The 276191-nt window shown below is 57.9% G+C and overlaps 4 protein-coding genes and 1 long non-coding RNA gene across 39 annotated transcripts in view; all 5 read left to right on the forward strand.

Moving 5' to 3' along the window:
* The window catches only part of LOC130159957 (uncharacterized), a 3336-nt gene extending 2212 nt beyond the window's left edge, over positions 1-1124 (forward strand). Inside the window, exon 3 of the long non-coding RNA XR_008825897.1 lies at positions 882-1124. This is a non-coding gene — a long non-coding RNA (uncharacterized LOC130159957). The remainder of the gene's footprint in view (positions 1-881) is intronic.
* Positions 1125-9089: 7965 nt separating this feature from the next.
* On the forward strand, positions 9090-120882 carry LOC130159808 (uncharacterized). The gene is made up of 5 exons (XM_056361840.1): positions 9090-9251; positions 10087-10333; positions 115070-115208; positions 115639-115758; positions 120806-120882. Exons 1-5 carry the CDS (start codon positions 9118-9120, stop codon positions 120880-120882), a joined length of 717 nt encoding a protein of 238 aa, XP_056217815.1. The 5' UTR covers positions 9090-9117.
* LOC130159617 (voltage-dependent L-type calcium channel subunit alpha-1S-like) lies at positions 108144-183402 on the forward strand. Of its 33 annotated transcripts, none has more exons than XM_056361395.1 (47): positions 114438-115269; positions 115639-115758; positions 119209-119412; positions 119551-119644; positions 120806-120971; positions 137935-138074; positions 142841-142946; positions 147458-147597; positions 148176-148309; positions 148902-149054; positions 149337-149542; positions 150150-150253; positions 152032-152180; positions 153195-153276; positions 153793-153953; positions 154667-154892; positions 155474-155681; positions 156011-156131; positions 156604-156718; positions 156844-156937; positions 157712-157781; positions 158028-158160; positions 158432-158561; positions 159176-159235; positions 159841-159947; positions 160393-160480; positions 160736-160843; positions 161658-161710; positions 161981-162127; positions 162409-162610; positions 164032-164190; positions 164534-164644; positions 165154-165237; positions 172956-173084; positions 173729-173794; positions 174310-174401; positions 174883-175042; positions 175599-175726; positions 176144-176240; positions 177627-177729; positions 178213-178314; positions 178437-178561; positions 179636-179764; positions 180496-180695; positions 181327-181391; positions 181872-181981; positions 182908-183402. In XM_056361395.1, the coding sequence occupies exons 5-47, from the start codon at positions 120915-120917 to the stop codon at positions 183166-183168; spliced, it is 5415 nt and encodes a 1804-aa protein (XP_056217370.1). In that variant the 5' UTR covers positions 114438-115269; positions 115639-115758; positions 119209-119412; positions 119551-119644; positions 120806-120914; the 3' UTR covers positions 183169-183402. The 33 variants fall into 33 exon arrangements, 30 of the variants coding, with proteins under 30 accessions (XP_056217369.1, XP_056217367.1, XP_056217370.1 ...); XM_056361397.1 differs by having other exon boundaries at positions 119250-119412; XM_056361404.1 differs by lacking the exon at positions 119209-119412 and adding an exon at positions 135881-136032.
* A 2211-nt stretch (positions 183403-185613) lies between these two features.
* Positions 185614-229788, forward strand: KIF21B (kinesin family member 21B). 2 transcript variants are annotated; one of them, XM_056361419.1, is made up of 35 exons: positions 185628-185913; positions 201235-201457; positions 201812-201994; positions 205049-205198; positions 205436-205570; positions 205944-206111; positions 206638-206753; positions 207364-207559; positions 207948-208137; positions 208249-208312; positions 208791-209015; positions 209323-209404; positions 209731-209848; positions 210153-210344; positions 211033-211232; positions 211399-211506; positions 211925-211993; positions 212398-212627; positions 213046-213193; positions 213283-213477; positions 214313-214414; positions 214552-214717; positions 214990-215050; positions 215372-215429; positions 215943-216148; positions 216631-216705; positions 216877-216990; positions 217655-217693; positions 219421-219557; positions 219860-220040; positions 220924-221088; positions 221621-221738; positions 222468-222638; positions 223122-223321; positions 224647-229788. In XM_056361419.1, exons 1-35 carry the CDS (start codon positions 185876-185878, stop codon positions 224699-224701), a joined length of 4878 nt encoding a protein of 1625 aa, XP_056217394.1. In that variant the 5' UTR covers positions 185628-185875; the 3' UTR covers positions 224702-229788. The 2 variants fall into 2 exon arrangements, with proteins under 2 accessions (XP_056217395.1, XP_056217394.1); XM_056361420.1 differs by lacking the exon at positions 217655-217693 and having other exon boundaries at positions 185614-185913.
* A 3878-nt stretch (positions 229789-233666) lies between these two features.
* ELF3 (E74 like ETS transcription factor 3) lies at positions 233667-238944 on the forward strand. Of its 2 annotated transcripts, none has more exons than XM_056361424.1 (9): positions 233667-233877; positions 234696-234811; positions 235487-235708; positions 235967-236053; positions 236147-236266; positions 236477-236566; positions 237206-237322; positions 237505-237700; positions 237847-238944. In XM_056361424.1, exons 2-9 carry the CDS (start codon positions 234700-234702, stop codon positions 237965-237967), a joined length of 1065 nt encoding a protein of 354 aa, XP_056217399.1. In that variant the 5' UTR covers positions 233667-233877; positions 234696-234699; the 3' UTR covers positions 237968-238944. The 2 variants fall into 2 exon arrangements, with proteins under 2 accessions (XP_056217399.1, XP_056217398.1); XM_056361423.1 differs by having other exon boundaries at positions 233668-233877; positions 234643-234811.
* The last annotated feature ends 37247 nt before the right edge of the window (positions 238945-276191 follow it).

Raw genomic sequence — 276191 nt, forward strand, 5'->3', positions numbered from 1 at the left:
GAAGACACAGTCAATCCATATGAGTGATCAGCAGACTTCGTTTATTGTGCCTTACAGTCACCTTTTATGCCTTGTTATAATTAGCTCATACGTATTACAAAAGTTAAGCTCATTATTGGTGAGTTGCCTAAATATCAAGCCCACCCCTAGTTTCTCTTCTGTAGTTATCTGTTCCCACCTGCAACATTCTTTTCCCACCGAAATCTTCCTGTTATTGTGTAACAAGAACAGCCAAAGGCAGCGTATTTGTGCTTTACTTCAGATAAGCTGAGAGCGATGCGCATTTTTGTCCAGCCAGCTAGACTATGTTTATGTGAACTTTTCCAGCTAGCCAGTTATCCACACTCCTCAGCTCTCCCAAAATAGCGGTAAAATCCTGTACGTCTTCAGAGACTGGTTCTGAGGAGTGGGAAGAGCAAATAGGACTGACAACGGGTGCAAATCTGAGAAATAATTCCACCTCAAAACAAGAGGCAATTACTGCATTGAAAAAAAGTCTGGTGCCACACCGAGCACCGAGGAGAACGCCAGAGGTGGGCAGGTGCCTGTGAAGTGAAATCCTGTCCAACGTGGGCGCTGGATTAGCGAGAAGTACAGTTCTGTAATAAGGGATATCAATGCACAATAGAGTGAAATTAAGGTCTTCCCAGGTTATCATCAATCTAAGATTTCTTAACTTCCGGTCAGTCTGACGTTTAGCATTCACCAGTCTTTATTGCACATGTGTTTAACAACGGGATGCTAGTAGAGGCAGAGATGACTGTATCAAAAGACATCTCTGCTCTGCATTTCGGGCAACATGGATTCTCAGTGTGACACAAGTAAGTAAATGTTCTTTTCACATACCACAACGTAATGGTGACTGTGTTGTTTTGGAACAGAGGGGGGAAGGCAGATGATCTGAAGACTGCTTTCTGTGCGATTGATCCCGGTATCGACGATCAGACGCTAGATACCTACGTTGACCTGCCGGATCAAGAAGATGTGCCTGTGGAAACTGCACTCGAGAGGCTGCTTGCTGGATATGCGAGACGAGTAGGGCCCTCGCCCAGGGAGGGAAGCACGACAGGCTTTGGAGGGGAGGAAGGAGACTTCCAATAATAAGAACAAATGGACTGCTTGATCTACGGGTTTGGGTGCCAAGCCGAGAGTTGGAGTTACTGCGTTAAATACTTCTTCCCATGGCATATGGAGGTACAGCTCGTAAGAGCTGAGTGGGCGGGCTAGCTTGAGCTATCGGAAGCACTTTCATCTTAAGCAGCACAGCACTCCGAGACAATTTTACAGCCTCTGCAGAGTCATTTTAGCTCAGCAAGACCTGTGGTGGGAGGCTGCCTGATCCCCAGAGAGAGGCTTCACACCCCCGGGGCGCCGAGGCACTTCAGGGTGTCAGGCGCTCTGCTTGGTGACACAAGAGCTGTGCTCCACAGCCATTGCTGGAACCTGAGAAGCCACCGTCAGGCTCCAGGCTGCAGCGTGGCTGCTTTGGCCCTTGGCCCTTACGGTCCCTTGTCTCAAAGAAAGAGGGTTTCAAAGATTCCTTTGCAAAATAAGGTGCCGGTTGCAAGCAAAAGGTGAGGTCAGCCCACACGAAGTCTGCTATCGTGTCTGTCCCCGAGGAGACTTTTGTCTGGGTGTGGCTGCTGTTGTCCAGTATGGAATCACTCAACAGACGTTCAAGTGCTGCCCCACGAGTAGATTTAACCAAACTCTGAGCTGCAAAAGTCATCCAAGCGTAGAAAAACTGAAATCAGTCCCTTGCTGCGAGGAAGGCACCACGGGCCCTTTGGTAACTTTACTCAGTCGTCCCTACTCATAGTGTCCGCTTTGCCCTGCACATAGCCCTCTCTAGGGAGGGGAGGGAGGATTCTGGAAACAAAAAAGACTGTAGGAAAACAGCTCTGCTGTGGTCATGCCTGAATTGCCGAGTAACTGGAGCAAACCTGAGACGCAAACCCCTTTCTTTTTCTTGCGATGTAGGCATATGAAAAGTAGAAAGGGGTAAGCTGAAATCCAAAGACACCTTCCTGATAAAGCACTAGTTTTGTAAACTTGCCAAAACTGATTGCATTTGTAAAGCAGGAAGGCACCGTAGCTGGTGTGACACAGCATGTACCACCCAGAGGTACGAGGCCCTGGGGCTTTCTGCCTTAATACTCGAACCTGGTGCCAGGCACTTCCAACACAAGTCACAAAATAGCAGGAAAGGACCTCCACCAACCGGGCGGCTGCAGTACCCAATTATATTTCGCTAGATGGCAGCAGCGCTCCACCAACAGGGCCGGCTGCAGTACCCATTTATATTTCGCTAGATGGCAGCAGCGCTCCAACTATCGGGCAGCGCATGCGCAGAAACGACGTGACGCCAAAGGGGCGGGGCTTCCGGCCTCGTACGTATGGGCTACGCGTACGGCCCCGGAAGGTGGGTTCATTTCCGGCCCGCGCGGCGCGCTGGAGTGGCTGTGGAGGTGCGGAGCCTTCGCCGGGAACCTGGAAGAGTTTCGGGCCGGGACGTGCGGCGGCGCGCTGGGTGAGCGCTCGGGCTGAAGGGCGGCCGGGGGCCGGCGGGCAGCGGCCGAGTCGGGGGGGATGTGGCGGCCCGGCGCTCGGCCGCGGCAGGGAGCGCCTGGTGCCGGCGGCGGCCGGGCTGAGGCAGGCGGGCGGCCCGGCCCGGGACCGGCGGGGCTGCCGCCGGTTCTCGTCTCCCCGGCAGGGACGGTGGTCAGCGGGCTCCTCACGGGGCTGCCCTTTTTTGGGTGGTTTTTTTTTTTTTTTTTTTGTCTCTCGGAGCCGCGCCGCTACCTCGGCGAGGAGCGGCGGCGGGGCGGCCCCGGTGCTCGCTTGTGGCGGCGGGGCCCGGGAGAGGGGTCGGCCCGCGCCGCCCCGCCGCCCACCCGCCGCCGCCTCCGGGCTGCCCGGGCAGCCGCCGCAGCCGCCGCAGCCCTGCGCGGGGCTTTGTCTTTCCCCCAGCCGCTGGCCTGAGCCGTGGCAGCCGGCTGGGGCTGCCGGCCCCCGCGGGCCGCAGAGGCTGCCTTGGGGCCTGCGGTAACGCTGTCGCGGGGGGGGGTGGCTCAGGAGCCTCTTCCCGCCCCTGGGAGCGGGCAAAGGCACGAAAAGAAAGCCGGTAGCAGAATCCCCACCCGTCGCCCCCGACTGCTGATTTCTCCGCAAGCGTTTAACCACCGGGATGGGCTGGGAGGCAGCGGCAGCTCAGGTGTCTGGCTGATCTTGTGTCGTGACAGTCAGCTCCGGGTCCGGAGCAGCCGAGGGGAAGAGGCCTTTTGATTTGCTTCCCAGTGAAACGGGGGTCTTTTGTTTTTCCTTTGTCCCTAGGTTCGTCTGGAATTGTACATTGACAAATCAAGGGGAGCGGAACCGAAGGTCAGTCGAGATGTTACTTTTCCCCGTGTGCCTTGTGCTTGTGAGTCAGACTGCTGACTACGGAGGGATAACCTTTGTACTTGCCGAGGGCCCGCGAGGCTCCGTGTGCCCGCTGCTTCCGAGTGCTGCGCTGCGGCTCGGGCAACGGCCGGGGAGGCATTGTCGGTCCCTCGTGGTTACGCAGCCGGGCCTGCTAGGCGCTTGAAGCAGCGCGTCCGGTCGGGCAGTATTATTTTTCTAGATTGTAAATGAGCCCGAGGTATAAACCCACTTACGTTTCTGTATGGCGGTGTACTTTGTCAGAGAGCTCAGATGTACTGATGGAGCTGGCACAGAGTTCCCTTGGGACTCCAGATTTGACTGTCTTGTTGAAAGGCTCCAGAGCCTGCTTTGAAAGTCGCTTGACAAAGCACAGCTTTGCCGTGATTTTTATACTGGAATTCCGACTGTAATGCCAATGCCACGTGTTAGCCTTTCTCCAGCAGCTATTAAAAGCAGAATGAGCGTTAAGAATCTGATTACCTTTTAACTAAATTCAAAACAAAGCTGCGGGGTGAAGCGACTGGAAGCGTCCTGCCAGTCTGACGTGGGTATCGCTGCCGTGCGTGTTTTCTGCCTGTCTACTGATCGCTCCTGCCTCTTGTTCTGCTGTGGTAATTCCTCTGGGGAAGGCGTTGGGCTCTGACTGCAGCGCACCCCGACTCCCTCCTGACCCCTGCGAGACGTGATCGGTGTTTGCCTTCCTCCCCTTTCACAGGGCCTCGGCTGTTGCGTGCAGAGAAGCTGTCAGCCTTGTGAGAGAGCATGCAGCCGGCAAGCGCATCGTGGTGCTTCGGTACCGAGCTGAGACCGCAGGCGTCCGTCTTTTGTTTGCGAAAAGGGATCGCGAGGAAAGGTGCTGACATTGGAGGGGGAAAGGTGGCGGGAGAACAGGTAGGAGGCAGCTTTCAACCGGTTTTAGGCTTAACTCCTGTGTTCCTGAGCAAGGTTCTGGGCTTCGAGGGGTTTGCTTTTGGCTTTTCGCCTTCAGCGCGTCCTCCGTCACCGCTGTCGGCGCGCGCTGAGCTGCGGCTCAGGGGACTGCGGCGATACAGGCCGTGTGCGTGCCAGCCGTCCTCCAGGCTAGGGCTGTATTCTACCCTAAAAAAAGCTTTCCGTAATGCTATGCTTCCGTTAGGACGCAATTTTCTCGAGTTCCCCCCACCTCAGGGTGATTTTCCCACACCCCTAACCCCAACCCCTAAGCCCACCTGCAACACCCCGTTTTCTCCTAGGCTTTTAGGAGTGGCCTGAGAGGTGCTTGCAGGGTATTCCATTTTGCCTTAGACAGCTTAGGAGACCAACCACATGCCTGGAGATCTGTATCTATCCTTAGGCTCCTAGTGGGATTCACACAAAACCAGTATGTGTGGGCACGTTCTCCTAGCAGCTCGGTGTCTTTTTGCTGTTGCAGAGGTGATTTCCAGGCGGAGCTGACCAGTGGGGTTCTCTGGCTGAGGGGAAGACCAGCAGTCAGCTGGTGGATGTGCTTCTGGAAGAAATAGCAACGGGAGCTCTAAGAGAGGGAAATGGCTTCCCTGCATGGGTATGTGGAAGCTTTCTTCACTGCTTGTTTCCACTGAGATTAATTGGTAATAAATACCCATTAGGAAGGTGGGAGAATTACTTTCGTGGCCGGTGTCTTCAAGATTCACCTTCTTCTTAGTGTAAACACTGAAAACTTTAAAGCCAGGGAAACTCAGGTGCACTAGAAAAGCTGAAACGGTGAGCATACTGAAGACATAGCTGAAGTAGCCACACTTTACAATGATGCCACGTGAACCACCGGACATGCAGGTATTTCTAGTGGGCTCGAGCCCCTGCTAATGCTGCGCTATACGGCCAAGCCAAAGTAACAGCTTCCTGCTGCTGAAAAGCCTCATCCTCCTCCCCTCTCCCTGCCCCGGTACTGGTGGCCGTGACCGGGAAGTGTCCAGCAGAGCAGTATTTGGGTTTTCCCGGGTTACTTCTCTGCTGACGAGATTAATGCAGACAAGCGCCAGAATGACTAAGTAGCAAGACTACATTGTAAGGAATGACTGCTTCTTGTGGCATGAGGAAGTTCATTCAACTCACAATGTCCCATTGCACCGTACCCCAGCACATGGGGGAAGCAGGCAATGATACAGGGACAAGGAAGCGTTGCAAGAATTCTTCACGTCATACTAAGCACGACTGTATCCAGAGGTTCTCTCTGGGATAGAGTAGCATTTCTTTGATCCTTCGACATCTTTTCCTCAGCCTTTCCAGAAGCTTGAGCCGGTTTCCCTGCCATTCCTGAAAGGTATTTCCAAGGAAGATCTTTCCTTTTCTGGTTTTGTTGGGCAGAACCTCTCAGAGAGTCCCATTTTTTTTCCACCCTGGAGCACTCGAGACAAGTTGCAAAGGTGCTGACAGATGTGTTTTGTAGTACTGCGAGACCCACACAAAAGACCTATCCCTAATATAATCCCTAAATCCCTAAAACAAATGTAATCGTTAATTAAATCTCTAATCCCTAAAACTTAAGTAACGTCAGTTTAATTCTTTGCATAAGGATAAGTTGTCAATGAGGTCTTCAGTGCTGTACCTGCTTGCATCAACTAGTTCTTGGATTGGCTCTTTCCTTTTCAGGAGAATGGGATTAAATTAGGGATTAAATTAGTTTTATAAGACTAGCTAGGTTTATCAGACTAACAAAGCTGGAGTGCCCACCACAAGCTCTAACACCTGAAGGCCCTCTGCAGACAATGGCAGTGCAAGCTTGTGCCTTTTCTGTGATGGGAGTTTTTCCCATATTCTTTCTCTCTATTTCCACTTTTCACGTGGAAATTCCATTTCTCGGAGAGCCGCGTTATTTTCGTGCACGTTGAGAGGCAGCTCCTGTGCAGACCGGAACACATGTTCGGTGCTAACACAGCTGTAATTTCTTTCAGGAGGAGGCGGGGAGCGCTGAAGCTTTCGTGGCCAAGCCCCGGAGCCAGGATGTCAGGGGGAAGCAGGAGTATCTGAGCCAGCTGAAGAACAAGCTGGGAGATCTACTGTAAGTATGGAGGGAAGGGGCTGATGGGGACAGTAGCTCAGGACCGCGCGTGCAGAGGGAACCCCGCAGTGGACGCAGTGTGCGTGGCCAGCGCAGGCCTCCCTGCGCTACAGGGCTGTGCCCGTTGCAGTGAATGCCGAGACCTGGCTGAGCCCGGCTCTGCGGAACACTGCGAGCAGCAGTCCCCGACCCAAAGAACTTTGGCGTGGCAGACAGCGAGCAGAGATCAGTTGTACCACTAATCCCCTTCGGTACAGTGCTCCTCTGTCGCGACGGAGGGAAGACACAGTCAATCCATATGAGTGATCAGCAGACTTCGTTTATTGTGCCTTACAGTCACCTTTTATGCCTTGTTATAATTAGCTCATACGTATTACAAAAGTTAAGCTCATTATTGGTGAGTTGCCTAAATATCAAGCCCACCCCTAGTTTCTCTTCTGTAGTTATCTGTTCCCACCTGCAACATTCTTTTCCCACCGAAATCTTCCTGTTATTGTGTAACAAGAACAGCCAAAGGCAGCGTATTTGTGCTTTACTTCAGATAAGCTGAGAGCGATGCGCATTTTTGTCCAGCCAGCTAGACTATGTTTATGTGAACTTTTTCAGCTAGCCAGTTATCCGCACTCCTCAGCTCTCCCAAAATAGCGGTAAAATCCTGTACATCTTCAGAGACTGGTTCTGAGGAGTGGGAAGAGCAAATAGGACTGACAACGGGTGCAAATCTGAGAAATAATTCCACCTCAAAACAAGAGGCAATTACTGCATTGAAAAAAAGTCTGGTGCCACACCGAGCACCGAGGAGAACGCCAGAGGTGGGCAGGTGCCTGTGAAGTGAAATCCTGTCCAACGTGGGCGCTGGATTAGCAAGAAGTACAGTTCTGTAATAAGGGATATCAATGCACAATGGAGTGAAATTAAGGTCTTCCCAGGTTATCATCAATCTAAGATTTCTTAACTTCCGGTCAGTCTGACGTTTAGCATTCACCAGTCTTTATTGCACATGTGTTTAACAACGGGATGCTAGTAGAGGCAGAGATGACTGTATCAAAAGACATCTCTGCTCTGCATTTCGGGCAACATGGATTCTCAGTGTGACACAAGTAAGTAAATGTTCTTTTCACATACCACAACGTAATGGTGACTGTGTTGTTTTGGAACAGAGAGGGGAAGGCAGATGATCTGAAGACTGCTTTCTGTGCGATTGATCCCGGTATCGACGATCAGACGCTAGATACCTACGTTGACCTGCCGGATCAAGAAGATGTGCCTGTGGAAACTGCACTCGAGAGGCTGCTTGCTGGATATGCGAGACGAGTAGGGCCCTCGCCCAGGGAGGGAAGCACGACAGGCTTTGGAGGGGAGGAAGGAGACTTCCAATAATAAGAACAAATGGACTGTTTGATCTACGGGTTTGGGTGCCAAGCCGAGAGTTGGAGTTACTGCGTTAAATACTTCTTCCCATGGCATATGGAGGTACAGCTCGTAAGAGCTGAGTGGGCGGGCTAGCTTGAGCTATCGGAAGCACTTTCATCTTAAGCAGCACAGCACTCCGAGACAATTTTACAGCCTCTGCAGAGTCATTTTAGCTCAGCAAGACCTGTGGTGGGAGGCTGCCTGATCCCCAGAGAGAGGCTTCACACCCCCGGGGCGCCGAGGCACTTCAGGGTGTCAGGCGCTCTGCTTGGTGACACAAGAGCTGTGCTCCACAGCCATTGCTGGAACCTGAGAAGCCACCGTCAGGCTCCAGGCTGCAGCGTGGCTGCTTTGGCCCTTGGCCCTTACGGTCCCTTGTCTCAAAGAAAGAGGGTTTCAAAGATTCCTTTGCAAAATAAGGTGCCGGTTGCAAGCAAAAGGTGAGGTCAGCCCACACGAAGTCTGCTATCGTGTCTGTCCCCGAGGAGACTTTTGTCTGGGTGTGGCTGCTGTTGTCCAGTATGGAATCACTCAACAGACGTTCAAGTGCTGCCCCACGAGTAGATTTAACCAAACTCTGAGCTGCAAAAGTCATCCAAGCATAGAAAAACTGAAATCAGTCCCTTGCTGCGAGGAAGGCACCACGGGCCCTTTGGTAACTTTACTCAGTCGTCCCTACTCATAGTGTCCGCTTTGCCCTGCACATAGCCCTCTCTAGGGAGGGGAGGGAGGATTCTGGAAACAAAAAAGACTGTAGGAAAACAGCTCTGCTGTGGTCATGCCTGAATTGCCGAGTAACTGGAGCAAACCTGAGACGCAAACCCCTTTCTTTTTCTTGCGATGTAGGCATATGAAAAGTAGAAAGGGGTAAGCTGAAATCCAAAGACACCTTCCTGATAAAGCACTAGTTTTGTAAACTTGCCAAAACTGATTGCATTTGTAAAGCAGGAAGGCACCGTAGCTGGTGTGACACAGCATGTACCACCCAGAGGTACGAGGCCCTGGGGCTTTCTGCCTTAATACTCGAACCTGGTGCCAGGCACTTCCAACACAAGTCACAAAATAGCAGGAAAGGACCTCCACCAACCGGGCGGCTGCAGTACCCAATTATATTTCGCTAGATGGCAGCAGCGCTCCACCAACAGGGCCGGCTGCAGTACCCATTTATATTTCGCTAGATGGCAGCAGCGCTCCAACTATCGGGCAGCGCATGCGCAGAAACGACGTGACGCCAAAGGGGCGGGGCTTCCGGCCTCGTACGTATGGGCTACGCGTACGGCCCCGGAAGGTGGGTTCATTTCCGGCCCGCGCGGCGCGCTGGAGTGGCTGTGGAGGTGCGGAGCCTTCGCCGGGAACCTGGAAGAGTTTCGGGCCGGGACGTGCGGCGGCGCGCTGGGTGAGCGCTCGGGCTGAAGGGCGGCCGGGGGCCGGCGGGCAGCGGCCGAGTCGGGGGGGATGTGGCGGCCCGGCGCTCGGCCGCGGCAGGGAGCGCCTGGTGCCGGCGGCGGCCGGGCTGAGGCAGGCGGGCGGCCCGGCCCGGGACCGGCGGGGCTGCCGCCGGTTCTCGTCTCCCCGGCAGGGACGGTGGTCAGCGGGCTCCTCACGGGGCTGCCCTTTTTTGGGTGGTTTTTTTTTTTTTTTTTTTGTCTCTCGGAGCCGCGCCGCTACCTCGGCGAGGAGCGGCGGCGGGGCGGCCCCGGTGCTCGCTTGTGGCGGCGGGGCCCGGGAGAGGGGTCGGCCCGCGGCGCCCCGCCGCCCACCCGCCGCCGCCTCCGGGCTGCCCGGGCAGCCGCCGCAGCCGCCGCAGCCCTGCGCGGGGCTTTGTCTTTCCCCCAGCCGCTGGCCTGAGCCGTGGCAGCCGGCTGGGGCTGCCGGCCCCCGCGGGCCGCAGAGGCTGCCTCGGGGCCTGCGGTTAACGCTGTCGCGGGGGGGGGTGGGGGGGGTGGGGGGCGGGCGGGTGTGTGTGGCTCAGGAGCCTCTTCCCGCCCCTGCGAGCGGGCCAGAGCAAGACAAGGCAGCCGGCAGCGGAATCCCCAGCCGTCGCCCCCGACTGCTGCTTTCTCCGCAAGCCTTTTAACTGCCGGGGAGGGCTGGGAGGCAGCGGCAGCTCAGGTGTCTGGCTGATCTTGTGTCGTGACAGTCAGCTCCGGGGCCGGAGCAGCCGAGGGGAAGAGGCCTTTTGGTTTGCTTCCCCGCGAAACCGGGGCCTTTTGTTTTCCCTTTGTCCCTAGGTTCGTCCGGAAGCGTCCGTCGACAAGTCAAGGGGAGCGGAACCGAAGGTCGCTCGAGATGTTACTTCGCCACGCGTGCCTCGTGCTTGCGAGTCGGACTGCTGACTACGGAGGGATCCCTTTTGTAGCCGCCGAGGGCCCGCGAGGCTCCGTGTGCCCGCCGCTTCCGAGTGCTGCGCTGCGGCTCGGGCAACGGCCGGGGAGGAATGGTCGGTCCCTCGTGGTAACGCAGCCGGGCCTGCTAGGCGCTTAGAGCCGCGCGTCCGGCCGGGCAGTATTGTTTTCCGAGGCTGTAAAGGAGCCCGAGGTATAAACCCGCTTGACGTTTCCGTACGGCGGTGCGCTTTGTCGGAGAGCTGGGCCCTACTGACGGAGCTGGCACAGGGTTCCCGCGGGACTCCGGCTTTGCCCGTCTCGTGGAAAGGCTCCAGAGCCTGCTTGGGAAGCCGCTTGACAAGGCACGGCTTTGCCGTGATTTTTACGCCGGAATTCCGACGGTAACGCCAATGCCACGTGTTAGCCTTTCTCCAGCAGCTCCTCAAAGCAGAGTGAGCCTTAAGAATCGGATTGCCTTTTAACGAAATTCGAAACAAAGCGGCGGGGTGAAGCGGCTGGAAGCGTCCTGCCAGTCTGCCGTGGGTATCGCTGCCGTGCGTGTTACCTGCCTGTCTGCCGATCGCTCCTGCCTCTTGTTGTGGCCCGGTAATTCCTCTGGGGAAGGCGTTGGGCTCTGACCGCAGCGCACCCCGACTCCCTCCTGACCCCGGCGAGACGTGATCGGTGTTTGCCTTCCTCCCCTTTCACAGGGCCTCGGCTGTTGCGTGCAGAGAAGCTGTCAGCCTCGCGAGAGAGCACGCCGCCGGCAAGCGCAGCGTGGTGCTTCGGTACCGAGCTGAGGCCGCAGGCGTCCGTCTTTTGTTTGCGAAAAGGGATCGCGAGGAAAGGTGCTGGCCTCGGAGGGGGAGAGGTGGCGGGGGAACAGGTAGGAGGCAGCTCTTTCAACCGGTTTTAGGCTTAACTCCTGGGTGCCTGAGCACGGTTCTGGGCTTCGGGGGGTTGGCTTTCGGCTTTTCGCCTTCAGCGCGTCCTCCGTCACCGCTGTCGGCGCGCGCTGAGCTGCGGCTCAGGGGACTGCGGCGATACAGGCCGTGTGCGTGCCAGCCGTCCTCGAGGCTAGAGCTGTATTCTGCTTGTTACCCTGATGAAAGCGTTTCTTTTTTTCTAGGGGGCGTTCCCACAAGGCAGTGGTGTGGAGCCGAAGGGGACTGCGATGGAACGGTGACGGAGCCGTTTGGACCGAGTCTTGAAGATAGATCGCTCGGGTTTTTGTCCGAGGAAACTTCGTCTCGAGACGGTCCTATCGCTCGCTGGCAACGTGGTAGGAAGCTGCTTTGTTGATCTTGACGGCGCAGTGTGTTGGGAGTATTAAGATTCCTCGAGAGATCAGAAGCGAGTAGGTTGTTTCTCTAAGGGAAAGGGGAATAGGCCTGTATCGTTAAAGGAAAGACTCAGAGTGGGTTTTGTTTCTCTCAAGTACAAAGCGCCCCATCTCAAGGGATTGCAAAGTCTGAAACGATGGTTCAAAAGCAGACTTGTGCTGTTTGCAAAGCGTCTGTTGCACTGCTCAAAGACAAAAGACGCTCACCCCGAGAAAGTTTTTGGAAACCGATGTCCGATAGGCACGGGGAAAGAGCTGCAGAGGTTTACGTATCGTCTGTCGAATTCTGTTCTCTTTCGTGCCCTTCCATTTTACGATAAAAACTTTCGTGACCCCTTTTCCCGTTCAGGCACTGTTGCTAGTGTTTTTATAAGGGGGAAAAAAAAGCGTAAGCCTGGTCTCTCGAGTGATTTTTTTTTTTTTTTTTTTTTTCTTTTTTCTCTCGGAGCCGCGCCGCTACCTCGGCGAGGAGCGGCGGCGGGGCGGCCCCGGTGCTCGCTCGTGGCGGCGGCGCCCGGGAGAGGGGTCGGCCCACGCCGCCCCGCCGCCCACCCGCCGCCGCCTGCGGGCTGCCCGGGCAGCCGCCGCAGCCCTGCGCGGGGCTTTGTCTTTCCCCCAGCCGCTGGCCTGAGCCGTGGCAGCCGGCTGGGGCTGCCGGCCCCCGCGGGCCGCAGAGAGGCTGCCTCGGGGCCTGCGGTAACGCTGTCGCGGGGGGGGTGGGGGTGGGGGGGGGTGTGTGTGGCTCAGGAGCCTCTTCCCGCCCCTGCGAGCGGGCCAGAGCAAGAAAAGGCAGCCGGCAGCGGAATCCCCAGCCGTCGCCCCCGACTGCTGCTTTCTCCGCAAGCCTTTTAACTGCCGGGGAGGGCTGGGAGGCAGCGGCAGCTCAGGTGTCTGGCTGATCTTGTGTCGTGACAGTCAGCTCCGGGGCCGGAGCAGCCGAGGGGAAGAGGCCTTTTGGTTTGCTTCCCCGCGAAACCGGGGCCTTTTGTTTTCCCTTTGTCCCTAGGTTCGTCCGGAAGCGTCCGTCGACAAGTCAAGGGGAGCGGAACCGAAGGTCGCTCGAGATGTTACTTCGCCACGCGTGCCTCGTGCTTGCGAGTCGGACTGCTGACTACGGAGGGATCCCTTTTGTAGCCGCCGAGGGCCCGCGAGGCTCCGTGTGCCCGCCGCTGCCGAGTGCTGCGCTGCGGCTCGGGCAACGGCCGGGGAGGAATGGTCGGTCCCTCGTGGTAACGCAGCCGGGCCTGCTAGGCGCTTAGAGCCGCGCGTCCGGCCGGGCAGTATTGTTTTCCGAGGCTGTAAAGGAGCCCGAGGTATAAACCCGCTTGACGTTTCCGTACGGCGGTGCGCTTTGTCGGAGAGCTGGGCCCTACTGACGGAGCTGGCACAGGGTTCCCGCGGGACTCCGGCTTTGCCCGTCTCGTGGAAAGGCTCCAGAGCCTGCTTGGGAAGCCGCTTGACAAGGCACGGCTTTGCCGTGTTTTTTACGCCGGAATTCCGACGGTAACGCCAATGCCACGTGTTAGCCTTTCTCCAGCAGCTCCTCAAAGCAGAGTGAGCCTTAAGAATCGGATTGCCTTTTAACGAAATTCGAAACAAAGCGGCGGGGTGAAGCGGCTGGAAGCGTCCTGCCAGTCTGCCGTGGGTATCGCTGCCGTGCGTGTTACCTGCCTGTCTGCCGATCGCTCCTGCCTCTTGTTGTGGCCCGGTAATTCCTCTGGGGAAGGCGTTGGGCTCTGACTGCAGCGCACCCCGACTCCCTCCTGACCCCGGCGAGACGTGATCGGTGTTTGCCTTCCTCCCCTTTCACAGGGCCTCGGCTGTTGCGTGCAGAGAAGCTGTCAGCCTTGTGAGAGAGCACGCCGCCGGCAAGCGCATCGTGGTGCTTCGGTACCGAGCTGAGGCCGCAGGCGTCCGTCTTTTGTTTGCGAAAAGGGATCGCGAGGAAAGGTTGCTGGCCTCGGAGGCGGAGAGGTGGCGGGGGAACAGGTAGGAGGCAGCTCTTTCAACCGGTTTTAGGCTTAACTCCCGGGTGCCTGAGCACGGTTCTGGGCTTCGGGGGGTTGGCTTTCGGCTTTTCGCCTTCAGCGCGTCCTCCGTCACCGCTGTCGGCGCGCGCTGAGCTGCGGCTCAGGGGACTGCGGCGATACAGGCCGTGTGCGTGCCAGCCGTCCTCGAGGCTAGAGCTGTATTCTGCTTGTTACCCTGATGAAAGCGTTTCTTTTTTTCTAGGGGGCGTTCCCACAAGGCAGTGGTGTGGAGCCGAAGGGGACTGCGATGGAACGGTGACGGAGCCGTTTGGACCGAGTCTTGAAGATAGATCGCTCGGGTTTTTGTCCGAGGAAACTTCGTCTCGAGACGGTCCTATCGCTCGCTGGCAACGTGGTAGGAAGCTGCTTTGTTGATCTTGACGGCGCAGTGTGTTGGGAGTATTAAGATTCCTCGAGAGATCAGAAGCGAGTAGGTTGTTTCTCTAAGGGAAAGGGGAATAGGCCTGTATCGTTAAAGGAAAGACTCAGAGTGGGTTTTGTTTCTCTCAAGTACAAAGCGCCCCATCTCAAGGGATTGCAAAGTCTGAAACGATGGTTCAAAAGCAGACTTGTGCTGTTTGCAAAGCGTCTGTTGCACTGCTCAAAGACAAAAGACGCTCACCCGAGAAAGTTTTTGGAAACCGATGTCCGATAGGCACGGGGAAAGAGCTGCAGAGGTTTACGTATCGTCTGTCGAATTCTGTTCTCTTTCGTGCCCTTCCATTTTACGATAAAAACTTTCGTGACCCCTTTTCCCGTTCAGGCACTGTTGCTAGTGTTTTTATAAGGGGGGAAAAAAAAGCGTAAGCCTGGTCTCTCGAGTGATTTTTTTTTTTTTTTTTTTGTTTTTTTTTTCTTTTTCGCTAGACTAGTGGAATCGAGAATGTTCGCTGCCAGAACTTCATCCACCGAGATGGGACGCCAGGCAACTTCCTAACGGGCCGTGGGCAGAGTTCCCCTCTTGATGCCGTGCCTATATAATAAACTGTGCAGTCCGTTAGCTAGACGGGCTGCAGTACCCAATTTTTTTCGCCAGGCGGCAGCACCGCGCCCCCCCCCGGCGGAGTAAGGGCAGCGCATGCGCAGACGCGGCTTGACGCCGAAGGGGGCGTGGCTTGCGGGCACGTCGCGGGCCGATGACGCAATCCGGCTTCGGCGCATGCGCAGAAGGGGTTTCTGGCAAAGTAAGGGCAGCGCATGCGCAGACGCGGCTTGACGCCGAAAGGGGCGGGGCTTCCGGCCTCGTCGCAGCCCGATGACGCAACACGCCTCGGCGCATGCGCAGAAGGGCTTTCTGGCAAACTAAGGGCAGCGCATGCGCAGACGCGGCTTGACGCCGAAGGGGCGGGGCTTCCGGCCTCGGGCGTACGGGCAGATGACGCAATCCCGCTTCGGCGCATGCGCAGAAGCCTTTCTGGCCGACCGAGGGCGGCGCATGCGCAGAAGCGGCTTTGACCCCCCCCCCCTAGGGGCGGGGCTTCCGGCCTCGTGCGTAGGGGCAGATGGCGCATCCGGCCCGGGAAAGGCGGGTTCGCTCCCGGCCCGCGCGGCGCGCTGGAGCGGCCGTGGAGGTACGGAGCCTTCGCCGGGAGCCCGGAAGACTTTCGGGCCGGGACGTGCGGCGGCGCGCTCGGGCTGAAGGGCGGCCGGGGGCCGGCGGGCAGCGGCCCGGTCGGGGGGGGGATGTGGCGGCCCGGCGCTCGGCCGCGGCAGGGAGCGCCTGGTGCCGGCGGCGGGCGGGCTGAGGCAGGCGGGCGGCCCGGCCCGGGACCGGCGGGGCTGCCGCCGGTTCTCGTCTCCCCGGCAGGGACGGTGGTCAGCGGGCTCCTCACGGGGCTGCCCTTTTCTGGGTGGGTGGTTTTTTGTTTGGTTGGTTTTTTTTGTTTGTTTTTTTTTTTTTTTCTCTCGGAGCCGCGCCGCTACCTCGGCGAGGAGCGGCGGCGGGGCGGCCCCGGTGCTCGCTCGTGGCGGCGGCGCCCGGGAGAGGGGTCGGCCCGCGCCGCCCCGCCGCCCACCCGCCGCCGCCTGCGGGCTGCCCGGGCAGCCGCCGCAGCCCTGCGCGGGGCTTTGTCTTTCCCCCAGCCGCTGGCCTGAGCCGTGGCAGCCGGCTGGGGCTGCCGGCCCCCGCGGGCCGCAGAGAGGCTGCCTCGGGGCCTGCGGTAACGCTGTCGCGGGGGGGTGGGGGGGGGGGTGGGGGGGGTGTTGTGGCTCAGGAGCCTCTTCCCGCCCCTGCGAGCGGGCCAGAGCAAGACAAGGCAGCCGGCAGCGGAATCCCCAGCCGTCGCCCCCGACTGCTGCTTTCTCCGCAAGCCTTTTAACTGCCGGGGAGGGCTGGGAGGCAGCGGCAGCTCAGGTGTCTGGCTGATCTTGTGTCGTGACAGTCAGCTCCGGGGCCGGAGCAGCCGAGGGGAAGAGGCCTTTTGGTTTGCTTCCCCGCGAAACCGGGGCCTTTTGTTTTCCCTTTGTCCCTAGGTTCGTCCGGAAGCGTCCGTCGACAAGTCAAGGGGAGCGGAACCGAAGGTCGCTCGAGATGTTACTTCGCCACGCGTGCCTCGTGCTTGCGAGTCGGACTGCTGACTACGGAGGGATCCCTTTTGTAGCCGCCGAGGGCCCGCGAGGCTCCGTGTGCCCGCCGCTGCCGAGTGCTGCGCTGCGGCTCGGGCAACGGCCGGGGAGGAATGGTCGGTCCCTCGTGGTAACGCAGCCGGGCCTGCTAGGCGCTTAGAGCCGCGCGTCCGGCCGGGCAGTATTGTTTTCCGAGGCTGTAAAGGAGCCCGAGGTATAAACCCGCTTGACGTTTCCGTACGGCGGTGCGCTTTGTCGGAGAGCTGGGCCCTACTGACGGAGCTGGCACAGGGTTCCCGCGGGACTCCGGCTTTGCCCGTCTCGTGGAAAGGCTCCAGAGCCTGCTTGGGAAGCCGCTTGACAAGGCACGGCTTTGCCGTGATTTTTACGCCGGAATTCCGACGGTAACGCCAATGCCACGTGTTAGCCTTTCTCCAGCAGCTCCTCAAAGCAGAGTGAGCCTTAAGAATCGGATTGCCTTTTAACGAAATTCGAAACAAAGCGGCGGGGTGAAGCGGCTGGAAGCGTCCTGCCAGTCTGCCGTGGGTATCGCTGCCGTGCGTGTTACCTGCCTGTCTGCCGATCGCTCCTGCCTCTTGTTGTGGCCCGGTAATTCCTCTGGGGAAGGCGTTGGGCTCTGACCGCAGCGCACCCCGACTCCCTCCTGACCCCGGCGAGACGTGATGGGTGTTTGCCTTCCTCCCCTTTCACAGGGCCTCGGCTGTTGCGTGCAGAGAAGCTGTCAGCCTTGTGAGAGAGCACGCCGCCGGCAAGCGCATCGTGGTGCTTCGGTACCGAGCTGAGGCCGCAGGCGTCCGTCTTTTGTTTGCGAAAAGGGATCGCGAGGAAAGGTTGCTGGCCTCGGAGGCGGAGAGGTGGCGGGGGAACAGGTAGGAGGCAGCTCTTTCAACCGGTTTTAGGCTTAACTCCCGGGTGCCTGAGCACGGTTCTGGGCTTCGGGGGGTTGGCTTTCGGCTTTTCGCCTTCAGCGCGTCCTCCGTCACCGCTGTCGGCGCGCGCTGAGCTGCGGCTCAGGGGACTGCGGCGATACAGGCCGTGTGCGTGCCAGCCGTCCTCGAGGCTAGAGCTGTATTCTGCTTGTTACCCTGATGAAAGCGTTTCTTTTTTTCTAGGGGGCGTTCCCACAAGGCAGTGGTGTGGAGCCGAAGGGGACTGCGATGGAACGGTGACGGAGCCGTTTGGACCGAGTCTTGAAGATAGATCGCTCGGGTTTTTGTCCGAGGAAACTTCGTCTCGAGACGGTCCTATCGCTCGCTGGCAACGTGGTAGGAAGCTGCTTTGTTGATCTTGACGGCGCAGTGTGTTGGGAGTATTAAGATTCCTCGAGAGATCAGAAGCGAGTAGGTTGTTTCTCTAAGGGAAAGGGGAATAGGCCTGTATCGTTAAAGGAAAGACTCAGAGTGGGTTTTGTTTCTCTCAAGTACAAAGCGCCCCATCTCAAGGGATTGCAAAGTCTGAAACGATGGTTCAAAAGCAGACTTGTGCTGTTTGCAAAGCGTCTGTTGCACTGCTCAAAGACAAAAGACGCTCACCCGAGAAAGTTTTTGGAAACCGATGTCCGATAGGCACGGGGAAAGAGCTGCAGAGGTTTACGTATCGTCTGTCGAATTCTGTTCTCTTTCGTGCCCTTCCATTTTACGATAAAAACTTTCGTGACCCCTTTTCCCGTTCAGGCACTGTTGCTAGTGTTTTTATAAGGGGGGAAAAAAAAGCGTAAGCCTGGTCTCTCGAGTGATTTTTTTTTTTTTTTTTTTTGTTTTTTTTTTCTTTTTCGCTAGACTAGTGGAATCGAGAATGTTCGCTGCCAGAACTTCATCCACCGAGATGGGACGCCAGGCAACTTCCTAACGGGCCGTGGGCAGAGTTCCCCTCTTGATGCCGTGCCTATATAATAAACTGTGCAGTCCGTTAGCTAGACGGGCTGCAGTACCCAATTTTTTTCGCCAGGCGGCAGCACCGCGCCCCCCCCCGGCGGAGTAAGGGCAGCGCATGCGCAGACGCGGCTTGACGCCGAAGGGGGCGTGGCTTGCGGGCACGTCGCGGGCCGATGACGCAATCCGGCTTCGGCGCATGCGCAGAAGGGGTTTCTGGCAAACTAAGGGCAGCGCATGCGCAGACGCGGCTTGACGCCGAAAGGGGCGGGGCTTCCGGCCTCGTCGCAGCCCGATGACGCAACACGCCTCGGCGCATGCGCAGAAGGGCTTTCTGGCAAACTAAGGGCAGCGCATGCGCAGACGCGGCTTGACGCCGAAGGGGCGGGGCTTCCGGCCTCGGGCGTACGGGCAGATGACGCAATCCCGCTTCGGCGCATGCGCAGAAGCCTTTCTGGCCGACCGAGGGCGGCGCATGCGCAGAAGCGGCTTTGACCCCCCCCTAGGGGCGGGGCTTCCGGCCTCGTGCGTAGGGGCAGATGGCGCATCCGGCCCGGGAAAGGCGGGTTCGCTCCCGGCCCGCGCGGCGCGCTGGAGCGGCCGTGGAGGTACGGAGCCTTCGCCGGGAGCCCGGAAGACTTTCGGGCCGGGACGTGCGGCGGCGCGCTCGGGCTGAAGGGCGGCCGGGGGCCGGCGGGCAGCGGCCCGGTCGGGGGGGGGATGTGGCGGCCCGGCGCTCGGCCGCGGCAGGGAGCGCCTGGTGCCGGCGGCGGGCGGGCTGAGGCAGGCGGGCGGCCCGGCCCGGGACCGGCGGGGCTGCCGCCGGTTCTCGTCTCCCCGGCAGGGACGGTGGTCAGCGGGCTCCTCACGGGGCTGCCCTTTTCTGGGTGGGTGGTTTTTTGTTTGTTTGGTTTTTTTTGTTTGTTTTTTTTTTTTTTTCTCTCGGAGCCGCGCCGCTACCTCGGCGAGGAGCGGCGGCGGGGCGGCCCCGGTGCTCGCTCGTGGCGGCGGCGCCCGGGAGAGGGGTCGGCCCGCGCCGCCCCGCCGCCCACCCGCCGCCGCCTGCGGGCTGCCCGGGCAGCCGCCGCAGCCCTGCGCGGGGCTTTGTCTTTCCCCCAGCCGCTGGCCTGAGCCGTGGCAGCCGGCTGGGGCTGCCGGCCCCCGCGGGCCGCAGAGAGGCTGCCTCGGGGCCTGCGGTAACGCTGTCGCGGGGGGGGGGGGGGGGGTGGGGGGGGGGGGTGTGGCTCAGGAGCCTCTTCCCGCCCCTGCGAGCGGGCCAGAGCAAGAAAAGGCAGCCGGCAGCGGAATCCCCAGCCGTCGCCCCCGACTGCTGCTTTCTCCGCAAGCCTTTTAACTGCCGGGGAGGGCTGGGAGGCAGCGGCAGCTCAGGTGTCTGGCTGATCTTGTGTCGTGACAGTCAGCTCCGGGGCCGGAGCAGCCGAGGGGAAGAGGCCTTTTGGTTTGCTTCCCCGCGAAACCGGGGCCTTTTGTTTTCCCTTTGTCCCTAGGTTCGTCCGGAAGCGTCCGTCGACAAGTCAAGGGGAGCGGAACCGAAGGTCGCTCGAGATGTTACTTCGCCACGCGTGCCTCGTGCTTGCGAGTCGGACTGCTGACTACGGAGGGATCCCTTTTGTAGCCGCCGAGGGCCCGCGAGGCTCCGTGTGCCCGCCGCTGCCGAGTGCTGCGCTGCGGCTCGGGCAACGGCCGGGGAGGAATTGTCGGTCCCTCGTGGTAACGCAGCCGGGCCTGCTAGGCGCTTAGAGCCGCGCGTCCGGCCGGGCAGTATTGTTTTCCGAGGCTGTAAAGGAGCCCGAGGTATAAACCCGCTTGACGTTTCCGTACGGCGGTGCGCTTTGTCGGAGAGCTGGGCCCTACTGACGGAGCTGGCACAGGGTTCCCGCGGGACTCCGGCTTTGCCCGTCTCGTGGAAAGGCTCCAGAGCCTGCTTGGGAAGCCGCTTGACAAGGCACGGCTTTGCCGTGATTTTTACGCCGGAATTCCGACGGTAACGCCAATGCCACGTGTTAGCCTTTCTCCAGCAGCTCCTCAAAGCAGAGTGAGCCTTAAGAATCGGATTGCCTTTTAACGAAATTCGAAACAAAGCGGCGGGGTGAAGCGGCTGGAAGCGTCCTGCCAGTCTGCCGTGGGTATCGCTGCCGTGCGTGTTACCTGCCTGTCTGCCGATCGCTCCTGCCTCTTGTTGTGGCCCGGTAATTCCTCTGGGGAAGGCGTTGGGCTCTGACCGCAGCGCACCCCGACTCCCTCCTGACCCCGGCGAGACGTGATCGGTGTTTGCCTTCCTCCCCTTTCACAGGGCCTCGGCTGTTGCGTGCAGAGAAGCTGTCAGCCTTGCGAGAGAGCACGCCGCCGGCAAGCGCATCGTGGTGCTTCGGTACCGAGCTGAGGCCGCAGGCGTCCGTCTTTTGTTTGCGAAAAGGGATCGCGAGGAAAGGTTGCTGGCCTCGGAGGCGGAGAGGTGGCGGGGGAACAGGTAGGAGGCAGCTCTTTCAACCGGTTTTAGGCTTAACTCCCGGGTGCCTGAGCACGGTTCTGGGCTTCGGGGGGTTGGCTTTCGGCTTTTCGCCTTCAGCGCGTCCTCCGTCACCGCTGTCGGCGCGCGCTGAGCTGCGGCTCAGGGGACTGCGGCGATACAGGCCGTGTGCGTGCCAGCCGTCCTCGAGGCTAGAGCTGTATTCTGCTTGTTACCCTGATGAAAGCGTTTCTTTTTTTCTAGGGGGCGTTCCCACAAGGCAGTGGTGTGGAGCCGAAGGGGACTGCGATGGAACGGTGACGGAGCCGTTTGGACCGAGTCTTGAAGATAGATCGCTCGGGTTTTTGTCCGAGGAAACTTCGTCTCGAGACGGTCCTATCGCTCGCTGGCAACGTGGTAGGAAGCTGCTTTGTTGATCTTGACGGCGCAGTGTGTTGGGAGTATTAAGATTCCTCGAGAGATCAGAAGCGAGTAGGTTGTTTCTCTAAGGGAAAGGGGAATAGGCCTGTATCGTTAAAGGAAAGACTCAGAGTGGGTTTTGTTTCTCTCAAGTACAAAGCGCCCCATCTCAAGGGATTGCAAAGTCTGAAACGATGGTTCAAAAGCAGACTTGTGCTGTTTGCAAAGCGTCTGTTGCACTGCTCAAAGACAAAAGACGCTCACCCGAGAAAGTTTTTGGAAACCGATGTCCGATAGGCACGGGGAAAGAGCTGCAGAGGTTTACGTATCGTCTGTCGAATTCTGTTCTCTTTCGTGCCCTTCCATTTTACGATAAAAACTTTCGTGACCCCTTTTCCCGTTCAGGCACTGTTGCTAGTGTTTTTATAAGGGGGGAAAAAAAAGCGTAAGCCTGGTCTCTCGAGTGATTTTTTTTTTTTTTTTTTTTGTTTTTTTTTTCTTTTTCGCTAGACTAGTGGAATCGAGAATGTTCGCTGCCAGAACTTCATCCACCGAGATGGGACGCCAGGCAACTTCCTAACGGGCCGTGGGCAGAGTTCCCCTCTTGATGCCGTGCCTATATAATAAACTGTGCAGTCCGTTAGCTAGACGGGCTGCAGTACCCAATTTTTTTCGCCAGGCGGCAGCACCGCGCCCCCCCCCGGCGGAGTAAGGGCAGCGCATGCGCAGACGCGGCTTGACGCCGAAGGGGGCGTGGCTTGCGGGCACGTCGCGGGCCGATGACGCAATCCGGCTTCGGCGCATGCGCAGAAGGGGTTTCTGGCAAAGTAAGGGCAGCGCATGCGCAGACGCGGCTTGACGCCGAAAGGGGCGGGGCTTCCGGCCTCGTCGCAGCCCGATGACGCAACACGCCTCGGCGCATGCGCAGAAGGGCTTTCTGGCAAACTAAGGGCAGCGCATGCGCAGACGCGGCTTGACGCCGAAGGGGCGGGGCTTCCGGCCTCGGGCGTACGGGCAGATGACGCAATCCCGCTTCGGCGCATGCGCAGAAGCCTTTCTGGCCGACCGAGGGCGGCGCATGCGCAGAAGCGGCTTTGACCCCCCCCCCCTAGGGGCGGGGCTTCCGGCCTCGTGCGTAGGGGCAGATGGCGCATCCGGCCCGGGAAAGGCGGGTTCGCTCCCGGCCCGCGCGGCGCGCTGGAGCGGCCGTGGAGGTACGGAGCCTTCGCCGGGAGCCCGGAAGACTTTCGGGCCGGGACGTGCGGCGGCGCGCTCGGGCTGAAGGGCGGCCGGGGGCCGGCGGGCAGCGGCCCGGTCGGGGGGGGGATGTGGCGGCCCGGCGCTCGGCCGCGGCAGGGAGCGCCTGGTGCCGGCGGCGGGCGGGCTGAGGCAGGCGGGCGGCCCGGCCCGGGACCGGCGGGGCTGCCGCCGGTTCTCGTCTCCCCGGCAGGGACGGTGGTCAGCGGGCTCCTCACGGGGCTGCCCTTTTCTGGGTGGGTGGTTTTTTGTTTGGTTGGTTTTTTTGGGGTTTTTTTTGTTTTTTTTTTTTTTTTTCTCTCGGAGCCGCGCCGCTACCTCGGCGAGGAGCGGCGGCGGGGCGGCCCCGGTGCTCGCTCGTGGCGGCGGCGCCCGGGAGAGGGGTCGGCCCGCGCCGCCCCGCCGCCCACCCGCCGCCGCCTGCGGGCTGCCCGGGCAGCCGCCGCAGCCCTGCGCGGGGCTTTGTCTTTCCCCCAGCCGCTGGCCTGAGCCGTGGCAGCCGGCTGGGGCTGCCGGCCCCCGCGGGCCGCAGAGAGGCTGCCTCGGGGCCTGCGGTAACGCTGTCGCGGGGGGGTGGGGGTGGGGGGGGGGTGGGGGGGGTGTGTGTGGCTCAGGAGCCTCTTCCCGCCCCTGCGAGCGGGCCAGAGCAAGACAAGGCAGCCGGCAGCGGAATCCCCAGCCGTCGCCCCCGACTGCTGCTTTCTCCGCAAGCCTTTTAACTGCCGGGGAGGGCTGGGAGGCAGCGGCAGCTCAGGTGTCTGGCTGATCTTGTGTCGTGACAGTCAGCTCCGGGGCCGGAGCAGCCGAGGGGAAGAGGCCTTTTGGTTTGCTTCCCCGCGAAACCGGGGCCTTTTGTTTTCCCTTTGTCCCTAGGTTCGTCCGGAAGCGTCCGTCGACAAGTCAAGGGGAGCGGAACCGAAGGTCGCTCGAGATGTTACTTCGCCACGCGTGCCTCGTGCTTGCGAGTCGGACTGCTGACTACGGAGGGATCCCTTTTGTAGCCGCCGAGGGCCCGCGAGGCTCCGTGTGCCCGCCGCTGCCGAGTGCTGCGCTGCGGCTCGGGCAACGGCCGGGGAGGAATGGTCGGTCCCTCGTGGTAACGCAGCCGGGCCTGCTAGGCGCTTAGAGCCGCGCGTCCGGCCGGGCAGTATTGTTTTCCGAGGCTGTAAAGGAGCCCGAGGTATAAACCCGCTTGACGTTTCCGTACGGCGGTGCGCTTTGTCGGAGAGCTGGGCCCTACTGACGGAGCTGGCACAGGGTTCCCGCGGGACTCCGGCTTTGCCCGTCTCGTGGAAAGGCTCCAGAGCCTGCTTGGGAAGCCGCTTGACAAGGCACGGCTTTGCCGTGTTTTTTACGCCGGAATTCCGACGGTAACGCCAATGCCACGTGTTAGCCTTTCTCCAGCAGCTCCTCAAAGCAGAGTGAGCCTTAAGAATCGGATTGCCTTTTAACGAAATTCGAAACAAAGCGGCGGGGTGAAGCGGCTGGAAGCGTCCTGCCAGTCTGCCGTGGGTATCGCTGCCGTGCGTGTTACCTGCCTGTCTGCCGATCGCTCCTGCCTCTTGTTGTGGCCCGGTAATTCCTCTGGGGAAGGCGTTGGGCTCTGACTGCAGCGCACCCCGACTCCCTCCTGACCCCGGCGAGACGTGATCGGTGTTTGCCTTCCTCCCCTTTCACAGGGCCTCGGCTGTTGCGTGCAGAGAAGCTGTCAGCCTTGTGAGAGAGCACGCCGCCGGCAAGCGCATCGTGGTGCTTCGGTACCGAGCTGAGGCCGCAGGCGTCCGTCTTTTGTTTGCGAAAAGGGATCGCGAGGAAAGGTTGCTGGCCTCGGAGGCGGAGAGGTGGCGGGGGAACAGGTAGGAGGCAGCTCTTTCAACCGGTTTTAGGCTTAACTCCCGGGTGCCTGAGCACGGTTCTGGGCTTCGGGGGGTTGGCTTTCGGCTTTTCGCCTTCAGCGCGTCCTCCGTCACCGCTGTCGGCGCGCGCTGAGCTGCGGCTCAGGGGACTGCGGCGATACAGGCCGTGTGCGTGCCAGCCGTCCTCGAGGCTAGAGCTGTATTCTGCTTGTTACCCTGATGAAAGCGTTTCTTTTTTTCTAGGGGGCGTTCCCACAAGGCAGTGGTGTGGAGCCGAAGGGGACTGCGATGGAACGGTGACGGAGCCGTTTGGACCGAGTCTTGAAGATAGATCGCTCGGGTTTTTGTCCGAGGAAACTTCGTCTCGAGACGGTCCTATCGCTCGCTGGCAACGTGGTAGGAAGCTGCTTTGTTGATCTTGACGGCGCAGTGTGTTGGGAGTATTAAGATTCCTCGAGAGATCAGAAGCGAGTAGGTTGTTTCTCTAAGGGAAAGGGGAATAGGCCTGTATCGTTAAAGGAAAGACTCAGAGTGGGTTTTGTTTCTCTCAAGTACAAAGCGCCCCATCTCAAGGGATTGCAAAGTCTGAAACGATGGTTCAAAAGCAGACTTGTGCTGTTTGCAAAGCGTCTGTTGCACTGCTCAAAGACAAAAGACGCTCACCCGAGAAAGTTTTTGGAAACCGATGTCCGATAGGCACGGGGAAAGAGCTGCAGAGGTTTACGTATCGTCTGTCGAATTCTGTTCTCTTTCGTGCCCTTCCATTTTACGATAAAAACTTTCGTGACCCCTTTTCCCGTTCAGGCACTGTTGCTAGTGTTTTTATAAGGGGGGAAAAAAAAGCGTAAGCCTGGTCTCTCGAGTGATTTTTTTTTTTTTTTTTTTGTTTTTTTTTTCTTTTTCGCTAGACTAGTGGAATCGAGAATGTTCGCTGCCAGAACTTCATCCACCGAGATGGGACGCCAGGCAACTTCCTAACGGGCCGTGGGCAGAGTTCCCCTCTTGATGCCGTGCCTATATAATAAACTGTGCAGTCCGTTAGCTAGACGGGCTGCAGTACCCAATTTTTTTCGCCAGGCGGCAGCACCGCGCCCCCCCCCGGCGGAGTAAGGGCAGCGCATGCGCAGACGCGGCTTGACGCCGAAGGGGGCGTGGCTTGCGGGCACGTCGCGGGCCGATGACGCAATCCGGCTTCGGCGCATGCGCAGAAGGGGTTTCTGGCAAAGTAAGGGCAGCGCATGCGCAGACGCGGCTTGACGCCGAAAGGGGCGGGGCTTCCGGCCTCGTCGCAGCCCGATGACGCAACACGCCTCGGCGCATGCGCAGAAGGGCTTTCTGGCAAACTAAGGGCAGCGCATGCGCAGACGCGGCTTGACGCCGAAGGGGCGGGGCTTCCGGCCTCGGGCGTACGGGCAGATGACGCAATCCCGCTTCGGCGCATGCGCAGAAGCCTTTCTGGCCGACCGAGGGCGGCGCATGCGCAGAAGCGGCTTTGACCCCCCCCCCCCTAGGGGCGGGGCTTCCGGCCTCGTGCGTAGGGGCAGATGGCGCATCCGGCCCGGGAAAGGCGGGTTCGCTCCCGGCCCGCGCGGCGCGCTGGAGCGGCCGTGGAGGTACGGAGCCTTCGCCGGGAGCCCGGAAGACTTTCGGGCCGGGACGTGCGGCGGCGCGCTCGGGCTGAAGGGCGGCCGGGGGCCGGCGGGCAGCGGCCCGGTCGGGGGGGGGATGTGGCGGCCCGGCGCTCGGCCGCGGCAGGGAGCGCCTGGTGCCGGCGGCGGGCGGGCTGAGGCAGGCGGGCGGCCCGGCCCGGGACCGGCGGGGCTGCCGCCGGTTCTCGTCTCCCCGGCAGGGACGGTGGTCAGCGGGCTCCTCACGGGGCTGCCCTTTTCTGGGTGGGTGGTTTTTTGTTTGGTTGGTTTTTTTGGGGTTTTTTTTGTTTTTTTTTTTTTTTTTCTCTCGGAGCCGCGCCGCTACCTCGGCGAGGAGCGGCGGCGGGGCGGCCCCGGTGCTCGCTCGTGGCGGCGGCGCCCGGGAGAGGGGTCGGCCCGCGCCGCCCCGCCGCCCACCCGCCGCCGCCTGCGGGCTGCCCGGGCAGCCGCCGCAGCCCTGCGCGGGGCTTTGTCTTTCCCCCAGCCGCTGGCCTGAGCCGTGGCAGCCGGCTGGGGCTGCCGGCCCCCGCGGGCCGCAGAGAGGCTGCCTCGGGGCCTGCGGTAACGCTGTCGCGGGGGGGTGGGGGTGGGGGGGGGGTGGGGGGGGGTGTGTGTGGCTCAGGAGCCTCTTCCCGCCCCTGCGAGCGGGCCAGAGCAAGACAAGGCAGCCGGCAGCGGAATCCCCAGCCGTCGCCCCCGACTGCTGCTTTCTCCGCAAGCCTTTTAACTGCCGGGGAGGGCTGGGAGGCAGCGGCAGCTCAGGTGTCTGGCTGATCTTGTGTCGTGACAGTCAGCTCCGGGGCCGGAGCAGCCGAGGGGAAGAGGCCTTTTGGTTTGCTTCCCCGCGAAACCGGGGCCTTTTGTTTTCCCTTTGTCCCTAGGTTCGTCCGGAAGCGTCCGTCGACAAGTCAAGGGGAGCGGAACCGAAGGTCGCTCGAGATGTTACTTCGCCACGCGTGCCTCGTGCTTGCGAGTCGGACTGCTGACTACGGAGGGATCCCTTTTGTAGCCGCCGAGGGCCCGCGAGGCTCCGTGTGCCCGCCGCTGCCGAGTGCTGCGCTGCGGCTCGGGCAACGGCCGGGGAGGAATGGTCGGTCCCTCGTGGTAACGCAGCCGGGCCTGCTAGGCGCTTAGAGCCGCGCGTCCGGCCGGGCAGTATTGTTTTCCGAGGCTGTAAAGGAGCCCGAGGTATAAACCCGCTTGACGTTTCCGTACGGCGGTGCGCTTTGTCGGAGAGCTGGGCCCTACTGACGGAGCTGGCACAGGGTTCCCGCGGGACTCCGGCTTTGCCCGTCTCGTGGAAAGGCTCCAGAGCCTGCTTGGGAAGCCGCTTGACAAGGCACGGCTTTGCCGTGTTTTTTACGCCGGAATTCCGACGGTAACGCCAATGCCACGTGTTAGCCTTTCTCCAGCAGCTCCTCAAAGCAGAGTGAGCCTTAAGAATCGGATTGCCTTTTAACGAAATTCGAAACAAAGCGGCGGGGTGAAGCGGCTGGAAGCGTCCTGCCAGTCTGCCGTGGGTATCGCTGCCGTGCGTGTTACCTGCCTGTCTGCCGATCGCTCCTGCCTCTTGTTGTGGCCCGGTAATTCCTCTGGGGAAGGCGTTGGGCTCTGACCGCAGCGCACCCCGACTCCCTCCTGACCCCGGCGAGACGTGATCGGTGTTTGCCTTCCTCCCCTTTCACAGGGCCTCGGCTGTTGCGTGCAGAGAAGCTGTCAGCCTTGTGAGAGAGCACGCCGCCGGCAAGCGCATCGTGGTGCTTCGGTACCGAGCTGAGGCCGCAGGCGTCCGTCTTTTGTTTGCGAAAAGGGATCGCGAGGAAAGGTTGCTGGCCTCGGAGGCGGAGAGGTGGCGGGGGAACAGGTAGGAGGCAGCTCTTTCAACCGGTTTTAGGCTTAACTCCCGGGTGCCTGAGCACGGTTCTGGGCTTCGGGGGGTTGGCTTTCGGCTTTTCGCCTTCAGCGCGTCCTCCGTCACCGCTGTCGGCGCGCGCTGAGCTGCGGCTCAGGGGACTGCGGCGATACAGGCCGTGTGCGTGCCAGCCGTCCTCGAGGCTAGAGCTGTATTCTGCTTGTTACCCTGATGAAAGCGTTTCTTTTTTTCTAGGGGGCGTTCCCACAAGGCAGTGGTGTGGAGCCGAAGGGGACTGCGATGGAACGGTGACGGAGCCGTTTGGACCGAGTCTTGAAGATAGATCGCTCGGGTTTTTGTCCGAGGAAACTTCGTCTCGAGACGGTCCTATCGCTCGCTGGCAACGTGGTAGGAAGCTGCTTTGTTGATCTTGACGGCGCAGTGTGTTGGGAGTATTAAGATTCCTCGAGAGATCAGAAGCGAGTAGGTTGTTTCTCTAAGGGAAAGGGGAATAGGCCTGTATCGTTAAAGGAAAGACTCAGAGTGGGTTTTGTTTCTCTCAAGTACAAAGCGCCCCATCTCAAGGGATTGCAAAGTCTGAAACGATGGTTCAAAAGCAGACTTGTGCTGTTTGCAAAGCGTCTGTTGCACTGCTCAAAGACAAAAGACGCTCACCCGAGAAAGTTTTTGGAAACCGATGTCCGATAGGCACGGGGAAAGAGCTGCAGAGGTTTACGTATCGTCTGTCGAATTCTGTTCTCTTTCGTGCCCTTCCATTTTACGATAAAAACTTTCGTGACCCCTTTTCCCGTTCAGGCACTGTTGCTAGTGTTTTTATAAGGGGGGAAAAAAAAGCGTAAGCCTGGTCTCTCGAGTGATTTTTTTTTTTTTTTTTTTTGTTTTTTTTTTCTTTTTCGCTAGACTAGTGGAATCGAGAATGTTCGCTGCCAGAACTTCATCCACCGAGATGGGAAGCCAGGCAACTTCCTAACGGGCCGTGGGCAGAGTTCCCTTCTTGATGCCGTGCCTATATAATAAACTGTGCAGTCCGTTAGCTAGACGGGCTGCAGTACCCAATTTTTTTCGCCAGGCGGCAGCACCGCGCCCCCCCCCGGCGGAGTAAGGGCAGCGCATGCGCAGACGCGGCTTGACGCCGAAGGGGGCGTGGCTTGCGGGCACGTCGCGGGCCGATGACGCAATCCGGCTTCGGCGCATGCGCAGAAGGGGTTTCTGGCAAACTAAGGGCAGCGCATGCGCAGACGCGGCTTGACGCCGAAGGGGGCGTGGCTTCCGGCCTCGTCGCAGCCCGATGACGCAACACGCCTCGGCGCATGCGCAGAAGGGCTTTCTGGCAAACTAAGGGCAGCGCATGCGCAGACGCGGCTTGACGCCGAAGGGGGCGGGGCTTCCGGCCTCGGGCGTACGGGCAGATGACGCAATCGCGCTTTGGCGCATGCGCAGAAGCCTTTCTGGCCGACCGAGGGCGGCGCATGCGCAGAAGCGGCTTTGACCCCCCCCCTAGGGGCGGGGCTTCCGGCCTCGTGCGTAGGGGCAGATGGCGCATCCGGCCCGGGAAAGGCGGGTTCACTCCCGGCCCGCGCGGCGCGCTGGAGCGGCCGTGGAGGTACGGAGCCTTCGCCGGGAGCCCGGAAGACTTTCGGGCCGGGACGTGCGGCGGCGCGCTCGGGCTGAAGGGCGGCCGGGGGCCGGCGGGCAGCGGCCCGGTCGGGGGGGGGATGTGGCGGCCCGGCGCTCGGCCGCGGCAGGGAGCGCCTGGTGCCGGCGGCGGGCGGGCTGAGGCAGGCGGGCGGCCCGGCCCGGGACCGGCGGGGCTGCCGCCGGTTCTCGTCTCCCCGGCAGGGACGGTGGTCAGCGGGCTCCTCACGGGGCTGCCCTTTTCTGGGTGGGTGGTTTTTTGTTTGGTTGGTTTTTTTTGTTTGTTTTTTTTTTTTTTTCTCTCGGAGCCGCGCCGCTACCTCGGCGAGGAGCGGCGGCGGGGCGGCCCCGGTGCTCGCTCGTGGCGGCGGCGCCCGGGAGAGGGGTCGGCCCGCGCCGCCCCGCCGCCCACCCGCCGCCGCCTGCGGGCTGCCCGGGCAGCCGCCGCAGCCCTGCGCGGGGCTTTGTCTTTCCCCCAGCCGCTGGCCTGAGCCGTGGCAGCCGGCTGGGGCTGCCGGCCCCCGCGGGCCGCAGAGAGGCTGCCTCGGGGCCTGCGGTAACGCTGTCGCGGGGGGGTGGGGGGGGGGGTGGGGGGGGGTGTTGTGGCTCAGGAGCCTCTTCCCGCCCCTGCGAGCGGGCCAGAGCAAGACAAGGCAGCCGGCAGCGGAATCCCCAGCCGTCGCCCCCGACTGCTGCTTTCTCCGCAAGCCTTTTAACTGCCGGGGAGGGCTGGGAGGCAGCGGCAGCTCAGGTGTCTGGCTGATCTTGTGTCGTGACAGTCAGCTCCGGGGCCGGAGCAGCCGAGGGGAAGAGGCCTTTTGGTTTGCTTCCCCGCGAAACCGGGGCCTTTTGTTTTCCCTTTGTCCCTAGGTTCGTCCGGAAGCGTCCGTCGACAAGTCAAGGGGAGCGGAACCGAAGGTCGCTCGAGATGTTACTTCGCCACGCGTGCCTCGTGCTTGCGAGTCGGACTGCTGACTACGGAGGGATCCCTTTTGTAGCCGCCGAGGGCCCGCGAGGCTCCGTGTGCCCGCCGCTGCCGAGTGCTGCGCTGCGGCTCGGGCAACGGCCGGGGAGGAATGGTCGGTCCCTCGTGGTAACGCAGCCGGGCCTGCTAGGCGCTTAGAGCCGCGCGTCCGGCCGGGCAGTATTGTTTTCCGAGGCTGTAAAGGAGCCCGAGGTATAAACCCGCTTGACGTTTCCGTACGGCGGTGCGCTTTGTCGGAGAGCTGGGCCCTACTGACGGAGCTGGCACAGGGTTCCCGCGGGACTCCGGCTTTGCCCGTCTCGTGGAAAGGCTCCAGAGCCTGCTTGGGAAGCCGCTTGACAAGGCACGGCTTTGCCGTGATTTTTACGCCGGAATTCCGACGGTAACGCCAATGCCACGTGTTAGCCTTTCTCCAGCAGCTCCTCAAAGCAGAGTGAGCCTTAAGAATCGGATTGCCTTTTAACGAAATTCGAAACAAAGCGGCGGGGTGAAGCGGCTGGAAGCGTCCTGCCAGTCTGCCGTGGGTATCGCTGCCGTGCGTGTTACCTGCCTGTCTGCCGATCGCTCCTGCCTCTTGTTGTGGCCCGGTAATTCCTCTGGGGAAGGCGTTGGGCTCTGACCGCAGCGCACCCCGACTCCCTCCTGACCCCGGCGAGACGTGATCGGTGTTTGCCTTCCTCCCCTTTCACAGGGCCTCGGCTGTTGCGTGCAGAGAAGCTGTCAGCCTTGTGAGAGAGCACGCCGCCGGCAAGCGCATCGTGGTGCTTCGGTACCGAGCTGAGGCCGCAGGCGTCCGTCTTTTGTTTGCGAAAAGGGATCGCGAGGAAAGGTTGCTGGCCTCGGAGGCGGAGAGGTGGCGGGGGAACAGGTAGGAGGCAGCTCTTTCAACCGGTTTTAGGCTTAACTCCCGGGTGCCTGAGCACGGTTCTGGGCTTCGGGGGGTTGGCTTTCGGCTTTTCGCCTTCAGCGCGTCCTCCGTCACCGCTGTCGGCGCGCGCTGAGCTGCGGCTCAGGGGACTGCGGCGATACAGGCCGTGTGCGTGCCAGCCGTCCTCGAGGCTAGAGCTGTATTCTGCTTGTTACCCTGATGAAAGCGTTTCTTTTTTTCTAGGGGGCGTTCCCACAAGGCAGTGGTGTGGAGCCGAAGGGGACTGCGATGGAACGGTGACGGAGCCGTTTGGACCGAGTCTTGAAGATAGATCGCTCGGGTTTTTGTCCGAGGAAACTTCGTCTCGAGACGGTCCTATCGCTCGCTGGCAACGTGGTAGGAAGCTGCTTTGTTGATCTTGACGGCGCAGTGTGTTGGGAGTATTAAGATTCCTCGAGAGATCAGAAGCGAGTAGGTTGTTTCTCTAAGGGAAAGGGGAATAGGCCTGTATCGTTAAAGGAAAGACTCAGAGTGGGTTTTGTTTCTCTCAAGTACAAAGCGCCCCATCTCAAGGGATTGCAAAGTCTGAAACGATGGTTCAAAAGCAGACTTGTGCTGTTTGCAAAGCGTCTGTTGCACTGCTCAAAGACAAAAGACGCTCACCCGAGAAAGTTTTTGGAAACCGATGTCCGATAGGCACGGGGAAAGAGCTGCAGAGGTTTACGTATCGTCTGTCGAATTCTGTTCTCTTTCGTGCCCTTCCATTTTACGATAAAAACTTTCGTGACCCCTTTTCCCGTTCAGGCACTGTTGCTAGTGTTTTTATAAGGGGGGAAAAAAAAGCGTAAGCCTGGTCTCTCGAGTGATTTTTTTTTTTTTTTTTTTGTTTTTTTTTTCTTTTTCGCTAGACTAGTGGAATCGAGAATGTTCGCTGCCAGAACTTCATCCACCGAGATGGGACGCCAGGCAACTTCCTAACGGGCCGTGGGCAGAGTTCCCCTCTTGATGCCGTGCCTATATAATAAACTGTGCAGTCCGTTAGCTAGACGGGCTGCAGTACCCAATTTTTTTCGCCAGGCGGCAGCACCGCGCCCCCCCCCGGCGGAGTAAGGGCAGCGCATGCGCAGACGCGGCTTGACGCCGAAGGGGGCGTGGCTTGCGGGCACGTCGCGGGCCGATGACGCAATCCGGCTTCGGCGCATGCGCAGAAGGGGTTTCTGGCAAAGTAAGGGCAGCGCATGCGCAGACGCGGCTTGACGCCGAAAGGGGCGGGGCTTCCGGCCTCGTCGCAGCCCGATGACGCAACACGCCTCGGCGCATGCGCAGAAGGGCTTTCTGGCAAACTAAGGGCAGCGCATGCGCAGACGCGGCTTGACGCCGAAGGGGCGGGGCTTCCGGCCTCGGGCGTACGGGCAGATGACGCAATCCCGCTTCGGCGCATGCGCAGAAGCCTTTCTGGCCGACCGAGGGCGGCGCATGCGCAGAAGCGGCTTTGACCCCCCCCCCCTAGGGGCGGGGCTTCCGGCCTCGTGCGTAGGGGCAGATGGCGCATCCGGCCCGGGAAAGGCGGGTTCGCTCCCGGCCCGCGCGGCGCGCTGGAGCGGCCGTGGAGGTACGGAGCCTTCGCCGGGAGCCCGGAAGACTTTCGGGCCGGGACGTGCGGCGGCGCGCTCGGGCTGAAGGGCGGCCGGGGGCCGGCGGGCAGCGGCCCGGTCGGGGGGGGGATGTGGCGGCCCGGCGCTCGGCCGCGGCAGGGAGCGCCTGGTGCCGGCGGCGGGCGGGCTGAGGCAGGCGGGCGGCCCGGCCCGGGACCGGCGGGGCTGCCGCCGGTTCTCGTCTCCCCGGCAGGGACGGTGGTCAGCGGGCTCCTCACGGGGCTGCCCTTTTCTGGGTGGGTGGTTTTTTGTTTGGTTGGTTTTTTTGGGGTTTTTTTTGTTTTTTTTTTTTTTTTTCTCTCGGAGCCGCGCCGCTACCTCGGCGAGGAGCGGCGGCGGGGCGGCCCCGGTGCTCGCTCGTGGCGGCGGCGCCCGGGAGAGGGGTCGGCCCGCGCCGCCCCGCCGCCCACCCGCCGCCGCCTGCGGGCTGCCCGGGCAGCCGCCGCAGCCCTGCGCGGGGCTTTGTCTTTCCCCCAGCCGCTGGCCTGAGCCGTGGCAGCCGGCTGGGGCTGCCGGCCCCCGCGGGCCGCAGAGAGGCTGCCTCGGGGCCTGCGGTAACGCTGTCGCGGGGGGGTGGGGGTGGGGGGGGGGGTGGGGGGGGTGTGTGTGGCTCAGGAGCCTCTTCCCGCCCCTGCGAGCGGGCCAGAGCAAGACAAGGCAGCCGGCAGCGGAATCCCCAGCCGTCGCCCCCGACTGCTGCTTTCTCCGCAAGCCTTTTAACTGCCGGGGAGGGCTGGGAGGCAGCGGCAGCTCAGGTGTCTGGCTGATCTTGTGTCGTGACAGTCAGCTCCGGGGCCGGAGCAGCCGAGGGGAAGAGGCCTTTTGGTTTGCTTCCCCGCGAAACCGGGGCCTTTTGTTTTCCCTTTGTCCCTAGGTTCGTCCCGAAGCGTCCGTCGACAAGTCAAGGGGAGCGGAACCGAAGGTCGCTCGAGATGTTACTTCGCCACGCGTGCCTCGTGCTTGCGAGTCGGACTGCTGACTACGGAGGGATCCCTTTTGTAGCCGCCGAGGGCCCGCGAGGCTCCGTGTGCCCGCCGCTGCCGAGTGCTGCGCTGCGGCTCGGGCAACGGCCGGGGAGGAATGGTCGGTCCCTCGTGGTAACGCAGCCGGGCCTGCTAGGCGCTTAGAGCCGCGCGTCCGGCCGGGCAGTATTGTTTTCCGAGGCTGTAAAGGAGCCCGAGGTATAAACCCGCTTGACGTTTCCGTACGGCGGTGCGCTTTGTCGGAGAGCTGGGCCCTACTGACGGAGCTGGCACAGGGTTCCCGCGGGACTCCGGCTTTGCCCGTCTCGTGGAAAGGCTCCAGAGCCTGCTTGGGAAGCCGCTTGACAAGGCACGGCTTTGCCGTGATTTTTACGCCGGAATTCCGACGGTAACGCCAATGCCACGTGTTAGCCTTTCTCCAGCAGCTCCTCAAAGCAGAGTGAGCCTTAAGAATCGGATTGCCTTTTAACGAAATTCGAAACAAAGCGGCGGGGTGAAGCGGCTGGAAGCGTCCTGCCAGTCTGCCGTGGGTATCGCTGCCGTGCGTGTTACCTGCCTGTCTGCCGATCGCTCCTGCCTCTTGTTGTGGCCCGGTAATTCCTCTGGGGAAGGCGTTGGGCTCTGACCGCAGCGCACCCCGACTCCCTCCTGACCCCGGCGAGACGTGATCGGTGTTTGCCTTCCTCCCCTTTCACAGGGCCTCGGCTGTTGCGTGCAGAGAAGCTGTCAGCCTTGTGAGAGAGCACGCCGCCGGCAAGCGCATCGTGGTGCTTCGGTACCGAGCTGAGGCCGCAGGCGTCCGTCTTTTGTTTGCGAAAAGGGATCGCGAGGAAAGGTTGCTGGCCTCGGAGGCGGAGAGGTGGCGGGGGAACAGGTAGGAGGCAGCTCTTTCAACCGGTTTTAGGCTTAACTCCCGGGTGCCTGAGCACGGTTCTGGGCTTCGGGGGGTTGGCTTTCGGCTTTTCGCCTTCAGCGCGTCCTCCGTCACCGCTGTCGGCGCGCGCTGAGCTGCGGCTCAGGGGACTGCGGCGATACAGGCCGTGTGCGTGCCAGCCGTCCTCGAGGCTAGAGCTGTATTCTGCTTGTTACCCTGATGAAAGCGTTTCTTTTTTTCTAGGGGGCGTTCCCACAAGGCAGTGGTGTGGAGCCGAAGGGGACTGCGATGGAACGGTGACGGAGCCGTTTGGACCGAGTCTTGAAGATAGATCGCTCGGGTTTTTGTCCGAGGAAACTTCGTCTCGAGACGGTCCTATCGCTCGCTGGCAACGTGGTAGGAAGCTGCTTTGTTGATCTTGACGGCGCAGTGTGTTGGGAGTATTAAGATTCCTCGAGAGATCAGAAGCGAGTAGGTTGTTTCTCTAAGGGAAAGGGGAATAGGCCTGTATCGTTAAAGGAAAGACTCAGAGTGGGTTTTGTTTCTCTCAAGTACAAAGCGCCCCATCTCAAGGGATTGCAAAGTCTGAAACGATGGTTCAAAAGCAGACTTGTGCTGTTTGCAAAGCGTCTGTTGCACTGCTCAAAGACAAAAGACGCTCACCCGAGAAAGTTTTTGGAAACCGATGTCCGATAGGCACGGGGAAAGAGCTGCAGAGGTTTACGTATCGTCTGTCGAATTCTGTTCTCTTTCGTGCCCTTCCATTTTACGATAAAAACTTTCGTGACCCCTTTTCCCGTTCAGGCACTGTTGCTAGTGTTTTTATAAGGGGGGAAAAAAAAGCGTAAGCCTGGTCTCTCGAGTGATTTTTTTTTTTTTTTTTTTGTTTTTTTTTTCTTTTTCGCTAGACTAGTGGAATCGAGAATGTTCGCTGCCAGAACTTCATCCACCGAGATGGGACGCCAGGCAACTTCCTAACGGGCCGTGGGCAGAGTTCCCCTCTTGATGCCGTGCCTATATAATAAACTGTGCAGTCCGTTAGCTAGACGGGCTGCAGTACCCAATTTTTTTCGCCAGGCGGCAGCACCGCGCCCCCCCCCGGCGGAGTAAGGGCAGCGCATGCGCAGACGCGGCTTGACGCCGAAGGGGGCGTGGCTTGCGGGCACGTCGCGGGCCGATGACGCAATCCGGCTTCGGCGCATGCGCAGAAGGGGTTTCTGGCAAAGTAAGGGCAGCGCATGCGCAGACGCGGCTTGACGCCGAAAGGGGCGGGGCTTCCGGCCTCGTCGCAGCCCGATGACGCAACACGCCTCGGCGCATGCGCAGAAGGGCTTTCTGGCAAACTAAGGGCAGCGCATGCGCAGACGCGGCTTGACGCCGAAGGGGCGGGGCTTCCGGCCTCGGGCGTACGGGCAGATGACGCAATCGCGCTTCGGCGCATGCGCAGAAGCCTTTCTGGCCGACCGAGGGCGGCGCATGCGCAGAAGCGGCTTTGACCCCCCCCCCCCTAGGGGCGGGGCTTCCGGCCTCGTGCGTAGGGGCAGATGGCGCATCCGGCCCGGGAAAGGCGGGTTCGCTCCCGGCCCGCGCGGCGCGCTGGAGCGGCCGTGGAGGTACGGAGCCTTCGCCGGGAGCCCGGAAGACTTTCGGGCCGGGACGTGCGGCGGCGCGCTCGGGCTGAAGGGCGGCCGGGGGCCGGCGGGCAGCGGCCCGGTCGGGGGGGGGATGTGGCGGCCCGGCGCTCGGCCGCGGCAGGGAGCGCCTGGTGCCGGCGGCGGGCGGGCTGAGGCAGGCGGGCGGCCCGGCCCGGGACCGGCGGGGCTGCCGCCGGTTCTCGTCTCCCCGGCAGGGACGGTGGTCAGCGGGCTCCTCACGGGGCTGCCCTTTTCTGGGTGGGTGGTTTTTTGTTTGGTTGGTTTTTTTGGGGTTTTTTTTGTTTTTTTTTTTTTTTTTCTCTCGGAGCCGCGCCGCTACCTCGGCGAGGAGCGGCGGCGGGGCGGCCCCGGTGCTCGCTCGTGGCGGCGGCGCCCGGGAGAGGGGTCGGCCCGCGCCGCCCCGCCGCCCACCCGCCGCCGCCTGCGGGCTGCCCGGGCAGCCGCCGCAGCCCTGCGCGGGGCTTTGTCTTTCCCCCAGCCGCTGGCCTGAGCCGTGGCAGCCGGCTGGGGCTGCCGGCCCCCGCGGGCCGCAGAGAGGCTGCCTCGGGGCCTGCGGTAACGCTGTCGCGGGGGGGTGGGGGTGGGGGGGGGGTGGGGGGGGGTGTGTGTGGCTCAGGAGCCTCTTCCCGCCCCTGCGAGCGGGCCAGAGCAAGACAAGGCAGCCGGCAGCGGAATCCCCAGCCGTCGCCCCCGACTGCTGCTTTCTCCGCAAGCCTTTTAACTGCCGGGGAGGGCTGGGAGGCAGCGGCAGCTCAGGTGTCTGGCTGATCTTGTGTCGTGACAGTCAGCTCCGGGGCCGGAGCAGCCGAGGGGAAGAGGCCTTTTGGTTTGCTTCCCCGCGAAACCGGGGCCTTTTGTTTTCCCTTTGTCCCTAGGTTCGTCCGGAAGCGTCCGTCGACAAGTCAAGGGGAGCGGAACCGAAGGTCGCTCGAGATGTTACTTCGCCACGCGTGCCTCGTGCTTGCGAGTCGGACTGCTGACTACGGAGGGATCCCTTTTGTAGCCGCCGAGGGCCCGCGAGGCTCCGTGTGCCCGCCGCTGCCGAGTGCTGCGCTGCGGCTCGGGCAACGGCCGGGGAGGAATGGTCGGTCCCTCGTGGTAACGCAGCCGGGCCTGCTAGGCGCTTAGAGCCGCGCGTCCGGCCGGGCAGTATTGTTTTCCGAGGCTGTAAAGGAGCCCGAGGTATAAACCCGCTTGACGTTTCCGTACGGCGGTGCGCTTTGTCGGAGAGCTGGGCCCTACTGACGGAGCTGGCACAGGGTTCCCGCGGGACTCCGGCTTTGCCCGTCTCGTGGAAAGGCTCCAGAGCCTGCTTGGGAAGCCGCTTGACAAGGCACGGCTTTGCCGTGATTTTTACGCCGGAATTCCGACGGTAACGCCAATGCCACGTGTTAGCCTTTCTCCAGCAGCTCCTCAAAGCAGAGTGAGCCTTAAGAATCGGATTGCCTTTTAACGAAATTCGAAACAAAGCGGCGGGGTGAAGCGGCTGGAAGCGTCCTGCCAGTCTGCCGTGGGTATCGCTGCCGTGCGTGTTACCTGCCTGTCTGCCGATCGCTCCTGCCTCTTGTTGTGGCCCGGTAATTCCTCTGGGGAAGGCGTTGGGCTCTGACTGCAGCGCACCCCGACTCCCTCCTGACCCCGGCGAGACGTGATCGGTGTTTGCCTTCCTCCCCTTTCACAGGGCCTCGGCTGTTGCGTGCAGAGAAGCTGTCAGCCTTGTGAGAGAGCACGCCGCCGGCAAGCGCATCGTGGTGCTTCGGTACCGAGCTGAGGCCGCAGGCGTCCGTCTTTTGTTTGCGAAAAGGGATCGCGAGGAAAGGTTGCTGGCCTCGGAGGCGGAGAGGTGGCGGGGGAACAGGTAGGAGGCAGCTCTTTCAACCGGTTTTAGGCTTAACTCCCGGGTGCCTGAGCACGGTTCTGGGCTTCGGGGGGTTGGCTTTCGGCTTTTCGCCTTCAGCGCGTCCTCCGTCACCGCTGTCGGCGCGCGCTGAGCTGCGGCTCAGGGGACTGCGGCGATACAGGCCGTGTGCGTGCCAGCCGTCCTCGAGGCTAGAGCTGTATTCTGCTTGTTACCCTGATGAAAGCGTTTCTTTTTTTCTAGGGGGCGTTCCCACAAGGCAGTGGTGTGGAGCCGAAGGGGACTGCGATGGAACGGTGACGGAGCCGTTTGGACCGAGTCTTGAAGATAGATCGCTCGGGTTTTTGTCCGAGGAAACTTCGTCTCGAGACGGTCCTATCGCTCGCTGGCAACGTGGTAGGAAACTGCTTTGTTGATCTTGACGGCGCAGTGTGTTGGGAGTATTAAGATTCCTCGAGAGATCAGAAGCGAGTAGGTTGTTTCTCTAAGGGAAAGGGGAATAGGCCTGTATCGTTAAAGGAAAGACTCAGAGTGGGTTTTGTTTCTCTCAAGTACAAAGCGCCCCATCTCAAGGGATTGCAAAGTCTGAAACGATGGTTCAAAAGCAGACTTGTGCTGTTTGCAAAGCGTCTGTTGCACTGCTCAAAGACAAAAGACGCTCACCCGAGAAAGTTTTTGGAAACCGATGTCCGATAGGCACGGGGAAAGAGCTGCAGAGGTTTACGTATCGTCTGTCGAATTCTGTTCTCTTTCGTGCCCTTCCATTTTACGATAAAAACTTTCGTGACCCCTTTTCCCGTTCAGGCACTGTTGCTAGTGTTTTTATAAGGGGGAAAAAAAAGCGTAAGCCTGGTCTCTCGAGTGATTTTTTTTTTTTTTTTTTTGTTTTTTTTTTCTTTTTCGCTAGACTAGTGGAATCGAGAATGTTCGCTGCCAGAACTTCATCCACCGAGATGGGACGCCAGGCAACTTCCTAACGGGCCGTGGGCAGAGTTCCCCTCTTGATGCCGTGCCTATATAATAAACTGTGCAGTCCGTTAGCTAGACGGGCTGCAGTACCCAATTTTTTTCGCCAGGCGGCAGCACCGCGCCCCCCCCCGGCGGAGTAAGGGCAGCGCATGCGCAGACGCGGCTTGACGCCGAAGGGGGCGTGGCTTGCGGGCACGTCGCGGGCCGATGACGCAATCCGGCTTCGGCGCATGCGCAGAAGGGGTTTCTGGCAAAGTAAGGGCAGCGCATGCGCAGACGCGGCTTGACGCCGAAAGGGGCGGGGCTTCCGGCCTCGTCGCAGCCCGATGACGCAACACGCCTCGGCGCATGCGCAGAAGGGCTTTCTGGCAAACTAAGGGCAGCGCATGCGCAGACGCGGCTTGACGCCGAAGGGGCGGGGCTTCCGGCCTCGGGCGTACGGGCAGATGACGCAATCCCGCTTCGGCGCATGCGCAGAAGCCTTTCTGGCCGACCGAGGGCGGCGCATGCGCAGAAGCGGCTTTGACCCCCCCCCCCTAGGGGCGGGGCTTCCGGCCTCGTGCGTAGGGGCAGATGGCGCATCCGGCCCGGGAAAGGCGGGTTCGCTCCCGGCCCGCGCGGCGCGCTGGAGCGGCCGTGGAGGTACGGAGCCTTCGCCGGGAGCCCGGAAGACTTTCGGGCCGGGACGTGCGGCGGCGCGCTCGGGCTGAAGGGCGGCCGGGGGCCGGCGGGCAGCGGCCCGGTCGGGGGGGGGATGTGGCGGCCCGGCGCTCGGCCGCGGCAGGGAGCGCCTGGTGCCGGCGGCGGGCGGGCTGAGGCAGGCGGGCGGCCCGGCCCGGGACCGGCGGGGCTGCCGCCGGTTCTCGTCTCCCCGGCAGGGACGGTGGTCAGCGGGCTCCTCACGGGGCTGCCCTTTTCTGGGTGGGTGGTTTTTTGTTTGGTTGGTTTTTTTTGTTTGTTTTTTTTTTTTTTTCTCTCGGAGCCGCGCCGCTACCTCGGCGAGGAGCGGCGGCGGGGCGGCCCCGGTGCTCGCTCGTGGCGGCGGCGCCCGGGAGAGGGGTCGGCCCGCGCCGCCCCGCCGCCCACCCGCCGCCGCCTGCGGGCTGCCCGGGCAGCCGCCGCAGCCCTGCGCGGGGCTTTGTCTTTCCCCCAGCCGCTGGCCTGAGCCGTGGCAGCCGGCTGGGGCTGCCGGCCCCCGCGGGCCGCAGAGAGGCTGCCTCGGGGCCTGCGGTAACGCTGTCGCGGGGGGGTGGGGGGGGGGGTGGGGGGGGTGTTGTGGCTCAGGAGCCTCTTCCCGCCCCTGCGAGCGGGCCAGAGCAAGACAAGGCAGCCGGCAGCGGAATCCCCAGCCGTCGCCCCCGACTGCTGCTTTCTCCGCAAGCCTTTTAACTGCCGGGGAGGGCTGGGAGGCAGCGGCAGCTCAGGTGTCTGGCTGATCTTGTGTCGTGACAGTCAGCTCCGGGGCCGGAGCAGCCGAGGGGAAGAGGCCTTTTGGTTTGCTTCCCCGCGAAACCGGGGCCTTTTGTTTTCCCTTTGTCCCTAGGTTCGTCCGGAAGCGTCCGTCGACAAGTCAAGGGGAGCGGAACCGAAGGTCGCTCGAGATGTTACTTCGCCACGCGTGCCTCGTGCTTGCGAGTCGGACTGCTGACTACGGAGGGATCCCTTTTGTAGCCGCCGAGGGCCCGCGAGGCTCCGTGTGCCCGCCGCTGCCGAGTGCTGCGCTGCGGCTCGGGCAACGGCCGGGGAGGAATGGTCGGTCCCTCGTGGTAACGCAGCCGGGCCTGCTAGGCGCTTAGAGCCGCGCGTCCGGCCGGGCAGTATTGTTTTCCGAGGCTGTAAAGGAGCCCGAGGTATAAACCCGCTTGACGTTTCCGTACGGCGGTGCGCTTTGTCGGAGAGCTGGGCCCTACTGACGGAGCTGGCACAGGGTTCCCGCGGGACTCCGGCTTTGCCCGTCTCGTGGAAAGGCTCCAGAGCCTGCTTGGGAAGCCGCTTGACAAGGCACGGCTTTGCCGTGATTTTTACGCCGGAATTCCGACGGTAACGCCAATGCCACGTGTTAGCCTTTCTCCAGCAGCTCCTCAAAGCAGAGTGAGCCTTAAGAATCGGATTGCCTTTTAACGAAATTCGAAACAAAGCGGCGGGGTGAAGCGGCTGGAAGCGTCCTGCCAGTCTGCCGTGGGTATCGCTGCCGTGCGTGTTACCTGCCTGTCTGCCGATCGCTCCTGCCTCTTGTTGTGGCCCGGTAATTCCTCTGGGGAAGGCGTTGGGCTCTGACTGCAGCGCACCCCGACTCCCTCCTGACCCCGGCGAGACGTGATCGGTGTTTGCCTTCCTCCCCTTTCACAGGGCCTCGGCTGTTGCGTGCAGAGAAGCTGTCAGCCTTGTGAGAGAGCACGCCGCCGGCAAGCGCATCGTGGTGCTTCGGTACCGAGCTGAGGCCGCAGGCGTCCGTCTTTTGTTTGCGAAAAGGGATCGCGAGGAAAGGTTGCTGGCCTCGGAGGCGGAGAGGTGGCGGGGGAACAGGTAGGAGGCAGCTCTTTCAACCGGTTTTAGGCTTAACTCCCGGGTGCCTGAGCACGGTTCTGGGCTTCGGGGGGTTGGCTTTCGGCTTTTCGCCTTCAGCGCGTCCTCCGTCACCGCTGTCGGCGCGCGCTGAGCTGCGGCTCAGGGGACTGCGGCGATACAGGCCGTGTGCGTGCCAGCCGTCCTCGAGGCTAGAGCTGTATTCTGCTTGTTACCCTGATGAAAGCGTTTCTTTTTTTCTAGGGGGCGTTCCCACAAGGCAGTGGTGTGGAGCCGAAGGGGACTGCGATGGAACGGTGACGGAGCCGTTTGGACCGAGTCTTGAAGATAGATCGCTCGGGTTTTTGTCCGAGGAAACTTCGTCTCGAGACGGTCCTATCGCTCGCTGGCAACGTGGTAGGAAACTGCTTTGTTGATCTTGACGGCGCAGTGTGTTGGGAGTATTAAGATTCCTCGAGAGATCAGAAGCGAGTAGGTTGTTTCTCTAAGGGAAAGGGGAATAGGCCTGTATCGTTAAAGGAAAGACTCAGAGTGGGTTTTGTTTCTCTCAAGTACAAAGCGCCCCATCTCAAGGGATTGCAAAGTCTGAAACGATGGTTCAAAAGCAGACTTGTGCTGTTTGCAAAGCGTCTGTTGCACTGCTCAAAGACAAAAGACGCTCACCCGAGAAAGTTTTTGGAAACCGATGTCCGATAGGCACGGGGAAAGAGCTGCAGAGGTTTACGTATCGTCTGTCGAATTCTGTTCTCTTTCGTGCCCTTCCATTTTACAATAAAAACTTTCGTGACCCCTTTTCCCGTTCAGGCACTGTTGCTAGTGTTTTTAGAAGGGGGAAAAAAAAGCGTAAGCCTGGTCTCTCGAGTGATTTTTTTTTTTTTTTTTTTTCTTTTTTCTTTTTCGCTAGACTAGTGGAATCGAGAATGTTCGCTGCCAGAACTTCATCCACCGAGATGGGAAGCCAGGCAACTTCCTAACGGGCCGTGGGCAGAGTTCCCTTCTTGATGCCGTGCCTATATAATAAACTGTGCAGTCCGTTAGCTAGACGGGCTGCAGTACCCAATTTTTTTCGCCAGGCGGCAGCACCGCGCCCCCCCCCGGCGGAGTAAGGGCAGCGCATGCGCAGACGCGGCTTGACGCCGAAGGGGGCGTGGCTTGCGGGCACGTCGCGGGCCGATGACGCAATCCGGCTTCGGCGCATGCGCAGAAGGGGTTTCTGGCAAACTAAGGGCAGCGCATGCGCAGACGCGGCTTGACGCCGAAGGGGGCGTGGCTTCCGGCCTCGTCGCAGCCCGATGACGCAACACGCCTCGGCGCATGCGCAGAAGGGCTTTCTGGCAAACTAAGGGCAGCGCATGCGCAGACGCGGCTTGACGCCGAAGGGGGCGGGGCTTCCGGCCTCGGGCGTACGGGCAGATGACGCAATCGCGCTTTGGCGCATGCGCAGAAGCCTTTCTGGCCGACCGAGGGCGGCGCATGCGCAGAAGCGGCTTTGACCCCCCCCCCTAGGGGCGGGGCTTCCGGCCTCGTGCGTAGGGGCAGATGGCGCATCCGGCCCGGGAAAGGCGGGTTCACTCCCGGCCCGCGCGGCGCGCTGGAGCGGCCGTGGAGGTACGGAGCCTTCGCCGGGAGCCCGGAAGACTTTCGGGCCGGGACGTGCGGCGGCGCGCTCGGGCTGAAGGGCGGCCGGGGGCCGGCGGGCAGCGGCCCGGTCGGGGGGGGGATGTGGCGGCCCGGCGCTCGGCCGCGGCAGGGAGCGCCTGGTGCCGGCGGCGGGCGGGCTGAGGCAGGCGGGCGGCCCGGCCCGGGACCGGCGGGGCTGCCGCCGGTTCTCGTCTCCCCGGCAGGGACGGTGGTCAGCGGGCTCCTCACGGGGCTGCCCTTTTCTGGGTGGGTGGTTTTTTGTTTGGTTGGTTTTTTTTGTTTGTTTTTTTTTTTTTTTCTCTCGGAGCCGCGCCGCTACCTCGGCGAGGAGCGGCGGCGGGGCGGCCCCGGTGCTCGCTCGTGGCGGCGGCGCCCGGGAGAGGGGTCGGCCCGCGCCGCCCCGCCGCCCACCCGCCGCCGCCTGCGGGCTGCCCGGGCAGCCGCCGCAGCCCTGCGCGGGGCTTTGTCTTTCCCCCAGCCGCTGGCCTGAGCCGTGGCAGCCGGCTGGGGCTGCCGGCCCCCGCGGGCCGCAGAGAGGCTGCCTCGGGGCCTGCGGTAACGCTGTCGCGGGGGGGTGGGGGGGGGGGTGGGGGGGGTGTTGTGGCTCAGGAGCCTCTTCCCGCCCCTGCGAGCGGGCCAGAGCAAGACAAGGCAGCCGGCAGCGGAATCCCCAGCCGTCGCCCCCGACTGCTGCTTTCTCCGCAAGCCTTTTAACTGCCGGGGAGGGCTGGGAGGCAGCGGCAGCTCAGGTGTCTGGCTGATCTTGTGTCGTGACAGTCAGCTCCGGGGCCGGAGCAGCCGAGGGGAAGAGGCCTTTTGGTTTGCTTCCCCGCGAAACCGGGGCCTTTTGTTTTCCCTTTGTCCCTAGGTTCGTCCGGAAGCGTCCGTCGACAAGTCAAGGGGAGCGGAACCGAAGGTCGCTCGAGATGTTACTTCGCCACGCGTGCCTCGTGCTTGCGAGTTGGACTGCTGACTACGGAGGGATCCCTTTTGTAGCCGCCGAGGGCCCGCGAGGCTCCGTGTGCCCGCCGCTGCCGAGTGCTGCGCTGCGGCTCGGGCAACGGCCGGGGAGGAATGGTCGGTCCCTCGTGGTAACGCAGCCGGGCCTGCTAGGCGCTTAGAGCCGCGCGTCCGGCCGGGCAGTATTGTTTTCCGAGGCTGTAAAGGAGCCCGAGGTATAAACCCGCTTGACGTTTCCGTACGGCGGTGCGCTTTGTCGGAGAGCTGGGCCCTACTGACGGAGCTGGCACAGGGTTCCCGCGGGACTCCGGCTTTGCCCGTCTCGTGGAAAGGCTCCAGAGCCTGCTTGGGAAGCCGCTTGACAAGGCACGGCTTTGCCGTGATTTTTACGCCGGAATTCCGACGGTAACGCCAATGCCACGTGTTAGCCTTTCTCCAGCAGCTCCTCAAAGCAGAGTGAGCCTTAAGAATCGGATTGCCTTTTAACGAAATTCGAAACAAAGCGGCGGGGTGAAGCGGCTGGAAGCGTCCTGCCAGTCTGCCGTGGGTATCGCTGCCGTGCGTGTTACCTGCCTGTCTGCCGATCGCTCCTGCCTCTTGTTGTGGCCCGGTAATTCCTCTGGGGAAGGCGTTGGGCTCTGACCGCAGCGCACCCCGACTCCCTCCTGACCCCGGCGAGACGTGATCGGTGTTTGCCTTCCTCCCCTTTCACAGGGCCTCGGCTGTTGCGTGCAGAGAAGCTGTCAGCCTTGTGAGAGAGCACGCCGCCGGCAAGCGCATCGTGGTGCTTCGGTACCGAGCTGAGGCCGCAGGCGTCCGTCTTTTGTTTGCGAAAAGGGATCGCGAGGAAAGGTTGCTGGCCTCGGAGGCGGAGAGGTGGCGGGGGAACAGGTAGGAGGCAGCTCTTTCAACCGGTTTTAGGCTTAACTCCCGGGTGCCTGAGCACGGTTCTGGGCTTCGGGGGGTTGGCTTTCGGCTTTTCGCCTTCAGCGCGTCCTCCGTCACCGCTGTCGGCGCGCGCTGAGCTGCGGCTCAGGGGACTGCGGCGATACAGGCCGTGTGCGTGCCAGCCGTCCTCGAGGCTAGAGCTGTATTCTGCTTGTTACCCTGATGAAAGCGTTTCTTTTTTTCTAGGGGGCGTTCCCACAAGGCAGTGGTGTGGAGCCGAAGGGGACTGCGATGGAACGGTGACGGAGCCGTTTGGACCGAGTCTTGAAGATAGATCGCTCGGGTTTTTGTCCGAGGAAACTTCGTCTCGAGACGGTCCTATCGCTCGCTGGCAACGTGGTAGGAAGCTGCTTTGTTGATCTTGACGGCGCAGTGTGTTGGGAGTATTAAGATTCCTCGAGAGATCAGAAGCGAGTAGGTTGTTTCTCTAAGGGAAAGGGGAATAGGCCTGTATCGTTAAAGGAAAGACTCAGAGTGGGTTTTGTTTCTCTCAAGTACAAAGCGCCCCATCTCAAGGGATTGCAAAGTCTGAAACGATGGTTCAAAAGCAGACTTGTGCTGTTTGCAAAGCGTCTGTTGCACTGCTCAAAGACAAAAGACGCTCACCCGAGAAAGTTTTTGGAAACCGATGTCCGATAGGCACGGGGAAAGAGCTGCAGAGGTTTACGTATCGTCTGTCGAATTCTGTTCTCTTTCGTGCCCTTCCATTTTACGATAAAAACTTTCGTGACCCCTTTTCCCGTTCAGGCACTGTTGCTAGTGTTTTTATAAGGGGGGAAAAAAAAGCGTAAGCCTGGTCTCTCGAGTGATTTTTTTTTTTTTTTTTTTGTTTTTTTTTTCTTTTTCGCTAGACTAGTGGAATCGAGAATGTTCGCTGCCAGAACTTCATCCACCGAGATGGGACGCCAGGCAACTTCCTAACGGGCCGTGGGCAGAGTTCCCCTCTTGATGCCGTGCCTATATAATAAACTGTGCAGTCCGTTAGCTAGACGGGCTGCAGTACCCAATTTTTTTCGCCAGGCGGCAGCACCGCGCCCCCCCCCGGCGGAGTAAGGGCAGCGCATGCGCAGACGCGGCTTGACGCCGAAGGGGGCGTGGCTTGCGGGCACGTCGCGGGCCGATGACGCAATCCGGCTTCGGCGCATGCGCAGAAGGGGTTTCTGGCAAAGTAAGGGCAGCGCATGCGCAGACGCGGCTTGACGCCGAAAGGGGCGGGGCTTCCGGCCTCGTCGCAGCCCGATGACGCAACACGCCTCGGCGCATGCGCAGAAGGGCTTTCTGGCAAACTAAGGGCAGCGCATGCGCAGACGCGGCTTGACGCCGAAGGGGCGGGGCTTCCGGCCTCGGGCGTACGGGCAGATGACGCAATCCCGCTTCGGCGCATGCGCAGAAGCCTTTCTGGCCGACCGAGGGCGGCGCATGCGCAGAAGCGGCTTTGACCCCCCCCCCCTAGGGGCGGGGCTTCCGGCCTCGTGCGTAGGGGCAGATGGCGCATCCGGCCCGGGAAAGGCGGGTTCGCTCCCGGCCCGCGCGGCGCGCTGGAGCGGCCGTGGAGGTACGGAGCCTTCGCCGGGAGCCCGGAAGACTTTCGGGCCGGGACGTGCGGCGGCGCGCTCGGGCTGAAGGGCGGCCGGGGGCCGGCGGGCAGCGGCCCGGTCGGGGGGGGGATGTGGCGGCCCGGCGCTCGGCCGCGGCAGGGAGCGCCTGGTGCCGGCGGCGGGCGGGCTGAGGCAGGCGGGCGGCCCGGCCCGGGACCGGCGGGGCTGCCGCCGGTTCTCGTCTCCCCGGCAGGGACGGTGGTCAGCGGGCTCCTCACGGGGCTGCCCTTTTCTGGGTGGGTGGTTTTTTGTTTGGTTGGTTTTTTTTGTTTGTTTTTTTTTTTTTTTCTCTCGGAGCCGCGCCGCTACCTCGGCGAGGAGCGGCGGCGGGGCGGCCCCGGTGCTCGCTCGTGGCGGCGGCGCCCGGGAGAGGGGTCGGCCCGCGCCGCCCCGCCGCCCACCCGCCGCCGCCTGCGGGCTGCCCGGGCAGCCGCCGCAGCCCTGCGCGGGGCTTTGTCTTTCCCCCAGCCGCTGGCCTGAGCCGTGGCAGCCGGCTGGGGCTGCCGGCCCCCGCGGGCCGCAGAGAGGCTGCCTCGGGGCCTGCGGTAACGCTGTCGCGGGGGGGTGGGGGGGGGGGTGGGGGGGGTGTTGTGGCTCAGGAGCCTCTTCCCGCCCCTGCGAGCGGGCCAGAGCAAGACAAGGCAGCCGGCAGCGGAATCCCCAGCCGTCGCCCCCGACTGCTGCTTTCTCCGCAAGCCTTTTAACTGCCGGGGAGGGCTGGGAGGCAGCGGCAGCTCAGGTGTCTGGCTGATCTTGTGTCGTGACAGTCAGCTCCGGGGCCGGAGCAGCCGAGGGGAAGAGGCCTTTTGGTTTGCTTCCCCGCGAAACCGGGGCCTTTTGTTTTCCCTTTGTCCCTAGGTTCGTCCGGAAGCGTCCGTCGACAAGTCAAGGGGAGCGGAACCGAAGGTCGCTCGAGATGTTACTTCGCCACGCGTGCCTCGTGCTTGCGAGTCGGACTGCTGACTACGGAGGGATCCCTTTTGTAGCCGCCGAGGGCCCGCGAGGCTCCGTGTGCCCGCCGCTGCCGAGTGCTGCGCTGCGGCTCGGGCAACGGCCGGGGAGGAATGGTCGGTCCCTCGTGGTAACGCAGCCGGGCCTGCTAGGCGCTTAGAGCCGCGCGTCCGGCCGGGCAGTATTGTTTTCCGAGGCTGTAAAGGAGCCCGAGGTATAAACCCGCTTGACGTTTCCGTACGGCGGTGCGCTTTGTCGGAGAGCTGGGCCCTACTGACGGAGCTGGCACAGGGTTCCCGCGGGACTCCGGCTTTGCCCGTCTCGTGGAAAGGCTCCAGAGCCTGCTTGGGAAGCCGCTTGACAAGGCACGGCTTTGCCGTGATTTTTACGCCGGAATTCCGACGGTAACGCCAATGCCACGTGTTAGCCTTTCTCCAGCAGCTCCTCAAAGCAGAGTGAGCCTTAAGAATCGGATTGCCTTTTAACGAAATTCGAAACAAAGCGGCGGGGTGAAGCGGCTGGAAGCGTCCTGCCAGTCTGCCGTGGGTATCGCTGCCGTGCGTGTTACCTGCCTGTCTGCCGATCGCTCCTGCCTCTTGTTGTGGCCCGGTAATTCCTCTGGGGAAGGCGTTGGGCTCTGACCGCAGCGCACCCCGACTCCCTCCTGACCCCGGCGAGACGTGATGGGTGTTTGCCTTCCTCCCCTTTCACAGGGCCTCGGCTGTTGCGTGCAGAGAAGCTGTCAGCCTTGTGAGAGAGCACGCCGCCGGCAAGCGCATCGTGGTGCTTCGGTACCGAGCTGAGGCCGCAGGCGTCCGTCTTTTGTTTGCGAAAAGGGATCGCGAGGAAAGGTTGCTGGCCTCGGAGGCGGAGAGGTGGCGGGGGGAACAGGTAGGAGGCAGCTCTTTCAACCGGTTTTAGGCTTAACTCCCGGGTGCCTGAGCACGGTTCTGGGCTTCGGGGGGTTGGCTTTCGGCTTTTCGCCTTCAGCGCGTCCTCCGTCACCGCTGTCGGCGCGCGCTGAGCTGCGGCTCAGGGGACTGCGGCGATACAGGCCGTGTGCGTGCCAGCCGTCCTCGAGGCTAGAGCTGTATTCTGCTTGTTACCCTGATGAAAGCGTTTCTTTTTTTCTAGGGGGCGTTCCCACAAGGCAGTGGTGTGGAGCCGAAGGGGACTGCGATGGAACGGTGACGGAGCCGTTTGGACCGAGTCTTGAAGATAGATCGCTCGGGTTTTTGTCCGAGGAAACTTCGTCTCGAGACGGTCCTATCGCTCGCTGGCAACGTGGTAGGAAGCTGCTTTGTTGATCTTGACGGCGCAGTGTGTTGGGAGTATTAAGATTCCTCGAGAGATCAGAAGCGAGTAGGTTGTTTCTCTAAGGGAAAGGGGAATAGGCCTGTATCGTTAAAGGAAAGACTCAGAGTGGGTTTTGTTTCTCTCAAGTACAAAGCGCCCCATCTCAAGGGATTGCAAAGTCTGAAACGATGGTTCAAAAGCAGACTTGTGCTGTTTGCAAAGCGTCTGTTGCACTGCTCAAAGACAAAAGACGCTCACCCGAGAAAGTTTTTGGAAACCGATGTCCGATAGGCACGGGGAAAGAGCTGCAGAGGTTTACGTATCGTCTGTCGAATTCTGTTCTCTTTCGTGCCCTTCCATTTTACGATAAAAACTTTCGTGACCCCTTTTCCCGTTCAGGCACTGTTGCTAGTGTTTTTATAAGGGGGGAAAAAAAAGCGTAAGCCTGGTCTCTCGAGTGATTTTTTTTTTTTTTTTTTTTGTTTTTTTTTTCTTTTTCGCTAGACTAGTGGAATCGAGAATGTTCGCTGCCAGAACTTCATCCACCGAGATGGGACGCCAGGCAACTTCCTAACGGGCCGTGGGCAGAGTTCCCCTCTTGATGCCGTGCCTATATAATAAACTGTGCAGTCCGTTAGCTAGACGGGCTGCAGTACCCAATTTTTTTCGCCAGGCGGCAGCACCGCGCCCCCCCCCGGCGGAGTAAGGGCAGCGCATGCGCAGACGCGGCTTGACGCCGAAGGGGGCGTGGCTTGCGGGCACGTCGCGGGCCGATGACGCAATCCGGCTTCGGCGCATGCGCAGAAGGGGTTTCTGGCAAACTAAGGGCAGCGCATGCGCAGACGCGGCTTGACGCCGAAAGGGGCGGGGCTTCCGGCCTCGTCGCAGCCCGATGACGCAACACGCCTCGGCGCATGCGCAGAAGGGCTTTCTGGCAAACTAAGGGCAGCGCATGCGCAGACGCGGCTTGACGCCGAAGGGGCGGGGCTTCCGGCCTCGGGCGTACGGGCAGATGACGCAATCCCGCTTCGGCGCATGCGCAGAAGCCTTTCTGGCCGACCGAGGGCGGCGCATGCGCAGAAGCGGCTTTGACCCCCCCCTAGGGGCGGGGCTTCCGGCCTCGTGCGTAGGGGCAGATGGCGCATCCGGCCCGGGAAAGGCGGGTTCGCTCCCGGCCCGCGCGGCGCGCTGGAGCGGCCGTGGAGGTACGGAGCCTTCGCCGGGAGCCCGGAAGACTTTCGGGCCGGGACGTGCGGCGGCGCGCTCGGGCTGAAGGGCGGCCGGGGGCCGGCGGGCAGCGGCCCGGTCGGGGGGGGGATGTGGCGGCCCGGCGCTCGGCCGCGGCAGGGAGCGCCTGGTGCCGGCGGCGGGCGGGCTGAGGCAGGCGGGCGGCCCGGCCCGGGACCGGCGGGGCTGCCGCCGGTTCTCGTCTCCCCGGCAGGGACGGTGGTCAGCGGGCTCCTCACGGGGCTGCCCTTTTCTGGGTGGGTGGTTTTTTGTTTGTTTGGTTTTTTTTGTTTGTTTTTTTTTTTTTTTCTCTCGGAGCCGCGCCGCTACCTCGGCGAGGAGCGGCGGCGGGGCGGCCCCGGTGCTCGCTCGTGGCGGCGGCGCCCGGGAGAGGGGTCGGCCCGCGCCGCCCCGCCGCCCACCCGCCGCCGCCTGCGGGCTGCCCGGGCAGCCGCCGCAGCCCTGCGCGGGGCTTTGTCTTTCCCCCAGCCGCTGGCCTGAGCCGTGGCAGCCGGCTGGGGCTGCCGGCCCCCGCGGGCCGCAGAGAGGCTGCCTCGGGGCCTGCGGTAACGCTGTCGCGGGGGGGGGGGGGGGTGGGGGGGGGGGGGTGTGGCTCAGGAGCCTCTTCCCGCCCCTGCGAGCGGGCCAGAGCAAGAAAAGGCAGCCGGCAGCGGAATCCCCAGCCGTCGCCCCCGACTGCTGCTTTCTCCGCAAGCCTTTTAACTGCCGGGGAGGGCTGGGAGGCAGCGGCAGCTCAGGTGTCTGGCTGATCTTGTGTCGTGACAGTCAGCTCCGGGGCCGGAGCAGCCGAGGGGAAGAGGCCTTTTGGTTTGCTTCCCCGCGAAACCGGGGCCTTTTGTTTTCCCTTTGTCCCTAGGTTCGTCCGGAAGCGTCCGTCGACAAGTCAAGGGGAGCGGAACCGAAGGTCGCTCGAGATGTTACTTCGCCACGCGTGCCTCGTGCTTGCGAGTCGGACTGCTGACTACGGAGGGATCCCTTTTGTAGCCGCCGAGGGCCTGCGAGGCTCCGTGTGCCCGCCGCTGCCGAGTGCTGCGCTGCGGCTCGGGCAACGGCCGGGGAGGAATTGTCGGTCCCTCGTGGTAACGCAGCCGGGCCTGCTAGGCGCTTAGAGCAGCGCGTCCGGCCGGGCAGTATTGTTTTCCGAGGCTGTAAAGGAGCCCGAGGTATAAACCCGCTTGACGTTTCCGTACGGCGGTGCGCTTTGTCGGAGAGCTGGGCCCTACTGACGGAGCTGGCACAGGGTTCCCGCGGGACTCCGGCTTTGCCCGTCTCGTGGAAAGGCTCCAGAGCCTGCTTGGGAAGCCGCTTGACAAGGCACGGCTTTGCCGTGTTTTTTACGCCGGAATTCCGACGGTAACGCCAATGCCACGTGTTAGCCTTTCTCCAGCAGCTCCTCAAAGCAGAGTGAGCCTTAAGAATCGGATTGCCTTTTAACGAAATTCGAAACAAAGCGGCGGGGTGAAGCGGCTGGAAGCGTCCTGCCAGTCTGCCGTGGGTATCGCTGCCGTGCGTGTTACCTGCCTGTCTGCCGATCGCTCCTGCCTCTTGTTGTGGCCCGGTAATTCCTCTGGGGAAGGCGTTGGGCTCTGACCGCAGCGCACCCCGACTCCCTCCTGACCCCGGCGAGACGTGATGGGTGTTTGCCTTCCTCCCCTTTCACAGGGCCTCGGCTGTTGCGTGCAGAGAAGCTGTCAGCCTTGCGAGAGAGCACGCCGCCGGCAAGCGCATCGTGGTGCTTCGGTACCGAGCTGAGGCCGCAGGCGTCCGTCTTTTGTTTGCGAAAAGGGATCGCGAGGAAAGGTGCTGGCCTCGGAGGGGGAGAGGTGGCGGGGGGAACAGGTAGGAGGCAGCTCTTTCAACCGGTTTTAGGCTTAACTCCCGGGTGCCTGAGCACGGTTCTGGGCTTCGGGGGGTTGGCTTTCGGCTTTTCGCCTTCAGCGCGTCCTCCGTCACCGCTGTCGGCGCGCGCTGAGCTGCGGCTCAGGGGACTGCGGCGATACAGGCCGTGTGCGTGCCAGCCGTCCTCGAGGCTAGAGCTGTATTCTGCTTGTTACCCTGATGAAAGCGTTTCTTTTTTTCTAGGGGGTGTTCCCACAAGGCAGTGGTGTGGAGCCGAAGGGGACTGCGATGGAACGGTGACGGAGCCGTTTGGACCGAGTCTTGAAGATAGATCGCTCGGGTTTTTGTCCGAGGAAACTTCGTCTCGAGACGGTCCTATCGCTCGCTGGCAACGTGGTAGGAAGCTGCTTTGTTGATCTTGACGGCGCAGTGTGTTGGGAGTATTAAGATTCCTCGAGAGATCAGAAGCGAGTAGGTTGTTTCTCTAAGGGAAAGGGGAATAGGCCTGTATCGTTAAAGGAAAGACTCAGAGTGGGTTTTGTTTCTCTCAAGTACAAAGCGCCCCATCTCAAGGGATTGCAAAGTCTGAAACGATGGTTCAAAAGCAGACTTGTGCTGTTTGCAAAGCGTCTGTTGCACTGCTCAAAGACAAAAGACGCTCACCCGAGAAAGTTTTTGGAAACCGATGTCCGATAGGCACGGGGAAAGAGCTGCAGAGGTTTACGTATCGTCTGTCGAATTCTGTTCTCTTTCGTGCCCTTCCATTTTACGATAAAAACTTTCGTGACCCCTTTTCCCGTTCAGGCACTGTTGCTAGTGTTTTTATAAGGGGGGAAAAAAAAGCGTAAGCCTGGTCTCTCGAGTGATTTTTTTTTTTTTTTTTTTTTTTTTTTTTTTTTTCTTTTTCGCTAGACTAGTGGAATCGAGAATGTTCGCTGCCAGAACTTCATCCACCGAGATGGGACGCCAGGCAACTTCCTAACGGGCCGTGGGCAGAGTTCCCCTCTTGATGCCGTGCCTATATAATAAACTGTGCAGTCCGTTAGCTAGACGGGCTGCAGTACCCAATTTTTTTCGCCAGGCGGCAGAACCGCGCCCCCCCCCGGCGGAGTAAGGGCAGCGCATGCGCAGACGCGGCTTGACGCCGAAGGGGGCGTGGCTTGCGGGCACGTCGCGGGCCGATGACGCAATCCGGCTTCGGCGCATGCGCAGAAGGGGTTTCTGGCAAACTAAGGGCAGCGCATGCGCAGACGCGGCTTGACGCCGAAGGGGGCGGGGCTTCCGGCTTCGTCGCAGCCCGATGACGCAACACGCCTCAGCGCATGCGCAGAAGGGCTTTCTGGCAAACTAAGGGCAGCGCATGCGCAGACGCGGCTTGACGCCGAAGGGGCGGGGCTTCCGGCCTCGGGCGTACGGGCAGATGACGCAATCGCGCTTTGGCGCATGCGCAGAAGCCTTTCTGGCCGACCGGGGGCGGCGCATGCGCAGAAGCGGCTTTGACCCCCCCCCCCTAGGGGCGGGGCTTCCGGCCTCGTGCGTAGGGGCAGATGGCGCATCCGGCCCGGGAAAGGCGGGTTCACTCCCGGCCCGCGCGGCGCGCTGGAGCGGCCGTGGAGGTACGGAGCCTTCGCCGGGAGCCCGGAAGACTTTCGGGCCGGGACGTGCGGCGGCGCGCTCGGGCTGAAGGGCGGCCGGGGGCCGGCGGGCAGCGGCCCGGTCGGGGGGGGGATGTGGCGGCCCGGCGCTCGGCCGCGGCAGGGAGCGCCTGGTGCCGGCGGCGGGCGGGCTGAGGCAGGCGGGCGGCCCGGCCCGGGACCGGCGGGGCTGCCGCCGGTTCTCGTCTCCCCGGCAGGGACGGTGGTCAGCGGGCTCCTCACGGGGCTGCCCTTTTCTGGGTGGGTGGTTTTTTGTTTGTTTGGTTTTTTTTGTTTGTTTTTTTTTTTTTTTTCTCTCGGAGCCGCGCCGCTACCTCGGCGAGGAGCGGCGGCGGGGCGGCCCCGGTGCTCGCTCGTGGCGGCGGCGCCCGGGAGAGGGGTCGGCCCGCGCCGCCCCGCCGCCCACCCGCCGCCGCCTGCGGGCTGCCCGGGCAGCCGCCGCAGCCCTGCGCGGGGCTTTGTCTTTCCCCCAGCCGCTGGCCTGAGCCGTGGCAGCCGGCTGGGGCTGCCGGCCCCCGCGGGCCGCAGAGAGGCTGCCTCGGGGCCTGCGGTAACGCTGTCGCGGGGTGGGGGGGGGGTGGGGGGGGTGTGTGTGGCTCAGGAGCCTCTTCCCGCCCCTGCGAGCGGGCCAGAGCAAGAAAAGGCAGCCGGCAGCGGAATCCCCAGCCGTCGCCCCCGACTGCTGCTTTCTCCGCAAGCCTTTTAACTGCCGGGGAGGGCTGGGAGGCAGCGGCAGCTCAGGTGTCTGGCTGATCTTGTGTCGTGACAGTCAGCTCCGGGGCCGGAGCAGCCGAGGGGAAGAGGCCTTTTGGTTTGCTTCCCCGCGAAACCGGGGGTCTTTTGTTTTCCCTTTGTCCCTAGGTTCGTCCGGAAGCGTCCGTCGACAAGTCAAGGGGAGCGGAACCGAAGGTCGCTCGAGATGTTACTTCGCCACGCGTGCCTCGTGCTTGCGAGTCGGACTGCTGACTACGGAGGGATCCCTTTTGTAGCCGCCGAGGGCCCGCGAGGCTCCGTGTGCCCGCCGCTGCCGAGTGCTGCGCTGCGGCTCGGGCAACGGCCGGGGAGGAATGGTCGGTCCCTCGTGGTAACGCAGCCGGGCCTGCTAGGCGCTTAGAGCCGCGCGTCCGGCCGGGCAGTATTGTTTTCCGAGGCTGTAAAGGAGCCCGAGGTATAAACCCGCTTGACGTTTCCGTACGGCGGTGCGCTTTGTCGGAGAGCTGGGCCCTACTGACGGAGCTGGCACAGGGTTCCCGCGGGACTCCGGCTTTGCCCGTCTCGTGGAAAGGCTCCAGAGCCTGCTTGGGAAGCCGCTTGACAAGGCACGGCTTTGCCGTGTTTTTTACGCCGGAATTCCGACGGTAACGCCAATGCCACGTGTTAGCCTTTCTCCAGCAGCTCCTCAAAGCAGAGTGAGCCTTAAGAATCGGATTGCCTTTTAACGAAATTCGAAACAAAGCGGCGGGGTGAAGCGGCTGGAAGCGTCCTGCCAGTCTGCCGTGGGTATCGCTGCCGTGCGTGTTACCTGCCTGTCTGCCGATCGCTCCTGCCTCTTGTTGTGGCCCGGTAATTCCTCTGGGGAAGGCGTTGGGCTCTGACTGCAGCGCACCCCGACTCCCTCCTGACCCCGGCGAGACGTGATCGGTGTTTGCCTTCCTCCCCTTTCACAGGGCCTCGGCTGTTGCGTGCAGAGAAGCTGTCAGCCTTGTGAGAGAGCACGCCGCCGGCAAGCGCATCGTGGTGCTTCGGTACCGAGCTGAGGCCGCAGGCGTCCGTCTTTTGTTTGCGAAAAGGGATCGCGAGGAAAGGTTGCTGGCCTCGGAGGCGGAGAGGTGGCGGGGGAACAGGTAGGAGGCAGCTCTTTCAACCGGTTTTAGGCTTAACTCCCGGGTGCCTGAGCACGGTTCTGGGCTTCGGGGGGTTGGCTTTCGGCTTTTCGCCTTCAGCGCGTCCTCCGTCACCGCTGTCGGCGCGCGCTGAGCTGCGGCTCAGGGGACTGCGGCGATACAGGCCGTGTGCGTGCCAGCCGTCCTCGAGGCTAGAGCTGTATTCTGCTTGTTACCCTGATGAAAGCGTTTCTTTTTTTCTAGGGGGCGTTCCCACAAGGCAGTGGTGTGGAGCCGAAGGGGACTGCGATGGAACGGTGACGGAGCCGTTTGGACCGAGTCTTGAAGATAGATCGCTCGGGTTTTTGTCCGAGGAAACTTCGTCTCGAGACGGTCCTATCGCTCGCTGGCAACGTGGTAGGAAGCTGCTTTGTTGATCTTGACGGCGCAGTGTGTTGGGAGTATTAAGATTCCTCGAGAGATCAGAAGCGAGTAGGTTGTTTCTCTAAGGGAAAGGGGAATAGGCCTGTATCGTTAAAGGAAAGACTCAGAGTGGGTTTTGTTTCTCTCAAGTACAAAGCGCCCCATCTCAAGGGATTGCAAAGTCTGAAACGATGGTTCAAAAGCAGACTTGTGCTGTTTGCAAAGCGTCTGTTGCACTGCTCAAAGACAAAAGACGCTCACCCGAGAAAGTTTTTGGAAACCGATGTCCGATAGGCACGGGGAAAGAGCTGCAGAGGTTTACGTATCGTCTGTCGAATTCTGTTCTCTTTCGTGCCCTTCCATTTTACGATAAAAACTTTCGTGACCCCTTTTCCCGTTCAGGCACTGTTGCTAGTGTTTTTATAAGGGGGGAAAAAAAAGCGTAAGCCTGGTCTCTCGAGTGATTTTTTTTTTTTTTTTTTTTTGTTTTTTTTTTCTTTTTCGCTAGACTAGTGGAATCGAGAATGTTCGCTGCCAGAACTTCATCCACCGAGATGGGACGCCAGGCAACTTCCTAACGGGCCGTGGGCAGAGTTCCCCTCTTGATGCCGTGCCTATATAATAAACTGTGCAGTCCGTTAGCTAGACGGGCTGCAGTACCCAATTTTTTTCGCCAGGCGGCAGCACCGCGCCCCCCCCCGGCGGAGTAAGGGCAGCGCATGCGCAGACGCGGCTTGACGCCGAAGGGGGCGTGGCTTGCGGGCACGTCGCGGGCCGATGACGCAATCCGGCTTCGGCGCATGCGCAGAAGGGGTTTCTGGCAAACTAAGGGCAGCGCATGCGCAGACGCGGCTTGACGCCGAAAGGGGCGGGGCTTCCGGCCTCGTCGCAGCCCGATGACGCAACACGCCTCGGCGCATGCGCAGAAGGGCTTTCTGGCAAACTAAGGGCAGCGCATGCGCAGACGCGGCTTGACGCCGAAGGGGCGGGGCTTCCGGCCTCGGGCGTACGGGCAGATGACGCAATCCCGCTTCGGCGCATGCGCAGAAGCCTTTCTGGCCGACCGAGGGCGGCGCATGCGCAGAAGCGGCTTTGACCCCCCCCCTAGGGGCGGGGCTTCCGGCCTCGTGCGTAGGGGCAGATGGCGCATCCGGCCCGGGAAAGGCGGGTTCGCTCCCGGCCCGCGCGGCGCGCTGGAGCGGCCGTGGAGGTACGGAGCCTTCGCCGGGAGCCCGGAAGACTTTCGGGCCGGGACGTGCGGCGGCGCGCTCGGGCTGAAGGGCGGCCGGGGGCCGGCGGGCAGCGGCCCGGTCGGGGGGGGGATGTGGCGGCCCGGCGCTCGGCCGCGGCAGGGAGCGCCTGGTGCCGGCGGCGGGCGGGCTGAGGCAGGCGGGCGGCCCGGCCCGGGACCGGCGGGGCTGCCGCCGGTTCTCGTCTCCCCGGCAGGGACGGTGGTCAGCGGGCTCCTCACGGGGCTGCCCTTTTCTGGGTGGGTGGTTTTTTGTTTGTTTGGTTTTTTTTGTTTGTTTTTTTTTTTTTTTCTCTCGGAGCCGCGCCGCTACCTCGGCGAGGAGCGGCGGCGGGGCGGCCCCGGTGCTCGCTCGTGGCGGCGGCGCCCGGGAGAGGGGTCGGCCCGCGCCGCCCCGCCGCCCACCCGCCGCCGCCTGCGGGCTGCCCGGGCAGCCGCCGCAGCCCTGCGCGGGGCTTTGTCTTTCCCCCAGCCGCTGGCCTGAGCCGTGGCAGCCGGCTGGGGCTGCCGGCCCCCGCGGGCCGCAGAGAGGCTGCCTCGGGGCCTGCGGTAACGCTGTCGCGGGGGGGGGGGGGGGGTGGGGGGGGGGGGGGTGTGGCTCAGGAGCCTCTTCCCGCCCCTGCGAGCGGGCCAGAGCAAGAAAAGGCAGCCGGCAGCGGAATCCCCAGCCGTCGCCCCCGACTGCTGCTTTCTCCGCAAGCCTTTTAACTGCCGGGGAGGGCTGGGAGGCAGCGGCAGCTCAGGTGTCTGGCTGATCTTGTGTCGTGACAGTCAGCTCCGGGGCCGGAGCAGCCGAGGGGAAGAGGCCTTTTGGTTTGCTTCCCCGCGAAACCGGGGCCTTTTGTTTTCCCTTTGTCCCTAGGTTCGTCCGGAAGCGTCCGTCGACAAGTCAAGGGGAGCGGAACCGAAGGTCGCTCGAGATGTTACTTCGCCACGCGTGCCTCGTGCTTGCGAGTCGGACTGCTGACTACGGAGGGATCCCTTTTGTAGCCGCCGAGGGCCTGCGAGGCTCCGTGTGCCCGCCGCTGCCGAGTGCTGCGCTGCGGCTCGGGCAACGGCCGGGGAGGAATTGTCGGTCCCTCGTGGTAACGCAGCCGGGCCTGCTAGGCGCTTAGAGCAGCGCGTCCGGCCGGGCAGTATTGTTTTCCGAGGCTGTAAAGGAGCCCGAGGTATAAACCCGCTTGACGTTTCCGTACGGCGGTGCGCTTTGTCGGAGAGCTGGGCCCTACTGACGGAGCTGGCACAGGGTTCCCGCGGGACTCCGGCTTTGCCCGTCTCGTGGAAAGGCTCCAGAGCCTGCTTGGGAAGCCGCTTGACAAGGCACGGCTTTGCCGTGTTTTTTACGCCGGAATTCCGACGGTAACGCCAATGCCACGTGTTAGCCTTTCTCCAGCAGCTCCTCAAAGCAGAGTGAGCCTTAAGAATCGGATTGCCTTTTAACGAAATTCGAAACAAAGCGGCGGGGTGAAGCGGCTGGAAGCGTCCTGCCAGTCTGCCGTGGGTATCGCTGCCGTGCGTGTTACCTGCCTGTCTGCCGATCGCTCCTGCCTCTTGTTGTGGCCCGGTAATTCCTCTGGGGAAGGCGTTGGGCTCTGACCGCAGCGCACCCCGACTCCCTCCTGACCCCGGCGAGACGTGATGGGTGTTTGCCTTCCTCCCCTTTCACAGGGCCTCGGCTGTTGCGTGCAGAGAAGCTGTCAGCCTTGCGAGAGAGCACGCCGCCGGCAAGCGCATCGTGGTGCTTCGGTACCGAGCTGAGGCCGCAGGCGTCCGTCTTTTGTTTGCGAAAAGGGATCGCGAGGAAAGGTGCTGGCCTCGGAGGGGGAGAGGTGGCGGGGGGAACAGGTAGGAGGCAGCTCTTTCAACCGGTTTTAGGCTTAACTCCCGGGTGCCTGAGCACGGTTCTGGGCTTCGGGGGGTTGGCTTTCGGCTTTTCGCCTTCAGCGCGTCCTCCGTCACCGCTGTCGGCGCGCGCTGAGCTGCGGCTCAGGGGACTGCGGCGATACAGGCCGTGTGCGTGCCAGCCGTCCTCGAGGCTAGAGCTGTATTCTGCTTGTTACCCTGATGAAAGCGTTTCTTTTTTTCTAGGGGGTGTTCCCACAAGGCAGTGGTGTGGAGCCGAAGGGGACTGCGATGGAACGGTGACGGAGCCGTTTGGACCGAGTCTTGAAGATAGATCGCTCGGGTTTTTGTCCGAGGAAACTTCGTCTCGAGACGGTCCTATCGCTCGCTGGCAACGTGGTAGGAAGCTGCTTTGTTGATCTTGACGGCGCAGTGTGTTGGGAGTATTAAGATTCCTCGAGAGATCAGAAGCGAGTAGGTTGTTTCTCTAAGGGAAAGGGGAATAGGCCTGTATCGTTAAAGGAAAGACTCAGAGTGGGTTTTGTTTCTCTCAAGTACAAAGCGCCCCATCTCAAGGGATTGCAAAGTCTGAAACGATGGTTCAAAAGCAGACTTGTGCTGTTTGCAAAGCGTCTGTTGCACTGCTCAAAGACAAAAGACGCTCACCCGAGAAAGTTTTTGGAAACCGATGTCCGATAGGCACGGGGAAAGAGCTGCAGAGGTTTACGTATCGTCTGTCGAATTCTGTTCTCTTTCGTGCCCTTCCATTTTACGATAAAAACTTTCGTGACCCCTTTTCCCGTTCAGGCACTGTTGCTAGTGTTTTTATAAGGGGGGAAAAAAAAGCGTAAGCCTGGTCTCTCGAGTGATTTTTTTTTTTTTTTTTTTTTTTTTTTTTTTTTTCTTTTTCGCTAGACTAGTGGAATCGAGAATGTTCGCTGCCAGAACTTCATCCACCGAGATGGGACGCCAGGCAACTTCCTAACGGGCCGTGGGCAGAGTTCCCCTCTTGATGCCGTGCCTATATAATAAACTGTGCAGTCCGTTAGCTAGACGGGCTGCAGTACCCAATTTTTTTCGCCAGGCGGCAGCACCGCGCCCCCCCCCGGCGGAGTAAGGGCAGCGCATGCGCAGACGCGGCTTGACGCCGAAGGGGGCGTGGCTTGCGGGCACGTCGCGGGCCGATGACGCAATCCGGCTTCGGCGCATGCGCAGAAGGGGTTTCTGGCAAACTAAGGGCAGCGCATGCGCAGACGCGGCTTGACGCCGAAGGGGGCGGGGCTTCCGGCTTCGTCGCAGCCCGATGACGCAACACGCCTCAGCGCATGCGCAGAAGGGCTTTCTGGCAAACTAAGGGCAGCGCATGCGCAGACGCGGCTTGACGCCGAAGGGGCGGGGCTTCCGGCCTCGGGCGTACGGGCAGATGACGCAATCGCGCTTTGGCGCATGCGCAGAAGCCTTTCTGGCCGACCGGGGGCGGCGCATGCGCAGAAGCGGCTTTGACCCCCCCCCCCTAGGGGCGGGGCTTCCGGCCTCGTGCGTAGGGGCAGATGGCGCATCCGGCCCGGGAAAGGCGGGTTCACTCCCGGCCCGCGCGGCGCGCTGGAGCGGCCGTGGAGGTACGGAGCCTTCGCCGGGAGCCCGGAAGACTTTCGGGCCGGGACGTGCGGCGGCGCGCTCGGGCTGAAGGGCGGCCGGGGGCCGGCGGGCAGCGGCCCGGTCGGGGGGGGGGATGTGGCGGCCCGGCGCTCGGCCGCGGCAGGGAGCGCCTGGTGCCGGCGGCGGGCGGGCTGAGGCAGGCGGGCGGCCCGGCCCGGGACCGGCGGGGCTGCCGCCGGTTCTCGTCTCCCCGGCAGGGACGGTGGTCAGCGGGCTCCTCACGGGGCTGCCCTTTTCTGGGTGGGTGGTTTTTTGTTTGTTTGGTTTTTTTTGTTTGTTTTTTTTTTTTTTTTTCTCTCGGAGCCGCGCCGCTACCTCGGCGAGGAGCGGCGGCGGGGCGGCCCCGGTGCTCGCTCGTGGCGGCGGCGCCCGGGAGAGGGGTCGGCCCGCGCCGCCCCGCCGCCCACCCGCCGCCGCCTGCGGGCTGCCCGGGCAGCCGCCGCAGCCCTGCGCGGGGCTTTGTCTTTCCCCCAGCCGCTGGCCTGAGCCGTGGCAGCCGGCTGGGGCTGCCGGCCCCCGCGGGCCGCAGAGAGGCTGCCTCGGGGCCTGCGGTAACGCTGTCGCGGGGTGGGGGGGGGGGTGGGGGGGGGTGTGTGTGGCTCAGGAGCCTCTTCCCGCCCCTGCGAGCGGGCCAGAGCAAGAAAAGGCAGCCGGCAGCGGAATCCCCAGCCGTCGCCCCCGACTGCTGCTTTCTCCGCAAGCCTTTTAACTGCCGGGGAGGGCTGGGAGGCAGCGGCAGCTCAGGTGTCTGGCTGATCTTGTGTCGTGACAGTCAGCTCCGGGGCCGGAGCAGCCGAGGGGAAGAGGCCTTTTGGTTTGCTTCCCCGCGAAACCGGGGGTCTTTTGTTTTCCCTTTGTCCCTAGGTTCGTCCGGAAGCGTCCGTCGACAAGTCAAGGGGAGCGGAACCGAAGGTCGCTCGAGATGTTACTTCGCCACGCGTGCCTCGTGCTTGCGAGTCGGACTGCTGACTACGGAGGGATCCCTTTTGTAGCCGCCGAGGGCCCGCGAGGCTCCGTGTGCCCGCCGCTGCCGAGTGCTGCGCTGCGGCTCGGGCAACGGCCGGGGAGGAATGGTCGGTCCCTCGTGGTAACGCAGCCGGGCCTGCTAGGCGCTTAGAGCCGCGCGTCCGGCCGGGCAGTATTGTTTTCCGAGGCTGTAAAGGAGCCCGAGGTATAAACCCGCTTGACGTTTCCGTACGGCGGTGCGCTTTGTCGGAGAGCTGGGCCCTACTGACGGAGCTGGCACAGGGTTCCCGCGGGACTCCGGCTTTGCCCGTCTCGTGGAAAGGCTCCAGAGCCTGCTTGGGAAGCCGCTTGACAAGGCACGGCTTTGCCGTGTTTTTTACGCCGGAATTCCGACGGTAACGCCAATGCCACGTGTTAGCCTTTCTCCAGCAGCTCCTCAAAGCAGAGTGAGCCTTAAGAATCGGATTGCCTTTTAACGAAATTCGAAACAAAGCGGCGGGGTGAAGCGGCTGGAAGCGTCCTGCCAGTCTGCCGTGGGTATCGCTGCCGTGCGTGTTACCTGCCTGTCTGCCGATCGCTCCTGCCTCTTGTTGTGGCCCGGTAATTCCTCTGGGGAAGGCGTTGGGCTCTGACTGCAGCGCACCCCGACTCCCTCCTGACCCCGGCGAGACGTGATCGGTGTTTGCCTTCCTCCCCTTTCACAGGGCCTCGGCTGTTGCGTGCAGAGAAGCTGTCAGCCTTGTGAGAGAGCACGCCGCCGGCAAGCGCATCGTGGTGCTTCGGTACCGAGCTGAGGCCGCAGGCGTCCGTCTTTTGTTTGCGAAAAGGGATCGCGAGGAAAGGTTGCTGGCCTCGGAGGCGGAGGGTGGCGGGGGGAACAGGTAGGAGGCAGCTCTTTCAACCGGTTTTAGGCTTAACTCCCGGGTGCCTGAGCACGGTTCTGGGCTTCGGGGGGTTGGCTTTCGGCTTTTCGCCTTCAGCGCGTCCTCCGTCACCGCTGTCGGCGCGCGCTGAGCTGCGGCTCAGGGGACTGCGGCGATACAGGCCGTGTGCGTGCCAGCCGTCCTCGAGGCTAGAGCTGTATTCTGCTTGTTACCCTGATGAAAGCGTTTCTTTTTTTCTAGGGGGCGTTCCCACAAGGCAGTGGTGTGGAGCCGAAGGGGACTGCGATGGAACGGTGACGGAGCCGTTTGGACCGAGTCTTGAAGATAGATCGCTCGGGTTTTTGTCCGAGGAAACTTCGTCTCGAGACGGTCCTATCGCTCGCTGGCAACGTGGTAGGAAGCTGCTTTGTTGATCTTGACGGCGCAGTGTGTTGGGAGTATTAAGATTCCTCGAGAGATCAGAAGCGAGTAGGTTGTTTCTCTAAGGGAAAGGGGAATAGGCCTGTATCGTTAAAGGAAAGACTCAGAGTGGGTTTTGTTTCTCTCAAGTACAAAGCGCCCCATCTCAAGGGATTGCAAAGTCTGAAACGATGGTTCAAAAGCAGACTTGTGCTGTTTGCAAAGCGTCTGTTGCACTGCTCAAAGACAAAAGACGCTCACCCGAGAAAGTTTTTGGAAACCGATGTCCGATAGGCACGGGGAAAGAGCTGCAGAGGTTTACGTATCGTCTGTCGAATTCTGTTCTCTTTCGTGCCCTTCCATTTTACGATAAAAACTTTCGTGACCCCTTTTCCCGTTCAGGCACTGTTGCTAGTGTTTTTATAAGGGGGGAAAAAAAAGCGTAAGCCTGGTCTCTCGAGTGATTTTTTTTTTTTTTTTTTTTTGTTTTTTTTTTCTTTTTCGCTAGACTAGTGGAATCGAGAATGTTCGCTGCCAGAACTTCATCCACCGAGATGGGACGCCAGGCAACTTCCTAACGGGCCGTGGGCAGAGTTCCCCTCTTGATGCCGTGCCTATATAATAAACTGTGCAGTCCGTTAGCTAGACGGGCTGCAGTACCCAATTTTTTTCGCCAGGCGGCAGCACCGCGCCCCCCCCCGGCGGAGTAAGGGCAGCGCATGCGCAGACGCGGCTTGACGCCGAAGGGGGCGTGGCTTGCGGGCACGTCGCGGGCCGATGACGCAATCCGGCTTCGGCGCATGCGCAGAAGGGGTTTCTGGCAAAGTAAGGGCAGCGCATGCGCAGACGCGGCTTGACGCCGAAAGGGGCGGGGCTTCCGGCCTCGTCGCAGCCCGATGACGCAACACGCCTCGGCGCATGCGCAGAAGGGCTTTCTGGCAAACTAAGGGCAGCGCATGCGCAGACGCGGCTTGACGCCGAAGGGGCGGGGCTTCCGGCCTCGGGCGTACGGGCAGATGACGCAATCCCGCTTCGGCGCATGCGCAGAAGCCTTTCTGGCCGACCGAGGGCGGCGCATGCGCAGAAGCGGCTTTGACCCCCCCCCCCTAGGGGCGGGGCTTCCGGCCTCGTGCGTAGGGGCAGATGGCGCATCCGGCCCGGGAAAGGCGGGTTCGCTCCCGGCCCGCGCGGCGCGCTGGAGCGGCCGTGGAGGTACGGAGCCTTCGCCGGGAGCCCGGAAGACTTTCGGGCCGGGACGTGCGGCGGCGCGCTCGGGCTGAAGGGCGGCCGGGGGCCGGCGGGCAGCGGCCCGGTCGGGGGGGGGATGTGGCGGCCCGGCGCTCGGCCGCGGCAGGGAGCGCCTGGTGCCGGCGGCGGGCGGGCTGAGGCAGGCGGGCGGCCCGGCCCGGGACCGGCGGGGCTGCCGCCGGTTCTCGTCTCCCCGGCAGGGACGGTGGTCAGCGGGCTCCTCACGGGGCTGCCCTTTTCTGGGTGGGTGGTTTTTTGTTTGGTTGGTTTTTTTGGGGTTTTTTTTGTTTTTTTTTTTTTTTTTTCTCTCGGAGCCGCGCCGCTACCTCGGCGAGGAGCGGCGGCGGGGCGGCCCCGGTGCTCGCTCGTGGCGGCGGCGCCCGGGAGAGGGGTCGGCCCGCGCCGCCCCGCCGCCCACCCGCCGCCGCCTGCGGGCTGCCCGGGCAGCCGCCGCAGCCCTGCGCGGGGCTTTGTCTTTCCCCCAGCCGCTGGCCTGAGCCGTGGCAGCCGGCTGGGGCTGCCGGCCCCCGCGGGCCGCAGAGAGGCTGCCTCGGGGCCTGCGGTAACGCTGTCGCGGGGGGGTGGGGGTGGGGGGGGGGTGGGGGGGGGTGTGTGTGGCTCAGGAGCCTCTTCCCGCCCCTGCGAGCGGGCCAGAGCAAGACAAGGCAGCCGGCAGCGGAATCCCCAGCCGTCGCCCCCGACTGCTGCTTTCTCCGCAAGCCTTTTAACTGCCGGGGAGGGCTGGGAGGCAGCGGCAGCTCAGGTGTCTGGCTGATCTTGTGTCGTGACAGTCAGCTCCGGGGCCGGAGCAGCCGAGGGGAAGAGGCCTTTTGGTTTGCTTCCCCGCGAAACCGGGGCCTTTTGTTTTCCCTTTGTCCCTAGGTTCGTCCGGAAGCGTCCGTCGACAAGTCAAGGGGAGCGGAACCGAAGGTCGCTCGAGATGTTACTTCGCCACGCGTGCCTCGTGCTTGCGAGTCGGACTGCTGACTACGGAGGGATCCCTTTTGTAGCCGCCGAGGGCCCGCGAGGCTCCGTGTGCCCGCCGCTGCCGAGTGCTGCGCTGCGGCTCGGGCAACGGCCGGGGAGGAATGGTCGGTCCCTCGTGGTAACGCAGCCGGGCCTGCTAGGCGCTTAGAGCCGCGCGTCCGGCCGGGCAGTATTGTTTTCCGAGGCTGTAAAGGAGCCCGAGGTATAAACCCGCTTGACGTTTCCGTACGGCGGTGCGCTTTGTCGGAGAGCTGGGCCCTACTGACGGAGCTGGCACAGGGTTCCCGCGGGACTCCGGCTTTGCCCGTCTCGTGGAAAGGCTCCAGAGCCTGCTTGGGAAGCCGCTTGACAAGGCACGGCTTTGCCGTGTTTTTTACGCCGGAATTCCGACGGTAACGCCAATGCCACGTGTTAGCCTTTCTCCAGCAGCTCCTCAAAGCAGAGTGAGCCTTAAGAATCGGATTGCCTTTTAACGAAATTCGAAACAAAGCGGCGGGGTGAAGCGGCTGGAAGCGTCCTGCCAGTCTGCCGTGGGTATCGCTGCCGTGCGTGTTACCTGCCTGTCTGCCGATCGCTCCTGCCTCTTGTTGTGGCCCGGTAATTCCTCTGGGGAAGGCGTTGGGCTCTGACTGCAGCGCACCCCGACTCCCTCCTGACCCCGGCGAGACGTGATCGGTGTTTGCCTTCCTCCCCTTTCACAGGGCCTCGGCTGTTGCGTGCAGAGAAGCTGTCAGCCTTGTGAGAGAGCACGCCGCCGGCAAGCGCATCGTGGTGCTTCGGTACCGAGCTGAGGCCGCAGGCGTCCGTCTTTTGTTTGCGAAAAGGGATCGCGAGGAAAGGTTGCTGGCCTCGGAGGCGGAGAGGTGGCGGGGGGAACAGGTAGGAGGCAGCTCTTTCAACCGGTTTTAGGCTTAACTCCCGGGTGCCTGAGCACGGTTCTGGGCTTCGGGGGGTTGGCTTTCGGCTTTTCGCCTTCAGCGCGTCCTCCGTCACCGCTGTCGGCGCGCGCTGAGCTGCGGCTCAGGGGACTGCGGCGATACAGGCCGTGTGCGTGCCAGCCGTCCTCGAGGCTAGAGCTGTATTCTGCTTGTTACCCTGATGAAAGCGTTTCTTTTTTTCTAGGGGGCGTTCCCACAAGGCAGTGGTGTGGAGCCGAAGGGGACTGCGATGGAACGGTGACGGAGCCGTTTGGACCGAGTCTTGAAGATAGATCGCTCGGGTTTTTGTCCGAGGAAACTTCGTCTCGAGACGGTCCTATCGCTCGCTGGCAACGTGGTAGGAAGCTGCTTTGTTGATCTTGACGGCGCAGTGTGTTGGGAGTATTAAGATTCCTCGAGAGATCAGAAGCGAGTAGGTTGTTTCTCTAAGGGAAAGGGGAATAGGCCTGTATCGTTAAAGGAAAGACTCAGAGTGGGTTTTGTTTCTCTCAAGTACAAAGCGCCCCATCTCAAGGGATTGCAAAGTCTGAAACGATGGTTCAAAAGCAGACTTGTGCTGTTTGCAAAGCGTCTGTTGCACTGCTCAAAGACAAAAGACGCTCACCCGAGAAAGTTTTTGGAAACCGATGTCCGATAGGCACGGGGAAAGAGCTGCAGAGGTTTACGTATCGTCTGTCGAATTCTGTTCTCTTTCGTGCCCTTCCATTTTACGATAAAAACTTTCGTGACCCCTTTTCCCGTTCAGGCACTGTTGCTAGTGTTTTTATAAGGGGGGAAAAAAAAGCGTAAGCCTGGTCTCTCGAGTGATTTTTTTTTTTTTTTTTTTGTTTTTTTTTTCTTTTTCGCTAGACTAGTGGAATCGAGAATGTTCGCTGCCAGAACTTCATCCACCGAGATGGGACGCCAGGCAACTTCCTAACGGGCCGTGGGCAGAGTTCCCCTCTTGATGCCGTGCCTATATAATAAACTGTGCAGTCCGTTAGCTAGACGGGCTGCAGTACCCAATTTTTTTCGCCAGGCGGCAGCACCGCGCCCCCCCCCGGCGGAGTAAGGGCAGCGCATGCGCAGACGCGGCTTGACGCCGAAGGGGGCGTGGCTTGCGGGCACGTCGCGGGCCGATGACGCAATCCGGCTTCGGCGCATGCGCAGAAGGGGTTTCTGGCAAAGTAAGGGCAGCGCATGCGCAGACGCGGCTTGACGCCGAAAGGGGCGGGGCTTCCGGCCTCGTCGCAGCCCGATGACGCAACACGCCTCGGCGCATGCGCAGAAGGGCTTTCTGGCAAACTAAGGGCAGCGCATGCGCAGACGCGGCTTGACGCCGAAGGGGCGGGGCTTCCGGCCTCGGGCGTACGGGCAGATGACGCAATCCCGCTTCGGCGCATGCGCAGAAGCCTTTCTGGCCGACCGAGGGCGGCGCATGCGCAGAAGCGGCTTTGACCCCCCCCCCCCTAGGGGCGGGGCTTCCGGCCTCGTGCGTAGGGGCAGATGGCGCATCCGGCCCGGGAAAGGCGGGTTCGCTCCCGGCCCGCGCGGCGCGCTGGAGCGGCCGTGGAGGTACGGAGCCTTCGCCGGGAGCCCGGAAGACTTTCGGGCCGGGACGTGCGGCGGCGCGCTCGGGCTGAAGGGCGGCCGGGGGCCGGCGGGCAGCGGCCCGGTCGGGGGGGGGGATGTGGCGGCCCGGCGCTCGGCCGCGGCAGGGAGCGCCTGGTGCCGGCGGCGGGCGGGCTTGAGGCAGGCGGGCGGCCCGGCCCGGGACCGGCGGGGCTGCCGCCGGTTCTCGTCTCCCCGGCAGGGACGGTGGTCAGCGGGCTCCTCACGGGGCTGCCCTTTTCTGGGTGGGTGGTTTTTTGTTTGGTTGGTTTTTTTGGGGTTTTTTTTGTTTTTTTTTTTTTTTTTCTCTCGGAGCCGCGCCGCTACCTCGGCGAGGAGCGGCGGCGGGGCGGCCCCGGTGCTCGCTCGTGGCGGCGGCGCCCGGGAGAGGGGTCGGCCCGCGCCGCCCCGCCGCCCACCCGCCGCCGCCTGCGGGCTGCCCGGGCAGCCGCCGCAGCCCTGCGCGGGGCTTTGTCTTTCCCCCAGCCGCTGGCCTGAGCCGTGGCAGCCGGCTGGGGCTGCCGGCCCCCGCGGGCCGCAGAGAGGCTGCCTCGGGGCCTGCGGTAACGCTGTCGCGGGGGGGTGGGGGTGGGGGGGGGGTGGGGGGGGGTGTGTGTGGCTCAGGAGCCTCTTCCCGCCCCTGCGAGCGGGCCAGAGCAAGACAAGGCAGCCGGCAGCGGAATCCCCAGCCGTCGCCCCCGACTGCTGCTTTCTCCGCAAGCCTTTTAACTGCCGGGGAGGGCTGGGAGGCAGCGGCAGCTCAGGTGTCTGGCTGATCTTGTGTCGTGACAGTCAGCTCCGGGGCCGGAGCAGCCGAGGGGAAGAGGCCTTTTGGTTTGCTTCCCCGCGAAACCGGGGCCTTTTGTTTTCCCTTTGTCCCTAGGTTCGTCCGGAAGCGTCCGTCGACAAGTCAAGGGGAGCGGAACCGAAGGTCGCTCGAGATGTTACTTCGCCACGCGTGCCTCGTGCTTGCGAGTCGGACTGCTGACTACGGAGGGATCCCTTTTGTAGCCGCCGAGGGCCCGCGAGGCTCCGTGTGCCCGCCGCTGCCGAGTGCTGCGCTGCGGCTCGGGCAACGGCCGGGGAGGAATGGTCGGTCCCTCGTGGTAACGCAGCCGGGCCTGCTAGGCGCTTAGAGCCGCGCGTCCGGCCGGGCAGTATTGTTTTCCGAGGCTGTAAAGGAGCCCGAGGTATAAACCCGCTTGACGTTTCCGTACGGCGGTGCGCTTTGTCGGAGAGCTGGGCCCTACTGACGGAGCTGGCACAGGGTTCCCGCGGGACTCCGGCTTTGCCCGTCTCGTGGAAAGGCTCCAGAGCCTGCTTGGGAAGCCGCTTGACAAGGCACGGCTTTGCCGTGTTTTTTACGCCGGAATTCCGACGGTAACGCCAATGCCACGTGTTAGCCTTTCTCCAGCAGCTCCTCAAAGCAGAGTGAGCCTTAAGAATCGGATTGCCTTTTAACGAAATTCGAAACAAAGCGGCGGGGTGAAGCGGCTGGAAGCGTCCTGCCAGTCTGCCGTGGGTATCGCTGCCGTGCGTGTTACCTGCCTGTCTGCCGATCGCTCCTGCCTCTTGTTGTGGCCCGGTAATTCCTCTGGGGAAGGCGTTGGGCTCTGACCGCAGCGCACCCCGACTCCCTCCTGACCCCGGCGAGACGTGATCGGTGTTTGCCTTCCTCCCCTTTCACAGGGCCTCGGCTGTTGCGTGCAGAGAAGCTGTCAGCCTTGTGAGAGAGCACGCCGCCGGCAAGCGCATCGTGGTGCTTCGGTACCGAGCTGAGGCCGCAGGCGTCCGTCTTTTGTTTGCGAAAAGGGATCGCGAGGAAAGGTTGCTGGCCTCGGAGGCGGAGAGGTGGCGGGGGAACAGGTAGGAGGCAGCTCTTTCAACCGGTTTTAGGCTTAACTCCCGGGTGCCTGAGCACGGTTCTGGGCTTCGGGGGGTTGGCTTTCGGCTTTTCGCCTTCAGCGCGTCCTCCGTCACCGCTGTCGGCGCGCGCTGAGCTGCGGCTCAGGGGACTGCGGCGATACAGGCCGTGTGCGTGCCAGCCGTCCTCGAGGCTAGAGCTGTATTCTGCTTGTTACCCTGATGAAAGCGTTTCTTTTTTTCTAGGGGGCGTTCCCACAAGGCAGTGGTGTGGAGCCGAAGGGGACTGCGATGGAACGGTGACGGAGCCGTTTGGACCGAGTCTTGAAGATAGATCGCTCGGGTTTTTGTCCGAGGAAACTTCGTCTCGAGACGGTCCTATCGCTCGCTGGCAACGTGGTAGGAAGCTGCTTTGTTGATCTTGACGGCGCAGTGTGTTGGGAGTATTAAGATTCCTCGAGAGATCAGAAGCGAGTAGGTTGTTTCTCTAAGGGAAAGGGGAATAGGCCTGTATCGTTAAAGGAAAGACTCAGAGTGGGTTTTGTTTCTCTCAAGTACAAAGCGCCCCATCTCAAGGGATTGCAAAGTCTGAAACGATGGTTCAAAAGCAGACTTGTGCTGTTTGCAAAGCGTCTGTTGCACTGCTCAAAGACAAAAGACGCTCACCCGAGAAAGTTTTTGGAAACCGATGTCCGATAGGCACGGGGAAAGAGCTGCAGAGGTTTACGTATCGTCTGTCGAATTCTGTTCTCTTTCGTGCCCTTCCATTTTACGATAAAAACTTTCGTGACCCCTTTTCCCGTTCAGGCACTGTTGCTAGTGTTTTTATAAGGGGGGAAAAAAAAGCGTAAGCCTGGTCTCTCGAGTGATTTTTTTTTTTTTTTTTTTTGTTTTTTTTTTCTTTTTCGCTAGACTAGTGGAATCGAGAATGTTCGCTGCCAGAACTTCATCCACCGAGATGGGAAGCCAGGCAACTTCCTAACGGGCCGTGGGCAGAGTTCCCTTCTTGATGCCGTGCCTATATAATAAACTGTGCAGTCCGTTAGCTAGACGGGCTGCAGTACCCAATTTTTTTCGCCAGGCGGCAGCACCGCGCCCCCCCCCGGCGGAGTAAGGGCAGCGCATGCGCAGACGCGGCTTGACGCCGAAGGGGGCGTGGCTTGCGGGCACGTCGCGGGCCGATGACGCAATCCGGCTTCGGCGCATGCGCAGAAGGGGTTTCTGGCAAACTAAGGGCAGCGCATGCGCAGACGCGGCTTGACGCCGAAGGGGGCGTGGCTTCCGGCCTCGTCGCAGCCCGATGACGCAACACGCCTCGGCGCATGCGCAGAAGGGCTTTCTGGCAAACTAAGGGCAGCGCATGCGCAGACGCGGCTTGACGCCGAAGGGGGCGGGGCTTCCGGCCTCGGGCGTACGGGCAGATGACGCAATCGCGCTTTGGCGCATGCGCAGAAGCCTTTCTGGCCGACCGAGGGCGGCGCATGCGCAGAAGCGGCTTTGACCCCCCCCCTAGGGGCGGGGCTTCCGGCCTCGTGCGTAGGGGCAGATGGCGCATCCGGCCCGGGAAAGGCGGGTTCACTCCCGGCCCGCGCGGCGCGCTGGAGCGGCCGTGGAGGTACGGAGCCTTCGCCGGGAGCCCGGAAGACTTTCGGGCCGGGACGTGCGGCGGCGCGCTCGGGCTGAAGGGCGGCCGGGGGCCGGCGGGCAGCGGCCCGGTCGGGGGGGGGATGTGGCGGCCCGGCGCTCGGCCGCGGCAGGGAGCGCCTGGTGCCGGCGGCGGGCGGGCTGAGGCAGGCGGGCGGCCCGGCCCGGGACCGGCGGGGCTGCCGCCGGTTCTCGTCTCCCCGGCAGGGACGGTGGTCAGCGGGCTCCTCACGGGGCTGCCCTTTTCTGGGTGGGTGGTTTTTTGTTTGGTTGGTTTTTTTTGTTTGTTTTTTTTTTTTTTTCTCTCGGAGCCGCGCCGCTACCTCGGCGAGGAGCGGCGGCGGGGCGGCCCCGGTGCTCGCTCGTGGCGGCGGCGCCCGGGAGAGGGGTCGGCCCGCGCCGCCCCGCCGCCCACCCGCCGCCGCCTGCGGGCTGCCCGGGCAGCCGCCGCAGCCCTGCGCGGGGCTTTGTCTTTCCCCCAGCCGCTGGCCTGAGCCGTGGCAGCCGGCTGGGGCTGCCGGCCCCCGCGGGCCGCAGAGAGGCTGCCTCGGGGCCTGCGGTAACGCTGTCGCGGGGGGGGTGGGGGGGGGGGTGGGGGGGGGTGTTGTGGCTCAGGAGCCTCTTCCCGCCCCTGCGAGCGGGCCAGAGCAAGACAAGGCAGCCGGCAGCGGAATCCCCAGCCGTCGCCCCCGACTGCTGCTTTCTCCGCAAGCCTTTTAACTGCCGGGGAGGGCTGGGAGGCAGCGGCAGCTCAGGTGTCTGGCTGATCTTGTGTCGTGACAGTCAGCTCCGGGGCCGGAGCAGCCGAGGGGAAGAGGCCTTTTGGTTTGCTTCCCCGCGAAACCGGGGCCTTTTGTTTTCCCTTTGTCCCTAGGTTCGTCCGGAAGCGTCCGTCGACAAGTCAAGGGGAGCGGAACCGAAGGTCGCTCGAGATGTTACTTCGCCACGCGTGCCTCGTGCTTGCGAGTCGGACTGCTGACTACGGAGGGATCCCTTTTGTAGCCGCCGAGGGCCCGCGAGGCTCCGTGTGCCCGCCGCTGCCGAGTGCTGCGCTGCGGCTCGGGCAACGGCCGGGGAGGAATGGTCGGTCCCTCGTGGTAACGCAGCCGGGCCTGCTAGGCGCTTAGAGCCGCGCGTCCGGCCGGGCAGTATTGTTTTCCGAGGCTGTAAAGGAGCCCGAGGTATAAACCCGCTTGACGTTTCCGTACGGCGGTGCGCTTTGTCGGAGAGCTGGGCCCTACTGACGGAGCTGGCACAGGGTTCCCGCGGGACTCCGGCTTTGCCCGTCTCGTGGAAAGGCTCCAGAGCCTGCTTGGGAAGCCGCTTGACAAGGCACGGCTTTGCCGTGATTTTTACGCCGGAATTCCGACGGTAACGCCAATGCCACGTGTTAGCCTTTCTCCAGCAGCTCCTCAAAGCAGAGTGAGCCTTAAGAATCGGATTGCCTTTTAACGAAATTCGAAACAAAGCGGCGGGGTGAAGCGGCTGGAAGCGTCCTGCCAGTCTGCCGTGGGTATCGCTGCCGTGCGTGTTACCTGCCTGTCTGCCGATCGCTCCTGCCTCTTGTTGTGGCCCGGTAATTCCTCTGGGGAAGGCGTTGGGCTCTGACCGCAGCGCACCCCGACTCCCTCCTGACCCCGGCGAGACGTGATCGGTGTTTGCCTTCCTCCCCTTTCACAGGGCCTCGGCTGTTGCGTGCAGAGAAGCTGTCAGCCTTGTGAGAGAGCACGCCGCCGGCAAGCGCATCGTGGTGCTTCGGTACCGAGCTGAGGCCGCAGGCGTCCGTCTTTTGTTTGCGAAAAGGGATCGCGAGGAAAGGTTGCTGGCCTCGGAGGCGGAGAGGTGGCGGGGGAACAGGTAGGAGGCAGCTCTTTCAACCGGTTTTAGGCTTAACTCCCGGGTGCCTGAGCACGGTTCTGGGCTTCGGGGGGTTGGCTTTCGGCTTTTCGCCTTCAGCGCGTCCTCCGTCACCGCTGTCGGCGCGCGCTGAGCTGCGGCTCAGGGGACTGCGGCGATACAGGCCGTGTGCGTGCCAGCCGTCCTCGAGGCTAGAGCTGTATTCTGCTTGTTACCCTGATGAAAGCGTTTCTTTTTTTCTAGGGGGCGTTCCCACAAGGCAGTGGTGTGGAGCCGAAGGGGACTGCGATGGAACGGTGACGGAGCCGTTTGGACCGAGTCTTGAAGATAGATCGCTCGGGTTTTTGTCCGAGGAAACTTCGTCTCGAGACGGTCCTATCGCTCGCTGGCAACGTGGTAGGAAGCTGCTTTGTTGATCTTGACGGCGCAGTGTGTTGGGAGTATTAAGATTCCTCGAGAGATCAGAAGCGAGTAGGTTGTTTCTCTAAGGGAAAGGGGAATAGGCCTGTATCGTTAAAGGAAAGACTCAGAGTGGGTTTTGTTTCTCTCAAGTACAAAGCGCCCCATCTCAAGGGATTGCAAAGTCTGAAACGATGGTTCAAAAGCAGACTTGTGCTGTTTGCAAAGCGTCTGTTGCACTGCTCAAAGACAAAAGACGCTCACCCGAGAAAGTTTTTGGAAACCGATGTCCGATAGGCACGGGGAAAGAGCTGCAGAGGTTTACGTATCGTCTGTCGAATTCTGTTCTCTTTCGTGCCCTTCCATTTTACGATAAAAACTTTCGTGACCCCTTTTCCCGTTCAGGCACTGTTGCTAGTGTTTTTATAAGGGGGGAAAAAAAAGCGTAAGCCTGGTCTCTCGAGTGATTTTTTTTTTTTTTTTTTTGTTTTTTTTTTCTTTTTCGCTAGACTAGTGGAATCGAGAATGTTCGCTGCCAGAACTTCATCCACCGAGATGGGACGCCAGGCAACTTCCTAACGGGCCGTGGGCAGAGTTCCCCTCTTGATGCCGTGCCTATATAATAAACTGTGCAGTCCGTTAGCTAGACGGGCTGCAGTACCCAATTTTTTTCGCCAGGCGGCAGCACCGCGCCCCCCCCCGGCGGAGTAAGGGCAGCGCATGCGCAGACGCGGCTTGACGCCGAAGGGGGCGTGGCTTGCGGGCACGTCGCGGGCCGATGACGCAATCCGGCTTCGGCGCATGCGCAGAAGGGGTTTCTGGCAAAGTAAGGGCAGCGCATGCGCAGACGCGGCTTGACGCCGAAAGGGGCGGGGCTTCCGGCCTCGTCGCAGCCCGATGACGCAACACGCCTCGGCGCATGCGCAGAAGGGCTTTCTGGCAAACTAAGGGCAGCGCATGCGCAGACGCGGCTTGACGCCGAAGGGGCGGGGCTTCCGGCCTCGGGCGTACGGGCAGATGACGCAATCCCGCTTCGGCGCATGCGCAGAAGCCTTTCTGGCCGACCGAGGGCGGCGCATGCGCAGAAGCGGCTTTGACCCCCCCCCCCTAGGGGCGGGGCTTCCGGCCTCGTGCGTAGGGGCAGATGGCGCATCCGGCCCGGGAAAGGCGGGTTCGCTCCCGGCCCGCGCGGCGCGCTGGAGCGGCCGTGGAGGTACGGAGCCTTCGCCGGGAGCCCGGAAGACTTTCGGGCCGGGACGTGCGGCGGCGCGCTCGGGCTGAAGGGCGGCCGGGGGCCGGCGGGCAGCGGCCCGGTCGGGGGGGGGATGTGGCGGCCCGGCGCGCGGCCCGGTCGGGGGGGGGATGTGGCGGCCCGGCGCTCGGCCGCGGCAGGGAGCGCCTGGTGCCGGCGGCGGGCGGGCTGAGGCAGGCGGGCGGCCCGGCCCGGGACCGGCGGGGCTGCCGCCGGTTCTCGTCTCCCCGGCAGGGACGGTGGTCAGCGGGCTCCTCACGGGGCTGCCCTTTTCTGGGTGGGTGGTTTTTTGTTTGTTTGGGTTTTTTTGTTTGTTTTTTTTTTTTTTTTCTCTCGGAGCCGCGCCGCTACCTCGGCGAGGAGCGGCGGCGGGGCGGCCCCGGTGCTCGCTCGTGGCGGCGGCGCCCGGGAGAGGGGTCGGCCCGCGCCGCCCCGCCGCCCCCCCGCCGCCGCCTGCGGGCTGCCCGGGCAGCCGCCGCAGCCCTGCGCGGGGCTTTGTCTTTCCCCCAGCCGCTGGCCTGAGCCGTGGCAGCCGGCTGGGGCTGCCGGCCCCCGCGGGCCGCAGCGAGGCTGCCTCGGGGCCTGCGGTAACGCTGTCGCGGGGGGGGGGGGTGGGGGGGCGGGGGGGGGGTGGGGGGGTGGGGGGGGGTGTGTGGCTCAGGAGCCTCTTCCCGCCCCTGCGAGCGGGCCAGAGCAAGACAAGGCAGCCGGCAGCGGAATCCCCAGCCGTCGCCCCCGACTGCTGCTTTCTCCGCAAGCCTTTTAACTGCCGGGGAGGGCTGGGAGGCAGCGGCAGCTCAGGTGTCTGGCTGATCTTGTGTCGTGACAGTCAGCTCCGGGGCCGGAGCAGCCGAGGGGAAGAGGCCTTTTGGTTTGCTTCCCCGCGAAACCGGGGGTCTTTTGTTTTCCCTTTGTCCCTAGGTTCGTCCGGAAGCGTCCGTCGACAAGTCAAGGGGAGCGGAACCGAAGGTCGCTCGAGATGTTACTTCGCCACGCGTGCCTCGTGCTTGCGAGTCGGACTGCTGACTACGGAGGGATCCCTTTTGTAGCCGCCGAGGGCCCGCGAGGCTCCGTGTGCCCGCCGCTGCCGAGTGCTGCGCTGCGGCTCGGGCAACGGCCGGGGAGGAATGGTCGGTCCCTCGTGGTAACGCAGCCGGGCCTGCTAGGCGCTTAGAGCCGCGCGTCCGGCCGGGCAGTATTGTTTTCCGAGGCTGTAAAGGAGCCCGAGGTATAAACCCGCTTGACGTTTCCGTACGGCGGTGCGCTTTGTCGGAGAGCTGGGCCCTACTGACGGAGCTGGCACAGGGTTCCCGCGGGACTCCGGCTTTGCCCGTCTCGTGGAAAGGCTCCAGAGCCTGCTTGGGAAGCCGCTTGACAAGGCACGGCTTTGCCGTGATTTTTACGCCGGAATTCCGACGGTAACGCCAATGCCACGTGTTAGCCTTTCTCCAGCAGCTCCTCAAAGCAGAGTGAGCCTTAAGAATCGGATTGCCTTTTAACGAAATTCGAAACAAAGCGGCGGGGTGAAGCGGCTGGAAGCGTCCTGCCAGTCTGCCGTGGGTATCGCTGCCGTGCGTGTTACCTGCCTGTCTGCCGATCGCTCCTGCCTCTTGTTGTGGCCCGGTAATTCCTCTGGGGAAGGCGTTGGGCTCTGACCGCAGCGCACCCCGACTCCCTCCTGACCCCGGCGAGACGTGATGGGTGTTTGCCTTCCTCCCCTTTCACAGGGCCTCGGCTGTTGCGTGCAGAGAAGCTGTCAGCCTCGTGAGAGAGCACGCCGCCGGCAAGCGCATCGTGGTGCTTCGGTACCGAGCTGAGGCCGCAGGCGTCCGTCTTTTGTTTGCGAAAAGGGATCGCGAGGAAAGGTGCTGGCCTCGGAGGGGGAGAGGTGGCGGGGGAACAGGTAGGAGGCAGCTCTTTCAACCGGTTTTAGGCTTAACTCCTGGGTGCCTGAGCACGGTTCTGGGCTTCGGGGGGTTGGCTTTCGGCTTTTCGCCTTCAGCGCGTCCTCCGTCACCGCTGTCGGCGCGCGCTGAGCTGCGGCTCAGGGGACTGCGGCGATACAGGCCGTGTGCGTGCCAGCCGTCCTCGAGGCTAGAGCTGTATTCTGCTTGTTACCCTGATGAAAGCGTTTCTTTTTTTCTAGGGGGCGTTCCCACAAGGCAGTGGTGTGGAGCCGAAGGGGACTGCGACGGAACGGTGACGGAGCCGTTTGGACCGAGTCTTGAAGATAGATCGCTCGGGTTTTTGTCCGAGGAAACTTCGTCTCGAGACGGTCCTATCGCTCGCTGGCAACGTGGTAGGAAACTGCTTTGTTGATCTTGACGGCGCAGTGTGTTGGGAGTATTAAGATTCCTCGAGAGATCAGAAGCGAGTAGGTTGTTTCTCTAAGGGAAAGGGGAATAGGCCTGTATCGTTAAAGGAAAGACTCAGAGTGGGTTTTGTTTCTCTCAAGTACAAAGCGCCCCATCTCAAGGGATTGCAAAGTCTGAAACGATGGTTCAAAAGCAGACTTGTGCTGTTTGCAAAGCGTCTGTTGCACTGCTCAAAGACAAAAGACGCTCACCCGAGAAAGTTTTTGGAAACCGATGTCCGATAGGCACGGGGAAAGAGCTGCAGAGGTTTACGTATCGTCTGTCGAATTCTGTTCTCTTTCGTGCCCTTCCATTTTACGATAAAAACTTTCGTGACCCCTTTTCCCGTTCAGGCACTGTTGCTAGTGTTTTTATAAGGGGGGAAAAAAAAGCGTAAGCCTGGTCTCTCGAGTGATTTTTTTTTTTTTTTTTTTTTTTTTTTTTTTTTTTCTTTTTCGCTAGACTAGTGGAATCGAGAATGTTCGCTGCCAGAACTTCATCCACCGAGATGGGACGCCAGGCAACTTCCTAACGGGCCGTGGGCAGAGTTCCCCTCTTGATGCCGTGCCTATATAATAAACTGTGCAGTCCGTTAGCTAGACGGGCTGCAGTACCCAATTTTTTTCGCCAGGCGGCAGCCCCGCGCCCCCCCCGGCGGAGTAAGGGCAGCGCATGCGCAGACGCGGCTTGACGCCGAAGGGGGCGTGGCTTCCGGGCACGTCGCGGGCCGATGACGCAATCCGGCTTCGGCGCATGCGCAGAAGGGGTTTCTGGCAAACTAAGGGCAGCGCATGCGCAGACGCGGCTTGACGCCGAAGGGGGCGGGGCTTCCGGCTTCGTCGCAGCCCGATGACGCAACACGCCTCGGCGCATGCGCAGAAGGGCTTTCTGGCAAACTAAGGGCAGCGCATGCGCAGACGCGGCTTGACGCCGAAGGGGCGGGGCTTCCGGCCTCGGGCGTACGGGCAGATGACGCAATCGCGCTTTGGCGCATGCGCAGAAGCCTTTCTGGCCGACCGGGGGCGGCGCATGCGCAGAAGCGGCTTTGACCCCCCCCCTAGGGGCGGGGCTTCCGGCCTCGTGCGTAGGGGCAGATGGCGCATCCGGCCCGGGAAAGGCGGGTTCACTCCCGGCCCGCGCGGCGCGCTGGAGCGGCCGTGGAGGTACGGAGCCTTCGCCGGGAGCCCGGAAGACTTTCGGGCCGGGACGTGCGGCGGCGCGCTCGGGCTGAAGGGCGGCCGGGGGCCGGCGGGCAGCGGCCCGGTCGGGGGGGGGATGTGGCGGCCCGGCGCTCGGCCGCGGCAGGGAGCGCCTGGTGCCGGCGGCGGGCGGGCTGAGGCAGGCGGGCGGCCCGGCCCGGGACCGGCGGGGCTGCCGCCGGTTCTCGTCTCCCCGGCAGGGACGGTGGTCAGCGGGCTCCTCACGGGGCTGCCCTTTTCTGGGTGAGTGGGTTTTTGTTTGGTTTTTTTTTTCTGTTTTTTTTTTTTGTTTTTTTTTTTTTTTTCTCTCGGAGCCGCGCCGCTACCTCGGCGAGGAGCGGCGGCGGGGCGGCCCCGGTGCTCGCTCGTGGCGGCGGCGCCCGGGAGAGGGGTCGGCCCGCGCCGCCCCGCCGCCCACCCGCCGCCGCCTGCGGGCTGCCCGGGCAGCCGCCGCAGCCCTGCGCGGGGCTTTGTCTTTCCCCCAGCCGCTGGCCTGAGCCGTGGCAGCCGGCTGGGGCTGCCGGCCCCCGCGGGCCGCAGAGAGGCTGCCTCGGGGCCTGCGGTAACGCTGTCGCGGGGGGGTGGGGGGTGGGGGGGGGTGGGGGGGGTGTGTGTGGCTCAGGAGCCTCTTCCCGCCCCTGCGAGCGGGCCAGAGCAAGAAAAGGCAGCCGGCAGCGGAATCCCCAGCCGTCGCCCCCGACTGCTGCTTTCTCCGCAAGCCTTTTAACTGCCGGGGAGGGCTGGGAGGCAGCGGCAGCTCAGGTGTCTGGCTGATCTTGTGTCGTGACAGTCAGCTCCGGGGCCGGAGCAGCCGAGGGGAAGAGGCCTTTTGGTTTGCTTCCCCGCGAAACCGGGGGTCTTTTGTTTTCCCTTTGTCCCTAGGTTCGTCCGGAAGCGTCCGTCGACAAGTCAAGGGGAGCGGAACCGAAGGTCGCTCGAGATGTTACTTCGCCACGCGTGCCTCGTGCTTGCGAGTCGGACTGCTGACTACGGAGGGATCCCTTTTGTAGCCGCCGAGGGCCCGCGAGGCTCCGTGTGCCCGCCGCTGCCGAGTGCTGCGCTGCGGCTCGGGCAACGGCCGGGGAGGAATGGTCGGTCCCTCGTGGTAACGCAGCCGGGCCTGCTAGGCGCTTAGAGCCGCGCGTCCGGCCGGGCAGTATTGTTTTCCGAGGCTGTAAAGGAGCCCGAGGTATAAACCCGCTTGACGTTTCCGTACGGCGGTGCGCTTTGTCGGAGAGCTGGGCCCTACTGACGGAGCTGGCACAGGGTTCCCGCGGGACTCCGGCTTTGCCCGTCTCGTGGAAAGGCTCCAGAGCCTGCTTGGGAAGCCGCTTGACAAGGCACGGCTTTGCCGTGATTTTTACGCCGGAATTCCGACGGTAACGCCAATGCCACGTGTTAGCCTTTCTCCAGCAGCTCCTCAAAGCAGAGTGAGCCTTAAGAATCGGATTGCCTTTTAACGAAATTCGAAACAAAGCGGCGGGGTGAAGCGGCTGGAAGCGTCCTGCCAGTCTGCCGTGGGTATCGCTGCCGTGCGTGTTACCTGCCTGTCTGCCGATCGCTCCTGCCTCTTGTTGTGGCCCGGTAATTCCTCTGGGGAAGGCGTTGGGCTCTGACCGCAGCGCACCCCGACTCCCTCCTGACCCCGGCGAGACGTGATGGGTGTTTGCCTTCCTCCCCTTTCACAGGGCCTCGGCTGTTGCGTGCAGAGAAGCTGTCAGCCTCGTGAGAGAGCACGCCGCCGGCAAGCGCATCGTGGTGCTTCGGTACCGAGCTGAGGCCGCAGGCGTCCGTCTTTTGTTTGCGAAAAGGGATCGCGAGGAAAGGTGCTGGCCTCGGAGGGGGAGAGGTGGCGGGGGGAACAGGTAGGAGGCAGCTCTTTCAACCGGTTTTAGGCTTAACTCCTGGGTGCCTGAGCACGGTTCTGGGCTTCGGGGGGTTGGCTTTCGGCTTTTCGCCTTCAGCGCGTCCTCCGTCACCGCTGTCGGCGCGCGCTGAGCTGCGGCTCAGGGGACTGCGGCGATACAGGCCGTGTGCGTGCCAGCCGTCCTCGAGGCTAGAGCTGTATTCTGCTTGTTACCCTGATGAAAGCGTTTCTTTTTTTCTAGGGGGCGTTCCCACAAGGCAGTGGTGTGGAGCCGAAGGGGACTGCGACGGAACGGTGACGGAGCCGTTTGGACCGAGTCTTGAAGATAGATCGCTCGGGTTTTTGTCCGAGGAAACTTCGTCTCGAGACGGTCCTATCGCTCGCTGGCAACGTGGTAGGAAACTGCTTTGTTGATCTTGACGGCGCAGTGTGTTGGGAGTATTAAGATTCCTCGAGAGATCAGAAGCGAGTAGGTTGTTTCTCTAAGGGAAAGGGGAATAGGCCTGTATCGTTAAAGGAAAGACTCAGAGTGGGTTTTGTTTCTCTCAAGTACAAAGCGCCCCATCTCAAGGGATTGCAAAGTCTGAAACGATGGTTCAAAAGCAGACTTGTGCTGTTTGCAAAGCGTCTGTTGCACTGCTCAAAGACAAAAGACGCTCACCCGAGAAAGTTTTTGGAAACCGATGTCCGATAGGCACGGGGAAAGAGCTGCAGAGGTTTACGTATCGTCTGTCGAATTCTGTTCTCTTTCGTGCCCTTCCATTTTACGATAAAAACTTTCGTGACCCCTTTTCCCGTTCAGGCACTGTTGCTAGTGTTTTTATAAGGGGGGAAAAAAAAGCGTAAGCCTGGTCTCTCGAGTGATTTTTTTTTTTTTTTTTTTTTTTTTTTTTTTTTTTTTCTTTTTCGCTAGACTAGTGGAATCGAGAATGTTCGCTGCCAGAACTTCATCCACCGAGATGGGACGCCAGGCAACTTCCTAACGGGCCGTGGGCAGAGTTCCCCTCTTGATGCCGTGCCTATATAATAAACTGTGCAGTCCGTTAGCTAGACGGGCTGCAGTACCCAATTTTTTTCGCCAGGCGGCAGCCCCGCGCCCCCCCCGGCGGAGTAAGGGCAGCGCATGCGCAGACGCGGCTTGACGCCGAAGGGGGCGTGGCTTCCGGGCACGTCGCGGGCCGATGACGCAATCCGGCTTCGGCGCATGCGCAGAAGGGGTTTCTGGCAAACTAAGGGCAGCGCATGCGCAGACGCGGCTTGACGCCGAAGGGGGCGGGGCTTCCGGCTTCGTCGCAGCCCGATGACGCAACACGCCTCGGCGCATGCGCAGAAGGGCTTTCTGGCAAACTAAGGGCAGCGCATGCGCAGACGCGGCTTGACGCCGAAGGGGCGGGGCTTCCGGCCTCGGGCGTACGGGCAGATGACGCAATCGCGCTTTGGCGCATGCGCAGAAGCCTTTCTGGCCGACCGGGGGCGGCGCATGCGCAGAAGCGGCTTTGACCCCCCCCCCTAGGGGCGGGGCTTCCGGCCTCGTGCGTAGGGGCAGATGGCGCATCCGGCCCGGGAAAGGCGGGTTCACTCCCGGCCCGCGCGGCGCGCTGGAGCGGCCGTGGAGGTACGGAGCCTTCGCCGGGAGCCCGGAAGACTTTCGGGCCGGGACGTGCGGCGGCGCGCTCGGGCTGAAGGGCGGCCGGGGGCCGGCGGGCAGCGGCCCGGTCGGGGGGGGGATGTGGCGGCCCGGCGCTCGGCCGCGGCAGGGAGCGCCTGGTGCCGGCGGCGGGCGGGCTGAGGCAGGCGGGCGGCCCGGCCCGGGACCGGCGGAGCTGCCGCCGGTTCTCGTCTCCCCGGCAGGGACGGTGGTCAGCGGGCTCCTCACGGGGCTGCCCTTTTCTGGGTGGGTGGTTTTTTGTTTGTTTGGTTTTTTTTTGTTTGTTTTTTTTTTTTTTTCTCTCGGAGCCGCGCCGCTACCTCGGCGAGGAGCGGCGGCGGGGCGGCCCCGGTGCTCGCTCGTGGCGGCGGCGCCCGGGAGAGGGGTCGGCCCGCGCCGCCCCGCCGCCCACCCGCCGCCGCCTGCGGGCTGCCCGGGCAGCCGCCGCAGCCCTGCGCGGGGCTTTGTCTTTCCCCCAGCCGCTGGCCTGAGCCGTGGCAGCCGGCTGGGGCTGCCGGCCCCCGCGGGCCGCAGAGAGGCTGCCTCGGGGCCTGCGGTAACGCTGTCGCGGGGTGGGGGGGGTGGGGGGGGGTGGGGGGGGGTGTGTGTGGCTCAGGAGCCTCTTCCCGCCCCTGCGAGCGGGCCAGAGCAAGAAAAGGCAGCCGGCAGCGGAATCCCCAGCCGTCGCCCCCGACTGCTGCTTTCTCCGCAAGCCTTTTAACTGCCGGGGAGGGCTGGGAGGCAGCGGCAGCTCAGGTGTCTGGCTGATCTTGTGTCGTGACAGTCAGCTCCGGGGCCGGAGCAGCCGAGGGGAAGAGGCCTTTTGGTTTGCTTTCCCGCGAAACCGGGGGTCTTTTGTTTTCCCTTTGTCCCTAGGTTCGTCCGGAAGCGTCCGTCGACAAGTCAAGGGGAGCGGAACCGAAGGTCGCTCGAGATGTTACTTCGCCACGCGTGCCTCGTGCTTGCGAGTCGGACTGCTGACTACGGAGGGATCCCTTTTGTAGCCGCCGAGGGCCCGCGAGGCTCCGTGTGCCCGCCGCTGCCGAGTGCTGCGCTGCGGCTCGGGCAACGGCCGGGGAGGAATGGTCGGTCCCTCGTGGTAACGCAGCCGGGCCTGCTAGGCGCTTAGAGCCGCGCGTCCGGCCGGGCAGTATTGTTTTCCGAGGCTGTAAAGGAGCCTGAGGTATAAACCCGCTTGACGTTTCCGTACGGCGGTGCGCTTTGTCGGAGAGCTGGGCCCTACTGACGGAGCTGGCACAGGGTTCCCGCGGGACTCCGGCTTTGCCCGTCTCGTGGAAAGGCTCCAGAGCCTGCTTGGGAAGCCGCTTGACAAGGCACGGCTTTGCCGTGATTTTTACGCCGGAATTCCGACGGTAACGCCAATGCCACGTGTTAGCCTTTCTCCAGCAGCTCCTCAAAGCAGAGTGAGCCTTAAGAATCGGATTGCCTTTTAACGAAATTCGAAACAAAGCGGCGGGGTGAAGCGGCTGGAAGCGTCCTGCCAGTCTGCCGTGGGTATCGCTGCCGTGCGTGTTACCTGCCTGTCTGCCGATCGCTCCTGCCTCTTGTTGTGGCCCGGTAATTCCTCTGGGGAAGGCGTTGGGCTCTGACCGCAGCGCACCCCGACTCCCTCCTGACCCCGGCGAGACGTGATGGGTGTTTGCCTTCCTCCCCTTTCACAGGGCCTCGGCTGTTGCGTGCAGAGAAGCTGTCAGCCTCGTGAGAGAGCACGCCGCCGGCAAGCGCATCGTGGTGCTTCGGTACCGAGCTGAGGCCGCAGGCGTCCGTCTTTTGTTTGCGAAAAGGGATCGCGAGGAAAGGTGCTGGCCTCGGAGGGGGAGAGGTGGCGGGGGAACAGGTAGGAGGCAGCTCTTTCAACCGGTTTTAGGCTTAACTCCTGGGTGCCTGAGCACGGTTCTGGGCTTCGGGGGGTTGGCTTTCGGCTTTTCGCCTTCAGCGCGTCCTCCGTCACCGCTGTCGGCGCGCGCTGAGCTGCGGCTCAGGGGACTGCGGCGATACAGGCCGTGTGCGTGCCAGCCGTCCTCGAGGCTAGAGCTGTATTCTGCTTGTTACCCTGATGAAAGCGTTTCTTTTTTTCTAGGGGGCGTTCCCACAAGGCAGTGGTGTGGAGCCGAAGGGGACTGCGACGGAACGGTGACGGAGCCGTTTGGACCGAGTCTTGAAGATAGATCGCTCGGGTTTTTGTCCGAGGAAACTTCGTCTCGAGACGGTCCTATCGCTCGCTGGCAACGTGGTAGGAAACTGCTTTGTTGATCTTGACGGCGCAGTGTGTTGGGAGTATTAAGATTCCTCGAGAGATCAGAAGCGAGTAGGTTGTTTCTCTAAGGGAAAGGGGAATAGGCCTGTATCGTTAAAGGAAAGACTCAGAGTGGGTTTTGTTTCTCTCAAGTACAAAGCGCCCCATCTCAAGGGATTGCAAAGTCTGAAACGATGGTTCAAAAGCAGACTTGTGCTGTTTGCAAAGCGTCTGTTGCACTGCTCAAAGACAAAAGACGCTCACCCGAGAAAGTTTTTGGAAACCGATGTCCGATAGGCACGGGGAAAGAGCTGCAGAGGTTTACGTATCGTCTGTCGAATTCTGTTCTCTTTCGTGCCCTTCCATTTTACGATAAAAACTTTCGTGACCCCTTTTCCCGTTCAGGCACTGTTGCTAGTGTTTTTATAAGGGGGGAAAAAAAAGCGTAAGCCTGGTCTCTCGAGTGATTATTTTTTTTTTTTTTTTTTTTTTTTTTTCTTTTTCGCTAGACTAGTGGAATCGAGAATGTTCGCTGCCAGAACTTCATCCACCGAGATGGGACGCCAGGCAACTTCCTAACGGGCCGTGGGCAGAGTTCCCCTCTTGATGCCGTGCCTATATAATAAACTGTGCAGTCCGTTAGCTAGACGGGCTGCAGTACCCAATTTTTTTCGCCAGGCGGCAGCCCCGCGCCCCCCCCGGCGGAGTAAGGGCAGCGCATGCGCAGACGCGGCTTGACGCCGAAGGGGGCGTGGCTTCCGGGCACGTCGCGGGCCGATGACGCAATCCGGCTTCGGCGCATGCGCAGAAGGGGTTTCTGGCAAACTAAGGGCAGCGCATGCGCAGACGCGGCTTGACGCCGAAGGGGGCGGGGCTTCCGGCTTCGTCGCAGCCCGATGACGCAACACGCCTCGGCGCATGCGCAGAAGGGCTTTCTGGCAAACTAAGGGCAGCGCATGCGCAGACGCGGCTTGACGCCGAAGGGGCGGGGCTTCCGGCCTCGGGCGTACGGGCAGATGACGCAATCGCGCTTTGGCGCATGCGCAGAAGCCTTTCTGGCCGACCGGGGGCGGCGCATGCGCAGAAGCGGCTTTGACCCCCCCCCTAGGGGCGGGGCTTCCGGCCTCGTGCGTAGGGGCAGATGGCGCATCCGGCCCGGGAAAGGCGGGTTCACTCCCGGCCCGCGCGGCGCGCTGGAGCGGCCGTGGAGGTACGGAGCCTTCGCCGGGAGCCCGGAAGACTTTCGGGCCGGGACGTGCGGCGGCGCGCTCGGGCTGAAGGGCGGCCGGGGGCCGGCGGGCAGCGGCCCGGTCGGGGGGGGGATGTGGCGGCCCGGCGCTCGGCCGCGGCAGGGAGCGCCTGGTGCCGGCGGCGGGCGGGCTGAGGCAGGCGGGCGGCCCGGCCCGGGACCGGCGGGGCTGCCGCCGGTTCTCGTCTCCCCGGCAGGGACGGTGGTCAGCGGGCTCCTCACGGGGCTGCCCTTTTCTGGGTGGGTGGTTTTTTGTTTGTTTGGTTTTTTTTGTTTGTTTTTTTTTTTTTTTCTCTCGGAGCCGCGCCGCTACCTCGGCGAGGAGCGGCGGCGGGGCGGCCCCGGTGCTCGCTCGTGGCGGCGGCGCCCGGGAGAGGGGTCGGCCCGCGCCGCCCCGCCGCCCACCCGCCGCCGCCTGCGGGCTGCCCGGGCAGCCGCCGCAGCCCTGCGCGGGGCTTTGTCTTTCCCCCAGCCGCTGGCCTGAGCCGTGGCAGCCGGCTGGGGCTGCCGGCCCCCGCGGGCCGCAGAGAGGCTGCCTCGGGGCCTGCGGTAACGCTGTCGCGGGGTGGGGGGGGTGGGGGGGGGTGGGGGGGGTGTGTGTGGCTCAGGAGCCTCTTCCCGCCCCTGCGAGCGGGCCAGAGCAAGAAAAGGCAGCCGGCAGCGGAATCCCCAGCCGTCGCCCCCGACTGCTGCTTTCTCCGCAAGCCTTTTAACTGCCGGGGAGGGCTGGGAGGCAGCGGCAGCTCAGGTGTCTGGCTGATCTTGTGTCGTGACAGTCAGCTCCGGGGCCGGAGCAGCCGAGGGGAAGAGGCCTTTTGGTTTGCTTCCCCGCGAAACCGGGGGTCTTTTGTTTTCCCTTTGTCCCTAGGTTCGTCCGGAAGCGTCCGTCGACAAGTCAAGGGGAGCGGAACCGAAGGTCGCTCGAGATGTTACTTCGCCACGCGTGCCTCGTGCTTGCGAGTCGGACTGCTGACTACGGAGGGATCCCTTTTGTAGCCGCCGAGGGCCCGCGAGGCTCCGTGTGCCCGCCGCTGCCGAGTGCTGCGCTGCGGCTCGGGCAACGGCCGGGGAGGAATGGTCGGTCCCTCGTGGTAACGCAGCCGGGCCTGCTAGGCGCTTAGAGCCGCGCGTCCGGCCGGGCAGTATTGTTTTCCGAGGCTGTAAAGGAGCCCGAGGTATAAACCCGCTTGACGTTTCCGTACGGCGGTGCGCTTTGTCGGAGAGCTGGGCCCTACTGACGGAGCTGGCACAGGGTTCCCGCGGGACTCCGGCTTTGCCCGTCTCGTGGAAAGGCTCCAGAGCCTGCTTGGGAAGCCGCTTGACAAGGCACGGCTTTGCCGTGATTTTTACGCCGGAATTCCGACGGTAACGCCAATGCCACGTGTTAGCCTTTCTCCAGCAGCTCCTCAAAGCAGAGTGAGCCTTAAGAATCGGATTGCCTTTTAACGAAATTCGAAACAAAGCGGCGGGGTGAAGCGGCTGGAAGCGTCCTGCCAGTCTGCCGTGGGTATCGCTGCCGTGCGTGTTACCTGCCTGTCTGCCGATCGCTCCTGCCTCTTGTTGTGGCCCGGTAATTCCTCTGGGGAAGGCGTTGGGCTCTGACCGCAGCGCACCCCGACTCCCTCCTGACCCCGGCGAGACGTGATGGGTGTTTGCCTTCCTCCCCTTTCACAGGGCCTCGGCTGTTGCGTGCAGAGAAGCTGTCAGCCTCGTGAGAGAGCACGCCGCCGGCAAGCGCATCGTGGTGCTTCGGTACCGAGCTGAGGCCGCAGGCGTCCGTCTTTTGTTTGCGAAAAGGGATCGCGAGGAAAGGTGCTGGCCTCGGAGGGGGAGAGGTGGCGGGGGAACAGGTAGGAGGCAGCTCTTTCAACCGGTTTTAGGCTTAACTCCTGGGTGCCTGAGCACGGTTCTGGGCTTCGGGGGGTTGGCTTTCGGCTTTTCGCCTTCAGCGCGTCCTCCGTCACCGCTGTCGGCGCGCGCTGAGCTGCGGCTCAGGGGACTGCGGCGATACAGGCCGTGTGCGTGCCAGCCGTCCTCGAGGCTAGAGCTGTATTCTGCTTGTTACCCTGATGAAAGCGTTTCTTTTTTTCTAGGGGGCGTTCCCACAAGGCAGTGGTGTGGAGCCGAAGGGGACTGCGACGGAACGGTGACGGAGCCGTTTGGACCGAGTCTTGAAGATAGATCGCTCGGGTTTTTGTCCGAGGAAACTTCGTCTCGAGACGGTCCTATCGCTCGCTGGCAACGTGGTAGGAAACTGCTTTGTTGATCTTGACGGCGCAGTGTGTTGGGAGTATTAAGATTCCTCGAGAGATCAGAAGCGAGTAGGTTGTTTCTCTAAGGGAAAGGGGAATAGGCCTGTATCGTTAAAGGAAAGACTCAGAGTGGGTTTTGTTTCTCTCAAGTACAAAGCGCCCCATCTCAAGGGATTGCAAAGTCTGAAACGATGGTTCAAAAGCAGACTTGTGCTGTTTGCAAAGCGTCTGTTGCACTGCTCAAAGACAAAAGACGCTCACCCGAGAAAGTTTTTGGAAACCGATGTCCGATAGGCACGGGGAAAGAGCTGCAGAGGTTTACGTATCGTCTGTCGAATTCTGTTCTCTTTCGTGCCCTTCCATTTTACGATAAAAACTTTCGTGACCCCTTTTCCCGTTCAGGCACTGTTGCTAGTGTTTTTATAAGGGGGGAAAAAAAAGCGTAAGCCTGGTCTCTCGAGTGATTTTTTTTTTTTTTTTTTTTTTTTTTTTTTTTTTTCTTTTTCGCTAGACTAGTGGAATCGAGAATGTTCGCTGCCAGAACTTCATCCACCGAGATGGGACGCCAGGCAACTTCCTAACGGGCCGTGGGCAGAGTTCCCCTCTTGATGCCGTGCCTATATAATAAACTGTGCAGTCCGTTAGCTAGACGGGCTGCAGTACCCAATTTTTTTCGCCAGGCGGCAGCCCCGCGCCCCCCCCGGCGGAGTAAGGGCAGCGCATGCGCAGACGCGGCTTGACGCCGAAGGGGGCGTGGCTTCCGGGCACGTCGCGGGCCGATGACGCAATCCGGCTTCGGCGCATGCGCAGAAGGGGTTTCTGGCAAACTAAGGGCAGCGCATGCGCAGACGCGGCTTGACGCCGAAGGGGGCGGGGCTTCCGGCTTCGTCGCAGCCCGATGACGCAACACGCCTCGGCGCATGCGCAGAAGGGCTTTCTGGCAAACTAAGGGCAGCGCATGCGCAGACGCGGCTTGACGCCGAAGGGGCGGGGCTTCCGGCCTCGGGCGTACGGGCAGATGACGCAATCGCGCTTTGGCGCATGCGCAGAAGCCTTTCTGGCCGACCGGGGGCGGCGCATGCGCAGAAGCGGCTTTGACCCCCCCCCTAGGGGCGGGGCTTCCGGCCTCGTGCGTAGGGGCAGATGGCGCATCCGGCCCGGGAAAGGCGGGTTCACTCCCGGCCCGCGCGGCGCGCTGGAGCGGCCGTGGAGGTACGGAGCCTTCGCCGGGAGCCCGGAAGACTTTCGGGCCGGGACGTGCGGCGGCGCGCTCGGGCTGAAGGGCGGCCGGGGGCCGGCGGGCAGCGGCCCGGTCGGGGGGGGGATGTGGCGGCCCGGCGCTCGGCCGCGGCAGGGAGCGCCTGGTGCCGGCGGCGGGCGGGCTGAGGCAGGCGGGCGGCCCGGCCCGGGACCGGCGGGGCTGCCGCCGGTTCTCGTCTCCCCGGCAGGGACGGTGGTCAGCGGGCTCCTCACGGGGCTGCCCTTTTCTGGGTGAGTGGGTTTTTGTTTGGTTTTTTTTTTCTGTTTTTTTTTTTTGTTTTTTTTTTTTTTTTCTCTCGGAGCCGCGCCGCTACCTCGGCGAGGAGCGGCGGCGGGGCGGCCCCGGTGCTCGCTCGTGGCGGCGGCGCCCGGGAGAGGGGTCGGCCCGCGCCGCCCCGCCGCCCACCCGCCGCCGCCTGCGGGCTGCCCGGGCAGCCGCCGCAGCCCTGCGCGGGGCTTTGTCTTTCCCCCAGCCGCTGGCCTGAGCCGTGGCAGCCGGCTGGGGCTGCCGGCCCCCGCGGGCCGCAGAGAGGCTGCCTCGGGGCCTGCGGTAACGCTGTCGCGGGGGGGTGGGGGTGGGGGGGGGGGTGGGGGGGGGTGTGTGTGGCTCAGGAGCCTCTTCCCGCCCCTGCGAGCGGGCCAGAGCAAGAAAAGGCAGCCGGCAGCGGAATCCCCAGCCGTCGCCCCCGACTGCTGCTTTCTCCGCAAGCCTTTTAACTGCCGGGGAGGGCTGGGAGGCAGCGGCAGCTCAGGTGTCTGGCTGATCTTGTGTCGTGACAGTCAGCTCCGGGGCCGGAGCAGCCGAGGGGAAGAGGCCTTTTGGTTTGCTTCCCCGCGAAACCGGGGGTCTTTTGTTTTCCCTTTGTCCCTAGGTTCGTCCGGAAGCGTCCGTCGACAAGTCAAGGGGAGCGGAACCGAAGGTCGCTCGAGATGTTACTTCGCCACGCGTGCCTCGTGCTTGCGAGTCGGACTGCTGACTACGGAGGGATCCCTTTTGTAGCCGCCGAGGGCCCGCGAGGCTCCGTGTGCCCGCCGCTGCCGAGTGCTGCGCTGCGGCTCGGGCAACGGCCGGGGAGGAATGGTCGGTCCCTCGTGGTAACGCAGCCGGGCCTGCTAGGCGCTTAGAGCCGCGCGTCCGGCCGGGCAGTATTGTTTTCCGAGGCTGTAAAGGAGCCCGAGGTATAAACCCGCTTGACGTTTCCGTACGGCGGTGCGCTTTGTCGGAGAGCTGGGCCCTACTGACGGAGCTGGCACAGGGTTCCCGCGGGACTCTGGCTTTGCCCGTCTCGTGGAAAGGCTCCAGAGCCTGCTTGGGAAGCCGCTTGACAAGGCACGGCTTTGCCGTGATTTTTACGCCGGAATTCCGACGGTAACGCCAATGCCACGTGTTAGCCTTTCTCCAGCAGCTCCTCAAAGCAGAGTGAGCCTTAAGAATCGGATTGCCTTTTAACGAAATTCGAAACAAAGCGGCGGGGTGAAGCGGCTGGAAGCGTCCTGCCAGTCTGCCGTGGGTATCGCTGCCGTGCGTGTTACCTGCCTGTCTGCCGATCGCTCCTGCCTCTTGTTGTGGCCCGGTAATTCCTCTGGGGAAGGCGTTGGGCTCTGACCGCAGCGCACCCCGACTCCCTCCTGACCCCGGCGAGACGTGATGGGTGTTTGCCTTCCTCCCCTTTCACAGGGCCTCGGCTGTTGCGTGCAGAGAAGCTGTCAGCCTCGTGAGAGAGCACGCCGCCGGCAAGCGCATCGTGGTGCTTCGGTACCGAGCTGAGGCCGCAGGCGTCCGTCTTTTGTTTGCGAAAAGGGATCGCGAGGAAAGGTGCTGGCCTCGGAGGGGGAGAGGTGGCGGGGGAACAGGTAGGAGGCAGCTCTTTCAACCGGTTTTAGGCTTAACTCCTGGGTGCCTGAGCACGGTTCTGGGCTTCGGGGGGTTGGCTTTCGGCTTTTCGCCTTCAGCGCGTCCTCCGTCACCGCTGTCGGCGCGCGCTGAGCTGCGGCTCAGGGGACTGCGGCGATACAGGCCGTGTGCGTGCCAGCCGTCCTCGAGGCTAGAGCTGTATTCTGCTTGTTACCCTGATGAAAGCGTTTCTTTTTTTCTAGGGGGCGTTCCCACAAGGCAGTGGTGTGGAGCCGAAGGGGACTGCGACGGAACGGTGACGGAGCCGTTTGGACCGAGTCTTGAAGATAGATCGCTCGGGTTTTTGTCCGAGGAAACTTCGTCTCGAGACGGTCCTATCGCTCGCTGGCAACGTGGTAGGAAACTGCTTTGTTGATCTTGACGGCGCAGTGTGTTGGGAGTATTAAGATTCCTCGAGAGATCAGAAGCGAGTAGGTTGTTTCTCTAAGGGAAAGGGGAATAGGCCTGTATCGTTAAAGGAAAGACTCAGAGTGGGTTTTGTTTCTCTCAAGTACAAAGCGCCCCATCTCAAGGGATTGCAAAGTCTGAAACGATGGTTCAAAAGCAGACTTGTGCTGTTTGCAAAGCGTCTGTTGCACTGCTCAAAGACAAAAGACGCTCACCCGAGAAAGTTTTTGGAAACCGATGTCCGATAGGCACGGGGAAAGAGCTGCAGAGGTTTACGTATCGTCTGTCGAATTCTGTTCTCTTTCGTGCCCTTCCATTTTACGATAAAAACTTTCGTGACCCCTTTTCCCGTTCAGGCACTGTTGCTAGTGTTTTTATAAGGGGGGAAAAAAAAGCGTAAGCCTGGTCTCTCGAGTGATTTTTTTTTTTTTTTTTTTTTTTTTTTTTTTTTTTTCTTTTTCGCTAGACTAGTGGAATCGAGAATGTTCGCTGCCAGAACTTCATCCACCGAGATGGGACGCCAGGCAACTTCCTAACGGGCCGTGGGCAGAGTTCCCCTCTTGATGCCGTGCCTATATAATAAACTGTGCAGTCCGTTAGCTAGACGGGCTGCAGTACCCAATTTTTTTCGCCAGGCGGCAGCCCCGCGCCCCCCCCGGCGGAGTAAGGGCAGCGCATGCGCAGACGCGGCTTGACGCCGAAGGGGGCGTGGCTTCCGGGCACGTCGCGGGCCGATGACGCAATCCGGCTTCGGCGCATGCGCAGAAGGGGTTTCTGGCAAACTAAGGGCAGCGCATGCGCAGACGCGGCTTGACGCCGAAGGGGGCGGGGCTTCCGGCTTCGTCGCAGCCCGATGACGCAACACGCCTCGGCGCATGCGCAGAAGGGCTTTCTGGCAAACTAAGGGCAGCGCATGCGCAGACGCGGCTTGACGCCGAAGGGGCGGGGCTTCCGGCCTCGGGCGTACGGGCAGATGACGCAATCGCGCTTTGGCGCATGCGCAGAAGCCTTTCTGGCCGACCGGGGGCGGCGCATGCGCAGAAGCGGCTTTGACCCCCCCCCCTAGGGGCGGGGCTTCCGGCCTCGTGCGTAGGGGCAGATGGCGCATCCGGCCCGGGAAAGGCGGGTTCACTCCCGGCCCGCGCGGCGCGCTGGAGCGGCCGTGGAGGTACGGAGCCTTCGCCGGGAGCCCGGAAGACTTTCGGGCCGGGACGTGCGGCGGCGCGCTCGGGCTGAAGGGCGGCCGGGGGCCGGCGGGCAGCGGCCCGGTCGGGGGGGGGATGTGGCGGCCCGGCGCTCGGCCGCGGCAGGGAGCGCCTGGTGCCGGCGGCGGGCGGGCTGAGGCAGGCGGGCGGCCCGGCCCGGGACCGGCGGGGCTGCCGCCGGTTCTCGTCTCCCCGGCAGGGACGGTGGTCAGCGGGCTCCTCACGGGGCTGCCCTTTTCTGGGTGAGTGGGTTTTTGTTTGGTTTTTTTTTTCTGTTTTTTTTTTTGTTTTTTTTTTTTTTTTCTCTCGGAGCCGCGCCGCTACCTCGGCGAGGAGCGGCGGCGGGGCGGCCCCGGTGCTCGCTCGTGGCGGCGGCGCCCGGGAGAGGGGTCGGCCCGCGCCGCCCCGCCGCCCACCCGCCGCCGCCTGCGGGCTGCCCGGGCAGCCGCCGCAGCCCTGCGCGGGGCTTTGTCTTTCCCCCAGCCGCTGGCCTGAGCCGTGGCAGCCGGCTGGGGCTGCCGGCCCCCGCGGGCCGCAGAGAGGCTGCCTCGGGGCCTGCGGTAACGCTGTCGCGGGGGGGTGGGGGGGTGGGGGGGGGTGGGGGGGGTGTGTGTGGCTCAGGAGCCTCTTCCCGCCCCTGCGAGCGGGCCAGAGCAAGAAAAGGCAGCCGGCAGCGGAATCCCCAGCCGTCGCCCCCGACTGCTGCTTTCTCCGCAAGCCTTTTAACTGCCGGGGAGGGCTGGGAGGCAGCGGCAGCTCAGGTGTCTGGCTGATCTTGTGTCGTGACAGTCAGCTCCGGGGCCGGAGCAGCCGAGGGGAAGAGGCCTTTTGGTTTGCTTCCCCGCGAAACCGGGGGTCTTTTGTTTTCCCTTTGTCCCTAGGTTCGTCCGGAAGCGTCCGTCGACAAGTCAAGGGGAGCGGAACCGAAGGTCGCTCGAGATGTTACTTCGCCACGCGTGCCTCGTGCTTGCGAGTCGGACTGCTGACTACGGAGGGATCCCTTTTGTAGCCGCCGAGGGCCCGCGAGGCTCCGTGTGCCCGCCGCTGCCGAGTGCTGCGCTGCGGCTCGGGCAACGGCCGGGGAGGAATGGTCGGTCCCTCGTGGTAACGCAGCCGGGCCTGCTAGGCGCTTAGAGCCGCGCGTCCGGCCGGGCAGTATTGTTTTCCGAGGCTGTAAAGGAGCCCGAGGTATAAACCCGCTTGACGTTTCCGTACGGCGGTGCGCTTTGTCGGAGAGCTGGGCCCTACTGACGGAGCTGGCACAGGGTTCCCGCGGGACTCTGGCTTTGCCCGTCTCGTGGAAAGGCTCCAGAGCCTGCTTGGGAAGCCGCTTGACAAGGCACGGCTTTGCCGTGATTTTTACGCCGGAATTCCGACGGTAACGCCAATGCCACGTGTTAGCCTTTCTCCAGCAGCTCCTCAAAGCAGAGTGAGCCTTAAGAATCGGATTGCCTTTTAACGAAATTCGAAACAAAGCGGCGGGGTGAAGCGGCTGGAAGCGTCCTGCCAGTCTGCCGTGGGTATCGCTGCCGTGCGTGTTACCTGCCTGTCTGCCGATCGCTCCTGCCTCTTGTTGTGGCCCGGTAATTCCTCTGGGGAAGGCGTTGGGCTCTGACCGCAGCGCACCCCGACTCCCTCCTGACCCCGGCGAGACGTGATGGGTGTTTGCCTTCCTCCCCTTTCACAGGGCCTCGGCTGTTGCGTGCAGAGAAGCTGTCAGCCTCGTGAGAGAGCACGCCGCCGGCAAGCGCATCGTGGTGCTTCGGTACCGAGCTGAGGCCGCAGGCGTCCGTCTTTTGTTTGCGAAAAGGGATCGCGAGGAAAGGTGCTGGCCTCGGAGGGGGAGAGGTGGCGGGGGGGAACAGGTAGGAGGCAGCTCTTTCAACCGGTTTTAGGCTTAACTCCTGGGTGCCTGAGCACGGTTCTGGGCTTCGGGGGGTTGGCTTTCGGCTTTTCGCCTTCAGCGCGTCCTCCGTCACCGCTGTCGGCGCGCGCTGAGCTGCGGCTCAGGGGACTGCGGCGATACAGGCCGTGTGCGTGCCAGCCGTCCTCGAGGCTAGAGCTGTATTCTGCTTGTTACCCTGATGAAAGCGTTTCTTTTTTTCTAGGGGGCGTTCCCACAAGGCAGTGGTGTGGAGCCGAAGGGGACTGCGACGGAACGGTGACGGAGCCGTTTGGACCGAGTCTGGAAGATAGATCGCTCGGGTTTTTGTCCGAGGAAACTTCGTCTCGAGACGGTCCTATCGCTCGCTGGCAACGTGGTAGGAAACTGCTTTGTTGATCTTGACGGCGCAGTGTGTTGGGAGTATTAAGATTCCTCGAGAGATCAGAAGCGAGTAGGTTGTTTCTCTAAGGGAAAGGGGAATAGGCCTGTATCGTTAAAGGAAAGACTCAGAGTGGGTTTTGTTTCTCTCAAGTACAAAGCGCCCCATCTCAAGGGATTGCAAAGTCTGAAACGATGGTTCAAAAGCAGACTTGTGCTGTTTGCAAAGCGTCTGTTGCACTGCTCAAAGACAAAAGACGCTCACCCGAGAAAGTTTTTGGAAACCGATGTCCGATAGGCACGGGGAAAGAGCTGCAGAGGTTTACGTATCGTCTGTCGAATTCTGTTCTCTTTCGTGCCCTTCCATTTTACGATAAAAACTTTCGTGACCCCTTTTCCCGTTCAGGCACTGTTGCTAGTGTTTTTATAAGGGGGGAAAAAAAAGCGTAAGCCTGGTCTCTCGAGTGATTTTTTTTTTTTTTTTTTTTTTTTTCTTTTTCGCTAGACTAGTGGAATCGAGAATGTTCGCTGCCAGAACTTCATCCACCGAGATGGGACGCCAGGCAACTTCCTAACGGGCCGTGGGCAGAGTTCCCCTCTTGATGCCGTGCCTATATAATAAACTGTGCAGTCCGTTAGCTAGACGGGCTGCAGTACCCAATTTTTTTCGCCAGGCGGCAGCCCCGCGCCCCCCCCGGCGGAGTAAGGGCAGCGCATGCGCAGACGCGGCTTGACGCCGAAGGGGGCGTGGCTTCCGGGCACGTCGCGGGCCGATGACGCAATCCGGCTTCGGCGCATGCGCAGAAGGGGTTTCTGGCAAACTAAGGGCAGCGCATGCGCAGACGCGGCTTGACGCCGAAGGGGGGCGGGGCTTCCGGCTTCGTCGCAGCCCGATGACGCAACACGCCTCGGCGCATGCGCAGAAGGGCTTTCTGGCAAACTAAGGGCAGCGCATGCGCAGACGCGGCTTGACGCCGAAGGGGCGGGGCTTCCGGCCTCGGGCGTACGGGGCAGATGACGCAATCGCGCTTTGGCGCATGCGCAGAAGCCTTTCTGGCCGACCGGGGGCGGCGCATGCGCAGAAGCGGCTTTGACCCCCCCCCTAGGGGCGGGGCTTCCGGCCTCGTGCGTAGGGGCAGATGGCGCATCCGGCCCGGGGAAAGGCGGGTTCACTCCCGGCCCGCGCGGCGCGCTGGAGCGGCCGTGGAGGTACGGAGCCTTCGCCGGGAGCCCGGAAGACTTTCGGGCCGGGACGTGCGGCGGCGCGCTCGGGCTGAAGGGCGGCCGGGGGCCGGCGGCAGCGGCCCGGTCGGGGGGGGGGATGTGGCGGCCCGGCGCTCGGCCGCGGCAGGGAGCGCCTGGTGCCGGCGGCGGGCGGGCTGAGGCAGGCGGGCGGCCCGGCCCGGGACCGGCGGGGCTGCCGCCGGTTCTCGTCTCCCCGGCAGGGACGGTGGTCAGCGGGCTCCTCACGGGGCTGCCCTTTTCTGGGTGGGTGGTTTTTTGTTTGTTTGGGTTTTTTTGTTTGTTGTTTTTTTTTTTTTTTCTCTCGGAGCCGCGCCGCTACCTCGGCGAGGAGCGGCGGCGGGGCGGCCCCGGTGCTCGCTCGTGGCGGCGGCGCCCGGGAGAGGGGTCGGCCCGCGCCGCCCCGCCGCCCACCCGCCGCCGCCTGCGGGCTGCCCGGGCAGCCGCCGCAGCCCTGCGCGGGGCTTTGTCTTTCCCCCAGCCGCTGGCCTGAGCCGTGGCAGGCGGCTGGGGCTGCCGGCCCCCGCGGGCCGCAGAGAGGCTGCCTCGGGGCCTGCGGTAACGCTGTCGGGGGGGGGGGGGTGGGGGGGGGTGGGGGGGGTGTGTGTGGCTCAGGAGCCTCTTCCCGCCCCTGCGAGCGGGCCAGAGCAAGAAAAGGCAGCCGGCAGCGGAATCCCCAGCCGTCGCCCCCGACTGCTGCTTTCTCCGCAAGCCTTTTAACTGCCGGGGAGGGCTGGGAGGCAGCGGCAGCTCAGGTGTCTGGCTGATCTTGTGTCGTGACAGTCAGCTCCGGGGCCGGAGCAGCCGAGGGGAAGAGGCCTTTTGGTTTGCTTCCCCGCGAAACCGGGGCCTTTTGTTTTCCCTTTGTCCCTAGGTTCGTCCGGAAGCGTCCGTCGACAAGTCAAGGGGAGCGGAACCGAAGGTCGCTGGAGATGTTACTTCGCCACGCGTGCCTCGTGCTTGCGAGTCGGACTGCTGACTACGGAGGGATCCCTTTTGTAGCCGCCGAGGGCCCGCGAGGCTCCGTGTGCCCGCCGCTGCCGAGTGCTGCGCTGCGGCTCGGGCAACGGCCGGGGAGAATGGTCGGTCCCTCGTGGTAACGCAGCCGGGCCTGCTAGGCGCTTAGAGCCGCGCGTCCGGCCGGGCAGTATTGTTTTCCGAGGCTGTAAAGGAGCCCGAGGTATAAACCCGCTTGATGTTTCCGTACGGCGGTGCGCTTTGTCGGAGAGCTGGGCCCTACTGACGGAGCTGGCACAGGGTTCCCGCGGGACTCCGGCTTTGCCCGTCTCGTGGAAAGGCTCCAGAGCCTGCTTGGGAAGCCGCTTGACAAGGCACGGCTTTGCCGTGATTTTTGCGCCGGAATTCCGACGGTAACGCCAATGCCACGTGTTAGCCTTTCTCCCGCAGCTCCTCAAAGCAGAGTGAGCCTTAAGAATCGGATTGCCTTTTAACGAAATTCGAAACAAAGCGGCGGGGTGAAGCGGCTGGAAGCGTCCTGCCAGTCTGCTGTGGGTATCGCTGCCGTGCGTGTTACCTGCCTGTCTGCCGATCGCTCCTGCCTCTTGTTGTGGCCCGGTAATTCCTCTGGGGAAGGCGTTGGGCTCTGACCGCAGCGCACCCCGACTCCCTCCTGACCCCGGCGAGACGTGATCGGTGTTTGCCTTCCTCCCCTTTCACAGGGCCTCGGCTGTTGCGTGCAGAGAAGCTGTCAGCCTCGTGAGAGAGCACGCCGCCGGCAAGCGCATCGTGGTGCTTCGGTACCGAGCTGAGGCCGCAGGCGTCCGTCTTTTGTTTGCGAAAAGGGATCGCGAGGAAAGGTTGCTGGCCTCGGAGGGGGAGAGGTGGCGGGGGGGAACAGGTAGGAGGCAGCTCTTTCAACCGGTCGGGGGGGAACAGGTAGGAGGCAGCTCTTTCAACCGGTTTTAGGCTTAACTCCTGGGTGCCTGAGCACGGTTCTGGGCTTCGGGGGGTTGGCTTTCGGCTTTTCGCCTTCAGCGCGTCCTCCGTCACCGCTGTCGGCGCGCGCTGAGCTGCGGCTCAGGGGACTGCGGCGATACAGGCCGTGTGCGTGCCAGCCGTCCTCGAGGCTAGAGCTGTATTCTGCTTGTTACCCTGATGAAAGCGTTTCTTTTTTTCTAGGGGGCGTTCCCACAAGGCAGTGGTGTGGAGCCGAAGGGGACTGCGACGGAACGGTGACGGAGCCGTTTGGACCGAGTCTTGAAGATAGATCGCTCGGGTTTTTGTCCGAGGAAACTTCGTCTCGAGACGGTCCTATCGCTCGCTGGCAACGTGGTAGGAAACTGCTTTGTTGATCTTGACGGCGCAGTGTGTTGGGAGTATTAAGATTCCTCGAGAGATCAGAAGCGAGTAGGTTGTTTCTCTAAGGGAAAGGGGAATAGGCCTGTATCGTTAAAGGAAAGACTCAGAGTGGGTTTTGTTTCTCTCAAGTACAAAGCGCCCCATCTCAAGGGATTGCAAAGTCTGAAACGATGGTTCAAAAGCAGACTTGTGCTGTTTGCAAAGCGTCTGTTGCACTGCTCAAAGACAAAAGACGCTCACCCGAGAAAGTTTTTGGAAACCGATGTCCGATAGGCACGGGAAAGAGCTGCAGAGGTTTACGTATCGTCTGTCGAATTCTGTTCTCTTTCGTGCCCTTCCATTTTACGATAAAAACTTTCGTGACCCCTTTTCCCGTTCAGGCACTGTTGCTAGTGTTTTTATAAGGGGGGAAAAAAAAGCGTAAGCCTGGTCTCTCGAGTGATTTTTTTTTTTTTTTTTTTTTTTTCTTTTTCGCTAGACTAGTGGAATCGAGAATGTTCGCTGCCAGAACTTCATCCACCGAGATGGGACGCCAGGCAACTTCCTAACGGGCCGTGGGCAGAGTTCCCCTCTTGATGCCGTGCCTATATAATAAACTGTGCAGTCCGTTAGCTAGACGGGCTGCAGTACCCAATTTTTTTTCGCCAGGCGGCAGCACCGCGCCCCCCCCGGCGGAGTAAGGGCAGCGCATGCGCAGACGCGGCTTGACGCGAAGGGGGCGTGGCTTGCGGGCACGTCGCGGGCCGATGACGCAATCCGGCTTCGGCGCATGCGCAGAAGGGGTTTCTGGCAAACTAAGGGCAGCGCGATGCGCAGACGCGGCTTGACGCCGAAGGGGGCGGGGCTTCCGGCTTCGTCGCAGCCCGATGACGCAACACGCCTCGGCGCATGCGCAGAAGGGCTTTCTGGCAAACTAAGGGCAGCGCATGCGCAGACGCGGCTTGACGCCGAAGGGGCGGGGGCTTCCGGCCTCGGGCGTACGGGCAGATGACGCAATCCCGCTTTGGCGCATGCGCAGAAGCCTTTCTGGCCGACCGAGGGCGGCGCATGCGCAGAAGCGGCTTTTGACCCCCCCCCCCCCCCCCTAGGGGCGGGGCTTCCGGCCTCGTGCGTAGGGGCAGATGGCGCATCCGGCCCGGGAAAGGCGGGTTCACTCCCGGCCCGCGCGGCGCGCTGGAGCGGCCGTGGAGGTACGGAGCCTTCGCCGGGAGCCCGGAAGACTTTCGGGCCGGGACGTGCGGCGGCGCGCTCGGGCTGAAGGGCGGCCGGGGGCCGGCGGGCAGCGGCCCGGTCGGGGGGGGGGGATGTGGCGGCCCGGCGCTCGGCCGCGGCAGGGAGCGCCTGGTGCCGGCGGCGGGCGGGCTGAGGCAGGCGGGCGGCCCGGCCCGGGACCGGCGGGGCTGCCGCCGGTTCTCGTCTCCCCGGCAGGGACGGTGGTCAGCGGGCTCCTCACGGGGCTGCCCTTTTCTGGGTGGGTGGTTTTTTGTTTGTTTGGGTTTTTTTGTTTGTTTTTTTTTTTTTTTTCTCTCGGAGCCGCGCCGCTACCTCGGCGAGGAGCGGCGGCGGGGCGGCCCCGGTGCTCGCTCGTGGCGGCGGCGCCCGGGAGAGGGGTCGGCCCGCGCCGCCCCGCCGCCCACCCGCCGCCGCCTGCGGGCTGCCCGGGCAGCCGCCGCAGCCCTGCGCGGGGCTTTGTCTTTCCCCCAGCCGCTGGCCTGAGCCGTGGCAGCCGGCTGGGGCTGCCGGCCCCCGCGGGCCGCAGAGAGGCTGCCTCGGGGCCTGCGGTAACGCTGTCGCGGGGGGGGGGGGGTGGGGGGGGGGGGTGGGGGGGGGGGTGGGGGGCGGGCGGGTGTGTGTGTGGCTCAGGAGCCTCTTCCCGCCCCTGCGAGCGGGCCAGAGCAAGACAAGGCAGCCGGCAGCGGAATCCCCAGCCGTCGCCCCCGACTGCTGCTTTCTCCGCAAGCCTTTTAACTGCCGGGGAGGGCTGGGAGGCAGCGGCAGCTCAGGTGTCTGGCTGTTCTTGTGTCGTGACAGTCAGCTCCGGGGCCGGAGCAGCCGAGGGGAAGAGGCCTTTTGGTTTGCTTCCCCGCGAAACCGGGGCCTTTTGTTTTCCCTTTGTCCCTAGGTTCGTCCGGAAGCGTCCGTCGACAAGTCAAGGGGAGCGGAACCGAAGGTCGCTCGAGATGTTACTTCGCCACGCGTGCCTCGTGCTTGCGAGTCGGACTGCTGACTACGGAGGGATCCCTTTTGTAGCCGCCGAGGGCCCGCGAGGCTCCGTGTGCCCGCCGCTGCCGAGTGCTGCGCTGCGGCTCGGGCAACGGCCGGGGGAGGAATCGTCGGTCCCTCGTGGTAACGCAGCCGGGCCTGCTAGGCGCTTAGAGCCGCGCGTTCCGGCCGGGCAGTATTGTTTTCCGAGGCTGTAAAGGAGCCCGAGGTATAAACCCGCTTGACGTTTCCGTACGGCGGTGCGCTTTGTCGGAGAGCTGGGCCCTACTGACGGAGCTGGCACAGGGTTCCCGCGGGACTCCGGCTTTGCCCGTCTCGTGGAAAGGCTCCAGAGCCTGCTTGGGAAGCCGCTTGACAAGGCACGGCTTTGCCGTGATTTTTACGCCGGAATTCCGACGGGTAACGCCAATGCCACGTGTTAGCCTTTCTCCAGCAGCTCCTCAAAGCAGAGTGAGCCTTAAGAATCGGATTGCCTTTTAACGAAATTCGAAACAAAGCGGCGGGGTGAAGCGGCTGGAAGCGTCCTGCCAGTCTGCCGTGGGTATCGCTGCCGTGCGTGTTACCTGCCTGTCTGCCGATCGCTCCTGCCTCTTGTTGTGGCCCGGTAATTCCTCTGGGGAAGGCGTTGGGCTCTGACCGCAGCGCACCCCGACTCCCTCCTGACCCCGGCGAGGACGTGATCGGTGTTTGCCTTCCTCCCCTTTCACAGGGCCTCGGCTGTTGCGTGCAGAGAAGCTGTCAGCCTCGTGAGAGAGCACGCCGCCGGCAAGCGCATCGTGGTGCTTCGGTACCGAGCTGAGGCCGCAGGCGTCCGTCTTTTGTTTGCGAAAAGGGATCGCGAGGAAAGGTGCTGGCCTCGGAGGGGGAGAGGTGGCGGGGGGGAACAGGTAGGAGGCAGCTCTTTCAACCGGTTTTAGGCTTAACTCCTGGGTGCCTGAGCACGGTTCTGGGCTTCGGGGGGGTTGGCTTTCGGCTTTTCGCCTTCAGCGCGTCCTCCGTCACCGCTGTCGGCGCGCGCTGAGCTGCGGCTCAGGGGACTGCGGCGATACAGGCCGTGTGCGTGCCAGCCGTCCTCGAGGCTAGAGCTGTATTCTGCTTGTTACCCTGATGAAAGCGTTTCTTTTTTTCTAGGGGGCGTTCCCACAAGGCAGTGGTGTGGAGCCGAAGGGGACTGCGACGGAACGGTGACGGAGCCGTTTGGACCGAGTCTTGAAGATAGATCGCTCGGGTTTTTGTCCGAGGAAACTTCGTCTCGAGACGGTCCTATCGCTCGCTGGCAACGTGGTAGGAAACTGCTTTGTTGATCTTGACGGCGCAGTGTGTTGGGAGTATTAAGATTCCTCGAGAGATCAGAAGCGAGTAGGTTGTTTCTCTAAGGGAAAGGGGAATAGGCCTGTATCGTTAAAGGAAAGACTCAGAGTGGGTTTTGTTTCTCTCAAGTACAAAGCGCCCCATCTCAAGGGATTGCAAAGTCTGAAACGATGGTTCAAAAGCAGACTTGTGCTGTTTGCAAAGCATCTGTTGCACTGCTCAAAGACAAAAGACGCTCACCCGAGAAAGTTTTTGGAAACCGATGTCCGATAGGCACGGGGAAAGAGCTGCAGAGGTTTACGTATCGTCTGTCGAATTCTGTTCTCTTTCGTGCCCTTCCATTTTACGATAAAAACTTTCGTGACCCCCTTTTCCCGTTCAGGCACTGTTGCTAGTGTTTTTATAAGGGGGGAAAAAAAAGCGTAAGCCTGGTCTCTCGAGTGATTTTTTTTTTTTTTTTTTTTCTTTTTCTTTTTCGCTAGACTAGTGGAATCGAGAATGTTCGCTGCCAGAACTTCATCCACCGAGATGGGAAGCCAGGCAACTTCCTAACGGGCCGTGGGCAGAGTTCCCCTCTTGATGCCGTGCCTATATAATAAACTGTGCAGTCCGTTAGCTAGACGGGCTGCAGTACCCAATTTTTTTCGCCAGGCGGCAGCACCGCGCCCCCCCCCGGCGGAGTAAGGGCAGCGCATGCGCAGACGCGGCTTGACGCCGAAGGGGGCGTGGCTTGCGGGCACGTCGCGGGCCGATGACGCAATCCGGCTTCGGCGCATGCGCAGAAGGGGTTTCTGGCAAACTAAGGGCAGCGCATGCGCAGACGCGGCTTGACGCCGAAGGGGGCGGGGCTTCCGGCTTCGTCGCAGCCCGATGACGCAACACGCCTCGGCGCATGCGCAGAAGGGCTTTCTGGCAAACTAAGGGCAGCGCATGCGCAGACGCGGCTTGACGCCGAAGGGGGGGGGCTTCCGGCCTCGGGCGTACGGGCAGATGACGCAATCCCGCTTTGGCGCATGCGCAGAAGCCTTTCTGGCCGACCGAGGGCGGCGCATGCGCAGAAGCGGCTTTGACCCCCCCCCCCCCCTAGGGGCGGGGCTTCCGGCCTCGTGCGTAGGGGCAGATGGCGCATCCGGCCCGGGAAAGGCGGGTTCACTCCCGGCCCGCGCGGCGCGCTGGAGCGGCCGTGGAGGTACGGAGCCTTCGCCGGGAGCCCGGAAGACTTTCGGGCCGGGACGTGCGGCGGCGCGCTCGGGCTGAAGGGCGGCCGGGGGCCGGCGGGCAGCGGCCCGGTCGGGGGGGGGGATGTGGCGGCCCGGCGCTCGGCCGCGGCAGGGAGCGCCTGGTGCCGGCGGCGGGCGGGCTGAGGCAGGCGGGCGGCCCGGCCCGGGACCGGCGGGGCTGCCGCCGGTTCTCGTCTCCCCGGCAGGGACGGTGGTCAGCGGGCTCCTCACGGGGCTGCCCTTTTCTGGGTGGGTGGTTTTTTGTTTGTTTGGTTTTTTTTGTTTGTTTTTTTTTTTTTTTTCTCTCGGAGCCGCGCCGCTACCTCGGCGAGGAGCGGCGGCGGGGCGGCCCCGGTGCTCGCTCGTGGCGGCGGCGCCCGGGAGAGGGGTCGGCCCGCGCCGCCCCGCCGCCCACCCGCCGCCGCCTGCGGGCTGCCCGGGCAGCCGCCGCAGCCCTGCGCGGGGCTTTGTCTTTCCCCCAGCCGCTGGCCTGAGCCGTGGCAGCCGGCTGGGGCTGCCGGCCCCCGCGGGCCGCAGAGAGGCTGCCTCGGGGCCTGCGGTAACGCTGTCGCGGGGGGGGGGGGTGGGGGGGGGGGGGTGGGGGGGGGGGGTGGGGGGCGGGCGGGTGTGTGTGGCTCAGGAGCCTCTTCCCGCCCCTGCGAGCGGGCCAGAGCAAGACAAGGCAGCCGGCAGCGGAATCCCCAGCCGTCGCCCCCGACTGCTGCTTTCTCCGCAAGCCTTTTAACTGCCGGGGAGGGCTGGGAGGCAGCGGCAGCTCAGGTGTCTGGCTGTTCTTGTGTCGTGACAGTCAGCTCCGGGGCCGGAGCAGCCGAGGGGAAGAGGCCTTTTGGTTTGCTTCCCCGCGAAACCGGGGCCTTTTGTTTTCCCTTTGTCCCTAGGTTCGTCCGGAAGCGTCCGTCGACAAGTCAAGGGGAGCGGAACCGAAGGTCGCTCGAGATGTTACTTCGCCACGCGTGCCTCGTGCTTGCGAGTCGGACTGCTGACTACGGAGGGATCCCTTTTGTAGCCGCCGAGGGCCCGCGAGGCTCCGTGTGCCCGCCGCTGCCGAGTGCTGCGCTGCGGCTCGGGCAACGGCCGGGGAGGAATCGTCGGTCCCTCGTGGTAACGCAGCCGGGCCTGCTAGGCGCTTAGAGCCGCGCGTCCGGCCGGGCAGTATTGTTTTCCGAGGCTGTAAAGGAGCCCGAGGTATAAACCCGCTTGACGTTTCCGTACGGCGGTGCGCTTTGTCGGAGAGCTGGGCCCTACTGACGGAGCTGGCACAGGGTTCCCGCGGGACTCCGGCTTTGCCCGTCTCGTGGAAAGGCTCCAGAGCCTGCTTGGGAAGCCGCTTGACAAGGCACGGCTTTGCCGTGATTTTTACGCCGGAATTCCGACGGTAACGCCAATGCCACGTGTTAGCCTTTCTCCAGCAGCTCCTCAAAGCAGAGTGAGCCTTAAGAATCGGATTGCCTTTTAACGAAATTCGAAACAAAGCGGCGGGGTGAAGCGGCTGGAAGCGTCCTGCCAGTCTGCCGTGGGTATCGCTGCCGTGCGTGTTACCTGCCTGTCTGCCGATCGCTCCTGCCTCTTGTTGTGGCCCGGTAATTCCTCTGGGGAAGGCGTTGGGCTCTGACCGCAGCGCACCCCGACTCCCTCCTGACCCCGGCGAGACGTGATCGGTGTTTGCCTTCCTCCCCTTTCACAGGGCCTCGGCTGTTGCGTGCAGAGAAGCTGTCAGCCTCGTGAGAGAGCACGCCGCCGGCAAGCGCATCGTGGTGCTTCGGTACCGAGCTGAGGCCGCAGGCGTCCGTCTTTTGTTTGCGAAAAGGGATCGCGAGGAAAGGTGCTGGCCTCGGAGGGGGAGAGGTGGCGGGGGGAACAGGTAGGAGGCAGCTCTTTCAACCGGTTTTAGGCTTAACTCCTGGGTGCCTGAGCACGGTTCTGGGCTTCGGGGGGGTTGGCTTTCGGCTTTTCGCCTTCAGCGCGTCCTCCGTCACCGCTGTCGGCGCGCGCTGAGCTGCGGCTCAGGGGACTGCGGCGATACAGGCCGTGTGCGTGCCAGCCGTCCTCGAGGCTAGAGCTGTATTCTGCTTGTTACCCTGATGAAAGCGTTTCTTTTTTTCTAGGGGGCGTTCCCACAAGGCAGTGGTGTGGAGCCGAAGGGGACTGCGACGGAACGGTGACGGAGCCGTTTGGACCGAGTCTTGAAGATAGATCGCTCGGGTTTTTGTCCGAGGAAACTTCGTCTCGAGACGGTCCTATCGCTCGCTGGCAACGTGGTAGGAAACTGCTTTGTTGATCTTGACGGCGCAGTGTGTTGGGAGTATTAAGATTCCTCGAGAGATCAGAAGCGAGTAGGTTGTTTCTCTAAGGGAAAGGGGAATAGGCCTGTATCGTTAAAGGAAAGACTCAGAGTGGGTTTTGTTTCTCTCAAGTACAAAGCGCCCCATCTCAAGGGATTGCAAAGTCTGAAACGATGGTTCAAAAGCAGACTTGTGCTGTTTGCAAAGCATCTGTTGCACTGCTCAAAGACAAAAGACGCTCACCCGAGAAAGTTTTTGGAAACCGATGTCCGATAGGCACGGGGAAAGAGCTGCAGAGGTTTACGTATCGTCTGTCGAATTCTGTTCTCTTTCGTGCCCTTCCATTTTACGATAAAAACTTTCGTGACCCCTTTTCCCGTTCAGGCACTGTTGCTAGTGTTTTTATAAGGGGGGAAAAAAAAGCGTAAGCCTGGTCTCTCGAGTGATTTTTTTTTTTTTTTTTTTTCTTTTTCTTTTTCGCTAGACTAGTGGAATCGAGAATGTTCGCTGCCAGAACTTCATCCACCGAGATGGGAAGCCAGGCAACTTCCTAACGGGCCGTGGGCAGAGTTCCCCTCTTGATGCCGTGCCTATATAATAAACTGTGCAGTCCGTTAGCTAGACGGGCTGCAGTACCCAATTTTTTTCGCCAGGCGGCAGCACCGCGCCCCCCCCCCGGCGGAGTAAGGGCAGCGCATGCGCAGACGCGGCTTGACGCCGAAGGGGGCGTGGCTTGCGGGCACGTCGCGGGCCGATGACGCAATCCGGCTTCGGCGCATGCGCAGAAGGGGTTTCTGGCAAACTAAGGGCAGCGCATGCGCAGACGCGGCTTGACGCCGAAGGGGGCGGGGCTTCCGGCTTCGTCGCAGCCCGATGACGCAACACGCCTCGGCGCATGCGCAGAAGGGCTTTCTGGCAAACTAAGGGCAGCGCATGCGCAGACGCGGCTTGACGCCGAAGGGGGGGGGCTTCCGGCCTCGGGCGTACGGGCAGATGACGCAATCCCGCTTTGGCGCATGCGCAGAAGCCTTTCTGGCCGACCGAGGGCGGCGCATGCGCAGAAGCGGCTTTGACCCCCCCCCCCCCCTAGGGGCGGGGCTTCCGGCCTCGTGCGTAGGGGCAGATGGCGCATCCGGCCCGGGAAAGGCGGGTTCACTCCCGGCCCGCGCGGCGCGCTGGAGCGGCCGTGGAGGTACGGAGCCTTCGCCGGGAGCCCGGAAGACTTTCGGGCCGGGACGTGCGGCGGCGCGCTCGGGCTGAAGGGCGGCCGGGGGCCGGCGGGCAGCGGCCCGGTCGGGGGGGGGGATGTGGCGGCCCGGCGCTCGGCCGCGGCAGGGAGCGCCTGGTGCCGGCGGCGGGCGGGCTGAGGCAGGCGGGCGGCCCGGCCCGGGACCGGCGGGGCTGCCGCCGGTTCTCGTCTCCCCGGCAGGGACGGTGGTCAGCGGGCTCCTCACGGGGCTGCCCTTTTCTGGGTGGGTGGTTTTTTGTTTGTTTGGTTTTTTTTGTTTGTTTTTTTTTTTTTTTCTCTCGGAGCCGCGCCGCTACCTCGGCGAGGAGCGGCGGCGGGGCGGCCCCGGTGCTCGCTCGTGGCGGCGGCGCCCGGGAGAGGGGTCGGCCCGCGCCGCCCCGCCGCCCACCCGCCGCCGCCTGCGGGCTGCCCGGGCAGCCGCCGCAGCCCTGCGCGGGGCTTTGTCTTTCCCCCAGCCGCTGGCCTGAGCCGTGGCAGCCGGCTGGGGCTGCCGGCCCCCGCGGGCCGCAGAGAGGCTGCCTCGGGGCCTGCGGTAACGCTGTCGCGGGGGGGGGGGGTGGGGGGGGGGGGTGGGGGGGGGGGGGTGGGGGGCGGGCGGGTGTGTGTGGCTCAGGAGCCTCTTCCCGCCCCTGCGAGCGGGCCAGAGCAAGACAAGGCAGCCGGCAGCGGAATCCCCAGCCGTCGCCCCCGACTGCTGCTTTCTCCGCAAGCCTTTTAACTGCCGGGGAGGGCTGGGAGGCAGCGGCAGCTCAGGTGTCTGGCTGTTCTTGTGTCGTGACAGTCAGCTCCGGGGCCGGAGCAGCCGAGGGGAAGAGGCCTTTTGGTTTGCTTCCCCGCGAAACCGGGGCCTTTTGTTTTCCCTTTGTCCCTAGGTTCGTCCGGAAGCGTCCGTCGACAAGTCAAGGGGAGCGGAACCGAAGGTCGCTCGAGATGTTACTTCGCCACGCGTGCCTCGTGCTTGCGAGTCGGACTGCTGACTACGGAGGGATCCCTTTTGTAGCCGCCGAGGGCCCGCGAGGCTCCGTGTGCCCGCCGCTGCCGAGTGCTGCGCTGCGGCTCGGGCAACGGCCGGGGAGGAATCGTCGGTCCCTCGTGGTAACGCAGCCGGGCCTGCTAGGCGCTTAGAGCCGCGCGTCCGGCCGGGCAGTATTGTTTTCCGAGGCTGTAAAGGAGCCCGAGGTATAAACCCGCTTGACGTTTCCGTACGGCGGTGCGCTTTGTCGGAGAGCTGGGCCCTACTGACGGAGCTGGCACAGGGTTCCCGCGGGACTCCGGCTTTGCCCGTCTCGTGGAAAGGCTCCAGAGCCTGCTTGGGAAGCCGCTTGACAAGGCACGGCTTTGCCGTGATTTTTACGCCGGAATTCCGACGGTAACGCCAATGCCACGTGTTAGCCTTTCTCCAGCAGCTCCTCAAAGCAGAGTGAGCCTTAAGAATCGGATTGCCTTTTAACGAAATTCGAAACAAAGCGGCGGGGTGAAGCGGCTGGAAGCGTCCTGCCAGTCTGCCGTGGGTATCGCTGCCGTGCGTGTTACCTGCCTGTCTGCCGATCGCTCCTGCCTCTTGTTGTGGCCCGGTAATTCCTCTGGGGAAGGCGTTGGGCTCTGACCGCAGCGCACCCCGACTCCCTCCTGACCCCGGCGAGACGTGATCGGTGTTTGCCTTCCTCCCCTTTCACAGGGCCTCGGCTGTTGCGTGCAGAGAAGCTGTCAGCCTCGTGAGAGAGCACGCCGCCGGCAAGCGCATCGTGGTGCTTCGGTACCGAGCTGAGGCCGCAGGCGTCCGTCTTTTGTTTGCGAAAAGGGATCGCGAGGAAAGGTGCTGGCCTCGGAGGGGGAGAGGTGGCGGGGGAACAGGTAGGAGGCAGCTCTTTCAACCGGTTTTAGGCTTAACTCCTGGGTGCCTGAGCACGGTTCTGGGCTTCGGGGGGGTTGGCTTTCGGCTTTTCGCCTTCAGCGCGTCCTCCGTCACCGCTGTCGGCGCGCGCTGAGCTGCGGCTCAGGGGACTGCGGCGATACAGGCCGTGTGCGTGCCAGCCGTCCTCGAGGCTAGAGCTGTATTCTGCTTGTTACCCTGATGAAAGCGTTTCTTTTTTTCTAGGGGGCGTTCCCACAAGGCAGTGGTGTGGAGCCGAAGGGGACTGCGACGGAACGGTGACGGAGCCGTTTGGACCGAGTCTTGAAGATAGATCGCTCGGGTTTTTGTCCGAGGAAACTTCGTCTCGAGACGGTCCTATCGCTCGCTGGCAACGTGGTAGGAAACTGCTTTGTTGATCTTGACGGCGCAGTGTGTTGGGAGTATTAAGATTCCTCGAGAGATCAGAAGCGAGTAGGTTGTTTCTCTAAGGGAAAGGGGAATAGGCCTGTATCGTTAAAGGAAAGACTCAGAGTGGGTTTTGTTTCTCTCAAGTACAAAGCGCCCCATCTCAAGGGATTGCAAAGTCTGAAACGATGGTTCAAAAGCAGACTTGTGCTGTTTGCAAAGCATCTGTTGCACTGCTCAAAGACAAAAGACGCTCACCCGAGAAAGTTTTTGGAAACCGATGTCCGATAGGCACGGGGAAAGAGCTGCAGAGGTTTACGTATCGTCTGTCGAATTCTGTTCTCTTTCGTGCCCTTCCATTTTACGATAAAAACTTTCGTGACCCCTTTTCCCGTTCAGGCACTGTTGCTAGTGTTTTTATAAGGGGGGAAAAAAAAGCGTAAGCCTGGTCTCTCGAGTGATTTTTTTTTTTTTTTTTTTCTTTTTCTTTTTCGCTAGACTAGTGGAATCGAGAATGTTCGCTGCCAGAACTTCATCCACCGAGATGGGAAGCCAGGCAACTTCCTAACGGGCCGTGGGCAGAGTTCCCCTCTTGATGCCGTGCCTATATAATAAACTGTGCAGTCCGTTAGCTAGACGGGCTGCAGTACCCAATTTTTTTCGCCAGGCGGCAGCACCGCGCCCCCCCCCGGCGGAGTAAGGGCAGCGCATGCGCAGACGCGGCTTGACGCCGAAGGGGGCGTGGCTTGCGGGCACGTCGCGGGCCGATGACGCAATCCGGCTTCGGCGCATGCGCAGAAGGGGTTTCTGGCAAACTAAGGGCAGCGCATGCGCAGACGCGGCTTGACGCCGAAGGGGGCGGGGCTTCCGGCTTCGTCGCAGCCCGATGACGCAACACGCCTCGGCGCATGCGCAGAAGGGCTTTCTGGCAAACTAAGGGCAGCGCATGCGCAGACGCGGCTTGACGCCGAAGGGGGGGGGCTTCCGGCCTCGGGCGTACGGGCAGATGACGCAATCCCGCTTTGGCGCATGCGCAGAAGCCTTTCTGGCCGACCGAGGGCGGCGCATGCGCAGAAGCGGCTTTGACCCCCCCCCTAGGGGCGGGGCTTCCGGCCTCGTGCGTAGGGGCAGATGGCGCATCCGGCCCGGGAAAGGCGGGTTCACTCCCGGCCCGCGCGGCGCGCTGGAGCGGCCGTGGAGGTACGGAGCCTTCGCCGGGAGCCCGGAAGACTTTCGGGCCGGGACGTGCGGCGGCGCGCTCGGGCTGAAGGGCGGCCGGGGGCCGGCGGGCAGCGGCCCGGTCGGGGGGGGGATGTGGCGGCCCGGCGCTCGGCCGCGGCAGGGAGCGCCTGGTGCCGGCGGCGGGCGGGCTGAGGCAGGCGGGCGGCCCGGCCCGGGACCGGCGGGGCTGCCGCCGGTTCTCGTCTCCCCGGCAGGGACGGTGGTCAGCGGGCTCCTCACGGGGCTGCCCTTTTCTGGGTGGGTGGTTTTTTGTTTGTTTGGTTTTTTTTGTTTGTTTTTTTTTTTTTTTCTCTCGGAGCCGCGCCGCTACCTCGGCGAGGAGCGGCGGCGGGGCGGCCCCGGTGCTCGCTCGTGGCGGCGGCGCCCGGGAGAGGGGTCGGCCCGCGCCGCCCCGCCGCCCACCCGCCGCCGCCTGCGGGCTGCCCGGGCAGCCGCCGCAGCCCTGCGCGGGGCTTTGTCTTTCCCCCAGCCGCTGGCCTGAGCCGTGGCAGCCGGCTGGGGCTGCCGGCCCCCGCGGGCCGCAGAGAGGCTGCCTCGGGGCCTGCGGTAACGCTGTCGCGGGGCGGGGGGGTGGGGGGTGTGTGTGTGGCTCAGGAGCCTCTTCCCGCCCCTGCGAGCGGGCCAGAGCGAGAAAAGGCAGCCGGCAGCGGAATCCCCAGCCGTCGCCCCCGACTGCTGCTTTCTCCGCAAGCCTTTTAACTGCCGGGGAGGGCTGGGAGGCAGCGGCAGCTCAGGTGTCTGGCTGATCTTGTGTCGTGACAGTCAGCTCCGGGGCCGGAGCAGCCGAGGGGAAGAGGCCTTTTGGTTTGCTTCCCCGCGAAACGGGGGCCTTTTGTTTTCCCTTTGTCCCTAGGTTCGTCCGGAAGCGTCCGTCGACAAGTCAAGGGGAGCGGAACCGAAGGTCGCTCGAGATGTTACTTCGCCACGCGTGCCTCGTGCTTGCGAGTCGGACTGCTGACTACGGAGGGATCCCTTTTGTAGCCGCCGAGGGCCCGCGAGGCTCCGTGTGCCCGCCGCTTCCGAGTGCTGCGCTGCGGCTCGGGCAACGGCCGGGGAGGAATCGTCGGTCCCTCGTGGTAACGCAGCCGGGCCTGCTAGGCGCTTAGAGCAGCGCGTCTGGCCGGGCAGTATTGTTTTCCGAGGCTGTAAAGGAGCCCGAGGTATAAACCCGCTTGACGTTTCCGTACGGCGGTGCGCTTTGTCGGAGAGCTGGGCCCTACTGACGGAGCTGGCACAGGGTTCCCGCGGGACTCCGGCTTTGCCCGTCTCGTGGAAAGGCTCCAGAGCCTGCTTGGGAAGCCGCTTGACAAGGCACGGCTTTGCCGTGATTTTTACGCCGGAATTCCGACGGTAACGCCAATGCCACGTGTTAGCCTTTCTCCAGCAGCTCCTCAAAGCAGAGTGAGCCTTAAGAATCGGATTGCCTTTTAACGAAATTCGAAACAAAGCGGCGGGGTGAAGCGGCTGGAAGCGTCCTGCCAGTCTGCCGTGGGTATCGCTGCCGTGCGTGTTACCTGCCTGTCTGCCGATCGCTCCTGCCTCTTGTTGTGGCCCGGTAATTCCTCTGGGGAAGGCGTTGGGCTCTGACCGCAGCGCACCCCGACTCCCTCCTGACCCCGGCGAGACGTGATGGGTGTTTGCCTTCCTCCCCTTTCACAGGGCCTCGGCTGTTGCGTGCAGAGAAGCTGTCAGCCTCGTGAGAGAGCACGCCGCCGGCAAGCGCATCGTGGTGCTTCGGTACCGAGCTGAGGCCGCAGGCGTCCGTCTTTTGTTTGCGGAAAGGGATCGCGAGGAAAGGTGCTGGCCTCGGAGGGGGAGAGGTGGCCGGGGAACAGGTAGGAGGCAGCTCTTTCAACCGGTTTTAGGCTTAACTCCTGGGTGCCTGAGCACGGTTCTGGGCTTCGGGGGGTTGGCTTTCGGCTTTTCGCCTTCAGCGCGTCCTCCGTCACCGCTGTCGGCGCGCGCTGAGCTGCGGCTCAGGGGACTGCGGCGATACAGGCCGTGTGCGTGCCAGCCGTCCTCAAGGCTAGAGCTGTATTCTGCTTGTTACCCTGATGAAAGCGTTTCTTTTTTTCTAGGGGGCGTTCCCACAAGGCAGTGGTGTGGAGCCGAAGGGGACTGCGATGGAACGGTGACGGAGCCGTTTGGACCGAGTCTTGAAGATAGATCGCTCGGGTTTTTGTCCGAGGAAACTTCGTCTCGAGACGGTCCTATCGCTCGCTGGCAACGTGGTAGGAAACTGCTTTGTTGATCTTGACGGCGCAGTGTGTTGGGAGTATTAAGATTCCTCGAGAGATCAGAAGCGAGTAGGTTGTTTCTCTAAGGGAAAGGGGAATAGGCCTGTATCGTTAAAGGAAAGACTCAGAGTGGGTTTTGTTTCTCTCAAGTACAAAGCGCCCCATCTCAAGGGATTGCAAAGTCTGAAACGATGGTTCAAAAGCAGACTTGTGCTGTTTGCAAAGCGTCTGTTGCACTGCTCAAAGACAAAAGACGCTCACCCGAGAAAGTTTTTGGAAACCGATGTCCGATAGGCACGGGGAAAGAGCTGCAGAGGTTTACGTATCGTCTGTCGAATTCTGTTCTCTTTCGTGCCCTTCCATTTTACGATAAAAACTTTCGTGACCCCTTTTCCCGTTCAGGCACTGTTGCTAGTGTTTTTATAAGGGGGGAAAAAAAAGCGTAAGCCTGGTCTCTCGAGTGATTTTTTTTTTTTTTTTTTTTTTTTTTCTTTTTCGCTAGACTAGTGGAATCGAGAATGTTCGCTGCCAGAACTTCATCCACCGAGATGGGACGCCAGGCAACTTCCTAACGGGCCGTGGGCAGAGTTCCCCTCTTGATGCCGTGCCTATATAATAAACTGTGCAGTCCGTTAGCTAGACGGGCTGCAGTACCCAATTTTTTTCGCCAGGCGGCAGCACCGCGCCCCCCCCGGCGGAGTAAGGGCAGCGCATGCGCAGACGCGGCTTGACGCCGAAGGGGGCGTGGCTTCCGGGCACGTCGCGGGCCGATGACGCAATCCGGCTTCGGCGCATGCGCAGAAGGGGTTTCTGGCAAACTAAGGGCAGCGCATGCGCAGACGCGGCTTGACGCCGAAGGGGGCGGGGCTTCCGGCTTCGTCGCAGCCCGATGACGCAACACGCCTCGGCGCATGCGCAGAAGGGCTTTCTGGCAAACTAAGGGCAGCGCATGCGCAGACGCGGCTTGACGCCGAAGGGGCGGGGCTTCCGGCCTCGGGCGTACGGGCAGATGACGCAATCCCGCTTTGGCGCATGCGCAGAAGCCTTTCTGGCCGACCGAGGGCGGCGCATGCGCAGAAGCGGCTTTGACCCCCCCCCTAGGGGCGGGGCTTCCGGCCTCGTGCGTAGGGGCAGATGGCGCATCCGGCCCGGGAAAGGCGGGTTCACTCCCGGCCCGCGCGGCGCGCTGGAGCGGCCGTGGAGGTACGGAGCCTTCGCCGGGAGCCCGGAAGACTTTCGGGCCGGGACGTGCGGCGGCGCGCTCGGGCTGAAGGGCGGCCGGGGGCCGGCGGGCAGCGGCCCGGTCGGGGGGGGGATGTGGCGGCCCGGCGCTCGGCCGCGGCAGGGAGCGCCTGGTGCCGGCGGCGGGCGGGCTGAGGCAGGCGGGCGGCCCGGCCCGGGACCGGCGGGGCTGCCGCCGGTTCTCGTCTCCCCGGCAGGGACGGTGGTCAGCGGGCTCCTCACGGGGCTGCCCTTTTCTGGGTGGGTGGTTTTTTGTTTGTTTGGTTTTTTTTGTTTGTTTTTTTTTTTTTTTCTCTCGGAGCCGCGCCGCTACCTCGGCGAGGAGCGGCGGCGGGGCGGCCCCGGTGCTCGCTCGTGGCGGCGGCGCCCGGGAGAGGGGTCGGCCCGCGCCGCCCCGCCGCCCACCCGCCGCCGCCTGCGGGCTGCCCGGGCAGCCGCCGCAGCCCTGCGCGGGGCTTTGTCTTTCCCCCAGCCGCTGGCCTGAGCCGTGGCAGCCGGCTGGGGCTGCCGGCCCCCGCGGGCCGCAGAGAGGCTGCCTCGGGGCCTGCGGTAACGCTGTCGCGGGGGGGGGGGGGTGGGGGGTGTGTGTGTGGCTCAGGAGCCTCTTCCCGCCCCTGCGAGCGGGCCAGAGCGAGAAAAGGCAGCCGGCAGCGGAATCCCCAGCCGTCGCCCCCGACTGCTGCTTTCTCCGCAAGCCTTTTAACTGCCGGGGAGGGCTGGGAGGCAGCGGCAGCTCAGGTGTCTGGCTGATCTTGTGTCGTGACAGTCAGCTCCGGGGCCGGAGCAGCCGAGGGGAAGAGGCCTTTTGGTTTGCTTCCCCGCGAAACGGGGGCCTTTTGTTTTCCCTTTGTCCCTAGGTTCGTCCGGAAGCGTCCGTCGACAAGTCAAGGGGAGCGGAACCGAAGGTCGCTCGAGATGTTACTTCGCCACGCGTGCCTCGTGCTTGCGAGTCGGACTGCTGACTACGGAGGGATCCCTTTTGTAGCCGCCGAGGGCCCGCGAGGCTCCGTGTGCCCGCCGCTGCCGAGTGCTGCGCTGCGGCTCGGGCAACGGCCGGGGAGGAATTGTCGGTCCCTCGTGGTAACGCAGCCGGGCCTGCTAGGCGCTTAGAGCCGCGCGTCCGGCCGGGCAGTATTGTTTTCCGAGGCTGTAAAGGAGCCCGAGGTATAAACCCGCTTGACGTTTCCGTACGGCGGTGCGCTTTGTCGGAGAGCTCGGCCGTACTGACGGAGCTGGCACAGGGTTCCCGCGGGACTCCGGCTTTGCCCGTCTCGTGGAAAGGCTCCAGAGCCTGCTTGGGAAGGCGCTTGACAAGGCACGGCTTTGCCGTGATTTTTACGCCGGAATTCCGACGGTAACGCCAATGCCACGTGTTAGCCTTTCTCCAGCAGCTCCTCAAAGCAGAGTGAGCCTTAAGAATCGGATTGCCTTTTAACGAAATTCGAAACAAAGCGGCGGGGTGAAGCGGCTGGAAGCGTCCTGCAAGTCTGACGTGGGTATCGCTGCCGTGCATGTTATCTGCCTGTCTACTGATCGTTCCTGCCTCTTGTTCTGCTGTGGTAGTTCCTCTGGGTAATGCGTTGGGCTCTGAATGTAGTGCATCTTGACTTCCTCCTGATCCCCTGTGATGTTATCGGTGTTTGCCTTCCTCATGTTTCACAGGGCGTGGGAAGGCTGAAGAGGCTGGAAGCCTCGGCTGTTGTGTGCGAAGAAGCTATGAGCCTTCTAAGAGAGCATGTAGCCAGCAAGCGCATCGTGGTGCTTCGGCACCAAGCCGATATGACAGACCTCAATGTTTTTTGTGAAAAGGGATCACAAGGAAATGTGCTGATGTTGAAGGGGGAAAGGTGGTAGGGGAAGAGGTAGGAGGCAGTTTTCAACCAATTTTAGGCTTAACTCCTGTGTTCCTGAGAATGGTTCTGGGCTTTGAGGGGTTTGCTTTTGGCTTTTTGCCTTAAGCGCGTCTACCTTTCAGGGTAACGCTTTCTTGGAAGTTGGAAACTGTCCTTCTTGAACACCAAACCAAACCCCGTACCTGGGAGGGCCGTTTAGCGTGCTGCACCGTGTGTTTTATTCCCTGTCGGTCACTTGACACTAGCTGTACGTGCTCTCCCGGTTTGGCACGTTCTTACCCTGCTGGCTGAAAGATTCTGTCTTTTCACTTCCTCGGCTTGCCACAGGCCATAACAAATGTGTGTTCATAGACCGCTTTCCTTGCTCGCTGCTTTCAGATTTGAGCATCGATGCCATGGACGGAGCAGGAGAGCCTCAGCAGGACGTCGAGCACAAGCCGTTTAAACAGCGCTTGGATAAAGCTGCCAATCGTGTGACTCCAGAAGCAGAGAGACACGGTAGGATGCTATTCTGTCATTCTTGGATGGATGCTCTCATAGTCTTTCCATTACTGTATGCCTGCTATGAGATTCATGGGAACAAGGGACGGCTGAATTCACAGCGTTTTAAACACCACAAACTATTGAAAAGTTTATAGGACACAAGTCTATTACACTGGTAGATCAGACAAGCTCCTCTGTGTGTGTGTATATACATTATACTCGGTACTTTTGCGAGGCAAGTCTTTGCCTGGTCCCTCTGAAACTGGGACAAGGACTCGTTGATGCGTTTCAGGAGCAAAGCTGCTGAGTGAATAGGCTTTTCCTACTAGAAATCAAGCAGCTGCTCTGGCAAAACTTGACTTTGGTTGCATTTTTAAATCCTAGGAGGCTGAGAAACGGGACGAGCTGGTTAGAGGAAAGAGCCTCTCTCCAGGGAAGGCTCCGCTGACTTGACCCTTAAGCCTAAACTTGTGTCTTACTATGTTTGCTTTGTGTGCGTTAATGCTTACCTGATTAATAGATGTCAGTTGATTTATCAGTTACAAGTTGGAGTAAGTGGTCCTTGGCTACATAAACCTCTCCTCTGTATTTTTTGACATGTTATGGCCTACTGTTCTGCTTCAATACAAACCGGGAACGATTCTGGTAGTGTTGCAGTCTTAACGGTAATACTGCAAGACTTTGTCTTTCTAAAACGTGAGGTCCTTGTTATCTGTTCTGGGAGATGGTGTAGTTTTGTGTATTGGCATGAACTAAACTTGCTGATTTGTTGTAACTCAGATTTAACTTTTCTGTTCTTAAAGCTGAAAGGCTAAACTAAGCCAAGAGCTGAACAGTGGGTAGGTACGAGACCTTCTCCTGGTGTCACAGAAGTGAGGTGATAGCGTTCTTACTGTTGTGTCACTTAGCAGCCTTTCTGTATTCAGAGGCTGTGGCATGACAAATGTAATGTCTGGGGTCAAAGCCCGCTTTTTTGTACCCAATTCTCTGTTTCCACATATGGGCCTCCTGCCTTACTTGTGTTGCCAGTCTCCACTGGGATTACTAGGTCTGAACCGGTTGCTCTCGCTCATTATATTATTGACAGAGAGGAAGAGAAACTTGCAGGGAGCAAAGTGTCTCATCCAGGAGAGGCATTTTGAAAGCGATCAAATTGCATTGCATGCAACGAGCAATTTCTTCTGCTGTCTGGAAAAAGGATATGGCTGGTTTGATTTCCACCACACGTGTGGCAAGTTAGATTGGAAGTGTCCACCCACCTTTGTGAAACGCTATGATTATCAGTTTCTGTTAGTAGCACTTGATGTTCAGTCAGTTATTTAAATGGCAACTATAGCAGTATTGTCTGGTAAAGGAAAAATCCACACAGACGTGGTTACCGCCGGGCTTGCTTTAGTCATGACTCAGAGCTGGGCCACCACCCCAGTGGGTGACAGAGAACCAAGGGATACAGCGTAGGTTATATACGCTTACCAGATCATTAGTCAATGTCTGAAGTTTTTAGGAGTTTCTTTTGGTCCTGTCAGTTCTGTGAATCCATCACCTGACTCTGTCCCAGTTGATTCACCTGCTCGGTTCCAGTCTCTGCCTCGGTTCCAAGCTCCTCCTTGGATCGTGATCTTCTTTCTGCCTGCTTTAACTCACACGCTCCTTCAAGCGCGCTTAGTCTTTGAAAGAGCAGTTCCTATTCACATGCACCAATTTTTCCAAAACCGCCTGTGTTTCTGAAAGCACCTGTTTCCACAGATTGATCATCTGTTGCTTCTCTGTTCACCCACTGATTAACTGGACTGGGTTTTAAACCAGCCTTGGATTAGGGCTATGCTAGGGACGGGGCCTGGTTCTGCCACTTAGCTGCTTCGGCACTTTAAATTTCTTAGTTAAAAATACATTTTATTTAACATTAACCTTAAATTTAGTAAAGCATACCTAAATATTATGGAGTAGTATGTGGAGGCTTTTCCTGATCGTAGTTACATTCAAATAGTTAATAGCTTAATGATTTCTATGGTAGGTTGCATTCTGTGCTGGGATGTCATCTCATTAATTTCCACTGGATGGCGATAGAGGATTGAATTTTTTTAATTTTTATTTTTCTTTACTGTTTCGTTTCCTTTTAACATGGACAGAGTTTTCCGGCGTCATGTGTCATATCTGCATGCAAGTCGAGGACCGTGTTAACAGCACGAAACTTTGCATGTGGGGTTTTATGTACTGCAGTTTCTTTATAGTATCCAAGCTGTGTGCAGTACCTCTGGGTGCTCTCTGAGACGACTCGACAGGCAGCTACCGATTACATTCAGAAAGCTGTTACTAGTTGCTGTATCTTGAAAGACTCCGTGTGTTGTACAGGTGTTCTTCAAATGGCAGGAATCATGGCTTTGACAAAGCGTAGGAATTACTAAGCTGCATTCTTCCTGACGCTATCTCTTAGTGTAATTACAGGATCAAAACCCATACTGGTTGAATTCTTAGTTGTACTCTCACCTTGTTTGAATGTTGTAAGCTGTAGAAAGTAAGTCTCATACAGTGGTTTAAGAATGGGTACATTTTTCTAAAATTTTTTATTTGCTTGATCATAACTACCATAAAGTGACGTTAACTATTTATTTTCATGCATATTTCATACTTCCTAATTAAAATCTCTTTTTTTTTCTGTGGCTAATACAGATGTCTTAAATACTCTCACTTCTGTCTGCCTGTTATACCTCCCAATCTCAACAAAGAGGGTCCCGATAACATTTTGTCCCCTCAGCAGTGTCTGACTTATCACCTGCCCCGGCCTTAGTTATGCAAGAAGCCGCCTTTCCGAGGCTCGTAAGAGCGTAGTGCGGCGGTGCCTAGACAGTGAGCCTTAGAGGGCTTCTGTAATCCAGCAGACTTGGTCCTGTCCTTCAGGATTTGTGAGTGGAGCAGCCTGGTTTTAAGGGGCCTCTTCCAATAAGAACCCATGTTTCTGAAAATTTTAGACATGCAGTTCCTTGGCTCGCTTATTCCGAACTCCAAAGTTTACAGACCTTTCTTATTTGTTTTGGGTTTTGGGAAAACAAAGGTCTTGTTTGAGTTTTCTGGAGGCATGTCTTGCCCTTTGGCAGGTTTCAGCTGTCACCAGCTCTCATCTCCTCGGTTAAGAGTCCCTCTGCAGCCTTCTGCATTTAAGAACATTTTTGTGCCCCAGCTGTACTGTGGCTGCGCATTCAACACACAGGTGGCACAGACACTTGCAGAATTGTAAAATCATGACAAAGATAGAAATTCCTTGGAGATTTCTAGTAAGCCAGTGGTTAATGTGTGTGCATTGTCAGCATTGTTGTACTGGAGAGCTGAGTGTCAGTTTTCCACTTGGGAGATTCCCACTGTGATCTAGTTTCACAGCAATATATAACTGTGTTCCCTGCATATCTTGGGACAGGATTATGCGCTATGCGCTGCTGTCTGCTATTTAAAATGTTGTTTGTGTAACAGGTCCTGTATCGGTCGCAATTTGCTGTTTGGGTCTGCTTTAGACAAAGTTTTAACGAAGCCTTTGTGCAAGTAACATCTGATCGGCGCTCTGGCAAGGCTTACAGGTGGCTGGTTCTTTCTATGGAGGGCGTTCTTCAGATGGCAAATGCTACTCTGCTTCTTGATCTTGTTTTGCAGCTCAACAGGCCCTGTGCATTCTTTCAGGTGAGCTTCGGGTGCAGGATGTGCAGATTCTGATACAATATCATTTCCTTCATGTGTAGAACAGTTTCTGTGCGTAGAGCAGAAGTACAAGGTAGTGTTTCTAGATGTGCCTCGTCACTATGAATCCTCTTGTCTTAGAACTGGGGAAAGAAGAAGAAAAGGTGTTTGATCCAAATGCTTTGGATGCCGATCGCTGTGAAAGCTGTTACGGGGCAGAGTCAGAGGACATTCGGTAACCTTCACATCTTCTTAGTGCTTGAATCGATACAGTTAATGTGGCATACGTGTTGGACGTTTTTTTCCAAAATGTCTGTGAAGGTCCGTACAGTGAAATCCTCCTGGGCACCTGTTCAGAGAATGGTGAGAGCTGTTGTGTTTTAGTACGCCTGTGCTGCGCTCACGATTGTTAAGAGCGTGCACAGTTAGGTTGTCTGTTTTGTCTGTGTGCCTGTTTAAGGGCAGTAGCACAAAGATAGTATCTTAGCAAACAGAACCTTTTCTGGGATTACTTGGTGTCCAGAGGGGAGCTGTGTAAATTATTTCACTGTTCTGTGAGCTGTCTTGGAATAAAACCCGGTTACGGCTTTGCCTTCTCGCTTCTGCTGCAGGCTTTGCATCCTTATGGGAGCAAAGACCAGACACCCATCACTCAGACAAATGATGGGCGTCATTCGGTGTTTCTCATTCCTTCTACCTGCAAATTTGTGTAAGAATGGATTCGTGATAGTCCACAGGTTCTGGACTATCCTTTGCTATTATTGTCTCTGTAGTAACTTAGTTTGTCATGTCTGTCAAGTTGCATCCTTCCTCAGAGGTGTTTCCATCTTGAGGGATTCATGATTCCAGCCTTCAACTTTTTGTTTTGTCCGGCACAACATGGAGCAGAGACAGACAGTTGTTTTTTCTGGTGAGCGTGATAGAGACTCTGGTGAGTCCAGAGGTAGAAGAGCAATGAAGAAAGTTTGCCATTAACCTTGCCTCCGATGTTGGCAGTCTTTCCCTAAAAACGGAGGAAGGGAGGAATAGAAACAGGTAGATGCTTTGCTCACATGGGGAAGTTCCAAGCTGCTCAGAACTGTGGGAGACTTCTCACAGAAACAAACGTCATTTCTGCAGCAAATTTATTTGCCAAGAATGGACTTGGCTGTCTGAATGGACAACTAAAGCCCTCTTCAGAATTAAGTGCTGCATTAAAACAGCTTGCGTCCTCTTGCCAAAATCTCAAAAAGTACGTCAGGAAACTCAAGCGCCTTCAGGAGCATTAGACCACCTTTCAGTGTCCAGTTTCTGAAGTTTGCTGCTTTGAAATAAAATCCACCGGGGATTTGAGTCCTGAGCTGGAGTGTCTCTTTATCTCTGTAAAGATGATAAGATGATGTTTGTGCTCTTGCAGGTGCTGCAATACTTGTGACGATGTCAGAGAAGCATACAGGTGATGAGGCTGGGCCTTCGGGAACCCGGATAGCGTAGAGCAGTGCAAGAGGGAAGGATTTAGCCAGAAAATGGAAGAGCAGAAGAACGAGGGCTGCCGAGTGTACGGTTTCCTGGAGGTCAACGAGGTGAGAGATGGGTTTTGCCGTGAGCCTGTTGCATGGTGGTGATGAGCGTCAGAAGGCACAGTCAGGGCATTCTGCTTTTTTTCCAACTTTAAGTGTTCACAGGACTGTAATAACCCCTGGGCTCAGCAAGGTACTTGTGCCTGTAGAGGGGTTCACTAGGAGGGTCAGGAAAAGGGTGGGAAGGGGCTAGTTCTCTATTTCATGAGGTGGGCTGGCTGGAGAAGCTTAGCTTTTTCTACCATCTAGCTAGTGAGTCTTTTTACTGAGGTTTCTGGAGGGGGAGAGGCAGCTTCTTTGAGGTTGTCCCATCTGCCCTTCTAGTCTCAACAGAGACCACCAGCAGGTGCTGGAGATAACAGTAACCAACAACTTGTCAGCAGAGGTGCTGGAGGGAGTGAAATGTTCCCTTCTTTAGAAAACCAGTGGAAGCAAGACTATTGGAGTTGTCAAGGTTGAAGATGCTTAAAGAGATGTTTTTTGCAACTGGTGTATGAAAATGTAGTACAAGATAGGCCAGATGACTATGTAACTACCCTGTCATTTGGCAGGTTACCGAGCTCAAAACACTGGGATGTGCAGGTTACGTACCCAAGTACATTCTAGCAGTCAGGCCCAGGGTAATTTTTTTTTTTACTACTTTATTTCAAAATCTGGAGGTTTTTTTACATCTTTGTGTACTATTCCTGGAGGCAACATTTTTTATTTCGGAAAAACAAAACCAAAACCAAACACACCCCACCCTTTTGCTCATGAAGCCAGACATCGTGTTTTGAACATCATCATGGGTGCTGAACCATTACAGGACCCTGTGCCACAAAGTGTGGTGAGCAGGAAAGATTCAAAGGGGAGTGCTGTGGGTAGCAAGGGTCCGAGGGTGCGTGGGTGTCACTAGGGAAATTTCTGGGGGCCCTTGTTAGGCACTTGGACTTTTGCACATCTCCATTCTCATCGGGTCTGCAGTTAACATATGCGATAGGTTTGCACGGACATTCAAAGGTGTAATGTAGCGTGTGAGCTTGATGCATTGAAATCTTCCAGGGGAGGGTGTGTATGATTGCTAGCGAGTGTCAGGGAGGACTGACACCTAATATCCATATCCTTTTCATGTTCAAGGTTAAAATTTGAATAACCTTTGTCTTTTGGGGGATTTTGGAGTGTGGGGGTTTTTTTGGTGGTAGGTAGGTTTAGTGCTTTATTTTTGAACACGGCTTGTTTTCATGGATGCATACATAGGACCACTGTTGTTTATTGTATTAAGGGTTTTCTTACCCTGCCTGCTCACCCTCCCAGTTACTTTCTCCACTCCGTTTCTGTGATACCTTTTGATATTTCCTACAGCAGCAGTTAGTTCCCTCCCATAGACTTGATTCCTTCTTCTTATTTTTACGTCCGCTAAAATACTCTGCGTAGAACAGTTGTTGTCAACATCGGTATGTGATTATGGCTTTCCACATGACTGCCTGTGAGGAAGAGGGGAAATTCGTATCTTTTAGGACAGTATTTGCTGGTATTGTCACCCATGACAATGAGTTGCTTATTGTCTATCTTATTCAAACAAAAATTTGAAAATCCAACTGCCGGTATGACTGCTTTGTTTATATAGATTCAGGCCTTTTAATGAAAGATTACTGTCTCCTGCAGGTAGCTGAAAATTTCCACTTTGCACCGGCAGAAAGTTTCCAGCAGTCTCATGTACATGGTAAAGTATTTTCTCTTCCTGCTTATTGTGACCTTTAGCTTCCAAGTGTTTCAGACCATTTCCTTTGAACATCTTTGCATTGCTATCTGTGGTAACAGCAGCACTGCTTCAGGGGGGAGGACACTGGTGAAATTTTGTTAGAGATGTTTAGAACTATCGGGAACGAATAGAAAAGTGTTCTCTGAAGGTGCTGCCACATGGGTCTGGGAGAACATGGAGGAGAATGTGTCTGGGCAGTCTCTCGGCCTCACTTGTTCTACAAAACTTTGCTGCCCTGCTGTAAAACAACCTCAGGTACAGTGTTGGGTCCAGGACCTGAATATCAGTATCTCTGGAAGGGATGTTTTGGAGAAGAGCTCTTGAGAATTTCAAGGCAATTCAGAACTTTCAGAGTAAAATTTCAGTCATGAAGAACTTTGACTTCCTCAAGTATATATGAATACACAGTGGCTGGAATGACAGTGGTAGTTTACAGAATCGTAGAATGGTTTGTGCTGGAAGGGACCTTTAAAGGTGCCCTAGTCCAGCCCCCAGCAGGAAGCAAGGGTATCTTCAACTAGATTGATTTAAAGAATCATTCACCAATATTCGAGTGAGCGGAGGTTATCTTTATTCAGCAGCGCTGGGTGCATGGGGGATCGCTCCACCAAAGTCATGCACCCTGAGGGGATTTTTCAGTCCCCTCTTTATACAGCAACTCAGACCTATTCATTAACTTTCTGGGAAATAGTTTACATATTCATTACAATTCCGGGAACTCATTTACATATCTCACTAAGCTAGTGACCATGATTTAATTCCTTGTCTTTGCCATGTTGTATAAACAACAGGAACTTGGGACCAGATAGCCTTTTTAAAGATGACAGATCCAAGGACTTAGCAATTAGCACATCCGTCATGTTAGCAATAAGGGTCCTTGGACGTTTCCCAACTTTTAGATAAACATAAGTACATCATCCTTTAGATAAGTGGCACATCATTCACCATTCATTCCCCCCTTTTCTAGTAACTTTTGCAAATCATTTTGCAACTACAAAAAAATCATTATGCCTTATGATCATTCTTCGACAGCACCAAAAAAAACATTGAAGTAATACACACAATATTCCTAAAACTATTACAATAAGTATTATAATAAAAGCATGTTTTAACCATTCCAAATTAGGTAACCACGAAGTCAGTTTGTCTCATATAACTTTAAAACTCCATGATAAATTGTCTTTAGTAATTTCATGCAGGATCTGCACCTTGTTCCATATCTCATGGATGTCTGTTTAATCATTCCATCCATCAGATTGGGAACAAGTGTTTTGCCCCGAGTTTCCAGGACATGCTCTCCCTGTCTTGCTTCGAGCTTTCCAACGACAGTTATTATCACTTTTATATATATCACTTTTAATAAATATTGTGGTGGTTAGACTTAATATTTGTAAATCAAATCTGGGACCCAACTCGTATGTTTTATTATCAAATAGGCAATATCCTCCACCATAGTCTGGCTTTTTCCAAAAGTCTGGCCAGGTAGTCCATTTGTCATCGAGATAATTCCAGTTTTGGGAGGCCACCCCATACAGTATTATTTTGGCACAAAAGTGTGAGCCTCTATCTGACAAGATTGTTGCCGGAACCCCAAAGTGGGGGATAATTTCATTTAACGATCCCTTTGTTACCTCTCTTGTTTTATTTGTTCGACAAGGGGAAGTTTCTAGCCAACCTGAAAACATACCAGTCATAACTAATACATACCGGTACCCCCCCTTTTCTTGGGAGTTCGGAAAAATCAACTTGCCACTGTTGTCCTGGATAATTTCCTCTACTAATGTTCCCTAGTTTTATTCTGTTTGCTACATTGGGATTATTACGTTGTTTTACTACAGTATATAAGTTTCACCCTATCAATTTCTGATTTAGGCTTTTATATAACATATCAGCTCCCCAATGACTCTTATTATGTTCTGTTAGGGCTGTGGTCCATATTAAATTGGATGGTACCACTATACGGCCATCTGCCAAATAAGCCCACTTATTTAATTTTACCATTCATGTCCTGAATTAACTTTAGGTCTCCTTTAGAATAATTTGGCTCCTCATCTGTACTTAGAGTTTGGATTTTACCGTCTGGTATTAAGCATAGTTCCTCCTTTCCTACTTTCTCTGCTGCTCATCTAGCCTCATGGTCGGCCAGGCGGTTTCCAATTTCCAAATCTGTGCCTCAATGGGTCATCTTATGTTCTTCCTTCCTGGATGACCCTCTTATAACAGCGGGGGCCATTCCTCACATCAAGGTCTGGCATGGCACATGTTCCCACCACTCAACGCCTGCGGGGTTGCAGCCAACTGTGGAGCTCAAGATCCTTCTTGGTGGCAAACACAGAGGCCAACCCAGTCTTACCCTTGATTGTGGTAGGAGGCACCTGACCAACCTTATTCCTTGTACTTCGTTGTCAAAGCAGAGTTTCATCTGCGCATCCCGTAACAAGTCACTGTCATGGCAAAACACACAGATTTACATTAGTAGAACGACTACAGAGTGTATTTTATTTCAGTTTTTATGCCAATATCCCCCCCAGCCCTGCTGACCAAGGGATATTGTTTTACCTGAACTAGGCAGGCCTCCCGCTTATCATTTTTACTGTAGCAGGTAAAAATGCTTTTTCGCCTTACCTGGAATTTATTCCCAGATATACCCGGTTAGAGATTTCTTTTACTTCAGGGAGGCCCTCTTTTCCACTTTTCTGTTGAATTAAAGATAAGCTCAAGATTTCAAGTAATTGATAATTTTTAACTTTTGGTTGCATTTCTCCTTCTTTAAACGTTTAGATGTTCTAACAAATCTCATCCCAACAAAGATTTTGGTGAATTTGGCGCTCTTATCTGTTTTCTTAGTTTGTACTTTAAAGGTTTCAGGATGTTTTCCTGGTGACCAGCAGCTCCCACAACTGTAACAAATTCTTTTCACTGAAGTTCAACGCCAAATAAGTTGTTTCAATGAACAATTGCCAAAAAACAGATTCTAATTTTTTTCTGGCCTTAAGCAGAGTGATAAGTTTTCAGCTATTTGCCTAGAATTACCAGAATATTATTTTTTTTCTTCCAACTCCAATTTTGAACATGTAACAAGACAACATATAGAACAAACAAGACACAGAGCGCTATTTCAGTTGTTACATTCTAGGAATTCCCCAAATCTGAAGACAACCTAAAGGAAGCTTTTAGCTTCCCAAGTCTTAAGGCAATCAAATAGGGCTATTACCCTTTTTTTGTGCCAAAATAATACAAGTGAGTATGGTATTGGGAATAGATTGGCAATTACACACCTCTTACAGGCCTCAAGCAAGCGGAAAAGTAAACCACTTAATTAAACAACAGATAGCGAAAATAGGACAAGAGACAAATCTAACTTGGCCACAGTCTCTTCCCTTGGCATTATTAAGAATATGAACTAAACCTAAATTAAGAGTATGAACTAAAGAATACGAACAAAGGAGAATTTGAGCTCTTTTGAAATATTATATGGGAGACCATACCAGTTACAATTTGCCAGAGAAGATTTAAGGCAGTTAGGGGAGGGATATTTGTGTGAATATGTGAAGACCCTCCAGGGAGAATTAAAAGTTATAAATAAACAAGTATTGGGAACAAGGGCCAGAGGGTTGGATCAACCAGTCCGTTCCTTTAAATCTGGTGACTATGTGTATATAAAGACATTTTCAGGGAAACCTTTGGAAGAGAAGTGGGAAGGACCCTATCAGGTGCTGCTGGCAACCTTCACCGCCGTCAAGATAAGAGAGCAACCAGCCTGGATTCACTACTCTCGGATAAAGAAGGCTCCTGAGAAATCATGGGCTGTCACCCTGGCAGGACCCATGGGACTACGGTTCTTTAGATCGTAAAGAAATCTCCGGAGACACAATGGACTGTCAAAAAAGGATCAGGGACATTTGTGTAAAGTTATTCTGATCTTAATTGTAACTGTTCTAGAGATATTAGAAACTGAAGCATGGGTAAACAATACCAGTCTTCAAACATTGCAAATGATTGTTAATGCTACGAAAGCTAAGGAATGCTGGATATGTACCTCTCTTCCTAAAGGAGTCTTGATAACACCCCTGTATGGGGTGGCCTCCCAAAACTGGAATTATCTTGATGACAAATGGACTACCTGGCCAGACTTTTGGAAAGAGCCAGACTATGGTGAAGGATATTGCCTATTTGATAATAAAACATACGAGTTGGGTCCCAGATTTGATTTACAAATATTAAGCCTAACCACCACAATATTTATTAAAAGTGATATATATAAAAGTGATAATAACTGTCGTTGGAAAGCTCGAAGCAAGACAGGGAGAGCATGTCCTGGAAACCCAGGGCAAAACACTTGTTCCCAATCTGATGGATGGAATGATTACTGGATGTATACGTAGATCAGAGTAATCAAATTGAAACAGATATCCATAAGATATGTAACAGGTTTCAGATTTTACATGATGATTAAAGCATGCTTTTGTTACAATACTCATTGTACTAGTTTTAGGAATACTAATATGTGTATTTCTTCAATGTTTTGTTTGGTGCTGTCGAAGAATGATCATAGGGCATAGTGATTTTTTTATAGTTGTAAAAGAATTTACAATAGTTGTTAGAAAAGGGGGAGAATGAATAATGGGCTATATATGATTTATTTATGGAACGGTGTGCTCATGTTTATCTAAGGAGACCCTTATTGTTGACTTGAGGATGTACTAAATCCTTGAATGGGTGAAATAGGGAGTGTGCTAATTGTCCAGGCACAAGTTATGTTAATGTTGTTAACTTGAAGATGTACTAGGTCCTTGAATGGGAGTGTGCTAATTGTCCAGGTGTGAGATATGTTAATGAGTTCCCAGAAAGTTAATGAATATACATGAGTGACTTGTATAAAGAGGGGGCTGAAACGTTCCCTTGGGGTGCATGACTTTGGAGCGATCCCCCAGGCACCCAGCACTGCCGAATAAAGGTAACCTCTGCTCACTCGAATATTGGTGACTGATTCTTTAAATCAAAGATGCTCCTCTCTCCCTGCCCAAAGAGCAACTGTGAGCCTCTCCCAGAAACCATTAGTGGATGAAAATGTCACCTCCACCATGTGGACAGCCATGTTTAAGTGGCTGCCATCGTCACCACCGCTGTTGTCCGGTGGCTTTGCAGCTGCTGCAGGGACACATACAGCAGCTCATGTGCTCTGCAACCACCTCCAGCCCCCCCATCTCCCCTCTGTCTCTCCCAGCCTCCTATACCTCTGGAAGCCCTGGCTAAGCAGCCTTCCTCAGTGGAAGGGAGACACCGTTTTGAACCATCAATTTCTGAGTTGATAAACTCCAATCAAATGAAATTCAGTCCCTCTTCCACAGGTATTATGCAGCCAGAGATAGTTGTACTGACCAAATTATCTTTCAAGTCACTGAGACTTGTTTGTGTGGCAACCGGTATGTAATTTATTCATATTGGTTTACACATGTTGTCCAATTAAATTGAGGACAAGCATAAGCCAGGCAGCACTGCCTCTAGAGCTGTTGGCTGAGCCCAATGATACCCATGGGCAAAGGTTTCAGGCAATGAATATTAATTGAAGCCAGAAATTTATTTTGCCTAATTAAATACTATGAATTGGTTGGTGAAGCCACTCGATAGGGTGGGTAGTGACTATAACCCAGAATGGGGCAGAAGGTCAGCTCAGTTATTACCCCTCAAGGGCCATCTGGCAGGATCATGAGGAGGTGTGACCTCTGCAGCTAAGCCCAGTTAGCAACTATGATCCTGTTTTAAGAGAGTCATAGTTACTCCTGCCATTTACCTGGGAGTAAAAGGAGTACCTCTCCCCACCAGACAGCCCTTGCTGCTGCACTGTGGGGCACCTGCTGGAGACAGAGCTAGGAGCCTCCAGCCACAGGGCTTGCCCCTTACTGCCAGCGTGCTTAACAACCCAGAGGCAAACACATCTGAAAAACAAAACCACCCTAAAATTGTATTTCAGCATATTAAAAAAAAATAAAGAAGAAAGAGGAATTCGGTCAGAATAAGGGATACAGTAGTTGAGCTAAAGAAGGCATAGGCAGTGTCTCCTTACAGCCCCTGGGACACTGCTGTGAGGTGTCTTGCTACCAAAGCCAGGCAGGCAGAAGGGCTCCCCTCCTTTAGTGTCCCAAGATCCTGGCCCTGGTGCCTCAGACATCCTGTTGCGGCTGCTTGGTGTCCCTCGATCCCCTGTTTTTGTAGGGTGTGTTGGTGCCCCAGAACATGAGGTCATGTCAGGTGATGTCACTCTGAACCTGGTGTCACCATGCTACCACACAGTCAACGTTCTTGTCTGCCAGCCACAACTGGGGTTCACACCACCGTCTTCCCTGCTAGGCATCTGCCAAGCACTGCTGTGAGAAGGGTAGAGTGCTTGGTGGCTGGTCCCAATACCATCCCTGTGCATGGGGTCCTGAGGACCTTGGCCCCCATGTTGGGTCCTTAACAGAGTGGTGGGCGAGCTGCCAGGTGCCACAGCCAGGCTGCTCACTACAAGGTGAAGCACCACCTTCCTCACTCATCTCGGTGGAGTGGACACAGGATTTTGCTCTGCCACCTCCACCACACCCACGACTGTGAAAGGGGGTCAAGGGTACCCCAACAGTGAAGTCCATGCCTCTGTTCTTTCTGGAGTTCATGGGTCAGCTGTCCTGGCTGAGTGTCTTGCCAGGCGTGTGGAACCCTGGTCCAAAGGCTTTTCCTGACTTTGGGTGGTTGTCGCACACTCAGCTAGTATGTGAGATCCAAACTCCCTTGTAACTCCTTCATCTTTGGAACTGTGGAAGTGAGATTTGCAGGTGAGACCAGCAGGGATGTGTTAAGGTTGGGGCTGCTCTTAATAGCTTGCTAATGCTCTTAATGCAGCCCCTTGGGCACTCACCAAGCCTTGTAAAGGTTCTGTTTTAAGTACCTTTTGAGTTTCTCACCACTGTTGTTTGCCCATGTGTCATCTTCCATTTACACAGTATGGAGATCCATCGGTGAAAAGGGTTAGAGTTCTCTAGAGGTTGATCTCACAGATCTTCTCATAGGTGGTTGGAGTTGAAACACTACCTTAGCACAGTAATGGTGTGGCTCACCATCAGAGGGAACTGGTAGTAAACTTGCTGGATTCAAACGTTACATCTTTTTAAAGTAATATTAACAGCATTTAAAATCATGAATGCATAACGATGTGCTCTTTGTGGGGGACAGTGCTTATGTAGCATGTTGTTTAACAATCAATGTTTAAGAAGCAATTCGTGCAGGCCATACCATACACAGTTGTCGGGTGACTCTACGCCTTTTTTGTGGCAGTTGCTGTTTCTTGCTTTAGCCACAGGGTGGCGGTGTGGGTCTGCCTTGTGAGGCAGGACGCCGCTGGCTGCTCCTTTGTTCTCACGCACGAATAGCTCAAAGGATTTGGGAGTAATCCGGGAGCAGAAGCTAAAACTCCTTTTATAGCTTGGAAAGCCTTTTCTCTCTCTGGACCCCATACAGGGCTCCACTTCGTTTGCCTTGGTAGCTTCTATCAATGGCTTACTTAACGCCCCTAGCCCCTGTATCCACAGCCTGCAGTATCCTACTGCACCTAAAAATCCTCGCAGTTTTTCCGTTGTTACTGGTCAAGGTATTTCTACAATAGCCTGCACCCCTTCTGGATCTACTAATCTTTGCCCGTCTTTTAATATGAATCCTAAATATTTTGCTTCCTGCTAACACAGCTGAATCTTAGAAAGAGATGCATGGTCAGCTTTTTCTGCTAAAGCAGTCCACTGACAAGTAGTATCTTTCAAACAACCTTTGCATGTCTTGCTGGCCAGTAACAAATCATCTACATATTGTACAAGTTTTTCAAATTTTCTCCTTGTCAGCCAGGAATGTGATCCTTTAAATAGTTGCAGATGATAGAGGCGGCTTGGTCCACAAACACACTGGCTGCCAATTCGTTATTAAAATTGCAGAGGGAGGAATGTGAGATGGTGCAGAGACTGGGCTCTGCAGGTGCCTTGGTTAAATTACTCACAATTACTGCAGCTAAAGTTCTTCCTTGAGGTTTTTGTACTCATTTTTGACCATCCTCTTTATGATGGTCATATGCCCAGTTATCCCCTACATACCAATAATTCATTTGTTGGGGTTTTTCATCTTCCAAAATTTTCCAGAGCACAGCAAATTTCTTTAATATGAAGGATCCAGCACAGGGCTATACCCCCACTCCTAACTAGCAGCAGGATGGCAAACAGTCTTCTCAGCAAATGGGTTCTGCTGAGGCTGAGGGAATTAGGCTTTGGTCAGAGCATAGGAGGGTCATTTAGGCTCATTGCTCAGAAGACTGACCTGAAGAGCTAGGACTTGCTAACCACTATGAAGACCACAGGAAACTGAGGACATAACTGGTTTTTTTGGGATAAAGTTGTTATCCTTCCTGCTCCTTCAAAGTTACCACCCCTACTACCCAATTCAGATTTCCCAAGACTCTGCCATGTTGGAGTCATGGTCATTTGGCTGTCTCTAGTAATCCATTCATTAAGGCAACCCATCCTTTTTGGCCTACTCTCTTCAACGAGTGAGAAGGGGAGAACTGGCAGAATTAACACAACAGATGTGTTTAGAAACCTGGGTGGTGGGTGGCTTTTAGAATATACTTACCCAACTTGAGACATCTTTATTCCTTGCAGTGTTGAATTCTTTCTTCATATCCAGGTCTGGGATCACTGGAGCAACTGGAAACACAAAGTCTTTTCTTTCAGGGTTATTTGGTGTCACAAGGCCACTTAGCACAGTGGAGATTTTAGAATGGGAAAGGACTCCAGTTTTCTATCTACCATTATTGTAGTACCTGGACTTCTTATGGGATTTAGACTGGTGTAGACTTCCAATCTTATTATAATTAAAGGAATTTTTTTTTTTTTTTTTTACGCCTGTATCTATGTCTATAACTATAGATCTTTGGGAGAGTTTTTTTGATAACTTGTGATAGTGACAGATGTTTGAGTGCAAAACAGAATTTGTCAATTGCTGTTCTGCTTTTGCTGGGCATTAAGAGACATCCCCTTTAGACAGGTCTGTGCTAGGGAAGCAGAAGGAAAGATGGTGCAACACAGGAACATGGGTCAGTATTTATTAGCAGAAAATCAGTAACATTTCACATCAGAACAAAAGTTACACATTTCAGCTGTTTCTTCTTTACAGTTTCACAATCACAGATCGTACAATTAATTTCCTAGCTTCTTGTCTTGTATTTTCTTGTCTTTTAACACTGTTAAATGCAAATTTTAAAGATTTTATTTAGGAAAAAAAGTTTGTAGTGATTCTTGGGCTTTTCTAATAGAAAACTGTGCAGATTATTGTTAGTACTGATTTGAAATAATCATTCTGGGTTTGATAAGAAAATCCAGTGTGCAGGTTCTAAAGAGGTTAAAGTTTCAAGGGGCTTGTGACTGAAGAGCCAAAGCAAGCAATTTCATTTAATTAGTTTGTTTCTCCAGGAAATTGCTTGGGATGGTTTTAAGAAGCTCTCAGTACATGCAATTAAGAAGCTTGTGCTTGGCAAATTGCAAAGATGTAACTTCCCAAATAAATTCAAAAGCATCTTTAAATTGGCTCCATTGCACATTGTTAAAGTCCAACAATTAGTCCTTGGAAAACAGCGGTTTTCAGAGTAATTTACTGTCAGGGTAACAATGCAAATGACCGAGCTGCATGTGAAACAGCTTGCCATAATCTGGTGCTGGCAATAAAGGCTGCAGGACAAACTGATGTTATCTGGGAAAGAGTTCAGGAAGGGAGGCAAAGATCAGATAAGCACCTGAGCGACTTTTGGAGTCATTTGCAGCAAGCATTATGGCAATATGGAGGAATGACTGAAGATAACTGTGTGTACATCTGCTTCCTTCTTTCCAGTACCCATGCATGAAGTAGAAGAAAATGCAGGCAAGTCCTTTTTGCTAACACTGTACTGGTTTTTGGCTGGGATAGAGTTAAGTCTCTTCATAGTAGCTTGTACAGGGCTGTGTTTTGGATTTGTGCTGAAAGCAGTGTTGACAACACAGAGATGCTTCAGCTGTTGCTGAGCAGCGCTTGCACGGCATCTAGGCCTCTTCTGCTCCTCACACTGCCCTGCCAGTGAGCAGGCTGGGGGTGCACAAGCAGTTGAGAGGGGACACAGCTGGGACAGCTGACCCCAAGTGACCCAAGGGATATTCCATACCATACAATGCCATGCTCAGCAATAAAAGCTTGGGGAAGAAGGAAGGGGGTTGTTTGGAGTGATGGCATTTGCCTTCCTAGGTAACCATTATGTGTGATGCTTTCCTGGAGGCGGCTAAACATGTTCCCACTGATGGGAAGTATTTTGCTTTGCTTGTAAGCACAGCTTTTGCTTTACCTATTAAACTGTCTTTATCGCAACCCATGAATTTTTCCATTTTTACCTTCTGATTCTCTCCTTCATCCCACTGTGAGGGGAGCGAGCAAGTGCCTTAGCAGCCTAGTGAGGATAAACCACAACACCTATGGAAGTTAACTACAGCCTTTGATCCATGATATCTGGAATATCAAACTAGGGATTGCTGGATTGTCTGTGGCACACACATGCCGCAACCTTGCGGGGTTGGTGAAGTAGGTACTGGCATCCTCCAGGAATTGTCTTTGGCCTTTGGCCACTTTCTTATTGGCTCATTACTCTAAAGGCATTCTAGACTTTCCAGGCGTGCTTGGCTAGCCAGTTGGTCCTCCTCCTGGGAGCAGGAATAAAAGGCTGGCGTTGAAGGCAGTCCTGACAGACAAGACAGCTCAAGTCGCTTTGGCACGTCCTTGCTATGGACTGCATTATGAGAGAGGCAATGCTGCTCTTTGGCTTTCTTCTTTTCTTCCTTGTCCTGGCTCTGCCAGGCACCCAGGGAAAAGTCATCCGCTGATGTGACTTGGTGAAGACCCTTATGGCACTCCAGTTTTGAGGGCTCCCTGAGCAAAACTGTAGCTGACTGTGAGTATAACGAGTTCCCATTGCACCCCTTTGCCTATACCACCTTTGTCCCTCTCAGCTTCTTTGTAATCTTCCAGCAGTACTGGTCTGTCCCCCCGTTCCTTTGACTTGGTCATCTCTCTTCCTCATCCCCTTCCTTGACCTTTTCTATTGTTTACACAGCAAATACCAGTCCAAAAGTTTATTCTTCCAAGCATTTATCCACCCATTTCTCAGACTTACTATATCATCAGTTTAGTTAGTTCTCCAGCTCTTCATTCATCCTTGATCCCTTCATCTCTTTCCTCTTATTTACCCTGAGCATACCTGGCTGTTCCTCCTTTGGGTGCTCTCTTCCTCCTGCAGGGATCTGCCTGGTGAAACTTGACTGGCCAGTAACAAATCATCTACATATTGTACAAGTTTTTCAAATTTTCTCCTTGTCAGCAAGGAATGTGATCCTTGCTCAGCCCATTGTCATGAAACACTTTAGTGTTGTAACTGCTTTCCAGTGCATTACAGGTTGAGTTTCATCCATTTACTTGCATAATTCTGTCTCAAGATTGTGTTGTCCTGACTAACAGCTTACCAACGTTTAGGGGTTCTCTCTTTTTGTCTCTGTCTTTTTCCTCTCGTTCTCCTTCACTCTCTTCCTTATCTTCCCTCAGTCTTTTGTTCTTTGTTAACTCAGTGTAGAAAATACAAAAATTAATGAATGGTATATAAAACCTGCATAATTGCAGTTGCCTTAGAACTAGGACACAGTCACTGACTGAGGTGAGTGGTACAGTTGGCAGACAGAGAGAGACAACTACGCTAAAACATGACCTTGCTTTTTAAATTTATGCGAGCATCTGCTCCTGGCTGGTGTGAGAAATAGGACACCAAAATGTATGACATCTGGCCTGGCTAAATATGGCTTTTTTTATCATCCTTTGAGGCATCAGAGCAAACACAGTCTAGGAAAGATGCAGGCAGCATCTCTGTGAGGAAATAATGGGTTGGAAAGCCAATTAGGAACGGGAAATGTTTTACTATTGAAGCCACGAGTCCTTTTTCCAAATGAAGGCTGAATCCAGAAATGGTGTACAAATGGAAGGTGACAATACTGAAACCACATTTGTTTCTTCATATGCTTTGTTCTGCTACTTGGTAAGCAGTGACTGCTTTTAGGTTTAAGCAATAAACAGATGCTTTACATCTTGTCTTACGTGAATTTTATAAACTAACTATGAAAGGTGTGTTTGGTAAAATGGCTGAACCTAAAAAAAAAAAAAAAAATATGCTCAAAGTGACCTTGCCAGAAGATCCTCTTCCCAATTACAGGGCAGACAGTGGCTCTTTCCCCTCCCACGACCCAGGAGGTTCTGTTATCTCATTAAGTAACTCAAGGCAGAGCAGTTTTATGTGCTGATTTGAGTCACATGAGTCCATGAGGTTTTTGAGAAAAAAAGAAACTTGAGACAAAGCCTTACCTTGCCATTGTCTTCAGTGTAGGTACTGTTCACCAGTTTGGGAATCTGAACAAACCTTATCTAGGGTTCTGGCTTATGGGTTCAAGCCACACCATCTCACGAGCTCCCATGGTTCCTCCAGGAGCCACCTGTGCCCGTGGCATCGGGAGGCGCTGACCCGCGTCACAGAGGTGGCCGGCAGCGCGGCTCCCGCCCGGCAGCTCTCCAGGGATGTATCGGCCCGGCTGCGGAGGTGGGGTTGAACCTCAGGACCGCTGTGGCCGCCGAGGGGAGAGCCTGGGCCAGGGACAGCTGCGGTCCGGCCGCCCTGGCGGCTCCAGGCTCCTCGCCCCAGCCCGGATGCCGACACGGGAGGAGCCGCAGTGGGGATCCAGCTCCGGCTGAAGGTTCCCGTGGGACATTGCACCCTTCGCAGGGACCGAGGTGGGCTCGGAGGGGGACGGGCCTCTCGCTGCCATCTGGCTGTGTCTGTCCAGCTCAGGCAACCCTGAGGCACAGCAGGGCAAGGTCCTGCGGGGGTCGGCAGCGAAGTGGAGAGGTGCCTGGGCTGGAGAAAGGAGCTTTCGGGAGGAATGTGAACACACATCTGTGTGTGCTGGGAGGTGCGAAGTGTTCACTGCCACGGGGCGTTTCTGTCCTTCACAGCAGCAGGAGAAGCCCACCGGGGGTGGCAGGCCTCCATCATGGGCCCACTGCCTTGGGGTTCCTTCCTTAAGTCGTGTCTTTGGTGGAGCAGGAGGTGAACATGAAGGCCCATGAAGTGTGCGGGGAAGATGGGGATGGTTGTGAAAATGTTTCACAAGGAAGGAGTGTCTCCCTGCCCAGCAGGCAGGAACATCTCCATGGAGCAGAGCACTGCAGCGTGTTTTGTTGAAGCCATGTGAGGTTGGTGGTTGCCAGCACAGCTCTGTGCGAAATACAGAGCACAGCAAGGCGGTGAGTGGTTGCCAGCAGCTGCACACGGAGTCTGTGAGCAAAAGGGTGTAGAAGATCAGAGAGCCCTTGAGTGTCCCCTCCACAGGCCCCTGCCTGCACCAGGCTGTGCCCTCCCGGCTCACTCACGCTGCTTTCTTCCTCTGAGGCTTTTCCAGGGTGAGTCAAAGGGCAGATGTTTCTTCTCAGGCTCGTGGCCAGATGGGCCCCACATTCATGCTGTCCCTGGGACAGGTTCTCCTGCACAGCCAGCAGCAGAAATGCAGCTCCTGGCTTTCACTAGAGTTTAGAGGGAAAAACAAGGACTAAATAATGAGAAATGGGAACATGCATGGATGGCCCTGACTCACACGGAGACAGGGCTGGAGCCCTCAGCAGGAGTTATTTGACTCTTGATTTTCACAAAATGCAGCAGTGGTGTAGGAGGGGGCAGGTTACTAATTTAGCCCCTTTACAATTGAGGCCCCCCTCCTCCAAAGTACATCAAAACTGGCTGGAGCAGCTGCAGGAGTTGCTCTCCCAAGCTGTCTCCCGGCTGTGGGCAGGGAGTGATTAGTTCCCTTGGCCCTGCTGCCTTGCAACACAGCCTGCTGCATAGCTGCAAAGTCATTCCCTCCACAGTGGAAATGACCCTGCAAAGCAAAGGAGAGGAAGCTTTCAGCAAGGCAGTGTGGTGCAGTGGGTAGAGCAGCTCCCTGCGATGCATGTGGTTGACTGGGGCACAGCTGGTCAGTCATGTTAGACTGTAACATCTCTGTAAGACATTTGCCATGGGACGTAACTGTAAGTAATAAGATCGCTCCAATTATTTTGCTGACTCAGTCCATGAAAACCCCAAGAGCAACACTTCCTGGTGCCTCAGTTTTCCCTGCTGTGAAGAGGTGCTGATATCCTGCCTCTCTCCCTGCCTGCCTTCTAGCTCAGAAGTTACCATAAGTGTCCATACCATTCATCCAGTTGGGCTTTCTCAAGCCCAGCTGGACTTGCCAGGACACAATCCAGCCTAGGCTTGTGGGGGTTCCTGCATCCCCAGGCATCCTCCATACCCTGGAGGCAGGACTGGGGAGGTGAGGCTGAGCAAGGGGTTGAGTGATCAATGCCAGCCAAGGGCTTCCTCTGTCCCTCCAGAAAAGCAAGCAAGAGCACGTTTTGGACTCGCCATGATTCCTTGGAGCTCTGAGGCTGGTGTCAAAGTCCCTGTCAGTGAGATGGACCCAAGCCCAGAGGCCCTGCAGCCCCAGGATCACAGGGTCTAGGGCTCAACCAAGAAGTAAAGGTGAAATCCTGCAGAGAGGGGACTGAGCAGTTTGTGGGGTACCCTTCTTTGGGAACCAGCCAGAGTCCAGTTCTCCATCTCACCCTGAGTAATACGATTCAGCAAATGGGGCTGTGTGCTTTGCCCCAGGTAGCCCAGCTTCCCAGTTCAGGCAAGGAGGCCTGGGGAGCTGGGGAGAGAGCTGACCTGGGACAAAGGACTTTTCTTTCAGAGACAGCGTGCCCCGGGCTGGGGCCTGCTCCCCCCAGCCCAGGTCAGTGGCATGTGAAGCACTTGCCCCGCTCCCAATGTGCTGGGCAAAGAAGCAACAGCTGCAGGGGCCCTTTTGCTGCCTCAGGAGCTGTGACAGCACCCGGGAGCCAGGCAGAAATCTAAATTTAAACTCATGCTTTGTGTGTTTGTACACGCGAGTGCAAGCTCCAGCCCCCACTCCCCCACCACCTCCCCCAGTGCGCAGAGGAGACAGACTCCACGAGAAGGGAGATCCAGAGGAGCTCCAGCTGGTTGGGACCTGGGAAAGGGGGGCTCAGCTGTGGGGCAGGAGGGGGAGAAACACCATGGAGCCTGCTTCTCCCCAGGATGACGTGAAGAGGAGGCAACAGAAGGAGAAGTCCAAGAAGCCGGTGCCACCAGCAGCCCCTCGGCCAGCCAGGGCTCTGTTTTGCTTAACCCTGCAAAACCCACTGCGGAAGGCATGTATCAGCATTGTAGAGTGGAAGTATCCTTCTGGTTGTGTGGGCTTGGGAGCTCATGTGTTTGTGCCTGTGAGCAGGGGTGCTGGGGAGTTGTGCTGGGGAGCAGGACCCCATCGGCTGCAGACAGGATTGCTGTCAGTCCACTTTAGGCCTGTGCTGGCTGTCTCATTGGGTCTGTAAAATGCAGCGAGGCACTCGGGGAGCCCTGGTAGGATGCACTGGCAAAGGCAACAGCTGTGCAAACTGGGGCATGAACAGCCTTGTGGGGGAAGCTGGGGCTGAGAAGCAGGTCAGGCCACAGGGACCTTTGGTAGTGTGGTGCAGGGGCAGCCTGGGTCGCAGGGGTCTTGTGGGAGTGAATACCTTTTGTGCTGGCAGGAACTGTGCTGGGGGGAAAAAGGGAACAGCCCGCTGGGAGGGAAGAGGACTTGGCGTGTGAGGAGGGGGCACAGTGCCCATCCTGGGGTGGGGATGGGACCAGGCAGAGGAGGAGGGGGGACGGGAGCTGAGGATCAAGCTGAATACAACAGGTTTCCCCAGGGGAGAAGTTTTGGGGGTGCGTAGTGAGATCATGGGAGCTGCTTGGGACTGCTCTTTGTGTGTGTCACTGCTTGCCTGATCCGGCAGCTGCTCCCTGCCCTGGTGGTGGGATCTGGCCAGCATCTCCCAGATCCTTGCCAACACCGTTGTCCTCTCAGCGCCCTCTTTGCATCTCTCCCTGGCACTGCTGTCACAGGTGAAGGCTTTTGTGAGTTTTACTGTTCAGATGGACAGTATCCCTCTGTGCCTCTGGCTTAATTTAGGGATGGGGTTTGGGTGGTTGCTCTTTGAGTGGCTATCTTTTCACTGGGGTGTTAGAAACACTAAAATGTCATGTTTCTGCCACTCTTCCAGGAACTATTTTAGGCCATTAGATAATGCTTTGTTCCCCTGTATTTTATAGAAAGGAAGAGAATGGGAGATGAAACATTTCAGTCTGCATTCAGCAAAACATTTGGGCTCAAGTGAAAATGATGGAATTTTGGGACGTTTCCAGCAAATCCAGTTTTTCCACCCCAACTTTTCTCATTTCAGTTGCTGACCCTATCTGCATGTTCCTGACCTTGGCAGGATTATCCCATCCCTGGCCAGGCTTTGCTGCTGTTGGAGGTGGCTTGGTTGCCTTAGGCTGGCTGTGTTGCTTTACATGTAGTGCTGCAGGGACACAAAAACTGTGCTCCTGCACTGCCAGACATGCCATCTTGTTCAAAGCCCAGGGTGCCTGTTTGCAGGCTCTCAGGGCATGCTCACACCTCTGGTAGTGTTGTGCTCGACATGGATTTAAAGCTCTTGTTCCTTCACTGCAAAGGTGCTCTGTGTCCTTCAAGGAGAGGGAGCAGAGCTAAAATTGGGAAATTCTTTGTTTCTGCTTCTCTGGCATGAGGAGAGGACTGGGTTATTCTATAAGCACATGGAAAGGAACTTTGACTGTCTTAAATAGGCACTGAGTATGGAAGAAACTTGTGCATACACCCTAGTAGCAGGGGAAGAGCTTTAAATAGGACTTATGTCTTCCAGCATGCTCACACACATTCCTTCTCCTGGGCCAATGCATGCCAGAGAGAGTGCATAGCACAGTGGGGGTCTTTCCCACATCAGTACCCTGGAAAGGGAGTGTGGAGGGGAGAGGTGAGTGTCTCATCAGGAAGGTTGCAGGTGCAGGTGGTTCTGACCTGTGCAGGACAAATGATCCAGGGCATTGGGTTTCTCCGGAGACTCTCTTGTGCCTGGCTGTATTTATACTCAAATGGACCTGGCTGCCCTCATTCAGGGATCAGGGTTTGCAAGGCATGACAGGGTCGCTCGAGTTCCTGTGGGTTGTTATGGTCTTCAGGGCCAGGCAAGCTTCCAAGAGGAGATTAGCTGTGACCATGTTCTGTGGGGGATACCTGGCATCCGGGTTCAGTATGGTAGTACACATTCCTGTTCCCTGGGCCTATCTCTGCTGTATAGCTTCTAATAATAATAATAGCACAAAGCTGAGCTGCAGGAGTGAGACAGGGTCTTTTCCAGGCAGTTGGAGAGTGGTGAGTATCACTGTGCTCAACCTAGGGTAGATGAAAGTCAGGCTGGCTTGAGGCAGAGGGGGCTTTATGCTAAATTTTCTCACATCTCAAAACCATGTTCATTAGAAAAGGAAATCTGGGTACTCTGCAAATTGCTGGGTATTGTGTGCTCAACATCTAGCCCAGCAAGTTGATGGTTGTTGGAACATGTCTAGGTTTGTGGTGTCACTCCAGTATTCCAGGTCATTATGCGGCCAGGAGGACTTCAAGGCAGATGGGTGAGGAGTCTGGGGACCCTGGAGGACCACAGAGTTGCAAGGCACTAAGGGCCTAATTCCTGCTGCAAGGCAGACGTTGGGACTCTTGAATGCTGTGTGGCAGGAGGCTGCTGTAGAGAAAGAAGTGAGATTGCAGGACAAGGAGATGAGGAGAACGTTGAGGCTCTGGCTCAGTGGCAAGAGGCAGAGACACTGTGCCCAGTGACACTACATGTCTCTCTTTTGGTTCAGTCTCTCCCACTGCATTTCTACCTAATAACAGTGCCAGACTCAGACTCTCAAGCAGCAAGCTGATTCTGGCTCCAGTTACAGGATAGGTCACCCTTCAAGGAGGGCTGCTGCTCATCTCACCCTGTCGGAGCAGGCAGGAAAGCCTCTAACCCCTGGACTCTGCCCCGTTAGCTGGAACACAGAGGGAAACAGCTTTCCCAGCTGACTTTATTTTTTGAAGTGTCATCAAGTTGATGGATAGAAAGGTCCAGAAAAGGCAAAATAACCCATCATGAGTAGAGGACATAACTGACAGCACTTAGCCAGCTCAGCAGGCCAGTATGGGGAGAATGCTCCCTAGGTGCTCCTTGCCCCGTGGTTCTGGATTGGATAGTGGTATGGCTACCACAGCCCAAGGCAGGCCTCATCTTAATTATCTGGAAAGCTGAGCTAATTAGTTGATTAACTAATGCATAGGGAAGCATCAATATGGCTTCAGGGCTTCTCGGCTGGGGTACTGAGTTTTGAGGGCTGTGCTGAGCTTTGTAGTGGCATGAATCTGTGTAGCTGAGCTGTAGGTATTCCCACAGAGCATGTTCCTGGGAGCTGTTTTCCTTTGGAAGGTTTACACAAAGCGAGATAGGGATGCTGTGAAGTTGTCTTGTACTGGGACCTCTGTACCTGCTGGATGAGATTTACTGGTTTGCCCGGGATGGCAGGTTGGAAGTTACAGGTGGGGATGGGGATGAGAGATCTCAAAACAGTTTCAGACCACTGGCTGTGGTCTGAAGTGATATTGTCTGGTAGGACAATGGAGAGAAGAGGCTGGAGGATAGTGTGCTATTTACATCACTATTCATTGATTTACACTGTGTGTGGGTCTGGCCCAGTAGGCAGCTGGACCATTTTCATTTCCTCCATCTGCTTTTAGTTTCAGTGGCTTCCAGGGGTACAGGCAAGGCAAATAGATCAGGGGCAACTGAGATATACTTGTCAAGAAACATCATTAACCAGGGAACTCTGAGATTAGGATTGTGACCAAAAATGTTTCTTGAAGGTTTTCGTGTCATGCTGTTCCCAGCTGCCTTCTGGCAGCACAAGGCCACTAGATAAGTGAAAAAGACCGCTTTGCTTTTAGGTATGTGCATAGCTGCATGGTGTGGTGGCCACGCACAAGCACGTGAGATCTGCAGCAGGACCTGGATGTGACCAGCATAGGGGCAGTAAAAGATGATGGCTGTCATCTTCTGATCAGATATCTGCTGCACTCTCAGGGTATCACAGGGTGCCAGGTTTGGACCAGCATGCTGTCCCTGGGGTGAGAGCCTGGCTGTGGATGAGGTCCTGAAGCCAGAGCTTGGGGCTTCAGGAATGTGATAGCTGAAGCTTGACCATGAGGTTTTAGGGGCCCAGCAGTGCAGTGACAGCAGCAGGAGCCTGGGAGTGACCAAGTGCCTGTCCTAGGGCCTTTGGGGGAAAGAGCAAGTCACCCCATTTGCTCAGAGATGTCATAGAGCACAAACAGCACAATTCTGCCTTCTAGGAAGTGGGATGGAGCTCAGGCTGAGCACTCTGGTTACTCCCAGCCCATGGCACTCCTGGGGACAGTCATAGGACCACTGCCTGTGTTGGGGCACTGAGGCTATAGGACACCCAGCGATGTTAGTATCTGGATATTCTGCTAGAAGAGCCCCTGGCTGAACTGTCGTGCCCCTAGATACCTTCTAGTCAGGGGAACGCGACCCACCTGAGATCTGCTGCTCAACAGCATCTCCCTCATGGATGCTGAATACAGAGGGAACCAGGGCCAGCACACTCCAAAGGGTGATGCTTTGGTTAAGTGCCTACATTGTGCAAGAAGGTCCTGACTCTTCAGGATTGTTCACTGAAGAATGAGGAGGGGAAACTACCAGCTCTCCAATCCACTCATTATTCCTCCTCTGCAACCTTATAATTTTTGCTCCCTCCCCATGTGTCCCATGCCAAAGCTGTCCCTCTCCAGCATCCATGTGCTGTGTCCAGGCCCCGTGTCTCCTCCTGGCACATTCCCTCCCTCTCTGGGGACCCAAGAAGTGGTCAGCAACTGAGAATGTGCAGAGGATGGTCTGACTGCTCTGTCTGGTACTCTGCCCCGGTGGGAGGTAGTTTCCCCATAGCCAGTGGGGTTTCCCCACGCATACCCAGGCAGGACAGGGCAGGGGCAGGGCTGTACCTGCTTTTTCGTTCCCATCTCTACTCCTTAACGCTTCCTCTCAGACCCTTCGAGATCATCATCCTCCTGACCATCTTTGCCAACTGTGTTGCACTGGCCATCTACCTGCCGATGCCCGAGGATGACACCAATGTTGCCAACTCCAGCCTGGTAAGGCACAGCCCTTCCCACTGTCCTGCTGGACAGCCGGGTGCTCGGCTTTGAGGGTTCCGCAGGGTGGGTCGCTCAGTGTGGCATGGCGTGGGTGCAAGATGGTAATACCTGTAGTGAGGGCATCTGCTGATGCCCTGTGGGGTGCAGTCAGGCATTGTCAGTCCAGCAAGAGATGCAAAGCCATAGGGAGGCAGAGTGGTGGAGAAACCGCTATAAAATGGATTTTTCAGAGGGTCTGAAACCAACCCTAGGTTGAGATCAAAGGCAGCAGATTGGTGTGTGAAGTACACAGGAAGGAAGAATTGATGCCAAAAAGAGAACAAATTCCCTCATGTTTTTATCATGATACTTCCAAAAGGAAACATCCTGTTCCAGAAAGGCTCAAATGTTTTGTTTCAGCATTTTTTGAATAAATTTTTTTGACCTTTCATTTCAAAGTTGTATTTTAATTTTGGTACTTCTTATTTAAGAGAGAAAATAACCTTCTCTGTTAAGCAGAGAGGTTGCTTCTTTCCAATCAGTTATTCTTTTTTTTTCCTAGTCACCATTTTGCCTGGAATAAGATGTTTTGGTGTGACCCAAATCAATAGTTTGCACTATCTTTAGTTTCCCCACCCTTTTCCCCTCCTCAGATCCCCTTTGTGGTTCAATCCACATTGATTTCCATTGACAGTCTGACTTTGGTGACTGAATCAAAGCATCTAAATACACCCTTTATAAATTAAATGTTCTCTTCTGTCAAGTATAAATGAAATTTCTTCGATTTATATTTACTGTGTATTAGATGACTTATGTTATATCCTATTGTGGGATTTTTCAGCCTGTTGCCATGCCAACAGCCCTCTGTATCAGGAGCCTGGCAGCCCCAGGCTTCTGTTCTTTCATCCCCACTCTCCATGTCCCTTTGTCATCATGTTCTGGTGGCTTTGTGGGAGCAATCCCAGCTAAGAGTTAAGCCACAGCCCCATCACCTTGGGTGTCAGGCTGTGCTCTGCACAGGGCCTGCAGATAGTGCAGTAAAGGCTTGTTGGAGGTGCTTCTACCTGCAGCAGAGAGATGCTGTCACTTTTTTAATTGCCTCTCTTCGTTGCCCAGTCCTCTCTGGAGAGGATTTAGTTTATATAAAGACCTTTAAAATTGTTGAGGAGGCAAAATGTGTGAGGGGAAACTGAGTCAGAGCATTGAGGACATTGCCCCGTGTTATTTGTGAAGGCAGGATCGAGGCTTGCTCTTAACAGAGCTCACCACTAACATCTGTGCAGGACCTTCTCCAGCCCAAGCTTCCTTCAGAGAAGCCTCCTGCATCCCGGGCACTTAATGCCAGGAAAGCCACTCTGCTCTAAAGCGGAGGGTCTCCAACAAGGAGAGTCTCTGGAAGGAGGATCTCCTGAGAGACCTCTGCTGCCACTTTCTTTCTGCAAGGTTGGAAAACCTGGAGAGAGCCACACTTGTGACTGTCTTTCCAGGACGACCAGGGGAAGATTTGCACACAAAGTTTACACTAGATTTAGAATCTGTTTCATGAAAGCTTTGTAACCAGAACTCTTTTTGGGGGGTGAAAAATGTATATTTAATAACCTGTAAATCTTCTATGAATCCATTTTGCCTTATCCTGAAAGAAATACAGTTGTTTAATTTCAACATATTTTGTTACTATTATTTTTAGATTAGATTTCTTCTGATTCAGATGATGTTTTTTGTGATGCTCTTTTTGTATAATTTTGTCTAATTCTAATGAAATCAAAGTATTTTCTCTGACCCTGATAAAATGATTTTGACTTTTCAACTTGATCAAAAATTCACAGCATTTATTTTCACTTTGACTTGAATTTCCAAAATTGTCAATGAGCTCCAAATCATGCTTTCTTTCACTAGAAGCCTTGCTCCAGGAGCAAACAAGTTCAGAAATGTGTTTAGCAAGGCAGGTTGTTCAAGGGGATTCACCCAAGAAAATACAGATGTCTGCTTGTAAGCTGGCTGCCTGGACTCCATTTATGGTCAATGGACAAATAAAGGCAAATTTAGAGTAGAGTTTGTTTCCTAGGACAGTTGGCTTCCTCCTGCAGTTCTGGTGGGTGGAGTTTGACATGCTGCACACACTGAAGTACCTATTTTTCCCCACTAATGGGAAACAAGTGTGATGCTTAGAAGGAGGCCCCCCTTTCAGAGCACCCAAAAGCAGCTGGGCTTGAGTCCCGTATGCTTTGTAAGCATATCAGGTAGAACATGGGGCCTGGGGGGGGTTAGTGTCAGAGCTGGAGCTTTAGCTGTACAGAAGCCACTCTTAATAACACAGGTAGTGGTCTGTGTGTAGGCACCCTGTTAGTATCACAGATAATGGCTTTATGTTTAGGTAGAATGGATGTTCAATATAAAGGAGTATGCTTCTGAAAATCCCACCGTTCTGTGTTGCATTGGGTTGTATCCCACCAAAAGGCTATACCACCTCAGACCACTGGCGAAGATGCTTGTGAGATGTCTTTGTAGTCAGGAGCCTGGCTTCTCTTGCTCTGCTAACATCAGCACTTGCCCACAGTTTACAGCCAGATAAGCCAGGGGAACTGGACCCACAGCTGTAGGACAGGTGATGGGGGAGCCCCACAGCCAGCACTGATGGATCACTGCATAGAACCTTCATATTGGTCTTGTTAAGACTTTTCCTTGTACTAGGGGGGGTTACACCAGCAGGGCAGATCCAGCTCCATGTATGTGGCTGGATTTGCAAAGCACAACAATGAGCTGGTACTGTAAGGAAATCTGTACTTAGTGCCTCTTCCAGGATGGGTGGAACGTAGCCAGGTCGCAGAGGGCTGTCTGCTCGCTCTCTCTTGGCCCAGGTTTGAATGCTGCTGCTCACTGGCTGTACGTGGTGGGTAAACAGCACTGGAACTGGCCAAAGCACTGTTCATCTGGTTTGGGCTTCTCAAAGGGACCTCCAAAGAATAGCAAGTACCTTTTTATTCTGGGCAAGGGGTTTTTAGAGGGAGATCCCTGCTAGCCAGAGACCCTGATTCTGTCCTGCTGGATGAAGCGGGGCAGGAAGGGGTGGCATGCTGAGCCACCACACACCACTCCCTGGCCTGCAGCATGATCCCTTGCATCCCTTCATTGGTGCTACCAGGACCATGCCAGAGGCTATGGGGACCTGTTCTTAACAAACTGTGCCAGCAAAGCCACCACTTCCCAACTCAACAGCCAAAGGTGCCTGGCCCAGGGCACTGCACATGTCTGGTTCTCCTCCCTGCTGCCTCTGGTTCTCCTCCCTGCTGCCTCACCATCCCATTCTCCCATAACCTTCCTCTCACAGGCAACACTGATGTCTTCTCCTCATCCTCTCCAGCTGAGGGCTTGCTGGGTTTGTCCTGGAGACACCACACAGTCACCATGGGAGAAGGCAGCCTGCATTGTGGCTTGCTTTGTGCCCTGGGCTCCCAGGGAAGTGAGGCCTTGGGGTCACGTCTTCCTGACAGAGTGAACTGCTAGAAACTGGCCTGGGGGCTTTGCTGGGCAGAAGCATTGCACTCACTCCCAGGTGGGACCTGGCACCCTACTGCAGGGGCTCAGCACAGCCCTGCAGCTGCAGGGCCCAGAATAGCTCATCTTTCCCCGGAGTGTGGCCAAAGGCTGCCTGTGCCCATCTGGTTCTGCCTGTCACTGTGAGCACTGTCCTTGCTGCTGATGGCTCCTTCCAGACTGGGATTAAAATCCCTCTGAAGCAGCCAAGTGGATGGGGCTATTTATATTTCTGGTTTTCCATGGCCCCTCTCCTCCATCTGCAACCCATGAAGGGCAAGGAGCATCCCTGCTTGGACTCTGCATGGAATTGCACCCAGGAAGGCAGAAACATTCCTCTGAGACTAAACTGGGAATGGGTCTCCACCGGCGAAGCCTGCAGTGCTGCGAACACACCTTCCTTCCACAGTCCCTCTGGCTTACGCTCTGGCAAAATGCTGTCCATTTCAGAAACCAGGGCTAGGCCTCAGACAGAAGCATTGCTTGCTCAAATTACCATGTCCAAAAGTGTCCCTGTATGACTGTCACCCATGCAAGTGACAGTTCCTTGTTGGATCTGAGGGCAGCAATGGTAAGACCAGAGACCTAAGCAATGTGATTATTGGTGTTATCAGGGCTCTGTCTTCAAGGTTTTAGCTAAGGCAACTCAATGCCACTCACCTACACCTCTTATCAGTGACAGAACCCCCCTAGTCTGTCCCCAAAAGCCTGTCCTTGCAATCCCAGACATGTAAACACAACTATCGCGAGGATAATTTCAGGTACAGAAGGACTGCAGAGCCACACCAGCAGCCAGTGGTGTGGTGGGGAATCTCGCCTGCTGCAAATGGAGGAGAAATGGGGGAGCCTGGTGTGCGTGGGAGATCACAGATGGGTTGGCAGCATGGGCTGATCCAGAAACATGCAGGGGGCAGCCGTACATGGTGGTGATACCAATGGAGGTGACAGTCTGCTTTAATGGAGCATCCTCTCCTGCTTGCCTTTCCAATCCCCAGGAGAAGATTGAGTACGCCTTCCTGATCTTCTTTGCCATTGAGGCAATGCTCAAGATAATTGCCTATGGGTTTCTTTTCCATACGGATGCCTATCTCCGAAACGGCTGGAATGTGCTCGACTTCTCCATCGTGTCTTTAGGGTAATGCAAGGAGGGGAAGCTGCTGGTGCTCAGCCTGTGCCAGGCCTGGTCCATAGCCCATCAGCTACATCATCTTTTCTAGTGACTGCAGTGGGTTTGGGGGCAACTGGTAGGCTCAGTTAATGGCCTTCTCCCATGGGCCCCTTTTTCATGCCCTGACATCCCCTGGGTTCGTCTCTAACTCCTGTTTCTTCCTTTTCTGACTCCTTCATGCCTCTTTGGTCTACTTGCCCTGGAGAGTGGGAATGATGTGGGGTCCTCTGGGGTTTGGCACACAAGGAGAGGGTCCACTGGGCATCAGGGGGTGGGAGGGCCCCCAGCTGCTCTGCAGTGTGAGTAGCATCCAGTGGAGGGGTGCCCAGCCACAACTGTGCCCAGGAATTGGACTTAGCCAAGAGCTGTTCCCTGGATCAGGCTGAGTGTGGCTGGCAGAGCCCCATCCCTCACTTTCCTGCCTTCAGAGCTCTGAATCCTTAGCACAGATTTCTTGGTCTCCATCCTCATGCCTTTCTCTTTGTCCTTGTCCTTCCTTCTGCTTCTCCCCCTCCCTTCCCTGCTCTGTGCCCTGGCTCTTTCAGGCTTATCACCATGACCCTGGAGCAGGTCAATGCGAAGCAGGGAGGGACTTCAGGAGGAAAAGGCGGCTTTGACGTGAAGGCCCTGCGAGCGTTTCGTGTGCTGAGACCCCTGCGCCTGGTGTCCGGAGTGCCAAGTGGGTGCTGGGTGCCCTGCCAGCATGAAGGGCTGGCTGGGGGATTGAACCCCTGTACCTAGCCAGGGTGGGGGTGCCATGGGGCAGGTTTCTTGTTGCTGCTGGATCAAGCCCAGCCCCGAGGTGGGTGTAGAAGAGCCACAGGTTCTTGCTCATCCCTACAGCTTGCAGTTGTCAACAGTGGGGGGCTGCAGGCCAGAACACATATAGCTCCCTCCATGGCTGAGTCTCAGCACCTTTGAGTGGCCAGTGTGAAAGGGGCCAGGACTACACTAGTTTCACAGGGTAGGGATCTCCTTCTCCCATAACTCATGTGAATACAACAAGGATGAGAGCAACAGAAAAAATGGAGAAGCGTGAAGCAGCCTCCAGCACTGCCTGGTGCCTGGCTCTGCTGTGGTCTTCCATATGCTTGCATAGTGGTTACAGAAAGAATTTCTCGCTTCAGAGATTTCAGTCCCAACCCACCTGTGCCCCTCTTCGCTTGGCACAGGGCATTTCAGAGGCTACTTGTCAGAGGGGCTGGCAGGAATGCAAGGTGCACCCAAAGCTGTTTAGGAAGTTGCTGACCTCTTCTTTCTCCTTGGTGCAGGCCTTCAGGTTGTCCTGAACTCCATCATCAAGGCCATGGTGCCCCTGCTGCACATTGCCTTGCTGGTCCTCTTCATGATCATCATCTATGCCATCGTCGGGCAAGAGCTTTTCAAGGGCAAGATGCACAAGACCTGCTACTACCTTGGGACAGGTGGGACTGGGCAGCGGGTTGATATAGCAAAGATGTCTCTGTGTGGCTGCAGTGGGGACCACACACAGATTCTGTGGGTAGCAGGCTGGTCTTGCCAGCATCAGGGCTGGGAGTGTGGCAGGACCAAAGGATGTTTGGTATAGCACATAGCTTGGTGACGGGACATGGTGTGAGGAGCTGGTGAAAGGGGCCCCCTTGGAAAACTTAATAGGAGGCTGGGAGGTGCTGGGACAAGCTCTACTTGGCATAACCTGCTGCTCATACCATGACTTTCCCCCTCAGATGTGATTGCCACGGTGGCATCAGAGAAGCCAGCTCCATGCACCAGCTCTGGCCATGGGCGACACTGCACCATCAATGGCACTGAGTGCCGAAGTGGCTGGCCGGGGCCCAACAATGGCATCACTCACTTCGATAACTTTGGCTTTGCCATGCTGACTGTCTATCAGTGCATCACCATGGAGGGCTGGACCGAAGTCCTCTACTGGGTAGGCTCCAGCAGCTGGGGCTTGGTGCCCAGCTCAGCAGAGGTGACTGCTGGTCCTGCCTCAGAGCAGGGAATTCCCTCCAGGACACAGGACCCCACAGCAGGACTAGGTCTCTCAGCCAATGAAAGACATCCTGCCCCTACCAAGGGGTAGTGTACTGTGATGCACATCCCGTAATGCACCAGGCATGTCTTCTGCATGTCTGCAGGCACTGCCCAAGCTGTCCTGCCCAAGCTGTCCTTGCTCTCCAGACAGAAGGGTGCTCCAGCTCCCACCTTTGTGAAGGGGTACAGTCCAGGCACATCAACAGCTGGCTGGTGGATACTTCTCCAGCAAAACCCCGTGTTTTGCAGTCCTTGGGACTTGCTGAGGCTTAGGCATGGGGCCGATGTTTAAATCTGCTCCCCAAATGCTTGTGTCTGGCTTCACCTCCACTAAAACCAGATGCAGTCATAAGGAGCCAGGACTCAGAGTCAGGTTTATCTGCTACCATCCCAAGCACTCACTTTAGAGGGGACAAAGCTCCCAGAGGCTCTTGAGGGTGCCCTAAGGGGTGACAGACAGTAAACTGTGTTCAGAATGCTTCATCTGCCTCTCTCCTTGCCAGGTAAATGATGCCATTGGGAATGAATGGCCCTGGATCTACTTTGTCAGCCTTATCTTGCTAGGCTCCTTCTTCGTTCTCAACCTGGTGCTAGGGGTGCTCAGTGGGTAAGTCCCACTCTGTCCTTTCTCTTTGCTAGCAGATCAGTGAGTGTGATCAGAATGTGGACATTGGCTGGTTTTGACTATACAAGAAGAAATCCTGGAAGTTTCTGTTCCTTTCCTCCCATTCTTCTTCCCTTTTTTTGCATTTTTTTTTACTTAGAAACCCTGCACCTTGAGTTACTTTTTGTGTTACTGTCCATGACCACCTGAGGTTTTGGCTCCACACCTAACACAGAAATATTTTCCCTGTAGCACAAGCAGCTGTTTTCAAACACAGCCATGGAGCACATTATTAGGTGTTTGCAGTGTGGTCTGCCAGCACTTGGACTCAGAAAAAGCTGAGCAGGGAGCTCAAAGCAGCAGTCCTTACCCCACGGCTGTGGATCGAGACATCATTCTCACCAGTACCCACAGTGCTGCTTTCCTGTTGTAAGACACGATTTCCTTATGGCCAGCCTAAGGAAAACTCTTTGATATGAATGCAAGGGATCCAAGAGAATTAATGTTAGTCTAATTAATGCTTCAGCAGTCTCATCCAAATACAATAGCGAGCTATCATCGCTCTGGTTGCAATGATCGTAACATTTCTGTGCCAAATGACTCAGTGCTAATTTCCATAGTAGTATAGTTAAAGCTGATACACAGAAAATATCTCTGGTGTGATGCTCAACCTACTATGCATTGCTGCACTGAGGTGCCAGCATCCCGATTTTGTTGCTGGGAAGTGTGCATTGTCCTGGGAAGTGAAGGGGGGCTTTTCTCCTCAGATCTGTGTAGGCTCAGGGTCTTTTTTGTATGTTTCAATCCTGTGTGTGCAAGTGGGATATACTCATCATCTCTATTAGTTCACAGGGTTAGTTATACCCTAATTACTTGGATTTGTTGGTCCTCTTATGTGGCAATAACCATACAACTGCACAAGGTTATAACAAATCAGGTATTAATATAATTAAAACAAGCTCAAAACGATGGACCGCAGGCACCTGACCTGTGCATGAAGTTGGTCAAAACAGCAGGACAAGCAGGACAAAACAGCCATCTGATCCTAGACTAAGTTGCAGGCACAGCAAACTATTCTGAACTATTTTGGCAAATTTAGCTAGATCTGCTTGAGATCAGCAAAAGCCAGACAAGTCCTGATGAGTCCTGAGGCTTAGTATGTCTAATTATTGTTATAGTGTCTTGGTCCTATTACTAACACATGGCAACACCAGACTGGCTGGGCAGAAGATCTACAGTCCTACCAGATACCAGGAGAGAAAATAAATTAATTAAAAAACAATGAGAAGAGTGGGACCCTATGCATTGGCAGACCTGTCTTTTCCATGTTACCATGAAAAGTGTCCTGTTTACTTGCCATGTGATGAGCTCACCTTCTGCACATGGAAAACTTGCAGCAGCTTTCTGTCCCCCCCAATGGGTGAGACCTCACTTGCTCTAATCCTTAGCAGCTCTGGAGAATTCCCACAGCCTCCAACATCTCAATTAGTTGGCCTGTCCAGCCACATCATCCTGCAGCAAGGAGCTCCCAAAGAGCAGCTAGTGGTGGGGAAGAAACCCTGTGCCATCAGGCATCAGGTGATGTTCCCCCATATTCTTGCATCACGGAACAGGGCCAAGAAAGAGGAAAGTCACTAGAGCAATCCAGTGGTAGCACTAGGTGGTAAAGTATTTCAGGCTTCTACCCTTCTGCAAGGACTAGCCTGGCACAGGGCTGTGGTACCTGACCTCCATATGCCATCCCCCTCCTGACTCTCACTCTGCTGCTTGCCTTATCCCAGAGAGTTCACAAAAGAGCGTGAGAAGGCCAAGTCACGGGGCACGTTTCAGAAGTTGCGGGAGAAGCAGCAACTGGAGGAGGATCTGAAGGGCTACATGGACTGGATCACCCACGCTGAGGTCATGGACGGTGACCGGGCCAGAGGAGAAGGTACCAGAAGGGTCAAAGACCCTTAGCATGCGGGTTGTGTTTCTAACGCTAACCCAGAGAGGCAGGGTAGAAACCTTTGAAGAAATCACAGGCTCATTTTGCTTGAAAACCTATGAAACAAAATGCTTTGACTTCTGCAGAGTGGTTTCCTTTTTGTTTTCTTTTTTTTTCTTTCCTGAATCATTTTATTGAATCTCACCCAAACTAGCAATAACTTGGCCCTCATACTAAATCTCCACCTCAACCACTGTATTTAATACTTGCAGACTACTAGCAAGCCCTAGGTCTCCTTTGGCAAAATGTACTTGAAATGGCCAGGAGAAGCCAAGAGGGGCATTTGTCTTTTGGTGTGCAGGGGCAGAGTGCAGGGTTACTAGCTCAAACACTAACAGGTGCATGACTTTCTTGCCATTGCTTGACAATTTTAAGGATTAGAAGTGGCTCAGGGAAGAAGGTGAATATACAAGCATCTAGCCAAAGGCTCAGCAAGGCCTGGGGAGCTCTGCCACTGATTTGCTATATCTGCTAAGTGAAATAATTTTTCACCCTGCCTAGTGAAATAACTTTTGATGCCTCAAGATGAGCAATATATGTGTGCAGAGAGCCTTGGGAAACAGCGGGAAAGACAAAATGCCTTTTCCACACCTGTGACCAGTGCTCTTACAAACCCCTTGTTGTTCAGCATTTGCTCAGATCACAACTGACCCCAGTTTTCTCCATGCTGGGAGTGTCCTGCACTGAGGGAGCCTATGTACACCCTGCTGTTTCTTCAGGCTGCCTCTCTGGGTTGCTGCTGCTCTTGCTGCAGGACAGGTGTTCCTGGTGCCTCCTACTTGGTTTGCACTTGACATTCAAAACCTTCTGTGCGAACTCACTGCTGTCTCCCCGGGACAGCATTTCTTGATTTCACATCTGATGGGGAAGCTCTTTGTGCTGTGCTCCTAGGAGAGGTTCCCTCCGATATGTTCTTCCCAAGGGCTCCAAGGAAAGCCTGGGATGTCATTCCCTCCTTAGGTATGATGGCATCAGACGAAGGAGGGTCAGAGACAGAGAGCTTGTATGAAATTGAGGGCATGAACAAGTGGATTCTCTACTTGTAAGTATTCACTGGTTGAACCATCTGCTGCTCTGCACAGTCTCTCGCTTGCTGTCCTGGCTGGGCCAGGCTTTCTTGTCACGCACTGGTTTCTGGGGGAGAGCCAGGGGCTGTGTGCTCAGGAGATGATGCAAACATTGTGGACAGCAAACAGGGAATTTTGCTCTGGTACTGACAAAAAGCCACTTCAAGGTGAACAGCCTCTTCACTTTAGGACCAGTATCAGAGCATATCATGGCCTATCAGCATGTCTTGGGGTTTAGAACCTGTGGCTGTAGCCATCAATCAGCGGTCACTGTAGGCCAAAAAGGAGCGGGAGGTGTTTGTGTGAATGGACTGCAATTTCTGAGTGAATGCATCAAGTACCAGGGGCAGGGTTATGTTCCTCAGACATTTTCAGGGAAGGCCCCTGGAGAAAGAAGCGGGAGTGGCTTTGCTCTGCAGCCTGCAGGCACAGCCCTGGGCCAAGCAGGACCTGGCTGGCCAGCCCTGCTGACCCATTGGCTGTCTCTCCAGCCGTCAGTGGAGGCGTTGGAACCGAATGTTTCGCAGGAAGTGCAGGGATGTGGTGAAGTCCAGGTTCTTCTACTGGCTTGTCATCCTTCTGGTGGCACTGAACACCCTCTCCATCGCCTCTGAGCACCACTTCCAGCCAGAATGGCTGACACATGTGCAAGGTGAGCAAAGAGTCTAAAGGAGAAGGAGAGCCTGGGACACTCTGCTGCGCTGGAGGCATGCTTGAATTCTTACTGTGCATGCACAGCCACGCTGGCATGGCACAGGGGCTGTTAGACACATGCAGACTTGCTCATGCACACAAACACAGACTGCACACAAGTGTGTATACATCCCCACTGCATAGTCACACAATTGCACGTTGAACATCCGTGGTGCATATGCCTATACATGCACAGTGTATATATTCTTAGGGACATGGGTTTGCATGGTGAACACACACAAAGTGTATACATTTACACCTGTATGTGCATAGTACACGCAAACACACATTGCATACACTTGCACAGCACAGCCATACACATTTATGAGTAGTCACACTACCTGCACCCACACACATGGAAATACACACAGACACATGGAATACAGCTGTGCCACAGGTACATAGCTCAGCCACACGTATACACACACATGCATACCCCAGTACACATGCGTGCACTGCGTGGATTCACATGCACGGTACAGCCACTCTCTCACATACAAGCACACAGTTGCACATCACCCTTCTCATTTTCCTCTCCTGTGTGCTCTCTGGAAAACAGCCTTTGCTGCAGCTCAGGGCCTAGTGGGCAGAGAGTGGCTCTCCTTCCCTTCCTACTGTGCCATGCTGAGATTAAGAGGTTCATGCTCTGATGGGCTGGATCTCCCACCCCAGATAATGCCAACCGGGTGCTGCTAGCACTCTTTGTGGCTGAGATGCTGCTGAAGATGTACGCGTTGGGCTTACGCCAGTACTTCATGTCCCTCTTCAACCGTTTTGACTGCTTCGTGGTGTGTGCGGGGATCTTGGAGACCATCCTAGTGGAGCTTAACACCTTGTCACCCCTGGGCATCTCTGTGCTGCGTTGCATCCGGCTCCTCCGCATCTTCAAGATCACCAGGTTGGAGAGGGAGCCCTGTGGGTGCCAGCAGCTGGCAGTCCCCAGGCATCACTGGCTTTGTCCATGGGGAGGGCTGCAGGCTGAGCAGAGCTGGTAGTTCCTGGATGGAGGAAGCTGGGGGGTGAGGGGGCGGGTCATACAGTCATTTCTGTCTCCCAGATATGGTCTGGGAGCGGTAAGGAGGACAGGGCAGTGTTTGGTTTGTTGGAAGTCTCCTGAAATCCCTCTCTTGCTCTGGGTTCTGGGGTATTGTAACTGGGGGTGCTGTGGGGCAGGACTCCTGTCTTCATTTTCTGGCACCAGCCCACTGTATGTTCATCCCCCTTCCCCACCCTGCCTGCTGGTTCTCTGTGCAGGCAGCAGGGTGTCTTACCTGTCACAACATACCGGGAGCTTCATTTCCACCTACTGGGGCCTGGCTGGAGCAGTCCTGTTGCCCAGCCTGTGAGTGGTGCTGGTTCAGAACCCCCCTTGCTGGGCTGCTGGCACATACCCTTGGGCAGGGTGGTCTGTTCCCTGTGCCTACCTGGTCCTGCCCACAGTCCTCACCTCCCGCACACTCCTGTCTTTCCTCTCCCCAGGTACTGGACATCCCTGAGCAACCTGGTAGCTTCCCTGCTGAACTCAGTCCGCTCCATTGCCTCTCTGCTCCTCCTCCTCTTCCTCTTCATCATTGTCTTTGCACTGCTGGGCATGCAGCTCTTTGGGGGCAAGTTTGACTTTGAGGACATGGAAGTGCGGCGCAGCACATTTGACAACTTTCCCCAGGCCCTCATCAGTGTCTTCCAGGTATGGGGCTGTGGGAAGTGCAGCAGGAGGCTGGAGGACAGGGTGCTGGGAGTCCTGCCTGGGCTGTGGGTCTCCAGGCAAGAGCTGGGGCTCAGAGGGAGGTGGGTTTGTGGGGGGTGATGTGGCTCTGAAGGAGGAGCACAGGAATGGAATTGGAGTCACTAGCAGTAGTGCAAGTTCAACACTGAGTAGGGAGGTGGCGTTTGGCCATGGGGCTTTAGGGGCTGTGAGAGTTTGGGTCCGGAGCCAGGAGGGAAGGATCAAGCTGTGGGGTTCTGCTGTGCTCTGCTGGGGAGGCTCTTGAGTCCCTTTTTCTTCTTCACTCTCAGATCCTGACCGGGGAGGACTGGAATTCAATCATGTACGATGGGATCATGGCCTACGGGGGTCCTTCCTTTCCGGGCATGCTGGTCTGCATCTACTTCATCATCCTCTTTGTTTGTGGGAACTGTATCCTCTGCCTGTGAAGCCAGGCCCAGGCTCCCTGTAACCCAGGCCCATAGCATCAGCTACACAGGACTGTGAAGCGGTGAAAGGTGGGGCTTCCTTAAGGTTTTCAGTGCTTGCCTTTAGCTTTTCAGTTCTAAACAATGAGGGAACAAACCCAGGCTTCAGGGCTTACACTGGTGGTGGCTGGGGTCTGGAATCTGGAGGAAAGCACATCACGAGGCAGGTTTGGATTCAGCCATCATTCAATGCAGTAACAAGACTGAGCTGGACCAACTGAACTAAGGCATAGAGGGCAGCCAGCCCAGAGCTCAGTACTCACAAATATGGGTGCAGGGTTAGGGATCACCAGCCAGGGTTATCTCAAGGGCTTATCTCCAGGAAGGTTTCTCAAGGCACCCTGGAGACCGTGGACAGCTCTGGCCACATCCTCCAAATAGGAACCAAGTTCATGTCCTTAGTGCCATCCCTCCAGATATCCTCCTCAATGTCTTCCTGGCCATTGCAGTTGATAACCTAGCTGAGGCTGAGAGCCTGACCTTAGCCCAGAAGGCCAAAGCAGAGGAACGCAAGCGGCGGAAGATGTCAAGGTGAGTGCTGCAGTCCCTGGCAGTGGAAGCTCCCAAACCAGGTGCTTTGGTACGAGGGGACAAAATGGCATTGCCTATGTCCCTGCTCAGAGTTCAGTTCCTGCTCTCTCCTTCTCTCTGCTCAGAGGTTACCCAGAGAAGTCTGAAGATGAGAAGCAGATGATGGCAAAGAAGCTTGAGCAGAAAGCAAAGGCAGAAGGGATTCCCACAACAGCCAAGGTCAGTGCTGGTGGGGCTGGGCCTTTGGGAGCCCCTGGTGAGGGACCTGGCTCATCCTCCTACCAGCCAGGGCTGACAAAGGCTTGGAGCCAGGCTGGGTCTGGACTCTTCTGGGCCAGAATCACTCCTTGCCGTAGCATCCTCTGGTGATGGGGGCACTCTGGGCCTGGGCAGGACATGTTGCCTGGTGAAACAAGTCTGTTACTGGGGTTTCTTTTCCTCTAATTCATTACCTTGGTCACAGCCACTTTTCAGTGGTTGAGATGGGCTGATGCACACCAGATGGAGGGGAGCAGAGCAGGTCAGCAGCATCCCAGACCTCCTTTATGTCCATGCCACACCTGCGTATGCAAAATCCACTATTCAGTTGTGTTGACTGCGTGTTGAGCTGCCTTTTATAAGCATCTGGCCAGCAGCTACTTCCCTATCCACTTTCCAGAGATGCCTCATGGGAACTCACTCAGGAGTCACCCCATGTCTTATTCTACCCATGGTATAGGTGCACGGCCCCAGGCTCTTGCCCAGCACACAGTCCCCTGTCTCATCCTCTTGGTATTGCTCTTTGCTCAGATTGCAGCATCCTCGAGGTGTTTCTCCTCACCCTACTCCATCCTGGGCCAGGACTCCATGTGCTCGGTCCTGTATGGGTCAAATGCAGAGACACTGCTTGCCCCACATGACTTCCAAGATTATAGGTTTTGGCCAACATACAACATTTGGCAGCAATACTAGCACACACAGCTGCATGTCCTCTCTGTCTTTCCTTTGTTTCAGTTAAAAGTGGATGAATTTGAATCCAATGTCAATGAGATCAAAGACCCCTACCCTTCTGCAGATTTCCCAGGTAAGACTTGTCTGTAGCAGAGCAGCAGGAAAGCTGGGGAGGCACTGCAGAGGGACAGTGCCAGAACCCTGGCTATGTGAGGAACAAAGGATGGGGTGACCCTCCACCAGCCTTGGGGTACTGAGGTCCTTCTGAGGCACAGATGCCAAATCAGAATTACAGGAGCAGAGGATTGTCAGTAAGGTCACATTCCCTCTCCCTCTCTGAGTGATTCTTTCCTTTTCCCTCCTCGTGGCCACCCTGCAGGTGACGATGAGGAAGATGAGCCTGAAATCCCCCTGAGTCCTCGGCCACGTCCCCTCGCAGAGCTACAGCTGAAAGAGAAGGCTGTGCCCATGCCTGAAGCCAGCTCCTTCTTCATCTTCAGCCCAACTAACAAGTAGGCACTGACCCTTCTCCTTGCCTTGTGGAGCCAGGCCTGGCCTAGGTACCTCTGGATGGGGTCCTACTTGTGTGTAACAACCAGACCTGAAGGGAGCCAGCTCACTGGAAAAATTCTTCTCTGTGGAAGGTCTGGCACAGACATCCCATTATGCCTAGGGCCTTCCTGTGTTCAGTGTTTAGCTGTAACCCTCTTCCAGGCTGCCACAGCCCTATCTGATGTCCCTCTGGCCCCTCACAGCATCTCATGCTGTTTCTGTCCCTGGCAGGTTTCGGATGCTGTGCCACAGGATTGTCAATGCCACCTGGTTCACCAACTTCATTCTGCTCTTCATTCTGCTCAGCAGCATCTCACTGGCAGCTGAGGACCCCATCCGGGCTGAGTCCTTCCGCAATCAGGTGCCTGTGTAGCTGTGAAGGGTTGGGATGGGTAGGGAGACCTCATGGAGGCCCCCAGCTCCCCACTAAGCAGAGACCTGCATGCCAGATGTCATGCCTGGGCAGGTATCGGTGATTTCATCCCTGCCTCTGGGAGGAGAGGCTGGTTGTGTTTTCCATTCAGGACACAGCTGGGACAAGTTTTTACTGCTCCATGTCTCAGTTTACTTCTGGGTGAAGAGATCCACCTGCAGGGTGCACCAGGTTACCTTGGTTCAAGGCTATGGAGGCTTACTGGAGATGCAGTCTCTGGGGTGTCTCACAGGAGGCAGCTTCCCAGGGCACTCGGTGCTTTTGGGGATCAGGTGCTTTCAGGTGAATCAAGTCAAGCCTCACTCGCTTGGAAACTGTGCTTTGTCTGAGGCTGCAGGTTGGACCATGCACTGGGGAAAATCAGCAAAGCTAAGGGAAGTCAGGAGTCTTCTTGGCAGTGGGTTTTGCAGGCTCTGTTGAGCTAGGTAGGATCCCCAGTCCACAGAGTGGAGGGCAAAATCACAGTGCCAGGATGTTTGAACACACTGGAGCATTTCCCACATTGCCCAAATCTCATCCAGTTCTGGTGCTTCTGTTCCCAGATTCTCGGATACTTTGACATTGGTTTCACCTCTGTCTTCACAGTCGAAATAGTCTTGAAGGTGAGTTTCTCTGCCCTGTGGGACTGGCCACACACGTGACACAGTGCATGGGTCTAAACTGTCCTGGCCATGGGCACTCATGCTTTTTGGGTGCAAACTCCAGGTCCCAGCAAGGGCAAGCTGCCAGCTGACCCTCACATCCCCAGAGTTCATGCAGTCTAGGTGGTATGCAACCTGTCCCAGAGGCCACGTGTCCCTCCAGTAAGGAGGCAGCCAAGTCAGCTGTGCTGTGACACAGATGGATAGATGGGCCATGGCACCAGCATTTTCATTCTGACAATGCCCTTAAGAAAAGTTTTGAGAAAGGGAAAGCAATGGAAATCTGTGGAGTAAAACAGTAGTTCAAGCAGCTGCTGCATGTTGCTCCCACTCCAAGTCTCTCTACTCTTCTTCTCTGATTTGCTGAATGACTGAGAAGTCTTGTCTCCAGACAGTACAGGACAGAGGATTTCCAGCTGAAGTCAGCTTCCTGCCTGGCTGCAGAGGTAGAGGTCTGAGCGGGATAGGGTCCCCAGGCCCCTCGTGCCTTGTCCACCCCAGGGCTGTGGAAGGACCATGACCCTAAGCCTTGCCTGGCTTCTCTCCTAACTCCTTCTGCTCCACAGATGACAGCCTACGGTGCTTTCCTGCACAAAGGCTCCTTCTGCAGGAACTCTTTCAACATCCTCGATTTGCTGGTGGTCGCTGTCTCCCTCATCTCCATGGGAATTGAGTAAGCATTTCCACACTTGACAGGGTGGGCACAGGTCTGTTTAGCCTGGCAGGGTATCTGGAGTGCTGCAGCTCTCTGAGTTGGATGGAAAAGGAGCAGCCAGCCCAAGGGCCAAGCATTAGCCCATGTGCTAGTGTCCCTAAAGTCATGCTTTACTAGTGACAGGGAGGGGGACAGGGCATGCACAACGGGGAGTCAGGGAGGCAAACTCCTTGAGTGTCAAAGGTGAAGATCTGAGCAGGAATTCCATCTGGATCTGCCTTCTCCAGCTGCCAGTGTCCCTTGGTCTTATGTGTGGTGATGGGTTAGCGATATCCGCATGTCTCTGCCATCCCTTGCCCCTCACCTCTGGTCCCAGCTTGGCCTCTATGACTGCTTGCTGGGGCTGTGTCAGGCTGGCCTGGGCAGGGGAATTGCTCCATCTCAGCTCTGCCTTCCTTCTCAGGTCCAGTGCCATCTCAGTGGTGAAGATCCTCCGGGTGCTGAGGGTGCTGAGGCCCCTGCGAGCCATTAACAGGGCAAAGGGGCTAAAGGTAAAGAGGGAGGCTGGGGCTAGGGGTCCTTGGCCCTTACAAGAGGTTATGTGGCAGACATCATGCCCTGTGGGGTTTGTGAGGCCAGGAACCCAATTCCCACTCCCCATCTGTGGAAGGAGTCTGCCCCATCCCACTGCTCTTGGCAGATTCCCACTCTTCCTGGGGCCCATCCCTGCAGTGAAAGGGTGTGGGACATGCAGCAGGGGCTTGCCCTAGGCATGCTTACCTGTGCACTGTCCTCAACCTCTGCAGCACGTGGTCCAGTGTGTATTCGTGGCCATCAAGACTATCGGTAACATTGTGGTCGTCACAACATTGCTGCAGTTCATGTTTGCCTGCATTGGAGTCCAGCTCTTCAAGGTGAGATGTGTCTCAGATGGGCAGGAAAGATGTTCTGCTCAGGCACATCCTGGACAGGCTCTCCTAGTCATAGCCCTTGGGGATGGTGCCTCTCAGTGTTGAAGTCAGCACAGGCCGTACTCTCTGCAAGAAGACCTGCCTGCACCAGACCTGCTGGCAAAAGACCTTGCGGTGAGAGGAAGGCAGGAAACACCCAGGATACTGCCAGGTCCAGACAACACATGTAAAGGGACCAGCTGCCTTTGCCCCACTTTGTGCTTCAGTTTCCCCTTTCTAAGGCAGCAAGTGCTTCTGACTTCCTCCGTGCTTTGAATGCAAAGTTTCCTTTTTCACAGCACTACTCTTGCTCTCTGGACCTTGGCTGCTCCAAGGGAGAGCTGGCCCTGGCTGAGCTCAGTTTTGTTCTAATAATTGAGCTTAAATTCCCAGCCAATATGAGGAGAGCTTTCAGGACACCTTGCAGACAGAGAAGACCTGTCAGCATACCTTAACTTTTAGTTAATTCTAAGGTTGTTGCTTTCTTTCCTCTTCTCCAAATAGTTGGCTCCCAGATAGGATGAGCTAGACACTAGGCAACATTTACTTGTCTCAGCATGGGATTGACCCTAGGGTCTCCTGTGGCTCCTGAAACACTCTGTGAACTGGGTTGTGTTGGAATGCAGAGTGGGGAAGCCAGCAGTGGTGTGAGGCAGGGGCCAGAGTCAGCACAGAGGCAGGGTGGGGACTGACTGTGGGCTGTGAAAAAGTCAAAACTCCCCAGAGTTTCTGAAGTCACAGCAAAATCATAGCCTCTTCTGATCTCTGTTAAATGCAGGGCAAGTTTTATAGATGCACAGATCCATCCAAGATGACAGAGAAGGACTGCAGGTAAGAGCTCTCTGCAGCTCAGCCCCAGCAGGGCAGTGGCCAGAGATGGGAGTGGTGTGTGTGGCAGGGGTCACTTGTGTTCCTCCATGGGGATGTTGCATCAAAAATTGGACCTGAGGTCTCGTGCTGTTCTCTCTCCCGCTGGGGTAAATCAGAAACAAGTACAGGGTTATCCTCCCCTCCCAGGGATGAAAGAACCCTGGGCCAACACTGCAGCAGGTGGGCTGAAAGGGACCCTGCCTGGTGAGCACCACATCCCTTCTGCTGCAGGGGTTATTTCATCAACTACGTGGACGGGGACCCCAAGCAGATTGAGCTACAGCAGCGTGTCTGGTTGCCCAGCAACTTCCACTTCGACAATGTCTTCTCAGCCATGATGTCACTTTTCACTGTCTCCACCTTCGAGGGCTGGCCACAGTGAGTCTGGCTGCATGCGGGGCCTGCCAAGGGATGGGTCTGTGCTGGGAGCAGGTCACTGCCATAGGCCTTTACCGTGGTAAAGAAAGAAGAGCTGCCCAGGCTGAGGAGCAGGGCTAGCCATCCTGGCAGTGGCTGTGCAGCTGACAAGGTCATCCCAGCAGCCCTGTCCCACCACTGTTGGATTTGGGATGTCCCCTGAGCTCTCTGTAACCTTCAAGAGGAGATGTGGTCTTTCCCAGCTAATTAGGATCTCTGTTGCCTTGCTATCCCTCCTGTAGGCTGCTGTATATGGCTATTGACACTAACGCTGAGGATACAGGCCCTATCTACAACTATCGGGTGGAGATTGCAATGTTCTTCATCATCTACATCATCCTCATTGCCTTCTTCATGATGAATATCTTTGTGGGCTTTGTCATTGTCACTTTCCAGGAGCAGGGGGAGAGCGAGTACAAGAATTGTGAGCTGGACAAGAACCAGGTAATGGGACTGCTGGGACAGGGCAAGGTGGACCAGCCCTGGATCTGGCACTGCTGGGACTGGCTAATTTGGATCAACCCTTAGTGGTGCCACTGGTGGCGCAGAAAAGTTGAACGTGCCCCAGATCTGTTTGCTGCTGGGGCAGGGTGAGGTGGACCCAAGCCTGGCCACAGTGCAGGCCTTCCAAGGGAAGGGCAAAGTGGACCAGAACCAGGGAGTGGGCCTTCTGCTGCAAGCAGGTGCTCACACTGAGCTGGATCAGTGTTGTGCTCAGTTCTGGGCTTCCCAGTAGAAAAGTGACATGGATGTACCAGGGCGAGTCCAGCAAAGAGCCACTGATATGACTGAGGGTCTGAAGCATCTGTCATGTAAGGAGAGGCTGAGAGCTGAGTCTGGTGATGAGAAGAGAAAGCTCAAAGGGATCTTACCTATGTGTATAAATACCTAATGGGAGGGTGTAAAGAAGATGGAACCAGGCTCTTTTCGGTTGTGCTCATTTAACAGGGCAAAAGGCAATGGGCACAAACTGAAGAAAACAAGAAATTCCATTTAAACATTAAAAAAACCCTTTTTTTATGGTGAGGGTGGTCAGGCACTGAAACAGGATGCCCAGAGAGGTTGCGAAGTCTCCATCTTTGGAGGTATTCAAAACCCAGCTGGACACGGTCCTGGGCCACATGCTCTAGCTGGCCCTTCTTTAGGCAGGGAACAGTCACTAGACCATCTCCAGAGCCACTTTCCACTGTCAGCCCTTCTGTGGTGCTGGGGAACATCAAAGGTGAAAGCACCAGAAGCAAGACTGGCATCAGCAGAGGATGTGGCATGTTCTGGGAGGGACAGCTAGAGAGTTGCCTGCTGGCCCAGAGAAGGTGCTGGCATGCTCATTTGCTGAGCAAGCCTGCAGATGCAGCATGGTCACCTTGGGCTAAGGGTAGCAGGGGTCATCTGAGCTGCACATGAACTCAGCAGAAAATGCTCTGGCCTCCTGGGGAGGGAAGGGCCTGCTTAGTACCTCTCAGGTTCAGAGAGAAAACTCAGTGCCCCCTTCACCCCCGGTTCATGTGATGTCTTCAGGCTGGTCTTGGCCAGTCCTGAGAGACCCTGGGAAAGTGCCATGATAACCAGACAGGCTCTGGGCTGGAGTGGTCAGTACAAGGGCAGCATGGCAGTCTTTGGAGGCAAGCAGTGGCTTTGGAAACTTGATCCTGTGTACGTGCCCTGGGGGTGTATTTCCAGAAAGCACAGCAGATACTTGAACCATTGCTGTCCCTGGCCCATGTTGGTGAGCTAAGAGAAAAGGAGGAAATCCAGCTTGTGTCTGTGGGGACATGCAGTGTTGCCGGTGGTGCTGACTCTGTGTCTGTGCCCCTGGCACTGCCCTGTGCCCCACTGTGGGATTACACCTGCCCTCCCCTCCCCAGCGCCAGTGTGTGCAGTATGCGCTGAAGGCTCGTCCACTGCGGTGCTACATCCCCAAGAACCCCTATCAGTACCAAATCTGGTATGTGGTCACCTCCTCCTACTTTGAGTACCTCATGTTCTTCCTGATCCTGCTGAACACCATCTGCCTGGGCATGCAGGTAAGGGGCACAGTGCCCACCACGGGTGGTGGAGGAGTTTCCACAGCAGCAGGCGGGTTAGCTGAGCCCTGCCACCTCCAAGGGAGCTTCTGGGGAGAAGATCTTTCCTAAACAGCAAAGCTTGTGATGTGTGCTTACCACCCCTGGGGATAGGGGCAAAGTGGGACTGGTTAGATGTATGGAGCCCAGAGAAGGGGCTGCAAGGAAGAAATTTCCTTTTTTCTGATCATTGCTGAGCCATAGGTCTGAGGGACAGGGATCTGCATCCAGCACACACCTCTGAGTTCACAACGAAGGCTGGATCTGCCACGGGCTAACATGGTTCCTTCTGCCTTCTCGTCAGCATTACAACCAGTCTGCAGAAATGAACCACATCTCAGACATCCTCAATGTGGCCTTCACCATCCTTTTCACCCTGGAGATGATCCTCAAGCTCATGGCCTTTAAAGCCAAGGTGAGAGGAGGGCATGGTCAGGAGAGCAGGAGAGGACCTCAGTCCAGGCCAGGGGTGTCCATTAACCCTACATTTAGCATCTCTGGAGTACAAGCACCCCCAGGCCTGAAAATCCAGAGAAATTCTCCTTTTAAGACCCTTGGGGTCTCGCATGCACAGGACCTGTGAGTTTCTAGAAGGACTACTGTTTGTCAGAGCTACCATTGCTAGCCAAATCCAACCCAATCCAGTTGGCTATTGTTCCCATCTTCAAGGTCATCTGTCACTGGTGAGATCATAGCTCTAGCTACCTCAATCCACCCTTCTCATTTCACACCATCGCAAGACAGGACCAAACAATTGACCAGAGGGTGCAAGGTCTGACCACCACCCCTTCTTCTGACTCTCCCCAAGTTGGCAGAGGTCACTGGTGATTCTTCTGCCACTCCTTCCTCTGGGCACCATCATCTGTCTCCTCTTTGACTTAACCTTTGGATGTTCACTCCTCTTCTCTGGGTCTTCCCTGGCAGGGCTACTTTGGGGACCCCTGGAACGTCTTTGACTTCCTCATAGTGATTGGCAGCATCATTGACGTCATCCTCAGTGAGATTGATGTAAGTATCAGGCTGCTTGGGCACGAGGGTGTCCCTGCAGAGCACCACTGCTGACACCCACCTCAGGCTGTGCCACAGCACTTGCCCTGGGGTGAGACAGGCATGCTGGTGTGGTGTCTAGCTCTGCAGAGTGTTGGTGTCCTCTCCTCTCTCCCTGCTATGCTTGGTTCTGAGGAGGGACAAGCCAGGATCAGCCTGTGACATGGGTCTGTGGAGATCACAGCTGTGGCCCTGTGGAACTTCAAGCACTGTTTAAACATAACAGACCATCTCCAGCCAGCCAGCATGTCACAGTGGCCCCCTCCCCTCCCCTGAACCTGTAGGCACTGGGGTCCTATGGAACACAGTTTACTCACTGAGGACTGGACCACGAGTAGCAGGATGCATGCCAGCCCCTTCCCCCCTCACCCTGTCTGTCTTCCATGTGTGTGTCTGGACAGGCAGTCACCCACACATCCAGCCTCAGATCAGTGCAGGTATGAAGAAGAAGGGTTCCCACAGCTCCCTGTACCCACAGGACACTTCTGTCCCATGCCAGGAGAGGATCAGACATATCAAATTTCAAGGCATTTGCTTTGCATGTGTCTCTTTATACAGTGATACATACACATACACATACTGACTGTGTATGTGTGCATGTGTATACTCTACACATATTTCAGAAGCTCTACACCATATAAACTGCTTGGCTGGGTGGCTGCAGGCAGTGGCTATATGGTAAGTACTCTGCTGGGGAGCATTTTCAGAGCAGTGCTAGGAAGCCAGCATGCCACTCCCTTTCATAGCACTGGGACACCCGCACCTCATCCCTAGCACTGAAAATGCCCCTCTGCACAAGGAGGTCATGCTGCATTTAGCAGATCTGATGATAACCCTAGAAGCAGCTGTAGGATCGAGTAGATTATAGATTAACCCTCCCTAGTGACTTTGCATGCTGTCTCCTCTTGGGAGAAGGGCTTGCCAGCTCCAGTGTACTGCAGGGCTGTGTCTGGCAGAGATACTGCACTGCTACCCCTGCACCAGGGTACCCTTTTCTGCTGTTCTCTGTGCCAGGGAGAAGAGGGCATTTAGGGGCCCTTGGTGACAGTTATCTGCCAGGTATGGAGGGTGGTCCAGGCCTTACCGAGCTGGGATGAACAAAACCATCCACCTTCCTCCCCTGTGACAGCAACATGCACCTCCCTGCGCAGACTTGCATGTTGATACTGCCGTCCTCTAGCCTCTGGGCTTCTCAGCCTTGATGAGCTCCCAGATTCCATGCCAGTACCAGCAGCTTTGATCTGTCACCAGATCCTCCAGGACCCCATCCTTGGCCCCCCAGCTCTCTGCACCTGTGAACTGGGTTCCCATTGCCTGTAGGATATAATTTCCTAATACACTATGCACTACCTCCTTCCCCATCCTGTTATCACTCAGGAATGAAGTCCAAATGGTGCTCAAGGCCCTGGACTGGGCAGTGATTTTCAGTCCTTGTGGAGTGAGAGACTGGGTCAGCTGGCACAGATGCCGAAGTACTGCTGTGCTTGCCATGGGTCTGTGGGGGTGCCCAGGGACACAGGTCATAGGCACCCGGAGGGGTCTGGTGCCCTGGCCAGGCTGGCAGGGTCTGACCCAGGTGCTGTGCCCTGCGTGCTGCAATGCTTTTGGCTGTGGCAGGGCTGTGCAGAGGGCCAGGAAGGATTTCACAAACGGCCCTATATGTCCTGAGCTTCCCTGGCCCTCTCCCCCAGGTCTGGGCGCTGCAGCAGTAGGAGCACTGGTTTCCCCACCAAGTCCCCCAGGCTCTTCAGGGACCTCCATCACAGACAGTCCTGCTCTGGCAGGTCTCATGCCGCGGTGACCATTTATGTCTCCTCCTTAGAGCAGGGCCCCTCCCAGCTGCCACCTCCATGTGCTTTCTTCTCTATCCAGCCCACATCTCTACTAGCATCACCAAGCTTTTCTCAGCCATCTGGTGATGTGCAGGAGGATTAGGAGGTGGGAGGGCAAACTCACCCCCCCCCCCCTTCTGGTAAGTGTCCTCCCTGCTGAGAGGTCAGTACAAGGTGGATCTGTTACCTATGGCCCCCAGGAGCTGTTTGCAACCACTGCAACCCATCACAGATCACCTTGCAGGTGCAGGCAGACCTTGGGGGGCTACAGTGTTTTCAGGAGGATGGCCTTCACAAAACAAGCTTGCACTGTGGTACAGGGGTGGTGAGTGACACCTCGCAGCAGCTGTGCCATTCCTGGTAGCAGCCAGGCACTCTGGTTTGCAAAGTCTGTCCTCTCCTCTCTCTTTCCATTCTGCCTCTTTTTTTCTCCTCCCTCATGTCTCTGTGTGTGGCTGTCAGGGTGAGGTGGTGGGGAGAATTGTGCTGTCAGGAGCTCTCTGCTAGCCACCACAGCCAGATCTTCATGGTTGTCCGTTCATTGAGTTCCCCCAGATCCCAGACGGTATTGAGGGATCTGGGGCAAAGGGAAAGTAGGGATGGGGGCTGCTCTGGCAATGCTACCCCAAGCTCTGAAGTGTAGGGGGCTGGCAGTGTCCATGCTTCTATGTCACTCCTGCCAATGCCTGGCCTGGAAACTTGGTCCCTTCACAAGGGCCAACCCTCCCAGCCTACCCAAAGCCTCCTGCAATCGCTGGCTGGGCACCCAGGAACAAACCTGGTCTGTGCTAGGGGCACTGGGGCTGGGCCACCCCACTGAGGGTCAGGTGTTGGTGTCTGCACTGGGATACCCCCTGCCCCAAAGTATCCTAGGGTCTCTGCAGAGAAGAGTGTGTCTCCAGCTAGCTTCGAGGAGCCTCAGGGGTTTGTGCGTGTGTGTGTGTAAGCACACCCCTGCGTGTGAACACGTGCCTTGTGTGTGCCGATGTGTGTGCAGACCAGCAGTTCCTGCCTCTTGGGTTGGTGGGTGAACAGTACCAGGCAGGGAAGGGTTTGTCTCCTACCTCCTGAAAGCAGCCCAGCTTGCTGTGGAGGAGCCATGGGTTGGCTTGAGCTGGTCAGCTTGCCTCCAGATCCCACCTCTGGCCTGACCTGGGTTGTGACCATGGGAACCAGAAAAATTACACAGTTCTGAGGTTTAGCCCAGATTTCCTGGCCCATACACACCTTACTCCTTACGTGGGTAAGTCCTTCATGATCAGTGCATCTCCCTGGCCATCCATCTGCTGCCTCTGCCCCTCAAAAGTCATCTTGCCTTGTCAGTGAGCCTGTGACAGTGGGTCTCTGCCTGTCCTTCCCCTGTACTCCTCCTCTTGTCCTCAATTTCCATCTTACTCTTCCTTCTGTGTCCAAGTTGTCTTCTTCTGCCACCACTCATCCCTCCCTCCATCCCTCTTGTTCCTGCCTCACTTCTCCTGCTGACTTTCTTGTTCTCTTGACAGACTGTTCTTGCATCCAGTGGCGGATTGTACTGCCTCAGCGGAGGCTGTGATAGCATCGTAAATATCAGCTGCATGTGCTTGTGGTGCGCCCCTCTCCCCTTTGCTGCCCGTGGCCGTACCAGTGTGCCTGTGGCCAGTGTTTGCATGTGTCCTGCATGTCATTAAACTACACCAGACCCAGCTGCTCTCTCTGCGGTGCAGCTCCCCTTCCTGAGAGGGACTCAGGGCAAGACACCTCACACACAGGCACCCCTTCCCACCCTGAGATGTACCAGGCTGTTCCCCAGCCCTCCTGAGTCCATTTGCTGGCCCAGTCCTGCCCTCCAGCACTGCAATACCTGACCTGAATGGGGCATCTAACAAAGGTGTTCTTGGCTGTTGAGGGCAGGCCACTTGGCATGGTTCCTCTGAAGGGACTGGCCTGCACGATTACAGCCTCTGAAACTGTTAGCTGGAGAAATGGTTAGAGAGGTAACTCTTGCACCATGCTTTCCCTCAGGGGGCTGACTGTGTACCATGATTCCTGGCCTGATGTGCTGGGAGGCTGAGTGGGTCAAGCCCTGTGCTGGTGGCTGAGACCACCATGGGGGTGCAGTGGGGTGAGATGCCCTGGGTTGGCCCATAGGAGCTCCCGTAGGAACTCTGAAAACAGGCAGGGGCTGGCTGCAGGGTCCCATGAGCTAGAGCCTCTTCCCAGGGCTCCCAGGGCCCTGGTGTTGGGAACTGCAGAGGACAGGCTGGCCTTTGCTAGGCACTGCCCAGGTCCTGATGGTGGGGACATGATGCACTGGAGCTGATGAGATGTTCCTGACCACCATGCTCTCTGGGCAGGTGCTAGGCACTAGGAGAGTGAAAGGCAAAAGAAAGAGACGTGGGGAGAGGAGATGGTGTTGTCCATTGCAGCCCTGGGAACTCAGAAATGCCAGACTGGGCAAAATGGAGCTGCTGGGAGGGGTGTTTGCAGATGGGGTCTGTTGCCCTGAAATAGCTGGAAGCAAGTGAGCTGGATGATGGGAGTGAGGGGGATCCAGTGGCAGCAGTAAAGCTCTGAGAGGCCAAGGTGGCAGTGGGAAAGATATTCCAAGCAGTCATGGCAGTTGGGATGAACAGTGCCTGGAGTGTGTGGAAGAACTTCCTGACACAGTTGGTCGGTGAGGCGACCAGGCGAGATGCCTCCTGGACCTTCTGCTTACAAGCAGGGAAGGACGGGTGGGTGATGTGTTGGTCAAAGGATGTCTTAGGCACAATGATCATGAGATGATACAATTTCCAATTCTTGGAAAAATAAGGAGGATGTTCATCAGAACTGCTACCTTGGACTTCTGGGGGACAACTTTGGCCTGTTTAAGAGCCTGGTTGGCAGAGTCCCCTGGGAGACAGTCCTGAAGGGCAAAGGGGTCCGGGAAGGCTGGACATTCTTCAAGAAGTCTTAAAGGCACAGGAGCAGGCTGTCCCCATTTCCAAAAAACAAGCCAGCAGGGGAGAAGACTGGCCTGGCTGAGCAGAGAGCTTTGGCTGGAACTAGGAGGGGAAATGGAGAGTTTACCACCCACGGGAGGGGCAGGCAACTCTGGAGGACTAAAAGTATGTCACAAATTTCTGCAGAGCGAAGATTAGAGAGGTGGAAGCCCAGCTAGAACTCAGGCTGCTCACTGCCATAAAATAGAACAAAAAAAAGTTTTTACAAATACATTAGAAACCAAAAGAGGGCTAAGGAGAATCTTCATCTTTTATTGGATGCAGCACAGAACATTGCCAGAAAGGATGAGGAAAAGGCTGAGGTGCTTAATGCTTTCTTTGCCTCAATCTTTAACAGCAAGACCAGGTTCCATCTGGGTACCCAGCCCCTGAGCTGGAAGACAGGGATGAGGAGTGGAATGAAGTCCCCACAGTCCAGGAGGAAGTAGTTAGTGACCTGCTGCTCTATTTAGACACACACAAGTCTATGGCACCGCGTGGGATCCACGCAAGGGTATTGAGGGAGCCAGCAGAGGAGCTCACCAAGCTGCTCTCCATCATCTGTCGGCAGCCCTGACTAACTGGGGACCTCCCAGAAGACTGGGAGGTAGCCAATGTGACATTCATCCACAAGAAGGGCAGGAAGGAGGATCTGGGGAACTACAGGCCTCTCAGCCTGACCTTGGTGCCAGGGAAGGTTATGGAGCAGGTTGTCCTGAGCACCATCACATGGCAGGGGCAGGGCAACCAGAGGATCTGGCCCAGCCAGCACAAGTTTATGAAAGGCAGGTCCAGCTTGAACCTGATCTCCTTCTATGACAAGATGACCTGTTGAGTGGCTGAGGGAAAGACTGTGGATGTTGTCCTTGTGGACCTTAGCAAATCCTTTGACACCATCTCCCACAGCATCTCCTGGAGAAACTGTCTGCTCGTGGCCAGGACGGGTGTGCTCTGTGCTGGGTTAAAAGCTGGCTGGATGGCCAAGCCAGAGAGTGGTGGGGAATGGGGTTACATCCCGCTGGCACCGGTCACACGGGGTGTCCCCAGGGCTCAGTGCTGGGGCCACTCCTGTTTAATATCGATGATCTGGATGAGGGGATCGAGCGCTCCCTCAGTAAGCTTGCAGACAGCCCCAAGCTGGGGGGAGCGTTGATGTGGGGGAGGGCAGGAGGCTCTGCAGAGGGATCTGGGCAGGCTGGGCCGATGGGCCAAGGCCAGTTGTAGGAGGTTCAACACGGCTCAGTGCCGGGTCCGGCACCTGGGTCACACCAGCCCCACGCAGCGCTGCGGGCTGGGGGCAGGGGGCTGGGAACTGCCCGGAGGGAAAGGGCCTGGGGGGCTGGCTGACGGCAAACTGAACGTGAGCCCCCAGTGTGCCCACGTGGCCAAGGAGCCCAACAGCGTCCTGGCTTGTGGCACAACAGTGTGGCCAGCAGGACCAGGGCAGTGACCGTCCCCCTGCACTCGGCACTGGCGCAGCTGCACCCCCAACCCCGGGTTCAGTTTCGGCCCCTCACTCAGGAGGGACAGTGAGGGGCTGGAGCGTGTCCAGAGCCGGGCAGCGGGGCTGGGGCAGGGGCTGGGGCACAAGCGCTCTGAGGAGCGGCTGGGGGAACTGGGGGGGTTCAGCCTGGAGAGGAGGCGGCTCGGGGGGGCCCTCATGGCTCCCTACAGCTGCCGGACGGGAGGCTGTAGCGAGGTGGGTATCCATCTCTTCTCCCAAGGAACAAGTGATAGGACGAGAGGAAACGGCCTCAAGTTGCACCAGGGGAGGTTTAGGTTGGACATGAGGAAAAACATCTTCACCGAAAGGGTGGTCAGGCACTGGAGCAGGCTGCCCAGGAAAGCAGTGGGGTCACCATCCTTGGAGGTCTTTAAAACACGTACAGATGCATTGCTTAGGGACATGGTTTAGCGGTGGGCTTGACAGTGCTAGGTTAATGTTAGGACTTGGTGATCTTAAAGGTAACCTAAAGATTCTATGTTTCTATTTTTTTTGTATGGATCCTTGTGGTAGAGCCTGGGGCTGAGTCTGTGCCATGCTGGAGCAACCAGGGGAGCAGCTGACCAAGCCCTCGGCATCTCCAACTGCCAGTGTCCTGGGTGTTCCCAGACAAAACCTGGCCCTTTGGGCCCAGGACCTGTGCCTGCTGAACCCCCTCCTTCCTGACAATTCTGCCCTGAATCAAGGAGTCCCCAGCCCTGGCACACAGCTGTTCACCCCTCCAAGGAGGGGCCCACAGCCACCCCAAGAAAGCAGGCATCACTGCAGGTAGGGGTGACGCTGAGCAGTGCCGCCCCAGGCCCACCCCGCCTTCAGTCCCTCCTTTGGTCCCTGAAAGCCATGCTGGGACATTCCCAAACCAGCCTTTATGTACTTAAACAGCCATCATTAACCCTTCTTGTGCCTGGCCTACAGCTCACCTTACAAGCAGGCCCTAAGGTGGGAGAATCCCATATGGTGCATGCTGGGCGAAAGCCTTCAGGGACTTGAGCCTGTCCTTGGGTGGCCCTGTCTGGCATGCGTGTGGTGAACAGCACAGCTCTCCCAGCCTGCCTTACAGCATGCCTTTCTCCCTGCAGTGTCCCATCCCTCTGGCTAACAGGATTACTCTCATACTCATAATCGGGCATCCCAGCAGCCTGGGGACAGAGATGTGAGACAATGGAGCTGGGGAGATGAACATATTGGGAGGGCTGGAGGGAAGGTGCCAGCACATCCTCTTTTCAGTCTGGTCCTCCATGCAGGCAAGGGCTGCAGGGACCAGGACTGGTGCCTGGGGGAGGGAATGTCATTACCCTTCCACCCCCCAGGATCTGGACCCTCTCTTGTCTGCCTGGAGGCATCAGCACCTGACACCCACCAAGTGTTCTGCTCTGCCTGCAGGACTCTGATGACAATTCTCGTGTCTCCATCACTTTCTTCCGACTGTTCCGGGTGATGCGGCTGGTGAAGCTGCTGAGCCGGGGGGAAGGTGTCAGGACCCTCCTGTGGACCTTCATCAAGTCTTTCCAGGTATGTGAGTGTTCCCCTCCCAGACAAGCACGTGCCCTGGACTGGCAGCAAGTTCTGATCCTCAGGGCAGCTGCGTGAGCAGTCTGTCCTCACCAGGCAGAAGAAAGCTCCAGTGCTGGTAGGCTGCTGGCCTTAAACTGGACCAGGGGCTTGTGCTGTACAGGAGAACATTCCTGTATGGGCGTGAAGATGTGGGAGGGCTCCCTGGCTGACAACACCGTGTGTCAGTGCTGGGCTGAGCAAACAGGCAGGGCCTGCCCAGGTCCACCAGCCCCAGTCCCAGCGAGGCTGGGCTCTGCACCAAGTGGGTAGCTCAAGAGCATTCTGCAGCATCTCAGCACATAGCCCCTGAGCCTGGGCAGTTCCCTCAGCCCTGGGCGTTCCTGTGTTATGCTCAGCCTTTGTCCCAGCTGCAGAGACCTGATGCTCCCCCGGGGGCTGGCATAACCTGCCCATGCATTACAACTGGACAGTGGGGCTGGTGGGAGGGTGGTTAGAGGAGCAGGCAGAAAGCAAGCTATCCACTCCCCACATGGCGGCCAGGATGCTGGCCTCACACAGTAGCTCCAGACTCAAGCTCCTGTCTCTGGGTTGCCTTGATGCTGGGCTGTTGTCTCACATAAGCCGTGGTCCTTTTGTCACAGGCTCTGCCCTACGTGGCCCTGTTGATTGTGATGCTTTTCTTCATCTATGCTGTGATCGGGATGCAGGTGAGAGGCACAGGGGTGGGATTTGGTCTTGAGCAGATGCCCTGAGCCTAATAGCATCTGGGGAGATGGGATGGAAAGGGACTAGGTTGTCTGCCAGGCACTCCCTGGACTTTGCACATGATGGGACCATTTTACCCTGGTCTGCAAGGATGTTTACAGCCCCAGCAGCCTCCTTCCATCCTCAGGCTGCAGCTAGCTCAACTGAGGCATACAGCAAATAGCACTTTCAGAGTCAAAGACACAACCTAGACACAGTCACCAGTGCTTGTGCCTGGTTCAGAAGACCTTGTCTCCTTGGCCCGGAAGAAATGCAGCATAGACAGGGGCATTTTCAGCATAGGCAGGAATGTCCAAGGAGCTTGTGAGCCCCAGAGCACCCACAACCCAGTTTCAGTCTCTTCTGGGGACACCCAAAACCAAGTAAACAAGAGGAAGAGGAGCTCAGGGACAGGGGTGCTCTGGAAGGTAGTTGGTGCCTGAGAAAGGTGCTGTGATGCTGAAAAGGTGATTTACAGATGTTTGGGAAGATTGCCATGGTGGATGGGACCCAGATCAACCGAAACAACAACTTCCAAACCTTTCCACAAGCTGTGCTGCTGCTCTTCAGGTCAGTCTTGTCTTGGTGAGCTAACATCTTCAGAAGCGAGCTGGGCTCAGAGTCAGCATGGGAGCCCACCAGCCTGGAGTGAGGGAGACCAGCATTTCTCTGGTTGATTTCTTTTTTGCCCTACAGAAAAATCTCTTGAAGCAGTGGAAACATTTCAGGTTTGCTTGGTGCAGCTGAGTTGGAGGAGAGAGAGGCACTTTGGGGTTTCTATTCTCGATGTTTCTTTCCAAGACTGGATTTTAATTTGTGAATCTTGAGGAAACTCAAGGGGAAGCAACAGCTCAGTCCAAGCCTTTCCTCAGTTCCAAATGCTTCACTTTGGAGCTTTGAATAGGAGACTCCCCACAGCAGCCCAAGCCCAAGATCCTGGCTGCTCCTTTCCCAGTGGCTCCCCATCCCCCTGTGTGCTGGGCTGGCCACAGCCCTCCCTGCATGCCCAGCTCATCATGCTGAAGGACGAGCAGGCATCCCCTCTCCCCAGGTGTGCAACTGGTGAGGCCTGGCAGGAGATCCTACTGGACTGCAGCTACGGCAAGCTGTGTGACCCTGAGTCAGACTTTGCTGAGGGCGAGGAGTACACCTGCGGCACGGGTTTTGCCTACTTCTATTTCATCAGCTTCTACATGCTCTGTGCCTTCCTGGTATGCTGGCTTCCACGGGGCTCCCTTCGGCACCCCTGTCCTGGCCCTGGGTAGTCCCTGGTGTTGAGTTAGATTTGCATCTCATGGGGCTGAGCCCACAGCACCCTCTTCCTAGGGGCATCACCCCCCAGCCCATCAACCCAGCCATGCTGCAAACTTGGCACCGCATTCCTGTCAGGCCCAGGATCCCCCATTAGTTCCTTCCCACAGACAGCTTCCATGTGCTGCCATCCAGATGTGTCTATGTTGGCTCTCACAAGGGTGGCGAGGAAAGGTCCTGTGCCTGCTGCAGCCTTTAACATGATCTCCTTGGGTGGGAGGTCCATTCCTGCATGGGGTGACCCACAGCATCCCCTGGCTCCAGGGGAACTCAGGCTTCTCCTCCTGAGCACATCTGCCTGCATTTTCCCATGGTCCTGGGTAGGGCCTGTGCGCAGCACTGCCCTGTTCTGTGCTGCCAGCTGTGAAGGCTTTTGCTGTTCCTCTGCCAAGGGACCTGCTGAGTGCTTGGCCCTGCCCTAACTCGTGTCCTTCACATCAACTCCTCTGCCCTCAGATCATTAACCTCTTTGTGGCGGTCATCATGGATAACTTTGACTACCTCACTCGTGACTGGTCCATCCTTGGGCCCCATCACCTGGACGAGTTCAAACGGATCTGGGCTGAGTATGACCCTGAGGCCAAGTGAGTGACAGGGGATGCATGGCACAGAGGGGATGGTCTGTGGGAAGCCTGGGGCTGGCTGCCCTTAGACACACAATAGAGCTGTGGCACTAAGAGTTAGTTCCCAGTGTCTCAGAGGTGGATGTGGACTTGCCAGCATATTCCAGGGCTGATACAAGCCATCAGGAGGTTTGGGGACATAAGACTTCCAGTCCCCTCTTCATCCAGCCCAGGTGATGCTGCCAGCTCTTCCCATGCCACTGCACACCTTTATCTGCTGTCTGGTGCCATGAGGAACAGCTGCTTTCCCCAAGAGGAGCATAGGGAAGTGTAGGGATTTGCCCACCACAGGAGCACAGGGCAGGCTGCAAGCATGAACCCACCCAGCCCCTGCCTGAACCACTGTCCACCTGCTGATGCAGTTTGTCATCTCTGCAGGGGCAGAATCAAACACTTGGATGTAGTGACTTTGCTGAGACGTATCCAGCCTCCCCTGGGCTTCGGAAAGTTCTGCCCGCACCGTGTAGCTTGTAAGGTAAGAGCCAAGGGGGTGACAGGGTGTGTGGGCACAGGGTCACCTTCCCCAAGCTGTGTCTGCTTCCTCCCTAGAGAGGCTGAGGGTGACGATCCAGCCAGCTTCCCAGCATAATGGTTTATATGCATGCTCTGACCTCTTGTGTTTAATGGAAGAGAGTATTCTGGAGGCAAGGAGAGATGCTGTTAACCTGCACGGAGCTGATGTTTCAGGCTCCTGGAGATAAGGAACTGCCTGTGCTCAGCCCCACACTGGGGGGGGGTCTCCGCCCAACCTGGACCGCTCCGTGCAGAGGGACTCCCGAGCCACACTGGTGTGCCCCACATCTGCATCTGCTGCAGGAGAAATTCTGGGCCTGAGTACCTGGCCATACCAACTGGGCTGTAGAATTTTGTTTCCAAGGGCTGATAGCACTGAGGGAGCTGGAAACACCATCTCTGTATGCATCAGTACACTTTACCTGGCTTAGCTCATTGTGCGCAAGTCCAGGGCCTGTGTGGGACTCAACGTGTAAACCACACGGGCAGGGGCTTAGGCACTGGTGTAAACCCTTGTGGGTCTTAAGCAAACTCATTAGGAGTTTTGATCCCCAGATCCCTCACAGCAGCCTGGGGCACTTTTTGGAGAGTGGAGCACAATGCAGAATTACTCCCATCTCCCTGACAGCAATACTGTGTCTCTTGCTGGCTGGTTGTTAAGCCTGGAGAAAAGGAGGCTGAGGGGAGACTTTATTGCTCTCCACAACTACTTGAAAGGCGGTTGTAGTGACATGGGTATACATCTCTTTTCCCAAGTAACAAGTGATAGACCAAGAGGAAACGGCCTCAAGTTCATCCAGGGGAGGTTTCGATTGGATATTAGGAAATAATTCTTCACTGAAAGGGTGGTCAGGCACTGGAACAGGCTGGCCAAGGAGGTGATTGAGTCACCATCCCTGGAGGTGTTTAAAAGACATGTAGATGTGGTGCTTAGGGACATGGTTTAGTGGTGGGCTTGGCAGTGCTAAGTTAATGTTTGGACTTGATGATCTTAAAGGTCTTTTCCAACCTAAATGATTCTATTATTTTCTCCGGTGGCACCAATGCCCCATAGATTGTGTTATTTCCACAGATCTGACCTGGTTCTCCCTGTAGCTTCATCTGGTTTAGCTGGCTGGTTAGGATCAGCAATGTTGCTGCCCGTGGCCTGTGTGCTGCCAAGCACTGGTGCAGAGCCCCGTGGGCCTGGATAGAGCTGGGAGGGCTCTTTGACCAGCAGCTCAGTGCCCTGAGCAGAGCCTCTCTCTGGCCAGTGTGGCTGCCCTCTGGCCAGGACAGGCTGTGTGTTTGTGGGGAGCTGCCAGACTGCTCTGGTGCCTGGAGTCACAGGTGTTGGTTTGCTTTGCAGCGTCTGGTGTGCATGAACATGCCCCTGAACAGCGATGGCACTGTCACTTTCAATGCAACTCTCTTTGCACTGGTGAGGACAGCCCTCAAGATCAAGACAGAAGGTAAGTTATGCTCCTGTCTGCCTCTATGGCCTGATGGGGTGACCCTCTTCTTGTGCTGCAGGGTGCTGGTTACACACTGTTCTACTCTGTCCAGGGACCTCAGGGCACTTGCCTATGAGGCTAGACCCTCTGGTGCAACCCTTAGCTTCATGCTATTAATTACCTCATTGGACCAGAGACCATGGCCATGTGCATGGGGCTGCTGAAACCAAGCCTGGAGGACATTATTAGCTGCAGGCACATGTGTTGCAGCCCTGGAGTGAACCAATGCCACCCCAGCTGAATAACTTAGCCCTGAACAGCTGAGGAGTGGTTCTGATCCAGTTACCGTCTCTGCCACAATGTACAGCCACCAGCCTCCCTTCCTGCACTGTTGAGTGTAGTCTGATCTCTCCCTGCACCAGATTTTCACATGCTTTTTCTTCACTCATGTTCACATTCCCCTGGGAATGAACCACTCTGTCCTGCTCACTTTTCTTGCAGGTAACTTTGAGCAGTCCAACGAGGAACTCAGAGCCATTATCAAAAAAATCTGGAAGAGAACAAGTATGAAGCTTTTGGACCAGGTCATCCCACCTATTGGAGGTATGCCACATGATGGTACTTCCCAGAGGGGCAGAGGGACATCTGGTCAGGGTCTCAACTGCTCTGACAGCTCCAGGGCCTTGTGATAGGCAGTATCGTCAGGTTGGTTTCCTCCCCTCCAGATGATGAAGTGACAGTGGGCAAATTCTATGCTACTTTCCTCATCCAAGAGCATTTCAGGAAGTTCATGAAGCGCCAGGAGGAGTATTACGGGTACCGGCCCAAGAAGAACCCTGTGGAGATCCAGGTTGGTAGTATGTGGGTGGTGTTGGAGGGGTGACCCTTCCTGGGGGCAGGCAGGGTGTGGTGGGGAGCTCTGCAGATCAGGCAAGAGGCTTCCCCCAGCTCAGGAAAGTCCAAGGTGAGAGACAGAGCTGCAGTGACACATGGGGACCTCTGTGCCTTGGTCTCTGGAAATGAGGTGGCCCTAAGTGCTGAACCGGCCATGAGCACCCCGCTGCTGAGGGTGACCTTAGTGTCCAGGGTGCAGGTAACTCCAGAAGCAAAGGAGATTTTCAGCTCCCTGCCCTCCTGACTTTGGCCACAGAGAGGGCTCAGCAGGGTCTGGGGCCTCACCAAGCAGTTTCTAAGATTTGGAAACCCCCTCCACAAACCAATGTCTGGGCCAAATGCTGCTCATCCAGGCCCTTATCCACCTACTCTTCTCCATTCCCAGGGCCTTCTCCTTTTCCTCACCTTAGCAGTGTTGCAGGTAGTTCTGTGTGCCTGGTGCTCTCTGTGTCATCTTTCTTTGTGCACTTTGTTGCACTTTGCCTAGTGCAACATCATGCGGAGTGGGGTTGGTGTGGCTCATCTTGAGCAGGACCACTGCAGTTAGAGAAGCCTGCACAACAGCCCTCAAGGGTGCTGTCAGGGTAGGACAGGAGAGGATTTAGGTACCTGGCCAGAGCAGCTGGGATGTCCCCAGCTTTTCCTGACCTTATAGAGAAGAAATAACTTGTAGAGATATAACACCAGGAACAAAAGGTGCAAGGCAAGCAACAGAGCCAGGCCCCAGATCAGCTATCTCCAGGTCAGGGACAAAGGCACAGCTACTCTTTGTGCATCACCAGCTCAGCCCTTCGTTAGGCTGCCCTTAGCATACCCCTTTGTGGGACAGCATTAGCCCAGAAGCTATTTTCACCAAGCACAGAACCAGCCAGTTGCAGGGCGACCCATGGCCTGTCCCTGGTAGGAGACCTGGCAGAGCAGCGTGGCTTACCTAGTGAACGTGATTCATTGTGTTTCCTTGTCCAAAGCCCAAAGTGAGAGGTGTGGTGGGGCCAGGCCACATCCAGCCATGCCTTCTTGTCCCCACCAGGCTGGGCTGAGGAGCATTGAAGAAGAAGCTGCTCCTGAAATCCATCGGGCCATTTCTGGGGACCTCACTGCTGAGGAGGAGCTGGAAAGAGCAATGGTGGAGGCTGCCATGGAGGAAGGGATATACAGGGTGAGTGCAGCCCTCAGGGCACCCCAGGTGGTGGTGGTCGCCCCAAGTCCCCATTTTAATGTGTTGGTGGTGGGTCAGTGTGGCTACCAGCAGCTGGAGGACAGTCCACAGAGGTAAGCCTGACCATGGAAGGCAGTGTGGACCACAAGGATGGGTCAGCACTTCTTTCCTCTCCCTGAGCGTTAGGACATCCTGGTTGAGTCATCCTGGGCAACCTGTTCTCCGCCTCAGTTTCCCCTCTGTAAAAGGACCCTGCTCATATGCCTGGCCGGGGTGTGCTGAATGTTTACCCACAGGTTTGGAGGGACCCATTCACACCTTCCATCAGGCTAAGGCAGGGTAGCTCAGGTGTTATCATTACCAGAGCAGAAACAGATTCACTTCCCACTCCCTGGGAGTCTTTGAGACAGCCTGGGCAGGTGTGGTGTTGCAGGGTTGCAACTCCTGCTGTGTTCAGAGGTTTCACTAGCTCAGGCTGTCCCACAGAGGTGGCAGGATTTGCCATGCACAGGGCTGGCTCCAATCCCAGTGCTGCTATGTGACCATCACCCCTCAGTGCCTCTGTTCTTCCCTACCAAGGCAGTCAGGCTTTTGAAACCATGTGGTCTGTGAGGCCCAAGTAGACAGACCAGAAGACTGCTGTTCCCATGGGCACCCCCACACGTCTCCTCCCATGGGAATGGCCCCAGAACAGCCCAGTGAGCCCCTGATGCCCTCCCTGTTGGTTGCAGAGAACAGGTGGCTTGTTTGGCCAGGTCGACAGCTTCCTGGAGCCCAGCAGCCCTCTGCAGCCCCAAGTGGCCAGCCAGAGGCCCCTGCAGTTCTTGGAGGTGGGCAGCGAGGACCTCGATTCCCCTGTCTTCCTTGATGACTTCCCCCAGGAAGGCAATACCAACAGCAACAATGCCAACAGCAACAACTGGCTGGAGGGGTAAGGGCTGGCGAGCCTCATGTGGGCGGGTGAGGAGGGGCAGAGCTGGGCCATGCCTGGTAGCTCCCAGAGGGGCTGTGCTGGCAGCTGGCTGTACATCAGTCTTGCCCAGGGTCTTCCTGGATGGGTAAGGTCTGGAGAAGTGGCCGAGTTGCAGCAGCGAGGTCCCTGCAGACTGGGGGAGGCATTGAACGATGGCTGTGGAAGTGGCTCCATGGTCACAGGAGCTTTGTGCAGAAATTCAGCCCCTGGGATGTGAGTCAGTGTGTGTGATTCCCTGCGTGCCCTTCTTGTCCTTCCCATCACTCCATCTCAGTGCCGTGAGGATTGAGGTGGACAGCAGGGCTCCAGGGATGAACAGCCCTTCCCCCTTCCCTGCCAATCTCTCAGTGCCAAGGCCAGGTAGAGGCCACCAGCACCTTCCTGGGCACAGGTACAAGGGACAACAGTTACCGTTATAAGAGGATGTACTTAATACTACTTCTTGGTGTCTCCACCCTGTTCATCCGTCCCAGGTGCCCCTACTGGTCTGCCCCCAGCTGCATTCCCCAGGGTGGAGAAGGTGGGGAGGGCTGCACCCCTGGGTGCAGGGGTCCCTGCTCAGGCTGACCCACCTGCCTGCCCTTGCCAGGATGGAATATGAGGACGAGGTGCTGAGGAAGACGGTTTCAGCAGCACCCAGGCATCCAGCACGGGGTGAGTCTCAGCATCATTCCTCTGCTGGGGGATCTGGACCAGCCCAAAGGCCAGGGCAGGGGGAAAGGGCTGATGTTGGTGGGCAGGAGGAGGAGACGCAGACCCCAACAACTTGAAGGTTATTTGAGAGCCCCGAGCACAGTGGGACCTGTCTGGAGACTTATAGGAGACCATCCTCCCACCTTCCAACCCTCTGGGGTGATGGATCCAGTGCCTTGGGCTGAGGGAGGAATGGCCACCCCTGGGCAGCAGGGCCAAAAGACCATGTTCATCTCCACAAACAGGAACTTCTCCTTCCCAGTGTGAGTGGGAAGCCGGCACAGGGCAGTGGGCAGACACTGGGACTTCAGTTGGTCCTGAACTTCTAAATTCTTTGGTTCCCCCAGTCTAGTTAACCCAGAACACCCATTCCCAGCTCTGGGCAGCAGTGGTGTCCTTGCTTTTGTGCCCATCTAATGTCCCCACCTTTCCCTCTCCCAGAGCTCAACCACCCCCTACCCATGAAGAGGCTGCAGTGGAGACTGAGCAGGAGACAAGGGGCCACCGCTGGAGTTCACCCATCATCAGAGCTGCACCTTCTCCCCCAGGAGGTAAAGGGGGCAATGTATGCCCTGAGACAGCAATGTGTGGGACATTGGTGAACCTCCTTCTGCTCCTGGGAAAGGCTGTGCTGGGGAGGAGCCAGTCTCTAGAGCTGCCGGCCATGAAGCCAGCCTTACTGGAGCTTTCCTTTCTGATCAGCTCAGGGAAGGAGACAGGCCCTCACCCCACTGCTGCAGCAGGCACAGGGTGCTCATCCAAGCTGGGATAGCTCAAAGCAGCATCTCTCTGGCTCCCTGGCTGCCTCCAGAGCCAGGGCAGAAAAAAGGGGTGCATCAGATCTGCTCTCACACTCCCTGGCTGCCCTTGGCTGGCCACAGTGCCTCATCACCTGGCAAGTGCTGTGGCAGGAGATAAGGGTCTGGTTCCCAGCTCTCTTTGCCCACATGGTCCTGCTGGTCCCGTTGCGGGTGGTGTCCTGAACCCAAGAGTTTCTGGCAGAATGGGAGCGCATGCCTAGGCTGGGGACAGTACCTGCAGCCTCCACACGAATATGGGAGGGATCTTCCATGGGAATTGCACAAGTCCAGGCTGCAGTACTTTGCTCCTCTTGCCCAGCTGCCTGGAGAAGGTGGCATTGTGACAGGAACAGAGTCCAGCTCAGGGTACCAGCAGGGTGAAAGTGGTGACCCAAGCACATCCTCCACCCTGCCCATCACCTTCCTCATTCAGGAGGTAAGGCAGAGACACAGCCTGGCAGAGGAAGAGGCAGGGCTGCCAGGGAGTGAAAGGGGCTGGCCGGGGTGCCATGCTCATGCCAGGTTGGGAGGCTGGAGGGCAAAGCTTCGCTATGAGCATGAGCAGCAGGTGTGTGCCAGCACAGCAGGGAAAAGGTGGTGAGGGTGGGCTGCCTGCAGCCTGGGACACTTCTACAGACTAAACACACACCAGGCTGTGACCCCATCCTCTGCTGCAGGCTCTGATCTCTGGGGGCCTTGTGGCTCTGGCCTGTGACCCATCCTTCATAGCAGTGACCAGGGACGAGATGGCAGCCAGCAGCCAGCTGGAGATGGATGAAGTGGAGAAGGCAGCCTTGGAGCTGTTAAAGGGAAGAGAAACACCGCAGGGTACAAAAACTGACTCTGCCCCCCAGGACACCTCGGCTGCGTCACTAGGCATCTCCCCAGAGCTCAGCACAGCCCCCTCCCAAAAGACCACCACCGCCACCCGCCTGTGAGTGACCTGCCAATGCAGCCCAGTGGGCACGGTCCCTTCAGGAGCTTGCAGGGGGGGGTTACTGGAGCAATGCCGCACTGATCCCCCTCTCTACCTGGGGTCCTGATGGGCTCTATCCAGCTGCAGGAGGATTTTTGGGCTGGGTCTCCAGGATGCTGGTGCAGGACAGGATAATGCTGTGCCCGCAGGGTCTTGCAAGAGCTGGACAGGTCATTAAAGTGTTCCTGCTGTGTGACTCTGTGGATCCCCCTGTCCCCTCCTTCCTCTGCCACCCTGCCTTCACAGCCTGTGCCCACGGCTGCTTGCTGCCTAGCCCAGCCTGGGGAGAGGGCTGCAAATGCGAGAACACATTTAATCAGAGCTGGTGGTGATTCACAGGCAGCCTCCAGTCCCCATGCTGAGGGAGATCTGACCCTGCTCCCAAGTGCTCATGCCTCAACTAACCATTTGAGGGTGCCACACTGCGGGTCTCCTGGTATCCCCGCAGCTGGACGGCATCCTTATGTCTCTGCTGGAGGGTATTCCTCCTGCTTGCAGCCAAGCATGTCCTGTTGGAAGACAAATGGCAGATCTGCTTTGGGCTGGGGCAGCAGGCAGGCACAGGCTTTGTGCCACAGTGAGGCCTGGGGCCTTCTTGGCTCAATCTCCCAACTGTGTAAGAAACTGGGGATGCGACAGAGGTGTGAGAGAGCGTGTCCACATCAGTATGACAGCCCTGGATCTAACCAAGAGGAGAGCTGGCCACTGCGATGCAATTTCTGTCACTTCAGGTATCTCCAAACACTGTTGTCGGGCTTGGGTACTAACTGGTCAGTCCGGCCCACAGGAGGGTCTCATCCAGCCCACAGACATCCCCACTGCTCTGCAGGGGACAGGCTGGAGATGCCACAGCCAGGAGAGCATGGGGAGCACAGCACTTGCTGCATGCCCATGGCAGTACTGCCCAGTACTGCCTCTGCGCTGTCCACTGCTGCCTGGTATCAAGTAGCAGCTGAGGTTATTCCTCTAGGGCAGGGGTCCTCAAACTTTTTAATTAAACTTTTTAATTAAAGCGCAGGTTAAGTGGCAGGAAGTAATCTGCATCTGCTTGGTTTCCCCCCCCCAACCCCCGGCAGAGGGGGGCGGCGGGGGGGTCTGTAAATACCAGGGGCCAGATTGAGGACCCTGGGGGGCCATATAGGGCCTGCGGGCCGTACTTTGAGGACCCCTGGTCTAGGGGAATGGGTCTGCTCAGCGGTATAGCTTTACAGATCTCAGTGCCCCAGGTGGGGGCTGGGTGCCAAGCGCTGAGGCAGCCCCATCTCTCCAGGCCATCTCTTTCACTGGGATCTTGCTCCAGAGGGCCCCCAGCCCAGCCAAACTGGGTAATGCAGGGTTCTTCCTTGCCTAATATATATTAAAATGCAGCAAACTGATGGGTCCTGGGGGAGATGCTGAATCAATAGAGCTTGCCTGCTCTCCAGCAGGGCATTTATTTGTTAACTTAATAAAAGGGAAATGGCTGTTGCTGAGCTCCAGCTGCAGCCTGAGTGTGGGGACATGGCAGCGCAGACAGCTTTCCCCCAAGGGGATGAAGGCAATCAGCAGGGATGTCATAGGAACAGCTGATGCATCCCTTGTTCTTGCTTCACTGCCCTGGGGCAGGACATACACCCCTTTACACCCACACTCACAGATACACCCACCTGCTCCTGAGGAAGGGGCATGGGATGGTTGCCAATGAGGCTCTGGCATCTGCTCTGCCGGGGGGATGTCAAGGATGTGCTTCATTAGTTACAAGGTGAATGGTGATGGTTTCCTGGTCCCTTTAGTGAGGTGCAGGACTGTGTGTGCCACTTTCCAAGGCAGGTGGGTGCTCACTGGGGACTCCAAACACAAAGGGTGACACTGTGGTGGGGACATACTGCAGTGATGGGGCAGTGCCTTTGCACCCTCTGCTGGGGTCTGGGGCTGCACAGGGTATGACTTGCCCCAAACTAGCATATGAGGAGTCTTTCTCGAGTTGGTTTCTAGCTGAACTGGGGGAGAGGTCTGGTTTGTGACATGTCTGGCAGAAGGGCAGGAGTAGAAAGATAGGGCCAGGAACACCAAGCACTATTGCTGCCCATCTCTGCCTGGAGCTTTGGTGGGGATGGGCCCGGCCTCAGAGAAAACGGCAGCTCAGGGTGAGCAGTCCACACCCGACCCAGGTATCCTTGCAAACGTGGCCCCCAGGCACAAAGGAAGAGAAACGCGCATACCCTTGCAGGAGAAAAGGCCGTATCCTGCTCATCCCCTCGATGCTGTGTGAGCACGACGTGCCCTGGAACTTACCCATCCCAGCAGATGCCAAGCCAGCTTCCCCAGGGTGCAGAGCGCCGTGCAACATGGCAAGAGAGAGAGCGTGTGTGTGTAAGTGTGTGCAGGAGTGTGTGTGGCGACGGGTGCGTGCGTGTGCGTGTCAGTGAGTGTGTGCGTGTGTCTGGGGGGCGGGGCGTGCATTCGTGTGGAGCGTGTCAGGGTGACCGGGGGAACCGGAGCCGTGCGTGTCTCTGTGCCTCTGCACGCCCGCGCCCTGGCCACGCGTGTCCGCGCGCCGGCACTGCGGCTGGGTGGGCGTGGCCGCCCCGCCCCGCCCGGCACCTGGGGCCGCCCCCGCCCCGCCCCGCCCCGCCCCGCCCGTGGATGCTCTCGGGCAGCGGCGGCCGCGGCGCCCGGGTGGCGGGGGCATGGCGGCCCCGGACAGTTGTGTTAAGGTGGCCGTGAGGTGAGTGCTCCTGCCGGGGGGGGGGGCGGGCGTAGGGAGCTCGGTGCACCTGGGGGCCCGATGCCCACCGGCAGGTTGGGGGCTGCAGCTGCGTGTGCACGGCGCGGGGGGCGGGGAGGGGTTGCGGATGTCCCGCTCGGCGCTGCCCGTCCCCGGGGCAGGGAGTTCCTCCCGAGTCGCGTTTTTGCTCCCCTCCTCCCCAGCCCCGCTGCCGCTGCTATCCTCCCCACCCCCACCCTGCATCGTTTCGGGGCTGCCTTCTCCCTCACCCCACCGGCTCCCCCGCTGTGCAACCCTGAGGTGCCCACCGCCCCTCCCGTCCCCTGCGGCTGGGGGCGGGGGGGCGAAGCTTGGAACCCCCGGTCCCTTCACCTGGAGACCTCGCTGTCGCCCAGCCTTTGGCAGCTCGGCAGCTCCTGGCTGCGTCGGGGGTGGATTTGGCGCCCCAGCGGTATCGGGCAAGATGCCGGGGGGGGTGGGGTGCGGGGGGGATCCCTGCCTGCCCCTGCACCCCCCTCCCCCCAGCTAGGTGGTAGGGAACGATGCGGCATCTCAGTGTCCTTTGTGCTGACTCCGGGCTGGGAACAATGCGCCTTCCAGAGCGTGCACCTCAATAAAGGAGCTGCCGGCGGTATCTAATTCATGCGGGGCCTCGGGGCGGGAGGGGGTGGCGGGGTGCTGCGGGAGCTCGGGGGGCGCTGGGCTGCGCGGCAGCCGGCGGGCAGACCACCCATCGTCTGCTGAGCCCCACGGGGGTGGGTGAAACCGGGGAGCTCTTTGTTAGCGCCGTGCCAGGCTGGGTGTATTCTGTGCACAGCCGCTGAGGTCCCGCAGACCCGCGTCGGTTTGCTCCTCTCTGCCCCAAGAGGAGGACGGGGGCCCCGGAGGAGGTGGGGGTACGAGCCCCGCCGGAGCCAGCGGGAGGTGCAGGGACGGACCCTGTCGGCTGTCACGACCGGAGCTGTCGTCCCGCGTGGCAGCCAGCGCGCGCGCGGAAGGGACCGGGCCGGCGGCTCCCTCCGGGCGGTGGGACCCGGCCCCGGCCCCGGGCTCCCGTGCGCTGCCAGGGTGCCGCGAGGGGAGGATCGGGTCCCCGTGGGAACACGGCTCGGCAGGCCCAGCCCACGCGGTCACACCGACCTCCCCGTCTGGCTGTGCCTGCCTTGTCTCCCACCGTGGGTCTGCAAGGTGCCCGCCTGCGGTGGGCAGGGCACGCTGCAGCCCCCTGTCCGCACCCCTAAGGGCGCGAGGCAGGTTGGGGTGCTGATGGCAGTCTGCAGGGGGGCTGTGTTAGTCCTCGGAGGAGGATTGCAGAGGGCACTGCCTTGCCTGGTCCCTGCTTGCCTGGGCAGAGCCAGAGCACAAAAGATGCCGGGTGCAGCTGCAGTGATGGAGGGAGAGAGGATGGGTGTGGGGCGGTGCGCGCTGGTGTGTGTGTGTATGTCTGCATGCATGCGGGTGTGCGCACCAGGACACCTCCCAGCACTGCCTGCCGGTCCAGTCTTCCTGTCTTGGAAGCAGGCAGTGTTGATTTTCTGCCTTGCTCTGCTCAAGCAGCTGTGATTTTAAAGGATGAGGGAGCTGCAGGGGAGGTGACAGCATCCCCCTTGTGTCGGTGCTGCTGAGGTGCCGGCGTAGGGGCAGGGCTGGGCTGGGTTGTGCCCAAGGCAGGGGTGCCCATGCCAGGACACAGACCCTGGGACCGAGTGATTTCGGTGGTTGGAGGTGATTTCCTGCTGGCCGGACTCTTCCCATCCTCCATCCTGCATTTCTCTTAGGACAAAGCCTTTTAACAAAGGCCCAGCTCAAGGCTGAATTCCCTTTTGCCTGGGAGATGGAATGGGTGCTGCTGGGAGTGGCACCTGAGTCGTTTCTGCTGGTCTCTTCCCACCTCCCTTTGGCCCCTGCCAGCAATGGGGTCGAGGTGATCGCTACTGTGAAGTGACTTCAATATGCAGCATTGCAGTGGGGCTAGGGTGTTCACGGTGAGGATCCAGGGAAGGGAGGGGGAGGTCCAACTCTCTCCCACCCCCTCCTTGAGGGAGTGAGCCAGAGTCCGGCTTGGTGTAGCCAGTTGCTGCCGTGCAGGTGGGGCAATGTGAACTGTCAGGACGAAGGAGGAGGGCTGGGCACGAGGGGGCTGTGAAGACAAAGCAGGCAGGTCGCAGCACCGTGCTGGAAGGTGGCGCCTGAGGCTGGGCTGGGTGTGCAAGGGCTGAGCTGCTCATCCTGCAGACCACCTGACTTTTCTGCCAAAGCAGCCCCAGGGGGCTGGTGATGGTCACCTCCTGCCCTGCCCTGGGCTGAGCGAAGAGCGAGGTTTTCCTTTATGAGTGCTTGTGACACCTCGCAAGTGGAATGGCCAGGCTTCAAGAGTCTCCAAGAACCGCCCCCCCTCCAAGAAAACTTGCCTACAGATCCTACCTCCCTCAAGGTGCCAGTGCATGGAGGAGACTGCCTCTGGAGTGTGGCAGGACATGGAACAAAGCTCCCCTTTTGTTCTTTTATAACGTGAATATGCCAGCTGTGCCACTTCTTCAGGGTCTCTGTTGTCTGTGCTCCAGGTGGGAGTGAGGTGGGACCTGGGAAAGGGCCATAAACACTGGGAAGTGATGGGGCTTTGGAGGAAGGTGCCATGTGCTGCTGGAGTTAAATGTCCGGGTCATGGGGATGACCCAGCCAATGTCAATGTGCTACAGCTACTGGGGCCTGTCTCTGGAGCCTCGCAGAGCCCTCAGGGTGGGAGGAGTGGGGACAGAGGATCAGGGATGGTGGGGGTGTGCTGTTGTTGGGTGGATCCCAGTTCTTGCTGGTCCTCTCTTGGCCTGGTAGGAAGAGGCAGGAGAGATGCTGAGGCATTTCACTGTTGGCTTCATGGGTTCCCATCTTCCCCTTGGGAGACCCCTGGCTGCCCCGTTGGCACTGTGTAACCAAGGGACCCAGGTGCTGAGCCACTGACTGGGGCATGGGGGTGTTATATAGGCTTCCTGCGGGCCACGCATAAAATGGCTGGTACCTGCCCTTCTGTCAGCAGAAGGAAATGCAGGCCCGGCAGCTGCTCCTGGTCCAGAGGCTGATTTGTACCTGCACCTTGTACCTGCAACTCAGATGTGCACCCTCTGCAAGGGCAGGGCTGGATCCTGCCCTGACTCCCACCCTCCCTGCAGGAACCTCACTTGCCCGTCAGTGTTAAGCCTGGCGTGGCACTTTGAGGGCATGTTTGAGCTTGCTGGCTCCAGCAGCCGCCACAGGGGAGGAAGCGATGGGGCTGAGCTGCCAGCAGCGGTTGAGCATCTGCGCACCCTGTGCCGGTGTAACGGTCTCAGCTGAGAAGCTGTGCCTGCCCCGATGGTGCTGAGGGGTGGCCTGGGAACCCTCACTCCTCGCTGCTGGGAGTCATTCCTCAGAGACTAGGGAAGGCAACAGCTGCTGTTTTATTCTGTAGGTGACCTTGAAATGGGTGGCTGCAACACAGCCAGCTCAGCAGCTCCCTGCTTATGCTCTTGATCTGGGAGCAGTCATCAATTTGAGACTCGTGTCTCCCCTTGAGCCTCAGCAGCACCCAAACTTGCAGTCAGGTGCTGTCAGCTCTTGCAGCTGCAGTGAGCTGAGGGGAGTGGGACTCGCTACATTGGTTGCAGGAGGTGGAGCCCAGCCCCACTGCATGCAGGTGGTTTTGCTGCGTCAGGAAGGGCTGACGGCACATATTGACAAAGAGGCCATTAAACTCCTTGGCCAGGGAAGGTCTGAGAAGCTAGACTGGCTGCAGAAATGCTCCCTGAGGGCACTTTCAAACCGCTCAGCTCATTGGAGAGAAAGTGGCACCCCCTGTGCCAGCGCTGCCCAAGGCACCCGAGCCCGTCTAGCTGACTGCAGAGACTCAGGAAACGAAGCTTGTGAAATTGGGGAAGGAAGTTGAGTTGGATTTCAAGTTGATTTAAACCATGCAACCTCCAGTGCTCAGCTGCTCTCGTAACAGTCCTGCCGTGATGCTCCACGCTACATGCAGGCAGCCCAGTGCTAGCTGTCTCCTGCCCCAGGGAGCTGCTCCCACCTCCTCCTCAGGAAGAAGGGTGGGATGCGCCACTCAGGATGGGATAGACCCATCACCATGTGCCCTGGAGGGCCTCAGTTCAGTGAAGCATGCTGGCAAAGGTCATGTGCCAGGATTGGGTGGGCTCCTGGCCCTGCCAGGGTCCTGGCATCTTTGCTGCCATGTGGCTGGGGCTCTTCTGCCTGCTGGGATGGTTTCTGCAAACCTGAAGCCTCTGAGAGCAGGTGGTGTCAGTCCCTGAGGAGGCAGAGTTGTTGTAGCCCTTCCACACCAGCGCTTCCAGGGGCAGTTTTGGGTCCTGATGGAGAAGTGATGTGAGCCCAACTTGTAACACACTGATGCGCGTGCTGTCCAATGGCTCCAGCATGGAGAGGGGTGGTACAGCCTGGTACCTGCTGCCCACCATCACGATGGTGCTGCTGCCGGTCTGAGTCCCTTTGGCATCATCTCAGGGGGAGACTGTGGAGTGGCTTATGGGACAGTGTCTCCTGCCAAGCCTGCCTGGTGTTGGGCTGGTTTTGCTCAAATGTTGCAGGACTGTGCAGAGGAGAGGTGAGGCAAACTCGCCTTGCTTCATGGGATGCGGTGATGGCAGGGACAGCCCATCCTGGTGGGGTGGCACACAGTCTGGCCCTCAGGTGGCCTGTCCACCAATTGCGGATCCCAGGAAAGAAGTATCTCAGGAGGCTAGTATAGCCTGGGTGTCTGGGCAGGCAGGGCACTGGTGTGGGCACCCCCCAGTCACTTTCCCCATCCTTTGCCTCTGCAGAGGGCAGCTCAACCCCGGTAGCAGGGTCCTCCCATGGGCTGTTTTGCTGCTGTGCTGAACCCAGTCAGGCAAGCTGCTGCTCTTTGGTTTCACTTCAGGGCTTCCCAGCCCCACTGTGGCAAAGGGGGATGTGTGTTCTTGGCTCCCAGCAAGCAGAGTTAAATTGGCCTCCCCAGTCTGGAGAGAGATGTTGAGGGCTGTGGTGGGTGGGGGGCCCCACGGGATCTCAGAGGGAAGTGCTGAGCCCAGGTGTGTGGGCGCGAGGGGTTTTTCTGTGCCTGGCTTCAATCAGGCGTGCCTCGCTGGCTTTTACAGCGGAAATGTTAGAAAGGGGATGGAGATGGTGCTGGTGCAAGGGGAGAGTGTGGCCGCACTCTGCGGTCCCACACAGACGTGCCTGCAGCATCGCTCAGAGCAAAGCAGCTTTAAGAGGCTTTTGGTGCCTGCACCCATCACCATCAGCAAGGGATTTAAATATGTAATGCCACAAAGTCTCAGGAACTTGGGAGGCTGAGGCTGTCTCTAAGCCAGAGGACAGAGCCAGCTGCAGCTTTCCTGCACCAGCAGTGAAATTGGGGGCAGGAGAAAACTGCAGGAGACGAAACCTTAAACAAAGCTGTTGGAAACATGGCTCCTGGCCCCCTGAGAGGGAAGGCAATACCCCCACTGAGCCTGGTGCTGAGGAGCCAGCCCTGGCCAGGTGGCTGTCATGCTGTTCCTGCTGGGAGCAGGCGCTGGCACCGGTGGTCCCATGGGGCTGTTTCCAGCCGGAGGCTGTCAAAACAGTCCCTGTTGTTGGTTAAACAGCCAGCAGGTTTGGGATGTAGGGGATTGTAAGGGCAACTGTGCTGGGTTCTGCTCCAGGAGATGAGTGTGCCATGGGGTGACTGACTCCCTGCCCTGGTCAGATGCTGATGGGTTTCTGCTTTGGCTTGGTGGGAGGAAGGTGACTGGCCTCCCACCATCCCTTCCCCTCTTGGCAGACTGGAAGCTGATCCAGTGCTGCCCTGCCCTGGCATGTCCCCTCTGGCTCCGCACTGCTGTGAGGCCAGGGCAGCTGGCAGCCTCATCCAGCTTGGCATCTGTCCCTCTGCCCTGCTCCATGTGGACACAACATGGTCATCATCCCCATTGCCAAGTGCAAGTGTTTGGGGCTGAGCCTGAGGCCCCAGGGGTCCCAGCAATATCCCTTCCCCTTCTCTGCAGCTCTCTGGGGCCAGGACATGGGCAGGGGAGGTGCTTCTTGTCACAGCTTGCTGTAGCTGAGCCTGGCCCCAAGCTCCCCTGTCCCATGGTCCCTCCACCCCGTGTAACCTCACAGGGCTGTGAACGCCTCCCTGCCCGTATGCCCATGCCCAGCTGTTGGTTTTGGTGGGTGCCTCCGTGGTGCCCAGGGCGGGTGGCTCAGCAGCCCCCCTCCAAGCTCTGGGTCTGTTCTCCCAGTGTTCCCAGCCTCATGTCTGGGCCAGTGCCAAGGACAAAGCTCTGGTGTCTGGCACTGGGGCAGCCCAAGGGGCCTTCCTGCACTGGTCTGGCCCTCCTCTGGGCTGAAAGATTTCATAAAGGTCCTTCTGCCCCCCTGCCCCTGGGCTTTGCTGCAGCCAGGGCCCTGCAGGCTCTCAGCCTCAGACATCTTCCCTGACTGTTCCTTCCTCCTCTGCCACAGGCTGGGAGACATCTAGGTGGTGGAACCCAAGTACTCCAGAGAGGTGGAGGTGACGGGGGCAGGAGGCTCTGCGCAGCAGAGTGGGATGTGTCGGGTCCGTTTGGCATGCTTTTCCCCAGAAGTCGCAGGTGTCCTTTGAGCTTCATGCGAGCTTCTGCGCTGCTGGGTATAATAACCTAAATAACCAGTTGGCAGCAGCCTATGGGTGTGCTGGGGGCATGCTGCTTGGGCAGCAGAGGGATGTCTCCATCCTTGCACTGGTCTGGAAGGAGATGAGCAATGCTGGCAGAGCAAAGGCATCACGTTGGGGGAGAAAGGCTGGAGCAGGGCTCCTGGTCCTTGCTTTCCTCTGCCCTCTGAGCACTGAACAGGGGCACTTCCTTGGCCCAGTGTTGCAGGGCTGGGAGGCACAACCTGGCTCCTGTCTATGTTAGGAGAGCGGATCTCTCTGGCCATGTTGCTGTGGGTCTCTGATCATCTATTATTTCATGCTGCACTTGCCCAAGGAGGATGTTAGGGCAAAATGTGCCGGTTCCCTTCCCAGCTGTGGGACCAGGTTTGCTCCTGTGTGTTTCATAGCATCCCCCATCCTGCTGGCAAAGGGTTTTGGATTTCTTCTGGGGGTTTTTTTGGAGGGGTGGAGAGGCATCTCTTTTGTGCCACCCACTCTCCTGTCTTGCAGGCAAGTTGCTCCAGAGATGCTCTGTGGGCTTTGGGGTTCCAGTATCTTCTGCCAGAATTGGATTGTTTTCCCAGTGGCAGTCAGAGCATGCGGGGGAGTTTCAGGTGTACCTGCTTTCAGGGGGCCAGGAATACCTTATCTCCAGTATGGGTGCACCAGTACTGGGGTGGGACTGGGATGTGGGGACCTCACAGGGTCACCTGAGGAAGAGAGATACCCAGTGGGTGTGATTCACTGGCTTGGAAGAATATGGGAGCCTCAGTACTGGGATGCAGAAGCAGGGTGGGGAGTGTGTTCCTCTGTCTCTGTTGGACCTGTGGCATCTCTGTGCCCTCCCAGGGTCAAGCCAGTGGCTCGTCAGGCCTAGAGTCTCCTGGTAAATGATGGCTTCCTATCGTTCTCCAGTAATTGCTGACACTGCTGCTGAGCCGGTGGTTTTGTGGCTGTTACTGTGCCGTCAGAGGGGAGCAGGGGCCCAGCCAGGGTGTGCATCAAGTCACGTGTGCTGCCATGCGTGTGTTTCCTTGTGCTGGCCATCCCACCTGGGGTGCTGGGGCCCTGCATCCCTTTGTGGGTGACTCTCCTGGGTCTGTCATTTGCAAACATCTTCGTGGTGTTTCCCAGCCTCTTCTCTTGGGCGGGTCCACCATGGAGCTGATGGCATTGCCAGTTGCTTACAGAGGTGGAGGAGTCCAGGGAGATCCCAGGCTTGGTTCACTTCTGCTTGCCTCTAGGCTGGGAAAAGCACGATCCTGTGCTTCCCCCAGGCCCCGCTGGTCTCTGTCCACTGCCTTGGGCTGGGTGTCCCCAGGTGCTGGGTCCCCATGCAGGCAGCATGTCTCTTGCCCCCAACCTGTGGTGGGTCTCGGTGCAGAGCAGATGGTGCAGCTCAGCGCCGGTGTGCTCCTGCCATTGCTAATAAGCAGCACATGGCGGCTGCCAAGGCCTGATTTAAAGGTTTCTTTAAGCCTGGGAAAGCCTGGAGCAGGAGGATTAGAGGGGGCCTGGGGGGTTCTGGGGTCTAAGGCAGTGGGGTTTGCCCTGCAGGGGAGCTGGCTGGGCAACCAGGAACTGAGCACAGCCAGCACATCCGTGCAGAGGATCTGTACTAGGGTCTCTTCCTCAGGGGATGGATGTGGGGTAGAGGCATGTCTCCGCTGAGCCGTGTGCAGCACGCCTCCGTGCACACCCCAGCTCTGTGAGGACCTGCTTGTCCCCAGGCTTGATGGTGGCAGGGATGGGAACCCAGCAGCCAGGGAGCTCTGTCTTGCCCCTGGTGCTGGTCCAGCTGTGATGACAGTAGCACCCTCTGCTTTGGCAGTGTTTGGCGGGCAGAGATCCAGTGGCATGGGTGACTCCACAGGTGGGCTGAGCCTGGTGCTTTCCCATGTTGTGCTCACTCCTACTGGGAGATGGCTTGCTGTATCTCTTAATTGGAGCATTTGCTGACCAGACCTGGCAGTCCCCAGGGAGCCTGATTCAATTTTCTCTGATTGTTGAGCCGCTTCCCTGCTGTGGTAATTAAATGCTTAACTTTGTCTTGATTTGGGTCCAAAGCAACCTGTGTGCAAACAGCCAGCCCTTGGCAGCCAGCCCTCTCCTGGGACCCCCTGCTCAGGGGTAAATGGGGCCAGGGGCATCCCTTCCCAGGCAAGGGATCAGATTCCCCCACAGGATCAAGCCATGCTAAGCTGAGGCCTGGGGAACCACTGTCTGCTGGTGAGGGTGGGCAGCTCCATGTGTGCTGTGCTGGTCTTGGAGATACAGGAAAACCTGGAGCACTTTGCTCTGATCTTACCTTAGTGATGCTGACAGCACCATGCTTCCTGGAGAGCTGCTTGGCCAGGCCGAGTGCCCTGTACACTACCACGCTACACCCCATGTGCCACACGCTGTCTTGCCTGTTGGGTTTCCAATGCCCCGTGTGTTCTTGACCCATAGGATGTCCTAGGTAGGGGCGCACAGGATGATGCTAGAGCTGCTCTTTTCCTGGTTGTCCTGTGCTGCTGGGTGGGATTGCAGGGAAGCAGCAAAACATGGAGAGCAGGTTTGAGGAAGAGGAGAGCAAAGCGTGGGGGCAGTAGAGGGGGTAGTGAGGCTGGCAGATGGGCTATGTGTGAGTCTGGGCTGTCTGGCAGATGCTCCTTCAGCTCCCGTGCTGGGGAGGCTGGAAGGAGTGCGAGCAAGGCAAATGCAGGCAGTGCAGGGAGTAGGGATGAGGCAGTGAGGAGGGTGAGGATGGGAGCAGAGTGAATGCAGGGGATGCAGGATGGGAGTGGGGGCAGGAGTGGGGCAGACATGGGCAGTGTGGGGACGGGAGTGGGCTGAATGCAAAGTCATGTGGGGAGGGGAAATGGGGCAGGTGTGGGTGATGTAGGGAACAGGGTGAACACAGGTGATGCAGGGATGGGAGTAGGATGAATAGGGGCAACGTGGGAAGTGGAGCCTACTGCTGCCGGGGCTTGCCCAGATCACCTGTCTTGGCAGGCACATCCACAGCAGTCAGGCTGTATGGCTGATCAGGGTCTGCCTGGATCCAACCTCTGCCAGCCCACATCAGCAGAGGTGCTTGCCGCTGGGCAGGGAGCAGTGCCCCAGCCCTTCATCTGGTGGCGGAGCTGCCAGTATTGCAGCAGGCAACCTTGCCCCTCTGGAGATGGGGTAGATGAGGGCTAGTGGCTCCGAGCCTCCAGGGCCTGGCACAGGGAGGGAAAATGCCATGGAGCTTTTCCACCTGCCGCTCCCCAGCTCTCTGGCTCAGCTCCCTGGGAAACCAGCCCTGCCTGGCTGGGCAGCTTCCTCGGCTCTGGCCTTGGGAAGGGAGAGGAACGTCTCCTTGCCAGGGGGTCTGCAGGCAGCCACCCTCCCTCCCAGAGCAGTCTCAGAGGGATGGGAGCTCCCTGCTGCAACAGAGACAGGCTCTGCCTTTCCAGAGTTGCAAGATTATAAAAGGCAGTGAAAGGCAGCTGCAGCTGGGGGGTCACCCGCACCCCCAGTCTGGAGCAGCTGCCCTGCAGCTCCCTGCCAGCACTGAGAAATGCTGGTGAGTGGGTGTGTGCTTGGCCTCCCTGGGGAGCTGGGACAGCTCCTGTTTGAGGTGGGTGACATTGGGTGACAGGTCTTGGGGAGGCTGGATCTTCTCTGTCCTCATGCCCATCCTCTCCTGATGGGTGGGATGGTCACCCTGCCCCAGGGGTGCCTGTGTCTCAGTAGGGTGGTATGGCCTGGAGGGAGTTTAGTGTGCAGGCAGTTTGGTGTGCGTGGGTGTCATGGCTCTCGCCATGGACAGGAGGGCTATGGGAGTGTGCTGTCACAACTTCGGCAAAGTGTTGGGGGCCAAGGGATGCTCTGGAGCCCCTTGGTGTTGCCATGGTGGTGGGCTGGGAGTGGGGGAACTGAGGCCGTTGGATGAGGAGGCAGGGAGACATGAGGACATGAACCCAGCAGTCCATGACAGCTGAATGGTGCCTTCCTGTGCACGGAAAAGCTCCCTTCAGTGCACAGGGAGGGCTGGGTGGTGTCTGCTGGTGGATGTGGCCGTGACATGGGCATACTGGCTGTGCCTGGTGTGGTGAACCCCCTCCCCTCCACTGGTTGCAGGGCTTGAGATGCTGGGATGGACAGGTCTCTTCCCAGGGGCGCTGCTCCTGCTGGGGTGAAGGAACCCCTGAGCTGCCCCTACAAGGGCTGCCAGCAGTGGTGCCCACCCAGCACTTGGCTCCCACCCCCTGACGCGGCCAAACACTGGCATAGGGCAGCAGCACTGAACAACTCAGCCTTTGTGCTTGCGCGAAGCACGCCCGCCTGTGAGCAGAAGCTCCCTGCCCCTCCGAGTGCAGGACCCACTCCCCCCTTCCTCCCAGAAGCTTGGTCGCCCTGGCAGCCCAGCCGTGGAGACGGTGCTTTCACAGCCTGCCAGCCCAGCAGGGAAGGGGAGCGATGGAGAGGCTCCCAGCCAAGGTTCCCTTTGTGCCTCTGTGCGGCTGTGGACTCTCCTGGCACACACGCTACTCATGCTGCCGGGTTTGGATGCTGATGCTGGAGCAGTCAGGCTCCTGCCATGCTGGCTGTCATTGCCTCAGCGGGAGCTGCCGGTTTGGGAAGGTGCAGTCTCCACCCATGCCTGCGCCTCTGTCTCTGTGCATCCGTCTGCCTCCCAGCCCTGTGTGTTGAGTGCCCAGGGCTGGGAAGCTGCCAGGTTTGCTTGGCAGGAGCACTCAGCTAGGACCTATTCTGTCCTGTCCTGGGTGCTCGGTCCTTGTCACCATTCCTTCACAGTGAACTGGGACACATACACACACACACAGAGGCGGTGGCTGGGCCCGTCGTGCCACTGTGGTCCTGCTGGCTCTCTCCTCCCTGGGTGTGTTTCCTGTGCCGAGGCTGGTTTATCAGCATGGGCAGGAGGGAGATGTGGCTGGCACTGATAGTCTTGCTGGCCCCAAGACAGCCTGTGTCGTCCCTATGCCATCTTCCAGCAGCAGCAGTCACCTGCGCCAGTGTGGGGATGACCGGGCACAAGATGCCTCATGGAGCTGCGGCTCTGGTCTGCTCCTGCCTGAGCTGGGGGGTGGCGAGGCAGCATCCCACTGGTTAAGTGCTGGTTTATTTTGGTTGCTACCTAGCAGATGAACCCCTCAGTGCCACATAACCATAGAAGCCTGTGCCATCGGCTCCTGGGGATCAGCCCAGCTCTCTGTAAGTGTCCCAGCCCTTCAAGGACAGCACACCCTGGTGTGTTTGGCTCTGCAGTGGGTCCTGGTGCTGGGCACAAGCTGTCCTTCTGTCTGGTGGCCCATGACCAGGCACAGAGCAGGTTGGCTAGCTGTGTCCAGATGCAGGTAAGGGAGCAGCTCCATTATCCTGCAGTTTGGGCCCCGACAGCATCACACCCAGTTCTTGTGGACCCATGGACAGACAGGACACGTCCAGCATCTTTTTTGGTAGAAGTAGGGACAAGGAGTGCCAGAACACACTCAGACGGTGAATTATGACCACCAAAGTTTTTGATCTCTGTTGCAGAGCAGGGAAACTGAGACAGAGCACAAGTGCTGCCAGGTCGCCCAGTGTCACCTGGTGGGGTTAAGGACAGAGCCAAGGAGAGAGCCAATACTGGTTCTGCAGATGCTTATGTCATGTTTGGCTGGAAAGCTGCCCATTGGAAAAGGCCCTGGGGGTATTGGTCGATTGCTGGCTGAATATGAGCCAGCCGTATGCCCAGGTGGCCACAGCAGCCAACAGCATCCTGGCTTGTGGCACAACAGTGTGGCCAGCAGGACCAGGGCAGTGACCGTCCCCCTGCACTCGGCACTGGCGCAGCTGCACCCCCAACCCCGGGTTCAGTTTCGGCCCCTCACTCAGGAGGGACAGTGAGGGGCTGGAGCGTGTCCAGAGCCGGGCAGCGGGGCTGGGGCAGGGGCTGGGGCACAAGTGCTCTGAGGAGCGGCTGGGGGAACTGGGGGGGGTTCAGCCTGGAGAGGAGGCGGCTCGGGGGGGCCCTCATGGCTCCCTACAGCTGCCGGACGGGAGGCTGTAGCAAGGTGGGTATCCATCTCTTCTCCCAAGGAACAAGTGATAGGACGAGAGGAAACGGCCTCAAGTTGCACCAGGGGAGGTTTAGGTTGGACATGAGGAAAAACATCTTCACCGAAAGGGTGGTCAGGCACTGGAGCAGGCTGCCCCGGCCAGGGGTGGAATCACCATCCCTGGAGGTGTTTAAAAGACATGTAGATGTGGTGCTCAGGGACGTGGTTTAGTGGTGGGCTTAGCAGTGTTAGGTTAACAGTTGGACTTGATGTTAAAGGTCTTTTCCAACCTAAAGATTCTATGTTTGGATTGTGGTGCCTGGGAATGACTTGAATTATATGTGAATGCCTACCTGTCCTGACCAGGGTCTCAGTTGCCCAGTTGCCTGGCATCATGATGTTCCTCCTGGGAAGGCAGGTATGGGAACCCCTAGTGTGGGAGAGCTGGGTCAGTTGGAAGCTGGGGAGCAGGAGGAGCAGCTGCACTGGCCTAGAGAAACTCTTTGTGATGTCTGTTGGTGGCCATGTGCATCTATGGTGCTGGGTGGCATCTCTGTGCCGTCCCACCTGGGACTGTGGCTACTGGCACTCGTCCCTGCCCTGCTGCTCTGCTTGTCCTGCTCTTGTAGTGGGAGCCTGTAGTATTTGCCCACCAGCTGGCAGCAGCTCCCAGGGACCTCCCCGGCTGATGCCTGGCTGATTGCCTGGAGACCAAGATCCTCCCAGGGGGTTTCTGTGTCTCCAGTCACCCTAGGGAGACAGGACAGCGTGAGTGAGCACGCTGAGGACTGGCACCGGGGTCCCCTCCAGCCCCCATCTGTGAGAGCTCTTGAGTGGTCAGAGCTGGCTGGGCAGCGAGATTTGGGGAGCTGGAGTTGGGGGAGACATCCGTGTTGGTGTGTGGACAGCTGGAACAGGCCGGCATGGCCTGGCTCAAGGTGGGTCCCCAAATGCCCTATGGAAGATTAACGTGTGCACACTCCTCCAACAAATGTGCTGCTGCTTCTCTCTTCCAAACCCACGTGCACATATTTAATCACTGGGGGGGTGGGGGGGGTGGGGGAAGAGGGGTAGGAAGGAAAAAGCTAAAACCCCTGTTCTCATTTTTCTTATTCGGAAAAAAAATATTCTGAAAATACTGTTGTTCCAGTTTGTTTCTCTGCCCATTCCCCGGGGGCACTATCACAGCATGTCTGGGGTGGGGAGCAGGAGGAAGCGCATCATGTTGGTTAAAGAGTAATTAAAGCGGGGTTTAATTTTCCTGGAGGAGGGTGGGACCCTGGGAAGGCAACAGGAGTGAGTCTAGGGCTGAGCACATCAGAAGCTGCTTTCTGTTGTGGCTGCTGCGCTAAATATACCCATGGACGCACATAGCTGTTCCCACGTGTCTGCTGCACGGGCTCCCAGCAGGGTGAGCGGGGTGCTTAAGCTGCCTCCTGCCCCACTTTGGACACCCTGGCCCCCCAAGCACAGCGAGTTTTGCCCCTCTTGGTCTTTGCTTGCCGCTGGCCAGGCTGGCAAGGAGCGGTGGCTCACGCAGAGCCCCAATCCGCAAAGCGTCTGCTGCGGTTGCTGCACTGCCTTGCCAGCAATGCGTCTTTGGAGGAATTAATAGCTGTGTTTATGAAGCATCCAGGGAGGGGAGATGTGCAGTCATTAGCTCTAATGAGAGCTGTTTGCCATGACGTTTGGCTCTGCACTCCCTATTTCTCCATGACTCCCTCAGGGCCAGCCAGCTTCCCCTAGCTGGCCCATCCACCAAAAGCCGGAGCTGCTGCAGCCCTAACAGGCACTAGTGCCTGTGCTTAAGCAGAGCTACACTGTTGTGGGTCCGATCAACCTGTACCCTGTTTTCTCGGGGAGGGGTTGAGTGTGGTGGGTGGGGTGTGGTGGGTCAGTCATATGCAAAGCACCAGAGCCAGGAGCCCAGAACAGCTTCGGCTGTTCCCTTCCCATCTGCGGAGTCCACAGCTGGGGACAGCCATCGGGTTGGGTGGTGGTTTGATTTAGATGGTGGTTTTGGTGCTGAGACTGTCTCGTTGTATTTTTGCATTTTGTATTTTAAGCCTTTGTAACTGCAGCTTGATCTTGCTGCCTCTCAAGCGAACACAACTGGCTGCAGTGCATTCCAGCTGCCTGCCCGTACCCTGGCCACCCATGTCAGGGCTGCTTCAGTGCATTGATCATGTCTCGCTGCCCAGAGCTTGCTGCCTGGCTGGGGGCATTGTGGGGAATGAGCCAGCACAGGCATGGAGGTTGGTGGGCCCCATATGGACTGTGCTGGACAGTACTCAGCTGTTGGTGCAAAGGCAGATTTAAGTGCATGCTGCATGTCGTTACCAGATCTGTCTGTGCTGTGGCACCCAGCCCTGTCTGTCACTTTGGCTGCAGAGTTGGCTGGTGGCATTGCTGGGATGCACCATCTTTTCTCAGACATGAACGGATCAAGATTGTCACTGAGTGCAGGAGTTGAAGCATCCCCTGCGCTGTTTGCTCTACACTGAAGGCAGAGGTGCTGCCAGTCCCCTGCCTGGAGCAGCCATGGTTCCAGCATGGGCCAGGCTCGTGTCCCCCAGGACCAGGATGAGCCCCAAGGCTGCCCTCAGCCTGCTTCTCTTCATGCAGGATCCGTCCTCAACTGGCCAAAGAGAAAATAGAAGGATGTCACATCTGTACCTCAGTGACACCCGGCGAGCCCCAAGTGCTGCTGGGGAAGGACAAGGCGTTCACCTATGACTTTGTCTTTGACCTGGACACATGGCAGGAGCAGATCTACACGACGTGTGTGGGCAAGCTCATCGAAGGCTGCTTCGAGGGCTACAATGCCACTGTGCTGGCGTACGGCCAGGTACATGCTCTGGCATGGGCATTGGGTGCTCTTGCAGCCCTGGGTGCTGGGGGTGCTGAGGTGGCACCTGCAGAGGTTAGGGAAGGCAGTGGAGTATATAAGCTCCGTAGTGTAGAGGGGACAGAGAGTTGTCCCTGGGCTGGATGAGAGCTGGGACAGGGGGCGGCCTTGGGTGGGAGGAGAGGTGGGCATGGTTGGGGTCGGAGCATGGGAGCTGGTGTGGTGGTGGGGATCAGAGGGGATCAGCAGAGGCATTTGGGGACCTGGGGTGATGGTGGGGAGCTGTGGGGCACATCAGGCAGAGCTGAACCTGGGAGGGCCCAGCCAGCTCCCCCTGTCCCTGACTCTTTGCAGACTGGCGCGGGGAAGACTTACACCATGGGCACTGGCTTCGACATGAACATCTCTGAGGAAGAGCAGGGCATCATCCCACGGGCCATCGGCCACCTCTTCAGTGGCATTGAGGAGCGCAAGCGGGCGGCGCAGAGTCAGGGCGTGGCAGCACCTGAGTTCAAAGTCAGCGCCCAGTTCCTGGAGGTGGGTGACAGCAGGTCTGGGTGACACTGTGGCCCTGTCCTGTCCTTTGCTTAGCTCCCACTTCCTGGGCAAATTGATTCCTCCATGTCCTGGCTGCTTGCTGGCTGACCTGGACCCCAGAGCTGCTGTGTGGCTGGGGATGTGTGCCAGGGCAGAGGAGACTCAAAGCATCTGAATGTTGTTGAGCTCATGATGGCCACAAACTGGGGTGGCACATTTTTGGATCCAGGGAGCCCCTGCCATGGGGAAGGGGCTTATGCCTTGGTCCCCTGGAGATTCAGGGGGATCTGGGCTTGCTTACTCCTGTTTCAGGTTGGGGATAGTGGCATACCTACTTCCCTGGGTCTGGACCAGCATTCCCAGTGAAACAAGGAAAGGAAAAAGCAGGGATCTGAGGAAGGGCTGTGCTATTTCCCATGTCCTTTGCTGTATCTTTGACCATGGGAATGCTTCATTGCATCCTCTCCCGCCTCTGCTTTGGCCTCTCCGGTTCAAAAGTCTCTTCTATTAACTGCTTCTTTCCCTGGAGAAGTTTGTCCCAGAAAGCTATGGACCTTGTGAGTCTGCAGCAGCTTCCCTGGGGGTTGGTCCTGGGGTGAAAGCGCAAAGTTCAAGATGGGAACTGGTTTAAGACCCTGGTGAGAAAACATAGGGTGGTGTTGAGCAAAGCTGAGCCCCTAAACAAACTTCATATGGTTGGTATCTCAATCTGGCAGAGGAGACAGGCAGAGAGGCCCCTGTGCTGTGATCTTGCCTCCATGTGGCTTTGGTGGCCATCACATCTGGGTTCCTCTAGATGTTGAAGGCCTAGAGAAGGGAAGCAGTGCCCAAAGTCACCTCCTAGCCTGGAGGGCTGACCTCCTTGCCAGAGAAATCCTTCTCAATCAGCTTTCCATCTGCAGAGCCCTTGTTATCTCCCATGGTGCTGTTGTGACTGGCCACATCCTTCCCTCCCCACCACTCGGACCTGTCTGAGCTCCTGGCTGCCTTCCCACACATCCTTGTCCTCGTGGGGGTCCGGTCTGGGATGGAAATGGGGACAATTTCCTGCCTGTTCTGAAGTCTTTCTGGGGGCTGAACTTTGTCCGGCTTTCTCCCTGCTGGAGAGTCCCCCCTAAGCCTGTTGGGGCCAGGGCATAGTCCTACTTTCCCTGGTCTATAGGATTGGATACTGGCCTTCAGCCCAGTGTGACTCCCCCTCACCCTATGTGACACACTTTCCCTTTCCTCTCAGGTCCCCTGTATCTGCCCTCTAGGAGATCCTCTGCTGCCCAACTATAGTTTCTGTTACCTCAGTTTCTTCCACTCAGTTTGGGATGACCCAAAATGACCCCAAGGAGCTGGGTGACCTGTTACCTGGGGTTGGGACAGAAGGATGAACACTGGAGAGGAGATGCCTGTGCTGCCATCTAGACCATCCTAGGAAGCATCTCTGCAGACCAAGAGGTCCAGCACAACCTCAGGGACAAGTGGGTGTGATGGAGCAGTGGCCCTGCATGGGGTCACACCAGCTGCTGTAGGGGTTTCCTGTAGCATTTCTGTCTCTTCACCACCTCTGACCCCTGGTGGTTTTGGCTTTCAGAATAGCTTCAGAGAAGTTTGTCCGGTGGCTGCAGTGGAGAATGGGAACAAGGCTTCCTCTGCTGTGTTTCAGAGCTGCTCACAGTCGCACTCCCCAGGCCAGCTGTGCCCACTGGGACGCTGGCAACCCCAGGGTGTCAGGGGCATCTGCCAGCTGTGGGGGCTTGAAGGCTTTCCAAGGGCCCTGTTACATGAGAGAGTAAAAATCCATTGCCTGATGGCCCGGTGATCAGGGGGTGATCAGGGCCATCAGAGCCTGTCAAGGGCTTTGCCCACTAGTCCACCCTGCAGGCATGGCCGTCAAACCAGGAGCTCTTGTGCTGCTGTGCCAAGACCTGTCCTACAGCCACCCTCATCCAGGCAAGGTGGGGGAAGGCGGGGGGGGGGGGGGGGGGGGGGCGGGCAGCGAGGCCGGTTGTGGCAGCAAGGGCTCTCCTGTGCCAGCATGGGCACGTGGCTGCCTCAGACCCTTGTTACCAGGATTTGGCACTGCTGATCCCAGTCCTGTGACTCTCCTCCAGGGAGCAGACTGTCAGAATGGGGTTTAAACCTGTGGGGAGCCCATTTGCACCTGGGGCAGCCAGGGACGGATTAGCCCGATCCACTCTGCTGGCCAGGAGCCTATGGTCCTTGGGTGACCCTGCTCTCTGCACTGGGATGCGGGTGTAAAAGGGTGGTGTGTGGCACTGAGTGGTGGTGGCGAGGGGACAGATGGGCAGGGATGTCTTTCCACCCCAGGATGAGAGAGGGTGCTGTAGGGTCAAGATATCGATGGGGCATCCTCTGTTAGCTCTGAGTCCTCAGGGGTTTCACTGCTTGTCCAGCGCTCCCTGGTCCCTCTTGTCCCCTTTCCCTGGCAGAGGTGACCTTGGGGAGCTGTGGTGGTAGAGGAACTCCACTGGCTCCTGTGGCCAAGGGCTTCCTGGGTGAGCAGGGAAGGCTGAGGGATGCATAGCTCCCGAGCGTCCACTCAGGCTCTGGGGACAGGGCTCTGACTGTGTCCTGGTTTCCACACAGCTGCTTGTGTGGGCCAGGAACAGGACAGGGTAAGGCAGCTGGAACCACCCAGACTGCAGCTCAAAACTTCACCAGATGGACAAGCACATATATACATGCCTGTGCACATGCGTGCACACACACACCATTCCTTCTGGGCACCCTGACCTAGCTGGGTACCCATGCAGGCAGGTCAGAGCTTGCCACTGCATCGTCTCCTATCTGCATGCATGTGCTTGTGTGCCCTCTCCTACATTTGCATGCATGCCAGCTCTCATGGTCAGCTTTGCCTAAGCACACACATGTGCACATATGTGTGAACACACATGCACCCCCAGCTGTGCAGTTTGTCCTCCTGGCTCTCGGGACTGCAGCAGCAGGATGGCAGAGGTTAGCTCCTGTATGTCCCACTGTGGTGGAGTCCAGCAGCCTCCTGCTTACTACTGCTCACCCCACACACACTTCTGCCCCACTCAGCTCTACAATGAGGAGATCCTGGACCTGTTTGACAGTGCCCGTGATGCCGACACACGCCACCGCAAATCCAACATCAAAATTCATGAGGATGCCAGCGGGAGTATCTACACCACGGGGGTCACATCACGCCTCATCAGCTCTCAGAACGAGGTGGGTGCAGGATGGGGCAGGGATGGAGAAGAGATGGTAGCTGGGTGCCCACCAGCCGGGGATGTGGTGTGTGGGGACAGCCAGGTGATGGGGGAATCTCACTCAGGATGGGAGAGAGCAGCCCTGGGGTGATGCAGGGAGAGGTCAGTATGCCTGCTGGGCTGTGGCAGGGTGCTGTCCTGACTCCCTGGAAGGGTGCTTCAAGGTTTTGTTCTTCCCCGCCCCATGTCATTGTAGCTGATCCAGTGCCTAAAACAGGGGGCTCTTTCCCGCACCACCGCCAGCACCCAGATGAACGTGCAGAGCTCCCGATCCCATGCCATCTTCACCATTCACCTGTGCCAGATGAGAGTGTGCACCCGCCCGGAGCTGGTGAGATGTGCTTCTGTCTCGTGGCTGGGCTCTTCCTGGATCTGATATCCAGGCAATGTGTATGCATCCCTTTGGAATGGGGAGAGGGTTTGAAGTCTTTCAAAGAGTTTTGTCTTTCTTTCCAGTCATAGCCAGTGTTAGTATTTAAAGGGAGCTGAGGTCTGCCCTGGAGCAGCCCCATCTGTGGCAGGGGTGGTCTGGCCCAAGGGGCAGCTCGGAGCAAGCTGCTGTTGGGATCCTTTCCCCCATCCTTGATGTGCTGGATGCGGAGAGTGAATGCTCAGGTTTTTGCTGACATCTGAGTGTGGCCAAGGGAGCTCATGCCTGCTCTGAGTCTGTGGTGGTGACCCTCATCATGTGTGCCTGGCTGCAGGTGAACGGGGAGGTGACCAGCCTCCTGGATGGAGCCCAGCCCACCACCGAGTACGAGACCCTCACAGCCAAGTTTCACTTCGTAGACCTGGCTGGCTCAGAGAGGCTGAAGCGAACGGGTGCTACCGGCGAGAGAGCAAAGGAAGGCATCTCCATCAACTGTGGGCTGGTACAGTCCTGGGCACTGGTGTGCGAACGGAGGGGACAGGCAGGGCCTGCCTGAGGGAGCCTGCAACACCTTTGTGTCCTACTTGGAGCTGTTTGGGGCTGTTGGGGTTGCTTCTGTCTCTGCTGGGGTTTATGCTGCTTGGCCCTGTAGGCAGGAATATGCACAAACCAAAATGCCAGTGGTGAGGGCAGAGCTCTGCTGCTGAGGGCAGGACTGTGGGGAGGGGTACAGCTGGGCACAAGTGTGCAAGTCCCCAAAAGGTCGAGGTCTTCTAACTTGAACTTAAACAAAACTCCAGGGCTTGATGCTGCTCCTTAGTGCATGTGGGAGAGAGACACAACCCAGGGAGGTGGGGAGGGGGGGTGAATGCTGAGAGTGGCAAAGGAAGCCCCACGCCGCCACCTCTTGCACTCCAAACCTGTGCCGCAGCGCATGCCCCACACCTCATGTGCTCGCTACGTGACAACCGTATTCTCAGCAGGCGCTGAATTGGGGGCGGGGGGGGGGCTTTCCTTTGTGTTGATAGCTGGCCTTGGGGAACGTCATTAGTGCCCTTGGAGACCAGAGCAAGAAAGTTATGCACGTGCCCTACCGTGACTCCAAGCTCACACGCCTGCTGCAGGATTCCCTTGGGGGCAACAGGTAAGGGTGTCGCAGGCCAAGGCTGAGCCCTGGGAGCGGTCTGCAGGGGCTGTCCCCCAACAAGTAGGGCCAAGGGTCTGTGGAGCCATGTAGGAGCTATTTCAGGACTCGGATGCTTTGTGGGTTGCCAGGTGGGGAGGGGGATGCCTCCTGGCAGGCAGTGCATGACTTTGCAAATGTAAAGACCTTGGGTCCTCATGAGTCCCAGGCACAATTAGCCAGCTTTGGCAGAGTTAGCTGGTGCAAAACACTCCAGAGCCCTTGCAGATCTTGGACTTGGCAGGTGGTGTTGCCCAGCATGGGATTGATTGCATTCCCTGCCTGCTTTGAGGGTACTTCTCCAAAGAGCCTGTTCTTCCCCAGCAATCCTGATATGTTTGGGCTGGCTGGTGGAGGTTGCTCGGTGCTGTGTGATGTTGCTCATGAGGTCTTACCAGTGTTCTGGCTCTGGGAGGGACTGAACCCAGTTTATACCTTGGTTATAAAATATAGAAGGGCCTAGGATGGGTGTCTGGGGACAGTAGCTAGTGCTGGGTCCCAGGTCTCCAGATGTTGGGTTGGCACAGGGTCAAAGAAACTGTCCTTTATCTCTGACCTTCCCCTCCCCAAGCGAAACCATCATGATTGCCTGCGTGAGCCCATCTGACCGGGACTTCATGGAAACCCTGAACACACTCAAGTATGCCAACCGGGCTCGCAACATCAAGAACAAAGTGGTGGTGAACCAGGACAAGACAAGTCAGCAGATCAGTGCCTTGCGGGCCGAGATCGCCCGCCTGCAGATGGAACTGATGGAGTACAAGGCGGTGAGTGGTCGAGCAAACCTGCAGAGAGGTAGGATGGCAGCAGGAGCAGAAAGCCGTGTTTGAACTGAGGTGGTTTTAGCAGGAAAGACCCTCCTGCCTATCATGCTGTGCCCCTATTGATAGGAGTAATTGCTAGGAGAGGTCAGGAGGCTTAAGAGACGGGCTCAGCTCCTGCCCTGCCACAGGCAGGACCTCGGGTGAGTCTCTTGGGGATGCTAAGGCAGGGAGAAGCCTTGAAGCATCTCTCACCGTCTGCCTGTTTAGCTCAGGCCTTCCTGGTCCTTAGATTTGTCTCTGCCCCTACTATAGTGGCTGGGGCTGCCCTCAGGAATGCAGTGGTGGACCCCCATGTCCCAACTTGCCCAGGACTCCCCTCCTGTCCCCACAGGGCAAGCGGGTCATCCAGGAGGATGGCTCAGAGGGCTACAGTGACCTTTTCCGTGAGAATGCCATGCTGCAGAAGGAGAACAGCACCCTGCGCATGCGAGTGAAGGCCATGCAGGAGGCCATCGATGCTATCAATAGCAGGGTCACCCACCTTATGAGCCAGGAGGCCAATCTGATGCTGGCCAAGGCAGGTGAGGCTGGGATAGTGTGTGGCATGGTGGGTCAGCCCAGCCAGCGTAGCTGGGATGGGTGTTGAGGTACAGCCCATGTCTTGCCTTGATTCACCTGTGCCTGTGCTCCAGGTGACGGTAATGAAGCCATTGGTACCCTCATCCAGAACTATATCCGGGAGATTGAAGAGCTGAGGTGAGCTGGGCATGGGGTCTGGTGAGTCACCTGGGTTCCCAGGCCAGCAGGTGCTGTGGTAGGATCTGAGCCCAGGTGTGGCTCACAGCTGTGTGCCTCCAGCATCACTGGGGTGAGTGGCAAGCCCTGATGGAGTAGCCGCTGACTACACTGCTGCTACACTGGGGTAGTAGGAGTCCCAGCCTTGGTGCTGGGCAGTACTTTGACTATTGTCATCCTTCATGTGGCCACTGGTGGAGGGGAAGATCCTGGCAGGAGTGCCTGGTGTCTCCCAGGGACTGCTGGCCCCACAAAGTGTGGTCTGTCCCAGTCTGTTGTGTGATCCTGGGATCCTGTCTTGCAGAATCCTGGCTTTCTAACCCAACATGAATGGGAATGGCTTTGTGGTGACTGTCTCTGGCTCACACCAGACAATATCCCCTCCTTCGGGGACAGTGGGATGTCCCCTCTTTGACCGCATCCTCTCTCCACTCCCTAGGACAAAGCTCCTGGAGAGTGAGTCCATGAATGAGTCTCTGCGTCGCAGCCTCTCGCGTGTCTCTGCCCGGCCCCCATACTCCATGGGCTCATCCCCAGCATCTGGCTTGGCTGGCCTGTGCAGCCCCACTGCTCCGGTGGAGACAGAGGCCTCTGATGTCCTCCAGCGGGCCAAGCAGGACCTGGAGCGCCTGAAAAAGAAAGAGAGAAGGCAACAGAGGAAAAGGTGAAGGCAGCTGCTGTGCAATGTTGGGAAGGGGGAGGCTTGTGTGTCAGTCCCTGTCTGTCCTTGTGGGGTCAGCTATTCTGCTTCCCCCATCCGTGCTAAAACCGGAGCACCGAGAGAGAGCCCAGACACGTGGGTTCCTCTCCCAGCACTGCCTTGTCCTTGGTCTCCTTTTCACCCACCGTACGAACCTGGAGGCTGTTTTCCTCAAAGGGTCCAAAAGTAGGAGGTGAGGGGGGCCCCAGCAGGACCTGTCCCCAGGCTCCCCCACACTGGGACTCACCAGCACCCCTCTGCTCTCCCCCAGCCCGGAGAAGGAAGCATTTAAGAAGCGTCAGAAACTGCAGCAGGACAACGGGGAGGAGACGGATGAGAATGAGGTGGAAGAGGTGAGCAGGCTTCATCCTCATACTGGGGAGGCGGGGGAGGGTTGGGTGTGGAGCACTGTCATCACCCCATGTGAGAAAGAGCCCAAGCCCAGCCTGGCCCTGCAAGCAGGCTGGAGGGGTCGTGGAGCCAAGAAGTCCAAGCTGGAGTAGGGAGAAGCTGGGTGCTCCCCAGTGTACGCTGGGAGTCCAGAAATGGTGCTGCAGCCACTGCGCATCTATTGTGGGGGCTGCAGCCCGTTGCTGTAGGGTGAGCTCAGGTTTGGAGGAGTGAAGAAGAGCTGCAGAAAGGCCATGCTGCAAGCTGAGGTTAGGCACTTATCTCTTAGGAGGAGGAGGAACAGGACGAGAGTGGCTGTGAGGAAGAAGATGGACATGAGGATGAAGATGAGGACTCGGGCAGTGAAGAGAGCCTGGTGGACTCAGATTCGGATGCAGAGGAGAAGGGTAAAGCGCAGAGCCACACGTGCAGCCCAGGGTATGGGGGTGCATTTGCTGGTGTCTCTGGGCACTGAGCTCTGGTTCTGGGAAGGGTGCGTCTGCTGGGACACCCTGGCCACATCTCCTCTGGGGAGGGCTTGGAAAAGCACCAGGGTTGCTGCAGGGAGTCTCCAATGCTCTTTGGGGTGCTGTTCCTCCCCAGCGACATGGATTCCCATTGGCTCCCTCTGCCCACAATTTGTGTTGTGGGGCTGTGGGAGCAATGCTCCTGCATCCCTCCCCAGCCTGACTGTCCCCTACTGGCCTCCAGCCGTGAATTTTCAGGCCGACCTGGCAGATCTGACTTGTGAGATAGAGATCAAGCAGAAGCTGATTGATGAGCTGGAGAACAGCCAGCGACGCCTGCAGACCCTCAAGCACCAGTATGAGGAGAAGCTGATCCTGCTGCAGAACAAGATTCGGGACACACAGCTGGAGCGGGACCGTGTGCTGCAGAACCTCAGTGAGAATCACCTTCCCTGTGGGATCTTACCCCTGCAGCATCAGGTCCCAGTCCCCAGACCTGCCCAGCTGACTCGGAGCCAAAGCATCTACCTTCTGCATGTAACGCTGGCTCTGGTTGAGTTTTGCCATCCCCTTGCCTCTGTGTGAGCTTCTGGGACCCCCGGGACCCTGCTTGTCTTGCCATAGAAGTGGGACTAGTCAGCTGAATTGCTCCCAGTCCTGCTGTGCTGGAGAGGTGGCTGGAAAGAATGACAAAAGAAGGCAAAGCTTTTTCCAGCCTTGAACACAACTTCATGTGGTGTGGGAACACTTGGGGAAACTGAGGTGCTGAGGGGCACATGAAGACCCCAAAGACCTAGCAGTGTAGCTGATCCCTACACAGCAGGGCAGGATCACCCGTGCACATGGCTGTAGGTCTAGATCTGCAGCTTCTTAGCCCAGCGACTGCTGTAACCCACTGTCTCCACCCTGCACTGAGCCCTAACCCATCTCTTCAGTGGATGCCTCCAGACAGGGACCCAGGCTGTGATAGGGCCAGAGCAGAGGGCTGAGGGTGGGGCCTGGTGGGATGGGGAGGGAGCAATGCCCAGTGCCTCCAGGCAAGGTGTGTAGGTACCAGAGGAGCCCAGGGAAGGGGGGGTGGGCAGCAGGCATGACCATCACCAGGCGCCTCCTTGCTCTCCCAGGCACCATGGAGTGTTACACGGAGGAAAAAGCCAACAAGATCAAAGCAGACTATGAGAAGCGGCTGAAGGAGATGAACCGGGACCTGCAGAAGCTCCAAGCAGCCCAAAAGGAGCATGCTCGCCTGCTCAAGAACCAGTCCCGCTATGAGCGGGAGCTGAGGAAGCTGCAGGCAGAGGTGGCCGAGATGAAGAAGGCAAAGGTACCTGGACATGCTAAGGCAGGGAGGGCATCCCCTGGTCAAGTCTGGCTCCCTGCTCAAAGTGATGTTTTCCACTGCTGGTGGCAAGTGCAGGACATCTGTCTGGTGGGTGGTGCCCTGGGACAGTTGGGTGTCTGCATTGACACACAGTACCTTCCCTTTCCAGGTTGCACTGATGAAGCAGATGCGGGAGGAGCAGCAGCGGAGGCGGCTGGCAGAGACGAAGAGGAATCGGGAGATAGCGCAGCTCAAGAAGGAGCAGCGCCGGCAGGAGGTGGGAGGCCAGCGCACCCATGTGCTGCTGGGCATCCCTGTGTGGGGGGGGAACTGGGCTGGAAGTTTGTCCTGCTTTGGCACTCTGGGGTGCCCATAAATATCAGTTGGTGAAACTCAGAGCCCTGCTGCACCTGTGGCCTTGCCAGGGGCTGTGCAACCCCAGCAGACCACACCCGGCTGAATCACTCCGAGAGGTTTCCCATAGCTCCCAGTGTGGTTGTGGGGGATGCTGTGAGCTCCCCACCGTGCTTGGGGGGCAATGTGCCATCAGGGCCAGCCTCGAGGCTGGAAATCTGCTTGCTATTAAAATCAAGAGTGAGACTGTTCATGCCAAAGTTTGGCGGTGGGAGCCCTGGGACTGTGGCCATCAGTGGGCTGTCTGGGCACGACCCCAGGGGTCTCTCCCTCTCGTGCAGTTTCAGATCCGGGCTCTGGAGTCTCAGAAGCGGCAGCAGGAAATAGTGCTGCGGAGGAAAACCCAGGAGGTGAGGTGTGGCGGGGGGCGGGGGGGGGGGGGCGGGCGTTGCCTCCACATAGCCCCCATGGGGGTCCTGGCCCCAGTGCTTTGCTCAGACCCTGTCCTCCAGACAGTACCAGCTCTGGGAGCAAGTTTTCCAAAACTGTGAGGATTTTTATGGCTCAGTAACCAAGTGGGCGACAGTTGCAGGCAGCAGAGGAATTGCCCATCTCCTGGGGCAGTTGAGCCTGGCAGCAGGTGGTGGGCTATGAGGGAGAAGGGGGAAACCCATGAGGCACAAATGGACCTGGGGCTTGAGGTCTCCAGAGCTTGGTCCCATTCTGGACTTGGAGGTGACAGCAACAGGTTTGGGCCAGGGATGCCTGTCTGACACCCTCTTCTTCACCTCTCCTTTACCCCTCCTCTGGGCAGGTCTCAGCGCTTCGCCGTCTTGCCAAGCCCATGTCAGACCGGGTCGCAGGCAGGACAAGCCAGAAGCCAGCCATGCTGGACTCGGGTGCGGAGGTCTCGGCCAGCACTACCTCCTCTGAGCCAGAGTCTGGCGCTCGCTCAGTCTCCAGCATCGTGCGCCAGTGGAACAGGAAAATCAACAACTTCTTGGGAGACCCCTCGTCCTCCATGAATGGGGCTCGGCCTGCCAGGTCAGAGCGGGGGCTGTGTGGATGGGTGATGAGTCATCCCAGGACTTACATGTCTGCCTTTTGGCTGGTGGCGGAGGTGGAGGCCAGCTTCTTACTGTGCATTTGACCCACATTAAACCACTGACCCAGTGACAAGCTGATAGGCTGTGCTAGCAGTGTGTGACTGACTGTCACGTGGGCTTGAGCCCGGTGCTGGCCTTCCGCAAGTGTTAAAGGCCGCAGCACAAACACTGCTGGATGCATCTGTTGTCCCTCTCTTTGCTAAGGGGTGATGGAGAAGTTGGGCAATCAAGAAACAATGCAGATGCCTCCTCCACTCCTGGCCAGCCAGAGGCCAGGCATCCTTTTGGGACAAACACAGTCTGCCAGGCATGGTCCAGCTAGTTGCCCATGTTCCTCTTTTCCCCTCTGGCTGTAGGAAGAAGTTCCCCAAGAAGGGGACAAGCCAGACCTTCAGCAAAGCTGCCCGCCTCAAGTGGCAATCACTGGAACGGCGCATCTTCGACATTGTCATGCAGAGGATGACCATCGTCAACCTGGAGGCTGACATGGAGCGTCTCATCAAGGTGACCACAGCATTGGGGACAGAGAGGGTTGGGTGATGTGTGTGGGGTGGAGGGACAGGGAGTGCCAATCCCCGTATCTTCTCCCCCAGAAACGCGAAGAGCTGGCGCTGCTGCAGGAAGCATTGCTGGGCAAGAGGGCAAAACTGCAGGCAGAGAGCCCCAAGGAGCAGAAGGGGCTGCAGGAGCTGAACGAGGAGATCGAGGTGCTGGGGGCTAACATTGACTACATCAACGACAGCATTTCCGACTGCCAGGCCACCATCATGCAGATCGAGGAGACCAAGGTGGGCAGCTGGACTGGGCCCAGCTGGCAGGGAGAGAGAAGAAGAATCCCTGGGAGGTGAGGGTGTCCTTGGGCACAGCCAGGCTGGGCATCCCAGAGTCCTCCTCTGAGTCATGTCACATGCTTGGTGGGGCTGCACCCACACAATCACTTCTCATTAGGTGGTTAATTGTGGAGGAGAGTGCTGTCAGGTCCTTGCACGTCCATGGACAGGCTGCTAGTGTCCTATGCCTCACTGCCCTGGGATTATAGGGAAGCTGCAGCCCCTGTCCTGCCCATGGGGTTGGTCGTCACTTGTCCCCGTGGGAGCTTCATGTGCTGGAAGTGCCCTGGGGAGCACTGGCTTTTTTTACAGCAGAAACCCTGTAGGTTTTAATGTCTGGTTTTGATACTGGGCGTGCTGCAGAGGTGCTGTGCAGCTCCTGGCTCCCCTTTAGTGCCTGCAGCCTGGGCTGGAGGCTGTAAGCTGTCCCTGGCTTGTCCCCAGCTGTCACTTAGATTGGCAGGGAATGAAGGGCTGTTGTTAATTCACACTAGCCTTTGGGTTGGTGACCTGATCTGCTGTGGATTCGGGTGAGGCTGGTGTCTGCAGATTAGTGTCTTATTAAGTGCTAGCACCAGGATTTCTGTAACCATACAGAAGCCCTTCAGGTTGTGCTGGCCATCTCTGTGGCTGGACCTGCCCAGTAGCCACTTGGGCAGACTGAAGAGAGCAAGTATTGGGTGCTAGTAGGGCAATGGAGGTGCTGTGCTGACCACCAAGGCTGTTCTGCCCATCCCATGCCCGGCGGCACGGCTCCCCCACTGTATCCAACACCCATCCCTCCATATTTCAGGAGGAGCTGGACTCCACGGACACCTCGGTAGTAATCAGCTCTTGCTCCCTGGCCGAAGCCCGGCTCCTGTTGGACAACTTCCTGAAGGCCTCCATCGACAAGGTGCGGGGCCAAGCTGGGACCTAGATGCATGACAGGATTTCTTGCAGCTGGGGAGGGGAGCAGCATGCCAGGGTGGGGACCTGGTGGTGGGGATCTGAGGCCCCCGCCTGAGGCCCGGCATGGCTGTCCTTCCCCAGGGGCTGCAGGTGGCACAGAAGGAGGCCCAGATCCGCCTGCTGGAGGGGCGCCTGCGGCAGACAGACATGACTGGCTCCTCGCAGAACCACGCCATCCTGGATGCCCTGCGCGAGAAGGCTGAGTCGCACCCTGAGCTGCAGGCCCTGATCCACAATGTCCAGCAAGGTGGGACCCGGGGCAGGCACATCCTTGGGCCAGGCATGCTGCCTGTGGGGTGAGGTGTCCACCCCTGCCAGCCCCCCAAGAAGCACCTGGAGGTGCCATGTCTGGGACCAGCATGCCCAGGGCTGTGCCGGGGGTGATGCTGGGTGCTCCAGCAGGGATGAAGACCAGGTCCTCTGCCACAACTGCCTGGGCTGCCCCCTCCACTGCGCGGTTCTGATGGGCATGATGGGGTCCCCTCTGCACTGCTGATGGGATGTCTCCCTCCTTCACAGAGAACGGCTACACTAGCACAGACGAGGAGGTCTCAGAGTTTAGCATGGCTTCAGATGGGAGGTGAGCACCCAGCCCGACCCTGCCTGAGCTGGTGGTGGCTGGGGAGGCCAGGGGTGTGGGGCAGAATGTTTGGTGCCACCCATGGGACCTTGCAGGTGGACGTGGATGAACAAAGCCCCACCTCAGCCCTGTGGTGCCCAGTCGTTTGGGAGGGAAACAAAGATGCTTAGACATCAGCAGGGAGTGAAGACTAGGTCATCCCTTGGGGAAAGGGTGCTGGGAAGCAAGGGGTGACCCAAGGAGTCTGGTGGGCCAGTGGCAACTGGCTCTCTGAAAGGAGTTTGGGACTGAAGATCCATCTTTGCTCTCTTCTTCTTGCAGCGTCTCCCAGTCTTTCACCATGAAGGGCTCAGCAAGCCAGGATGACTTCAAATTCAAGGTTAGTTGGCTTTTCTGTGTAGCCCTGTCACAGGGAATGGGAGGAGGGATGGGGGGGCATGTTGTTCAGTGATGCTTCAAGCCTCTGCTTCTGTAGTCTTGACCCTTGGAGTGCCAGGCTTGGCGCAAGGCAGTGTGGCTGGTCTGTGGGTGGGGAGAACCAAGGCAGTGTGCCTTGCTCTAGGCAAGGGGGGACCAAGACCTCCTGGTGCTGTGATCCTCTGAAGCACCAAGAACTTGGGAAACACCCACCACATTAGACGATACTGTCCAGATGGTCCCTGTGCAGTGCTGCATCCACTGTGGGCAAAGGTGGAGGAAAGCGTCTGTTGCTTGCACAGGCTGTCACATTTGCTTAGAGTGTGGAGAGCCAGCACTGTGGTGGGCATCGAGCACAATATGGGGAGATGTCAGCCTCCTGTGGCCAGAGAGCATGAGTTCTTCCACCCACCAGCTCTCTGCTCCCGCTGTCCCCCTGGTGCTGCCTGTGCCTAAGCCCTCTGCCTTGCTCTAGGGAGAGCCCAAGCTCTCAGGGCAAATGAAGGCAGTGTCAGCTGAGTGTCTAGGACCCACGCTGGATGTCTCCACCAAGAACATCACCAAGTCCTTGGCATCCCTCATGGAGATCAAAGAAGATGGGATCAGCTTCTCCACCCGAGACCCCTATTACAAGGAGAAAGTGTCACGTACGATCAGCCTGCCCACACGAGGAAGCACCTTGTGAGCACGGGGTGATGTGTCTCTGGGCATTGGGAGGCTCATGGAAGCATGGGCCAGCAGGTGGGAAGCTGTGCCCTGGCTGTGGAGTTGCAGAGTGGTGAGGGTGACCCCAGTCCTGCCAGGCTTGTCTGCAGCAAGCAGTGGTGGATTTCTCCAGTGGGACTTGGATACATGTCTAGGAATATGTCGGTATTCTCTACAGACAGAGAAAAGGGTATTCCAGGAGGAGGGAAAGAAAGGTGTGTGTGCAAGGGTCCCTGACTCGCTGCTTTTGGGTTATCAGCCTTCTTGAAGGCTTCTTGGGTTGCCAAAAGCTTCCACACTCATGGGATGACTTGAGGCATTCTCTGATCTTGTGATTATGACTCCAGGGCAGCCCAACTTCTCTGCTTGCTCAGCTGGGGAAGGGCATGGGTGTTCAGCATGGAGGGATCCCAGCAGAGGGAGTAGACACCCACTGTGCTCTGTTTCACTTGCTTTAGTCCCAGGCAATCCCGTGGCTCAGACACTTCTCCTCTGACAAGGAGGAAATCCTATGACCGTGGGCAACCTGCCAGGTAAGCTTGGGAGCTGGAGAAGTGGTGACATGGGCAGGGAGAGGCTGGGTGGCCCAGACAGGTGGGGAGAGATGCTGGCTGGACCAGCTCTTGCTGGGCCCTGATGTGCCAGACAGCTGCCAAGGTGAGCAGTTCCCAAGTCACGTGTCCCTCTAATCCTTCCTGGCTCAGGCCTCCAGATGTTGGCTTCACCCCTCCCTCATCCCCACCCACCCGTCCACGCAACGATCGCAATGTCTTCTCTCGTCTCACCAGCAACCAGAGCCAGGGGTCTGCCTTGGATAAGTAAGTCCTGGTGGGTCGGGAGTGTCTGAGTGAGGGGGACCCACACCCATAACAGCAAATGGCACGTACCAGGTCCCGTGGTGGGGTGTAGGAACCTGGGTTGGCTCCCGCCAGCATGCTGCTACCATTTTGACTCCCTGCTCCTCTCCATGAGGGAGCAGATGCTGTGCAGGGGCCATGCTGGACCCTTGCCCTGTTCTGCCTGTTGTGTGTGCCCTCTGAGCTGGCCACTCACAGGAGCTCGCAGTCCTGGCCTCTGGCTAAGCCCTGCTTGGAGACAGGGCAGTGCCAGACTTGGACCACTGGAAAAGGCTATGGAGCAGGAGGGGGTGAGGTGGGATGGGGGCTCACAGGAAGGTGACAGACAAACGCTGCTCCAGCCTCCCCCTGCAGCAGGATGGGTAGCTGTCCTCAACTCAGAGCATTGCTTAGCAGCGCTGATATTCCCTGATGGAGACCTGCTGTCTGATCCTTACATACCCTCCCGCTTCTTTGCTCTCTCCCCTGGTTTTCCACATGTTTCTCTTTCTCCCTCTCTCCCATCCTCCTTCTCTCTGTCCTACACTGGCTTGGATGCAATAACAGTCCTCCATCTCTGACTCCTTTGCTGCCTCTTCTAGTCTGAGTTTTCTCTCCCATAATCCTGCTAATTTTCTGCCCCTAGGTCTGATGACAGCGATTCCTCTGTCTCGGAGGTGCTGAGGTATAGACAACTTTCTATTTATTATCCCTTCCTTTTCTGCTCTTCTGTCTGTCTCACAAGTCTGCTCTCCCTTGTCCCTGCATGCTCCACCTGCACCTTGCTGCTCTTCCCCACCTCCCAGCTTGTGTGTGCTGTCCCCTCTTGGCATGCCACCTCCAGTGTCTGATGCTGTCTCTTTGATTGTGAATTTGAGCTGTTCCTGCTCTGATTAGCCCTTGGAAATGTGGTTCTGGGCTCACCTATGGACACTGGCTTGTTTGGGGTGACAGCATGTTCTCCTCCATTTCTGATGGGTTCTTGTCAGCATGATACCACTGTGTCCTATCCTGTCCCAGCTCTCCAGCAGGACAGTGTGATGCTGGGGAAGGGGGCAGGCAACCCTGGGCACTCCCAGTGTGTCCTTCTTGCAAGCATCTTCCAGGAAAATATCTCCAGGTGCTCCCTACACCTGGTTGTGCTTCCCCAGTGCTGGGTTGTGGGTAGGTAGATCTCTTTGCCAAAGAAACCAAGTCAGGTTGTGGTGCAGAGCTCAGCCTTGGGGTTAAGGTCCTCCTGGGCTTGTCCCACTGCATCCTCCTGCCTACAGAGGTTTCCCAGCAAGAGGGCCACCTTTTCCCCATTCTTTAGGAACATCAGCCCTCCAGCACCCTCACATTGCCCATGCCCTGAGTTCCCACAGGCACCCAGTCACTGGGGAAGTGGCACCAGATGAGTATGTGCTGTGCAGTCAGGCAGCAATGCAAGGTCCATCAATAACTTCTCACCCTGGGGAGCCAGGAGTTCCATTCAGATTCAGTATCAGCTGGAGACCGGTAGAAACACTAGGGGTCAGGGGAGGGCTGTTCCTTTTGAGTTTGTACATGCAGCTGCTAACTGAGAAAGAAAGATCACATGCATGTGATTTCCAAACCCAAATTAATGAGCCTCATGACTAATGTAAACCTTATGTGGCCTCGGGGCTGCCCTTCTGCAGCCCTGTGCCTCGGTTTCTCTGCCTGTAAGAGGGGACTAGAGCAACGCAGGGCCCCACAGCCGCAGGGAGGCTGTGCTTTGGGATGCCAGCTGGGAAGGGCTGTTGGTGGCCATGCACACTAGGGTCCAGCAGCAGGTGCCCCTTGGAAGACGGTTTGGCAGGGACAGGTCCTCCTGCCCAGAGCCAGCAGTGGGTGCAGGGCTTCCACAGCCACTGCAACAGGAATGCTGGGTGCAAATGCCAGTGCTGTCCTTTGTTGCTCTTGTGGTCTTGGGTAAAAGAGCAAGGCCCTGTCTCCAAATGTCACCAGCCACAGGCTGACAGCCTCCAGGGAACTGGGGTGCTGGATATTGGTACCCTGAAATATTTATCTCAGCAGAGCTTCAGGCTGGAGAAGGTGCAGTTTGTCCCAGACTGACCTGGGGAACTGATGAGCTGGGTATCCTGGCTCCATGGGTCTCTGCTGGCCAGGCATGAGAGGTTCGGCAGGAGACCAGCAGTCACTGGCCAGCCCCCGCTTTCCCCATCTCTAGATTTGCTGGGACAGAGGTAGTAGGCAGGGGCTGCTCCTGGGGAGATTCCCGGGGTTTTCATTAAGACCTTGGCTCAGACATGCCAGGTTCAGATGGAGGGGCTCATTGCGCTGCCAGACTTGGGGTGAGACAGCTCTTGCTCTCCTGTGCTCCTGGGACTGTGTAGCGCGGTGCCTTTCCACACACACCCCACCATGCTTGTTCTTTCTTTCCCACCCAAGGGGCATCATTAACCCAGTGGGTGGCACCAAGAATGCCCGGACAGCCCCGCTACAGTGTGTCTCTGTGGCAGAAGGACACACCAAGCCTGTGCTCTGCCTGGATGCCACCGATGAGCTGCTTTTCACTGGGTCCAAAGGTGTGTAATGGACAGAGGATGGGGCAGTTGCTGGCCTGCAGATGCTATGGGAGCAGGTCAGCACAAGGGAGTGCATGAAGTGCCAGACACCATGGGGATGGTTCCTTCTGGGCCTCTTTCCTGTCCTTGGTGTTGAGCCTTGCCCTGCACTGCCCTGGTGCTGGGGCTGGCTGGCTCCTTTCCTCTGGTCCTGTGGGTAGGGGGAGGCAATGATCTGAAGGGATACTGCCCCCAAGTCCTTGCGGGGAGACACCCATCCCCCACGAAGTCTGACACTCCTGGGCATGTTCTTCCTCCCACAGACAGGAGCTGCAAAATGTGGAACCTGGTGACAGGCCAAGAAATTGCTTCCCTCAAGGGTCACCCAAACAACGTAGTTTCCATCAAGTACTGCAGCCACACGGGGCTGGTGTTCACTGTATCCACGTCGTACATCAAAGTGTGGGACATCCGGGACTCAGCCCGGTGCATCCGCACCCTCACGTACGTGACAGGCAGGAGCAGCTGTGGGGGACCCTGGGCATTCTGGGCATCTCTGGCTCTGCAGAAGCCAGTCCCAGGACCTCCTTGGGTTGAGGACAGGGCCAAATGCCAGCTGCTTTAGTGCCAGTTTGCAGTGCTGCATCCTTCGGGAACAGGGAGGCTGGGAGAGAGCTTGGGTTGAGGGGACCCGTGGGAACCTCCTGCAGCAAAGACTCAGGGTAAAGAGCTTTGAAGAAATTTGTGGCCACTTCTGGGGGTGGACAAGGCAGCCAGCAGCTCTGTAGAGGAGGCACAGGCCCTAACAGCATCATGGCAGAGTAAATCGCAGGCTCTCCAGTGGGAAACTCAGGTCTTTATGAGGAGTTTGAGGACCAGAAAGGAGCATGGGACAGGCTTTAGCTGTGGTCTGCTGGTCTGGAGCAGGACTCGAATGTTAGGAGAGTATGGCAGGCCAGGGTTTCCAGCTCACTCCAGCATAGAGTTCCTTTCTCTATCCAGCCTCAGCTCATATATCTTGGCCTGAAGGTGCTTCTCCCTTGATGCAGAGGCCAAATACCGCTGCTTCCCTGTGCTGACTGCCAGCACTAGCCAGTTCTTCCTGCAGGAAGCAAAGAGGAATGGGAGGGGAGAAGAGCAGCTCTCAAATGAAAAGCAGGGCAGGATGCTCCATGTCTCACACCTGGCATCCGTGGCTCCCTCTGCAAGCAGGGCACTGGCCTCAGGGTCAGAGGTGTTTTTGATCCCATTGTGGCCAGAGAGATGGTGATAACTTCAGGGCTTTTCTGGGACCCACCTGGAGCCAACAGCCCCATGCAGTTCCTCAGTGGGGACTTGGTGGCTCTGATCTCTGCTCATCTTCCACCCCGACCTCTCCCTCCCTTAGATCTTCTGGACAGGTGATCTCTGGGGATGCATGTGCTGGGACCACCACCCGCACTGTCACCAGTGTGCAGGGGGAGCACCAGATCAACCAGATTGCTCTCAACCCCACTGGCACCATGCTCTACGCTGCTACTGGTAACTCCGTCCGCATCTGGGAGCTAAGCAGGTGAGGGGGTAGCACTAGGGTGAGCACGACAGCTGACAGATGCCAAGTGGACACTGGCTGCTCAGAGGGGCCTGAAATTACTTCCTCCCCTTACCCCTGGGAAAGTGAAAGCCTTTTTAGCAGTGGAAGTTGCCTGGAATAAGGACTTTCAGGACCCATTCCTAAAGGACCCAAGGGGGTGATGAGCAGCAATGGAGCTACTTGGGGTGGGAGATTTGTCTGTGAGCTGGGCAGAGCTTAGGAGAAGGAGAAAGACTGTGGGATGAGGAGCAGTACCCCCCTGGTTTTGCCCTTGCCCCCCTCCCTGCCGGATGGGCACTGGGCTTCTGACCTGTTGCTGCAGCCTGAGCTCAGTAGGCAGAGGCTTCGAGACTGCCTTCCTCCCCGGCATCACTAGGAAGAGGGCCGTTCCCAAAAGGGAACAACCCCTAATGTAGGGCTCCAGGGTTGTGGGTGTGCCTGCCTGGGAGAGCCCCTTGGAGGAACTTCAGCACCCAGGAAGGGGCTGGCTGATCCATGTTGTTGAACTCAGGTTGCAGCCCATCGGGAAGCTGAGTGGCCACATCGGGCCTGTGATGTGTCTCACGGTAAACCAGACGGCAAGCAACCATGACCTGGTGGTGACAGGCTCCAAAGATCACTATGTCAAGGTATTCTCCTTGGAGAGCAGAGCTCTGTGTCCCATAGGGAAGCCCAGATGTTGGCAACCCCTAAGGTCTCTCCTCTGCTCCTGAGACCTGAGCCCAGATTCTGTTTTCACCTCTGCATTAGAGGTTTTTGCATTATATCCTCACCCCAAATCTTGCCTTTTGCTTGGCCCACAGTACAAATGCACGTTTGGAGTAGATTTGCATTTCTGTCATCCCCTGGGCTCTGTTGCTGGTACTCGCATGTGACTGACCCAGATCAGCAGCTTGCACTGTTCTGCTCAGTTGTCCTCCCCAATACAGATGCTTGTTCACAGCTTCAGCAGAGCAGGAGCTTGCCTCTTCCTTTTAGGTTTTTGCTGGGTTTCAGCAGGTTGAATTGGAACGGGCACCAGGGGAGCTGAAGAGGGATGGTGAGATGATGCAGGAGGTGGGATCCCGCTCTTCTGACAGGTGCAAGCTGTTAGCTTGGCTCATGGAGGTGTGTGAAGGCTCACCATGAGTAAAATACAGCAGAATGGGGTCTTTCTCTGGTGGCAGACCTCCCCTGATGGTGGCAGGATGCCTGGAGAGACCTCGGCCCCAAAAAAGCCTCCAGTGGCCAATGCCCACTCCCCTTTCTAGCATCACTCCGGGTGTGCTGAGCCTAGAGGGTGATGGCCAAGTTTCCAAATGAGGATCAACGCTGTTTCCAGTGCCATCTGGGGTCTTTCACCACTGTTTTTCTCTCAGGTGTTTGAGATTACTGAGGGCATGGTGGGCAATACTGGCCCCACTCACAACTTTGAGCCCCCTCACTACGATGGCATCGAGTGCCTGGCCATCCAGGGAGACATCCTCTTCAGCGGCTCCAGGGACAACGGCATAAAGAAGTGGGATCTGGAGCAGCGGGAGCTTACCCAGGTCTGGAGGAGAGCATAAAGCACAGGTCCTCGGGGTGACATGGGGCACAGGAGTATTGCTGCTGGAGAACTGGGGGGAACCTTTGTTTAGGGAACTGGTGCCAATGTCCAGCACTGAGCTAACCAGGGAGGGCACTCCCATTCCTGGGAATGTGGCAGTGCACGTGTGAGGTGGCTTTGTGCCCCCATAAGTCTGTGCTGTAGGGCCCAGCTCCCCCTGACCACACACAGCAGTTGCAGTGCTGTGTGTTTTGTTCACCTCTCAAGACAGGATTGTTGTCTCCTGCCTGGGGGAGAAATCAAGCCATGACTTTTTGGATCCATCCCCTTGACCTCCTAACTTTGAACCACTAGCCCCACGGTCCAGATGAGCCCTGGGGTGGCAGTAAGGATCTGAGCCTGCCAGGGTGGGTGCATAAGGCTGCTGATGGTGCTGCAGATGACGAGGTTGGTCATGATCTCTGCTCTGTGCCTGAACCTACAGCAAATCCCCAATGCCCACAAAGACTGGGTCTGTGCCCTGGCCTTCATCCCCGGCCGTCCCATGGTGCTGAGTGCTTGCCGAGGAGGCATGATCAAAGTTTGGAACGTGGACACCTTCACCCCAGTGGGGGAGATCAAAGGGCACGACAGCCCCATCAATGCTATCTGCACCAACTCAAAGCACATCTTCACCGCCTCCAGGTGAGCCCCAGGCTTTCTGCTCCCCAGAGCCCCTGGGAGGTGGGAGACCCCTGGGTTGAACTGTCACCCCAGGCCTGGGTGGGTTTGTGCTGAGTGGACAGGGAGCAGGGAGGGAGGGAAGGGGGGCGTCTCACAGCTTTCTAGTCCCTCCACTCCTTCATCTCATCTTGCCCACCTCAGCCTGCCCCATGACACGGCCTGCCCACTGCAGTGCCAAGAGTCATTCCCTCAGCCATCCCCTGCCCGTGCTCCAGTGACACCCTGGGTTATCGCCCACGCAGAGACCCCTCTCCCCCGGGGCTGGGCACCCTCTGCTGCTCTTGGGGAGTGCTTTGGCAGCAAGACTCTGATATCCTCTTTTCGACCATGTCCCTTTTCTCCCTTCCTTTTTCTCTGTCTCTCTCTGTCTCTCCACCTCCCCACCTCGCATCTGTGCCACAGTGACTGCCGGGTAAAGTTATGGAATTACGTGCCTGGGCTCACCCCTTGCCTTCCACGACGCGTCCTTGCCATAAAGGGCCGTGCTACTAGTCTGCCTTGACCCTCCTGCTCTTTCTGACTCTTGCTCATGCACTCTTCTTCCGTCTTTTCTTTCCTCTTCTTTTTCTCTTCTTCCATCTTTTCTTTCCTCTTCTCTTTTTCTCCATCTCTTTCTCCCTCTGTCTTTCTCTCTGTTGCTTGCTTCTGCTCCTCTTTCTTTCTCTCTGGTCTGAGCTGCTTCTTCACGGTATGAAACTATTTTGCGTTTTTTCCCCACTTGATAAATCTTTGCTAGAAGTGACTTTCCCCTTTGTCTCAGCCATGTGCTCCTGCGTTGATTTGGTTTGCCCTTTTTTTTTTTCCCATCCCCCTCACCCCTTGCCAAGCATCCACATCTACTGTGGCAACTCCGTGGAAGCCACAGCCTGCCTGCACCCTTGCATGGATGGTGGGGCGGGAGTCAGCAGCCATCCCCGAAGCAGCCTATGCCCTGGGGAGTCCAAGCACAGCAGGTCCCTGTGGTATCACTGCTTTGACCCAGTTAGAGCTCATTGAAGGGGTGCAGGAGTCCTGTTGTCAGGGTCAGCCCTGGAGGTCACCATTTCCCTTTGTCCCCATCTGCTGCCTGTGGGATGAGCTGGAGGCTGAGCCCCATTGGGCCTGTCTGCTCCCCAGAATGGATTGGGCAACCTCCTGCCAAGAGAAAAGGGCCTGGAAGTGTTGTGGGCTGCATGCTGCCATGGGCTGAGGGTGGGAGCGTTTCTCCTTGCAGTGCCTCTCTGCAGCTCTGCAGGGCTCCTCCGGAGCCCCTGGGTCACGCTGTCCCTCTCACCTTTGTTTCTCAGCGACTTCACAGTGAAGCTCTGGAGTGGAAGGCGGTTACCCGTGGGGTCAAACTAGGAACTGCAAGAAGACTGGAAGACATGACAGGTCAGGGTACCTCTCCCTTGCTGTCGAGACCTGGTCATCTACAGGAGCTCAGCCGGGGATAGGGATTTCTTTGTGCCTGACCCAACGGGGTGGACCATGTCCCATCTGGTACTGTAAGCACTGTCAGCTCCTGTGAGGAGGCAGCTCTGTGGGACACTGTCAGCTCCACCTTCCCTCCTGCTGAGGTTTCTTGATGGTTTTCCAGTGACCAGGCAATCCTTCATCTGTCTTCTTACCTACCCTGCTGTAATGCCTGCTGGGACTTGTGGGGCTCAGAGCTCCCTTGGCTCCTTCTCAGAGACATCCAGTTCCCTCCTGCCACCATGCACTCACGTGGCCTTCGCCGTGATGTGCTGCTCCTGTCCCTGCTGGCTCCTGGGCTGATTCCTGCAGTCTTTCTCCACAGCCACGAGGACATTTGGTGTCTGCTGGCCAGGACCACAGCATAGAGAGGCTGCTTCTCGGGAGATGTTACTTGTGGGACAGCCTCTCTGCTGTGGGGGGTCTGCAGAAGGATTTCCAGGTAGTCCCATCATTGCCCATCCTCTGTCTACCTGTCCCCAGCAGCTGGAGGTGTGCACCTCTGAGCTCCTTTGCCATGTCCCAGCTCCGCAGGCGTGGCCAGCCTGGGAGGATCTCCATCAGGCAACATCCAGACAAACCTACTGCAATTCCCTTCGACATTCTTCAAACTCCAGTCATAAAGTCAGCTGACCCATGGCTCTTGAGCTCTTTCCCGTGTGCCCACCCTGCTTTGCAGTGGGGAAGGGATGCTTAGTCCTGCTCGTGACACCTTGTCCCTCAGCAGGGGTTTTGTGGTGGATTCCTGCAGCATGTTAACCCCTTGAGATGGAGAAATGAAGCAAGAACAGAGGTTACAGAACAAAGAAGCCAAGGCTGGATTTGTCACCCCCACCCCTGTGGCCCATCTCATTTTGCCGTTACTGGGAGCTGGAAGTTGTAAATCCTTCCCCCAGGCTGCTTTCAGCTCTTTACCTGGGAGGGGGATAGCTCAGTTTTGGCCCATCAGCCCCCATGGATCTGGGAGCCAGAGAGGGCCCAGCGAGGTGTGGAGCAGCTGGAGGATGGGCCAGGTTGGAGCCAGCTGTGCCAGGGGCAGGGTGAGGAAGGGGTTGCACACACTGGTCTTACACAAGTTCCCTGATTGACCCCATGCCTGAAGGACAATCCTGCAGTGGATGATCTTGCACAGTCTAATCTCCATGAAAGGCCGGAGGCTCCATCCAGGAGTGTTTCCCCAAGGATGCAGCTTCTCCAGGCTCCCTCCTCCCTCTCCTCCTGTTCAAGGTCTCACACTAGAGCTTTTCTCCATCTCTCCTGTAGCTCGCTGGACCAGCCCCTGCTCTGTGCTGCCCTGGGCTAGGCAGGGCTTCTCATGGGATGGCCAAGGAGACCCCAGGATCGGTGCTTTTGCCTCACATGCTCTTGCTTCCCCTCTGTCACAGAAGAAGCAGCATTTGAACTCATTTAAGGATTTTTCCACATGGTCCCACAAGCACTGAACTGCGATCTTGGAGGCCAGGGGCTCCAGGACCTGCCCCATAAAGCACAGACTGTTTTCCCTCTGCTTTCTCTAACCATGGTAACTTGTGTACTAGCCCCAGATCATTTGCCACCAGCCCTTGTTAAAACTATTCTCGGTGGAGTGTGGAAATTCGTCTGCATCCTGAAAGACAGGTTCATGTCTATTGATTTGAAGGGGGAGGGGGGGATGACACTGAACGACAGGGATGTGACACAGCTGGGGAGATGGATGGACAGATGGACATGAACACACGCATCCTACTGGCTTGCCTTGGAGGAGAGTGTGATGGCGTGTGTGGCTGTGACCCTGCCCAGGACAGTGACTGGTCCCTTGTGATCAGCTGACCCTGCACAGCATGGGACCAGCAGCTCTGTTGAGGCAAAGACCCCTCCTGCTGCAGCTGGAGGAGAAGTGGTGTTAGTGCCAGCAGCTCTGGGCTGTGCGCTTTGCTGGTCTGGATGGGGCAAACAGAAATGCACAGGGCACCATGGCCATCAAAGTAATGCACAGTTGTGGGGGGTGGAGGTGTTACCCTCCAAACCTGTCTTGAAGAGGGTTTCCCGGCTCGTTCCTCAGCCAGTTTAACCTTTGCTTGGCTGGAGGCAGGGGCAGGATAGGGGCCTGTGTGTGTTTGACTGTCTAGACAGACGTACCATGTGCATCGGCGTCTGCACCAAGATCTGCCAGTGCATGACTTCTCCCTGGTCCCTTCTCAAGTTGGTGAAGGGACCTGCTCTTGGGGGACTTGGGGTCAGACTGCCTTGGCTTTCGCCACCAGTTTCTTCCTGTGTGTAGGCTGCAAGTGCCTGCTTCGTTTCCTAGAGCTGAGTGGCCAATCCTGGATGATGCTGAGCATCCACCTTGCTGCTACATCCAGCAGTGTGTTGCAGGGGCTTCAAGCCTTTCACAGCCTGCAAGTGGAGAGAGCTGGGTGCTCCCCCTAGGAGAGGGAGGTCTTTGAAGCGAGGGGTGACTGATCACATAGGGGTGGTGGGTGGGGGTGGTGTGTGTGTCTTTCTTACTATCTGTGTGGGTTGATATTTCCTATGGAGGAGAGCAACGGTGCAAGCTGGGTGCTCTCGTCATTGGGTTTCATTTTGGAGATGGGGTGGAGAGTTTGTGATGTTACCTTTTTATCTTAATTACTGTTATTGTTATGGTTTTAACACTTGAATTCATCCTGGGGACATGTGGGCTCACTCCCACCTCGCTGTATGTCTGAGCCATGCCTCCTGTCCCTCTCCCTGCCTCCTCCTGGGCAGCGCAGAAGGACCAGCATCCTCCTCCCCACTGTGCTCACAGCTTTCACTTTTGCAGTGGGATCCCCCAGCTGAATTGCAACACTGAGATTTTGTTCCTGTTGCTCATGGGATGCTTGGCATCGTTGCTGTTAGTTATTGGGTTGATTTGCAGCCTGGAACTGGTCCCTCTTGTCCCTTTGAAGCATGGAAAGGGACTTCTGAAAGGCTCAGCTCAGCCTGTATTCCTGCCTCTGCTCTCACAGATACTCCCTGCAGGTGCAGTGAAGCCCTTCTTGTCCATGCGAAGCACACTGCTGGAATGGGCTGGTCCTAGTCCCCATTTTCCAGAGCCTGCTGTAATTTGGTGGTAGCCTCGAGCAGCAGGGAACTGGTGCTGTAAAAGTCCGTGGGCAGGGTGGAGGCAATCTGTGAGAGAAGCTGACTCATGTTGTGATGTTTGATTTTTTTCACTCCCAAAACACAGTTGAATCTAGGTTCTGTTCCAGGCACTGAACATAAACTAGGGTAGCCCTGGAGTCCTCAGGTTACCCTCTAGTCCGAGCTGGGGAGCCAACACAGGGCTGTACCCCATTCCTCTTGCACAATGGAGTTTGGGAAGGGGCTTGCAGCTCTGAGCTACAGTCAGTTGAGGGGGGGGGGGGGGGGGAGTTACCCCAAACACTAAAGCACAAGGTCCCAACGTGCAGGTGGTCTAGCAAAGGTGGCCCCTTGGACTCTGGTCCTTCAGAACTCAGATTGGGGCCATGGGCTTGGACAACAAAAGTAGAGGTGGGCCTAGGGGGAGGGCTGTTTTTTTACTGGAGGAAGCAAGTGAGCTGTTTCATCCTTTTGCACTGTGCTGGGGTGCTCCCCTGGGTCTCGGGGCTTGCACTGCTTGCATAGCTGAAGTCCATCTTGTAGTTTCTGAGTCTCTCTACCAGCCTGTCTATTGCAGGAACAGTTTGGAGCTGCCTTTGCACTGTGCGCCTCGCTTTCCTTTGCCCTTGAGTACTTTGATTTGTGTTGAGGGTGTTATGATGCCTGCAGTCCAGGGAGGTCTGTCCTTTCTTTCCTCAAATTGCTGGGTGATGCTTTTTTCCCTGGGCCCTAACTCTTGCTCTATGGGTCTCTTCCCTCCAGCACAAAGGGCCAGCTCCAGCCTCTGCTGAGGGTGTAGGTGCTGCCCCAGAGTTAAGCTTTGCACACAGTGGGTGGAGATGACTCAGAAGTCCAAAAGCACTGGGCCCTCAAACCACTGTGAGCCCTCCCAGGAAGCCTGGACAGTGCCCCCTCCCTGGCACCCACAGCTCTTATGGCAGAAAAGGACAGGCTGGTGGTGCATCTCTCAGTCTGGCCGCCTGCAAGGAGCTGGAGCATCAGGGTCCTGTCCCCCCAGGTGTGTTGTTCCTCCCCAGCACCTCTGAGCACAGATGCTTTGGGGTCTCAGACGCTGCCTCCTGCCTTGATACTGCAGAACCAGTGCCTGCTCTCCAGGGTGCTCTCCTGCTGTCCCTATCCCTGTCCTTCCCCTGTCCCATGCTGGATGGGGTCCAAGTACAATGCCTGCAGAGCACAGGGCTCCCACTTGCTTTTCAGCAAGCTCACTGCTTTGCTCTGTCCTGCAGGCTACACCCCCTCCCTGAGCCCCCTGCACCTTTCTGGTGGGGGGAAGGGAACTCCTGGCCCTGGCCCCTCCATCTGCTGTATCAAGCTCCAGCTGTAACTGGGAGGGAGCCCTGTACAGCCCCAACCCTGCCAGGCCCTGGCCTGGCCTCCTGGGCCTTGCCCCCAGAAAAGCACAGCCCTGCGCCTTCCTCCTGCTCCCAGGAGCTTGTCCCCTCATCTGTAACAGCTCTGTCCCTGGCACCTGCCAGCTGTTCCACATCCCCCGTGTCCTGGGACCACCCAGTACCTTCAGGTCCAGCCCTGCAGCAGGGCTTGGGCAGCTGCAGCATTGTGTTGCCTGCTCCATCACCTCTTGCTGCTGCACAAGTATTGCAAATAGCGGGTGCCTTTTCTTGGTCAGAGTTGTTTTCTAGAGGCCATCTCTTGTGAAGGCTTTTTTTTTTTTCCCCTCTGCTGGGTAATGCAGCCCAGCCCACTGGTTTGAATTTGTTAGAGAACAAGGCATGTACATATATTTTATACCTCGATGTGTTCCTGTAAATAGTGTAAGTTATTTTGGTCTCAAGCTGTACATGTTTTTTCAATGGCTGTGTTTGTTCCTTGCGTTTTTGTCTTCATGAATAAAATATACTGAGATGAAGTGATTCAGGAGTGATGACTTTGAAGAGAACACAGCCAGGAACTGCCTGTGCCCATCCTGGTGCATCTGGCAAAGGGGCTGGGGGACAGACTGGGTGAACTGATGCGGCCGCAGCCCTTCTGGCCCTACCTGCGGTGTGTTGCAAGGTAACTTGCATCCTTACAGGCGCCGAGTCCTTGGGCGGACAGGGTATTGCGCTGGGGGAAACTGACGGGGCTGAGGCAGAGGCAATGCCGGCCCAGCCGGGCTGGCTCTGGCCCCCTCGCCTGGCGCAGAGCCAGAAAGGTCCAACCGGGCCGTCCCAGGCCAGAGGGGTGGGCAGCCCCGCGGCACCGCACCGCCGGCCGGCGGCCCCCAGGTCCCCAGGCTGGCAGCGCCCCGGGGCTGCGGGGGGGGAGCTGCGAGCAGGGGTCCGGGTGCCCCCCGCCCGCGGTGGCTGCCGACCCCCTGCCCGCTCGCACCCCCTCGGGGCAGCCGGCTCTGCCGGGGCCGGGGGTCGGGAGAGCAGGGGCGCGCTGCCGGGGAGCGGGCCGGGCCGCCGGCAGGTGGCAGCCCCGGCTGCGGGACCGCGGCCCCGGCGCTCGGCGGAGCTGCTGGGGCTGGGGGCTGCAGTGCCCCCCCCGGGGGGCCGGGCAGGGATGCTGGGGTGGGGGATGTAGGGCGGGGGGCGGGAACGACGAGACCGTGGTGCCAGCGCGTGGTGCCCGCCGGGCGCCTAGAGGCGACTGATGCCGGCACCAGCCTGTGTCCCCCAAGACGATGGGCAGCCAACCTGCCCCAGCCCCAGCTGCAGGGCGGGGAGGGGGGCAGCGAGCCGTACCCCAACCCGCAAGGCGGGGCCTCAGCCCCAGCCCCAGCAGCCTCCACTTTCTCTTTCCCAGCCAGCCAGCACTGGTTAAACTGGTCGGACAGAGCAGCTGAGCAGGGAGCTGCCAGCCATGGGCTGTGCCCGCACAGACCACCCCGGATGCGGTTCCTCCCAGCACACACCCTGCTCCACGCGTGGGGCACCCCACAGCCTGCTGTGCTGCCACAGGGTGAGAGCTGGGCGGCCTCCCGGCCATGGGCTCAAAACACACCTTGAAGTGCTTGTCCCAGGAGCGGAGAGCCAGTCCTGAGACTGGCCCATCTGGCTGTAACCATGAGGGCTGGTGGTGCCCAGAGCCATACCAGTCCCCAGCACCGTGTCCCGTGTCACCCTCAGCCTGTGTCATGGCTTATTTCCGTGTAAGCCTCCATACCGACAGCCACACCATGTCGCTGCCAGCACAAACAGGATCTGTGGGGCAATGAATGTGGGCCAAATTACTCCTGGCAGGACAGGTGAATTCAGCAGCATCCCCCACCCCCACCCCCACCTGGTGTCCCAGCCACTCACTGCACCAAAGACACTTTTTCTTGCTAGCCCTTGTGTCACCAGCTCGCTCCAAACTCACGGCCACCTTTTTCTCACTGCAGTAAGACACCAAGCCTGTGATGGCAGCACTCTGTGCCATGCTCCCCATATGCCTGAAGGTGCCCTGGGAGCTCGGACCAGTAGCAAGGGGAGAGCAGGGGCACATTTCCTGGGAGCCGCCGGCTCTGTCGATGAGATTGTGGCAGCCCTCTGCCACCCATCCTAAGGATCAAGGAGGAGTTGCCCTGAACCCATCAGTGCCATGACTGTGCCTCAACAGCAGAGGGTCCTTTGGGCACCATCCAGCAGCTTGCTGCTGCCCTGTAGCTCTGGGGAGGGCATGGGGATGCCCTGGGAGAGGCTTATGCTCTCCCATGCTCCCGGCACAGTGTCTCAGCATCTCCAGGGAGTGTCCCCCACTGTGATCTCCTCCCCACAGCCCATTACAGGGCCTGGGTTGTGGCACATTGGTCAGGCAGATGGGCAGAAAGGCCATTTCTCCAGATCAGTTAAAGCCAAATGGTGCCTGCAGGGTGTTGAGGAGAATTGCTCAGGCCCACTGGCCTTCTGGCTCCCAAATACAAGAGGAAGGAAGGGGGGAAGGCTGGGCCCCAGGAGGATCCAGAGGGCTCCCAGTATGTCAGGCACATGTAAGGGGCTGGGGAGTGTCACCCACTGAGGGCACCCCTCCCACCAATGGCGTAGCCCTGGTGCATGGACTGACCACTGTGCCTCCCCAGGATCTGCTGTGAGTTTGCAGAGAAAGGAGATCTGGGAAAGGGGATACTCAATGTGGTTCATGCCAGAAAGCCCCATCAGGCATCCGATCAGATCCTCCAGGATGGGGGGAGAGCCATGGGTGGTCTGGGCAGGATTTGGGCAGGAGATTCCTAAATGTTACATGCCATCCTCATCTTCCCTTGGCCTGTGGCCTAGGTCACAGCATAGAGCTGTCATGTCCCACTCTACTCCAGAGACATCTGCATTTCAGCAATGGGTGGAAAAAGCTTCCCCAGGGGCAGGTTTCTAACCACAAGCACTGGAAGCCTAGCTAGGCAGCCAGGTCCCTGGGCATAGTGGAGCCCTGGCTCAGGTCCCACCTAAAGGCAAGCTTAAGGCTCTGTGTGTGTCCAGCAATGGTACTTTTCCCCAGTGGTCTTGGCTTGCCCCACAGCAGCAATGGTCCAGGTGTGGGGATATCCCTGTGCCTAGGAACTAAAAGGGCCTGGCAGCACCCAGCCTCATGACTGTGCCATGGAGGAATGAAGCTGGGGCAGGTGATCAGCTAGCATGACCTGGTGCCTGCTGGCCCTGTCTGCCCTGGGGGCCACAGCACAGCATGACAGGCCAGGGTGAGGTGACAAGGGAGATGGGGCACACAGCCACTCTGCCCTTCTTGGTCCATGGGCTGAAGTAGAGCATCCATGTTTGTGAGTCTGTCACCACATTGTCACGTGAGTTGGTTTGCTGCCAAGTGCCAGTTTGAGGTGACAATGACCTAGAAGTGGCTGTGTGATGCCAGGGTCTGCCCTGCTCACACAGTGCCCTGGGTTTGCACCAGTCCGTGTGTGGCACGGATATAGCTGGCTCGACAAAGTACCAGCACCAGGGAAATGGGTGCCGAGTTGTTGGCTTAGACTGGCCAGGAGCTCCTTTGCCAGCACAGGGCTAAAACCAGCATGAACATATCCAGACAGGGTCCCAAGTACCCCTGCCCAAGAGCCAGAGGGGCAAGAGCCACCAGAAGATAAAGCCACAAATGCATCCCACAACCCTGCCTTGCCCCTTGGCATGGGCCTCCGGTGAGTGCATGTGTCTGCCTGTGCCAGGGGCTTGTGAAAGGGCAGGGAATGGGCTGTCACAGCTCTGCAGCCTGTTCCAAACCACCCCCCAAGCAAAACCCAACCCATCCTAACAGAGAGAGTAGCAACCTTCGGGCACCTGCCTGGTGTCTGCTCCACCCCCATGCAGACCACCCACCCCATCTGAGGGTTACTAGGTCCTTCCTCCCTCTTTGGGGGAAGCTGTGCCTGTTGCCAGACCAGGGAGCAGCCAAGCATGTGCTCCTAATGGAGCCAAGGCACCCATGCAAGCTGCTGCTCAGTGAGAGGGGGAGGGGAGGGGAGGGCTGGGCTGCCCGCCTGAGCAGGGGGATGCCACACAGCTGGGTGGGCACCCAGGGTGGCATTCCTGGCCTCTTTGCTGGGGGCAGAGCCCCAGGGAGGGGCGTGCAGCCCCCAGGGCGCACTCCAGCCCTGCTGGGTGTGTTTGCTTGGCAGTGGGAGCCCAGTGAACCTGCTGCTGTGAGCAAACAAACACGAGCCGGGCAAATGCCGGCAAAGAAAACACCCCGCAAAGGCAGTGTGGGTGAAACTCTGGGCACCGGCAGGGCAAGGGCTCTGACAATGATTAAACTGGCCAACCCAGATTTCCCGGCAAGGCAGCGCTGGGCTGGGACCCGGTGGTTCATATTATGCAAATCACCTGGATCTGGGAGCACGAACGTTTCAGGCTGGAATTCCCCTCGGGCCGCCAGATCGCGTTACGCGCCCGAGCTATAAAAGACCGAGGCGGGCAGGGCTTGCCCATCGGCACCAGCCTCCCTGGCCCATGAGAGTGGCTAGCGGCTGCGTCTCCCCTCGCTGCTCTCTGGATTAGCTGCCGCTCGCAGGATTGCCATCGTTGCCATCGCAGAAGGTACCAAAGCTTTTTCGTCCGGGGCCTGTTGATGTCCCCCAGCCCGGGATGGCTGCTTTGCTCTCCTCCCTGTGCATCTTCGCTCTCGCCAGGGGATGCGCTTGGTCTTTCTCGCTGCACACCTGTTCTCCCACCGCAGTGGCCAGCCCTTTCGGGGGGAGCAGTGAGACGGCAGTTTGGAGGGGCCCTCTAATTGGCCTCCAGGTTTTGTCAAACGAACAGCAAGATTTGGCTCTTCCACGAGGGCTGGGCCGGGGCTTGGTCCCCTCCTGGCTGCAGTTACTGGGATGTGCTTCTTGCAACGGGCTGAGAGGACTGAAGCTGCCGGCTCCAGAGCTGTTGTGCCGGGGGGCTGGGGGAGCGCTCAGCAGCTGAGTGCGCTGCAACGCCCACCCCCACGGAGGGGCTGTCCAACACCATTCTCTGCGAACCACCTGCTTGCTGTCCCTTTGTGCTGGCTGCCAGTGGGTCTGGTGAGGCCAGGCTGCTGGAGACGGGGCTCTTCTGCGAGCACGGTGACACCATGTGCCCTGTTTGCTCTGGCTCAGACTCCCTCGGTCCCAGGGCGGTGGTGAGTCAGGCCCCAGCCCTGGCTGGCGGGTGCTGGGCAGGTGTTTCTGCAGAAGTGACCTGAGAGGTGACAGCGGGTGGAGGGAGGGAGGGCCCAGCCTCACCCAGCCTGGCCCTGAGGGTGCTGTGGGTGCTGCGGGCTCAGGTCCCCCCACTTCCACGGGGATCGGGGCTCACTGTCATCTCTCGGCACAGAGCTTCATGGCAGGATCTTGTGAGATCAGCAACATCTTCTCTAACTACATCAGTGCCATGTACCAGCCGGATGAGGTACAGCCAGCCTTGGACATGCTGGGACACCCTGGAGATGACAGCACCCTGGGGCTGAGCCTCCCTGCCAGCCAGCCCCTGGCACAGACCACAGGTAGGACTGGGGGAGCGGTGGTGGCTGCACAGGGCAGCCGTCCCACAAGGCACCAGTGAGGCAGTTCACCTAGCTTGGGCGAGCATTGCAAGGTCCTTGTCCCACTCCAGCAGGTCAACAGCTTCCACCATCCCTCGGTTTCCCCATGAGTGTGATGGCTAAAAGGTTGCTGTAGCAGACCCTGGGTGGCATAAGGCATGGCTGCTTGCAGCACATCAGGTGCATATGGGGGATGAGGGAACCATTGCCCTGCTTCTCCAGCACATCCCAGGGGATGGGCTGCCAGTGTTCACCAGAAGAGCAGTTTGGAAGTACAGTCTCGGTGACAGAGGTCCCACTCTGCCGGTGGGACTGTCATTGGTCCTGGGGGAGGTACAGCAAACATACCAGCAGAGCAGGGCAGATTCCAGCATAGATGGGACAAATGGCACCAAAACCAACACTGCAGGAAGTATCAGGTTGTTGCTGTCCCCCAGGACAGGAGCAGGGCAGAGCGAGGTAACCTGGGAGCAGGCACCTGCTAGTCCCACAACCCTCCAAGCGCAGGGCCTGCTGTGCTCCACGTGATCACCATGGAACCAGACCCAGTGCCCAACTGCAGCTGGCAGCTTGTGCATGGCACGCAGTGCTGGCATGGCCACCCTGCCCCTGAGCGCCGCTCTCCATCCTTTGCAGACAAGCCAGAGTGGTTCAGTGAGCTCCCGTACTTCTGGACCAAGGTGCAGGTGCTAGAGTGGATCAGCTACCATGTGGAGAAGAACAAGTACGACGCCAGCTCCATAGACTTCTCCTGCTGCAACATGGATGGGCACGCGCTCTGCCACTGCACCAGGGACCAGATGCGCCTCATCTTTGGGCCCCTGGGGGACGAGCTGTATGACCGCCTGCATGAGATCAGTGAGTGTCCCAATGTCCCCTTTGTCCCCAGGCCTGTCAGGCTGAAGCCTGAGACCCCCCTACCAGCCCAGGACCCCCTGCTTCCCAGGCACTGCAGAGGGCTGCCTGGAGGAGGTTGCACTGGGTGGGGAGGCTGTGTGGGGGGACATGGGGGCACAAAACAGAGTCCAGGCAGGGCTGGGTGGGCTCAGCTCCCAGTTAGGCACTGTTCTTTCCACCAAATAGGCATCACTAATCCCAGTCCTCCCACTCCTGCAGCCTCCGACGAGTTGAACTGGATCATTGATTTGCTGGAAAAAGAGGGTGCAACTTCCCAAGAAACCTTCCTGGACTCCAGCCACCTGGGTAGGAGAGGGACCCCAGCCAAGCCTTTTCCCCAGGGACCACATGCTGATGCAGGCAGGGCTAACCCCTGCTTCCCTTCTTTGCCCCTTCCAGAGCTGGGAAATCCCTGTGACAAGGACTCACTGGAGGACATGAAGCCCACAAACCCTTTCCTATCCACAGACTTCACCTGCTTGCCTGGTGCCATGTCCCCAGGCAGCTCCGATGTCTCAGGTCAGTGTCTTGCCCAGTGAAAAGCTCCCTTCACTTGTGCTGCTCTGGGAGGTCAGTGGGCAACTGCCCCACTGCCAAGGGCAGGTTTGGGTCTTGCACCAGGCTGCTTGCAGGGGCCTGGGGTGGAGGGGGGACGGGAGGGACAGGAGGAAGCAGCACCACATGCCAGCAGCTGGCAGTCTGAATGAGCCCTGTCCCTTTGCCTCTCAGGGCCTGTGATGTCCCACAGCCCCAACTCCCAGGACTCCGGTGGAAGTGACCTTGACCTCGACCCCATGGAAGCAAAGCTCTTCCCTGACGGTGATTTTTTTTGCTTCCTGCCAGTAGCTGGGGGAGAAGGACTTGCTCCTGGGCACTTCCAGCAGCTGCAGAGTATATCCCATCTGACAATGATTTAGGGACAATACCTGAACATCCATCCTCACATGGGGAAGGAGGGAGGGGGCTGGTTTTCTGTGTGCCCTGGGTCTGTTTCTCCCCGTTTAGCGTGGTGATGGTGCAGGCTCTGGGGCAGAGCTGGGATTGCCAGGGCAGCAGTGAGCTTGGTGGGAAGGAGAAGGTGGTGGCAGCTGGGTGAAGGCTGCGGCCAAAGATCCTGGGCACTGAAAGCTATGTTCAGTATTGATCCCAGCTGGTGATGATACTGGGAATACTGAGGATGCAAGGAAGCAGTAAGGTTTGGGGAATTATCAACTTGCTGCCCTAAGCATGGTGACATGGATGAGAGTGGGATGAAGCTGGAGGGAATGGGGAGACCTTGCTCTCAGGGGTGCAATTCCCTGGTACCCAGGTCTGAAAAGAGGGTGCAGCCCCTGACCCCTACCCCATCCCCAACCAGCTCTCCCCTGCGCTTTTGCTCCTGAGAGGACATCTCTGTGCCCAGGGAGGGGGCAGCTGCAACCCAGCAGGCTTCATGTGTCTCCCTGTCTATGTGCACAGATGGCTTTGCGGGGAGCAAGAAAGGGGACAGCAAACACGGCAAGCGGAAACGGGGACGGCCCCGAAAAATCAGCAAGGAGAGCAGAGACTGCCTGGAGAGCCGGAAGAGCAAGCACTGTACGTGGACCATCCAGCCTGGGAGCTTGGACTGCCTCCCCCAGCTTGGCTTCATGGCGGGGGGAGATGGAAGGGTGGGCCATGTCCGCTGGCCATGCCCCTTGGCAGGAATGTTTAGGGAGATCTGAAGTGCAGGGACCCACAGGATCTTCCCTCCTCTTCAGCTTGCTTTCTTCTTCCAGCCCCAAGAGGTACCCACCTGTGGGAGTTTATCCGGGACATCCTGATCCACCCCGAGCTGAATGAGGGGCTGATGAAGTGGGAGGACCGGCGGGAGGGCGTCTTCAAGTTCCTGCGCTCAGAAGCAGTGGCTCAGCTCTGGGGCCAGAAGAAGAAAAACAGCAGCATGACCTATGAGAAGCTGAGCAGAGCCATGCGGTGAGTGCCCTCGCCTCTCCCCAGGGAGGACCTCCCTCACAGGGCTGGGTCAGACCCACTGGGGCTCAGCCTTGATCCCCCACAGCAGCTCCCCCGCATGCAGGGCTGCATCCAGAGCTCTGATTCCACCTTCTCTTCTTCTCCAGATATTACTACAAACGAGAGATCCTGGAGCGAGTTGATGGGCGACGGCTGGTGTACAAGTTTGGGAAGAACTCCAGCGGCTGGAAGGAGGAGGAGGTGCTCAACAGGAACAAGGAGCTGTAGGAGTCCTGGACGAGCTGGGGTCTGACATGCCCCTCAGGGCCAGCCCTGAGCTGGGCTCCTTGGCAGGAAACTTTGCCTGAAGCTGTATCTGGAAGACGCTGCCCCGAGCAGTGTGTGAAACTCCAACCCTTGCATGGGCACACTCGTGCGTGCTGGTGACTGCTGGCACTGAGATCTTTAAAGCTAATATTTTGGCTCCAGTAGGTTATTGCAAACCGTTATTTCCCTCACTGGATTTGTACCTCCGACTGGAGTCACAGTAACTTTGGCTGTTTCAAAGCCTGGACAGATGCAAAGGGGAAGAGAAGTTCAAGTGGCAGCTGGCACCACCATGAGAGGCCAGCAGGTCTCCTGCTGTCACCCACCACCTGCCTGGGCAGAGGGGCAGCGCCACCATCTCGCCTGTGATCAGACAGACCTTGTCCCAGCTGTGGAGTCCTCCCTCATCACTGCTTGTGCAGAAGATGGCCACTGTCCCGTTTGCTCTGCATGGGATAAATGAGCCCCCTGCTGTGCAGCAGCTTCTCACTGTGGCACCTGCTGAGAGAAGATGGGAACACTGTGGAGCTTCATCTGGCCCTGGAGAGCCCCCATAGGGGAGAGGACTTGGGACAGCAGGGCCAGTCTGCATTTTCAACCTGGCTACCGGTATCTAGAGACAGGTCTTTTCCCCAAAAGTAGCTTCTAATTTATGTAAGACCAAAAAAAAAAAAGTACAGAATGAATGTACAGATATATTTTTTCATGAGTAAGATGTTCCCGTGTGAGAGTGTGCATTGTAGGGCATACATGTGCCTTGTGGCAGGCGGTGGAGCTCAGCTGGACTGAAGCGATGTCATGGGGCACAGACTGGCTCTGTGTCAGCCACAGGAGGAGGATGCCATCCCAGCCAGGCACCCAGCCAGGTGCATGTGGTTTCCTCCTTTTTGAATGGGAGCATAAGAGGAATAAACTGTTGTTTGGTTGGTGTTTTTGTACCTCCTTGTCATTTTTCGTGTTTTTCTTAAAGACCTGGTGGGGACCAGACTCATGTTACCTGGGATGTCCCACTGCATGAACCCTGCCTGCTGTGGACTGGGCTTGCCTGGTCATCTTGACACAAGGTCTTCCTTGGGATGAGGTGGGCTGCTTGTCCCTAGGTGGGTGGGAGTGAGATCTGGAGGCCTTGTCTCAAAGCTAGCCGTGCAAGGGCATCTTACACTTACTCCCTGACCCTACTAAGAACCCTCCAGAAATTCAGCCCTGGCACTCACCTTTGCATAAGGGCTTTCACGGAGCACTGGCTCCAAGCTGGAGTTTGCCAGTCGCAGTTTGCGAAGTAAATTCCTGGGTGGTCTGGTGGGGAGGTCTCTTCTCAGCTCCCTCCACATTAAGATGGACTTCACAAGTCCACACAAGAGGACTTCCAGCCTGTCTCTGGCCTGTGCTCTCTTCTGAGATGTGAAGGTGCATCAAGAAGAAGCACAGGCACAAAAATATGTTTAAAGCTTGCCTGTCTTCCAGTCTGGCTATTTGCAACCTCTCCTAGGGCCTGGATGCCTCTCAAGGACCACATCTTCAGGAGTGGGGAACTGCTAAAGCCTGGCAGTGTGAACAGCCCAAACACATCATCTTCCCCTTCTTGCTCAGTGGCCACAGCAATCTTCCCCAGCTAGCCCAACTGTGAGGAGGCAGAGAGGGTGTCCTGGGGGTGCTGGGAGGACCTCTCTGACCCAGAAGTTATGTCTGTGGGGCAGCAAGAAGGAATTCATGGGGATGAAGGCCAAGCAGGCTCTCAGATATGTTTCTACCACAAGCTTGGCAAACAGTGGTCCACACATCACTCCCAGTTGGCATGCATTGCCTGTATTTCATGACGAGTCTTTCTGAATATAGCTGGGTACCAGAGGGACTTGTTACCACCCCTAATCGTGTGCTGGTGTACACCCTGCCGAATGTAGGCATGCAGGGGCTAGCACTGCTCAGCTCCTGTTCACTCCCATGGGAAAGGCCCTGGGACCCCTCCTCTGAGCTTGGAGCTTGAACAGGTCTGTGATGTGCTGGCAAAAGCAATGCCACATCTTTCTGAATGGTTCCAGCCCATGCCTGGAGTGACTGAGGGGAGCCAGCCCACCAGTGCAGGGGTGGGGGAGCTTTTGGGATGCCCCTAGGCAGTAAGGGTGCCTTGCAAAGCCTGAGATGCCTTTTTGGCAGGAGAACCCAGCCATTGTTTCCTGACTGTCCTTCATTACTGCTGGAGACACGGTACAGTTAAAAAACACCTATCACACACTTGCAAGAGTGTGATCAATGCGAAAGAGAGAGAAATAAATCCTTTGAAGCATGGACCATCTGGGCTGTCCTGGATGCAGCAGCTGGAACTGCTCCCAGTCTGCCTGGCCTCAGCTTGAGAGTGGGGTTGGTGGTTTAGAGCATCCCCAATGCCAAGCTGCTGCTGCCTGGGGAAGTCGAGGCCCCTGCTTCACCAGGCCATGGGTAACAAGAGATAGGTCCAGGGGCTGAGGAAACCACAGATCCTGCTGCAAGTGTTCCATTTCACTTCCTAACTCCCTGTGGCCATGGCCCCTCATGCTTTGCTACTCTGCTGGCAGCCCACAGGCTGTGGGCTCAGTGGCAGCTGAAAGATCTGCAGATGCTGCCGTGGCATCAAGGGCTTGACCCACCTGCTTTGCCAGGGGCAGAAGGTGCCTATGGGTCAGAGCCAATCTCTTTGAGGTGGGTTCAACTGCTGTTTACACAAGGAGCTGCCTTGCTGGTCCAGCTGGGATGCCTGGTCTCCTATGGATATGCCATGCTATGCCATGCCATGCCCATATCTGCAATTCAACAAGACATAAGAGGGAGTCTGCAGTCATGCAAGATCCTGGAGATGACAAAATCATGTGGAAAGACCTCCATCGCTCACTGCCCGGAGTGCTGGGTTGAAGCTGTACTGCTCCCAGATCCACATGCTGAGATGAGGCCATCAGAGTTGCCCTGTGGTGCAAGAAGAGGTCCCAGTCCCTGGGTGTGAACTAAGAGCCAGTCCATGGTCTGGGCTGCAGCCAGACCTCCATGTTCCTTGCGTAACCTTCCCCAGGGAACAGGTTTTCCCAGCTGGTGTCTGCTGGCTCTAGCGAGCAGAGGGTGCTCCAGGCCCATCCCTGAACTCCTGGAGCTGCCACAAGGAGCAGGCTGGAGTGGGTGGCAGGAAGGACAATGTGGAGGTGCTCATGTTACCCACAAAAGCAGCATGTGTGGGAGGGGGCTGGGATGGTGCTTGGTGGCAATCAGTGTGTCCAGGGAAGGGACACAGTGAGAAGGGCAAGCCCAGCCCCAGGCCAGGTCTGCAGGAGCCAGCTGTGCTCCTGGCTGCTGTCCCTCCAAGTTTGGGGTTGTGGGTGAGGTGTTTATTCTCCGTCAATAGATAACTCTGGCAGGTTGGCAGGGAGAGGGGAGCACTTTGTCACGCAGCCTGTTGCCCTGCCAAGTGCACCTTGTTTGCTCAAGCAGTTTCATTTCTTTCCCACTGAGGTTTGTTACCTAACTGGCCTGGGACAATGTTTAACCAGCTCCAGCAGCAGTAGGGAACCTGACAGTCTCGTCTCCCATGCCCCCATTGTCCCCATTGCCCACCACCGCCACCCCACTGCCATCACCAAGTAGGGGGCACGCCAGGCAGGAGGCTTGGGGCAGAGGCGGGGGGTCCCTCAGGTGTATGGGCACCCTGTGCCAGAGGAGGAGGAAGAGGCAGAGTTGTGCAGGCATGAGCTGGGGGGCCAGATCCTGCAGCCTCCCATGAAGCTTGCATGGGTCTGTGGGGCAAAGAGCCAGGAAGAACTGGAGGAGGGCAAGCAAAGACATACACACACGTGCACACACCAACACACACTCAGGGTAACCCCTACAGTGACCTCCAAGCCAGTATTGAGCCAACCCAGCAGAGTTTCCCTACTGGCATGAAAAAGAGATTTATCTGGTTTTTTAATCTCTTTAGAGGTGCCTGGATTTTACAGCTGTGACAAGCTATGGCAGAAAATGGACAAAAAGAGGTGGTGGGTTTTTTTTTTTCTCCTCCAAAACAACTTCCCCTCACACTTTACACTGGGGTTTGCTGAGAGACTTTTCCCATGAGGTGGTCCCAGGCTGAACACGTTTCTGGCACAAAGTTGCCATGGAAACATCTTGGTCGCCCTTCAAGTTTGAGCATTAAAGTGGATTTTCTCTCCTCCAAGACCCCCCAAAGGGACCCTTGCTGTTCCTTGGTCCCAGTTAGGGAAGAAGAGGGCAGTTTGCCCTGGCCAGTGCTTGACTGGGACCTGTGGACTCTGTGGGAGCAGAGAAATGGGGTGAGGGGAGAAGTTTTGGCTGGGCCAGCAAGGTGTCCATTATCCCATGTGCCAGACCATGAACTGCCCCTGAGCACAACGGCATGACCTGATTTTCCAGCTGATCCGGACCGTGGCTATCCTTGCAGTGGATCAGGGTAGATGGGAATGTGGTGGGGATGGGGGCAGCCTGCAGGAGGCAGAGACCATCTGCCTGGGACCCCTCACTCTCACCCACTCCCACTGCCTTTTCTTCAAAACTCCTCCAGTCCCTGCTGGCTTTCACACTTTCTTACCCTCCTGCCTCTGGCTCAGCACAACTGTGGAGCAGGACTGAACCCTAACTGGAGATGTGGGAATCCCAGATGCCTTCCCATTGCCATGTGAAAGACAGCTCCCAGTAGCACAAGGATGGAGACTGGCCCCAGCTCCACAGAGAAGGCAGGAGGAGGGGGCCAGGGCAGCACCTGACCCAAAGAGAAGGTTGTCTCAAAATATCCAGTATCTTCTTTCCTCAGGGGAAGCATTTCTTTGGTGGGGCATTTCTTTGGTGTGCTTCTCCCTGGGGTACCTGGTCCAGGTGGCAATCAGCCCTTCAGACTCTGGAAACAAGCTTGCAGAAAGAAAGGTGTGTGTATTGTTGGGTCTGGTCCTCCTAAAAATATCCAGGGGACAAAAGCCTCGGAAGCCTGTAGGAGACTTTTATTGCAGCTGGACTTCTGCAGCTGTGACAAGGAACCCTCTCCCCACTGAATTTCACCTGGCACTGCCCTTGCCCGTCCCTGACTTGACCTGGGCTTGCTTCATGCCATCCAGTCTAATATCTCCCAGTTTTCAGGATGACCTGTAGCTGGAGGAGGTATGCAGGATTTGGCATGGACAGAACAAGGCTCCAGAGTACCCAGACTCTGCCATGGAAATTGTTAGAGAGCAAAAGTGTCAGGCAGTTTGGGATGCCTGACTGTTATGGATGCTTTTCCAGCAGTGGGCCAGGTTAACAATCAGCTGGCATAAATATGCCTGGAGAAGCATCCTCCTGATGGGGCACCCCACCTGCATACCCCTGAGCCAACCTGGGAGCAGCCGAGGTTAGCGCATAGGAATGGCAGGGCTGGGAAGCCACTGCTGCAGGAGGGACTGTGCTCCGGGAACAAACATCCACGGAGCTGGGAACACCTGGGGGAGCAAGGGCATTGCATGGGAGGGATTTTCCACACTGCACGGGGGGTGGGTGAAGGGTATGGGGCAGGTTGCACAGCTGCAGGTTGCAGTCCTGGGAAGGGTCTCGTGGGTGGAGGGGCTGTGCTAGGGGCAGGAGGGGGAACGCTGCTGGGGCACGTGCTGTAAGGGATGGGGGTGTTACAAACCTGCACTTCTGGAAGCTGAATTATGTGAGGTGAGGGTTATTGCTCAGATGTGATATGGAGGGCAGAGTTATTGCCCATAGGAGCTGGGAAGAACAGTGCTGCTGGGGGTTTGTAGCAGGGTGCTGCCACAGCAGGCTCAAACCCAGCCCAGTTTCAGGGCTGGGCTGGCATGCCTGGGGATGGGCAGGCCCCCCAGGGCTGCGTCCCTCTTCCCCAGGGTAACCAGTTACCTGGGCTCCCAGTCAATGCTCCCCCCTGCCTCGCAGCCCAACAGTTTCTTTGGAAATTGCTTCCAGCAGTAGCTGCCCCAAGGGTGTCTGGCTTGTCCAGGAGAGCTACCCACTGATGGTAACTCATCTGTTAAAACCCTGAGTTGTTTGGTTGTTAAACAAGAAAGCGGCTGTTCCCGCTGTAGGAACGGGGAAGCTGCTGCGGTGGCTGCCTGGAACCAGAGACAGCAGGCAGACAGCAGGTTGGGCATGCTGGGGAACACCCTTAGGGCATGGGTTACCACCCTGGGGCATGCCACATGCCTCTCCAGCCCGTGCCCATCTTCCCTTTTCCATGTGGTCAGCACTGCATTCAAGCTTCTGCATCCCACCCACCTCTTGCTTCCAGCCAGACCTCCTAGGGGGTCTGTACTAGGAAGTCCTCTGCTTGTCTCCCTGGTATGCCAGCACATCCAGGACGGAACTGGAGGGTTCAGGCTCCCCAAACAGTTGGTTCCTGGTTGCCCCCATGGTGATTCAGCACCAGGTGTTTTCCCCGCAGCCTGCGGACAAAGCAGAAGCTGCCCTGCCACCCATGGGGAGGGATCACACCAGCTCCATCTGTCCTGTGCTGTGTTTGCTGCTTCTCTGTGACCAGAGGTCTGCATGCAGCCTGGCCATGCTGTACATGTGTGGCTCCTGCTCACCACATCGGCTGGTCTCTGCTCCTCAGGAAGAGATTTGGGGACCTGCTCCCAGCCCACAGGTTTATTCCCACCCAGGTCTGACAAAGCTACATCTGCATCCTGCCCAGCTCGTGTTCCCTGAGCAGATGCTTCCCCTCCCGCAGAAAATGCCAGAGCCCAGGCTGCCCAGGTCAGGATAGATGTTCATCCCTTGGTATCTGGCATCCTCAAAAGGTTGGCACTGGTGGATCTTCTTGGGTGGATGTCTCCTAGCTTCTTCCCTTTCCCTCCCTCCACCACAGCCACCAAAAATCCCAGTTCTGTTTCATTGTGAAACAAAAAGAAATGTTCATCGCATTCTTGTTTCCTGGCCAACTGTACCCTTTGCTATCCACCAAAGATGGCACAGAGCCTGGGACTGCACCAGCTTGCAAATGGAGTCACAGGGCAGAAAGCGCAAGCTGGGAAGTCCAGGAATGAGACAGTGTGAACTGCAGGCCCCCCAGAGCTCAGGGTATCACTGGCAGGTTGGCAGATGCTGAAGAGGCTGCCCAAGGTTACTGCAGCCCTGCTCCCATCGCACGTACATTTCACTTCAATGGACCAATGCCTCCTGAGATCTACCTTCTAATGGGTGATCATGCACCTCTAGCTCTTCTCCCCACTTTCTGCTGAGCAGACCATGTGGAAACAAACCCAGAAGCCCTCTGTCAGACCATCGGATGTGTGGTCCTAAACCCCCTGCGTGCTGGAAAGGCTTCCTCCAGGCTTGGGGATGAGAGCGCATGGAGCTGGGGAGAGCTGAAGACACTGCAGCTGTGGGATATGGGGGACAGAGCTGTGTTAACTCATGGGCTGCAGCTTCCAGGTGATATTTTTCTTTCCTCCAGCTTATGCAGATTCATTTCACAGTGAGGTCTCTAGTAGCCCTGATCTCCTCCATTCATTGCTCACCTTTCCACCCAGCCATGGCCACATGCTCAACTTTAAGTTTTCAGCTGAGAATCCAGGCAGTAAATTAAGGTATTTGAGCCCACCAAACCATTTTGGGTACATTCTGGCCCCAGTTCAGCAAGGCACTGGTCATCAGGCTACTCTTCAAAAGCCACAGTTTTGAAAGCCACCGTGGCCAGGACACTCCCCCTGGCCTGACCTGCCTTGCTGCAGCACGGAGCAGTATGAGCAAGGCTGTCCCAGCTCCCTGACAGAGCACATGAACACATGCAGTCAGAGAGTAAGGAAGAGAGGAATGAGGTGGTGGAGAGGGGAGGAACATGATGAACACTGGTGTCCAAAAAGCCTGAGAGAAGATGCAAGGGAGTGGTGGGCACTGAAAGACAAAAGCTGACCGTGCTGCTGCAATGCCACGTTCCTGTGTGCCTAAAGATGCCAGACACATGGGGAACCATTTGTTAGGCATTTTAGTGTGTCCACCAGGCCTGGATGAATAGTGCAGTCTCTCTCTGGGTGCTCCAGGAAGAGCTCTAGGGAGTTTCTGGCCTCCAGCATCAGGTATGGCATGAGGGCTGCTGATGGCCAGCAATGTTACAAGAGCAGCTGGGGCAGACGTGGAGACTATTACACAGTCAACGTGTCACTCTGCGGTGGGCCAGGGAGGACTGCCATGGCAATGGACAGGAGTGTCACACCCCTCCTGTGTCTACTTCTGGCAAGGTTCAATGGGTCAGTGAGCACAGATTGAAGACATGTATAATGAAATGTCCGGCCTCCTGTACCATACGGTATGGCATGGTATGGTACAGTGTTTGCCAGATTTTCCTGCCTGCTGGCCCCTGAAGTTAATAGCTGGGCCAGTGGGGATGTTCCCCAGCTCAACCTCTTTCAAAACTCCTAGAAAAGTACGGCACCAGAGAGCATAGCTGTGCCACAGGGCAGAGTGACCCCTCGGCAGCCCCAGTGATGTATGCTGTCATTGGCCACCAACATCACAAACCCCCAGCTGCCTGATGGTTTGGTACCGAAGAGACAAGGATGGCGATGCCTTGCTGAATTGTGGGCACACCCACGGAGCATGAGACATGCTCTTGCGTCAGCTCTGCTCTCCTCCAGAGCCCTAGTGCAAAGGTCTTCTTGGGGTGGAGGTGGCAGGAAGATCTTGGCTGAGATGAGCAGAGGATCTAGTCCTGGTCATCCCAATACAAAGCCTTTCAGGATGTCCCTTCACATCGATCTGGCCAGCGGGCAAATCTCCTTGACTAGACTGTCTTCATTCAGGGGACTGCCCCCTAGGGCAGCAGTGTCTTTGCTGTTGCAAAACACCCCAGGGCAAGGTAACCCTCATCTGCTGGCAATCTCCAGTGGCCACAGTGTCCAGACCACAGATGCCAGTCTCAGCCAAGGTGCAGCCAGCTGGCTGAGGTGCTGTCGTCAAGGAGTAATGTGGTAACAGTTCCTGTGGGATCTTCGGGGTCTCCAAAGAGCTGGTGCTCCTCTAGTTTTTGCCTTCAGGACTGCAGGCGAGCAAGTCCGGGCCTGAGCCTGCTTTCAGGCAAAGGGTGGGTCCTACAAGAAGATCTCATTGCTCCAGGCCTTTCTAAAACAAGCTGAATTTCAGAGCATGCTTTGTGGGAGCCGCCTCCACCACTGCCATTACATAAGACATGTTTTAGGGGCCAGCAGACTGAACTGATAGGAAGCCCCATGCCTGAGCCATGGGGTGATGCTGCTGAGCTTGAGGGGGGACAGGGACTTTGGGGCCAGGTCTTTTGGGATGAGACCATAAAGCATGTTCACCAGATGCACTATCCCAATGAGATCTGCATGCTCCACCAGATCCATCATACCCCACCAGGACAAGCTCTGCAACTGCTCTAAGGACAGCCTCTGCGTTAGTGGCACCAAGCACTTTCTGGTGCATGAGCAGCATCTGATACAGTGGCCACAGCATGGCTAGTGGCCGTCAGGTGAGCTACACAGGCTTCCAGACGTGGAGATGCCAGAGCTGCTGGGTGTCTCAGTTTTCTTCCCTGTAAATTCCCAGTGTACCCAGCTGAGCACAGCAACACCTGGCTCTATCTGGCACCAAGCTCCAGCTCGTGCCTTTCTGGGGTGCTGGCCTTGTCAGGAGCAAGGGTCAGAGTGGGAAGCAGGTCCACCAGGATGGACAGGATGGTCTGGCCCCGAGTCAGCTTCTGCCAGTGGCCAGGATGGTCTGGGTAGGATATATAGGGGTAGAAAGGCACTGACTTCCCCAGGGCATGCAGGGGAAGCCTTTCATGTTCCCCACCCCAATAGGGTGGTGGGACCCAAGTTGCAGGAGACCCTGCTCTAGCCATGGAACTAGGAAGGAAGGGTGCCGGGATGTGCCTCAGGGGTTCTTTGAGCACAGCAATAGAAGAGATGGGCAAATGGAGGGACCAGGTGTCACTGGGCTGCAGTCCCTCCTCTCCTCGGGCATACTCCCGCCCTGAGGCTCTCCAGGGTTCCTGGTGCTTCCCTTGCCAAGCCATCCCAGGGAGCAGGTCCCAAGGGCTGCTTTAGCTGCCGGCAGGTCCCCAGCCATTGTGCAGAGACCATCCCTCCTGCATCCTCCCTTCCCAGAAGTGACGGTGGCAGGCGGCCAGCCCCACCTGTCTGACAGGTAGAGCAAGGGTGGGGGAAGCTGCTGGCACCCGCAGCCTGCACGCCTGCCCCAACCTGCCGGGGCCCTGCCAAGGATCACCCTGCTGCAGTGGGCAGGAGGAGGGTCCCTGGCCAGCAGTGCAACCCTGTGGGGACAGCTCTGCCCCTGACATGGAAGGAAATCGGGAGGCAACACACTGCTGGGTGGGGATATCCTGCACTGTGGCATGTTACCCAGAAGCACACGCAGGTGCACACACGTGACCACACATGCAGTGGGTTACACTGCGACAGACATACTTGCAGACACACAGGGATGCATACAGACGCGTGTAGAGTGTGTTGCACTGGTAAACAGTCACAAACTGAGATATACAACAGATGCCTGCACAACTTAGGTGGTTACGGACATGCTCAGTTACACACAGATAGGCACAGTGCACTGAGCACACACAGGTAGGCGCACAGTGTGCAAGTTGCAGGCGTACATGCAGACACACACACAGTTACATACTGCATTACTCAGGCATGCAAGCAGTTACACACATGGTTGCTCACATGCAGTTACTCACACAAGCCCCCACACAACTCCTCACCCATGGGCACACACCCCCCCTCAGACATGTTGCACTCAACATGGTGGCAGCCCATGTTGCACTCATGCCCCATTCCCACCCCCACCAGAAGATGCCCAGGTGCCCTCCGGCCCCACTGTGGCCAGCTGCTCACTCCCCAACCTGTCTTCTTGCTCCCAGCTCCCAGGGTTGGGAAGGGCTTTGGGATGGGCAGAAATCCCTGCAGGGTGCTGATGGGGCCAAGAAATCACAGCGGTGTGTCATGCCCTGCTCCAGCCCTGGGCCAGCTGTAAGCAACAGGCAAGGGCATCCGAGGATACAGCGTGACTGCTCCCTGTTTTGTAGCAGCAGGAACCCCCAACAGTCGGGAGCCGACCCCTCGCCCTGCCTGGTGAAAATGCCAGCAGACCATGGCTGGACTTTCACCCATCCCCAGTATTTTGGCAAGATTTGTCTGTGCCAGGCCCATACCTGTGGGAGTGCTGGCCCACACGCTGCCTGCTCTGGCACCCAGCCACCCAGCTGTCCCCCACAGGGACCACGAGGGCCCATCTGGGGCATGGCTGGGCAGTGTCCAAGGGCTGTGTCATCTCACACTGTTTATTTTCCTAGTTTCAGTCCCCAGGGACCTATTGGTGACCTGAGCTCAGAGCTGCAGGGACAGACTCATCTGGGTCAGAGACCTCCAGCACCCCCACAGCATCTCAGCAGCTAATTGAGGGTCACAGCCTCCAGGATCTGGCTGGGCCACTCCAGCCCCAGGTGACAAGCCTCATCATCTTGCCCAGCCACTTGCAAACAGGCCAAACAGCTCAAGGTCTCCCAGACTGGCTGCAGACATCTCAACCCCCTTGCAAACAAAGCAGAGAAATGGGCTGTGCCTCTCTTCTTCAGGCAAAAGGAGGGTCCCATGTCCTCTTGCTGCTCATGCCTGTAAGATGCAACCCAAAGTTCCCATGGACCCCTGTTTGACATGCCAGCCCTGCACCTCCCCAGCCCGTGGGGTGCTGCTGAAGCTGTCCCAGCTCCCTGGGTACCCCACAGGCTGGGGTGAGAGTGCTGTGCAGCTGTGCAGCTGGAGGTAGGTGGGCACCCCCCTGCCCTGGCAAGCCAACCACAGTGAGTGGGTCATTCATGTACCAGACCAACTGTCCGGTATTCATCCCAGTTTGCCCAGGCAAAGGCCACCAAGCATCCCTGGGGCTATGAGGTAAGCAGGACACATGGATCCCAAAAAGCAGGGGTTGGGTGGTGGAGATTACTTGAACGAAAGCAGCAATCAGGTCTACCATGAGGCAGACACGCTGGCCAGGGTTCAAAGCAAATGACTGCAGATGGGAGGTGAGGTAGGCTGAGGGTGCAGCATTGCAAGAACTGACTTGGCAGCATGCAGACACCCAGACGAAACTGCTGGTGCACAGGGCAGTGGGGAGACCATATGCTCACCTTGGATCTGCAACAGCACTTTGGGAATCTAGATGCAGAGCCTACAACGGTGATGTAGCTTGATGACCCTGTCCCCAAACAGCAAGAGAGCAAATCGCATTTGTCCTGAGGAAACAGTCACCTAACACAGGGTGTGCCACAATGAAAGCTGGATGGAGAAGAGGCCCTTGGCTGCAGCTCCCATGACCGTGTGATTGTCCCATACTGTCCCTGGGGTGGTGATGACCTCATTTCGCTGTGGTTACCCTTGCTGCATGCCAGGTGCTTTGTCATGAGGCAAGAGGAGGAGTGGGAACAGGTTATTCAAGGTGTGCGGGGCCCAGGGCAAGCACAGGTGAGCATGGGTGCTGGGGGTGTCTGGATGGGCGAGAGCAGGGCAGTCAGGCAAAGTGCAGCCCCCTCCTCTTCCCACAGGAGCTCCGGCGAGGTGGGGGCTCCGGAGCCCAGCACCAGGCACTGTGGTATAGCCACAGGGCATGGATGGGGGGAGCAGCAGACTTTGCCCCCACCTACAAGGTGCGGCAGACAGGCTGAACAGTCTGAAGGGCATAATTATCAATGCCGGAAAAGGCAGGCTGGGGGTCAGGCTGGGTCATGTTTGGGTCAGATCAGGAGGTCAGATCAGGAGACTGGACCTGGATGGGAACAACAGAAACCCCCTGCGATGGGTTTTGCAGCATGAAAGTATCCCTCCGCTGCTTGGGACACAACCTCCTTCCTTGGCCATCAGTGTGTCCCTCACTGTCATCTTCCCAGCCTGAGAACCAGTGGGTTAAATGTCCCCAGATGGATCAGAACATTTTCCACACTCCCAGGAGCCCCCTCCTGCCCTCCCCAGGCTCTCCTTTGCCACCTGATCACCAACTTAGGCAAGCCCCCTTTGGTGGGGCCATGACCCTGCAGGGCACCAGGAGCAGGCAGAGCAGCCCTTCTGGTCTGCCATCCCAAGGCACTGGACCCGCTGGGCACCTTGGAGACCTGCTGATGCTTCACGGGAGGCTGTACCTCCTCTTCCTCTGCAACAGCTGCTTTTCCTCCCGAGATGTGCCCTGGCCACAACCCCTGTGGACCCCATGCCTATCCCACATGCCACTGGGGAGGCTGCAGTGCTGCCACCTCTTCCCCTGCACCACACATCACCCTCTGCCCATGTAGAACCCTCACTCCTCTCACGCACACCCCAGACCTGCACACACACTCTCTATCCTTGCACCCATCTTTTTCACATGTGCACACACATGCCAGGCCCTGGGACTGTCTGTTTCTTCTCACCTTTTTGCTTTTAGGAACCCATAAATACAGTGAACCTGAAAACACCTGTCTTTTCCACCTGGGGTGTGAAACAACATGGGTGGTGGGATCCAGCCCCAGGCAGGGTAGCTCAAAGCACATGTCTGCAGGCGCCGGAGGCTCCTCTCTGGAAACAAAACCTAAGGGAAAAAGAAGGAAGGAGCAGTCCAGGTACCATAATGCCCCCTCATCCATGTCCCTCCCTGCTCTGTCCCTTGGGCTGGTGAGTTGGGTGTTGGGGTGGGTCTTGGCTGCTGACCCAGAGGGTTTCTTCGGAGCAGTCACAGCTGGAAACCTGATACCACATGTGATCTGTACAGAGAAGATTTGGCCTCAGCCAGGGCCTCCAGAAAACAGAGAAGGGGCCAGGGAAGTACTGCGAGAGCTGAGGATGCTCCTGGGGTCCAACAACCCTGCCCTGGCCCAGGCCTGCCCGGTGGCTGCAGAGCCAGCCCTGCCACCAGCATGCAGCCAAATGCCAGCAAAGGTCTGGGCTGGCCATGCTGCCCTTGGCTCCATCCCCAGCCCAGGGCAGGGCAGGGGGCCAGCAGGGACCTCTGCCTCCAGGGGCCGCAGGACTACATGGGTTCCCCTTCTCATGGACAGGCCAAGCAATGCCTTAACACCGCGTCTGGTCCTTGCTCCAGCCGCTTGCCTGGGAAATGATTGCAGCATCATTCCTGCCCTGATGGTTGGAAATTTTCTCTTTCCCAGCTGAAATATGGCCACAGGCACTGTTGTACATTCACTTCTCCTTGCACGACCTTTGTCTATAGCCAAAAGAGCTGTCCCCCACTCCTGTGAGCCTGTGTAAGCCCGTCAGACAGGGCTGCACCCAGACCTGGCGATGGCAGGGAGGGCAGAGCCTGGGCATGCCTGACCTGGCTGGGGGCAGAGGGATGCTGGGGGGAGAGGTGACCCCGTACAGCAAGCTTGCAGGGCACCAGCCCAGTGAGGTGGGCACACAAGCAGTGCAAAGGAGAGAAGGTTTAAGAGAACTACAAAACCAACCTCCTCCCAGGGCACAGCCTGGCACAGCTGAGCTGCATCATGCCCTGTGGAGCCAGTGCCAGAGCAGGTCACCGGGTCCCTCCCTGCCCGACCTGGCGAGTGGAGGGACCCACCTGCAGCCTCACACCACCACCGTCATCTGAGGCCGATGCAACTGAAGGGCTGTTTGTGTTGTGGGAGGTGTGTGGGGGTGTGTGTATGTGTGTGTGTGCATGCACATGCGAGTACGAGTACGTGTGGGCAGGGCCCCCAAGCATGGAGCTGAGTGAGGACGTCATGTTAGCCCGGGGTGCGGCACCGCCCAGACATTCATTTTGCAAACAGACATGGGGTCATGAACTACATAACTAGCAGATGTGGATTGTGCCAGTGCCCAGGCTGAACCCTACCTGCCTCATCCAGGTCACCCCAGGAGAGCAGAGCAGCAGCATGGCAAAGGGGGTGGATGGGAGGACACAGCAAAACCTTTGCCCTGGGACAAAAAAAGCACACCACTAGCTCATGTGCAACTGAAGTGTTTCAGGACTGAGGATTCCTGACAGCAAAGGGTGGTAGGTTTGTAACAGCTGGGACTGCATCCTTGCTTACCTCCCCCAGCAACGGGCACGTGGACCTGGGGTTCATCACATTCTGGCTGGACCCTCAGCGGAGATGCAGGAAACCAGGAGGTTCCCAGCACGCACCCAGATCTCCAGGGCAGCTGGGTATCTTGCAGTCTTGCTGTGCCTTCCAGGGCTGCTGAAGGTGGCCAGGCTTCTGGCTCAGCTTAGCCATAATGGTCCTCAGCAACACTTGTTCCCTGGTGCAGCAGCAAAAGCCAGGGGCTGGTTGTCCTGGCTGAAGTGCCCCTGCCTGCCCTGGCTTTAGGAGCACAGCTCCCTCCATGCCCTCACCGCAGTCCATGGCAGCAGCAGCTGGGGACCTCACTCTCCTACTCTGCCTTCCCACGTCATCTGTCTCGCAGCAGGGGTCACCGAGGCACAGCACGGGGGGCTCCCCAGGACAGGAGCGGTGGACACGGCACTGCCTCCCCAGTCTGCAGGGTTGTGTCAGCCCTGCCACTACCTGCCCTCCCCAGCAGCTCTGTAGGGGGTGTCTCAGCTGCAGAGAGCATTTCGAGTGCGGAGGCGGGTCTGAGCCTGGCTGCAGCTCAGGTCTGCCATGGGGACAGGACCCTGCAGACCTGGGGCAGCCCCGTGCCAGCAGCAAGCTGTGGGGCCAAGGCTGCATGCTCTGGGGAGCACAGTTTCTTTTCAGACAAAATGAAATTAATTTACCTGGAAATCCTTTGCTCACAGAAATAAAAAGCAACACAGAGTGGCAGTGGAGACACCGAACTAAACCCCATTTTGAAAGCACTCCCCCCCCCCCCCGCCCCCAAGCCTGCAGCCCTGTACTCCTGCTCTTGTGCTGTTGCTTGTCTGCCTTCTGCCGTGGCACAGAGACTCCGCATCTTCCGGACAGCTGATCTAGGGCTTAGCAAGTGTGGCAGAGCTGCTTACTCCTTTTAACGCAGGACTGGATGAGATATCCACCCTGGATGAAGGCAGCACTTTTCCTTCATTCCCCCAGAGAAAGAACAGGCGTGCAGGGATGGGAAGGGCCACAGGACCCCCGAACTTCTCTCCGACTTCTTGGGACCGGGGTGGTTCACACAGCACCCTTGGGCAGAAGCCCTGCAGCTTTGCAGGCTTTGCCTGATGCTGCTACACGTGCCATAGAGTTTGCAGCCTCGTCCCCAGCCCTGCACCTTGCTACCTGTGTTACTGGCTCATAGCCTGACCTTGGGCTGGCCACCGTGTCTCTGTGTGTCATTGGGCTTCCCAAGGAGTGGGCTCAGCTCAGCTGCTGGCTGCAGAAATTCCCCACCTTTTTCCAGTTCCCAGGCCCTGCTCCAGCTCAGCACCCAGGTATCCCGAGGGCTCTGCCCCCAGTCAGCCCTGCACGCTGCCCGTAGCAGATCTTGTGCCCTGAAGAACAGCCCACACCCCGCTTCCAAAAACCCAGTGGCCCCGGGGATGAGCAAGCCCTGACAGTGCTGGAGGAGGAGCCTGGCTGCAAACACTGGCCTCTTTGTGATGGCTGGGAGCAGGCGAGTGCCAGGCTCCCGGTATTTATTTATTTATGGAGTTGAATGCTAACAGCTTCTTTGAAAGAATGTGCCCCTTGGGGCCCCGCAGGCAACTGTTCGTCCCCCATGCCTCTGCCCCTGGCCGCTGTGATGGCCAAACCCAGGCACCCTACACCATGTCCCCCAGCCAGGGCTGGACATGTGCCCTGGAGGGTGGGAAGGGCTCACAGCACCAAGGTCTCATCCAGTCCCTGGCCCAGAGCTGGTGGCCCACCCCACCCCCACCAAGCTGTTTGGGAAGGGTGAGACTGCGGCAAGGGAAGTGAAGGACAGCAAAAGCCCGAAGCCCAGGGTCCATACAGCGCTGTCTCATGGCCCGGACCCAATGCAGACACCAACTTCAGCTCTTCAGGGCTTGTTTGGATCTGCCCCAGCCCTTACACAAGTTCATCCCACATCTGGACCAGCCCACAGAGCGTAGCACCTGCAGTGGGCAGGTCCTCTCTGCCATTGACCATAACAAAGATAATGCTGGGCTGCAGCAAAATGGTTTGCATGACACCTGATGCCATGTCTCCCAGCATCCCTCCACTCCTGGGACTTGGAGCAGTGCGCTGAGAAGGATAACAGGAGCCAAAATAAGCAAGGCTGCTGTTAGAAAAAGGGTCTTGTTCAGTTTTGGGCTATTCTGCACCAAAGGAGCTTTATGTCCGCCTAAGGCCCGAACTACAGGTCTTGGCGGCCATGAAACTTCATTCCCACCAGCCTGGCAGCAGCAGAGCTTTTCACAGCATGAGCCTGGCTAGCCAAACCCACTCCCCACCCAAGGTACAGCTAACTCACCTATGAAGCCTGGCTGCAAACAGGAGTGTTTGTGTGTTTTGGGGGGCAGGACAAGTGTAAAGCTGGTAGGTTTCCTTGGGAGAAATTTATCCCTATATGTAACCTGGGGCTGTGGAGGGAAGCTGCTGAGGTGTCAGTTTTATCCTCCATCAGCAAGCATCACCCTGGCTCCTGCCTTGGTCACCCCATGCCTGGTCCACCTGGGTACCTCCTTCCCCAGCAGCAGGGATCAGACAGCAGTCTGGCCTCCGCTCCGTCAAGGAGCATCATCAGATCCTTGTGGGGGTTCCTTGCAGAGTCATACCCAGATAGCCCTGTGCTGATCATGACTGCAGATATGACTCCATCTGGGAACTGTTGTATTTTGAATCCAGAGACCTGGCACTGCCTCTCCAGAGCTGCAGGAAGCCCAGGGTGTTTCAGCAGCACATACGTGTGCTTCTGGGGATGCTCCAGCTCTCCAGCCGCTCAGTATCCTATAGGAGTATTTAAGACACATACCAACAAGCAGCAGGATGTGATGGTATGAGTGCATGCAGTTATGCCCATCAGTCCTACTGCAACTTGCCTGGTGATCTCCTAACAGTAAACCATCATGGCCCTGTTATCCAGCAAGGCTAGGACAGGTTCAGTGGGATCAGGTGAGACTTAAGCTGATCACCAGGTGAAGCTGATCAGCAGTGCTTTGGGACTGTGTCCAGCAAAGCAGGAGAGGGCTGTAGGGACAGCCTGATCTACTGCAGCTGCTTCTCAGTGCAGCTGATGCTGATGATGGGGTGGCCCAAGCCAGCCTGGACCACTGCTAGCCTCGTGCACACACACAGTGCTGGACTTGGGTGGCCTGGAAATGGCCACAGAAGGGCAATGACCACATGGGACACCCAGACAGTGCTCGTAACAAATTGTGTGTTGAGACACCTCCTGCACAGAGCTGGTGAACCCACATCATCCTCCAAGCGCACATCTGGGCTGTTTGCTCTTTTGCTGATATAGCACTGGCTTTCTTCCAGTTTAGCTTAAACCAGTTCACAAATGACATAAATGAGCACATCAGCTGTCCCATTTATACTGAGAAAAGACACCAGCATCAACCAGTATAACTTTACTGCCTTGAATTCACTCCAGCCTGAGACTGGAGTGGTTTTGCTCTGTCATCAGCAGACTTTGGTCTGTAGATGTCTTCACATTATCCTTCTGGACAAAGGAGAAATCAGTTCAAATCACCTCATGCATTTGATCAGTGCAGTTTCCCAGTGGGGACTTGCCTGGGAGAAGCCTGATGTGTCTGTTGCTGCCTGAGCTGGTAGCGCTGGGGATGTGGGGTTGGGTCCTGGGGTGCTTGTGAGCTCTCCCCATCTAGTAGCCCTAGCTAGCTGTGAGCCTGCAGCCACCGAACAGGAGACAACAAATACTAATGGCAAAAAGCAGAGTTCAGAGCCCTGCCATGGCTGAAACCTTGTCCCTGGGACAATGATGGCATGGAGGAGGGATAGTTCAGGTTCAGGAGTCATGGCTAGACTGCTACGGGCCCAGGGGGCACCCCCATTCCCAGCATCCACCCTGTCATGGCATGTTTCCCATGATTTCTATTGTGTCATCACCACCACCATCATACAGGGGTGACAGCATCCACGGGGTAAAGCAGATCTGTTTGCCCCTGAAGGCAAGGCTGGTGAATCTCTCCCATAGGCTACAACAACCCTTGCTGCTCCAGCAGTCGTGGCTCACCAGGTCTCCCCACCCCACAGCCTCCCAGCCCAAACTGGATCTGCATTTTTATTGCAAAGCCTGCAGCGGAGGGAGCACAGGGAGGCGGTAATGGGGACATTGCCAGCATGGGCCGTCCTGGCCAGCTGCTCATCCCTCCCCACGTGCTGTTTGCTCAGTGCTGGGTGCCTTGTGAAGGCAAACACGGTTGTGCCAGAAGGAGCAGAAATGAGGGCAAACAGAGGCTGGCATAGCCCCACAGCCTCCCGCCACAGTGAGTGATGTCTGGGGGGTTCCCAGGGCACAGCGGGAGCCAACGGCACCCCAGGGCCCCAACAGCCCCTCACCTCTTCCTTGTGACATCTCAGAGCACAGCAAATAGGAACCACCACTTAAGGGTCTCTTGTCCCAAGAGCAGAGCTGCACAACCCGCAGCATGGGAGACCTCAGCCCAGGGGCTCCGACTGCTGCAGCCCCAGCAGCCTCCCCCAGCTTGGCCCCAAGGCTGTGATTCTCAGAGTGCAGGTTTTAAAACTGTGCCATATCAGCCAGACAGACCAAGCTCCCAGGGACAGAGATTGGTGGCTCTTGAGGACAGAGGGACAGTCCCCAGCGGGAGGATGGCTGACACCATCATGCTAAATTTGCTATCTTCATGTGCTGTCCTGAGGAGCAGAACCTGGACCAGTCAGTCCCACTGTCCGGGAGCGACCCTGTGCCCCACCAGCAGCGTACCCACATCCCACAAGCAGCACCCTGCCCTTCTCTCTAAGCCCCAGGCACATCCTGGGCTGGTGTCACATCTGCAGCCAGAGGGGGCTGGCGTGATGCACCTCCAGCCCCCTCTGCTCTCAGCTCCCTTTGGGTGCCCTGATAGAAGGGAGGGAAGGGAAAGGTTGAAGTATCTCCCCAGCACTGCCTGGGAAAGGACAAGCCAAATTAAACCTGGGGCAGTAACGGTGGGGTCTCATGTCCCGGTCTGAGATTGATGTGTGTTGGCCTGGCCTTGAGGGTGAGCTGTCCAGGGCTCTGTCTGGCAGGGCTGCCTTCACCGAGGCAGCAGCGCTGGGGGGAGACAAGATGCTTACCTGACCTGAAAAGGGCCATGCTGGGACTGTGCACACCTGGCTCCTTGGGAACCTGCAGCCCACAGCCAGAGCTGACCCTGTGCCAAGCCAGGACCTGGCTGACCCTTGGTAGGAGCCTCTGAGCCAATATAAATCACTTTCTCCTCCTATATCAGCATGACAATTTGCTGGGGAGCCGTGCTAATTTCTCATATGACATCTCAGGTCAGACACAGTCCTACTTTTCTTCTTAACACCTGCTGAGCCCAACCTGCTGAGAACACACCCTGCTCATCACTCATGTGCCGCAGCAGGCTTTGCTCTCTGCTGGACCGACGGGCAGGTGGGTGCCTGGCCTTGCACTTCAGAAGCCCTTTACACCTCTTGAAAGGGAGCCCGAAATAGCTTTTCCTCCATCCCTGATCTACCCTGTAAGTACCAGCCAAGGAGACTCAGCGTCCCTGCTGTGCCAGGAGCTGAGCTGACCCAGACCAGAGATATGTGGCCCTGGAGAGCCTGGCCTGGTTGCATAAGAGCACTGGCATTTCCAGAGCCACCTCTGCCAATTTAAAGCAGACAGAGAAATAGTGTTCACAGGCTGATAACTGCATGCACAAGGTGTGTCTGCAGATAATGACGGTGGGGTCTGAAGTCCAGGAGATAAGAGGCTGGGGAAAGCACTCTGGGGAGCTGCCGCCAGGAGAGATCTCAGGGTCCTGCAGAGGGTGCGGAGCAGGCTCCCAGTGCACAGGCTGGGGCTGCCAGCTTGTGCCAGGAGAGGTCAGGTCCCCATGAGCCACCAGTCCAGCACCGCTCTGGCTGCCTCCACACTGCCCAGCTGTGCAGCCCCAGAGCTGGCAGAGGTGCAGAGGGACATCACCGGGGGATGTGGTGGGAGCAGAGGAGGCTGCCTGGCCGTGGATGGTGGGAGGAGGGAGAGGGTGAGAGGCAGAGGGGGGCCAAAGCCCTCTGCACCCACCCTTCCCTGCACAACGGTCCTTTGTTTGTTCCCATCACAGCAGGGACAATATCCCTGCTGCTGCCGCTGCTCTCTGAGTGAGCACTGAGCCCCATGACCCCAACGGATGTCGCAGGCAAAATGAGAATAATTAGAAGGAGGTGCCTTTTATTACAGGTGTCTCTGAAGGCCTGGCAGAATCCGACCCCCGGGGGCCCTTTGATCTCAGCCTTTGAAACCCTATAGCTTTGCTGACAGAGCTGCTCTGTGTTTCCAGGTCACCAGGATGATCATTTCCATCTGGGAACAATAAGCTCTTTATGTCACCCTTCGTGCTGGACCCTCCCTCCCTTGTGCCGAGTGGACTAGCCTGTAGATGCGCTGCTACACAAGCCCTCGTCAGGGTTGGCTTCTTCTCCGGGTGGATGACATAGAGACAGCAGCGGGCAGAGCTCACCAAGCTCAGCATCCTCATTCCCCATGGAAAATGGGAGTCCTTTAGTGCCAGGAGGTCAAATTCCCCCAGTGCTTAGCCCTGTTCGTCCCCCGTATGTACCACAAAATCTTCCCACTGCCCTGGGGGAAACCCCTGCACATCCCCAGCTCCAGCGAGTAACCCAAAATCCAGCCTCTGGGATGGGCCAAGCAGGTACGTGGGAGGGCATTCTGCACACGGGGGGTGTTTCTTTGCCTCCCAGTGCATCACACCCAGCACCTCACTGTAGGGAACAGGGCATGTCAAGGCTCCCAGAGCAGGTCCCCAACCAGGGCTGGAGGGTAGGCAACTCTGCTGCCATCAGAGGGGAAGGCTCCTGGCATTGCCCCTGAAACAGCAGCTCCCCAGGCACTGTCCTGGGGCCCCTCACTGCTCCACACTTTGCACGTTCAGTTCCCTGTGCTCTGTGCCCTGGGCGCGGGCAGCAGTGGAAAGCCCTAAGCCTGCATTTCTCCAGGCAATATGGACTTTGCTGGCTGGACAGCCCTGCTACAGGGCCTGGGAGCTGGTCACTAGGGGGCAAGCCCAAGAACACAGAAGGACTTGGGGAGGATAGCCCCACAACACCCTGCTGACACTTGCACCCCTTTGGGACCCCCTTCCAGTCTAAACTGGAAAACCAGCATCTGATAAAAAGCAGCATTTTCATGGTCTACATGGTCTGTCTCTGCACTTTTTCCAGCCCTGCAGCCTTCCCCAGACTGGCAATCTGCAGGAGCACCTTCGTCTCCCCTTCCTCTCTCTGCTGCAGGTTGCCCAGCTCCCTTGCCTACTCTGGAGGTCTGTACCTCCACCCTTATACGGGTCCCAGTTTGGCATGGGGCTACTGGAGGCTGTGGCTTGCATTTGCCTTTGTCAAAACCACACGTTGCTCTCCAGCAGCAGGCACGGGGCCCAGTTGTGCAAGTTACCTTGGTTGTGACAGTTTTTCCTGGGGTATGAGGCAAGATTTTGACTAGATGTGCACCAAGGTCTGGTCAATGGGGAACACAGTGTCACCACAAGTGCTCTGGGGATTTGTCAGGGTCCAGTGTGACCCCGTTGGGCTGTGCTTGGGTGATGGTTATCATTTCTATACACCATGATGGAGCATGGCTCTTCTCAGCCTACGTAACAAAATGAGCTGTCCCTGGGGAAGCCAGCAGCGTTAGTCACTATCTTCCATCTTCCAGCAGCAACTGGCTCCACTGTCATGCACCAGCCCCCGCTTTTGCCTGCATCCATGGAGGCTTGGCAAACCCTCTGGGATGGGGCATGCCAAAGCCAGAGCACAGATCTAGGCAGCAGCTGCTGTGAAGACTGTGGTTGTGGTTGTGGTGACTGACTGGCTGATCAATTAACGGACAATATGAACAGAGCCAACAGTGTCCTTGTGTGTGGTTTCTGGGTGCATTTGTTGCCCTCTCCTTGTGCTGGGTGTCACCTTCTGGTTTTGCAAAGCAAATCCTGGCTGTGTGGGAGCAGTGGAGTGGGGACACCTGCTCATTTGCCAGGTAAATTTCCCAGGGAGCACAGCACGAGCTAAGGCCAGCAGCCAACCTCCCTCCCCAGCCCCACAAAGCTGTTGTCGTCAGCGGGGTGAGGGTATGGGGGCCCACCTCCACACCGATGGCCAGCTGCCTTTCCCCACCATGCTCTGGCAGAGCTATCTGCAGGCAACCCAGCCAGATCTAAGGGGAGTCTCTCCCCTGCTGAGCTTGTGCAGGCACATACCTCACATACCTGGATGTAGGCATCACCAGGAACGCTAACCCTTTCCTACTCTCCGGACAGCAACGCCCATCCGGGCACTGGCCTCCCATGGGTGCCGCTGGCCTCCTGACCCAGTCCCAGCAACCCGAGGATCCAGCACTGCGTAGGCACCACTCGCACCCACCTGGGCAAGGAGCCAAGAGCCTCCATGCTACCAAAGCTCATCCTTCACTGCCTCTGCATGTGTCCTTGCTGTCTGAAGGCTGCTTTACTCCATGAGCAAGCTGAAGGGTCCTGTTTAAACCCTGTCACCTGTGCACTGCTACAACCCCTCTTGCAATTTGATTGCATTGCCCTCTGGCAGCCCTAGGGGCAAGGATGCTCCCAGCTGCCCCAGCAAAACAGAAGTTACAATGCATACAGAGTCCACTGCAGGTGGGTGGCTTCACAGCAGTTCTTTGCTTCCCCTAAGCAGCGCTGACGTGGATCAGACTGAATTCCTGTGCATGGTAAAAGGTCCACCATGCTCCCTTCAGCATCTTCCACTTACAGCTGCAGCCTGGCCAGATGTGCACTAGCTCCTGGTGGCTGCCCCCAGCCAGTATCCACCCCGTGCTTAGGCCATGGTGATCTGACAGATGTCCTGCACCCAAACCTGGTACATGCAGGGGTGTTAGGAAGGGAGCCTGGGGACAAATCAACCCATGCTGCATGTGGCAGTTTGCACTTGGTAATTGCTCTTCTTGTTCAGTTGTCCCAGCCTACACTTCATGTGAAACATCCCTGGAGGAGGAAGGTGTCTTTTCTGCTGGAGGCTGAGATCCAGCTGAGGCCGCGTCAGAGCAGATGTGAAGCTGACCATGCATGTGTGGCACTGCAGGTGCTGCATGTCCATTTTGGCACACGTGTGCTTCTGTGTACATGCCTTAATGGGTGGGAGTGTGAATGCAACTGGGTCCCCAAGTTGCTTGCAGATGTTCGCATGTTCTCGTGACTCTGTGTGCTCTCTGCAGGGACGCATGCATGGAGAAGGGGACTAGTCTATGCCTGCCCAGGAGCTGCAAGTCCTACTCTTCTTACTCCATAGGTTCTCATTGCAAGGACCCCACAAGATCTCCTTACTCTCTTCTCTCTGCCAGGTCTTGCTTAAACCACCCTAAGATCTCCTCCTGCATCCTTCAATCTGCTGCCCATCTGGCTTCAGGCAGCCCATGCTGCAAGCTCTGAGACTCAGATGTAGCAGACAGCCTGGGACTGCCTGAAGTAAACCTCTCCCCTGACCCAGCCTGCCTATCCTGACCATGTCCAGAGACTCTCATAATCCAGGTCTAAGCTCCCAAAAGCCCTTTATCCAAAGGCCAAACTTCTCAGGGGTGTGTGGGTGGTCTGGACACCCTCAGCCATGTAGGCTGCCCAGCCTCTCTGCTGCAGCTCCAGCTCACCACAGACATGCACAGCCCATGGCGGAGCAGGAAGCCTGCAGCATGGGGCAAAACTGTGAGTGGGGTTTTTTTGTGCTGGAGACCAGGTAGGCTTGAGCCTCCATTGTCCCGAGGCTTGAGCAACATTTTAGAAGTAGATGAGGCATGGAAGAGCACAGAGACAGCCTGAGCAGTGGCATTCGGACAGGCATGGCCTGGGATGCTGGGGGTTGCACTCATAGCATGAGCAGTGCCATTTTGAAGCCCCAGCAAGTGATCAAAAGAAGAAAAGGGGCAGGCCACCCTTGAAGCATGTCAGGAGATCAGGCAGGAGTCTCTGGAGGACACTGAAGGTGAGCTATAGGTACAGGCAGTACCTGGTGCACACTGCACTCCAGGACCTTTGCTAGGCAGAAGCGTGGGATGGAGTCTAATGTGCCCAGGGGTGCCAGGAGATTTTTTGGCTGTTTCCTGAGGAGGTGGATCCCAGGAGACTTGAGGGACTGCTAGCCCAGGCTCTCTGTGGCTGAAGGTCCTGCCCGCTGGCCTTGTAGCCCAAGAGGCTCTGCCAGGTGGTGGCCGGTCCAGGCTGTGCCAGCTCTCCACCACTGGCACCCTCTGGCTGGTGGTTATTTTGCAGGTGACTAATGGTAAGTGTCCAGATGACAGGGCTGCTTCTGGTCCCTGAAGGCAAGCTGACTTGGCATGAGCTGGGGATGCAGCTCTGAGTGACAGATCTCTGCTACAGTCCTGGGGGCACAGCACAGAGGTGAGCAGGGAAAGCCAGGTGGGAAGCTCAGAGCACCTGGAGTAGAGCCAGGTCTGGCACCTTGGCGGTATTTCCATCTCCCCAGATGTTATTGCTGTTCCAGTATTGCCAGCTCGTGGGTGAGAGGAGTTTAAGGAAACCTCAACTTGGTGTCAAGACCAGATTTACATCTTGTGGCTGATGAAAGGAATCCTGCTCCAGGGCATCTTCCAGCACTGAGCACCCAGACTGGAGCAGGTTCCCAAGCTGACGGGCATCTTGTTCAGTCCCAGGCAGCATGGCTCATGCCCAGCAAGGCTGCTTACAGCCACAGGGCAGCCCCACACTGCCCAGGGTGATACACACCAGCATGTGCAGAGCATGGCTGCACACCACAGATAGCCTGCAGTGTGCTAGCCAAGGGGTAGGGAGGTCCCTGTGGCAAGCAAACCAGTGAAGCACAGAAGGATGCAGCTGTGGGGTTTACCTGCCTGGGACAGAACCGCCTAGCAGCACTGGGAGCTGAGCCTACCCATCGCCTCCAGCCTGTGGGCTGTGCATGGACCGGCTCTGGGTGCACAGGAGTGAGCCTGTAGCTCTTGCCAGCCCTGCTCCTCTGACACAGCACGAGCCTCCCTGGGCCCCGCAGGGTGGTGGGGTGAGCCAAGAGCTGAGCCCCACTGCCGCCTTTGAAGGCTGCTCACGCCTTCCCTCGCAAACCCAGCGCTGTCAGCCTGCGCCACGCTGCACCTGGGCTCCTGGCCCTGGACTTGCACAACAGGCCGGGCAGAGCCCTGGCGCCAGCTCCACAGCCACCAGTCTGGGGGGGCAGCCTGGACCCCCACCAGCCCCTGCCTCTCCTCCCACCAAGGGTGCTGGGGAGCAGAGCCATGGCTGGGGTCTTGGAGCAGCCCAGGCTGGGACAGCTTTGGGGACCTCCTCAAGTGCTTGCAGTGAGCCCAGTGCCCTGTGCCACGGGTCCTGGTGTCACACTGCACCAGATGGGTGGCAGCACCAGCCTGGCATGCTGCCATGGTGGCTTGTTTCCATGCCAGGAAACTGCATCACTTCAGAGCAAGTGGAGAGAAGCTAAAGTCCTCCCTTGCATGACCTTGGCACAGCAGGCTCTTCTTGGAGGTAGTGAAAGGTGTAGAGATGGCCTTGGGGGTCTCCCAGCCCCAGTCCTAGCCTGGCCCCAATGGTGAAGGAGGTGGGGGGGGCAGCTGAGCACTGCTGCCAGCGAGACAGTGCTGGCCAGCTCGAAGAGGCAGAGCCAAACTCTCCAGGCAGAACAGGCAGCATGCCTGCATTTTTTTTCTCTGTGCCTTGCTTTGCGAGCTGCAATTGCAATGCGCTTTGGTAAGAGGCACTTCAGTCCCTCAGCAGCTTCGGCTTGCCCTGGGTGCACATCCTGGGCATACCTGGGAGGAGTGTCCTGCCAGCTCTTTGCAGGGTGGAGAAATTGTCCCCAGCGCCAAGATCCCTCTGGGAAGCTGTCCTCCCAACACAGGTGTAAGTGCCTGGTGTGCCCGGCCCTGCAGAGGATGTGTCTGCCCTCTCGCAGGCTGGTAAACTGAGTCAGCTGCCTCCTACCTGGGAGACCTTCTACCGTGGATGGGGAAACGGAGGCAGGGTAAAGGTCGTGACTCACTCCCATCTTCAGGCAGTGCTGTGGAAGAGCTGGGACCCTGCACCGGCTGTGTGGCCCGCAGCAGGAGGGGAGCTGCATGGGTGCAGAGGAGAGGGCAGGCTGGCTGAGCAGGCACGGCAAAAGGAGGAGCCTGGAGCACGGGCTGACTCAGCTGTGATGTGGGGGTTGAAGCTCAGGCTCCATCAAACCCAGCCTTTCGCAATGTGTTTACCAGGACCTGGGCCACCCGTGCCTTCCAGGGCGGGCAGCTGATCCCCCTCAGCCCCCAGCCTGCTCACCAGAGGGGAGCTTGCAAGGAGCCTCGGGCTGGCTCTCTGCTCCAGTGCTGCTGCTGGCGCTCTGCCGCTGCCCAAGGGGACAGTGACGCACCAGGTGAGGTCGGGGAGCGTGCTCCCAGGGCAGCTGAAAACTGCCGGTGCACTGAAACACAGCCCCAGCCCACGGGAATCTGGTGGCACATCGGAACATTTCTATCCACATGATGTCATCCCAGGGAGAGAGACAGAAATTCCCCTGCTTTCCTTACACCGTTTGCAAACTGCTGTCCCATCCACCTGGCCACCTTCTGCCAGCTACCAGGCTACATGTCCTGGGTGGGCAGGACACAGAGTGAGGGGCAATTCCCTTTTATTAATTGTTTTAGAGCAAAATGTGCTGTTTTGAGAACTTTCCCTAGAGGAAAGCTGGGGACAGCAGATCCAAATTATGTTTTATTTAATTTCAGCTTTTTGCGGAGTTTGAGATGGGAAATGCTGGTCAGAAGCAGAAACACCACATTTGTTTCTGCAATGAGCTGGAAAAGGGGATGGCAGGTGGTGGCCCATCTCCCTGCTTTCTTTACCAAGGCAAACTTGGCTTTGCTACTGCAGCACTGCGAGGGATGAACATCCAACAGCAAAGGTCACCAGTGCTCCCACAACCCACTGCAACTGAGAATGCCTGCTGTTCCATGGGCAGGAGTACCTGACATGGGAGAACCCACAGAAAAGACACCCTAGAGCCATCAGTGGAGATCTCAGGTGTTTTCAACAGGTCCATGTTGATCCCCACCACGCTGGATACAGGGCACCACAGAGCAATGCCATCATCTGCTGAATTCTGCTTGCTTGTGCCAGCCAGGACCCTTTGTCATGCTAAGCAAATGAACTGTTTTCAGCAGTTAACCTCAAATGCAGTTCCCTGTTAACCCAGTTTATCTCTGGGCAAGGCTGGGCCCTCCAGAGAAAACCATGTGTGGGCTCGTCTCCCGCTGGCCTCTTTGCTGGCTGGTTTCCATTGCATGATTCATGTCAGTTCCCAGCGCCAACGGCTGGAAAGGGACCTGTGTTATTGCATTGTCCCTGGGATATTTATTGCTTGGTTACCGAACTAGGTTCAGGCTGGCAAGAGCTTGCATTACAGGCAGCAGCCAGATACTGGTGCCCCCAGTCTGCCAGGAGTGGTGGCAGGGGCAAGGTGGGCAGCTGGGCAATATTTGTTGCTGCTGAAGACCTGGCTCCTCCAGCATTCCAGGGCTGTGGGGAGGGGTGGCAAGAGGCAGCCATATAGTGCTATGGCTGGGCATCGCTTTTGATACCCGCTCTGGCTGCCTGGGCAGGGTTCGGCCACCCTCGCTGCCCTTTGGGCTCCTGCTGGGCACCTGCTCCTCCCCACTGGTGCCCAAGCATTCACCCTGACTGCTCCATTGCCCCATCTCCGCAACAGGAACATCAGAGAGGGCTAGGCCGACACGTGACAGAAACGTCTTCACCCACTCCATGCCAGGAATATCTGCCCACAGGGCGTATGCGCCCATGGGCACAACACGTTTTGTATCAGCTGCTGCTCAGGGATGGGTCCCCAAATGTGCATCCAGCCAGCCCACTGCCCCTTCCTCTCCCAGTACCAGCCTGTGGCAGCTCTCCCTTAGCCTGGGCTGGGGCTGACCTGCAGCCTCCCTGCTACAGTGGCATCTGGCAGGTTTCCGCAAGATACAAACCCCTTGCTCCCATCCCTGAGGGTGTCCAGGGAGGGGTGTGTGTCAGGAGGGGGTGTGTTGCAGGGCACATCCAGGGGCCACCCATGCCTGTAAATCAGTAACAAGGCCAGCAGGTCCTTTGCTGCTCCCGTTTTCCCGCTTGTTCGACTCTTCTGTCTGTGGCCTCTCCCTTTGGATGACTGGCAGGAATGGGTGACAACCTGCCACGTGGCCTTGGGCTGCCACTGCCCTGCAGCATGGGGGTGCACCCACGGGTGTATGGAAAGCAGGGCATGGGATGGGGTGGGCTCCTTTCCTACTGGGGAATGTGCTTACCCCATGCTCCCGGTGCTAAGTAGCAGATGGCTGTGTCAGGGCATGCTGGGGGTTCAGCCCTGGGCACAGACCTGAACCTCTTCTCCTTCTTGCAGTCCTCATTTAGCGACCTCCTTCACTTGGTACCTGCTCTGCCCTGACCACATCACCCTGTACATATGTGGCATGAACTTACCCGGCCAGCAGCACCTTGGTGGTCTCTGGCAGATGGCACCCCCTGGGATACACCCATCCCTCCAGTAAGCTCCAGGGAGTGAAATAAAGTTTTATTTCAATTATCGTATCCGTAGCAGTAAGGGACAGAGGGGGCACAAAAAAACCCACCTCATTTCTGTGGCAACCAGGAATTATCTCCTTGGAGACGGTGCTGTCTGTGTCAGTCTCTGGTCCAGACCCTGGTGGTACATGGGTTCCCCGTTATGGGAGCAGCATGGTACACTGGCCACAAAAGCCATTTGAAACGCCCCATAAGATCTGAAGGAGAGTTTGCAACCAGCAAGGTCCCTCGACTGCGGCGCCCCTCCCAGCCCTGAAACACCTTTCCTTCTCTCTGTACCTGCTCCCCTTGCTCACCGTCCAGTCATGCTCTGCAAAATAGAGCTGGGAGGAATTTGCAGTTTTGCAGCTGGGGGAGCAGGACAGGGACCTGCCCTCTGGCAGCCGGTGAGTCAGCAGCCGAGCCTACTCCAGCAGCCATGCTTTGCTGCAGATGAGCGCTCCTCGCCTGCAGCCTCACCCAGGCTAGGGAGAGCCTCTGCCGCCTCCTGTGCCTCACCAAGCTCTGCGGTGGGTGACAGAACACTGTTCACCCTGTTGAACAGTGGCAGGGGTGCTCCCGCATGGAGAACTTGCTGTGGTGTCCCGGCAGCCCGTGACTTCTCGGAGAAGGCAGCACGTGCTGCATTGTCACATACCTTATGTGTGGCAACTCAATGTGGGGATGTGCAGGGGTCCACCACCCCTCCCTGGAGCAGCCAGAAACTTACCTGCTCTGGGATACCTCTGGGCACTGCACGGCACAAAGCTCTCCGTGCCCACAGCTAGAGAAAACCCTGGAAGGATTACCCAGGGAAGTTGTGGAGACATCACCTGGGCATGGTCCTAGGCAGCCTCCTCTAGCTGACCCCAACCTCAGCCTTCCTCTGATGTCCCCTTTGGGAGGCACCTGGAGGGAGGCACCTGAGGGGCTGTGGCTCCAGGCCGCCAGGGTCACAGAGTGCCACCAGGGCCATGCTCAGGCGGGCGGGGGGGGAGGGGAGAGCCCAGACACCCCCAGGCTCCAGGTGTGGCACGGGCCCAGCGCCCACCAGCGCTGTCGCAGCAGCTCTGACGTCATTTTTTTCCAGCAACCGGAAGTCCTGATGCCCGAGTAACCCTGTATTAGCAGTCGCTTCTGATTGGCTCCAGTGCAGAGCAAGGTGGCTCCCAGGTCCAATCAGAACACAGCTGCCACGCCCACAAGTGCAGCACAACAGGCAGTCTCTGATTGGCCGCTTGGGTCTCTCCTGAGGGTTTACTGGCGAGAGCTCGGCTCTGATTGGCTGTCTGCGTCCCTGCTGGGGGCTCATTGGTTTTCACGAGGGGCTGCAGCATGGTGGGCTGGGGCAGCGCCCGCCGGCACGGCCGGGCCCAGCGCTGGCTCCGGGCCGGGCTCGCAGGGGCGCCCACCCGAGGGAGGCTGGGGGGCCCCCGGCCCCGCTCCTTGCGCGGTCCCAGCCCCTCCCGTGGCGCGGAGACAGCCCTGCCAGGGCTGCCCCAGGCCCCGGTGCCGGCCCGGCAGTGCCTGCCGTGGGGCCTGCCCCCGGGGGGAGGGCAGAGCCTGCCCGTGGCTAACCCCATGGCTGCGCGCTCGGCGGAGGCCGGCCCCGGCGCGCACGTCCCGGAGGCCGGAGCCGGTGTCAGGACGCTGCGGATGCCCCTGCTTCCTTCCTGGTGTCGCCGTCTGCTGAGAGCGGCTGCCAGGGGCCCGGGCTGGGCTTTAGCATGGGCTCGCTGTCCTTCCTGCTCCCCGCTGTAATCTCGGAGCAAGCTGCAGAGCCTGAGGAAACAAAAGCGCTACAGGCAAAAATTGTTCCCTGCTGCAGTCCTGACAGCTTGGAACAGTATCTCTGATTCCTTGAGAGAATAGTGGAAGGGAGTGGCTCCATCGGTGCGGCAGAGCATGGAGCAGGTCATAAAGTACAGGGACAGGCAGAGGCACCAGGTAAAGCCAGGGGAAGTGGGTGTGAGGCATCGCTTGTGGTGCTTCCCTGCTTGGTGTTGAATCGCTTTGTGGTGCTAGGTCCATTAGCGTAGCACATGAAAACAGAAAGGCCCCTTCCTCTGTGGTACCTGCACAGGGGGTTTCCCGAGCAGCAACTCTGTCTTTGTCATTACCAGGCATGTACCGACTCAACTGGCAATCATTTGTCACCATAAGGTCTTTCTGTAGCTTTTACAGCACCAGCTCCAGAAAGGATCCCTGTGAGACTCAGCTGGTGACCTTAATCTTCAAGGAGCATTTCACTGCCAAAATTACTATGATTCTTCCCCGTAACATACTGCTAAACCATGTGCCACGGGTCCCCTGCTAGTCAGCAGCACCACTGGTGAGCTCCCCAAGCCTCTGTGTGAAAATACTTCTTCAGGTGAAGGTCCTGGCATTTTTTCTTTCCATTCACATAAACTAACGTGTTGTAAGTGTTCTCTCTCTGGCATCTCCATTTGAGGGACCTCATCTAACTTCTTCACTCTAAAGAAAGAGGCAGCCCGGGAAGCCCGTGGGTGCCTCTCCAGAGAACAAAAATGTGAGGGATTCATCTCACTTCTCTTTACAGTTGATCTTCACGAGTGTTGCACGCCATTGTTTGTTGACTCTAGCCTCTTTGGCAAGCAACCATCTTTTGCTCAAAAAAAGTTTGAAAGTTAGTTGTTATGCCTTTAGCAAGTTGTTTCTCAAAAAATTTGGCTTGCCTTAGTGTGGTTTTACATTTCACTTGCCCAGGTTTACAACCTTTGCTGTTTGCCTTGTTGGGACATGGCTATAGCTATTCAAAGATACCACTTTACTTCCAACAGGGTCCCATACTTGCTTTTTAAAAAACATTAGCTATAATACTGCTAGAATCTCTTCAGACAGACACTGTACATTTACTGAGTGCCTTCAGTATCATATTTATATAATGTCCAGCGTTTTACTTTGGTTGCTACTTTTAATTTCTTAATTTCCTCATTTTCTTGGTTTCTTAATTTTAATAGTGTACCTCTTTTTGCACATAACTATTACTGCATGTTTTATGCTGCTTGTTTTCCTATCCAAGACATCATTATGGTCATCAGAATAACATTTTGGACAAGGTTTGTTGTCCTGCTTGTAGAGCAAAGTAACAGATACACTGAGAAAGTGTGTGTGGGAATGGCTGGGTATGAAAGCACCAGAAGAAACCCTAAAGAGGAAATTACAAGTGTGGCCTGCACTGATAACCAGTGGCACGATCAACATCAGGCAGATGCTGGGGAATCTGGTGTTTGCATCAGCCTAGATGGCTGCACTTCGGTAAGCCCTGGGTGTAGGTGACTCACCAGCAGAAGATTCGTGCTTTGATAGCAGGAGGATGGCAGCAAGTTACAAGCACATCCTTTACATCTCCAACACCATGATGGCACCTGTAAAAAACACCCACGACAAGGAAGCCCAGACAAAGGCCCACAAACCTCCCTGAGGCTCTGGGACAGTGACGTGGACAAGGATCAGAGGCTAAAGATGCTGCCTTGAAAATGGTTGATTCCTAAAGGGTATAAAAGACCTGTTGTCACCAGTTTGCTTAGCCAATAAAGAGGAGCCCATGAGGTACCATGAAGACCCATCTGCTAGCATCCCTCGTGCTTGGTGCTGCACACTGGTAACTTGGCCATACCCCTTGTGCAAACACATCGGGGCGGGGGTGGCTGAGGGTGAGAGAGAGCAGCAAGAAGTGTGAGAGATGAGTCAGTTCTGTTTTAAATAGAAATCCCCTGTCACCGAGGTCTAGCACTGAGTTTTGTTACATGCTCAGAAGTCAGTCATTGCTTCTCCTGTGTTTCTGCTCTGATCTCCACCAATGCAGTTTGATTAGAGCCGTGGCCCTGATTAAGGAGGTCAGTCGTTCCTTGGCGACAATTCCTGCTTTTAAGTCGATTTTCAGTCCCATGTTCAAATTTTCAGTCCAATGTCAGTTCCCGACATTTGGGGACAGATGTGCTGTTTCCACTGTCCAACATGGTGTTTAGTCTATAATGCCTTTCTCTGCCTGGAGAGGCTGACATAGAGGACAGGGGCGCCAAGTCAAGTCCTCTCTGCATGGAACCCTCTCAACTGGCACCGACAAACTACTTTGGGGGCAGGTTTTGGACAGGCATCGACAGTTATTATTGCAGGATCTTTCACCTCCAAACCTTGCTCATTTCACTTCTCATGGGACTCAGGCACAGTTGCTGGTTTTTGTCTGTTCATCCTCATTTTGGGTGTCTTTTTTAGCAACTCTCTGTGAAAGGATTGGGATATGAGGAAGACACAGGGTATCTGCTGGCATCATCCTCCTGTTACAAGAGTGCAGGCCTCCTGGGCTCGGTACAAACACTGTGTGTGCCATGTAAACAGAAAGGACATCCTCACATGCAGCTTTTCCCACATCTGTCTGACCTGTCTGTGCCACTCTCTGCTGGCAGAAGTGTCCTTGCACTACCTGGCAGCATGACCACCTGCTTGGCAGCTTGCCCTTCCACTGGCCCCAGAGCCTGACATGATGCTAGCTCCAATACCTGCCTGTGGTAGCTTCTCTGCCAGCATGCAGTGAGTGCTGAGAGTGGGGAGATGGTCCCAGATATTCCCGTGTTTCATGGGTTTCCTATGCCCACAACCATGAGCTCACAGGAGCCCAGGCACACAGAGCAGGAACACACTGGCTGTGCCCTGCTGCTCTGCTCAGCACTGGCTGTCTGCTTCCTCTTCCCTTCTTTGGGGGCTCACTCAGCACCCTGCAGATAAAGGGATGTCAGATCCCGAGGAGCTGGAAATCCTCTAGTGCTTTGCTTCATATAACGCTCATGGGCTATTGCCCTTTGCGTGTCCCACTTTCTCTCTCACCTCCTCCCTGCTGGCAGCCCCAGGATTGCTCCTATAGAGTGAGATCAGAGAAAATGTTGTATTTTCTGAGTGTCCCAGCAGGGAAGGAGACACCTGCCAGGCGGAGCAGGACCTTGTCATGGCCCGGTGAGCTCACCTGCATGTCCATAATTAGGGCAACAGACTTAAGACACCCTTGTAGGGCCAAGGGACCATCTGTCCCAAGTACGAAGAGTCCCTAGAAGTGTGCTGGGATTGTGGCCAGCCCTGGACCCCTGCTTTCCATCCTGTAGTCCAGCTTTTCACCTCTCCCATGGTGGGGTAATTGCAGCCCAGGTGGCTGGTGACACAAAACACCAACATCCTCCTCCCATGGACCATGGTGTGTAACTCTTCTCCTGCAGTTTGGAGACGGACATGCCAGGTGTTCAAGGGAAAAGAAACAGAACGACCACTTTCAGGCCAATGGGCCTAAAGCTTCCCAGCACCAGTAGCTGGGATCCCAATGGGAAACATGCCTGTGGCATGCTGCCCTTCCATCTGAAGGTGCCCTCCCTGCCTGTACAGCACGTAGTATGAACCATCAGGTCTGTAAGTGCTCACCAGCAGCAGTAGAAGTCAAAGCATGTCCCAGGGACTCTTTCTCCCTCTGTCCTGGATGTGCTCACAGTATTTCACTGCTGCATTTGGTGTATCCCCAGTCTGGGGGCTCCAGGATCCCATGGCCTGGTGCTGTGGCCTTGGGGAGCCCAGCTCTCTGCTGCTCACAAGGATGCAGGGTCCAGGGCTGGCTCTGTTCCCAGATGGTGCATCTGACTCAGTGGACCAGGCAGGGAAGTTCCCAGCATGATGATCAGGCCATGGCAGACGGCAGACCATGCCTGTGGCCATGCTGTCAGGGACAGAGACATAGGGGTGAGAAGCCTGCCTCAGGCACGAGCCCCAGACAGCCCCAAAAGGGTTCCTTGGAGCTCAATAGCTCCTCCCAGGAGACAATGGCCCAAATCCTGGCACACTGGTGACATCTTCCAGCCAAGCAGTCTGTCTTACCAGCTCTTCAGCAATTGCCCAGAGCTGCGAGCAGCAGAAAGATACACCCCACCTACAGTGTCATCAGCACCAGGCTGCAATTAGTGCTGCATCATCACCTACTTGGTGCGAGAGCCAGCTGGCCTCACGTCACCCATTGAGCTGCCACACCTGGGAGATACCAGCAGGATATGGCTGTGTCACCTGGTGACTCAGGGCCACTGGCTTCAGTGTGAAGCTGGAGCTACTGGCCCGAATCTAGGGGAGAACATCTTGTAAGCTGCTGGCTGCTGCCTTATTGCAGCGTTGAGAAACTCCAGCCCTTGCTGGGCTGCTGGCTAGTGGCTGTGTGGGTCAGCATCTCAGTGCTGAGCAACTCACCGCGTGGGACTGAGTCACAAGGAGTGGGGAAAACTGCATAGGGAGCCTCGGGTTTTTTCCATCACCGGGGAGAGGACAGCCTCTCCCTCTTGCTGGCCCGCTGCCATGGCCATGGCTGACACCTCTGACCCACAGGCGACAGGGCTTGGAGCCTGGGATGGATGGTGCCAGCAGCCTCAGGAATTCTGCTTGCACCTCTGTGCTTGTGGCTGCCCTTGCTGATGCTGCGGGTGTTGGGGTATAGCAGCTCCAATGTGGACATAGCCCATCTCACCCACCCACAGCAGTGTCCTCGTGGCCATAACAGGCATCCCAAGATGCAGGGAGTCTGCAGGATAACAGGCTTGGTAAGGTGTTTTTTCCTTCCCTGTGTCATCCATCATCCTTCAAGCATCCCAGGCAGTACCATAGCCCTGGAAAATAGGACTTCTAAAGCAAAGCCTGGTCTGTAGATACCTTCAGAGGATGTGCACCTCTGGGGCCTCAGAGGGGCCCTGCCCACTCAGTTGTCAGGCCAGGTCCGGCCACACAGCATTAGCGCAATCCCAGCACCACAGTGCCAAGTGCTCTACAGTGGGCACAGGTACCAATCCTGCATGGCAGAGCACAGACAGATGTCTGTCTCCTCCCATGAGCCCCCAGCTCTGAGGATGCTGGCCCAATCTTCTCCCCTGCTTTCTTGGCCACAGCAATGCGGATGTGACCAGCTCAACAGGACAATCCTGGCCCTTGGGGTCTTGGTGTGGCCCTGCCTGCATGTGGCTCCAGCAAAGGCTCCTCTGGCTCCAGAGAGTGGGTCCATCAGGAGAGGGTTGTCTGGCAGGGCATGGGCACAGCTCACCCAGGTGTGTGGACAGGCTGTGGGCAGTGAGAACTGCTCTGGGGACACAGCTGTGCCCTGTGACAAGGACATCTCCAGGGTGGAGAACAGGTTTCAGGGGGACCAGTCTGCCACGATGGTGGCCAGGGTAGGGGCAGCACAGGGACCCCCCAGCCCTGCAGGGAATTGCAGAAGGGAGGGCAGTTGCAGGGGGCTTGGGCACAGTGTCCACAGCCTCAGCCCTCATTTCATGTGAGCCGAGCAGGGAATTTTCCGTCAGCAAGCAACCGAAATTTCTGCACGGTGACCTTTGTCCGCACCCAGGGTGGGGCACCCACAGCAGCTGCCAAATGTCACTGCGGTGCCCCACTCCCCACCGGCGGGCTGGGGACCTGTTCCTCTGTGCAGGGGGACAGCAGCACTGTCAGGGCAGCCAGAAAGGGCAAAGGCCAGGGGTCTGGACCCTGCCCCCAGCACCCATGCACTGCTGGCTTGGTGCACAAGCAGCAGGGATACCACCCCTGCCAGCCCCCACAGCACGTCCCCAGGGAGGGCAGGGTCCCCCGGTCCCCAGCCATCCCCAGGCCTCGGTGGGGCTGATGCCCAGGCAGTCCCCGCTGCCCAGCCTGCGTCCAGCCCCAGGTGCCGACACCTCACCCTGCAGGAAGGGGTGGGCAGTGACACCAGCGCTGCACTGTCCGATGGCAGATGTTGGCATGGACGGACTTTTTTTGGAGTGCTCAGCACCTCACAGCATCAGGCCCTGGCTTATGTGGCCAGGTGCTGCCCATGGATGCAGAAAGGGCAGTATCTGGTCAGGATGGTGAAGATGAGCTGTCTGGTTTGAAGGCAAGCTGTGGGGGGACCAGGAGAGGCCATTCAGGAGACCAGGTCTGGATATGGGGTGGGGTAGAGGTCTCTGAATGGCACCCCTGCAGCATGGAAACCTGTGGCCACCCCAACTGCCCCGCAAGGAGTTCACAGACCTGCCAGCCTGCACATGAGGTCCCCTGCATGTACCACAATCTCTCACAAGGCTCCTGGCCCATCTGTGCCCAGTGCTGGGCACAGGCCCCCTCCCACAGGGGTTCTGATGCTGGACCACCCTGCTGCCAGTCCTGAAGCCCAGCAGCCCTTGGCAGGGGGGGTCTATTGCCCCTGCACAGGAGGGTGGTTGCCCCAAGCAGTGCACCCAAGCACAGACTGCCCACGTGCCAGCTCCTTCCTCGTGGCTTTCCAAGGAGAGACACACCACGATATTCCTGGTAAGTGCAAATCACCTTGACTTTTGCACCGAGACCTTGAGTGGTTCGGGCAGAGCATGGGCGCAGGCCAGCACTGCGCCTCGCTCAGGGCTGCTTGGCATCCTCTTTCTGCAGACGGGTTATTTTCCACCGGTGTTTCCCCAGCACCCGCGTGCTGGCAGGCAGGTGGGCTGCAGTCACAGGTCACCCAATCTGCCTCTCCCTCTGCCGACACGAGCGGGGATGG

The sequence above is a fragment of the Falco biarmicus genome, chromosome 16 (genome assembly GCF_023638135.1).
Source record: "Falco biarmicus isolate bFalBia1 chromosome 16, bFalBia1.pri, whole genome shotgun sequence".
NCBI classification, from domain to species: domain Eukaryota; kingdom Metazoa; phylum Chordata; class Aves; order Falconiformes; family Falconidae; genus Falco; species Falco biarmicus.

Coding starts and splice junctions, on each gene's coding strand:
- LOC130159808 (XM_056361840.1), top strand. CDS start 9,118: ATGGGCTACGCGTACGGCCCCGGAAGGTGGGTTCATTTCCGGCCCGCG. Junction 9,252..10,086: donor GACGTGCGGCGGCGCGCTGG/GTGAGCGCTCGG, acceptor CTTTGTCCCTAG/GTTCGTCCGGAAGCGTCCGT. Junction 115,209..115,638: donor GACAGACCTCAATGTTTTTT/GTGAAAAGGGAT, acceptor CGCTGCTTTCAG/ATTTGAGCATCGATGCCATG.
- LOC130159617 (XM_056361417.1), top strand. CDS start 137,914: ATGGAGCCTGCTTCTCCCCAGGATGACGTGAAGAGGAGGCAACAGAAG. Junction 138,075..142,840: donor ATCAGCATTGTAGAGTGGAA/GTATCCTTCTGG, acceptor GCTTCCTCTCAG/ACCCTTCGAGATCATCATCC. Junction 159,948..160,392: donor CTCATCTCCATGGGAATTGA/GTAAGCATTTCC, acceptor CTTCCTTCTCAG/GTCCAGTGCCATCTCAGTGG.
- KIF21B (XM_056361419.1), top strand. CDS start 185,876: ATGGCGGCCCCGGACAGTTGTGTTAAGGTGGCCGTGAG. Junction 207,560..207,947: donor AACTGATGGAGTACAAGGCG/GTGAGTGGTCGA, acceptor CTGTCCCCACAG/GGCAAGCGGGTCATCCAGGA. Junction 216,991..217,654: donor CAGGGGTCTGCCTTGGATAA/GTAAGTCCTGGT, acceptor TTCTGCCCCTAG/GTCTGATGACAGCGATTCCT.
- ELF3 (XM_056361423.1), top strand. CDS start 234,649: ATGGCAGGATCTTGTGAGATCAGCAACATCTTCTCTAACTACATCAGT. Junction 236,054..236,146: donor CCTGGACTCCAGCCACCTGG/GTAGGAGAGGGA, acceptor TGCCCCTTCCAG/AGCTGGGAAATCCCTGTGAC. Junction 236,267..236,476: donor AGGCAGCTCCGATGTCTCAG/GTCAGTGTCTTG, acceptor TTTGCCTCTCAG/GGCCTGTGATGTCCCACAGC.